This window comes from Chelonia mydas, chromosome 3, assembly GCF_015237465.2.
Source record: "Chelonia mydas isolate rCheMyd1 chromosome 3, rCheMyd1.pri.v2, whole genome shotgun sequence".
In the NCBI taxonomy this organism is placed as follows: domain Eukaryota; kingdom Metazoa; phylum Chordata; order Testudines; family Cheloniidae; genus Chelonia; species Chelonia mydas.
The window spans coordinates 126,347,570-126,598,758 of record NC_057851.1 but is presented as its reverse complement, the minus strand read 5'-3'; the positions used below and the strand labels follow the sequence as shown (position 1 = coordinate 126,598,758).

At 42.4% G+C, this 251,189-nt stretch overlaps 1 protein-coding gene and 1 long non-coding RNA gene across 6 annotated transcripts; both read left to right on the top strand.

The window, feature by feature from the left end:
- Positions 1-55,526: 55,526 nt before the first annotated feature.
- LOC122465117 lies at positions 55,527-68,013 on the top strand. 3 transcript variants are annotated; one of them, XR_006289692.1, is made up of 5 exons: positions 55,527-55,632; positions 55,863-56,045; positions 57,612-57,808; positions 62,201-62,310; positions 67,387-68,013. It is a non-coding gene; the product is annotated as an uncharacterized LOC122465117 (long non-coding RNA). The 3 variants fall into 3 exon arrangements; XR_006289691.1 differs by lacking the exon at positions 67,387-68,013 and adding an exon at positions 62,714-64,980; XR_006289690.1 differs by lacking the exons at positions 62,201-62,310; positions 67,387-68,013 and adding an exon at positions 62,714-65,274.
- Positions 68,014-93,572: 25,559 nt separating this feature from the next.
- GALNT2 (polypeptide N-acetylgalactosaminyltransferase 2) lies at positions 93,573-247,067 on the top strand. Of its 3 annotated transcripts, XM_037895224.2 has the most exons (17): positions 93,641-93,761; positions 134,274-134,315; positions 169,078-169,171; positions 179,039-179,192; positions 194,132-194,230; positions 194,327-194,394; positions 195,256-195,321; positions 198,617-198,738; positions 206,432-206,519; positions 210,656-210,743; positions 211,902-212,005; positions 215,393-215,519; positions 222,667-222,759; positions 222,943-223,026; positions 228,047-228,173; positions 240,692-240,811; positions 243,768-247,067. In XM_037895224.2, exons 2-17 carry the CDS (start codon positions 134,283-134,285, stop codon positions 243,921-243,923), a joined length of 1,623 nt encoding a protein of 540 aa, XP_037751152.1. In that variant the 5' UTR covers positions 93,641-93,761; positions 134,274-134,282; the 3' UTR covers positions 243,924-247,067. The 3 variants fall into 3 exon arrangements, 2 of the variants coding, with proteins under 2 accessions (XP_037751151.1, XP_037751152.1); XM_037895223.2 differs by lacking the exon at positions 134,274-134,315 and having other exon boundaries at positions 93,573-93,761; XR_005224791.2 differs by lacking the exons at positions 134,274-134,315; positions 228,047-228,173 and having other exon boundaries at positions 93,573-93,761; positions 243,768-243,904.
- The last annotated feature ends 4,122 nt before the right edge of the window (positions 247,068-251,189 follow it).

The window sequence follows — 251,189 nt, the reverse complement described above, 5'->3', positions numbered from 1 at the left end:
CACAGCTTGAAAATTTCCAGCTTATTTGAAAAAGACTTAGGAGCCTTTATATAGATTACCATAAATGTGCACTCTATCATTAGAAACAGCTAGCAACAGTCTGAGGTCTTCAGGGCACGATCAACCAGTGAGAGTTTGTTCTCATGATGTACTGCCTAATCTTGCTGGGAGCTTTGATTTCATTGGAGGTGGAATCCTCTCTCTACTGATCGGATAGTTCCACTTAAGCGCTGCATTAGCCTCTTACCCTTGAAAGCTCATTTGATATATTTCTAACTAATCTCTGGACTTCTAAAAATTGTTTACCTTAGACACAACCCCGTCATGCCAAGCATTCACACAGTATTTACACTGATACTACAGTCTACATAAAGACAATGAGGGATAGATTTCCATTGTTAAATATGCAGCTAAATAGGCACATGCATAAGAATGGAAATATTTTCAGGAGTATGAGAGGCAGCGTATTCTAGTGGTTCGAACAGGAGGCTGGAAGTTGGAAGAACCAGGGTATTCTACCTAGCTCTGCCACAGACTTTCTGTGTGTTCTTGGTCAAGCCACTTAGCCTTACCGTCTCCTTTTTTTAACCTGTAAAATAGTGCTGATAATATCTTCCCCTCCTTTTTATAGCACTTTGAGATCCTCTGATGAAAAGTGTTGTAGAAGGGTACCGTGTTACCTGGAGTACCTAGTTCAGCTGGAAAGAATTCTTTTTTATTTGTTTGAAATTCTGCACACCTAAAGGGCTCTCCAGTTGCATATATAGCTTGCCATTAAAGTTTCAAAAAACCCAAGAAATTTCTGTACTCATAACTACACCCTGGTCAACATCCCTCATGCTCATTAACATACATGCAGTTTATGTCTGCATTTGCACTATGTAACCTTTCATACATCCTTTGTACCAAAGTTGGGCATTATTAGTAGGGAAAAGCTTTTTTTTTTAAATCATGCTGACAGAGAGAGCAAATAGTTATGTAAGTTAAAAAGCAAAAAGTTATTCTCCCCTTCCAGTTCCCTTATTTCTCATTTTTTCATACCTATAATTTGGAAATACTTGCTTCTCCAAAACAGTTCAAAAACACACCCTTTGCCTTATAACCTACTAGCTGGGTAAAAAGCGTTTAGATCTGATTTTAGTTTATCTAACAAAAACACAGGGACTTGCTGGGGATTTATATAGGTGGTTTCGGCAGATTCTTTTTAATTATTGAATTTGGATTGTGAGAGAGAAATCGAACTTGGGGCTGTGTCTGGCTCCAAGAATGCGTTATTAAGGCCATGTCTACATTAGCAAGCTTACAGCGTGAGGCACAGCTGTACCGGTACAGCTGTGTGCTGTAAGATCGCTTGTGTAGCCGCGCTATGCTGGCGGGAGAGAGCTCTTCTGGCGATATCATAAAACCAGCTCACTGAGTGGTGGGAGCTATGTTGATGGGAAAGCATCTCCCACAGACAGCACTGTGCACACGACCGCTTATGCCAGCAAAATTTGTGTCACTCGGGTGTGTTTTTTGCACACCCCTGACCGGCAAAAGTTTTGCTGACATAAATGCTAGTGTAGACATTTTTAATCTGAGTAAGTCTTAGTGATCAGACTTGGACAGAGCATGCTGCTGATCGCGGTCTGTGCTACATCTGATGTAGATTCTATATTTCAACAGTATTCTTTCATTTGTGATTACGCAATTTGGTGCCAAGGATTTTGCTTTCTGCATTTTTTCATTTTTTAACTGACTATTTGAGCTGTGTCATAAGTTTATTAAACACTGAAATTATGTATGGTCCTGTGCCAGGGTGCAAGAGCATGGTAAACAAAAGGTTAACTCTGATTTCCTCTCCCTCCTCCCTTTCTCAGGAATGGGGCAGCTGGGGACTAAGGGAGGGGAAAAATGCCTTTGGGATGCAGGCTTCCACACCAAAGTTTTGAGGAATGGATGAACCCCAGGGGGGAGGATTTTGTGGCTGTTTGTTGCAGCTTATGGTAAATCATTTGAATTCTTTCATGGTTATAAAGACTTGCTGCTCACAACAGACCTGACTAGTTTCTGATATGTCTTGTTTCTGGTGAGTCACCACCATCCCCCATCTGCACAGCTCCCTCAAAAAATTGATTTGTTGACAAGGAGAGCAAAGCTGATGTGAAGTAGACCTGTTGGTTTATTTGTGTGAGTAAGGCAAGCTGCATTTCAAAGAGACTTTGCCTGAATATAACAAGGGGAAAATTGCAGAAAGGAGCCAGCGAGAGACTCCAGCTGGTAGGGGCAGAAGCAGCCAAAGCAGGGACCTCTGGGCCTTTAGACATTTAGAGCAGTGGTTCTCAAACAGGGGTACATGCACAGAGGTCTTCCGGGGGAGAGGGGGTACATGAACTCATCTAGATATTTGCCTAGTTTTACGACAGGCTATAGAAAAAGCACTAGCCAAGTCAGTATAAACTCAAATTTCATATAGCCAATGACTTGTTTATACTGCTCTGTATACTATACACTGAAACGTAAGTACGATATTTATATTCCAATTGATTTATTTTATAATTATATGTAGGGTGACCAGATGTCCCGATTTTATAGGGACAATCCTGACATTTGGGGCTTTGTCTTATATAGGTGCCTATTACCCCCCACACCCGTCCCGATTTTTCACACTTGCTATCTGGTCACCCTAATTATATGGTAAAAATGAGAAAGTCAGCAATTTTTTCAGTAGCAGTGTGCTCTGCCCCCTTTTGTATTTTTATGTCTGCTTTTGTAAGCAAATAGATTTTAAGTGAGGTGAAACTTGGGGGGTATGCAAGACAAATCACACTCCTGAAAGGGGTACAGTAGTCTGGAGAGGTTGAGAGCCACTGATTTAGAGAACTTCCCATTTTTTTGACTGGACTTTCTCTGCCCTGTGCTGATTGGGTATTTGCTTCAGAAGCCCTCCAGCTTCCCTGCCCCCACAACCCCAATCAACACAAAGGTTCTTTACCTCAGGGTGTGTCTACTCTTGGAGCCAGAGGTGTAATTTCCAGCTTGAGGAGACATATCTGTGCTAGATCTGATTAAGCTAGTGTGCTAAAAATAGACATATGAGGTAGGGTTGCCAACCCTCCAGGATTGTCCTGGAGTTTCCAAGAATTAAAGATGAATCTTTAATTAAAGACTATGTCACGTGATGAAAACTCCAGGAATACATCCACCCCAAATTGGCAACCCTCGTACAAGGTACATATTTGGGGCAGCTATCCCCTCCCACCCTTTGCACCACCACAGCTACCCTTCTATTTTTAGCACACTACCTCAAGCAGAGTTAGCGTGGGTACATCTACCCACCCACTAGATGAAAAAACACTGTGTGTAGACATACTATGTCAACAGAAGAGGGCTTCTGTTAATGTAGCTAACTCTGTTCTGGGAGGTAATGTTCGTGCACTGACAGAAATAAGCCCTTCTGCTAGTATAATTTCCATAGTGATATAACCTTTGTGGGTTATTGAGCTTGCTTAAATTCCATTGGATGCATAGTTCTAAAATGCTTTGAGATTCTAACAGATGAAAGGTACAATATAAATATAAAATGAATGTTATTTTATTAATATTTACATATTATTTTTTCACACGGAGCTGCACTGAAGAGGTCTCTTGAAAAACTTCCTGGTTGATCTAAAGATCCTCCTGAGTCCTTAGGATGTCCTTGCTTTTGCTTTTATTATTATTTCTTCTAGGAGACACTGACTTTCCCATCACTGGGACACGCTGACTTCTGCCTGCCACATTGATTAAGCAACTTGCCACTCAGTGTTACAAAGGGAAAGCTTTCTACTGCCTTTCTGATGTGCTGTCTGGTCTCTCATGGCCAGCTATCAAATGACATATTCATGTGTCTGGTTGATTCTTAACACAGAATCACTGTAAAACAGCCTGTCTTGAGTTCTTTATCTAGCAAGTGGCACTGTCCTTTATACATAGGGACCTCCTTGTATAGACAGGACCAAGGTTACTTCGTAGCTTTCCCTTTTCTGGACAGGGTCAGATTAAGTTACTAAAAGTTATTTATAACTGTGAGGTGGGTTGCTAAATATACTAAATTGAAGGGGAGTCAAGTTCTATAACAGAAAATATATGAAAAAGTTAATTAGCTTATATTTGCTATAACAAACTCAAATACAACATTTCAAGTTTGTTACATGATTAAGGCTGGTTTGGTTTTGTTGTTTTGTTTTGTCATAATAAAAATGGGGACATGTAATTTTTGTTTAAAAATAGAAGAGGAAACTCATGTTACAATATTTTAATTGTTTGTTTTTCCCTGTAGTAAAGTATTAAATATCTGTCATTACATATATATATGATCACACGTGCTGACTGGTATATCTTATGTTATGATGCATGGTATACATATGCCTTATTTTATTGAAGCATGGTATACATTGCTAAGTAATGTGGTTTGATGGATCCCTAAATTGTGGTTTTATTGATCTTCTGTCACATCTTAAAAAAAACAACAAAATCTTACAAAGTGCTATTTCCCATGTTGGATACATATGATTTTAGCTGATGACTGTGATGACTGTTTAGTTGCCATGGATCACTAACTCATTTTAGGTGTTGAGTGATTCAGAGCAATAGTTTTTAGATTCTCTCCCCACCCCACCCCCCAATTATACTGTTTTATCTAGTGGCCGTTTGCCTATGTTGGAATTCAGCTGCTAGAACAAAATTGGGTTCCAACTTTAATTTAATTTCACCTCCTGCCACGGGAGAGGTATCAGGGCTCAGCTCTGACAGGCCTTAGCAGCATAACTGCAATGCTGAGAGAACTCTTGGTATCTGGACCTTTGTACTGGGAATAAGACAGATTTGAACTACCTGCTGTCATCATACCCTGGTACTGGTGGCTTGTGAGATGCTTGGCTAGTAAAAATTCAGCGGTGACATTCAGAACTTGATATTAATGTCTGAAGTGTCCTTGCTACCTTATTTGCAAGGAGCACCTGCATTTCTATATTTACCTGCAGTGGGTGTATTTCTTTTGTTTCTGCAGTAAGATTTAAAAGAAGGGACATGGCCAGTTCACGTGCTAATGAAGGTGCAATCAGAATGTTAAAGAGCTACAGTGAAGGGAAAAATGAAAATACAAAATGCTTTAGTGGGCATCCTGGGTGGCTCAGAAGACTGACAACAGAGCCTTTATGCTGCCAGTTCAACTCCAGTCCGGGCTGGTAGTGAATGTCTTACTCAGTGGAGAGCTTGTGAGTAGCCTACGTGAAATGAAGTTGGTGGGTTCTACGCCCTCTCCAATGGACAGATCTCTCTATCTCAAATCCCACTTGCACAGCTGGCTCTAACTGGCTGTTTTAACAGGAGCAGGATTGGAGGGATATGGATATGGGCCTGCCCTCTCACCCCTGAAAAGGCATATGGTGTCCAGTACTGTCAATAAGGCTGCACAGAATTAGAACTTTTGAGAGTTATTTCCTTTCAGGTGATTTGATACCCACAACGTTCAACATCGTGTGGGTTTGTTTGTTTGGTTTGGGTTTCTTGCATCAAAACTTGCTTTTTTGCACAGGGCAACGTGAACACTCATCTTTATCCCAACAAAATTTCCTATTTTAAAAATGTCAAGTTTTCTCTTCAAAAATAAGCCTGCTTAAAGTTAAAACAAGTCCACTGAAATTCCAACAGAAACCTAACATTTCGCAACCTTTGTCTCAAAATTGGAACATTTTCAGGAAACTGAAATTAAATGTGAAAACATCAGATTTTCAGATGTAAAAAATGTTGTCTTGAATACTTCACGTGGCTCTAGCTGTCAGTTTGGCTCCTTTTGCCCTCCCTAAGGGCCCAGTCCTGCAAGGTGCTGAACCCCATCAGTTCTCATGGAAGGCAACGGGAGTTGAAGGTTTACCAACACTTTCCAGGGTGAGTCTTTGAATCCAAATTATTTACACACACAGAGGAAATGAAATGTTCATGTAGTAACACACCAACTCAAAGCAGCACCACACCCTGCCAGAACAACAGATGCAAAAACCTGCAGACATCTCTCCACTGCTACAATGATCAACATCCCCACAACACATGTTTCAAGATCCACGGGGTGCCTATCATAACATGTCCCTCATCCAGTACACTAACTGTCCCAAAACCAACTAAGTGGGTGAAACCAGACCATCACTATGCTCTCGAATGAACTCTCACAGGAAAACAATAAAAGACGAAACCACCCTATCACCTGTAGGCGAACACTGGTCCCAAAGCGATCACTCTATGTCTGACCTCTCAGTCCTCATCCTCAAAGAAAACCTGCACAACACTTTCAACAGACGAGAGCTTAAATTCATCACTCTGCTAGACATCAATAATCATGGACTGAACAGAGAGAGAGGCTTATTACAAGTGTTAACAAGCCACTCTGCCTGGAATGGTCCCTTACAATATGCACTAACTACTTATGCTAAACAATCTGCATTTTGCTGTGAGGCTGGGAGTTCCTTTCCCTGACCTGAAGAAGAGCTCTGGGTGGCTCAAAAGCTCCTGTCTCTCCCCCACTGAAGTTGATATTGCCTCACCCACCTTTTCTCTCTAATGGCAAAAAGAGCTGACAATTCATGCTTTGTGATTACTCATTCTGGAAGGGTTTGATATTAAATGGGGGGGGGGGGGACACAACTGGCACAGCTTGGCAGGATGTTTGTTCTAATGTGACACGTCCGTTGAAACAAATCCGAACACATAACTCCCTTCATGACAAGCAACTGCCCTGTTATGTGGCAGTTCTGTGCCAAAAACCCTATGGGTAAACTCTCCACTTCCCCTCCTAAAATCTGTTATGTGTAGGAAGGCTGAAGTGTTCTACCCCAGAAAAGATAGAGTGATCCCTGGGTCTGCAAAGTCTAATGCCTAGGATCCGTGATGACAGGCATTAGGAGTCCTATTGTCCCTTGTATGGTTACCCACATGCGTAGACTAAGCTCTTTAGGACAGAGGCTGCCTGTTCGTTCTGTGTGCATGCAGTGTCTAGCACGGTGTGGTCCTGGTCTGTGAGTAGGAGGGCTGCTAGTGACTACCACAATACAACTAATAGATAATAACAACAGGGGACAGGAAGCTCTTACAGTGTTTACAGCTGTAGAAACAGCAAAGGGGCCCTTCTCCTTATGACTAATGGATCTGCAGAGGTCAGGGACATCCTCGTAGAAACCCTGTCTCTATGTGCTAGCCTCCTGGTTCCTCCAACTCTCAGAGAGTGTAACTCTTGCCAGGAGGGAGCTGTGCTGCTAGGGAATCTCCACCAGCCACATCCCCTGGAACATGCTTTCCAGGAAAGGTTGTTCCCTCTGCAGGGACGGGGGCAAGTGAAGAAGCTAGGGCAGACAGGGACAGTACTCATTTACACACAAAAGCCTTGAGAGTTTTGAAGGGTGAGGGATGATGCCAGAGTGAACAGACATTTCTTCCCCTCCCAAGTATAGTCACCAACCCACACAGAGGCTAGTTCTCCCTACTGTGTGTGTCCCCCACCTGGATTTGCTAGGTTCTTGTCCCTTCTGTCCATGGAAGCAGAAGGCATGATAGGGCCCTACATAAATATGAGTTAACTGTGCAAGCGCCAGGAGCATGGTTCTAATGTGCATCTTTCAACATCACTTTTTAGATGGCACTGCAGTTTTCTTTATTCTATCGGAAAACGTAACTTTAGTAACAGTTTAGGCTTATTTTGTTTGTGAAAGCAGGAGCCTGGTAGGGATGATTTTGGGCCATGGCTGGTATGTATGAGCGGTGCTGATTCACTAGCCCACAGCTGCATGTGAGGGAGTGGGAGCCACAATCACTTCTCCTGTCCATACTCTGCAGTAGCCACCAAACAGCCACGGCTGCACTGCATACAGCAAACTGGTGCTATGAGGATTCTGAGCCTCCTTTACATGTGGTAGAATTTCCCTGAGTCCCTGGCAGGGCGTAACATAAACTGAAATGTTTCCATTCTAGCCAGGAGGCCAATTCAGCCAGGGATACATTTGGCCCGCCCTGTCGATCTGAAATATACAACCAAGGACAGTTATTTATATTTCTGTAAAACTGAGGCTGGTGGGAAACAGTGCAACTGTTGTTTTAATAGCAATCAGGAGGGGTGGGAGGCAGAGTGAGATGGAGACGGGAATGCAAACGCGACAAGGACTGAGAAATTATTTAGGATGCACAACCCAAAGCAAATGCATTCTTCAATAACACTGTGCAAGTAACCCTATTAGTACTGTAAACTTAACAAAGTTGGAACTGGCTAAGAACAACTGCTGTGAATGACGTTACACTGGAATTCTGTCCCTGCATGAGTCTGGAGAGGACACCGAAATCAAAGTGAAGATGTGTTTATATTTCTGGGCATGAATGAAACCTATATTACTGAAAATTATCTACACACCTTTAGGGGGTCTAAGACTGCCTCTGTCAGTCTGTTTCCATCTTGTGCAGTGGTTATTCACAATGCCTCGGAATGAGCCAGAGGTCCCTCTAAAATATAATGTATCTCAGTGAAAGGCCGCCAAGGCACTGTCTCTTTACTCTGGAATTATGGCGTTCGTATTAGCAAGTCTACTAAGAAATTCATATTCAAGAAATGTGCACTCTGCAGAAATGTCTCATGGAAATTAGATTTCAAGAGGCAAAAATAGCACAATGCCCCGAGATTACAGAAAGTGCAGATCCTTTTTTGTGTTTTCCCCCATTCTCCCAGCAATTAATTTTTCCCTCTGGCACAATCTGAAGACAATAATTTACTTTCATTAATTTACTGTCTACCTGTTACAGAACATTATTTTGATGAGTTTTTTAAAACACAAGCACTTTTTTAAAATCGCACTTTCATCATAAATCTGCCAGAAAGATTTAATGCCCCCACGCGACTTCTGAGGGCACTCATCCATGTTGTGCATATTTGGCCAAATGCAGCCCTGGGGTAAGCAGACATCAGTCTCCTGAAGTCAGTGGACTTGCACCTGCTTATATCACAGCTGAATTTGGCCCAATAGCTTTTGCAACATGAAAAACAAGCAGCGGTGACTTTTTATATTCAGATTGTGTGCAACTAAATAATGCCATACAGACAGATGAAATTCAATGTGCTCCACTGCTGGATGTGCATATCCACTCTCTTACTAGACTCCCTGTCTCAGAAGCTGACAGGCTTGCTCACTCAGTTTGAGAGAGACCAGGAATGTCCTTTGATCTTGGCCTTAACTAATTCCTCCAGACTAATTTCGCCCTCCCTTCCTCAGGATGGCAGAAGGAAAGGTAGCTGCCACCTCTGTCTGGCCAGCCAGCTCCGTTAATTTCACTCCTTTTGTATATATAAGTGTACATGGACAAGCCCAGTGGCTCGGACCATATGGCCTTGAGATTACAGACTTCCTCCTGCTCCCTACTTACTGGAGTAGTAGCCACCACCGGCCTCTTATTGCTTCACCTTGGAGTGCTTCAGAGCCATCAAGAATGAGATTGTGCCCAGCTCTGCCTAATCTGCTGGTTAAAACCATTCTCAAAATGTTATTAAAATCCTGCCTACCTGAAAGACAGTGCCTCTCCCTGTGACATACAGTCACAGTTACAGTCCATAACAGCACCTGAGCTGGATCCCCCTCATTTGAAGAGAGCAGCTGCTGGCTGGAGGTTCTCTGGACAGTGCTTCTCCCCACCTTGGTCAGAAATAGCCCAAACCTGATGGCCTGTTAGATGTGATGGCTGCCATCTTAACACACCCTACATACTTATTCTGGACAGGAACTTCCTGAGCAACTGCGGTTCATACGAGTTTGAAACCTAGATGAGCCCCTACTTATATGCTATCTGCTACCTTGTGCAACCCACTGAGGATTGACCTAGGAACCTCTAGAGCTATCAACATAAGTGTCTACAGCTTGAGTTAAAGAACCAGGATCTGTAACTGAAGGCTGTAACAGTCTCAGGGTCCTCCGTGGATTGGGCATGGGAGGCGGGGGGCATGTAACATTGACATCTTCTGTGACTTTGGGCAAGTCACTTAACACAAGTGCCTTGGTTTCCCCATCTGTAAAATGGGAAACACTATATTTACCTACCTATACCACAGTGTTGTACAACATGTGTAAAGAACTTTCAAAAAGTGCTACCTTCTAAATGCTAACGGCTGCCTTTTTCCTCCTAGGAGTCCTATTTACAGCGGCTCAGCTTCAACAATAAATTTAAATGGAACTTTTTTATCATTATAATGAATACATTAACTTATGCCAGGGCGATTTTATGATATGATATGATTTCCTCTAGAAGGTGATTTTGAACGTTTAATGATACAACCTTAGCTAGAGCTTTTCACTTCTACAGATGCCATAGCAATTGTGTTTTAATGTAAGGATCTTGATATTTTAGAATAAAAAGAGGAAATATTCTTTGATGCAAGCCCAGCATTCCTTCTGGTTTGCTGACATCCTTTCAGGAGACAAGGGATCTAATTCATCACGGCTTTACACCTTGTATAGTCACTTGCGCCTGTGCACAGTGGGCGTCAAAGGTTAGCATTATGATCTTGTAACATAATACACCCATTTTGCCTCGGTACATGGTGCTACACAAAGTGGCAATGATGGAGAATCAGACCCAAGGACTCAGAGAATACTCAGCTCTTAAGGTCTTCAAAATATGATACTGAAATTCCTTGTTTTCAGTTCAGCAATGTGGCTTTGTCTACCTTACAGAATTAAACAGTTACTGAGTATGGCTGTCAATTAGCTTAACTGAACTGGGACAGCTAAACTGCAAACATAGACAAGGACAAACCAAAGAATGCTGAAGGCAGTTAGGCCTTGTCTATACTTGCAGACACGACAGACCTGAGAGAAAACCAGACAGACCTTGGCTCTAGAAGGTCTTTCAATTACTTAGCCATAGCTGGACTGAGTGTCTTAGTTCTGGTTCAACCTTTTATAGCCCTTAACCACACCCCTTTTCCCATCACACATTGCTTCAGTTAGAGAAAAAATAAACGATACACAGTGGTGCTGGAATGAGGGCAGCTGGGGATCTGACTGAGCCCCCTGGCATGAAGTAGTCATAACAAACACCCAATACATGGTTTCCATGGTTTTCCATGGTTTCTGTCATCAGCACCCTCCCTAGAAAAATTGTTCTAGCACCCCTGAACCATACACCTGATGTAGTGGAGTTGGTGCTGTTCTGCAAAGCCCTGCTTTGGGTTATACTTTCGTTTGTGTACAGACACTCCCTTGAAGCAGGATACTTGACTGAAATGGAGTCTTCCTGTGGCACAGGTAAATACCTAGGGCTTTACTTCCCTTTTAAACTAGTAAGCATGCTCCTAGCCTTATGATCTGTAACATTGTCACACTTATCTATTCGGAGAATCTTTCTCCTTGCCTCGGCCCTTATGCTTCCAGTCTGGGGTGGAACAAAGGTTTAGTGGAAGGAGCAACCTGGCCAAAAAAATAAAAAGAGAAATTGTAAGGATTGCTGGGACTAAAACCCATGTCTGGGGGCAGCTGACGTTGGCCCAATGCCACTGGGAGGCCATGCAGAGCCTCTGCCAAAGAGCCCTAGGGAGATTAGATGTCACAGGAAGTACCACCAAAAAGGGCCAGCACATTGACTCACACTTACTATTAACCCTTGAGGGTGCCCCAGAAAGCTGTCTGGTCAACCACACAGACTTCTGGCTTGCTGCAGCTCCGGACCTTGCCTCACTTTTCAATCTCCAGCCCCGGCCTGACTCTGACCCTGACTCTTACCTCTTGCCTTCCGACTTCAGCCCAGTAACTACTCCTACTCTTTGGTCTCCAACCTTGGCTTGACTGCGACCTTGACTCTTGCCTATTGATCCCAGCCCTAGCAGTTACTCTGATCCCTGCTCGGTGACTACCACCTTATGGCTTTCCTTGGTACTGTAACACCAGCCCAGCATTGACCCCTAGGCCAGACTGCCTATACCTTGCTCTCTTAAGGTTTGTCAAGACCCCTTTTGACCGCCTCCACAGAAGCCCCTTAGCAGGGATATGTAAGGGGCAGGTCTATCGCCACCCAAGGGCACCAGGGGGTACCAGATGAGCAGGAGCAGATTGCCCAACTCTGAACCAAGAACCATGTGCTGTGAGCCCCAGTGATACAGTTCCTAGCAGAAAATCAGACACTCCACCAGCAGCTGGCATGCTCCCAGGAAGAAAGGGCTGTGCTCCAGGTTCAGGGTGGGCCACTGCCCTCCAACCAGGATCCATAGTACCATCACCTGAACATTTTGATGGCAACTATCTGAAATTCAGGGGTTTTCTGAACCGATGCCCATCTCCTTTGCCCACTCTGCCCTCGAATATAACCCACCAGCCAGTCCCAGAGTGGGATTGATGGCCAGCTTGCTAGCTGGAGAAGCACTGGATTGGGCCTGCAGGACAGTGCAGTGTTAACCAGTTGGAACACCTCCTTGAAAGCGTGTTCTGCAGTTACTGATAGCCCTTATTGGGTTTGCTCAGTGGAAGCTGCCTCATACGCTGCCTAGTTCCAGCGACTTGTGGCTGATGTCAAATGGAACGAGGCAGCCCAACTTCCCTAATTTCGATGTGTACTTAGTGAGAAGATAAAGACCGAGCTAGCTTGTCTGGAGACCCTGAACAGCTTGGATGCCTTTATTGATGTCTGTCTCCATGTCAGCAGTTGGCTGCATGAACGAAAGAAGAGGGGAACCATGCCACCACCTCACTGACACGCCATGCCAAAAAACCCCAGGCCCAATCACAAACCAATCCAGGGTGATCTGGTCTGCTGATGCTTGACACTGGAAGAGAAGGAAAGGTGACGGCACAATAACTAATGCTTTTATTGCACAGTGCCAGGACTTCCCCTTGCCTCTTGCCCATTGTGGACCTTTACCAGCAAAGAATCAGGAACAAGCAAGCCCAGGTCTGGCTTGTAGGGAAGGCCTGGGCACTGTCAGGCACTATACTCTGGAACTATCTCCCAGTCCTCGATGAAAACCTGATCTAGCTCTTGTGGGTCCTCTCCCCACCTCCAAGTACAGATACAGTTACTTACTGTGGACAGGGCCTAGTTGATTCCCCCTCAGTGAGCCCTGATCAATTCTGGGACCATGAATAATTTCATAGACACCAAAGCTATTCAAGCCCTACAAATCCCCCTCCGCTTGAAGCCTATGTCCGTTCTTGTAGAGATGATAGACGCATTACTGGCCCTGCAGACAGGAATGACCCAGGAAACTGTAACCCTAGAGACCGTACTCCAGTGACATCAGGACACACTGCAATTCAATGTGATTTATTCTCTATGCTTCTCCCTGGTTCTTGGCATCACCTGGCTGGACCAGCACAATCTTTGTATCTCCTAGTGAGAGAAGAGGATCAGCTTCTCATCTTTACATCACTAAAGGGTCTCCCTGCATTCTGCTAGCCCCAACCTGAAAACTCTAAGGTTTTTGCAGATAATAATCCAGGGCCGGCCTTAGGGAAAATGGCACTCTGGGCATACTTGTATTTTGGCGCCCCCCCATCACTCCTTGCCCCCACAGGCTCCCTGGGCTTCTCCCGCATCACTTCTGGGCCCCTCCCCCAGTGTTTAATTTGTATTGAAAGAGATGCCAGAGGCTAGAGCTCAGCCCTGGCACAAATTAAGCACTGGCAGGGCGGCCAGATACTGGTGGGTGCTGGCTGGGCACCCAGCTCTGAAGGCAACGCCACCACCATCAGCAGTGCAGAAGTATGGGTGGCATGGTATAGGGTGTATTGCCACCTTTTGGCGTTGCTGCTGTGGCTTGTGGTGCCTGATGCTCGGCATGTGGCTCAAGGCGGGCTTCACACTGTCACACGGGGGCTGCATCTTGCCATAGCCCATGGCCCTCCTGTCTCACCCCGGGCGCTGTTTCAGGTTCTGGGGGGTGGGAGGAAACTTCAACCATGATTCCAGGGACTACTTAGGCACCTTAAAACTCTAAGGTTTTTGCAGATAATAACTTAGGAGTTAGCTGACAGGAGCACTGTATCTTATTGTTATATAAAGAAAGAAAAAATATATACAAACTCCAATTAAAGCCATGTTTAAAGTTTATATGTAAATTTAGAATAATCAGGAGATAATACAACAAAAATATTCCCAATCCCAAGCCTTGAGGTATCATTTCTAGAGCTCTGATACAGACATCAGAAACACACATTTGATACATTGTACACTATTTTTATTAGAGATACATAAAAATAAATAAAATCTGCTTAAAATCTGTGCTACTGCCGTTATCTACTCTATTTTAGTCAATTGTTTTTCACTAAAAACATAATTTTAACATATGTGATTAAGGTTTTTTTCCTTTTATTAAGAAAGGGAATTTTTTTAAAAATTATTTTGGCATTTATATTTACTGATCACAATTGTGTATGTGACTCACTAGCATTTGACTCCATCATTGCTATTGTATCATAGTTGGAACTGCATTTATTTTCATGCAAATTTTAAGTTATTTTACAGATATAACTAAAAATACAATTTGAAAATAAACAACCTTCATCTGCCCAGTGTCTAAAGTTATGTGTTTAGCTAATGTTTTTTCAACTGGCACTGCTAAGGTTAGTACAAGCTAAAATTACGTTCTAGAAGGATACTATTATTTGATTGTACCACTTTAAATAATGAATGACAAAGCACAATATAATAATAAAAGTAATAGGGATAATTACTGCAGCCAGGACAGGTTAGGCATTTTAGAATTCACTACTCAAAGAATTAAATGTAAGCATGAGCGAGAAATAAAATTATGACATGCACAGACCAGTCAAAAAACTAAAATAATTGCACTTGTAAAGAATAAAATTACAGAGAACATATATGCATTGCAGGAAGTACCAACAACAACAACAATATAAGTATGTGTTGGGGAGTGAGTGTGAACGAGACAGCGTGTGTGAGCTGGGGGAGTGTGTGAGAGACCGCGCACTGCCCCTTTAAGAGAGTGGCACTCACCAGCCTGAAGGAACCAGCAACTCCGTCCCTCTCTTGGTGAGCCCTGTCCTCACCTCCCACCCCCCACTCTGCGGAGATGGGGTACATGGGCAGGGGGGCCAGGGACACCCTGACATCAACACCTGATTAAGAGAGCTTTAAACTAGGAATTTGGGGGAGATGGTTGGGAGATGTCCAGGTAATCTCCACGCCGGATTTTAGCATTGAGAGGAAAGAAAACGAAGTAAGAAAGGATACAGCCGTGGGTAGGAGGAAGGGCAGTGTAGATACCAGTCTAAGAGGTTATACTGGCTGTAGAATGACAGCGCCTAATAGGGTACAGAATGTGAGTGAGGCCAAACAGCAAAAATTAAGATGTTTGTACACTAATGTGAGGAGCCTAGGTAACAAAATGGAGGAACTAGAGCTACTGGTGCAGGAAGTAAAACCAGATATTATAGGGATAACAGAAACATGGTGGAATAGTAGTCATGACTGGACTACAGGTATTGAGGGGTATGTGCTGTTTAGGAAAGACTGAAATAAAGGTAAAGGTGGTGGAGTAGCATTGTATATCAATGATGAGGTAGAATGTAAAGAAATAAGAAGCAATGAAATGGATATGACTGAGTCCGTCTGGGCAAAAATTACACTGGGGAAGAAAACTATTAGAGCCTCCCCTGGGATAGTGCTTGGAGTGTGCTATAGACCTCCGGGATCTAATTTGGATATGGATAGAGCCCTTTTTACTGTTTTTAATAAAGTAAATACTAATGGAAACTGTGTGATCATGGGAGACTTTAACTTCCCAGATATAGACTGGAGGACGAGTGCTAGTAATAATAATAGGGCTCAGATTTTCCTAGATGCGATAGCTGATGGAGTCCTTCAGCAAGTAGTTGCTGAACCGGCTAGAGGGGATGCCATTTTAGATTTGGTTTTGGTAAGTAGTGAGGACCTCATAGAAGAAATGGTTGTAGGGGATAGTCTTGGCTCAAGTGATCATGAGCTAATTCAGTTCAAACTGAACGGAAGGATTAACAAAAATAAATCTGCAACTAGGGCTGACTTTCAAAAATTAAGGAAATTAGTTAGGGAAGTGGATTGGACTGAAGAATTTATAGATCTAAAGGTAGAGGAGGCCTGGGATTATTTTAAATCAAAGCTGCAGAAGCTATCGGAAGCCTGCATCCCAAGAAAGGGGAAAAAATTCATAGGCAGGAGTTGTAGACCGAGCTGGATGAGCAAGCATCTCAGAGAGGTGATTAAGAAAAAGCAGAAGGCATACAGGGAGTGGAAGAAGGGAGGGATCAGCGAGGAAAGCTACCTTATTGAGGTCAGAACATGTAGGGATAAAGTGAGACAGGCTAAAAGTCAAGTAGAGTTGGACCTTGCAAAGGGAATTAAAACCAATCGTAAAAGATTCTATAGTCATATAAATAAGAAGAAAACAAAGAAAGAAGAAGTGGGACCACTAAACACTGAGGATGGAATGGAGGTCAAGGATAATCTAGGCATGGCCCAATATCTAAACAAATACTTTGCCTCAGTCTTTAATAAGACTAAAGAGGATCTTAGGGCTAATGGTAGCATGACAAATGGGAATGAGGATATAGAGGTAGACATTACCATATTTGAGGTAGAAGCGAAACTCAAACAGCTTAATGGGACTAAGTCAGGGGGCCCAGATAATCTTCATCCAAGAATATTAAAGGAATTGGCACATGAAATTGCAAGCCCATTAGCAAGAATTTTTAATGAATCTGTAAACTCAGGGGCTGTACCGTATGATTGGAGAATTGCTAACATAGTTCCTATTTTTAAGAAAGGGAAAAAAAGTGATCCAGGTAATTATAGGCCTGTTAGTTTGACATCTGTAGTATGCAAGGTCTTGGAAAAAATTTTGAAGGAGAAGGTAGTTAAGGACATTGAAGTCAATGGTAAATGGGACAAAATAAAATACAACATGGTTTTACAAAAGGTAGATCGTGCCAAACCAACCTGATCTCCTTCTTTGAGAAAGTAACAGATTTTTTAGACGAAGGAAACGCAGTGGATCTAATTTACCTAGATTTTAGTAAGGCGTTTGATAGCGTGCCACATGGGGAATTATTAGTTAAATTGGATAAGATGGGGATCAATAGGAAAATTGAAAGGTGGATAAGGAATTGGTTAAAGGGGAGACTACAACGGGTCCTACTGAAAAGTGAACTGTCAGGCTGGAGGGAGGTTACCAGTGAAGTTCCTCAAGGATCAGTTTTGGGACCAATCTTATTTAATCTTTTTATTATTGACCTTGGCACAAAAAGTGGGAGTGTGCTAATAAAGTTTGCGGATGACACAAAGCTGGGAGGTATTGCCAATTTAGAGAAGGACAGGGATATCCTACAGGAGGATCTGGATGACCTTGTAAACTGGAGTAATAGTACTAGGATGAAATTTAATAGTGAGAAGTGTAAGGTCGTGCATTTAGGGATTAATAACAAGAATTTTAGTTAAAAGCTAGGGACACATCAATTAGAAGTAACGGAGGAGGAAAAGGACCTTGGAGTATTGGTTGATCACAGGATGACTATGAGCCGCCAATGTGATATGGCTGTGAAAAAAGCTAATGCAGTCTTGGGATGCATCAGGAGAGGTATTTCTAGTAGAGATAAGGAGGTTTTAGTACCGTTATACAAGGCACTGGTGAGACCTCACCTGGAATACTGTGTGCAGTTCTGGTCTCCCATGTTTAAGAAGGATGAATTCAAACTGGAACAGGTACAGAGAAGGGCTACTAGGATGATCCGAGGAATGGAAAACTTGTCTTATGAAAGGAGACTCAAGGAGCTTGGCTTGTTTAGCCTAACTAAAAGAAGGTTGAGGGGAGATATGATTGCTCTCTATAAATATATCAGAGGGATAAATACTGGAGAGGGAGAGGAATTATTTAAGCTCAGTACCAATGTGGACCCAAGAACAAATAGATATAAACTGGCCACCAGGAAATTTAGACTAGAAATTAGACAAAGGTTTCTAACCATCAGAGGAGTGAAGTTTTGGAATAGCCTTCCAGGGGAAGCAGTGGGGGCAAAAGAACTATCTGGCTTTAAGATTAAACTCGATAAGTTTATGGAGGAGATGGTATGATGGGATAACATGGTTTTGGTAATTAAATATTCATGGTAAATAGGCCCAATGGCCTGTGATGGGATATTAGATGGGGTGGGATCCGAGTTACCCAGGAAAGAATTTTCTGTAGTATCTGGCTGATGAATCTTGCCCATATGCTCAGGGTTTAGCTGATCGCCATATTTGGGGTCGGGAAGGAATTTTCCTCCAGGGCAGATTGGAAGAGGCCCTGGAAGTTTTTCGCCTTCCTCTGTAGCATGGGGCACGGGTCACTTGCTGGAGGATTCTCTGCTCCTTGAAGTCTTTAAACTATGATTTGAGGACTTCAATAGCACAGACATAGGTGTGAGGTTTTTTGCAGGAGTGGTGGGTGAAATTCTGTGGCCTGCGTTGTGCGGGACGTCAGACTAGATGATCATAATGGTCCCTTTTGACCTAAATATCTATGAATCTATGAAACACCCCTTCCCCCCGTACAGCAAACGGGAAGCTCCCAGGAGCAGCTGGCCAGGGGTGGCTCCAAGGCAGGAGGCAGAGCCGCGGGGCTGCAGAAGCCAGCAGAGCAGCAGGGCGAGAGGCACCCCTGCTCCGGAGGTGCCCTGTTCATAATGGCATCCTGGGCTTTTGCCCAGTTCACCTCTATGTAAGGCCGGCCCTGTCGGGCTCCTTCAAAAGATGGGAAGGGATCCTAGATGGCAGCACCTAGCCAGAACAAACTGCTCCTAAAACTAAGCCCACGTCTTCTTGATAAATACCAGGATTGTGCAGAAGATTTTGAATAGAAAAATGTGGACAAGCTACCTCTGAACTGAGACTAGGACATCCTCATAGGCCTTCAAACCAGAGCAAAGGCCCCTTATGATGGATCTACGCAATGTCAGAGCCGAAACTGGAAGCCTTTCGGGTGTATATCCAGGAAAACCTGGCCAAGGGCTTCCTCTGATATTCCATCTCCCCAGCAGGAGTGCCGGTTCTTTTCATCAAGAAGCATGTATTGCTGTTTCTCTGTATAGACTACTGGGCTCTAAACCAAGAGACAGTCTGAAACAAGTATTCCTGCCCCTAACCTTGGGGTTGCTAGATTGTGTGCCATCTTTCAGAATTTTCACCAAACTGGACTTCTGGGAGGCTTACATCCTAGTGTGGATTAGGTCAGGACACAAATGGAAGACTGCCTTCCAAACCCACTATGGGTACTTTAAATACTTAGTAATGCCATTTGGCCTGACCAACACTAACGTGACATTTCAACACTTTTTGTGAAAGATATGTTTTAAAGATATCCTGGACCAGTATATAGTTATCTATCTTGATGACATACTTGTGTTGTCAGAGAACACCAAGCAGCATTGTTACCATGTCCATTCGATCCTGGAAAGACTACAGGAGTACAGCCTGTATTTGAAACTAGTGAAATGTACCTTTTGACCCATGCTCCACAGAACTTTGGGTTATATACTTTCCCCAGTGGGCATTAAGATAGACACTCCCAGAAGCTAGAGGCAGTGCCCAGGTTCCCTTAGTAGTTGCAACACTTCCTGGTCTTTGCAGACTTTTACTGACAGTTCATTCCGGGCTTTCAGGGCAAATGGCCTCCATGACAAACCTCCTCTGCAAGGTTGTCAAATTTGTTTGGACACCTGAAGCTCACCATGCCTTTGAGCAGCCCAAGGCCACTTTCACCACTGCTGCCATTCTGGTTCACTCAGACCCAGCCTAGGCATTCACAGTGGAAGTCAGTGCATCCCCTGTAGCCACTGGGGCCGTACTCTCTGAGGCATGGGCCACAGCAATTGCTTCTCCTCTGCTCATATGCAGGGCCATCCTTAGGCACCCGAAAATTTGGGGCACCCCTGGGTCTTAGGGTCCACCCTCCCACCTCTTCCTATGCCGCTTGTGACCCTTCCTGCAGGCTCCCACCAGAGCTGGCTGCTGCAGCTTGGTGAGTCTTCCTCCAGAGGGGATCTAGTACTTAAAAGTGAAAAAACCTTCCAGCCTGCCAGACCTATTAGCACAACACTTCAGAGTAACAGCCGTGTTAGTCTGTATTCGCAAAAAGAAAAGGCGTACTTGTGGCACCTTAGAGACTAACCAATTTATTTGAGCATAAGCTTTCGTGAGCTACAGCTTATGCTCAGATAAATTTGTTAGTCTCTAAGGTGCCACAAGTCCTCCTTTTCTTTTAGCACAACACTGAAACTGTTAAAGAGCCATTCAAGTGGTAATGAAGCCATTTAACAGGCATTTGCCAACTCCCAGGTATATACTGTCAGTTTCTGAATTTACTGACAAAAACAGTTGTGCATTACTGTGATACTTACTCAGAACATGTTAGTCTACAGGATCTTAGTTTAAAATTTGCTTTAAAAATATTTCATTAGTGTGTTGCTGAAGATTATAAAATCACATCTCTAAAAAATCCTTGCACAGATTTTTTAGATATACAATTGAGTATTCATCTTTAGCCTTAAATGCTTGGATCTTCAGACATATCGTTTTTTAAATAAATCCTTCAAAAGACCACCCTTATCTAAAATACACATGCGAGCCCGAGCTGTCGTCGGGCATAGGGACACAAATTTAATAATACTGCATAGGGCCCCATAAATCCTAAGGATGGCCCTGCTCATACGGCTCCTGAAAACTCACCCCTGCAGAATGAAATTATGAAATACTAGATAAACAACTGCTCTCGATTAAATCAGCTTTCAAAGAATGGTGCCATCTCCTCAAGGGAGCCTGACACATGATGCAAGTCTTTTCTGACCATAAGAAACTTGAATATCTGCAGAAGGCTCAAGTGTTGAATCCAAGACATCTTAGGTGGGCATTATTCTTCTCTCAGTTTGACTTCATCATCACCTATTGCCCACGAACAGGAAAGTCAACACTTTATCCTGAAGAGGGGAATACCTAGAGGGCAAGGAGCCTGACCAAGAATGATCCTATCTCGTAAAACCTTGCAATTTCCTGAGCACAACAGGAGAGTGGGTTTGTTTTTTTTTTTGGGGGGGGGGGGAGAGAAAACCTGGATTTGTGCTGGAAATGGCCCACCTTGATTATCATACACATTGTAAGGAGAGTGATCACTTTAAATAAGCTATTACCAGCAGGAGAGTGGGGTGGGGGGAGAGAAAACCTTTTGTAGTGATAAACACCCATTTTTTCATGATTTGTGTGTATAAAAACAAACATCTTCTGTATTTTCCACAGTATGCATCTGATGAAGTGAGCTGTAGCTCACGAAAGCTTATGCTCAAATAAATTGGTTAGTCTCTAAGGTGCCACAAGTACTCCTTTTCTTTTTGCAAATACAGAGTAACACGGCTGTTACCCTGAAACCTGAGCACCAATGTACACCAAGACCTGATGGGTTTAATCTGATCCACCTTGCAGGATAACCCATTACCCAGGAACTGATGGAAAAGCCTGAGCAAATGAGAACCAGAACCAAAATGCAGTGCTTCATACAAGACTGGGTCACATATGTTGACAGGCACATATATGTTCCACCGGGGTGCCCCTAGAAGGCGGTGATTCACCTCTGCCATGACACACTGTTGGTGTACCTGCTGCATGGCTTCCCATTTCTTATTGCGACCTCATATGCCAGCCAAAGACCGGGATGACACTGCTGATAGATCCTGGGCCTCAATCCTCTGGACTTCATAGTGGAACTCCTTGACTCTGATGGCCACACGATGGTCTTGGCCATTGTACATAAACTGACCAAAATGGTGCACTTCCTCTCCTGTGACAGCTTACCCTCTCTTGAAACAATGGCCCAGCTCCTGGTGGTGCATGTTATTTGTCTCCATAGGGCTTCCTGACCATATCATCTCAGGCTGAGGCCCATAGTTTGTCTCATACTCTGGGCACAAAATGCTTCGGTTACTGCATGTTCTTGCTTTTACCTTTTCCATGTACCACCTCCACACAGATGGGCAGATGAAGAGGCAGAACCAAATACCAGAGCAATAGCTAAGGTGTTTTGTCAACTATCACCAAGGTAAATGGTCCTCCCTCCTGCCTCACACTGAGTTCTCCTACAACAGTTCTGATCACACCTCCATGGGGCAGAGTCCCTTTTTTCACAAATTATGGGGTCCACCCTTGCTTCCATTTGGCCTTACTGATGACCTCCTCAAACCCAGCAGTCGCTGACTGAATCCAATAGATTCACCACATGCAGGAGGAGCTTGAGAACCACCTCAAATGCAGAAAAGGACAACAAGCGGTATGTGGACTGTTGATGCCAGGAAAGCCCAGCTTTCATAGTGGGCCAAAAGGTCTGGCTTGTAGAAAAGTGCCTCTCTATGAACAGACCATCCTGCAAGCTAGACCCCAAGTTCCTTGGACCTTTTTGGATTTGTCAGCGAATCAAACTCATCATTTTCAAATTACCGCTTCCCTGGTCCCTTAAGATACACTCTGTTTTCCATATATCACATTTGGAGCCTTACACGGAGGACGCCTTTTCTGACCAGGCCCAAACGCAGCTGCCACAAGGTCACGAAGAATACATCATCTGTGCTATCCTTGACTCTAGCTGAGAAGGCTGTACTACCTCATAGATTGGGAGGGCTATGCTCCTGAAGAGCGCTCGTGGGAACATGCTGCCCATGTCTGTGCCCCTGACTTGGTGAAAAGGTTTCATCAAGACAAACCAGGCCTGGCACAAACCTGAAGGAAGGGCATTGCTGAAAAGGGGGCTATGCAAGGATCCCTGAGACTAGAACCCAGGTCTGCAGCGCCTGGGGTAGCCTACGTCAGCAGGAGTTCATGCAGCACTATTACCAAACAGCACTATGAAGATTAGGCGCCACAAGAAGTACCACCCAAAGGGGCCAGAGTGACAGCACTGAGGCCCTTGATTGGCCTATGATTACTATTTAATGCTGGAGGGAGCACCAGGAAGCTGTCCGGGCAACCATACAGATTTCTGGTGTGCTGTTGCTCCAGAGCTTGCCTTACTTTCTAGTTTCCAGTCTTTGACCCAAGCCTGACTCTAACCTTACTCTTGCCTCCTGACTTCAGCCTGGTAATTACTCCTGCTCTCTAGTCCCTGACCCCAGCCTGACTCTGGCCCTGACCTGATGGGCTGCTTTGGGAACCTGGGCTTCCAAGATCTGTGACTCCAGGGCAGCCCACCAGATGGACTGCCCCACAGCCAGGGCTCCATCCCCTTTTGTGGAGAATTTAGAAATATTTGGTTTTTGTTCCAAAATGTAAACAAAATCAGATTTCAGAACATAGACACCCTCCACAGAACAGGGTGCCTTTTTTCCACCCAGCTCTGTAAGTCAGTCACCACTGCAGAAGCTGGTCTTGGTGGAGCCACATCTTTGCCCAGGATGGGACACGGGGCCAGATTTGTAAAGGTATTTAGGTGCCTAAAGCATAGGTGCTGGAAGTAGGGGTTCTGGGGGTGCTACTGCACCACCGAGCTTGAAGTGGTTTCCATTATATACAGGGTTTACAATTTGGCTTAATGGCTCTCAGCACCCCCAGTATAAAAATTGTTCCAGCACTACTGGCCTAGAGATGCAGATAGGCATCTGTTGGGATCTCTAAAAGGATGTAGGAGCCAACTCCCATTGAAATCAGGTGTCTAGGAGTTAGGTGTCTAGGTGCTTTTGGGAAACCTATCTGGTGTCTGTCTACATTTTTAGGCACTTGAATACCTTCAGAATCTGGCCCTTAACCCACCAGAATCTGGCCTGATTGCTGCTGGGCACCTGCAACTCCTGTTGATGCTAAAGAGGGTGTGGGTATGCAGTATTTCTCCGAATCAGCCCAGTGCTAGTATTTATGATATCTATGAGGATTTAATGCTTGTGTGATAAATGTATTCAGTCTCTCTCTTTGATGTATGTGTTTGAAAAAAAGTATTTTAGTGATATGGCTCACTTCCCAGTGTTCTGAGAAAGTCACATATGTCCACTTTCCTGTGTAATCTGATAATTTACTGCAATTAGTGTTTGAAATATTTCTGAGCCTCCAGTTACAGTAGTTAACCCGTATTTGTAAAATAAATATTGTCCTTCACTGTCACATTGCCCAGTGTTATGTGATCATATAATGAAAGGCCCTATTGCAATGCATGCTGTGTGCGCACATGAAGAGTTAAGGTTTTCTGAGGGAGCTTTGCCACTGAATTTCCTAATTTGCATTTGTGGGTTTCAATTATGACTTTAATGTTTGTTAGCTTAGACTTTTTCAAATTAACATTGAAATTTATGGTTGATTTCTGATCTCAGTATTGTAGGTTCATTCCAGCTGCCTGTCCTTTGATAATGGATTTGGAGGTATCTGGTTATCTTGTGCCTATTCTGGCATTTGGCCAAATTAGTCATTAATCCATCCTACCTTGCTTCTACTCATGCCCATCTTTAAAAGAATATATTAAATCCTAACTGTCTATGTGTCCCCAGAGACCTCAGATCTTTCCTCCCTCTCCTTTTTTCGGTTGATAGGTTTTGTTCTTTTTAGTGCTTATGAAGGATGCTGGATTCCCAGCCTTGGAGCCTGAAGTCCTGTCTCTTCAGAACAAGCACAGCTTTCTCACACTGCCCTGCCCATGTAGCTTAAACCTGGTGGGACAAAGTTTAGGAGGGGAGAGAAGGTCAATCTCCATGCCCATTTAACCCTTTGCTGAAATGATAGTTGATGGAACAAATTAATGCCTGGGGACCGGCGGCGCTGATGCGGATTTGGATGTGGATATTTCACTAGGACCTTGACTGACTCCACCTGGCATATTTTATGGAAACCACTGACCAGTCACAACCTACCTGGGCTGGGTTTCTCTTTTGAATGTAAAACAAAAACACAACATTGTATTGCTCCATAGATATTTCAGTTGCCTGTGGTGTAGCCTCATGGGTTTCCCTCAACTTGCTATTCTCTTGGAGTGAAATTCATCCCGGTGCCTAGGCCCTGAGGTGGCTCCCTGCACAGAGATGAATGTTACCCTTGATGAGTAAAATGCTGACTATTAAACACGGCATAGTAAAAAAAAAAATTTTTTTTAAAGACAAAATAGATTTATTTAATCCAATAAATTGATATTTTTTCAGTTTGCTTTTAAATGATAAATGGGAAGGCTCTTCTTTTAAATAAGATGGTTCTATTTTGTTACTTGTACATCAAGGAATCTGAATTCTGTAGATTCAGTGTTCTGGGAGCTCACACTTGGGTTTCTCATCATGTGTATGTTTCTGCCTCTCCAGAAAATAGGATCAAATTTACTATCCCCTGGATTAGTACTAGCCTGAAATCTTACCATGCTGGTACCAAAGGAATGATAACAGCATCACAGTGAAGACTTCTTTCCTCATTTATGGTGTTGTAAAGTGCTTTGAAAATGTAAGAGTGCATTGACATAGCTTAACATGATATCTGTCCTCATTGTGGTTTTTATTTTAATAATGTGATTTGGAACGATAGCTTAGTATAATAAGCAAGTTTTGAAATATCTACACTTCTTAGATCATAAGTAACACTGACTTAGGCCCGGATCCTGTAATTGGATCTGCCTGGACAGACACTTACTCTCAAATGGAATTGCACTGAAATTATGGTGCTTGGCATGGATCAAGGTCCTGCCTATGTGGAGCTGGTTGAAGGATCTGGGCCTTCATGTTTATGATCATGTCTTCCTCTTGCGTCTGGCCCAGGAGGCTGATAAATTACAACTTTCTGACACCTAAAGGAGCTCTTCTTTAGCTTAAGTGATAGAGGTCTGTGCTCTTGGTGCTGAAGATCCTAGGTTCAGTCCCCCAAGATGACCATAGTGTCTGTGTGTGAGTATTCATTACACTCGTATCCTGGAGAATTGACTCAGCTCTTTGTCTTATTGATGTAGTATGATTCAGTTTTGTGAACTTCAGCGTGTCTTTCTGATGAGGCTTTACAAATGATATGCATACTAAAGATCTCATGACAGTTTTATAGAATCATATAAGTGTATGCATGTAAGAGACTTCAAGAGGTCATCAAGTCCAGCCCCCTACACTGAAGCAGGGCCAAATAAACCTAGGCCATCCCTGATGGGTGTTTGTCCAACCTGTTCTTAAACACCTCCAGTGATGGGGATTCCAAAATCTCCCTTGGAAGCCTGTTCCAGGACTTAACTACCCTTATAGTTAGAAAGTTTTTCCTAATATCTAACCAAAACCTCCCTTGCGGCAGATTAAGCCCATTACTGCTTGACCTACTATGAGTTGACATGGAGAACAAGTGATCATTGCCCCCTTTATAACAGCCCTGAACATATTTGAAGACTCTTATCAGGTCCCCTTTCAGTCTTCTTTTTTCAAGATGAAATATGCCCAGGTTTTTCAACCTTTCCTCATAGGTTAGATTTTCTAAACCTTTTATCCTTTTTGTTGCTCTCCTCTGGACACATTTGTCCATATCTTTCGGAATGTGTGGTGCCCAGAAGTGGATGCAATACTCCAGGTGAGGTCTCACCAGTGCGGAGTAGTGTGGGACAATAACAGTAGAGGCTAGCCACCCCTGGTTTTGACCAAAATCCCCCCCCTCCACCCAAAGTGTTGCATGATGTACTGTGTGACTACTGCTGCTGCCTTTTAGCCTGCACTTGACTGCATTTCAGTGGTGCTATAGGTTTTTTAAGAGTTGTACAGCACCCTGGGATCATTCAGGATGAAAGGTGCTGTGATATAAATATATTATGATTATTGATTAGATATTCCTTTACATGAGATATTTATAATTTGGTACTTGGGATGTTACCTCTCATTGCTTGTAGCTGATGTTTCTGCATGGAAACTTGAAGTACCCAGCAACTGAGGAGTTTAGGCAGAAACCTCCCCCATGGACATGTTATTCCACAAGGTATCTTGCACCAGTCTCTAAAGCAGCTTGTATTGGACAGACACTGTCAGGGACAAGACTAATGAATCACTGGTCTGATCAAGTATGGCAATTCCTATATTCTCTTGTTGTACTTGACATCTTCTAGTAAACAAAATTACAATCCCTAAAAAAAAAAAAAACCCTATAAAACCAGAACCAAAGTTGTATAGCTAGTGTAGTACTGTAAAGTAGAAATCAGAACTCTCTCTCCTCCTGAGAGAGACAATGCTATGCTATGTATCAGCCTGATACTGGATCCGGAAGGGATGCTGTGAAGAATGAGGGTGTTACATGGAGTATTTATTTTATAAGTATCATACGCCTCTCAGGTCAGCTCTATGATGTTAAGCTGCCTGACTGCCAGGAGTTAAATCAAAAAAGGCTGTTAAGGGGGGAGCAAACAGGAAATGAAAATGGCAAAGAGAAGGTTCCTTAAAGGAGCAATGGGGGGAGAGCCCCGGCTTGGCTCCCAACAGGCTGGCATGGAGATAATTGCCCATACCCATCTCTCTTGTTTCTCTGCCCTGCCTCAGCTCTGCCCATGGGTTGAATTTTAAAAGGCCACTCCCAGCAGTGAATTGCACATGCACTTACTATGTGCTCTGTCCGTTGTGACGTATGACTGAGAAAAGCTTGCTCATGTACCTGCTGCAAGCTGTTTATGTTTCTCTCTCTTTGGCACTAAAGGAGCTCAGCCAAGGGTATTTGATCAACAGCTGTTTTGAACAGGAGAAATCACAGATTCTGTGGCAGCATGGTAGACAAAGAGCCTTCTACATCATGCAAAGTAGGAATGCGAGGAGTCCGTTGTTGCAAATTAACTTCAAGTGAGATGTAAGCAGTGGGGCTGCTTTCCATGCATAAATACTGATCGGGTTCCCTCTTGGCAAGGCCAGGGCAAAGCAGAGTCGTGGTAGGAATGCTAATCTTGGGCTCACTCAGCACAGAAATAGTGCCAAGGTCCATCAAATGACATTGTTATATTTATAAAAAGCCAAGCAACTGTATAGTTAGAGCACAATGCAGTCACTGCTGGGTTGAGAACCAAACTGTGAACACCACAGTATGCAACAATGGTCAATCAGGATTATTATTATTTATTTTATTAGGGTTGGGTAAAATGCGTGCCAGTATAGAGTGAATGCTCACTCTATACGGGCATTCACTCTATACTAGGAGTATTTCTCTGCACTAGGGCTCAGCAGCTGGGACGGAAAGAGGTCAAGACTGCAGTCATGTGTGGGGAGGGAGTGGGTGCCACAACCAGACCGTGGGCAGGGACGGAGAAGTAGTGTCATGATAAGTGTAGTATACGGAGGACTGTGTTGGAATTGCAGGCTATAACTTTAAGAGCGGGGGGTTTTCCTGGCCCTCCTTGCAGGCTGGAGCTGTAGCAAAGCATGAGAGCAGAGTCACTCTGGAAAGAGCCAGTTTAAAGTAAAGTGGGGTAAGTTGTGCCTTGCTGCCTTAGGGAGCAGCCTGGTTTTTCTCTCTGTGTTTTTGCATTCTTCTATGTTCTGGATTCTAAGAAATGAAGTAGTGGGTAATTGGCTGTATAAACCCGGCAGTGGTGATGAAGGGGTTAAAGAGCTGCTGTGGGCAAGGCTGGCCACTTCCCACTCACCCAGTCAGTTATGTCAGGGGTGGAATAAGGGCTTAAAAGCAGGAAGTTCCATATAGTTGCTGAACAGTTCTGGAAGAGAGCAGACGGTGGCCCAAGAGAGACTCCTGGAAGCCTTCAGGAAGGCCATTCACCGATTTCTCCCCTCCCCCTTCCCAATCCCTACTCCAGTGCCCTCAAGGAGACAACAGACTCTCTGGTACACCCGCTGGGTAGGATAGGTTCCGCAAGCCCTTGTAGACCTGGTTTAATTTAAATAACTTGACATAAGTAACTTGCCTAGTTGCTTAGTGGGCATGACTGGGTAGGTGAGTGGAAGGTTAAGTTGTCATAACAAGCAGTATGCTGGAGTCAGCGTGGCTAGTTAAGATAAGAAGGAACATACTGATATTAGTAAGCAAGCCTAAAGGTAGATAAGGCAGAAGTCAGATTATGCATGGACCGAATAGGTTCCTGAAGAGTAACCAAGCCAGTCATGAAGTATTTGATGCAATGTATTGTTAGGAACTAGTGTTGGTAGAAATGTAGGTAAGAAAAAGATGTGTTGTATGACTTTGGATCTGTGATGTACCCTGCATCCATCCCTTATGTTTGAGTCTGATCAACTCAGCGTAGCTTTGCTGTATGCCAAATACAAGCACCTGAGTGACGAGATTGGAATTGAACTGAGTTTTTGGGGAACCGAGTGGAATAGGGCTTGGGGGAACGCCAAAAGCCCTAAGAGTAGCTGTTAGCTGGCTGATACTGTGACCCTAACCCCTTTGAGGATTAGGGACTCTACGAAAGGGACTGGGGGAATGGGAGCCAGGAGCCCCACTCTCTTCAAACACTGTTGGACTATTGGACGCTATTTTGTATCATAGAGGCTCCTCCTAAGGCAGATGGGGGCACCCTAAGGATTTTTCAGTGTCCAGACAGCAGGAGGTTCCCCTCAGCAGTCGAGAACTGTGACAAATGGTGGAGAATGTAGGCATGAGATCTCCCTTGAGGTAAGAAGAGCTGGGGGTGTGTGAGAGAAAGTTACTTACACGTGTGGGCTGTCTAAGCAAGATGGACTTGGACAGGCTGCTGAAATGGCTGACAGAAAGCCAAGAGCAACAAGCCACACAGCAGCTGCTACAACAATTAGCTACGCAGCAGCAGCAGCAGGTGTCATAGCAGCAAGAGCTGCTAAGGGAAATAACGGCACGACAGCAAGACCAACAACAGCAGGTCCAACAAATGTTGTTGTTTTTTTTCAAGCCAAGCAGGGTGGCAGTGGGGGCACCAACAAGTCCGAGGATGAAATCTTTCTTCGTTGGTGAAGTTGGCAAAAGTGGGCCCAGATGGTGACCTTGAATCCTTCCTTATTCACGTTTGAACGGATGGCTGAGGCAGCCTAGTGGCTATAGGAATGCTAGGCCACTCTGGTGGCCCCTTTCCTCCTTGGACCAGCCCAGGCAGCATGTGGAGAACTGGATGCAATGGCCACACAGGACTACTTGAAAGTCAAAATGGTTGTTCTTTGTGTATGTAGCTATTACAAAGGAAACCCACCATCTGCACTTTGGAGAAGGGAAATACTCCTTAGGAGCATGACCCCAAGTGGTAGTTCAATGGTTAAGGGACCATTGCTGGCACTGGCTAAAGCCAGAAGCCAGGACAGGGGCACAAGTAGCTGAAATTGTGTTGGTGGAACAGTTCATGCACCTTCTATCTGCTGGCAGAAGGGCCGGGGTGTTAAAATGTTACTCAGAGACATTGGTGTCTTGGCTGATGAAGGAACTACGCAGCCTATGAAAGTTAAGACACTGTGAACATCAGTCTATCATCTGCAAACAGACAGTCTAGTATAACTTTTAATAAAGCTTTAAAAGAAATGTTTAGGAAATTTGTGATCACACCCCAACCATCGGGACCATCTACTCTCTTCCCTGCTATTCGCCATCTGGGAAGTCCCTCAATTCTCCACGGGCTTTTCACCTTTTGAGTTCTTATGTGGAAGACAACCCTACAGTGTTCTAGAACTGTTTTGAGAGTCCTGAGAAGAACGGGGTCTTCAGGTGTCCAACATGCTCCAACATGCCCTCTGGTTATGGACAAGACTTAAAGAACTGGAAGCATTTGCCAGAGAGAAACCTCTGCAGGTTCAACGCAAACAAGAGAAGCCCTATAACTGCAGAGCTTGATCGAGAGAGTTTAATCCATGTGATTGGGTACTGTTACTGCTACAGAGTCTAAACTGTTGGCCAACTGGCAAGGGTCCTTCGAGGTGGTTAGAAAGGTGGGTCCTGTTGATTATGAAATCCTGCACTCAGGGAAAAGGAAAAATCCAGATGTATCATATAAACCTTCTAAAGGCCTGGAAGGTCAGGGAGGGGCTTTTCATTGAACCCTGCACCCATATCCAAATTCAGGCCCTGATTGATAAACCTGCGAGTCTGTAAAGATGTAGAAAACCTTACAGCCTGAACAAAGGACAAGTCCAGCAATCTGTTCCCCATGGTCTTCTCATCTACTCCCGGAAAGCTACACTTGATCTCTCCACATATTAAAACAGCATCAAGACAACAAGTGAGGGAAAACCTTTACCCTCTGCCCCGGAAAATGTAGGACCTACTTCAGAGCTTCAAGCAGTGTTAGACCTGGAAGAGGTAGAGGTTCTAAAGTAAATGGAGAAGCCCCATTGCCCTGGTCCCTAAGCTGGATGGAATGGTGCATAGATTTCCACAAAGTCAATGCAATATCTAAATTGTATGCCTATCCCATATTACTGGAGTGGTTAGGGGCAGCAGAGAATATATCTACCAGTGACCTTATCAAAGGGTACTGGCAGATCCCTCTGACGCCTGACTGCAGGGAAAAGATGGCTTTCTCCATACCATTTGGTTTGTACTAGTTCCGCACCATACCATTCGGGCTCTGTGGTGCGTCTGTGACCTTCCAGAGGTTGATGGATAAAACCTTGCAACCCCATTGACAATATGCCACCACCTATCTGGACAATATTCTCATCTATAGCCAAAATTGCGGGGGACAGCCTGAAACAGTAGCAGTGGTACTTTAGTACCTCACAGAGACAGGATTGACAGCAATTTGGTGAAATGCAAGATGGGGAACCATGAAGCCATGTGCCTGGGATATGCGATAGTAGGTGGCCAGCTGCAACACTGGATGGACAAAGTCCCCATTTTGATGAGCTGCCCTGCCCCTCTAATGAAAACACAAGTGCAACGATTCCTAGGATTGGTCACATACTATCGATATTTTGTCCCGGGGTTCACCACCATTGTACATCATGTAGCAACCCCTTTTTGTTAATTACAGACCATGCACCATTCTAATAGTTGAACAAAGCACAGGAGACCAATCTTTGAATAATGTGTTGGTATTTGTTACTACACTCATATAGTCTCTGAGCTGTCACCAAGCTGGAAAAGCTCACCAAAATGCTGCCTTTTCCCCCTGTGATGGGGGAGCCCCTCCCCCCCGCCAACTCTAATACCCTTACCCCAATCTGGAGGGGGAGGGTGTGTGACGGAGTGTATAAGCCCTGCACTGGTGATGAAGGGGTTAAAGAGATGCTGGGGTCAAGGCTGGCCCTGCACCTCTGGCCCTGTCAGTCCTCCTGTCAGAGATAGAATAAGGGCTTAAAAGCAGGCAGTTTCAGACAGTTGCTGAGCAGCTCTGGAGGAGAGCAGACAGCAGCTTTCCAGATCCCAGAAGAGACTCCCAGGGGAACTGGCCCCAGAAAGGCCATTCATTGATTTCCCCCTCCCCCCAACCCATCCGTGCCCACAATGGAACAGTAGATTTTTGGTATACCAGCCAGGTAGGAGAGGTTCGACAAGCCCCAAGGGGAGCTGTTAGGTGGCTGGCACTGCTATCTTCGACCCCTTTCATGGTTAGGGAAACTGGGACTATACTAAAGGGACTAGAGGAGTGGGAGCCAGGAGCCCTGCCCCCTTCAAAACACTGTTAGAATAGATGACCCGATTTTGTATCGCGAAGACACCTGCTTAGGCGGATGGGGGCACCCGAAGGAATTTTCAGACAGTAGGAGGTGCCCTCAGCAGTTAGAGAGCTGACACATAGTGATGCTCTTGCTGGAAGGTTTCAGAGTAGCAGCCGTGTTAGTCTGTATTCGCAAAAAGAAAAGGGGGACTTGTGGCACCTTAGAGACTAACCAATTTATTTGAGCATAAGCTTTCGTGAGCTACAGCTCACTTCATCGGATGCATTCAGTGGAAAATACAGTGGGGAGATTTATATACATAGAGAACATGAAACAATGGGTTTGTTACCATATACACTGTAAGGAGAAGGGACCTCAGGAGGTCATCTAGTCCAACCCCCTGCTCAAAGCAGGACCAATCCCCAATTAAATCATCCCAGCCAGAGCTTTGTCAAGCCTGACCTTAAAAACTTCTAAGGAAGGAGATTCTACCACCTCCCTAGGTAACACATTCCAGTGTTTCACCACCCTCCTAGTGAAAAAGTTTTTCCTAATATCCAACCTAAACCTCCCCCACTGCAACTTGATACCATTATTCCTTGTCCTGTCATCTTCTACCACTGAGAATAGTCTAGAACCATCCTCTTTGGAACCACCTCTCAGGTAGTTGAAAGCAGCTATCAAATCCCCCCTCATTCTTCTCTTCTACAGACTAAACAATCCCAGTTCCCTCAGCCTCTCCTCATAAGTCATGTGTTCCAGACCCCTAACCATTTTTGTTGCCCTTCGCTGGACTCTCTCCAATTTATCCATATCCTTCTTGTAGTGTGGGGCCCAAAACTGGACACAGTACTCCAGATGAGGCCTCACCAATGTCAAATAGAGGGGAACGATCACGTCCCTCGATCTGCTGGCTATGCCCCTACTTATACATCCCAAAATGCCATTGGCCTTCTTGGCAGCAAGGGCACACTGTTGACTCATATCCAGCTTCTCGTCCACTGTCACCCCTAGGTCCTTTTCCGCAGAATTGCTGCCTAGCCATTCGGTCCCTAGTCTGTAGCGGTGCATTGGATTCTACCGTCCTAAGTGCAGGACCCGGCACTTATCCTTGTTGAACCTCATCAGATTTCTTTTGGCCCAATCCTCCAATTTGTCTAGGTCCCTCTGTATCCTATCCCTACCTGCCACTGTATCTACCGCTCCTCCTAGTTTAGTATCATCCGCAAACCCTGATATTCTATGGTTCTATGATTCTATGAGAGTGATCACTTAAGGTGAGCTATTACCAGCAGGAGAGCGGGGACGGGGGCGGTGGTGGGGGACCTTTTGTAGTGATAATCAAGGTGGGCCATTTCCAGCAGTTGACAAGAACGTCTCAGGAACAGTGGGGGGTGGGAATAAACATGGGGAAGGTTGCAATAGGTGTGCCTATTTTCTCTCTGGGTGTGCCGTGAACATAACAGAAAGGTTTGTCATGTGCAATAGGGGCGGGCTATCCATTTGCTGGCAGTCTGGGAAGCGAGGTGGAGAGAACAAGATTTTTTTGCTGTGGGAAGCAGGATCAGTTTGGGCATGTCATAGGTGAATGGAAGGAAGGCTCAGCAGCATAGTTGGAACAGAGCTCTTTTCACAGGTGGTGGTAGTGGGCAGGGCTCCACAGTGGGAGGTTTGGTCCGACGGGATGGGGTTGGGTGCTTGTAGGAGGGGGCTGTTGCAATGACAAGTATAGTCTTCTGTATTGTAATGTACTTTGAGGATGTGGGGTCTCATCCCTGGTTATCAAAGTGTCAGACATCTTCACTAAAAATATATATTCACCCTGAAGACAGGTGTCCTTGCTCAAGGCAGGTACACTTTTGATTTTCTTCATCCTAAAGTTTCTGTGTAAACATTAGGGTCCATCCCCCCATCAGCAAATTTGAATCCAGATCCTAACGCTGCAACTCAGCCCCATCTCCACTTGTAACCACGTCAGCCCACTCTCTTGGATGCTAGGGAGAAAATTCATCTTTCCATCTGGCCCTGTTCATCTCATTATTGAATGCATGGCATGATTGTAAGATATTTTACCCTCTGCAGAAAAAAATCACATTGTATGTCTCATGGAAATGGTCTCATTTACAAAGAGGAAGAAATGGCCACAACTGCTAATACTGCCCTGGACTCTCTGTCACTCAAAGTGCTTGCTACCTTTCTGCTTTGCTCTCTTTCATGGGACTGCTTTGGTGACTTATCCAGTGTGAGGGTATTAGTGCCCCAGCCTTCTGCACCTCTGTCTCCTCTGCATTGTTTTAATCATCTCATCTGTAAACAAACAGCTCCTAGTCTATTTTAGTGATAGTGCTCATGAGAAATGACAGACTAATAGTCCTGGATCCGGATGTCCTCCTTAGACACAGAACAGGTACAGCATGGACAGTAGCAACGTAAACTTTCCCAGATCACACCAGTAGGATGCTGCAAACTTGCCTGGAAGGACTGACCACTTCTAAGGCCAGGTCCACACTAGAGAGCTTACAGCGGCATGGCTGTACCAATGCAGCTGCGCTGCTGTAAGGTCCCCTGGGTAGCCGGTGTATGCTGATGGGAGAGAGCTCTCCTGTCCAGTGTTCACATAATTAAAGCACCCGCAACGAGCAGTGGTACCTATGTTGGCGGGAGAGATTCTGCCACCAACATAGTGCTGTCCACACCAGCACTTCTGTTGGTGTAACTTATGTCGCTCAGGGGGGTGGTTTTTTCGCACCCCTGAGCGGCATAAATTAATCCAACAAAAGTGCTGGTGTAGACATAGCCTAAGTGCGAGAGCGAAGTTGGCTCTCCAGGCCTATTTATTTCTTGACTGCTCTGCTGAGACTGACAACAGGAGTGTAGATGGCTGTGGTGGTTGTGATAAGGACTCAAGTCTGTTAAAACCACCCTCTCATTTCACATGGGATGTCAAACACCAGCTGGTCACTCAACCAGGCTTGAAACCTGAGCTTCCATGTTTGGTTTGCGGTCAAAAATCTCTGTAGCTGGAACAGAGCATGTCTCCAACCCGTTCACCCCTCTCAAGCATGGGCTTGATGCAGGAATTTCTGGGTAAAATTCTATGGCCAGTGTTTATATAGGAGGTCTGACTAGATATCATAATGGTCTCTTCTGGCCTTAAAATTCATGAATCTATGAAAGTGATCATATGTTAGAGTAGCAGTTCTCAAACTTCATTTTAATGCGACCCCCCTTCTGAACACAAAAATGAATACATGACCCCATGGAGGCGGAAGCCGAAGCCCGAGCCATGCTGTCCCGGATGGGGGAGGGCTGAAGCCAAAGCTTGAGTTTGGGTACCACTGCGTTAGAGTACCCTGCCTTAGGAAATGTCTCAATGAGAATCTTACTTATTTCTCACTTTCATTTAAAATCTATTTTTTCCCTCCCCTTCAAGATTTATTTAATCTCTTTTTCTGAGCTTTATCTAATTAAAACAAAAAATGCTTTATGTATGTGAGTGTTCTGTGAACTTTACTCAGGAAAAATGCGGAATGTACCAAAAGCACAGACCAGGTTTTGTATACGTGGGGTTTTTGTTCGGCTGGGTTTTTTTGCTACTCAGCAAAGCTTTTTTTTCCTGTAAGTAAAAACATGGCTACATTCCCAAAAATCAGGTAGACAAAATAGTCAGATTTTCTTAAGAGAACAAAGCAATTATGGAGGAGATGGTATGATGGGATAACATGGTTTTGGTAATTAAATATTCATGGTAAATAGGCCCAATGGCCTGTGATGGGATATTAGATGGGGTGGGATCTGAATTACCCAGGAAAGAATTTTCTATAGTATCTGGCTGATGAATCTTGCCCATATGCTCAGGGTTTAGCTGATCGCCATATTTGGGGTCGGGAAGGAATTTTCCTCCAGGGCAGATTGGAAGAGGCCCTGGAGGTTTTTCGCCTTCCTCTGTAGCATGGGGCACGGGTCACTTGCTGGAGGAGTCTCTGCTCCTTGAAGTCTTTAAACTACGATTTGAGGACTTCAATAGCACTAGACATAGGTGTGAGGTTTTTTGCAGGAGTGGTGGGTGAAATTCTGTGGCCTGCGTTGTGCAGGAGGTCAGACTAGATGATCATAATGGTCCCTTCTGACCTAAACATCTATGAATCTATGAATTAAATAAATACTGTTTTATTGGTCAAAAAAAAGATGTTTGTTGCACGTTGCAAACAAATGATTCTCAAATGTGTCACTGCACAGTGCCCAGCTCAGTGAGGCCGGGATCCTTGAATTAAAAGAAATTTAAGGTGGCAAAGTCAAGCCCTCAAAAGTAAAAAAATTCAATAATTATAGTTGCATGTGCATTATAATTCAGTCTCTAATTATATTATCACATACTATTTTTTTTTCTACAGGACCCCTGCCTCATTCGGTGCACAGGATGGATGGTGCTCATTTAATAAGCAGCTATTCAATATTTTGTTATCCTCATTGGTCAATGTTTGGCCCCAGGTCTTATTTACTGCACACTATTCCAACCCTGCTCCAAAGACAGAATTATTAATTTCCTCCTGGGCTTTTCTATGGCGCTCATTATCATAGCATCTGAATGCTTCACAAACCTTCATGGATTTATCTGCACAACACCCTTGTGAGATATCATGGCCAAGGGGGCACACAGAGGGAAGTGAAAGAGAGATAGGAAACAGAAATTTAAAAACCTAGAGATTCAAGAGGCAACATGTGAAGAAAAGGAGAGGATTCAAATGAATCCCTGAGAACAGATACAGGAAGTGCCCTTTCCTCTGATGTGCAACTGACATGGGATTCTCAGTGAAGGATAAAGTCATGCATATGAACATAAACAAGAGAACTGGAGAAGGAAATCCCTAAATCACTGAGGCGGTGAAGATCTGTCCCACTTTGGAATGGTGACAGACCCAGGGATTGTTGCTGGAATAGCACAGATTCTGCAGCACTTCCGGATCTTAACATCCCTGACTTCAGAACTGAACGATATTCAGAATGCTAATCCTAGATGTAAAAAGGACAAGTTAACCACTGAGGAAAGATCAGAAATCAAAAGACATAACTTTGCTACATGTTCCTTAGCAGAACCTCCCCACTACTGGAGTCTCTCCATATGGAAAAAGTGACTTTACCAAAGGAGCTATTACTCACAAAACTGTATGAATGGAGGAAGATCAGAAGTGGGTTTAGTTTAGCAGAATCCTAATAACCTCAGGTAAGGCTGTGCTGGCATTAGTTACTGGAAGCCCCAAGAGGAGGCTTGCATGGGCAGCGGGTATCATAGGCCAAACAGCCAGGCATGGCCTCGCCCATGCTCCACTTCCAACCCCCTCCACCTGCTTCCCACTCGGCATGGCTCCAGTCTCTCTGTGAGATGGACCCCGCCTCAGGCTGCGCCACCCGCCCTCCCATCGCTCTGGGGCTGGGGGCACTAGCCTGGGGGGGGGCAGCGGCTGCAATGGGGGGGGCGTGGAAGGGGGGGCGTGGAAGGGGTGGGGGCTAGCCTCCCCCAGCTGGCGGTTCATGTGCCGCCCATGAAGACTGGGTATTTTTATAGACCTTCTTAGCACTGAAGGGAGTGCATGTGTGTATATTCATGGGGGCTCTTCTGCAAATGATTGTGAAACAGTATTCCAGAAACTTAACCACGGTAACAGCCTGACTTTCATTACTCCATGATAGCCCATGAGCTAGATATTCACAGTGTCTAACACGTTACAATTGCTGAGCTCCTTGGGACAACGTGAGTCTAGAAAGTACATCTGACATAGTGCTGGCCGAACTTTGGTCACACCACATATAAAAAGCAAAATCAAGGCTATTGACAAAGATTTGCTGGAACCCTTGGTGTCAGTGGAAGAAGCATCTTCTTGGTTGGAGAATTTGACCAAAAGCTGCCCAGAAGAGACTACTTTTTGGCACAGGCAGGCTCTGAGGGGGGAGGTGTGTAGCAGGGTGACTGTCTCCTTAAGGGTAGTAAGGAAGAGAGTCAGTGAACATCTGTTCTGTGCTGTGTCCCTTTAAGTCTTGGGATTTTTAGATCAGGTGAAGACCTAGGGAAGGCAGAGCTAGGTGTTGGGAGCCAGGAAGATGTCCCAGAGGAATAATTAAGCCTTGGGGAAAACCCAGGCTGCTGTTTCTTTAAGGGCCTGGGACCAGGAATCTTACAGAGTGGCTGTGGCAAGGCTGGATAAGCTTTGGAAAGAAGTCTGTATAGGGCCTGCTGGAAGAGAAGCTGTCTGAGGGTCTACAACTGGCTTAAATAACTCCGTCTCCAAGGAGAAGAGAGCTGTATACTGGCACAGAGAGCAAATTCCAGGGGAGAAGATGACTCCAAGCAGATAGGGCTGGGAATGATGAAATTTGGAGTCTGAGAAGTTTAGAAACCAGGGTATTACTGGAAGAGGGAAAACTTTTGCAGAGTTTTTAAGGAGTCCAAGAAAAGAAACTGAGGCAGGATGTTGCTAAGCAATGCTTGGTTAGAAGGGAGCACTACAGGGAAGGCATACACCTTTATAGGACTACTGTAATACAAATAATAGAGAGGCATTTGATTTTTGTTGTTTTTAATTGCAACATTGAAAATTTCAAAGTGGTTTCCATTTTTTCAAGGGTCAGAACTAACCTGCTTTTTTTCTTAATTATTCACTACATTTTTTTTAATCAAAAACTTTTATCGAAACTAAATGGAACTGTTTCGATAGCAGTTCAGACATTGTTTTCAATAACAATTCTGAAGTGTGAGGGAGGGAATGTGAAAAACATTGAAAAAGGCAATAGTTCCTGCTTCCCTTCCCTCCAAAATAAGTTTCCTTTTTGAAACTTTTCCTAACACCCAGCTTTAATAAATAATAAGAGGGCTGTCTGTCTGGAATATAAATATTCCTTGATCCTTCTGTACCATGGGAAACTTCTGCTCTGTCACAGATTGGGTATTTTTGTTTCTGTGTTATACTTTTGCATGTGGTGCAGTTGAGTGACTATCTGAGTGATAACAGGATGTGGGTATTTTCTGGCTTATTGACATTCTAATCTCTTCTCTTTGCTGTTTTGCTGTTCTGGAGGCATGATCTCGGGGCTTCATGACACCAATTTATATATTAAATATCTGGCTGTCCAACATCTTGACAGATGAAAGGAGACGTGACAAAGTCGGTCCGTCAGTGGTGCTTACCAACGGTATGGGAAAAGAGCCTGAAGCATGAGCGGAAAACCTGCCCACAGTGGCTACAGGTCCACTCACCAGATGGAAGTTGAAGAACAGTCTGCTTCCTGGTTCACCTGCAGGCCTCAGCCTGCGTTCTCTGCTGGCTCTGCACGGTGACTGCACCAGCCTTAACCCAGCTTCTCCAAACTGAGCGATTGTGGGCAGGATTTTCCCAGTTGTCAGTGGGACCGCTGAATTTATTGGCGCCTGTCCTTGCTTGACTTTGTAGCTATATCAGAGCTTTGGCCTTCCTCTGTGTGGCTGGCAGTTCTGAAGTTGGAAAGTTTGAAACTTAGAAAATAAGATACTTGGTTCCAAATGACTAAATTACAGCATGACTCAGTGTCATGGCTGGGTAACTGTGCCCCGGAGCTGAGGCACCAAATCATTGAAATAGTGTGGACTGGTACAAAATGGCATATTGAACTGAACAAAGGCCTGGATCAATGAAGCTATTAACAAAGCAACCTTCTGGGGAGCAGAGACGACATAGAGGCCTATGTGATGATGCCCAAAAGTCTTTTTTTGTTTTGTTTTTTCTTTAAGTACAAGCTATATGGCATGAAATCTGCAATGCACAGAACAGTGATGTATTAAAAAGGTCTTTACAACAACCCCTGTAATTGAATTTCCAGGAAAAAAACCTCCTCTCTCTCTCTCTCATATGCCAACACTCATTTTATCTGATCCACTGACAATGTCAGCTAATCGCTCCCTTGGAGGCAATGCTATTAGTGACACCATCAGGCCTGATACACTTGCCCCCTCTTACTTGATCATTTCAATGTAAAGCCTCTTCCAGATCCCAGAGAGACTGCTTCTCCCCACTTCTTCTCCCATCATACACCAAAGGCGTGCTAGAGAACACGTCTTGTACAATGACAACTGTAAGGCTCCAGAGAGGGAAGAGCACAATCACACTGCAAGTGAGACTTTATTGGAAAGTCATAAATTATTCTCCCCCCTACCCCCCGCAATATTATGTGACTGGCTGATATTGTACCTAATGAACTGAGAGAGCACACAAAGATTTATTGACATAGAGACTCTGCTGCTATTCTGAATTCACCATGTTGAGTATTGTAGGGGCCCAGTGTTTGCAAGGCACTCCCCACCCCCCCCAAAAAAACCCAAACCTAATTGTCTCCAGACTTATAAAAGTCCTTGACATGGCAAGAAGATCATAAGGGATATTGTGACTGGTTGGACCCCTTTGGAAGCCACTGATGTGCTGAGATACCACTGAGTCTACCTGTTCTGCCAGCATGGGCCCCCTTTAAACTGTCTTGCTGAGCCAGGCTATTAAAGCCTCCTCTAACACACACACAGGCAGGGCCACATGCAGCTGCAGATCAGCTCTGGGAAGACTCAGTTTAAGGGACTTGCTGCAGCACTCAGGTGTCCACCTCCCTTGGAGTGCAGACCCAAAGGTCTATTATGAAATCCGCCTCCTCCCTTAATGTGGAGGAAGGTATGCACAAGTCTTCCCCCCTCCACCACCCCCTAGTTAGAAATTACAGAAACTGGGTTATATTATAAACAAAACAAATTTTATTAACTACAAAAGGCAGATGTTAAGTGGTAAAAGGGGTAGCAAACAGAACAAAGCAGATTACTAAGAAAATGAAACCAAACATGCAAACTAAGCTAGTTTCACTAAAGAAATTGGTTACAAATAGTATTTCTCACCCTAGATATTGTTGCAGGCAGATTACAGAAAGTCTTGAAAGGCAGCTGCACTGGTCTCACTCTTGAGACCTCAGGTATTATTACTCATGAGCTAGACTCCCTTCCATCTTGGGCTCAATCCTTCTGCTCCCCTCCCCCATTCAGTTCTTGCTTCCAGGTCTTTTCAGTGTCTCTTTAGGTGGGGAGGCAGAGGAGAACCATGATGACGTCACTCCCCTGCCTTATATGGCTCTTGTGTAAGGCGGGAACCCTTTGTCTTCTAGTGGAAAACCACTGGCATTGCAAAAGGGGAAGAGGGGTATCCAGTACCAGGTGACCCGGACCCCTATCTCTGCATGGCTGTGGCAGCCATTGCTCTTAGGCTGTGTCCAGCGTCCACAGGAAGACTAAGCTCTTTCACAGTCCATTGTCTCTGTTAATGGCTCATTAGCCTTGTCTGGCTTTTCCATTGTTGCACCTAAAAGGCTGGTTGGGGGTGACACCCAAAGTAACACATTTGAAATACTGATACATAGTTAATATTCCTAACTTCAGATACTGAAATGATACAGGCATACAAATTGGATATTCTGTGTCTGTCTGTCTGTCTCTCTCCCACTCCATGAAAGTGAAGAATAAATTGGGGTGAGTCCAATTACTCGAAACTTAATTAAAATAACTTTAAAATGACTTAAGCACTTATCCAACAAGTGATTTTTGGTAACAGCTGTGCATGGACAATTTAATAGTTAGTGAAGCCAACACTGTTTCTTTAATATAAACAGAATAATTAATCAGCAGTTAACTCTTTTGACCAGCTCCATCTATTTAATTATTGCTGCTATCATTAAGCATAACAGCTTATTTCCCAGGATTATTATACCAGTTGCCAGTACTGAATTCTATGTATAAAGGTTTAAAGCAGTTTTCATGATAACCTTTTATTGCCACATGCTCATCACTTTCTAAATCACTCCTGCCTCTTGGCCTAAAATGTTCCATGTGTTACCAGTGCTTGGGAGTGAATTGTTCTCGAAAAACTGGAATAAAATGTTGTGTGCCATTTTTGCATTATTGCGGTGTGAGGACGGGGTAGAATGCTCTTCTCCCCTGTAAAAACAAACCCTAAGCACACATTTGTATGGAACTACAGCTTAACGTGGCTTAAGTCTGAAACATGCCGTGGCCATATTGTTAACACAGGCCCAACACTTTTGCTTGGCTTGAAATTACCTAGGTTTGATTTAATGAATTACAGGGTGTGCACTAGAATATTTCCTTAAGTCTACAGGTACCTGATAGTGATGGAGACAGCCCAATTTCTCCAGTTCCTGGTGGTCTTACAGTTATCTTCACACCCTTTCACTAGCATGGGGCTGCCATTACGTGACATAAATCTTACGTGAGCTGTGCCACTGGGAAGGACGAGAGTGGTAGACCATCAACAACCCAAAGGAGGGCAATATAGTCAGCCTTAGTGATAAGTGGGGAGAGAGATGAAGCTAAGAGAAGATAAGCCTAATGGAATCCACAGAGTCTGTAGACAACAGCCAGAGACCCACTTGGGGCTGGGAAAGAGAGAGAGAAGAGAAGCACGAGAGGCAACCTGGCTTTACCTCTTAAACCTATCCCTAGAAAAGCCCTTGGGACAATGGAAAATAAGAGTATGGGGAAGTTATTCAAAGGGAGTCATAGGCCCTTAAGTTATGCTTCCAAATCGCTGAGGTATACATGCAGCTCTGGATTGTGCATTTGCATTCAACCAATAGAGCATCTAGTAGGCCACAGGCACACTCAAATAGTCAATGTGTGGGCATGCAGCAGGCATCTGCATGCATAAACTAGGTGTGCGCAAAAATGCACGCAACCATGTGTGCCTAATTTTGAGTATTTGGCCCTGCGGATATTCAAGAGTTAAGGATTCTTTGAAAGACATAAAAAATCTGAAATGCCCACCAATGGGTGCAAATTTAATCCTCTCATCGGAGTTAACAATAAAGATAGTCCCATGGATTCCCAAGAAAGGAAAACAGGAAGTCCAGATGAGTTATTACAGAACAAGCTAGTAAGAAGAAGCAATTGGAAGCAGGACTCAGTGGGGCTGTCGAATCTAATAAAGTCTTGATGGATAAAATAGAATAGTCAACGAACTGGTCCCACATGCATGATCTTGGCTCTTAGACCTGCTAGCAGCAGTGGAAGAGAATAAGTTGAACACCAGAAGACCCAGGTGGAGTCAAGCAAGCCTCCGGAATCCCTAGACGAAGCTAAAGCAACAAATTTCCATTGGTAGTTACAGCAGTCTTAAAAATGTCAGATTTCCACAGCAAAGACTGGATGGTGGTTTTTATCCAGAAAGAAAAGAGCACAAAATGTTGCTTTTTGTAGATTTGAGTCAGCACAGACGGGAAATGTAATGCATGCCTTCATCTGCAATGTGCTTTCTGTAAAGGGCAAGTAAACCCTGTCTCTTTCTGCCTTGTAAAACTCAGGGTGAACTCTACAGAATGTGCGCCAGATTCTGCTCTGAGGCATTAGCATAAATGTGGAGCAGCTCCACTTATGTAAATGGAGTTACTCCAAATTTACACTGGTGTAACTGAGAGCAGAGTTTGCTTCTTATTGCCTGTATTTTCTGTCAGCCAGAATCTCTCTCTCACTGTCATGCAACCCACACTAAGGATTTGACCCAATATGGATAATAAGGAAGCCCCTGGCTAGAAAAGTTATTGTAAATGGCACTAATTGCCTTCTATCATGTTGCTCCCCGCCCTTCTACTTTATAACCTAATGCCTATAGTTTTTAAAAGCCTCTGTTAGGCCAAACGACACCTGCTGCTGATCTCCATTGATCTGCCTCCCTCCTGCCATATTAAGGGCCTGATCCTGGCCTCAGATCACTGTAAATCAGGAGTAACTCCATTATAGTCAATAGGGTTACATTGGTATAAGTGAGATCCAAATCAGGCCCTAAACCATCCCTTCTTCTAACAGTCCTGTCAATCACTCTGTGTCAATTCTGTGCAAGAGGGTGGGGTGGACAGATAGAAATATGGGTTTTGCCATAACAGAGCAGACCACTAACCTGTGACATCCAAATTCTTTTCTCCAGCTGTCACCCATACCTGGCTCTCAAGATGAAGGTGAACTCTGCCTCCCTCCCCCAACAAGTTCATCCTCCTCGGTTATGCACCTGCCAGTTTTGCATTATGTGGGGAAGAAAATTCCCCTCCCCAATCCCTGCAGGAGCTTAGCTCAGTCTTTGGGAAAAAGGCAGATCTTGTCTTTATAGGCATAATTACATATGCTACTAGTGGCCATAAAACTTTAAACACCTTTTAAAATCTAGCTCTATTCAGTCAGCCACAGAGGCAGAACAGACAGTTTTAAAGAAAGCTTTAAAAACCATGACTGTTATTCTTGGCAATAACATAAACTGTCAGTGGCTAGGCATCCACATCTGGGTTTAACCCAGCAGCCAGCTTGCATTTAACATATTAACACTGAACTCTGAAGCAAACCAAACAGCAGCTATGCTGGCTGACAAAACAGCTGGGGGAGGGGGTGCAATAAGATGGAAATGCCGACTGCCCCTCAGCATACTCGCTGTTCCATCTGCCACTGCTGGACCGACAACAGAGCAGATGTAGGGCCCAATCCTGCAAATGCTTACTACTGAGCGCTATGCTCATTGTTGTAAATAGGGCAGTGAGAAATGCACTCAATATTAAGTGATTGAGGCCTGGACCTTTAATCAGGGCCTGATTCTGATCTTAATTACCTCATTGCAAAGCAGAGGAATAACTCCATTGAAGTCAATGGGATTACATTGGTGTGAGATCAGAATCAGGCCCTTAGTGATAATGGTCCCTCATGTTGGATGACTGGTTTTTTGGTGTGTGTCTCCTCCATATTGTTGTACAGCCAAGATGTGAACCATGTTCTGTGTGGTTCACAGGCTGCTACTCTATTTGGTGAACCAAAAAGGAAGCCTCTCCCTCGCCAAACCAATAGGGGCTCTGCTAAGTTTTTCTCAGCTGAACACTAACACTGTTTTACCTCGGTTATTGCGGTGGTTCTAAACCTGTGTTCCACATTTTCTGAGGGTGGGATTCTTCTAGCTCTTTTTTGATCCAAATACCATTCATTACACATGCCCATTAGCACAGATGCCACAATACTCTGTACAGTTATTCCATCCAGTGGGCCAAACTGTGTGGTAACTTCTGTGAATTCATACCTGATATAAGCCGGTGCAACTCCCCTGGGAGTCTCCAAGTCAAACTGAGCAGTGAGGTACATGGTGCAAGTCACTTGTTGGATGTAAGTGGATTGTAAAACCGGTCTAAATAATACAGTAGTGCCCCCAATTTGGCATTGAGTTAATGTACAAAATCAATGTGATTTCCATGCCGGGACAATGGAAGGACGAGTGGTCTTGTCGTAATAATGTTCAATTGCAAACGGGATGAATTAACCTTGGTTTCACTTGTCTGTCAACACGCAGGACTTGTTTCCCTCACATCAGTTATATTAAATGTGGGTAGGTTTTGATTTTTTAAAATGTCTTATCATTTTGTATTGCAGTCATTCCTACTAGCCCCAGTCATGGACTGGGACCCCATTGTACTGGGCGCTGTACAGACACAGAACAGAAAGATGGTCTTTGCCCCAACGAGCACACTTATGTACCACTCTTAATCTTCAACCTTAAATTAATTCTTATACCTAGAACTAAGTAAATAATGTGGGGGCAGGGGAATCTGCTGGAATCTACAAATGTGCAACCAAAGACTTGCTGCAAAGATTGCACAAGGTATTGCTATGCTGTTGGAAGAAAGAGACTGTTCCACCAGATTAAGAATGCTCATTTCATCCAACTCTATAAAAACAAAGGAGACAGAAGTGATTGTAATAACCACAGAGGTATATCTCTTCTTAACATTGTGGGAAAAATCTTAAGCCATATTCTTTTACCTAGACTTCAAACTTTAGCTGAGAGAATCTATCCTGAAAGCCAGTGTGGCTTCTGCTTGGGAAGGACCACCATAGTCATGGTCCTTTCTGTAAAACAACTGCAGGAAAAGTGCAGAGAGAAGCATATTTCACTGTACCTGGCTTTTATAGATTTAACAAAAGCTTTTGACACGGTTAGTTGGTTATGGCTTTACATTGTTCTGAAAAAGCTTGGTTGTCCACCTATATTGCTAAATCTTGTGAAAACCATACACGATGGCATGAAGGCAACTGTAATGTATGAAAACCAGGAGTCTGACTCGTTTAACATCAACAGTGGAGTGAGGCAGGGTGGTGAACTGGTTCCCACATTGTTTAATATTTACTTCCCATTCCTGCTTCAACATGCATTCTGTGATGTTTGAGAAGGTGTCTATCTTAGCACGAGACATGATGGAGGTTTGTTTAACATTGCAAAGTTCAGAGATAAGACGAAGGTGAAGGAGATCATTATAAGGGACCTGTTGTTTGCAGATGATGCAGCCCTTGTGGCTCATAGTGTTGATGCCCTACAACATCTTATTACCAAGTTTCTGATTCATGCAAAATCTTTGGGCTAGCAATAAGCTTAAAGAAGACTGTTATCATGCACCAAGGCTCTTCAGAACCAGTTCCAGATATAATCTTAGATGGTATTCATCTAGATGATGTTGACCAATTTTGCCAGCTGGGCTCTACCGTAACCAGCAATGTAGATCTTGATGCTGACTTACTAGTAGAGCTTACTAGTAGAATCAGCAAAGCATCCAGACACGTTGGTCTTTTGCAAGACAGAGCCTGGAACAATAACAAATTGTCAACTAAAGTGAAAATCTGTATTTATGAGGCATGTATTTTATCCACTCTTCTATATGGCTCAGAAACATGGATGACTTACACCAAACATACCAAAAAACTAAAAACAGTTTTCATACAGATGCTTGCGTAAAATTCTTCGAATAAGATGGCAAGACAGGGTGACAATTGTGGAAGTGTTAAATCATGCTGGTATGTCATTCATAGGAACGATGATTAGTTAAAAAAAAAAAAAAAGACTCCGGTGACTTGGACATGTCAAGCGAATGCTGGATTACAGGAGCCCGAAGAGTGTGCTGTACTCTGAAGCTTGTGAAGGGTCTAGAAAGAGAGGCAGACCGCTGTGCAGATTTCAGGATGCTTGCAAAGATCATTTAGCATCCTTCGGAATCTCTGTGGATGATTCGTAAAGGAGTGCAGAATGCCAATCTCGTTGGCGGAGTCAGCTTGTAGAGGGAGTGAGGCATTGCGAGGCGGACTGGATCAAGCTTTGTGATGACCGGCATCTGAGGAGGAAAGAATCTGCTGCTCAGATTCAGAGCATTGCTAGTGTATGGGTGTGCCCTACCTGTGGATGGGACTGTGACTTGCGCATCGGACTCAGCAGCCATGGAAGAACTCATCGGTGCATACACTATGATCTCTACAGAGCGATGGTGCCATTGATTGAGTCATACCATTTTTGTGTTTGCTTTCCATCAGCATTTAAGTTGTGGACCTGCACTGGTGCAAATATTAAGGGAACATAAATTTCAAAGTTGCATTCGTACACATTCACTTAAACTGAACTTCAGACTTTCAGGTATTCATGTTTGAAGTCTTTACACGCTCATCCAGTCCCGGAACAGAAACAATATGATGTACTTTCTCTGTTCAGTCACAGCTAAGTGTCCCAGCTTGCATCTGGAATATTTATGAGCAATCCAAAGAGTTAGGATTTTGCTAAGATATTTGTCAGTTAAATTCAAGTCAATAAATTTGAGGAATTAATTCTCTGCTCCTAAATATTTTATAAGCAGAAAATTGGGATGAATTAATGTAATCAATTATTCATTGTGAATTATTCTGTTTTACCCATAACTCTCCTGTGAGGTCATTAAGTAAATGCTATTATCCCCATTTTCATAGATTTTTTTTAAGGCCAGCAGGGACCATTATAATAATTTAGTCTGACCTCCTGCATAACATAGGTCAGAGAAACTCATCCAGTAATTTCTGCCTCAAACCCATAATTTCTGTTTAAACTACATCATATATTTCAGGAAGAGTTGCATTCTTGATTAGAAGACTGCAAGTGATAGAGAATCCATCACATTCCTAGGAAAATTATCCCAGTGGTTAGTTACCTTCACTGCTGATTTTTTCCTCTTGTTTCTAATCTGAATTTGTCTAGTTCCAGTTTCCAGCCATTGGACTTCATATCTTTTTCTGAAATCTCTTCCCCATGTAGGTACTTGTCGACTGTGGTCAATAATCTTTAACCTTCTCTTGGATAAACTAAATACATTGAGCTTCTTAAGTCTCTCAATATAACGCATAGTGTTCCAGGCCTCAAATCATTCTTTCTCTTCTGAACTCTTCCCAATTTTTCAACATATTTTCTTGAAGAGTGGAATTCTTCACACTTTCTAAATATTACAGATGACAATTTCCTAACTTAAAAAGTATTGCATCCAAAAGTTTTTTGATTAGACTATTTTTGGGTATGTTTCTTCCATTTGTGTGTGTGTATGTGTGTGTCCAGGATTAGAACCAGGATTATTACAGCTCAGGAATTAATTTACCGCCTTGTACTTGGACTGCTAGATCCTACCTCTCTTAAGTTGGGGTACACAGAAATAATGGACAAAGTCAGGATTCAATAAAGTAAAAAGAAGAAAGACCAAAAATCATCTTCGGGATTGTTGCAGGATTGCTTCCTTTTGAAAAGCACAAAGTGCTTATTGTATATGTATTTGCTAAATTGGAAAATTATGGACCATAATGATCTGGGTTCCAAACTATCTGGAGTCAAGAACTGAGTAAATGCCCATATAGTTAAAGTTCTAAATTCAAAAGCAGTTGGCCCCAACAGGCCATGATGAGAATGAGAAATCCACTCTTCAATTTTTGCATTTGCATGTCTCATATTTGTCTGCATACTCAGTTAGCAGGAGGCAGCATTCTCTATAGGTCAGAGCAGGGGAATCAAAAGGAAGAAGTACTGGATTCTATTCCTAGCTTTCATATTGGTTTTACTGTGACTTTAGGCAATTTACATATCTTTTCTCCCTGCCTGTTTCCCTGTCTGTAAAGCTGGGGTAACATGGTGCATTTGAGTGTCTTAGATGAAAGGTGACAGATATAATTATAATTATTAAAACTCCTATACTCACTCCCCTTTTAAGTGTTGTTTGATGTATCAGTTTCCCCATAACAATTGTGTCCAAGACTGTGGTGAATCAAGAGCAGAGACATACTTATTACTTTCTATCCATAATACATTTACCTCCGGAACTTAATCTGATTTGAATTTTATTTTTGCCACCCCAATAAAAGCATTGCAGGATCCCATAGTAACTGCACGGCAGTGATTTCAGTTATGTAAGAAGAAATGAAACTTCAGAAGTGTGGGTCAGCAGAGGGCTTGGACTAATTATGGAAGACAGACCCCACATTGTTACACAGTTGCTTTGGAGCAGAAACAGATTCTTTGTGCCTGAGAAAGTTTGGTGTCATCTTTGCCACATCAATCTCACATGTATCAAAACTTTCTTTGAAATATAAACTTAAAAAAAAATCCCTCCACTTTTCTAAACCTAACCAACATCTCTGCCAAAAAAGGCATAAACATTCCCATGTGCACACGCAAAAAAACACACGCACAGCACAACAGGAACAAAACCCCCACATACTCCAAACTGCAAGAAAAACATGATTATTGAAAAATTTTCCATTCCCCCTCATAATGGGTTGTTGGCTAATCTCAAACACAAATGGATTAAAACTCTGTATCATCATCCAAATTTTGCTTCTGTTAGCATTGCTTAACTGTACCAATTTAGTTGAAAGTCCACGCCACTTACTCATCACTCTCTGTAAAATAATCCTCAAGTTCTTTTTACGTATATTCCACCTTAACCTAAACCTGGGCTCCCTAGTTCAGGTATGTCAAATGACCTCCCTTAGGAACTCATGCATAAATGTATCATTTAGCTTGTTTAAATTCTTCACGGCACCTCTTTTCTTCTTTCAAGCCAGTCTAGTAAACCTTTCCTCGTATGTAAACTTGTTAATTCTAGTCATTCCATTCCATGCAATAACTACTTTAAAAGATTGTTATAAAGTTTGCAAGGTCAGGAGCTGAGAAATTAGGATATGCCGGAATTAAAAGTTTTCTTTGGGCATATGCTTTATGATACAGTCTTTAATTACATGATCATATAGAATCAGGCCCTTTACACTTGCACAGGCTTTACACCAGTGTAACTCCATTGACTTCATTGGAACCAGTCCTGATTTACAGCAGCAGAAGTGATATCAGAATCAGGTCCATTCAGTTCCATGTTTCTAATCTAAGCCCATTCATTGTCTTTGTTGAGATTATCCTTTAAAGAGCCATGTGCCTCATTCTTAATCACTCTATTTTAGTTTCATCTGTAAATTTACTGATCTTATACATTATTAATATGTCAAGATCATATCAGTTAAAAATAACTGTTCCACTATAGGTCTCTATGGGACTTTATTCCCCACCAACTTCCGCAAAGAATATTAAGTGGTTCTCAAACTTTGGGTCGTAACTCCAAATGGGGTCGCACTATCAGCAGATGGGGTCAGGGTGATCCCTTCTGTGCAGAGGACACCATTTGGCTCTGCAGCGCATGACCTCATATGTACAATTCTGCAAGGTCACAATGCATAGAGGATGCCATTTTGCCCTACAAACTGGCATTCTCTGCAAAGCATGACCTCGCATGTACCATAGGTACAAGGTAACACTGTGCAGAGGACACCATTTTGTAGAGCAAAATGGCATCCTCCATGTGGTGTGACCTCACATGCAGAGTGTGTGCAAGATCACATTGTGGGGAGGATGACATTTTTGCTCTTCAAAATGGCATTCACCATTCTGTTTGGGGTCCCAGCAGGAAAGACTTCATTAAAATGGGGTCATGCCAGCAGAACATTTGGGAACCCCTGCTATACACCTTTAACTCCAACATCTTTATACCTATTAACTGATTCTTTGCCCATCTTCATAATTTAGCTAAATCTTATTTAGAGATTTAATTCAATAACTCACCAAATGAAATTTTGTAAAAGTTTTCTAAAATGAGGATATATTAAAATATTTGTGTCTCATTCTCCATTCATTTACCCTGGAGACACTCAGGAGTAACTCCACTGAACTCAGGGGATTTACACTGGTGAAAAATCTGTCAGTCTAGATTTTTATAAGGTCACCCATCACTGTGGTATTTGAATTTCTTTAAATTTGTATGTGAAGAGAAAGAAGTCCAATAATTGTCTTGTCTCTACTAAATCAACAGTTATTTCATTAAAAAGATAACCACATTTGTCTGACATGATTTACCTTTCAAAGAACTATCCTGATTCATGCTTATTAGACAATTCTTTCAAAAAGTACAATTTTTTGTTCAATTCTTTGATCCCTAATCTCTCATATCAGCTGTGATTGTAATTATCTGGCATTTGTTCACCTTTATCTTGGGTGAGTGATTGTTTATCACTGACTCAGTAATCTCAGTACTCTCAGCCTGTCCTCATTAGTACCCACAAACACACCCTCGAAAGATATGCTGCTAATCCTTTCCCTTAATAAATACAGCACTAGCAATCTTTCTTTGATTTCTCCCTTTTTATTTTACATGAATATCCCTTGCTACTTGTGTTTCATTTTTTCTGGGAAAGGTAGAGTGTCACAGCTAAATACAAGGTGGAACAGATTCTTAAACATCAGAGTTAACACATGTTGCAAGGGCCCATTCAAAATTAAGTGAGCCCTGGGTACTAGGATGGCTCCCCAATATGCCAACCACTTCATGGTCCACCTTGAGGAAGGATTTCTGGAAAAATGCACCACAAAGCCAATTTTATAGTTGCAATAATATTAATGACCAGTGTGTTGCCAGTGTGCATTTGATACCTTACATGGCACCTTTTAGATACAGACTATGACAACAGTGAGTTGGTCAGGCCAGCAGAGGCTCACTGCTACATACGGGGGAGCCATTTCCCCTCTGGCACTGGGGTGCTCTTAGGCTCACCCTCTCCCTTTCAAGGAGGGCCTGCAGCATGGCTTCCCCATAAAGATTTTAATGAGGGATAGGACCCGGGTGATCAGCCTCCAGCCAATGGTCTGTTGTTTTTCTGAGGGGTTCCTGTGTGCAATGCTGCCTACAATTTCCTCCTAAGTGAAGACTTAGACCTACAATCCACAATTAAATTCCTTTTGGTATCCATTGCACTCCTTCTCTCTTTTTGTTTTTCTGCCACTTGCTATCAATATAGTCCTGGTGCTATTTGTCCCACTTTTTATCCTTTCCTGTATGTTTACATTTAGATTGACATTATTGCTGTTCAGTGGGTGCAAGGGAGAGAGACTATATAATCAGTGAATGGTATTTATAAAAAGAAAATGATTTGGTACAGGGGCTCAGTAAGCCAGAATATATTTTACAGACAAATAGCACCAGTGCTGGTATACTGCAATATCACATGGAGAGTGGAATTCATGGCTTTGCATAAATTAGTGCAGTACTTTGACAACGAGATTGATGAAATCGTCACTCATACCTTACAGAAGAAATGGCTCACACAAACTTCTTTAAATCTCTTGTCATTGCCAGGCTCCCATTTTTTCCCCTCATGAACTCAAAAGCTCAGATTGAAAATACTCAGAGAATCCCTCCAGCTTCATAGTTTCTGTCTGGCATCTATATTTCATTATGAGGGTACGGAGGCATGTGCTCTGTATGCCCTGCCATATATTTTTTAATATCCTGAGGGCAACATTTCTTGTAGTGATTAGAGAATGGGGTTTCTTGTTCATCTTTAAAATTATTATTGATATGGCCTCAAAAAGGTGGTAGGCATTTTACAGAGAAATAAAAACGAGGTCCCATGACTTGAGCTGACAGTCTAAGGTCCCAATCCTGTGCACACTAAGTCATGCACAGAATTTTACACGTGAGTAAAGTTATGCAATAGGACCAGTGGCATGTGTAAAGGTACATGGGTGTAAGTGTATGCAGATTAGCGTACATATTGTTATAGCAATCAGCTACAACAGAGTGTGCATTAGTAGGTTAAAGGTGCGATTCTCATATGGTTGAGTGGCTTATTATTATTCTAGTATGTGGTGTTGTTTGCTCTTTACACAACAAAACAGTGTGAAGAACCCACATAGGCACCGTTGGCTCCCAAAAAAATGGTGTTTACTAAAGGCAGTATACTGAACCTCCACATTATTTGAATCCTTCTTTGTGCTAGGAGACAAGGAAAGGATTTGGATAATGAAGAAGGTCAGTTTATAGAGCACAGAGGAGGCCACCCTGCTGCTCAGTGGCTTCTGTGGACTGCAGAGGGTTCCCTGCACTGCCTCAGGGTCGGTGGCACCTTGTGCCTGCAGGCACAAGCTGCAGGGAAGCCTGTGGTACTGGCGGGGCGGGGGTCTCTGCACTGTGCCACCAGGAACGCAGCCTCCCCTCAACCCCCCCCCGGCACCTTGCATCTGCCATAAACCAGACGGCAGGAGCGGCAGCACAGGGAGCCCTCTGCAGCCCTGCTGTCATGGGACTGAGTGTTCAGGGCCATGATACCACAGCTGGCTGCAGTGGGCTCCCTCCCTGCACTGTCTCTTCTGCTCTCTCAATTAGCCAGATTAAATCTGTGCCCCCCATGCTATTCAGATAATCAGGAGTATACTGTGTGCACAAACACGTAACTCCTAGCTACCTATGGGTTGTGTCTGGGAATGGTTTCTTGTGGCTTCTAAAACACACAACCTGGTGAGCACCACTAGAAGATCACAAACTATTGGAAAAAAAGGGATACTGCCCTGTTGCTTTGGCTTGTCACTTTTATAATTCAATTTAAAAACTAAATTATTTTGTGGAACTTTAAGCAAAGTATCCTGACACTGTGAAAAGTAGTTCGAAGAAAATGGCTGAATCGTGGTTTCATCACCAGCCCTGAGCAAGGTGCAGTACATTGGTACCCTATCCTGGGAACAGACTGGGAAAAAAATCGTGACTTGGAGTATGCTTACTCAGCAAAGAAAATCCCGCAGCTGGCCTGTGCCAGCTGACTTGGGCTCGCAGGGCTGTTTCAGTGCTGTGTATACTTCCAGGCTCAGGCTGGAGTCTGGACTCTAGGACCCTGCTTTCCTTTATCAAGATGAAATCTGGACTATTTAATAATTCCCAGCTTAGCTTTTGCAATAGCAGATGAATTAGAAGTGGCTGAAATGCAAGCTTGGCAGCTTAAAACTATCACTGTCTCCTTCAGCCCTTCACTTTCTGTCCTCTCCGCATCATCTTCCCACTGACTCTGTTCATCCCCATACCTACCACAACTTCATCACCCTACCAATGCTTTTGCCACTCACATGTTGTCATATAGTGCAATTTGGTGAGTAGGTACCACCTGTCCACTACTAGGAACTAGCATGTGGCTGTGACTTCACCCAAAAGGCCCCAACTGACTAATCAGAATGTGGCTTTTCAAAAGCAGTTCCCAGTCTCTACTGTTATTTACAGAGCTGGGGGGTTTTTTAATAAAAAGGTTTTTTCATAACAATTCTAAAGAAATGTGCATTTCCATTCAAAAAATGTTTGTGAAATTTTGTATTTTGATAAACAATTTCATTTTATTTTGGCAGGGTAAAACCTCACTTTCATTTATTTACTCTTTTTCCGTGGAAAAAAGGGAGGAAAAAGTTATATGTGTTTGTCCTCAACTGAGGCAAAATGAAATTGAAATTTTTCAACCAGGTCCAATTATTTATTTAGCCCCTTAACCCAGTTGTCTCTTTTGGTCCAAGCAGTTAGCCAACATTTGGGGCCTTACAGGGTGTTTCATGGGTAGGAGAAATGGATTACAACAGTCAGGTTGTGATGGGGCGTCTGTGCTGCACTAGCCCACAAAGGGTTAATAGAACCCTAGGGAGGCTGCACAACAGACAGCCAATGGGAAAGGACCCTAGGGAGGCTGTTCAGGAAACAACCAGTTGGAGATTGCTATGAGGAGCAGCCAATCAGGGCCAGGCAGGCCCACCTAAGAAGAGCTGCAGGGCAGAGCAAGTCAGTTGCTCCCTGGAGCTTGGGGAGGTCGGAGGACTGGCTGCCTTGCAGGTAGAGGGCAGCTAGCACTTTGGATAGAGCAGTGCTGGGCAGGATCAGGGGAGCGAGGGTAAGCTCCTGGCTGACTGCTGACATTCTAGGGCTCAGAGATAAGGGCAGAGAAGGTGCTGGGGCTGGGGCTGGCCCAGGGAAGTAGACTGTGGGGTTGGAGGGGATGCAGCACTGGGCTACCATCTTCAGAGTCCCTGGGCTGGGACGCAGAGTAATGGGTGGCCTGGGTCCCCTCCGCCACTCTTGCCGTCGAGGAAGTGGCTGAACAGTGGACTGCTGTTTCCCCAGAAGGGGCAAAAACAGAGTGTGACACAGACACAGCCTGAGGGCTGTGTCCTGAAGAGGATGCTGTATCCATGCTTCCTGGAACAGAGGTGACAGTGGGTGAGAGTGCCAGCAGAGGGTGCAGCACTAATTCCCTGGACAGCCAGCAGGAGGCACCGCAGTGGTGAGTAGTGCCCCATCACACAGGTATTTCTCTGATGCAATCCTGTTTACTTACAAAGAATGTACACAAAGTCCTGTCTCCCTGAACACAGTAGGAATCAAATAAGAGGTGGCAGTTTCCTTGCTCACAATTCCAAGTTGTCTTTTCCAGCCAGCATTCTGCCCCAAAACCCCTCTTGCTTGGTTTTCTCTCAGGGCTGTGCTTCTCTTGCTGTCTCCTTCTGCTTCCTTTTCTGCTGGCTTTGTGCCTCAGAGCCGCACATGCACAGCTGCAATCCAATCAATTCCCCCTGTTTCTGCTCTCACTAAAAAAAGGGCATTTAATTACTCCCTCATTTTAAGCTTAACAAAAGGCAGCTAGCAAATCCTCCAGCATAACAATACACACAGCTCTTTACAATAGGCAAAATGGATAACAAACTCCTACCTAAAAAGCTGAACCTAAGGATTTGATCCTCAGCACCTGTCAGGATCAGGCACTAAAAGGCACAAGTGGGTATAATACAGCATAATACAAACAGAACAGACTCAGAATAGTGGATGATCAGCATGAGCTCAACCCTGTGAGGAGCTGAGTGCCCTCCACTCCCGTTGACTTGAGCTGCTCAGCACCTTACAGGAGGTTGGCCCTGTAGCTGTAGTGCTTCACAGAAGAGATGGGGTTTGAGAACATTCTGGAGCAGAATAAGGCATTAGCTTGGTGAATAATAGTAGGGGTGGCTATTCCAATGTATGGGGTGGCATAACGGGTGGCACCACGTCTAGAGTGGGTAGAGGACTCAAGAGATGCTGCCAGTATGGGAGTATGGAAAGAAGTTTAGTGGAGATAGGAGCAGCATTAAGGAGACCTGTGAAATTAAGGGGAGGTTTGAACTCTGTGTAAAACAAGAGAGGAAGTCAGTATGGAAGGTCCAGGGGTGCAGGAGGGGAAGGAATGGTTAGAGTGCCTGGAAAGGAAGCTCGCTGTATCTCAGTGCATCTCTTGTGTCAGCGATCACATTGTTTGTAAAAGCATATGCCATGGGGATGAGCTTTGAGGACTGGCTAGTGTTTTAAACTGCTACCTACAGGCCCTGTCTTAATCACTCTGGGGAATTTATGAATGGATTCGTTTGCCTGTGGTCACAGAAATTCCATTAGCAGCCCTTCCCGGGGGGAGGAACAATAGAAATGGCAGTAGGTACGAGCAGGGGCCGATGCAGATACAGAAACAGTAGCAATCCACAATGCAGCGGCAGGAGGAAAAGAGGTGGAGATGGCTGCAGCAGAATGAGGAGCTGATATAACTGAAAAGAGCCGCAGCAATAGACAGAATTTCCCCCCACTCTGAATGCACAAAACAATGTTAATGCTAAGGTTTGAGTTTTAGTTGTGTGATGATTGGGAAATGCAGAGGTGAACTTCCCACAACAGCCCTTGCGACTCCTCTCCCCCAGCCCCGTGTTCAGCCTCTGGGAAGCATGTGTCCTCACTGAAGACTAAGCCCCCATCACGTGTGAAATCTTTTAAAACCAAGCCACTTTGGAATCACCCAAGCACAAAAGGGGTATGGGAGCAATTTAGATCTGTCTCACCTCTTCTCCTCGGCAGGTGGAGGGGATGAAAACCTGGCAAGTCTGGAGCAAGAGGGAAGTGCTGCCTCTGCAACATAGTTTCCTTTTCACCCCAGCCCTCTGGAAGCTCCCCGGCCAGTTCATGGAAGGAATCAAGCCAGTGTGGAGCTGGAAATGGCTGACCTCTGCAGCAGCTCCACCACCTCCCCAAAGCCCTGTGGCACCTTGGCTGAGGTAATTTAATGCTGACTCTGGTCGAGATGTTGCCACCCTTTATTCACACTGAACGGTACCTTGCTAGCATGAGCAGAGCCATTTTATGTAGTAATAGAACTAGAGGAGAAAGGGTGGGAGAAACATGGCTGGCTGCCAACACTCACTTTCTTGTTGTCCTGCTCTGTGGTTTGAAGACTCCGAAGGGAGAAAACACGGAGCTGGTAACATAAAGTTCATAGTCTATAAAACAACCCTTTGGCAATACGTAGCAATAACTGTAACACAAATGGCATTAAGGTTTTGTTCGACCCCTTATTTGTTTGGCTCAGATGCCACTAAGATTTGCAGTGCATCTGCCTGTTTATAGAAAGTATCTGAATGTAATTGGTAAATGGTTTCCAGATGCTGTTTGTGTTGCTTTTTCTGACAGGTGATATTTTTTCCATAGACAGGATAGCCCTTAGTCTGGCAAACTCTTGGTCAGTGGGGAGAATCTGGGGTCTTTTCCAGTTCAGCTGCAATTGTGATCTAGCTGCTAACAGCAAAGACTTTGGAAGCTTTTTAAATGGGTCTAATGGTTTTACGTTGTGTGCACCTAGAAAAGCATGTGACCCTCTTAGCTCTGTTGGTGTGTTAATCATTTCATGCAACAAGGAACTGCAGTCTAGTTGCTAGCCTAGACGGTGGAGTGTAGATTAGAATGGAATTTGGTTCCCTGGCATTGAATGCTTGTGCTGCCAGTGTCACGGACACATACAGTGATCCCTGCATGAGAGGTCAGAGCAAGGAATTGGAAGCTATTATTGTTGCTTTATAAATCAAAACAAATAAATATTAGAACATCTCCTGTTTTAAGGCACTGTCCAAAAGTTACCCCAAACACACGGAGTACAATTCTGCTCCACCTTTATTAGGTCATCTAATAATTAATTAATACCTAGCTCTTATATAGCATTTTTCAGTTGTAGAGCTCAAAGCATTTTACCAAAGAGGTAAGAATAATTAATTATTTTCATTTTACAAATGGGGAAACTGAGGCACCAGGAGACAAGGTGGCTTGTTCAAGCTCACCAAACAACCTAGTAGCATAGCTGGGAATAGAACCCAGTCTAGTGCTTTATCCACTAGGCCATCCCACCCACCTATTAATTTATCAGCCAATTTTTGTTGGTCTCTTGAGTGGTCACTGAAGACAGATGTCATTGTACTTGTTCCTTCTCTCTGTTTCAGAGGGTCCTTAAGTTTTAGAAAAGCATTAGCATTCTCCCACTCTGTCCCTCAGAAAATGTTTGTAGCTCAATAGATTTGAGTGGAATTAGAATGCATCTTTATTCTTCCCTCTAGCCAGTGCCAGCTCCAGGCACCAGCTTCACTGCTCTTCCCGCCGTGGCGGCTTTCGGGGGCAGCTCCGCCGCTGTTGCGGTGGCGGCAATTTGGTGGCGACTGCTTGGGGTGGCAAAATTGGTAGAGCCACCCCTGCCTCTAGCCTCCCACCCTTGTCTTTAGTAATAGTTTTTGAATGCTGGAATTTAGGCACCAAAAATTTGCTATTTATTTTTCACTAACCTGGTGGTTGCCAGCCAGAGGAAGGAGTATTAAGAAAGGCATTTGGTTAGAGTAACATAGCATGTGCTTGGCTGTGGTTTTAAAACACTCATGTGAGTTGCCCCATTGAAGTCAATAGGACTACTTGGGTAAGTACTAGTCAACGTGCATGAGGGTTCCAGAACTAGCTCCGAGGAAGAAGGCGAGGAAAAAACACCAGTGAACTGAGTTGCACTAGAATTACTTTATTATTTTTTAAATAAAGATATTCCAACCCATCTACGTAGTTTAAACCCACTCCTTTTGGGGATTCCAGTGCCCTTTGAGGTGGCACTGGGTAGCGATTCCAAACTAGCTCGGCCTTTTCTTTCAATCCATAATTCATCATCCACACTTGTTGCTCATTCATTGCAGCCCAGAACAAAGAGTCTCACAAGAGGCCTAAAGAAATCAAGCCAATAAAAATGAGGCAAGATAAAAAGAAAGTCACAAACCACAAGGGTATCAGAGAAGATAAATAATTTCATCCAAAAGGCTCTTTGGTACCAGCATCAGAAACTTGTATGAGATGTATCCCCATTTTTTTTAACAAAACCCCCAATGGGCCTACTCTCGAGCTGTGCTGCTGAGCAATTGATTCCAGTGGGAATTGTGGGTGGTGAGCACCTTTCTGGATCAGGCACAAAAGGCACCTAACTTACTGTATCACTGATAAATGTTGAAGAATAATGATAAATGAGGGCACCCCATTCCACGTTTAGACATCTTAACTGACACTAATTCTGCATGTTCACATATCCGCGCTGGGCATCCACATGCTGATATTAATGCCCAAACACGGGATGTGCACCATAATTTAAGTTCTGTAATTTGAAAATTGGGTTCCTAATATTGGAGAGGGAAGTTCTTCATAATTGGATTAGGCCAAGATTGAATGACTTGAACGATACAGGCCCAATGTCAGAAAAACATCCTCAAAGCTGTTCTCCAGTATCTCACACCTTCCCAAGTAGGTTTGAGAACGCACATTGTTGATCAGTCCAGGTCAGGTTTAGACATTATCCATCCCACATGGTCTTACATCATTCAGCAATGATTTGTTCCAGTCCATTTAAGGAGAGTCATCAACTGACTCCAGGCCCCCATTAAACATTAGAATAGTAGTTGAAATGCAGGTGCAGGCCTGGAGGATGGGATTGCAAAACAGAGGGAGTGTAAACTGGGGGCATCCTCCAGGCTCTGAGAATGACGTAGAGGATTCCTGAGGGGCAGAACAAACTCCCCTCCCCGTCTCCCACCCCCCATATGTCTTTCGACTGCTGCACTCACCAAATTGAATGCCATGTTAATCTGGGATTTCTTGAAGATGAGTCCGTCTGGAATGAATCCAAATACAGAGTTTTGCAGATTGCAACCTGTAATCTGTCTTTAACTTTGAAACCACCAGGCTCTGAAACTTCTAATTTAGAATAGGCTCCCTGCCGATGTAGTAAAGTACCATCAGCTTCGGACAGTGGTGAGCTGCCAAAATCTTAACAACGGGTTCCCCCCTCACCCCATGAGGGGGTTGTTGCCCGTCCCCCGGGACTCCTGCCCCATCCAACCCCCCCTGCGTTCCTTGATGTCCCCCCTCCCAGGACCCCTGCCCCATCCCCTGTCCCCTGACTGCCCCCAGAACCGGGCAGGAGGGTCTCGTGGGCCACCGTAGTGGGTGCCCACCCCACCCCTAAGAGCCAGAGGCACCTGCCGGGGGGCGAGGTGGGGAGTCCCAGCGGTGCTTACCTGGGGCAGCTCCCAGGAAGCATCCGGCAGGTCCCTCTGGCTCCTAGGGGCAGGGGAGCGTAGCTGGGGGGGAGCAGGGGGAGCAGCCGCCCCCCACTGATCACATCAAAAGTGGCGCCTTAGGCGCCGACTTCCTGGGTGCTCCGCGGCTGGAGAACTCATGGGGAAAACTGGTGGGTGCAGAGCACCCACCGGCAGCTCCCCACCCCATGCCCGGCCCCAGCTCACCTCCGCCTCCTCGCCTGAACCCACCGCCCCGCTCTGCTTCTCCATGCCCGCCCCCCCCTCCGCGGCTTCCTGCAAATCAGCAGGGAAGCCAGGGAGGACTGAGAAGCAGGCCGCGGCTTCCCGCTCAGGCTGAGGGTGGTGGAGGTGAGCTGGAGCGGGGAGCGGTTCCTCTGCACGCCTCCCCCCGGCCTGGGTTACCTGCTGCGGTGTGGGCGGCTCTTCTCGCGCCCCAGCTCACCTCCGCCTCCCTGGGCCTGAGCGGGAAGCCGCTGCTTGCTTCTCAGCCTGCCCCGGCTTCCCGCACGAACAGCTGATTCGCGGGAAGCCTGGGGGGGCAGAGAAGGCAGCGCCTTCAGAGGAGGAGGCAGAGGGGAGGTGAGCTGGGGGTGGGGCGGGGAGCTACCGGTGGGTGCTCTGCACCCACCAAATTTTCGCCTTGGGTGCTCCAGGGCTGGAGCACCCGTGGAGTTGGCGCCTAAGGCGCCAGTTTTGGCTGGTTGTTAAATTGAGAAGCCCTTTTAGAACCGGGTGTCCCTCGCAGAACAACCAGTTCTAAAAGGGCTTCTAAATTTAACAACCAGTTCTAGCGAACCAGTGCAAACCAGCTCCAGCTCACCACTGGCTTCGGATCAAAGAATGAACAGCTTGGGCACATACATGAGAGAGGACAGGTATAGAGCCAGTCAGCCAAGAAAGCCACTCAAGAGCATAAATTCATTGAAGTCAGTGGGGAATTTTACCACTGGGCTTCAGTGGGAGCAGGAGAAGGCTGACCTGTTGGAATAACAGATCAGGAGAATATAAAACAATGCTTATACTGGTGATTGCATTATGATTTGAATATTGTCCGTGCAGAGCTGCCTGTGGGTACATCTACACTACTGACTGTTCACATGTCCATGCACGGGCTTGTGCCATAATCCCCCTATTAGTCACAGTTAAACCCCAGGAGCACGTGCCTGAAGGTAAGTAAAGGGCGAGTAAGCTAGCATGCCTGCAGGGTGTGTGGTAAGTACATGCCTGAGGCTATGGCTACACTTAAAATGCTACACCAGTGCCGCTGCGCCCCTACAGCAGCATAGCAACTCCCATCGCGGTAGTTAATCCACCTCCCCAAGAGATGGTAGCTAGGCCGATGAAAGAATTCTTCCATCCAGTTAGTGCTGTCTCCACTGGGGGTTAGGTCAGTATAGCTTTGTTTTCAGGGGTGTGAAGTTGGGGTAGTCCAGGTTGTGGCATGAGCCCGCTCTGGGGCCAGGTTGCAGTGAACAGGTGTATGGGGTATGTACCAGGTCTCAAGTTTCATTAGTCCCTCCACCCGCCATTCCCACAATGCACTGAATTCATTTTTTCCTTACCCTGACACAGTCCAGGTCCCTGTCCCCCTGCACGCTGGTAGAAGCGCTGCTGCACTGACTGACCACAGCAGAGCAGCGTTGTGCTGCACCTCCATACAGGTGAAAATGGATCCACTACTGACAGCAGCTTTTTTGTCCACTGGGGATACCTGGATGCTGATCAATGTGTGGGGGGAAGTGCACCATCCTCAGACATTCAGCTGGAGCAGCAGGAACTTTCACCTGTATCCAGAAGTTTCACGGAGGTTGGAGCAGGCGAGCGTTGAGCAGGCTCTGTCCCAGTGCCAGGAATGCATGAAGCACTCGAGGCTCCCATACAGGAAAGCCAAAAACTCCAACAGTCAGTCCTGGAGGGCTCATCGTATAATGTCCCTTCTATGAAGAGCTGGACTGGGTGCTGTCAAGAGCCCCTCGTACTGAGCCTGAAGTGGCTCACAGTCCCCTCCTCGGCCCCACCTATCTCATTCTCCACGAGGACATTGATGAGGGCCAGGGTGAGGAGGAAGTAGGGTCTGTGGGATGCGCCAGAAGACTTGGAGCATGTGGTTCCATGCCTGTACCCAGAGGGCCAGCTTGAAGAAACCTCCTGTGATGCAACTGAGGAGGACCTTGAGCTGTGTCAGGAGCCAGAATGGCTACATTACAATGGACCCCCACCCTCTCCACTGATGTGCCCTACTGCTCTAGTGCTACATTCCTGATTTTAATATCAAGAGCATCTGAAGTCCTGTGCCGACTTTTCCACCTTGGACAATATGCCATGCATTGCTACGTCTCTGGGTCTTTGAACTGCAGTGCTGAAGTCACAGCATTGTCATGCCTCATTCCCCTACTGAACTCCTCCAACATTCCCCCCACCCCCATCTAGCCCCAACTCTGCTCCACCTCAAAACGGGCCTCAAGCCAGACAGAGTTCTAAATCAATGATTTTTATTGATTTCTGATGACCCAGAAGTATGCAGTTGGCTTCTCAAGCTATTTTTTCAAAAAAACACTTTATAATGGAAAAAATCAGCATGCCCCAGTATCTGTTTAATTCTCAGCCAGCCAGCAGTCATGCAGCAATGGTTCTGGACCTGTGTGGATTGGTCAGTGAGATTTGGAAAGGACCTGGTTGGGGAAGGGTATAGAAAACTTTACAGTTGGTTGTCTAAGGAAAGTTTACAGCCTCTGTCCCTGGTATCTGCCCTTTCCCGGCACAGAGCCATGCTGCACAAGCTTACCATTATTAGCCTCTGCTTCTTTCTTGTGGGCTGCAAAATTTGTCTGAGAGCAGCAAAGGCAATGAGACAGGTACATTCCTAGAACGCTGAAAAGTATCAAAATTGTGGCCTTCTACAGCAAGCTTATGTTATGTGGGGGGATTTCTCGGCTTGTTCCAATGGCCAGAAATATAGTGCTACTCTTCTCTTTGAATTGGCAAGACCTTTGACTCCCAAGAGCAAATCATTCCACCGGCTAGGAGCAACACCCCAGAGACAGCAGAGGTAGGTGGAGAAAGACCATGGAGGAGCTGCTCAGAGGGATGGACAGGAGAAACCAGGAGCAATTTGAATTCCTCAGGGCATAAGAGGATCTGGCTCTTCAGCTGGAGGAGACACATATCACCAGGTCAGAGAATGGGAGCACTCCCTAATGGAGAGGCTCCTTGAACTGGTGGCCAAAAAGAGTATGGTGTCTGCTTGCTGCTGACACCCCAGAACCAGCCCATCAGATGCTGCCTCCTCCGCTTGTCACCCAGGGTGCTGCCAAGCCAGAGGATCCTGTCACAGTGACTCCCCCCAGCTGACCAGGAGGAGAATGCTGGTCCTCCAGGAGTCCTGGAACACCACCACATACCAACCCTGGAAATCTGTCACAGGAGATGTCACCAGTTCTCACTTGCCGTCACTGTCCCCCCGTTGCTCACCCCTTCTGAAAAGGAGGTGGGCATAAAGACATTAAGCTATGGGCAACGTTCTCACTTGTGAGCGGTTACTTTGGTAACAATATGGTGTAGTTCTGATTTCAAAATCTTTCCATCTTCTAACACATACTTTTCATAATTATGCTTTGCTTACTGTGTGCTAGTCCTCCTTCCTAACGAACTGAAGGTGATTTTTTTCATTCTTCAGTGGGACTCAAGCTTCCCACCACATACAATGGAGTGTTGGGTAAAAACTTGGTGCCATCTTAGTGCAAATATTTTTGAGTCTTCCCCGAAAGATTCAGAAATATCTTAAGTCATGTGGATACACGGGAGGGATGGGGAAAGGGCAGGGTATGGTGTTATGTGCTTTAAAAATCACTACTATTTTTCTCCGTAGCAGATGTCTAAAACACACAGAAAAGGTCAATCAATGGCTTAAGGATTTTATTACACATGTTGAAAATCAAAACCCAAGAACACTAAGAAAGGAAGAGGGAACATAGAGGTAATAATGTCAGCCACTCCCCCACCCCTTGGGAAACCTTAACGCCTGGTCTACAGTACAAAGTTAGGTCAACATTAGCTATCTTGAATTGACCAAGTTGTGCACAAGTCTACACTTTAAAGTTGTGTCCACCGATGTAAATGCCCTGTTATGCTGACATAGTAACATCACCTCTCCAAGTGGCATTGAGCCACGGTCCACGTACATAGGTCAATCCAGCATAAGTATAGATACTGTGTTACCTATGTTGACCATAACAGTCCTCCAGCCGCTCTCCCACAATGCCTGACATTGGCCACACTAGTCACAATTGTTAACTCCACTGCCATGGGGAAACATAGACCAGAAGGCCCCCACCTGCCTTTAAACCCCCATGAATTTTTGAAATGCCTTTTCATGGTTGTCCAGCTGAGCAAGCACACCTAGCAGCTCTCCATTGTTGTGCCCAACTTCCCAGCCGACCTTGCTGGCTACACGCTCCAGATGCGTTCCTGCTTGGAGTAGACAGAAGATATTGGATCCCTGGGCCTCTGGGGAGAAGAGGCTGTGCAGGCACAGGTACAGACCACCCTTAGAAATGGAAAAATCATGGAGCAGGTCCTTGAGGAATCCATTTTGAAGCACTTGGAGAGGAAGGTGATCAGGAACAGTCAGCATGGATTCACCAAGGGCAAGTCATGCCTGACCAACCTGATTGCCTTCTATGATGGGATAACTGGCTCTGTGGTTAAGGGGAAAGCTGTGGACCTGATATATCTTGACTTTAGTAAAGCTTTTGATATGGTCTCCCACAGTATTCTTGCCAGCCAGTTAAAGAAGTATGGATTGGATGAATGGACTATAAGGTGGATAGAAAGCTGGCTAGATCGTCAGGCTCAATGGGTAGTGATCAACAGCTTGATGTCTAGTTGGCAGCTCATATCAAGCGGAGTGCCCCAGGGGTCAGTCCTGGGTCTGGTTTTGTTCATCATCTTCATTAATCTGGATGATGGGATTAATTGCACCCTCAGCAAGTTCGCGGATGACACTAAGCTGTGGGGGAGAGGCAGATAGGCTGGAGGGTAGGGATAGGGTTCAGGGTGACCTAGACAAATTGGAGGATTGGGCCAAAGGAAATCTGATTGAGGTTCAACAAGGACAAGTGCAGATTTCTGCACTTAAGAAGGAAGAATTCCATGCACCTACAAATTATCAGTACACAGCAATTGAATTTTTATTAATTTACTTGTATTAGAAGAGGAGTGTTGCAACAGGGGTAGGCAAATTACGGCCCGTGGGCCGGATCCAGCCCATCAGGGCTTTGGATCCAGCCCACGGGATTGCCCCCCGTGGTGCCACAGGCCCTGCGCCGCTCTCAGAAGCGGCCGGCACCAAGTCCCTGTGGCCTGGGGGTGGGGAGAGGGCTCCGTGCATTGCCCTTCCCTCCAGGCAGCACCCCCCGCAGCTCCCATTGGCTGGGAATGGGGAACCGCGGCCAATGGCAGCTTCGGGGGAGGTACCTGGAGGCGTGGCAAAGGCAGCGTGAGGAGCCCTGTGCCCCCTCTCCCCCAGGGGCCACGCAGGGATGTGGTTCCGGCCGCTTCCTGGAGTGGCGCGGCGTGGGGTCAGGGCAGGCAGGCAGGGAGCCGCTGCCATCCTGGAGCCGCTTTATGTAAGTGGTGTCAGGCCGGAGCCCGAACCTCTCCTGCACCCCATCCCCCAACTCCCTGCCCTGAGCCCCCTGCTGCACACCAACCCCCTGCCCTGAGCCCCCTGGTCACACACAACACCTCTCCTGCACCAACCCCCTTCCCTGAGCCCCCTCATACACCCTGTACCCCTCCTCTGCCCCAATCCCTTGCCCTGAGCCCGTTCCTGCACACCGCACCCCCTCCCACACCCTGCACTCCCTCCCGCATCCCAACCCTCTGCCCTGGCCCTGCATACAATTTCCCCACCCAGATGTGGCCCTCGGCCCAAAAAGCTTGCCCACCCCTGTGCTACAACAAAGAGTTGGTATCTGCCCATTTCATTGCCCTCTAGAGCTAGGCAGGGGGGCCATGAGGAACAGTTTGTTTATGCACAAGGGATGTCCCTGGAATCTTCTTGAGAGATCTTGATGAAACTTCCATGGATATACTCTGCAATCCCCATGAAGCAGAAGTGCCAATGAGCATGTCTTGTTTACCAATTTAGGAGAGCAAGGGAAAGGGGTGGGGTTGCTGAATCTAAGTTTCACTTTCTGTGCATACTATACTGACAATGGTACTTCTGTGTGTTTTATCTGTAGCTGTGGCTGTTGCAGTCTTAAGGTGTACACACACACCCCCCACACACACCAGTGAAATGACTGACCCAGATAAGGGGGAGAAAAAAGAGGATGTGGAAGGACATGTTCTGTGAGATCCTCCAAGCTCATGCTGCATGAACAGAGGGCCTGGAGGGTGGATAGTACAGACTGGATAGAGAAGGAAAGAGCAGACAGGAGAAAGAAATGCATCAGGACATAACAGACCTTCTCCCTCAGCAAATGAAGATGCTGCAGACACTTGTGGACATCCACGTTCAAGAAACCTGGGCTCAACTCCCATTGCGGTCTGTGGAGAACTGCATCATAGTCCACCCCTACACCTTCCCCCATCCTCAGCATCTCTCATAGCCACTGGGTCAGCATGCCTATACCTACCACTCCACACTGCAGGGAAATTATGGACAACCACAGTTTCACATACACGGACCTGTGAAAGCCACAGTTGATGTATGTGTACAAAGGACATCAATGTTCCTTCCTCTGGTTTATTTATTAAAGTTTCTAAATTTTTTAAATCTAAAATGTATGTACTATTTATTATGTATTTATTATGTTCTTCAGAATGTTTGTTAGGTGCTGTTTTCATAATTGAATAAAACTTTTATTTTGAAAGTGATTCATCTCTATTAGTTTACAACACATGGTATGTAATGCCTGCTGGCAGTGAAAATAATGCTCTTGTACACTCGCTACCCATTGGATCAGTGGAAAACAGTGCCATCATCATAAATGTACAGCAAGCAATCCAACATTGTTAGCTGCACTGGCCGTGATATATGCACAGATGTGCACCAAGCTGCACACAGTTCCTAAGTCCCCAGACTGCAGCACCACGCTGAACACAGTACACCACAGTGCCTTGCTGTAGCTTGCTGTTAAAGTGCTCTTGCAAAACCTCCCTGAGCTATGCAGCTCCTCACTGAACTCATCTTGTGTTTGGCTGTTCAAACTCAGCACACAGTAGCTCCTCCACCACCCTTCATCACTATGGCAAACTTCCCCCCACCTTTGCTTCACAGTTATTATGCAGGATGCAACAGGCAGCTATAACAAATGGGATATTTTTCACACTGACATCCAATCTAGTGAGTAAACAATGCCAGCGCCTTTTCAGTCTACCAAAAGCACATTCAGCTGTCATTCTGCACCTGCTGAGTCTGCAGCTGAATCTTTCCTTGGTGCTGTTGAAGTGGCCAGTAGGGTTGCCAGTTTTGGTTGAACATGTTCCTGGAGGTTTTGTCAGATGACATAATCTTTAATTCCTGGAGAATCCAGGACAGTCCTGGAGGGTTGGCAACCCTAGTGGCCAGTATATGGCTTCATGAGCTCGGGGAGTAAGGGGCAGGCAGGATCCCCCAGGATCTTGACTGGCATTTCAACATAGTTGATGGCAATCTGCCAACTGGGAAAGAAGGTTCCCTGCTTGTAGCTTTTTGAACAGTCCTGTGTTCTTAAAGAGGCAAGCATCATGCACCTTCCCTAACCAGCCAACACTGATGTCCCAGTGATCCACCAGTGAAATGTAGCCCTTTCTGATGATGTACTCTGTGACAAGGTGCTTTGGGGCCAAAATAGTGATGGGCATGGCATCTATTGCTCCACTGCAGTTCGGGAACCCCATAGCTGCAAAGCCATTCACTATGTCCTCCACATTGCCAAGAGTTAAAGTCCTGAGTAGTAGGAGATGATTACTGGCCCTGAGCACTTGCATGACATTGGTCCCCACGGTGGGTTTTCCAACTCCAAAATGACTTCCTAGTGACTGGTAGCATTCTGGCATTGCAAGTTTCCATAGTCTGCTCACCACTGGCTTCTTCAATGTCAGTACAGCCCTGCAAACTCACTGCACAAATCCAGGAATGGGTCCTTGTGCATCCAGAAGTGCTGCAGTCATTGCTCGTCATCCCAAATCTGCATTATAATGTGATCCCACCAGTCAGTGCTTGTTTCTCCAGCCCAGAAGCAGCGCTCTACCATCTGCAGCTGCTCCGTGAACACCACCACCAACTGTGAATTGTTTCATGCTATGTCCCACAGCAAACTGTCCTTCAAGAAATGGTCATGTTCCCCGCGGTTCTTCTTGCGGCTCTGCAAATACAGGAGGTTCATGCATCCTGCGCTTGCAACACTTGTGACAATAGTTCAGAGCTGTGCAGTTTCCATGCTTCTGTCAAGTCCCAAGCAGGTTCATGGGACAGTGAAAATAGCTGTGAAAATTATGGGATAAAGATGATATTATGGGATGGAGAACATTGCTTACGGGAAATTGACCCCTTGCTTCTAGTCACCTGTGCACAACTCGTTTATGCCCCACCTTGCATTGCCAAAACTACCTAAAAGGCAGTGCACTGAATGATGGTGGGTTGCTCACTGGGATACCAACCCATTGTGTGCTGCACTGTGCATCGACATGAGCACTCCTGGTGCATATGCAGCACAGTGAAGCAAGGAGCCAAGTATGCACAAATGATTTACGAACTGCGGTGGCTGTATGCTGACGTAATGTGTGTTGGCAAAACTTTGTAGTGTAGACCTGGCCTAAAGAGTTTCAACTGCACTATGGATTAGTGCTTGTTAACAACCGTTACTTGCACTTAGTACTGCTGACAATAAAAAGTCAAAACCCACAATTGGTGCAGTCTTCCCTACCCAAACAAACCATCAGAAGCTCATTAAAAAGTGTAAGTACTCCCATAACAGAACTTAAGGCGTATGAATAGTGAGGACTAAAACATTGCACAGTGACTGCATAACAAGTTGTTTGCAATCCTCCACAGAACAGCCCCAACCCCAAGCTCATAACCCAAAGGAGGTGCCCGGTCATAACTGTCTTTAATGTGTGCAATCTCACACAAATGCATGCCTAATGAACTTTGGCTCCAGGGGAACAGAACCCTCACAAAGCTATGTCTCCTCAGCACCTTGGCATCATGAACCTTTCTGGTGTTTCTCACATTTGCAGTCATTAATCTGCCTGTGGTTCACTAAGCCTTGCAGAACGAGTGAATAAGTAACCTTTTTGGTTCACATATTCACTTGCCCCTGGTGTTAGGCAAAGTATTGGGGCATGGGTGCCATCAATGGCCCCTAAACAGTTTGGAGACCCCATCCTCTGAAATCCAGCTTTTATTGCTGGAATTTTTCTAATTGCAACCACTCTCTGGGTAAAGCACAGTGTTAACTGCCGCACAAGCCTGTACAACCGTGACGTTGACAGTGGCCTTTCCAACCCCAAAGTGGAAAGTGGTGCAGCCAGCTTCCACAGGGCAGGAGCAACCTTCTTTTGAACAGGTATTGCTTCCCTGAACTGAGTGTTCTGGTGCTGGAGGGTTGGCTCAAGCTCATCTCACAGCTCCATGAAGGTCTGTTTCCTCGTTTGGAAGTTCTGAAGCCACTGCCGGTCCTCCCAGCTGTCCAAAACAATGTGATTCCATCATTCCATGCCAATTCTTCTGCACCTGAAGCAACAGTCAACAAAAGAGCATCCTGTGACAATACTGACATTCACCATATCTGTACAGTGTGAGCTGAATGAATTGTCATTGACCTTCAAAGTCAGTTGTCTTTGATGTGTCATAAAATGTTGCCCAACTTCCATTTAGCATCCTGCTGAAGGCCCACTCCACCACATAATCATGTGTCCTGCAATAAGGAACAGGAGCAGAATCACAACAGCATCCAATAGCTCCATGTCTTCCACACAATTTTGCAGGGAACAACAACAAGGGGGCAAATGTGTAAAGGTGAGTGAATAGTACAAACAACACACAGCAAAGTCGTTTCTCGAGTGTTTGTGTTGCACAGACCCTTGCGGTACTGCCCCTGAAATGGTAGCGCTAACATCACATAACAACAGAGGCAGTGTGGATGAGGGTATACATGTGTACACAGCATTATACCCATGTCCAGTACAGCGTATGTGGTCTCTCGGGTGCAGATATGGGAAACGTGGGAGCGTTACATGATCCACTATTTGAATATGTGTGCAAGTGTAGACATAGCCTGTGTTTTTAAGAGTTCCCAAGAAAATTTGCTATCAGGTAACATGAAATGCAATAAAACTATCTTAAAAAAGACATTAAAATTCTGACAAAAGTGATGAGGTTAAGAAAGCTAGGACCTTCAGAGGCAATGTTTTAATCTGTCCCTGTCATTCATCCACTTGTGCCTAGTGCACTCAGATCACTGTATGCGGGGCTTTATACACACTAGGCTAAATGCTGCCCTGATGCCCCAAACAGCCCCACAGAAGTCAATAGTAAAGAAGTTCAACTACCCGTCCCCATTTTTGAGATTCTGCTGAGCTCTGAGGCAAAGAGATAAAGGCCTCAATACAGCAAGATACTTAAGCATGTGCCTAACTTTGAATACTTGAGTAGTCCCGTTGATCTCATGTTGTCAACATTAGGCTCATGTTTAAATACCTTGCTGAATCAGGGCCTAAGGCCCCCCAGTCTAGGGTGACCAGATGTCCTGATTTTATAGGGACAGTCCCGATTTTTGTGTCTTTTTCTTCTATAGGCTCCTATTACCCCCCACCCCGTCCCGATTTTTCACACTTGCTGTCTAGTCACCCTACCCCAGTCCAGCTTAACTTTCAGCAAGAGTAGTTCTACTGACTACAGTGAAACTAATGTGCTTAGCTGGATCAGCCCCCTAAGTGAGCTACCGCAGGCTGCCGTGGCATAGTCAAGACTAGAACGCAGGACTTTCCAGATCCTTGCCTTATACTCAGCCAGCACTTCTCTCTCTCAACTGTGGTCAACTATTCATACCTCTGGGATGGACAAAATTAGCCTGGGAATCTTTCAGAAGCAGGCTTTCTCTCACTATGTTGGCACTTCCAGTTCTGGTCTCAGCTAGAAATGAAAAATAAAACAATCAGCCAAAGAATTCAGACCATCAAAAAAGTTTTAGGGAAGGAAAGGGAGAATTCTAAGACTACATCTAGACTAGAAGCTGTGATTCCCATCTCACACAGACATACTTGTGCTGGCTCTCATCTAACCTCGCACACTAAAAATAGTAGAGTATCTGGGCCTACACAGGCAATGACAGCAGTGCCAATTACATACCCACAGGGTTCAAATGGGTTTGTACCGGACACGGCTAGCCCATGCTGTCACTAGCCTGTGCTAGCGTGGCTACACTACTAATTTTAGTGCACTAGCCTGACGAGAGCTAGCACAAGTGCGTACAGGTGAGCTGGGAATCACACCCCTAGCTCATAGATGTAGTTTTCGTTTGGGTCCAATCCTGCTCTCATTGAAGTCAATAGAAAAATATTCATTGACTTCCATTGGATGTCCGTCAGGCCTTTTGCCCAAATTGAATCATGTCTCTTTCCTATAACTAAAAAAACCAACCCAACAACCTGGCTCGTTCTCATTCATAATGGGGAGATCCATTGCAAACAACTGAATTTGCCAAATTAGCATGTAAACATATAAAGAGGTAAAGCCAACACATCGAACATACTTTGCTCGTTCATTTTGACCATTTTAATTACTTTTTATTTTGTTGGTAATACAGACTCCATAAGGTACTAGGAGCCATTCTGTATTACGTTTTCTAAGTATAATAAAGTCTTAGCGTTATGGCAACTCATCACAGTCCTTGTTTGGCATCAAATGCTTGCTGAGCACTGGGCAGACACAGCCAGTGTGAACATAAACATGTATGGTAATATTTGACAAAACCATCAGAAAGGAATGTTGGAAAAAGTTGAGTAAATTGTCTGGAATTTCATTTCCTTGAGCCCTTCCCAGGACTTTGCAATTAGTTTATACAATAATAATACCAAGCACTTAGCTAGTACTGCATGTGCCAGATCCCCAGCTGGTGTAAAGTGGCACAGCTCCATTGATTTCAGTAGCACTACACTGATTTACACCATTTGAGGACTTGGCCCTATATTTTCCAAGGGAAATTTACAAATGAAAAATACCAGTATGGCTCTAGTCAGCAGTGTGTTAAATTAGGATTTCCTCTGTGTTAGAGGGGAGAGAGAATGCAGAGTGCGCTTCCTCCCCTGGTGCACCCACACAGGGCATTGGCATAACCACTCTCTCTTCCTGCTGTGGTGTGCGGGGTGACTCCTGCTAGCACTGCTTGCAGCGCTGACTGATCCCAGCAAGGTCCCTGTAGGTCAGGCCATGATCTTACCTGTTGATAAGTATATAGTCAATTGCTTGACCACACTTTGGTTTGTTATGAAACATACACAAGAGACCAAATAACCAGCATCAGTCAGGTTTATTGCAATAACCCGATAAACATTCTATACAATACCAGTCTCCGGGACGCCATCTCATTCAGCGATGTTACATTTACCTTGTGCAGAAAGTGTGCTCCCAAAGTTATATCCCTAAAGCCATCTTTTAACACCCTACCCGTTTACAAGTAAAAGGTACTGTGTATGTCATCTGAAACTAGCTTTAACCAATCAATGTTCTACCTTGTTTTTCTAGTACTATGGTGTACCCCTTATCTCTTTGTTTTGAACATGTGTTTCACAGTAGAGTAGTACACTCATACAGCTTGTCCTCTTTCTTTGGGACATTACACTACAGGCCTGGAAGAGTAACTCCCTTTCTGTTGCTATGGTAAAGCACTCATCTGTCCTGATCTTGACAGCTTCCCTATTTGCTCAAGCCAAAACTTACTTCAGTGAATGCAAGGGGTTATGGGGTACTTCGCGTAAGTGAGCAGGGCTATATAAAAATTATAGGCCAATTTAGGCTATATAATTGCTATAATATTTGTGCTTAATGCATACTAATATATATATGGTCTGGCTAATACATATTATTAATGTGATATGCATATATGCTAGCCAACATATATTAGTCAACATACCCCTTCTGAATGGCTATTAGTAGAGCAGGCTTTTTCTTTCCTTTAAGAAGGATTTCAGTCCTTTAAGAAGATTGCAAAACATGTCTCCGGATAGATTTATCTGTTTTCTTGGTATTAGAAACAGCTAACATGATTTTCCTCAAATTTTGTGAAAAGGAAAAAGAAAAAAAAGTCCTGAAGTTCCAACTCTATTTTTATTCCACCTTCCTCAGGGAAATCTTCCAACAAGGGCTCAGTCTTGCACCTCAATGGCAAAAATCTTATTGTTTCAATGGGTGAAGGTTGAACTCTAAACCAATTGGAGTTGTGCCCAAGTAAGGACTTCAAGATTTGATCCTACATTCACTTCTGTGTTGAGAATTTGTTTAGCCAGTTTCTACCTGGAATCCATTTTAATAGCAGGTTCATATAAACTCTTGTAAAATGGGCTGTACAGTGGAAACATTGGCATGAACCTTAGTTACAGTGATGAAAAAGCAACATCATTGGCTATAATTCTTGCATCTTGTCTGGGCTATTTTGTTTTCAGAAGCCTCAAAGTTTTCTGTAGAAAAGATGGTTCTCTATCCAGATGACTCAGAAAAGAACCTTAGCTCCAAATGAGGTGTCTGAGATAACAAGATGTGGGTAATGTGTATTTCCAAGCACTGTAAAGTTAGCAGCCCTTTTGCTACAGAATAACAGGGAGACACTACTTGACAAAAATGTTTTTATGGTAGATAATTCATGAACTAGTGTGAAGAGATTTTTAAAATGCTTCACTGTGTTATGGCTACTGAGTCAAATTCTGCCCTTAGATTGTACCTGTGCAACCCCCTTGAAAATAGTGGGGATAGTGTAAAGTTGGGGGCTGAAGTTGGTCCATCAACTCTACAGGAGGAGACAGTGGAAAAGTGGAGAATTCCTATTCAGATTCAGAAAGACAAGTAAGGAGGGTCAGTAACAAGATGTTAAAGCCAAAAAATTAACATCTCTGTATCTCTGTTTGCCTTTGATTTGAAATAGGGATGAGACTTTACCCACAGGGATTTTACCAGGCTCAGTTAATGTTTGTTGAGGTGCTTTGTGATCTGGGATGGAATGTGCTAAATGTAAATGCTGGCCTGATTTTGGTGGGAGTGTTTTCTGTGCAAGGGTGCAAGGTCAGTTTTAATTAGTATTATTAGAATTAGGCAACAATGAACTTCCATGTTGAGTTGCCTAACTCTCTGGCTGTGCTTTCAAGTTAAACATATGTTTTTAATTATGAAAATGATTAATTGGATCCAGGGGAATTGAATCACAGTGAGCTCTGTCGTTCTATATCATGGAAAAAACCCTGTGATGCGGGAATGCTTGTGTGGTGTTTCTGATGCATTGTTTTCTCCAGAGAGAGGGGTTTAGGGGGCTGCATTGCAGCTGTCTGGGGAGCCCTCTAACTGCACTAGTAATCAGCAGATCTCAGGGATACATAAACAGAGCAAGTTCCTATGTGCAGTTCCTTGGTGCCTCCCCTCTCTGGCAGCACAGTATCACTCCGGAGCCCAGCTGCCACTCATGGCAGGTCATGGCTAAGAATAAGATTGTGTCATGGAGGTCATGGAAGTCATGAATTCTATGACTTCCGAGACCTCTGTCACATTTTCCGCTTCGGACCCAAGGAGGTGGGGCTGGAGCTGTCAGGAATCAGGGGCCCTAGAGCCCCAAGCTGCCATGGGCAGCAGGGGGCCCCCACTGCTCTCAGCTGACACAAACGGTGGGGGGACCCAGCGCTCTGAGCCATTGCAAGCAGTGGGGGGCCCCTGCAGCTCCCCACCACCGGATCTGGAGCTCCCAGCTGCTGTGGGTGGCAGGGGCCCCCGTAGCTCTCAGCTGCTGTGGGCAACAGGAACCCGGAGCTCCAAGCCACAGAGGGGGGACTCCAGAGCTGTCAGCCACAGCGGCAGCAGATGCTGGCCTTCCCCACCCCACCCCCATTTTCCCCCTGCAGCAGGACTCAGGCTCTCAACCCCACCTCAGCCCCATTTTGTCACGGTTATTTTTAGTAAAAGTCAGGGACAGGTCACAGGCTTCCGTAAATTTTTTTATTTGCCCGCGACCTGTCCCTGACTTTTACTAAAAATAATCCTGACAAAATCTTAACCTTGGTCATGGCAGTCTATTACCCCCCGCTCTTTGGGGCATGCAGTATGGAAAAGAAGACATACAGAAGCTGCTGCGGCTGTGAGCTGCACTACCTTGTGAAGGGATTTCCACTGAAAATTCCATGAATTGCAGAAGGGAGAGGGCCATATATAGCAACCACCTCCCCATCTCCTCTCATTGTCAGCTGGAGAGGCCTCCAAAACACACAGAGCCCCAGCTGCACAGTAGTTGCACTAAGGAGCTTCCAGCATCCCGAGTAGGCTCTGATCCTCCCCTTCCATGCTAACCGGCCAGATTTAACTCACATGTACGTTATTTTCATCCTACCATATATCTCAGCAGAGGGGACAGTACAGCTCAGTATTTGGCAGAGGAAAAGTAACCCTGGCAATTCCTTCATTTCAGTAGTTTCACCTCTCTGCCAAACAAAGAAATCAGCAATGCACATACGCCATATTTTTCTATCAGTTATGTCCTGGCCAAGTCCCTGTTGACATAATTCTGTGTCAGTAGGGTTGCCAAATCTCCTGGTTTCGCCAGGAGTCTCCCAGAATCAGGCCCTATCTCCGGAGGCTTCTGAAGCCATACCAGGAGATTTTAGGTGCTAAAAGTCTGGTGGCGCAGGGGGCTAAGGCAGGCTGCCTGCCTGCCCTGGTCCCCCACCGCTCCTGAAAGCGGCCGGCACATCCTTGTAGCCCCTGGGGACGGGAGAGGGTCTCTGCGCACTGCCCGCACCCCGTGTGCCAACTCCGCAGCTCCTATTGGTTGGAAACTGCCCCCAATGGGAGATGTGGGGACAGTATTTGTGGGCCCTGGCAGCATGAGGAGTTCCCTGCCCCACCTCCAGGGGCTGGACATGGCAGCTGCTTCCGGGAGTGGCGCGGGGCCAGCCCAGGCAGGTAGCCTGACTTAGCACTGCTGCGCCGCCGACCGGGAAACACCCAAGCTAAGCGCCTCCGGGGTGGAGCCTGCACCCTGCACGCCAACCCCCTGCCCTAGCCTGGAGCCTCATCCTACACCGAAACTCCCTCCCAGAGCCTGCACTCCTCATCCCCTCACCTCCTCCCGCACCCCAACCTCCTGCCCCAACCCTGAGCCCCTCCAGCACCCAAACTCCCTCCCAGAGCTTGCACCCTGCACCCTCTCCTGCGCCCCTGCGCCAGGCTCAGCCCGGAGCTCCCTCCACACTCCGAACCCCTCGGCCCCAGCCCAAAGCCCGCACCCCAACCCTCTGCCCCAGCCCGGTGAAACTGAGTGAGGGTGGGCGAGAGTGAGCAATGGAGGGAGAGGAGATGGAGTGGGTGGGGCCTCAGCGAAGGGGTGGGGCAGGGGTGTGGCCACGGGGGAAAGGGCGGGGCTAGGGTGTTTGGGTTTGTGTGATTAGACAACTGGCAACCCTACATGTCAGCCACCCAAAATCTGATATTGCGTCATGGGAAGTGAGTCATTATTTACTTCACAGTGAAAAGAAAGGTTCTGGGTAGAGGCAAAATTGTACAGGATGAATATATTTATTCAAGATTCAAGACTGTAGTTGACTGGAAGTGCGTCATTCATTTACAGGAATAAAAAATTGCTATAGCAGTGTAACTGTAGAGGCTTATCTTATTCATATGTGTGCATATATGTCTGTATGTTTATATACATATATTTGTATGTGTGTGTTTTGTGTATATATATCTCTTTAAATTTTCAATTAACATGAGGTGTGTGGCAAAATTTCCTAGTTGGCTTTGAAAATCACAGCACACACATATATACTTTAGTTTTCTTTCTTTGCTAGTCTGTTTACTCCACATATATATAGTCACAATCAGTCGGTGAACCCACAAATAAGTTATGCAGACTATCTCACATAAGGGCTAATTGCTATGCTGGTTATTATAATCTGTGCATTTGAACACTATAGTAATTGGACTGAGCCCACCAGCTCATTTCACATATTTCTGTAAGTAAATTTACTATCAGTAAACCACAAAAGGCACCTTAGTAAAACAAAATCCAAGAAATGTTGGATTCTGTCAATATTTTATGTGACCATAAGTGGGACTTGCACAAATAAAAAATTGCTTAGAAATTGTCAGTTTCCAAACTATAAAAATACTTTAAATTTAATCTGCACTTATTGCCTTATTGCTTGTGGGAGGCAGAGTGAGGAGGCTCTGGAATCTTACCAATTTAATGATGGCATGTTCGCAAAAGAAATAGAATAGTCTCAGTACAGTTTTCCCTATGGATAAGCAACCAAGTACTAGTTGCTGTCAAAGTGTCAAAGAGTAACAATTTCTGGTAATTACTAAGCAGAGGGAGAGCCAGCGACCCTTTGTATTCCATACCAGTCCCTCAAGACATCCAGTTTTGCTGAAGAAGAGATTTTACAAACAGAACCTGTAGTTAAAGTCAGTTGAAGTCTGAAGAAATTAAATGTTTGTGTGAAGCTGCCAGCACTTGACTGTAGCAACCTGCCATGGGTGTCGGAAAAGACAGAGGGGAGAACCGCTCTGGGTGTGGGGAGAGGGTCCAGAGTCTGATAGTGGAGGAGCTGCTTTTGCGGGAAGCTTGGTGTCTCACATTAGGGGAAGCTGCTGCTTGTGAGAGACCTCAGTGTCCCAGACTATGGGAAATTACTCTCTGTGGGATAACTTATTGTCTTAAAATAGGATAAACTGCTTTTTATGGGAGGCTTCACTGTCTCAAACAGGGAAAGGAGCTGCTCTTTTGGGGGGCGCTTTGGTGTCTCAAACTGGAGGACATGCTTTTCCTGGGGACAATGTAGGCCTTAAGAGAGTCTCCTTCATTCCCACTCAGCCAGCCCCACATGACCTGCTCCCCACAGTGGGCAGAAAAACCCAACCTCCCTCAGCCTCCCCATGTTTATTACAGCAGAGTCTGGTGGAACAGGCTACCCCATATTTGTCTTGTTTATTAGCATGAAGCAAATGGAGTACTGCAGCGGAGGGATTTTAAGTGGTTTGATATTAAACATACATTATTCCTGGAAGGTCTGTATGGTTTAAAACAAGCAGAAATAATCTGTAATAGATTACTCATCATCATTATCTCACACCTACACTGGAATATAGTATTTCTTTTCTCATTCCAGTGTCGTCTTCTGTTGGCAATCATCCAATGTCCTCTAAACATTTGCCAGAATGCTTATTTCTACCTCTGGCTGCCGTGGGCATAAAATTAATCTAATAGGTTGAAATTGCATTCCATTGCTAACCAGAACTGTAAATCTTTTGTAACCCTTCTGCCCGTCAGAGTTGGCAGCAACAAGGGCCAGGTTCAATATCTAGGGGATCCATTCCAATAACACAATGCAAACCGGCTCGAGCCCCCACCCAGTGACCTGGGACAAATATATACCACCCCCGTTGGGCCCCTCCAAGAGGCAATACTTCCCCTTTCGCAAGCACCTAGTCTGAGTGTAGCAAAAAGCCTTTTAATAACAGAGAGAAACAATGTGGCATTATGTTGGGGAAACACCACCAACAGGATTCATAACACAACCCATGAGCAAAAACCCACCCCAAGCAAATTGGGGCATGCCCTTTCCCTTTGTTTCTTGAGTCCAGCAACCCCAAATCACCCAAAGTCCCAAAAGTCCAATGACCCAAAAGTCTCAGTCCCTGGTCAGGGCAGCCCCAGAGTTCAAAAGTTTATCTGCAGAGCTTTACCTCCCAACCTGGGGGGAGATGAGGCAGGGGTAAAAGGCACCTTACATGATCTGAAGCTGACCGCTCCATATGCCTTCGCTCCGCTCCGCGTCCCACCAGCAGCTCCCGCCGTCCCACGAGCTGCTCCGCTCCGCGTCCCACCAGCAGCTCCTGCCGTCCTATGAACTGCTCCACCAGCCTGTCCACAAGGCACTCCAGCCGTCCAGCAAACTTCTCCACAGTATATCTTCAGGCTCCCCCACTACTTAACACAATGCTCAGTGATTTCAGCTCTTCGTCAGTTCAGCTCTTTGGTGAATTCAGCTTATCGTAGGGGAGCCTCAGTGCTGGTGCACCATTAGCCCAAAGTGAGCTCAGCAGCCTGTAACTAGACTCCTAATGAAATCAAAATTAGCTCTGATATTCCACAGTGGAGAGAGGAGGAAGTGCAATTAGCATGTAAGGCCCTCACCAAGGGGCCCATACCACCAAGTATTAATACTTGTCCCCAACCTCTCTCAATTCACAGAGTTTTGGAACCCATGACCCTTGCCTAGCGAGTGCTACTTAGTTGATGGTGAGTCCCTCCATCATAACAAAAGGCCAAATACAGTTCCAAGCACAGTTCCCATAATCAGGGTAATAACAATTTATTCTTCCTGCCCCAATAACAGAGACACTGGGGATCCCACAGCAGCCAAAGTGACCATTTGGGTAGCTACGGCCTCATTCTAGGCGGGGTGGGTGTGCCTATGCAAATGAGATCGGCCCCTGAAGTTCTTTTCCATAACTTGCCACACCTCACCACCAGATGTCAGGGTGGAGCTCATCCTGACACTGCTTACATCTTAAATCCCTGAAGAATCCAGAGGAGAAAAACATTTCCAAAGCTACATCAGACTGTAAATGACTAGCACAAGTCAGACGTTCCACTCTCTTTTCAATAGATGGTTATACACAGTGATTGTATTGTATTGATCAGCTGGTGGCATCAGGAAGGCATGCCCCCTCCCCCTAGCATATAGCAATGCCCAATTGACTTGATGTATTTTGGGGGATTTTTCAACTTCCTGTGACTCATCACATATTGGCCACAGCTAGAGCTAGGAAACCAAGCTTGATGGCTCAACAGAGACTTGTTCCAGTACAGCATGGCTTATGTTTATATTAGATCAGACACCAGGTCTTACATGTGTGTCAGCAGTCTTTGGAAGTGAATAGCTGAAATGTCTGCTGAGAGCTAGTAGCTTCCAAAATCAAGAATCTGCTGTGCAGTTTGAGTTACAGTTAATTCCAGACTTAGCCAGCTGGTGTTCACCTGTTTAGCCATAGCCCTCAATTATTTATCCAACACAAGTTGTACAGCTCTGTATTACTGCCGTTTGTTCTTGAGTTCCATACTCTTGCCCCCAAAAGTAATACAGATCCACAGGATAATCTCCCACATCAATTTCAAGTGACTGGAAATCCCTCGCTAGCCTTCATCGCAGTGTTTTGAACAATGTGATGAGGAAAGACATTCATAGGCTATGTCTACACTACCACCTATGTGGGCAAAACTTATGCTGCTCAGGGGTGTGAATATTCCACCCTCTGAGTGACATAAATTACACCTACATAAGCACTTGAGTGCATAGCGCTATGTTGGTGGTAGAGCTTCTCCTGACAACATAGCTTATGCTGCTCGGAGGGTGGGTTTTTTATGCCAACGGGAGAGATCTCTCCCGTTGGCATACAGCGTCTTCACCCGACGCGCTGCAGCCGCACAGGTCTGTTGGTACAGCTGTGTCGCTGCAGTGCTGTATGTGTAGACAGGGCCATGGACACTGGATATATGGCTTATTATAACAATCTGTAACCCACTAAGCCCCCTTTTTTGTCCTATGACTGCAGAGGCGTTAACTGGCCACTTCACCTTGAATGGTTCCTCACAATATGCGCTAACTACTTACGCTAAACAATCTGTTCCACCTTGTATTTAGCTGTGACACTCTGAGTACCTTACCCAGACCTAAAGAAGAGCTCTATGTAAGCTTGAAAGCTTGTCTTTTTCACCATAAGAAGTTGACCCAATAGAAGACACTACCTCACCCACCTTGTCTCATTCCTTGGCATCGGCATAGATACATAGAGATAGATTTTGCTGTCATTTACACCCACATACACCCTTAATTTCCCACGCTCCACACCCTCCGCTCTCACTAGTAATAAATGATGCACCGTAATTGTAGGCAAGTTTGGCAGGTAGTCAGACTGAAAAGGTTGGGCTCTATGCTACAGGGGTGAGTTCAGAAAGTCTTAACGTTGCAGTCATCGTTTTTAGAACACCATCAACTTAAATGGAACCTTTGAGCCATCCTGGTCCCAGATATTTTTCTTTCAAAAATAAATTATAAAATATAATCCTCCGTGTCAGCCTCCAGCCTCCCTCAGGTCCCTTGGCCAATACTGACCCAGTGCTTCACTGGCATTTATCTGCAGCTCGCTCAGAATCCCACCATGTCCCGTTGCTCCCCACATATGTGTCCACTCCTTCAGTTCAACCATGTAAAACTATTTTGTAAAGTCTTTGGCTCAGATTCTACCCTAGGCTGTCTGAGAGAGGAGAGGGTTCCCGTCAATTTCAGCAGGGGCCACATTTGGGCCTTTGAGGGAACAATTTGGCCCTTTATTTTAAAATATTTTGGTTTGCTTCACAGCAGCTGTATAATGGCATTTTTGGAGGGCAGGGACAGATCAAGACTAATAAGTATCCATAATCTCTTAGGATCTCTCAGTCACAAACCAGATGTCTCTCTCCTGCTCCTATGATGAGTGATAATACCAGCTCATGGTACAGTCAGGCAACTGTAATATTGCATCAAAGTGCCTCTGCCCAGATATCCACCAGGCACTGCAGGGCCTGAGAACATGTGCAGTGACATAGGGATCTGCAAGGGTGTAAATTGGAAGTAACTCTGTTGAAGTCAGTGATTTACACGGGTGTAAAAACTTCCTGAGCTGTCCCTGGTCTATGCATCTCCAATACAAACTAATGCCTAAAAGACACAATTTGGCCTTCAGTGCAATTTTTTTGTATGAAATTTCCTAGTTTTTTTAAAAGAAAAAATATTAAAGGCTAGACTCTGCCGCTCTTCCTCATGCTGCATACTACCCCACTCCAGGAGTAGTTATATAGAAGAAAATGGGAGTATTGATGGAATGAAGCTGGGCAAAATCTAGCCCAAAATGAAGAAATTCCTGCAACCTTTTCTCTAGCTGTTGCTACCTGCTCTAGCTGTAATAAATGTGATTAGACCTCTTGGTAGATAATGCCAGAAATCTGACATTGGTAGGGTGACCAGATGTCCCGATTTTACAGGGACAGTCCCGATTTTTGGGTCTTTTTCTTATATAGGCTCCTATTACCCCCCCCAGCCCCTGTCCCAGTTTTTCACACTTGCTGTCTGGTCACCCTAGACATTGGCCACTCTCACTTGGTGGTAATTCATTGTTTTGATGCAATACTTGTAGTTTAACATTAGTGTTCCATGAATTGGTAGCAACGTCACATTTGTTTTCTTTGAGTGCGCGTGTGCACCTTAATTCAATTTCCTCACAATTTCTTCTTGGCTCTGCTCCATCCGTTCTGATTCTGTACTTTCTATACTTTGACCTGAGAGGGCTAGTTGATCAAACTTAGCATCTAAGATACCAGTGAGATTCTGAACTAATTTGGTTTTCTGTCCAACTCTTCTAGTAGAGCTTACAAAATAGGTCACTGTTTTGACAACTGGAGGAAGAAGACAGCTGGCTAGGGTCTGGTGGGCTCTGCTGATGTTTTCCTGGCTTCTAGAACAGAAGAGCTAATGAAAATAATGGTCTTATGAGTGGCTTCATATTTGCCTTTTGTTATTATTACTAAAGCACATGGTATGCTTGGAGGCAACCTAGCCAAAAAAACAATGGAGAAAAACTGAAAAGATTACAGAACGCCAGCAAAGAACATCCTGATCTGATCCAGGGAAACTCCAAACTGCTGGGGAAATTGTTTTATTAAAGTAATGCACCAGAAAACTATTTCAATGTGATTAATTGCACCAAGATGTATTACTCTCCAATAGGCCTAGAAGGATACCACCCTCCACAAAAAGACTGGACTAAGCAAATTTATGACTTGAGAGATTAAAACAAGCAGTTTTACTATACAAAGCCAGGTTTTTAGTTCCAGCTGACCCCTCCAAGGAAATGCCTTGAAACATAAAAAAACCCAAACCAAAACAACAACAAAACAAAAACCAACACACGCACACCACAAGACAGCCAAACATGAAGATTTTTGTCTTCTTTGTCTGGCTAAATCCTGCACTGTGGCCTGCTGGTGTACACGGATGCCTACTGAAAAGGGCATAGGGAGTCAGGCAGATCTCTCCACAGTGCATAAAGGTGTGCTAGGATATGTGCTTGGCTTACATGTTGGGGCATACCCCTCTTCCTCAAGGAATCATGACCTACAGGTTTGGTAGGATGTTTAGACTCTGTTGCTATCAGATTTGCATGCTAGCCAGCAAGAGAACTCTTGTGTAAACTGCTCTAATGCGCAAGAATAGTAAACAGTGCAGGCAGTTCATCCAGAACCAGCCTGCCCTGTAAGGGATGAGAGGCTGTCCAAATTACATAACACATTTTGTTGATTTTCCAGCACTTCTCACCTGTTGTAACACTTTGTAACACTGAAACAAACATGAAGAATTAAGAACCAACCCACCCACCCTTTCTTGCACTACATAAGTTATGGACAGCTCCAGGAGATTCCTAGGACAAATGCATTGCTGTCAAAACATCAATAACTCCTGGCCTGGCTGCTTCAGTTAAAGGCAGGAATTAGCACTCTCTTTTTTGCCATCACTGCCCCGTGGAACACTAAGATAAAATGTGTATATATATGCACCTCGAGGCAAATATTTATCCAAATTTTATGTAATGATTAACCTGAAGAACTTCTCTTACTAACTTTGTACTGAACAGCTGAAGTATCAGTTCCTGTAGGATTGTCTTGGAACATCCGTGTAGAACGTAATTTATCACCCACAGAGCAATGAAAACTCAAACCTTTTTAAAAAGTCACTCAAAGTTCACATGAATTGGCATTTGGCAAGTGTATTTTAGCAACACTGACACTGAAGTTTACCAGTAGAAGGCCAAATGCTGACAGGTGCTCCCCACAGGTACTGTCCGGAAAACCTGTGGCCAGCAGAGGTAGCGCAGGGTACAGCCTGTCCCCAGACTTGCTGAGGGGCTACTCTCATCACAGAGGGATGCTCGGTGAAGCCTATGTGTCAGAGGCCATAGTCCACATATTTATGCATGTTCACTTTTGGGCCTGATACTGACCCCACTAGTTATCTCCATGGTTAAATTATTCTTGCTCCTAGCAGGGATAATTGGTAGGAAGTTTGTATGCATTAGAACCATAATTACAAGTGCACATGAATATTGTTTTTGCACCCATCTTGAAAAAGGGAGATAAACGTAGGCCTCGTTCTTCTCTCACTTACATTGGTTTTACCCCATTGTAACGCCATTAAGTTCAATGGAATTATTCCTTGTGACAAACTGGGAAACTGTATTATCTTTTATGAATATTAAGTGGTCTTCAGTCTCCCTGTTCAGTTTGGTATTGTTGCCTGCCTGAATGCATAGAGTTAAATCAAAGGAGGCTGTGAAAAACAAGAAGGATGTGGAAAAATTGGAAAGAGTCCAGCAGAGGGCAACAAAAATGATTAGGGGACTGGAACACATGACTTATGAGAAGAGGCTGAGGGAACTGGGATTGTTTAGTCTGCGGAAGAGAAGAATGAGGGGGGATTTGATAGCTGCTTTCAACTACCTGAAAGGGGGTTCCAGAGAGGATGGATCTAGACTGTTCTCAGTGGTAGCAGATGACAGAACAAGGAGTAATGGTCTCAAGTTGCAGTGGGGGAGGTTTAGGTTGGATATTAGGAAAAACTTTTTCACTAGGAGGGTGGTGAAACACTGGAATGCGTTACCTAGGGAGGTGGTGGAATCTCCTTCCTTAGTAGTTTTTAAGGTCAGGTTTGACAAAGCCCTGGCTGGGATGATTTAGTTGGGGATTGGTCCTGCTTTGAGCAGGGGGTTGGACTAGATGACCTCCTGAGGTCCCTTCCAACCCTGATATTTTATGATTCTATGATTCTATGAAAAAGGGATGGCTGTTCAGGAACCTAGGAAAGGTGAAACCATCACACAGATAAGACAGCCTCTCAGGTACCCAGCTTCAAAGGATTTAAGATAACAATAACTGGCTCCATCCAGATTAGAATGGGGTACCTTCCCCAAAGCTAAGCCTGAGATCAAAAGGAGACCTAACCCCAAGATGACCCTAGAAAAGGGGTGGGAGGTTGAGATGAACTGAGAGGTATCACTGAACAGGCTGGTCATAACTGGAATCAGGGGGCTGTAATTCAGAGCCTGGTCTAAGAGTAGGCAAATTGCAGAATTGCATGCCAGAAGAAGTAAAAGTCCAAGGCCTGACACCAGTGGGTGGTACACTCCAAGACTCCAAGAAGGGACAATGTGCAGCTAGCCCAATGTCACAAGGCTGGGCTTCTTCCCAGCTTATCAAGGACGCAATGCCACACTCACATCTCTTTTACACAAGTTTTTATTGTCCAGACTTAACAAACAACCTAAAAACCATTCCTTGGCTCACTCTTTGCATCTCTGACTTTCACTGTCTCCCCTCCCAGGGGATTCTGTTCTAGCAGTCCTATTCCGGTTCCGCTGGGCGGTGTCCACTGACTCCTTCTTGGACACCTTTGAGGATTAGTGAGCAGTGTTCAGGGTTCTCTACAGTGTCCCCTTCTGAATCCCTGATTTTTAACCTTTGACCTTCACTCCTGTTGCTGTTTTCTCATTCATTGTCCCAATAATTCATTTGTGGTCTGGGCTTAATGGTTCCTTCCCTGCGCTTCAGGGGCAGCCCTTTAGTTTTGATCAGGCCTAGGCATGCCTATATACCACAGGCTCTACCAGTCCTGCTTCCTGACTCTTTCTGGCTCGTTCTCTCTCAGCCAGTTCCTTCCCACAGCCAGCTCTTCATAGCCCCAGATACAGCCCCACCCTCTTAACTGGGCCAACTGGGAGCAGCTGCTCTGGCAGAGGGGGACTGTACCAGCTTCAGTTACAGGGGCCAGCCACCCTGTGATACCTGGGAATCGTGACATTCCTGATTTACACTTGTGTGTGCAAGATGAGGTTCACACTTGGTATATCTATATCTAAATTATTGGATAAATTACCTTCCTTGTGAATTTCTTAAGACAAAATGTTATTTTAATAGATATGACCTCATTTATAGCTGTATAAGTAGAAGAGATAAATTGACAAGTAAAATCATAAGTTAGCCATCTCTCTGAAAGATGCATGTCTCTCGCCACACACTGACTACGCAGAAATACTTTTGGAAGTTGAGAAAACAGTGAGCATTACTCTGGTGGAGTGAGGGAGGAAAAAAGATTGTTTTTCTGATGTTGTACTATCAAAGTCCTTCAGCTTAAAGAGACATAGATGGAAAGTCCTTTCATTTGCAATCTCTCTTCTTGAATGGAAACACTTGCTGTTCTGTTGGAAGCTCTGGAAAGGCCCAGTGCCAAGAAAACACACTGTCCCTGAAGTGCAGTCTCTTTCTTTGGAATTTTCTTGTTTCTCTGATGGACTTGTTGGGCCAGATTCTTCCCTGGTTCAGTGGAGTTACTCAAATGATGAATTTGGCTCCTTGTGTTGGAAGTAGAAGAGTGTGAGAGGAATTTCTCTTGATTGTTTGTTTTTGTTCTTGCCTTAAGGAAATATATAAAATTTCAAAGCCAAAAGGGCCATAAAGGCTACAATCAAGGTTGATTTCCATTTCCTGCTGTGTAAGGGCCTATTTACTGTCCCTTCCAAAGTACCGAATGATTAAATTTGGGAAAAAAATCAAGATATGACTTCTGAAAGCTATGTGAACTGAAATTATTATGGCCATTTATTTTCTTTCTTACATGAAATATGCTCTTGAGTGTGATATAGAAAGCTGACTAATTTGTTCAAATGATTAGGAGACTCGATGCAAAATACCAGATTTTGCAGATTATGCAAACAAATATGCAAACAAACATGATAAAGTAATGCATGGTATATTTATTTATAATGCATTTTTAACTTTAAAAATCAAGGATACTATGTCAAACAACTACTTAATTGCATGATGAAAAATATTCTTGAGCAGTGTCCTGGACTATACAGTACAGTAATGACATAAATACTATATTGTGGCTTATATGTCTAGCCACCAAATGTGTTAGAAAAAGCAGTGGAACTACTGTGTCAGACACAGTGTTGGGGCAGGTTCAGATCAGTCCATTTGTAGTAGCACCCCCACCTGGCAAAAAGGGAGCACCAGGAGATATGGACTAATAACACCCATCAGACAATGCTACGTCCTTGGTCAACCATGAGCATGATGTAGCGGATGGGATGAGGATTTCCAGGTTTGTGCTCCACTGAGTATGTTTGAACATGGTTCTACTGTGTAATAAATTGAAGAATCTGGAAGAAAATATTTTTTTTCAAATTAAACAGTGTATTTGCTTATTACTGAGAGACTGAGCCCCATGCCATTGAAAAGATCAATTCAAGCACAGCTGATATGTGTTTATGGCGTTTGTTTTCCACATTGGATCCTATTTTTCTGAGCTTTTCTGGTAGTCTACACCTATCTCTCTAAATAGATCAGGGAAATAATCTATCTAATCTGTTGTATTTCTAAGGTTCCTGTCACAGAGGTACCTGACGTTCTAATGCTGCACTGACTGGCACCTTTGTCATTGACTTCACTGAGTGAAAGATCAGGGCCCAAGTGTGGAGCAACATGAAATGTAGCTTAAAGCATGCTCAGAGACAGTCTTTCTGTTTCCTCACTTTCCCATTCCTTCTCCACCCTCTTCTTCCTTCCCCTCTTCTGGCAAGTCTTTCTTTTCCCTTATTCCCCCTTCCACCTAGTGTGGGAGGTGGAAGGGCATGATGCTAGTGGGGAAAGACCTTCTTGAATAGGTGGTGAACATGGTTAGGCTGAGGCTCAGTCTCATCCTGTATAGTAAGGCATTCTGTAATTGGGAGTTCTTTGTCCAATCATGCAAGAATCTTATCCTGGGCTATTTTAGTTGAAGTTTTCCTGCACAGGGCAGCTGCTTTGCTGGGTCGCAGATGGATAGATAGTCTCTTCTGTTGCCTGGTCCTAGGCCATTAAGGACCTTGTTGATTTGCAGTATGACTCTGAATTTAAAGCAGAAATGTATAAAGTGCTAGTGGAGTTTGCAAAACAATGGTGCAGTTTGTTCTGATTTATCTTTGTTGCTCAAAAGACAGGCTGCCATGTGACGTACTAGTTGTAGTTTTCACTTGGTATTTCCCTGCATCCCCTGGTGAGAATGATTAGTGGTAGTTTGAGCTGTGGATCACAGTGGGTATAGTCTTGTATGAGAGGAAGGGGTGGAATCTCGTATCCTGTCACAAATGGTAGAAAGTGTTCCTCACCACTGTTGACAATGTTGTGTCACTGGGAGCTGTGAAAAGTACAGCATGACCCTGAGGAGTCACACAAACCTGATAATCAGTGATCAGTTATCCTCAGTCAAAAGCTGAGGTCAATGTTACAGCAAATCCCTCTAGGGATTCTCTCTTCCTTCCGTAATCTTTCTTTCAAGAGAGCTGTTTCTGTGCCATATCTCATTCTGAAATCTGATTGTCAGGGTTGAGAACACTGGAAGAAGTTACGTGCTGCTGGAGTTTAGTTGTTACAACCTTCTCAATAATTTTGCTCAGGTAGGGCAAATTGGAAATAGGGAAATAGTTTGTACAGGTTTCTGCAGAATTGGTAGGAAAATGGCATATTTCAAGGGGGCTAGAAGCATGCTATCTTCTTAAGGAGGCATTGATATCTGCATCAGGGGACATGATTTCCCTTTACATTCTCTGGATCATTCTACCAATGCTGCTCTTAAAATATTCTAATATTTTCTTTTGAAATGCATTCAAGATTGCTTACATTTTTCGCTTTAAGGCAAACTTAGTTTAGTTTTTACTTTGCTGCGTAAGTAGGATAGGATTTTTGGGGCAGAGAAGAATGTATGTGAATGTGCTATAATAGGAGAAGCAGCTTCTAATATATAGTAAAGGCTGCATAATGATTTACATTCTAACTCCCTGTGCTTTACTTGCTTACAACTTTCTGAAACATTTACATTTCAGGATGAAATTTTCTGGCCTTGGTGTCTGCCCAAAGATTAATATATTTGGAATGTTTCAGCAAAACTGGTTCAGTCATTCTCGAATATCAGAAGCATGAAAAATACATTTCCCATTCTAAAATAAATTACTGAAACCTTTCTATGACTTAATCAGCAGAAGGTTGAAAAGTGAAATCTGGCATAGGAGTAGCTAGCCCTTGTTGAGCAGAAGGGCCTTTGCTTTTTCCAGAGGAAATTACTTTGGATTTGGCTGAGTTATAAGCCTTTGAAAATTGCATAGTGAGCATGTGCAGTACATTATTTTGCTAAGCTTGTAAAGTGTGCGGCTGTGGAAGGATTTGCTGTGCATGCACGGGTGGCTAATTTTGCTGTGGAATGAAAAGTCTAGTAATGGGACCATATGTTGCTGTGAATCAGTGAGGACACTGCAGGGGCTGCAGGAAGGTCTTCGAAAATCTGAATGAAGATCTTGAGGTTGTGAAGGAGGCAAGGAAGGAGTCTCATGGACTTTGTAAGCGGGAGGGGAGTAGCAGTTTGTGGCTCAGGCCCTTTAGACCTTGTAAAGTTAAAAGAGATTGGGAAGGCTCCATATTTTAACACTTTAGACACCAGTGTGTGATGTTTTCTATGCGAAACAATTTGGTCGTTAGTACTGTTACTGGGTCTGTTAAATCTTCTTTGTATATGCTCCCTGACTCAAAATCTGGCAGATCTGAACTGTTCAGTGAAGGAATCTTCCAGGGGCATAGGGCTGGCATACATGTTCCTACCTCAGCTGTGGCATAGTGGGTGTGGCCAGGGGCAATCACTGGCTGCTGTGGCTGCCCTAAACTACACCGAGAACCAGGCCAGTGAAGAACTGGCCCCAGGATTGACCCTAGCTCCTTTGCACCTCCTCTTCTCATCCCCTCCTGCATTCAACATGCTTTGGGGGCACCTGAGAATCTCTCTCATAATGTTTATATGGCTCACTGTGGCCGAGACCTCTGAGAAGTGTACCTCACTCCAAGGAACGTCAATCATTTTGTTCCAAAAGTTCCACACGAATTGAGCGTCTCCCTCAATTTTATTGTTGAAAATTATTTATTTTCAAAACTAAGAATCATGAAACTGAATTTACAGAGTCATTTGCACTAACAGGATAAATCTCTTTGCACCATTTTAAGTTTCCAGCATCAATAATTGTTTTGTGTTCCTCATTTTGTGGGAAAATCTACACTGCAATCAAAGCTGTGATCGCATCATGTGTAGACGTACTTGAACTGGCTTTCAGCTAGCTAGTATGAGTACCAATAGCAGTGAAGCCATGAAAACCTGGACAGCCACATGGGCTAGCCGCCCAAGGGTCTTGGACAGGCTTGTACAGCCTGCACCAAAGCCAACGCTGTTGCAGTTTCACTGCTATTGATATTTGCGCTAGCTAGGTTAAAGCTAGCTTGGGTACGTCTACTGGTGCTGTAATCACACCTGCAACTGCAGTGTAGATATACCCTTTGTCACACATTGTATCCCACATTCAAGCCTTGGGAGGTTCTTTGAATGAAATCTTCAGATGCTGAACAACTACAGCACAGGCAGTCAGCCTTGGTGTGAAAGGATCACCTCTCAGCTTCCAAGTCTGTGTAGTCTTCAGCCTCTCTGATGAGACTGTCAACAAAGTCTCTTCTCGGGTGAGCAGCAGGGGCAGATTTTTACACTCCTTTCCTAATGGCTACTGTTTTTCCCCCCTGCTAATGTAACAGAGCTTTTGCCAGCCCTAACACTGGTCCCTTGCCACATTCCCATACTGCTTAGAGTCAAGTCTACTAGAGACTGGCAACAGATACTGCAGCCATTGGTGCAGATGGACTGGCAGAAGGGCAGCAGGATTGGCAGAGGCTGTTGGCATCAGTAGACAGAAGAATCATAGAAATATGGGACTCTGTCAGTATATGCAGCAATAAAACGGGCTAAAGTTTAAAAAAAAACTTGGTGAGATGATAGAGCAAACCTTTAAAAATCATGAATGTCAAGCCTAATCGGATACCATGATGCTGATATATATGCTGTTTGTTTGTTTTTTTGGTGTTCTTTTCAGTTTCACATTCTTGTTTTATGTTAGCTCACTGTGAGAGCAGATGGCAGTCAGAACTGAACAACAGGAGACCGGTGGCACCAAAAGGGGCCCAGCAAGTGACAAACAGAAGTCAGCAAATCCCAGCGAGAACCAGAGCAGTGTGGCAGCTATCTTGGGCTGCTTAGGGGTAGAGTTGCGGTAAGTGGTGGCCCCAGCAGAAGGCAAGGGAACAGTGTCAGGAAGAGATGTCCCAAAAGCAACAAGTCAAAGTAGGGGTGTGGGGCCCTGCATGGGTGGCTTACCCTTGTGGGAGGCTCCAGGCAGGCAAGGAAGAAGAATCCCTGTACAACCTCCAAGCCGTGCTAGAGGGATTTAACATTTAAGATTGGAGTACATCTTAAAGATTTCTTACCTATTTGAATAAGAGTCTGTGCCGGGGGTTGCACGGATTTAACTAAATCAGTTTCTAAACCGATTTAGTTAAACCGATGTAGTTTTCTCCTGTAAACGTGGTCTAGGTCAGAGTGGGTTACAAATAACAGCTCAACTGGCTAAACTTCCCGGAGAAAAAGATGACGATTCAGTTGTAAACTCTTCCTGTAAACAGCACCACTTTCTTCACAGGTGCCTCCCCGCTTAGGTTAGCCCCTTCCCTCCTTCGATAAAGATTCCCTTTATGCAAGCGTGCCTCTGGCTCAGATGCCTGCGCGCCTCCGGCTCCGACTAGGGGCCACCCCTTCGGGGAGCAGCGCTGCGTTTGGGTGAGAAACTGACCCCCACGCCCCCTTGGCGCTTCATTTCCACCCCCCCGGCTGTCCGTTACGCCTGTCAGGGCAGGGCGGGCTAACTCTCCCTCTCCCGGGCGTTGCGGCGAATGCTCTCCCAGAGTCCCAGGCCGGCAGCCCCCGCCCCGCCCAGCCCAGCCCAGCCCAGCCCAGCCCAGCCCAGCCCGCCGAGGGGCAGCGCCGGGCTCACGCGGCGCTCGGAGCAGGTGGCGCGCGTCAGGGGAGGCTGGCAGGAGCCCCGCCCTCCCAGCCGGGGGCGGGGCGGGGCGGGGCGGTGGGAGGTCCAGCGTGATGTAACCATGGAGACGCCACTCGTCCTTCCCTGCCCCGCCCCTTGTGGGGCCGGGCGGCTCGGGATTGGCCGGGGGGCGGGCGCTCGCCCTCTGCCCCCTGACCCTGCGCGGCGGCGGCTGCTGGTGGCCGTTTCCTGCTGGCCTGGCGGCGGTGGCGGTGGCTGCACGGGGCGGGCGGGAGGATGCGGCGCAGGTCTCGGCTGCTGCTCTGCTTCGCCTTCCTCTGGGTGCTGGGCATCGCCTACTACATGTACTCGGGGGGCAGCGCCGCGCTGGCCGGGGGCGGCAGGAAGGTGAGTGCGAGCCCGGGGGGCAGCGGCGGCGGGTCGACGCGGCTCCCTTCGCCCGGCAGCGCCTCCCCGCTCCCGGGGCCTGTGGCGGTCTGGTCCCCTCCCTCCGGTGCGGGGGTTCCCCGGTCTCCCCAGCCCGTGTGGTCCGCGGTCCGCTTCCCCGCCACGCAGCCCCTTCCCTCCCCGGGCGATGTGGGCTCCCCGCGGCGTGGCGACGTCCCCCTTGCCCATAGCGACCTGCTGGGGGGCCCCTCGCAGCCCGTGTTGTGTGTGTCGGGGCGGGGGGGTCGCCTAGTCTCCCGGGCTTCCTCTACCGGGTGCGGGCGGCTTTCTGCAGCCTCCCCTCAGTGCTGTCTCTTCTCCCTCCTAAGTGATGCGACCCCCGGGGGTGGGCAGGGAGAAGTTGGGGGAGAGGGGGGATTCATTTCTTTTCCCCTCTGCCTCCTACGAAGGAGGGGAAGGGGGTGGGTAAAAGCTTGTGTCACCCCCCTCCTCCCGCAGCACGTTTTAAAAGGCAGATGGTTTCTTTGTGGACTTCAGACTGGTTTCACCTCGTCATTGTATGGATCGCTCCTTCTCCAACTGCAACGAGCCACGTCCCAGGCTGTAGGGAAGTTTGTGTGGGAGGGTAGAGAATGGGGGCCGGGCTTGGGGCAAAGAGGGAAAGGGCAGGAAGAGATGTTCTGACTAGCTATTCACCCATTGGAAAAAGCAACTGGTTAATTACATCGTCTCTTAAATATTATTTGGTCGGTAGCTGGGATGTAGTCCCCTTTCTGTTTTCTCCTCCTCTCTCTGGCTCCTCTTCTGCCACCCTTGCTTTTACGCCTCTTCTTGGTAATTGCAGAGCCTCTCATAATAATCCTCTGTTCTCTTGCGTGTGTGTGTAAGAGGGTGATAATTCGGTTGTTCCACTTTTCAACCTAGAGAGGATAACTATAATTTTAATCACAACAGTGGATATTTTTTTATTTCCCTGTCCCTTATTCCTCATTTTTCTAAACCTTATTTTTGCAGTGCTTTAACAAAAAGAGCCTGACTTCTCAAATGCCAGCTTAGATTGAGCTGGTGCTCTACTCCTTTTTTTTAGTGGCTCAATTAATAATGCTTTGAAACTGCCTGACTAGATACAATTCAGAAGTCATTTAATGTAATCATGTACTGTGACTTTTTAAGTAAATATTTTATAATATATTGTAACACTTCATTGGTCATGGAAATGTCAGGCTTTGGTTAGGTACTTTTATAGTCCACTTTCATATGGGTCCAAAGATCTTTAGAATATGAAAATATCTTTTAAAATATGAAACTTTAATTTTTGTAGTGTCAAATTAACAAAATATGTAAAATTAAGTTTTATATTAAGACTAGCAAAGCCAGGAACTTTCGACTTTAAAAAAAGTTATGGGTAGGGGTAGCAAAATTGTCAGAACGTTTGTTATTTTGTACATATGCTCATGTCATATCATGTAAAAAACCAGGGTAACATTGTTTAGCTAGGAATTTGCCTTTTAAATCCAAACCTTAATTCTTTTTGAAGTAATGTTTCACAATTACAAGATGGGTCTGTATTTCCCATTAATGTTGATGGAGTTTGAATAGGTATTTTCAAGACGGACGTCTGCTGAGGGACAGATCCTACAGTAAATCTTGAAGTAAAATCATGTTAGTTCCATGAGTAAGAGTTTGTACAACGAGGGTCTGCATCTGAGTTAATGTTTTGCCATACTGTCTTTTCATAGTTCAAAATGAATTTACTATGCCGTAACTATTGAATAAAACTTTAATGTTGTAACTAAGTATTAATGTATAACTGTAAATACAAACCCTTCTTCTTCTTAAACAGATACAGAGGGCTCATAGCCAAAATAAGTCTAGCATGTGATGGAATTAGGGCAGGGTCTTAAAAAGCTCCTTTGTTGAGGGTCCATACAAGTGTATTTAGTAAGTAAAAATAGGCTGCTGATAGTATATAGTCGAGGCAGGGAAAATTAGCTAGGACAAAAATCTTAATATTTAGAGAAATTAATATCAAGGGAAATATACTCGACACGTTATTTAACTTTATTAATATTAAGAGGGCTGTGGTGTTGATCCTTTTTTCCAAATTTCATGACTAGTTACCATTCCATAGAAAATTCAATAAGTCTGAACAGTTGGGAGAGTTACAGCAAAGAGGAGCCGAAAAGAGAGAAGAGTTAATAAGCATGGACAGGGACTTAGCACTGGATTAAAATATGCAAGACTAAAGTAATGCCTGGTACAGAGGAAAATGGGTATTGGGGCCATAAGAAACAAGTGGGGAAATTAACAATTATAGATGGATTGGTGATTTAGGATTCTGTTTTCTGTCAGCGAAGCATAAAATTTAATCCCAACCCTTAGAATGGTTTAGTGAATGTAAGTAGAGGAAGAGATGTGTGAATGTAATTGCTTTTGAAATATCAGTAAAAGACTCATTGACTTAAAATGTCAGATCCTGAAATAAAGCAAAAACACACTCTTAGCTTTATGAATAGAAATGCTGCTGTGGTGAATTTCTTGGTCTAGATGACTCTGTAGTCCTAATTGCTCTCAAACTATTTCAGTACGGCAAAAGCACAGAAGAGTCTCTTGTGGAATATCAGTTTTAGTAGACTGAGTTCTTGGCTTGCTCAGTCTACAAATTACAGAACTGGGAAAAGGATGGTTCATAATTATATAATTAAAAGTTAGAATGCAAATTACTCAATCTCATTCATACAAAGAACATATGCTTATGTTAGGATGACAAAAAAGTACAAATCTAGGGAATAATAATTCAGATCTATTGAATTTTGTGGTATAGGTCCATGTTCTGCAAGGTGATGAGGTCAAACAATTCCCATTGATTTCAGTATCTTTATTGATTATTTGTACAATTGTAGCCTAGGGGCCCTAGTCATAGACCAGGACCCTATTGTGCTAGGTGGTGTACATACAGAACAAAAAGACAGTCCCTGCCCAAAGGGTTCACAATCCAAGTATCAGACAAGAGACACTGAAGTATATAGACAGATGGGGGAGTTTAAGTAAACAGTGAGACAGTATTGGTTAGCATGATAAACAGTGGTCTGTGCACAGCCTAACTTGTCAAATTTTTTTGTAGACATTGTGGCAGCAGAGTGTCCTTAGGAGGGATCTGAATGTGGATAATGAGGTAGCTTTGTGGATGTTTACAGGAAGTGTCTCCCAAGCATGTGGAGCAGCCTGGGAGAAAGCACAACTTTGACGGTGCTCACTACGGTGCATGATTGGGCCCATCGAGTAACCAGGACTTTAGCTTTTTCCTTATTAGAATTGTCTGACATCCTTAATTTGTGTTTCTGTTTCTTTGGTTCTCCACTTGCTGTCTTTCAGTGCTTGCACTGCCTTATAAAGAATGTGTGTAGCTAGTAGTGTATACTTTTATTGAATTAAGCTACTGTGGGTTCTATATAAGTAATGTGCTAAATAATGATGTGCATCAAAAACCTAAACATGGCTTATCAGAAACACAAACCTTGTAGTAATTTGGCTACAGTTTTGGGGGATGGTGAACAATGGTTGCCTTTTATGATGTGGGATATTTGATTACTTACTGTTTCAAAAGTAGCATACTTCTGTGATTTATTTAGCACTCTTTTGCCAGCAAGTTCTGCATATTCATTCTCATTCAGAACAAATAAACTTTCATGACTGCTCCCATTTTCAAAGCTGGAAAATATGTCTTCTGTTGGAGGTATGAAATGGTACACTAGTTATTACATGGATAATATTTCACAGGGACAATCAGATTCTGCTCAAGTTAATGTGTATGCGTAAGGCAATCATAAAAAGGCTGTTACCCAAACATATTAGGATTTCCCTGGCTGATTGCTTGGCTTTCTACAGCTATGGAAGAGAATGGGTCTATCAGGCCAGAAGGTCCCCTTTTTCCCCCCAAAGAGCAGCAGTTGGAGGGTTCCTCATTATTTTCACCTAAGGAACCTCTGATAATTGGGGTGAGCGGGGCCACTACACCGCAAGTAGAACTAGGAGCCACTCAGCTCATCATATGGGTAACTCTGCAGGATCGTCTTAAAGTTCAAAGTAAAAAAGTTTGTAAAATGGTTCCAGGATCTGTTAATCTCTATTATTCCAGGATGTTTTGTGGCCTAGTAAAACTAGAGGGATTCAGAATTACAATTAGCTGAGCCACAGGGAGGCAGGCTACTCCTGAGCTGGCTGTGTGTCTCCTCTCTACAGTTGATTTTTCTACCCCTACACGCCCCCTCCCCCCCACCCCCCCTCTGGTTTTCTGAAATGGACAGATTCTTGATAGGTTGGCTTACCATGGAGCAAGCAGAAAAGGAATGAATCAAAGAAAAAGGTTATGCCTTAACTCAAGAGTATATCTGTTCATTAAAAGTAAATCAAGGTCAGGGGATGGGGTGCTTCTATGGTAGCTCAAGGCTGACAGGACTTTAGCATTGTGCCAGTTAGCAAATGCAACATATCTCTATAATATAACCTTTTTTTTTTTTAAACCAGGACATTAAGTACAATAATGTTAAATGAAGCATATATAACAAGTATGAAGGCGAGAACAAGAAAACTACATATAGAAATATGACATTTCAAATTCATTTTTGTAAGTTTAAGTGGAAACAAAAGGAAATGTTTTTGTCTAGTTTTTCAGTGATCGTAGTCTGTCTTGTTTTAGCCTACTTTTGTCACCAAAAATGAAACTTCCTGATAAGTGGCTTTTTTAATTGACAGTGTCCATTTTAAGTTATAGCATAGGACACGTCAAGGAACGTATATAGAGGCTCTGGGCTGTTTTGGGAAAATGTATTTTAAAAAAGTGTGGGAGCTGCACGGAGCCTTCTCAACTTGGCCTCTGTTGCTTGTGTTTGAGGTAGCCCTTTCTGCCCATCTTATAACTTGAGGATTCTGAACATATAGCCACACAGGGAATTTGAGTTTGGGCTGCTATCATTTGAGATAACTCCTTATCCTATATGTTCTTGGATTTGGTTTGTTAGTATCTCAGTGTTGGGATGATTTGGCTATTCTTAATCTTGAACAGGTACCATAACTAGTTCTGTATGGCTCTTCTCTCTTCTTGAGTTCTTAATTTTCTAGAAAGAGCTTGGAACTAGAAGGCAAATGATGCTCCTTTGTGTCTTGGAGGTAATAGGTAAGGCTAAGAGTTCTGTCATGGATATTTTTAGTAAAAGTCATGGACAGGTCACGAGCAAAACAGAAAAATTAATGGAAGCCGTGACCTGTCCCTAACTCTTACTAAAAATATCTCTGACAAAATGGGGATCTGCAGCTCCGCACACTACTTCAAGAAGGGCAGCTGCAGGGACTAGGAGCTGCCTGCAGCAGCTGGGGGCCGTGGGGTACCCCTGCCACCTGCAGTTCCGGACATCTCTCATTGCCTGTGGGGGGCTGGGAGCTTGGCGTTCCCCGCCACCCATGGGGGCCAGGAGCTGCCGCAGTGGCCTGGAGCTCGGGGCTTCCCTGCCACCCCCGGTGGCCTGGAGCTCGGGAATTCCCCTGCCACCACCTGCTGGGAGCTTGCTGGGGGGTTTCCCCTTCAGCGTCTGTCACTCCCTGGCGGCAGGGTGCTCTGGGTGGGGCGGGTCTCTGTGGGTCTCCAGCGTCTGTCGCTCCCTGATGGCAGGGAGCTGCGGGGGCCAACAGAGGCGGCGGGGGTACCCCACAGCTTCCTGCTTCAGCGGGCGGCAGGGGATCTTGCAGCTCCCGACCACCGCAGGCTGAAGTCATGGAGGCCACTGAAAGTCAGATTCCATGACTTCTGTGACTTTCGTGATTAAATCGCAACCTTAGTAATAGGTGACGCATTATTTTTTTCTTGTAATCTGCCGTTCTTCATTCGAAAGGGAATTGTGATATGTTCTTTAATTACTGTGCCACCAAGGCTTTTCTTCTTTCACTGCAGTACAGAAAAGTATTTTGAAAATGTAGTTATATGTACTTCCCGTTTATTAAAGTCTCGTTTTACAGAATTATTTTAGTATGCTTTGACTGACAAAATGACTCCATGTCTGTGGTAGTTTTAGTCAGTCATCCTCATGGAACGTGTCTTGTGTGAAACTTGGTTCATGTGCAGTTTTAGACCAGAATTACGTAGTAGGCTCTTTCCCTGTTGCCTATGGGCTCTTTGAGGTGATATTTTCATGGGAAACCTCACATTTGCATGGGGAGATTGTGGGAAACTGATATTTAACTGCAAGACACCTGTCACTTTTGTTCTTCAGTTTAGTGATTGTCTTTGGTCTCAATGCTGATGATACCACTCTTAAGTTACGTACGGTAGATATGGATAAGAGAGCTGTGTAGGGAGAATTGTCTAATGATTAGAACAGGCAACTGAGGAAACAAGACTCAGATTCTATTCATAGGTGTTCCATGAACATGGTGTATCATCTTGAGCAAGTCTCTTAAACTGCCTGTCTTTTAGTCTCCATTTTGCATGGCTACTGTGAGGTTTAATGGTTGTAATTCTCAAAGTATTATTCCATATTCCACTTTGATTTGCTGCCTCACTATGGTTTCTGTATAGATCAACTTTAAAACTGTAGTGATGTTGCTCTTCGTATTTAGGAAGAAAGAAAAGGAATACTTGTGGCACCTTAGAGACTAACCACTTTATTTGAGCATAAGCTTTCGTGACTACAGCTCACTTCATCGGATGCATACTGTGGAAAGTACAGAAGATCTTTTTATACACACAAACCATGAAAAAATGGGTGTTTACTACTACAAAAGGTTTCCTTTCCCCCCACCCCACTCTCCTGCTGGTAATAGCTTATCTAAAGTGATCACTCTCCTTACAATGTGTATGATAATCAAGTTGGGCCATTTCCAGCAGAAATCCAGGGTTTAACGAGCAGGTCTGTGGGGTGGGGCGGGGGGGGGTAGGAAAAAACAAGGGGAAATAGGTTACCTTGCATAATGACTTAGCCACTCCCAGTCTCTATTCAAGCCTAAGTTAATTGTATCCAATTTGCAAATGAATTCCAATTCAACAGTCAACAGGTTGTGGGGCAAGTGATGCTGCTTTTCCACAATTTCAGCCCGTGCACGTCGGTGGAAGCACTGTGTGTAGAAGTCCAGTCTGCTGTCTCGACCTTCAGGAGGAGTCCACCTAGAATCCTTCTTTTTGTAGTGTTGGTAGGGAGGTCTCTGTGGATTAGTATGTTGTTCAGAGGTGTGTTGGAAATATTCCTTGAGTCAGAGACATTGAAAATAGGATTCTAGGTCACCACAGAACTGTATCATGTTCCTGGGGGTGGAGGGGCAGAGGGAGAGGCTCCAAGATAGGACAGCAGCTTCTGCTGGGCTAAGAGTATAGTTGGATAGGTTAACAATATTGCTGGGTGGGTTGAGGGAACCATTGCTGTGGCCCCTTGTGACATGTAGTAGTTTAGAAAGTTTAGTGTCCTTTTTCTTTTGTAGAGAAGCAAAGTGTGTGCTGTAAATGGCTTGTCTAGTTTTAGTAAAGTCCAGCCATGAGGAAGTTTGTGTGGAAGGTTGTTTTTTTATGAGAGTATCCATTTTTGAGAGCTCATTCCTTATCTTTCCCTGTTTGCTGTAGAGGATGTTGATCAGGTGGTTCCGCAGTTTCTTTGAGAGCGTGTGGCACAAGCTGTCAGCATAGTCTGTGTGGTATGTAGATTGTAATGGATTTTTTACCTTCAGTCCTTTTGGTACGATGTCCATCTGTTTGCATTTGGAAAGGAAGATGATGTCTGTCTGTATCTGTACAAGTTTTTTCATGCAGTTGATAGATTTCCACTCCATATGGCTAAATGCAGTGCCTTGCATAATGACAGGTTTCAGAGTAACAGCCATGTTAGTCTGTATTTGCAAAAAGAAAAGGAGTACTTGTGGCACCTTAGAGACTAACCAATTTATTTGAGCATAAGCTTTCATGAGCTACAGCTCACTTCATCGGATGCATACTGTGGAAAGTACAGAAGATCTTTTTATACACACAAACCATGAAAAAATGGGTGTTTACCACTACAAAAGGTTTTCTCTCCACCCACCCCACTCTCCTGCTGGTAATAGCTTATCTAAAGTGATCACTCTCCTTACAATGTGTATGATAATCAAGTTGGGCCATTTCCAGCACAAATCCAGGGTTTAACAAGAACGTCTGGGGGGTGGGGGATAGGTTACCTTGCATAATGACTTAGCCACTTCCAGTCTCTCTTCAAGCCTAAGTTAATTGTATCCAATTTGCAAATGAATTCCAATTCAGCAGTCTCTCGCTGGAGTCTGGTTTTGAAGTTTTTCTGTTGTAATATCGCAACTTTCATGTCTGTAATCGCGTGACCAGAGAGATTGAAGTGTTCTCCGACTGGTTTATGAATGTTATAATTCTTGACATCTGATTTGTGTCCATTTATTCTTTTACGTAGAGACTGTCCAGTTTGACCAATGTACATGGCAGAGGGGCATTGCTGGCACATGATGGCATATATCAACATTGGTGGATGTGCAGGTGAACGAGCCTCTGATAGTGTGGCTGATGTGATTAGGCCCTGTGGTGGTGTTCCCTGAATAGATATGTGGGCACAGTTGGCAACGGGCTTTGTTGCAAGGATAGGTTCCTGGGTTAGTGGTTCTGTTGTGTGGTATGTAGTTGCTGGTGAGTATTTGCTTCAGGTTGGGGGGCTGTCTGTAGGCAAGGACTGGCCTGTCTCCCAAGATTTGTGAGAGTGTTGGGTCGTCCTTCAGGATAGGTTGTAGATCCTTAATAATATGTTGGAGGGGTTTTAGTTGGGGGCTGAAGGTGACGGCTAGTGGCGTTCTGTTATTTTCTTTGTTAGGCCTGTCCTGTAGTAGGTGACTTCTGGGAACTCTTCTGGCTCTATCAATCTGTTTCTTCACTTCAGCAGGTGGGTATTGTAGTTGTAAGAATGCTTGATAGAGATCTTGTAGGTGTTTGTCTCTGTCTGAGGGGTTGGAGCAAATGCGGTTGTATCGCAGAGCTTGGCTGTAGACGATGGATCATGTGGTGTGGTCAGGGTGAAAGTTGGAGGCATGTAGGTAGGAATAGCAATCAGTAGGTTTCCGGTATAGGGTGGTGTTTATGTGACCATCGTTTATAGCACTGTAGTGTCCAGGAAGTGGATCTCTTGTGTGGACTGGACCAGGCTGAGGTTGATGGTGGGATGGAAATTGTTGAAATCATGGTGGAATTCCTCAAGTGCTTCTTTTCCATGGGTCCAGATGATGATGATGTCATCAATGTAGCGCAAATAGAATAGGGGAGTTAGGGGACGAGAGCTGAGGAAGCGTTGTTCTAAGTCAGCCATAAAAATGTTACCAACAGGAGAGTGGGTTTGTTGGGGGGGGAAACGGCCCACCTTGATTATCATATACATTGTAAGGAGAGTGATCACTTTAGATAAGCTATTACCAGCAGGAGAGTGGGGTGGGGGGAAAGGAAACCTTTTGTAGTGGTAAACACCCATTTTTTTCATGGTCTGTGTGTATAAAAAGATCTTCTGTACTTTCCACAGTATGCATCCGATGAAGTGAGCTGAAGTTCACGAAAGCTTATGCTCAAATAAATTGGTTCGTCTCTAAGGTGCCACAAGTATTCCTTTTCTTTTTGCGAATACAGACTAACACGGCTGTTACTCTGAAACCTTTGTATTTAGGGTTCTTCTGTAAATGGAAATGGCCCCCTGGAGTGATGCGGTTTAAAAAGTGTAGAAAATGAATGATGCGAGGCATAAGCACAATGCCTGTTTAAGTTTCTTGACAGTCATGCATTACAAGGTTTAGTGTAAACACCATCCATGCTCATAAGGTGTGCCAGGTCCTTCCAAAAATACTTTTTGATATCTGATCCCTGTCTGTGATATAAATATGATGGCAGTTTTTTTCTGTTGAAGAATCTTTTGCTTTTATCCATACAAAATGCACTTTCCCATCCTCACTGTCAACTTCCCAACTGTCAGGGTAGTTAAGCACTGGAATAAATTGCCTAGGGAAGTTGTGGAATTTCCATCACTGGAGATTTTTAAGAGCAGGTTAGACAAACACCTGTCAGGGATGGTCTAACCATGAGTGCAGGGGACTGGACTGGACTAGATGACCTCTTGAGGTCCCGTCCAGTTCTATGATTCTATGAATGAGACAGATTCTTCTGCTCCTTTCTACTGAATTTAAAACTACCTGAATCCTACATGCATACTACATGGTAATTCTATGTGACTAATTTTTCTTGTAATATTTTGATATACTTTTGCACAAACACCTTCATGTAATTTTTAAAAATGAGCAAAAAAACCCCTACTGTATCCATGGGGGGCAGACATTGGCAAGAAATTTCATAGATGCTTGATTCCCTGTTGCACCATGTACCAGAGGTGCTTGAAATACAAAGGATTCAGTTGTGGAAAGGTTATGCAAAGGATTGGCACAAAGCTAATGTATTATGAGAGAACTGGACTTGACATAACCATAGCCATCTTGTGCACTTAGCCACCATAAGCTGGAAGTGAGGACACCACAGGGTCAGGAAAATTTTGGCCTTGGCTTAGGCAGACAGAACAAAAACATCTGCACAATTGCAGTGTTACTAACTAAGATAGATAAAGTGAAAGGATAGACTCATGAGAAGTGTGGGGAGGGGGAGGGGAGGGAAAGTGAATAGCTAAACTTGATCTGGCTACCTGAGTTTGTAAGTTTCTTGCTAAAGTTGCTTTGTTGATAAGTAGAATAACGAATTATTTGCTGTTGGTAGGGAGCTGCTTCAATGCCTTGGTAAAGCAATAGAAACTTTATGTCTTGTTAACTAGTTTGATTTGGCATCAAGCTGTTGCCATCTGATGGTGTGTTGGCATAAGTCAGTGGTTTTCAGCTTGTGGTACATGAACCGTTGGGGGGGGTCTGCAGACTAAGATTTCCAAAGGGGTCTGCACACGCATTCAAAATCTTTTAGGGGTCTGCAAATGAAAAATGTTGAAAACCATTGGCCTAAGTGATTAAACGTCTCTGTCCAGCTATTAGTAAATATCTGTATCACGAAACCTCTACTACAGCTGGCAGACTCAGCAGAAAGGACAATGAGAGTTAGTCTCTGGGTGAATTATCTTTTCATTGGCTAGCAAAGGTTTTATCTGATTTAGTGTTGAGGCACGCTGGCCAGGCAGTGCCAAAGAGCCTATGGTATGGGCACTGCCATTATATCTGTTCTGTCAAGAAGTGGACCATTTCAGTCTTCATGGCTGTCAATTCAGCATCTTTCATAATCAGTAAATTTGCTCAGTTTTTTACTATGTACCAGCTTCTTGATTTTGCCAGATGCTATTCTATAACGTTCCATTGTATAAGCTGAGCAACTTCTGTAACATGGCTCTAATTTTATTATTCTTGATTTTTTCATAGTTGTGTTCTGAGAAGACCATGTATTAGGTTTTTTTAGGCTGTCACTTTGCCATGAAAATCCCACTGAGATGCAGTTTTTACTGTGTGATTTAATTTTAACAAATTGGCAGCTGATTAATATGTGGAGCAGTTATTACCCATACATAATACACTAGTTGATACTTTTTTGAAATTTTAATTAGGAAATGTTCTTTTTAGTTCCATCAGTTCAGCATCTGGCTTTCTTTTGAAGTTGTCTGCAGATGACCGCTAAATGACAAAATAATAATTGTAATACATACAAAAAAGACCCTTTGTGAAGTCTTTGGAATGGTTCTATCATTTACCAGATTCTTCAGAACTATTCTTAATACCTCTAAAAATGATAAATCAGTGCCAAAAAGGACCGATTACTTGCTGAACCATTTTTCTTCCTATTGGATATATGCAGAAATGCTCCACATCCTGCCACAAACAACCCCCTTTGGAAAAGATTGTAGTTATTACTGAGGTCTACGGTATGCAGTACCATGTGAGATAATGTCCTATGCCAGACTGTAGTTCAAAGCCAAAGTCTTTGGCAAGGTTCCTAGGTAGTGGTGGCAGGCAAGACATTCGTAATGGTTAATTCATTAAAATTTCCTTTTGAAATGAGAATTCAAATACAGTAGCCCCTCTGTTCTGATATTAAACTTAATTTTCTACATTGCCCACAAGTTTTCAGTTTTAGAATTTCTGTTAATTACAGCATAGAAAGTGGTTGGGGTGAAGGTGGATATTTTGGCAACTGGATAGGGGACATTTGGGCTTTTGCCACTTGAGGTTTGTGGAAATAAACATCTAGCTAATAAATTTCTACTAAAAGTGATCAGCATTGAAGTGGCTAAGTGATGTTTACAATGTCATCTTCAGATTTCAATTTAAAGATGACGCACATATGGATTGTTGAGGGGGAGAGCAACTTGGGCTTGTGCTCATTACAGCGCACAGTGGGGGAAAAAAGCACGTCTGAAACTTTTTTTTGTGGAAGCCTAGCATCAGAGATTCAGGTCCTTTCTAGGCTGTAAGACTCTTGACTGGCGAATTAGTGGTATCACAAGAGCCAGGAAAGTAAAAACTGAGCAGCTGAAGAGAATGGATGTTTAGACTCTTCAAATTGTTTTTATTTTAATGCTTAACTCTCCTGCAGTGACTGATATCTATGATATAGAAAGCCTTTGCTAAGCTTATAGAACGTTAAGGTAAGGTGCTATGCCTCAAAAACATCCCCAAGACCGTCCAAAAATTCTTGAGCAAACCCAGGTAAAACCAGATTTGACGATCCTAGTATTTCTGAGGTTAAAAACCATTATAAAGGCCTGAAAGGCACTGTTTCTATACAGTAAACCCGTAAATAAAGGCACAAGCATAATTTAAAAAAAAAAAAAAATCACTGAGGTTACACTTAATCCATTGAGATGACTAGGATGGTTCATACCTCTTAGTTTTGTTTCAGGCTATTTGCAAAAGCAAGAATACAACATTGTATTGATTTACACTCATCTTGTCAATATTTTCAAGTAACTGAAATAGTGTACATTCTCCTAGAAATGTCTAAGATCTTGTCTACTGCAGGAAGAACAGGAGTACTTGTGGCTTGTACTGTGACTCTCTTGGAAAACTTCTCACCATTATGAACGCTACTTTAGCAATGATGGAAACGCCAGGAAAAAGGCTGCCAAAATTGTCTTTAGTACTGGTTTGACTATAATTATTAGTATTGCGCAGAACCCCAATCTTGTGCTAAACACTGTAAAATCATAATAGACTTTCTATCCTGAAGAGCTTACAAAAAGGCTTACTCCCAGAAGGGTTACTGAAACAGTGATAAAAATGGTGTTGGCAGTTTGTGGTCCTGTCTACATTAGTGTCCAATACTGCTGTGTCTTGTTGCTGTTTTCTTTTTAAAAAAAAATTCCCTAATTTAGTCACATCTTAACCAATTAACTAGAAAATTATCTGGCAAAATAGACCAAAGTAGACCAGCAACCTGTTTAGTGCTGCGCAGGTGCTCAGGAAACCCATCCAGGGAAGGGGTGCCCGACCCCGGCCCCACAATAGCCCGGCCAGTCCCCAACTTGCTGGCCGGAGCGCCCCTACCCCGGCCTGAACCCAGCCGGTACAACCCGGACCCGGCCGGGGCGCCCCTCCCTGAACCCACGCCCAGCCCAGACCTGTCGTGGCTGAAGCACTCCTCCCTGAACCTAGCCCTGCAGGCGCTGAGAGAGGAGTACCTATCCTGCAGCCCCAGCCCCAGAGCCTCCATGGTGGGGAGAGGCACCCCTCCCACCTCCAGCCCAGGTGCTGCTGGGAGGAGTCCTCTTTCCCCGCCATAGCCCTGGAGCACCCTCCTGCACCCAAACCCCTCATTCCCAGCCCCACCCCAGAGCCTGCACCCCTAGGCGGAGCCCCTGCACCCAACCCTGAGCCCCCTCCCACACTCCAAACAGCTCGGCCCCACCCACACCACATGGATCTTGTTATGTGTACTGATATGAAGGTGATGTGTCACACCACCTCCATATTGGTGCACATAACAAAATTCATTCTGCACATGGGTGGGAAAAATTAGAGGGAACACTGGCTGAGATATCACCGTATTTGTTTGTGTTGCGAAACGATTTATTTTCCCCTCTTCTCTCCTGCATAATACAGGCTTGTCCTGAACTGAAGGTTCAGATTATAAAACTACTTCTTGTTTCCTGTATCTGAGTGACTTTCTGCAATCATTAAAACATGCTGTGATACTAAAATAAATGGCAAGAAGGCTTAATATTCTGAGGTGGTGTCAAATGTCACTTTCAGTTTTGGGAGCTATAATAATTATTTACTCCATGTCTGTATGCAAAGTCTTTATTGCCTGTAGTTCTGTTGTCTTGCTCTCACCTTTTGTGTGTGTGCTTATTAGTTTCTTGTTAGCAGTCTTTAGAGCAGTTGTTCCTGGTATTGTCAGTCACAAAGAGTGTCCCTGCCAATTAATTTGAAAGCATTGATCTAGAATTACTGACGAGATAAGGCATCATCCTTATCCTGTTCTTTCACTCACAAAAGACAAAATCTTCTGACCATACTGTCCAAGCAGGTAAACTACATAGCCTTGGCTATAAAAATTCAACTCTTTTTGTGAGCATTACCTTTCTTAGTTAAAGTACATGGTCTTAATTATTCCATATTAGGATTCCTCCTGTAAAAACTGTCTTCATTATTTTGTGGCTGTCTGATTCTGTTGTAGGTGTTGAAGTAAAATTACTGACCCATGTATGGATGCCTTTTGTAATGCTCAAAAATATCACAAAACCCCTCTTACTAAATAAGTCTATCTAGCTATTCTGCTAGCTTTTCTATCCTCAGGCCTCAAAAACTCAGACTTTAAGGTCAGAAGGGACCTTCGTGATCATATAGTCTGACCTCCTGCACATCACAGGCTACAGAACCTCACGTACTCCTGAAATAGACTCCTAACCTCTGTCTGAGTTACTGAAGTCCTCAAATCATGGTTTAAAGACTTCAAGTTAGAGTATTAACGATTTACAGTAGTTTAAACCTGCAAGTGATCTGTGCCCCATGCTGCAGAGGAAGGCAAAAAACCCCAGGGTCTCTGCCAGTCTCACATGGGGGACAATTCCTTCCCAACCGCAAATATGGCAGTCAGTTAGATCCTGAGCATGTGGGCAAGACCTGCCAGGAAAATAATTCTCTGTAGTAACTCAGAGCCCCTCCCCATCAAGTGTCCCATCTTCAGCAGTTGGGGATTTTTGCTACTGGCAGTTGCCAGTGGGCCACATGCCATCATAGGCCATCCCATTATACCATCCCTTCCATAAACTGAGCAAACTCAGTCTTGAAGCCAGTTAGGTTTTTTGCCCTCACTGCTCCCCTTGGAAGGCTGTTCCAGAACTTCACTTCTCTGATGATTAGAAACCTTTGTTTAATTTTGAGCCTAAATTTATTGCTTGCCGGTTTATAGTCATTTGTTCTTGTGTCCACATTAGTGTTTAAGTTAAATAACTCCTCTCCCTCCTTGGTATTTATCCCTCTGATGTATTTATAAAGAGCAATCATATGTCCCCTCAGCTTTCTTTTGGTTAGGCTAAACAAGCCAAACTCTTTGAGTATCCTTTCATAAGGTAGGTTTTCCATTCCTTGGATCATCCTACTAACCTTTCTCTGCACCTATTTCAGTTTGAATTAATCTTTCTTAAACATGGGAGACCAGACCTGCACACAGTATTCTAGATGAGGTCACCAGTGCCTTGTATAATGGTGTGAACACTTCCCTGTCTCTACTGGAAATGTCTCGCCTGATGCATCCTAGGACTGTATTAGCCTTTTTCACAGCCATATCACATCGACGGCTTGTAGTCATCCTGTGATCAACCAATACACCCAGGTCTTTCTCCTCCTCTGTCACTTCCAACTGGTAAGTCCCCAGCTTATAACAAAAAATCTTGTTGTTTGTCTCTAAATGCATGACCTGGCACTCTTCATTATTAAATTTCATCCCATTTCTGTTACTCCAGTTTACAAGGTCATCCAGATCTTGTATGATATTCTGGTCCTCCTCCATATTGGTTATACTTCCCCACTTTGTGCCATCTGTAAATTTTATTGGCACGCTTTTTGGGCCTCGTCTATACTACGTGGTTAGGTTGACATAAGCTGCCTGGCGTTGACCTAGCTGTGGAAGTGTCTTCACTTAAATTTGTCTCCTGCTGATGTAAATCCTTCTCTACACCAGTTTAGTAATGCCATCTCGCTGAGTGGTGTAGGGTCACCCTCGATGTAATTAGGTCAATGCAGCATCAGTGTAGATGCTGTGTTGCTTACATTGATCGTTACAGGCCTCCAGGAGCCATCCCCCAATGAATACAAGCACTCATGGTGACCATGTGTACCACCAACACAAGGAGCCAAGTGTGCGTGTACACAAGTGATGCTAAAACTGTGGTGGCTGTATGCCAACATAAGTTAGGTCAACCTAATTTTGTAGTGTAGCTATGGCCTCGGTTTTGACCGTTGTGTTAACATTCAGTGTAGTTTTAGCTGTGTTGGTCCTAGGTGTTAATGGGCCATTCTATCTTGAGTGGTTCCATACAATATGTGCTAATTACTTATGCTAAACAATCTTTCACTTTGTTTTGCTGTGAGGCTGAGAGTAACTTTCCCAGGCCTGAAGAAGAGCTCTGTGGCTCAAAAGCTTGTCTCTCACCATGGAAATTGGTCCATTTAAAAGATATTACCTCACCAACCTTGTCTTTCATTGTGTAACAGTAAGAATTCCATTATTTGTAGGGTTTGTTTTTTAAACTCATGTATTTTTTTTAACTGCTAACTTCATTTTGCTCTTGCTCTGATCACTATTCTAATCATTTAGATTTATAATGTGCCTCCTGCAAATCAGGGTATAACATCACTTAATCTGTCATTAGCCAAGCGTCTGGCTATGGTGGTACCCTGGTTCTGTGGCTCACTACTCCAGCCAAGGATGTGCTGCCACCAGTACAATGTCAAACAGACTATTTGTATATGGAAATCTTCTTTATGTAACACTTAAATCTCTCTCTTTCAGCCATGATGTATACATATATTCTATGGTCTTTATCCAGAAGTACCAACAATTATTGAAGTTGATGCTGTGGTAGCCTCCCTTCGGGACAAGAGAGAACTCCATTTGGGGAGCTTATCACTACTAAAGTGTTGAAAAAAGAGAAGGTTAGGGTGTGACTTGATCAGTCTAGAAGTACCTACATGGGGAACAGAAATGTGATTGTACAGGCTTTTCAATCTAGCAGTTAAAGTACAAGATCCAATGGCTAGCAACTGAAGCTGGGCAGATTTAGACTCAAAATAAGGCACAAACTTTTAAGTGATGGTAATTAATCATTGGAGCAGCTTAACTACAGATCTGGTAGATTCTCAGTCACTGGAAATATTTAAATCCAGATTGGATATTTTTCTAAAAGAGATGTTTCTAATTCAAACAGGAATTAATTAAAGGGAGTCCAATGGCCTGTGTTATATACAGGAGGTCAGACTAGATGATTGTAGTGGTCCCTTCTGGCCTTATCTGTGACTCAACTCCAAACCTTAGAAAGAAGAGAGCTATTGGTTGAGCTATTGGTTCTTGTGTCCCAAGGGTTAAGTTAAGCACAGTGCCTCTGGCATTCTTGGCCTCTGCTGGCCTGGTAAATTGAGGCTTGGAATTTAACCTGAGTAAAACCTTATTAGGTTACTGGGGTATGCCCTTTCAGTTTATTTTCACAGTTGACTGATGGCAGTCTCAGGGAAAAGTCTCACCAGCGCTTACAAACAAAAATATTCAAATGTTCTATTCATAGCCTTCCACACAGTATTTTAAATACACAAGGGTTCCAAGAACTTTTCGTTCAAAGCTATTTGATAGATTTTTTGGGGCTTTCAATGTGTACTTCTAATTTGTGAACTCTTTGTAATGTGTAAATGATGCTCTATAAACTTAGTGCAAAATTTAGGTGATTCGAGCTGTTTGGCTAATGTACAAAGCATTCCGTAATGTGGCTAGCCATGAAAAAAGTGGGACATTGCTTGTCTGTCAGGCAGGTGATAGCCAATCCTGAAAATTCTTTTACTGTCCTCTTGTGGAGACTCCTGTTTTTTGCTATTTGTTGAAGTAACAGCTTCTAGTGACTCTGGCTGAGGTATTGTCTCCACTGTCTCAGCCAGTCCCTGGATTGAGGAGTGAAATTGGGAGAAAGTGCTATGCATGCTGTGCTCCCCTTCAGCCCCTCAACAGCTCTTTGGTCACTCTACCATAGCCTCATACAGGGAACATCTGTTGTCAGAAGACAGAAGGAGCAGTCTAGGACCAAGTGTGACTGTGCTTTACTTCTCATCTACTACTCTTGCATATTAAGAGGCTTTCCTCAATGACAGCTCTGAAGACCAGAAGTAAGAGTAAGAATCTCAGGAAAAAGTGACACCACCTACTTCAGTGGAAGTAGAGGATCTACCCCTTCCCTCCCCCCGCAGTGATAACTACTTTAATCTGGAGTTATAACCTGGCCCTTTTCTTGCACTCGTTTGTAGTAACAATGACAAATAAGTTGGATGGCATTTCCTGGAGGTTAATGGCTAGCTTTTGTGTAAATGGATATCAGCTGCACCTCAAACTATCGGCTTCTTTCAACTTGTCACTAATCTCCAGGAACTGCCTTGTTCATAGATCCATCTTTGCTTAAGCTTCCAGATCCTGGAGTTACATGTAATACTGTACTTTAATACCACCTGACTCCAAACTTTCTCTTGTAGGTCATACTTGTAGATACGGATTCTCCAATCTCAGAAAGCAAATGCTGGTATGCTTATGTGCAACACTAATTACACTTAAATATCATTAATGAGAGTATTGCATAAAGTATGTTTACTAGCATCACTGACTCCATCAACTGAAATTGAAAATCATACTAACTTTAGGAGTTTCACTTAAAGCATCTGTGCAAACTAGGTATTAATGAATGGCACTTTTCCATATCCAAAAATGGACAGAGATTGAGTTTGAGGGACAAAGGCTGCTGTCACTACCAAAGCTCCTAGTCAATATCACTGCCTACCCTACCTCACCAAACAGCTTTATTCCCCATAACATCTTTCCCTCCTCCTTATGGGAAAGACTGCTTTTGTTTTAACCCCTCCCCGCTCCCCCCATACACATATTAGCTGTTGTACATAATTATTCTATGCCTGCCTTTGGTATTGCCAAATCATGGGTAGGAGAGGGAAACAACTTAGAGCTGCCGTGGAGGGAGAAGATACATGGACAGAAGGCAAAATCAACAAAAGGCATTTCTTTCAGCTTAAATAAACTGAAGAAACTATCCATGCAAGAGCTGGATAGGTAGTGATCCTAGTAGTTGCACTATAGAAGAGATGACTGGCTTTCTTCAAGTTTGCTTAAAACTGTACATATTATTTGTTCACTTAATTTGAGGGGGTTATATTGGGGTTGGGAGGCAGTTCAAGAGAAGTATATGTATGAAATGTATGCAGAGTTGAATTCTTCTTTTGTTGTGCTAACAATATAGCACTACTCAGTTTACCAGGATACATTTGCTTAGCTTCTGAGTTTACAAGGAAATAAACAGCCCCATGCACTGTGAATAATACTGAAGTTTTAGACTGAGCTATTCAGTATGCACTTTTGCTGAGTTTACTTGGAGGCAAATACAATTATTCCCCATTAGGTTAAGTACAGCATAAATAGTAAAAACCTCTTTCTCCAAGTTTTGTTGTCTTGTACTGCTGCCGCCGCCTCCTACACACCTTGATTGCTTCCACACAAATGCTTTTGTGGTTTTTTTACTTAATTTCTAGACACTTTAAAATAAGAAAATATATGCCATGTTGAACTATGGGTTTACATGGAAACAACTGGATTTTTATTAGATAGCTGGGAACTGGATGAAATCAGGTCTCAGATCTGCTTTAGTAAGGTGAAGCTTTTATTTTACAAAATCCTTTCATGATACAAGCTAGATCTTTTTTTTTTTTTTTTTTTTTTCCCTTCCTTCTTGGTCAAGTAAAATGTTTGGACAACTAAAATGTGTGGTATGGTAGGGTGCAAAACTAAGGGAAAAAATTTGCAGGTCAAGGGTGTTACCTTGTCCTAGAATGCAGGACTCTTTGAAGTGTATGTCCTTGACTTCTGGATTTTCAAATGGAAGGGAAGTTCTTGTTTAATGCAAATATATCTCTATGAGGATCTAACCTATGAACAGCTACAGCAAGAGGCAGAAAAGTCCATCTGGAGTAGATGGTCTCAGCTCATTTTAGAAAAAAGTCTTGGTCAAAAATTAACAAAATGGGGTTGAAACCTTTTAATTAACATTAAGGATTTTGTTAAAAGTATTCCCTAACCACATTTTAAAGAATTTTAATCATAATTACTTTCCTGAGATAAATCTTGGTTTGTTAATGTGACAGAATGACTGTCAAGGTTTGCCATCTTTCGTCTACAGCACAGATCTCCATCACTTGAGGTAACCAAGTCACTGGTAGTATTAATAGGCTGTTATCTTCTATGTGGACCAGCCACTGAAAGAGGAAAAGACAATTTGCCACTTGGCCTCATAAATATTTGATATAGTTGTCTGCCATGTTAGAAACTTGAGTCCTATTCCCAACTCTGCCAAGGCTGGCCATGTGCACCTTTTGCTTATTTGTGAAGTTTGTGTGTGTGTGGGAGGAAAGTATTTGCCTGCCTCTTACAGTAGGGGAATAAAGGCCATGAAGTGCACAGAGTAACACCAGTCAGTGGAAGAGCTGAATTTAGAATTTGTGGTCTGCTCTTGGCTCCCAGCCAAGCGTGCCTTCCCCTAGGCCAAAGCATAGTTGTCAAGTTTTATGCAGCTTTGTGTCACATTTCTTGCCAGTGATAAATAATAATTTATTTACCCTTCATGGTGCCCTGGGGTAGTATAAAGGGAGACAGGAGACTTTCCAGTTCACTTTGCAGATGCTTGGTTGTGGGACCTGGGGTGACTAGAAAACTTGGAGAAACTAGTGAGATTTGAAGGAAGTCAGGAGCTGTGTGTGTAAAGGGGGAATGGAGGCTTTTGGGGTGGGGCCTAAAGGAAAGGACAGAAGATCCTGATACATCAGCTCTCGTTTTGCACCTGCTTCCCATTATCCTACCTCTTGCCTTCCTCTATCACTCCTACCCCTGCAACTTATTCCTCTGAATTTGAGTCAGGTTGGGTGGTGGTTGTCCTCCATTGTGCCCGAGTACATATGTGCCTGATCATATGTAGGCAAATTTTCAGGAGCCTGAAGTAGCCTGAGAAATATTAGTGCCCAACTGATCAAAAAATTCCTTTGCCAGACGACTGGTTTTAGAATGCTTTCTCTAAACTTCTGCCTTTATTCCTTCTCTGTTTGCTTCCCCCTTTCCACTCCCTGCCTCCCCAATACAATTTTCTCCCTTTTAGGATTTAATTATAAGGCACGTTCCACAGGTACCGTCCAAATAATGAAATAGTTCTGTATATGAGTGTTAATTAAATGTCCAGAGGGGAAGAGAGGTGTTATACTGAGTAAATTAGCAAACGCTGTCTCTTGCCTTATAGCTGAGTAAAAGATTGAAATGAATATGGTGTAACTCAACTAGAAATAGCTAGCACCTGTGTTTTTCCCTGGAGTGTTTTCATTGTTTGATAAAAGCATGCCTGACTTTGCTTAACAAATTGTATTGTGTGAAATTGTAGATAAAGTATTTTGTCTGGTAAATAACAGCTAATTTTAATCAGCTAACAAGGTTTGTAAGATTGTGCCATTCAAAATAATCTACATGCTCTAAAAATTTTTAAATCCTCATATCTTGGTTCTCTTAAGACCAGCAGAATATAGCTGATCTCGTATCTCACAGTACCATTTGTTCTCCCACATAAGCTTTAGGACAGCAGTTGGATATTAGTGCTGTCTGTTTTAAACACAAGGCTGCAGACCATGACCTGATGTTCTAGGTCAAAGGTTCTCAAACTTTTTTTTGCCATGCTCCCCTTCAGAGATTCATGTCCCATGTGTACCCCTGTCTTGTCCCCAAGCCCCTGTTCAGCTCCCCTTAACCCTCTTGCTCTCACTCATCCAGCCCACTGCAACCTCCTGCAGCCCCTTTCTTCCCATGGCCAGGCACTTTGTCAGGCTGGATCTCAGATTTCTTCCATGTAGGAGATCACTGCTGCTCAACCATTAGGCCAACCTCAGAATTAGTTTTAACTTTTCATCCAAAAACTTCTGTTTGTGCACAAGTTAAGAATATTTTTTACAATCTGAAATACAAAGTGTAAAAATCTTTTTCTGAGTAAAAGCATAATACGTATGTTGAGATAAAAACAGCTGTGTCCCTCCATATACCCACTCAAAACACTCAATCTTTACTAGTCTTAAAAATCCTGGAATTCATAATTCAACCAGATACTCTGACCTCCGTTTCAAATAACGTTGAAAAGTAGCTAAATGCAAAATATACTTGCTTTCTGAATCTCCTTTCATTAGCAGGAGGATGTAGGCTAGTAAATATGAGCTTCAAAGTCATTTATCAGTATATGTTGTGCGCTGACCAGTATGCAGAATACATATGGAGAGTAGTCTGAGCTGCATGTGACTTAAAACAGAAATACCACATAATAGCCATTCTTCTGCTTCAGACTTCCTTAATGCTGCTTGTGATGTGCATTCCTAGAAAACTGATCAAAGTAGTCCCTGCCCTCCTCCCCCCCCTATATCCTGGACTTAATTTGGAAGTATTGTAAAATAATCTATACACACACGTTAGAGGCGCCAAAGGTTTTTCCTTTTGAGTCTTCTGTTTTAGAAACTTGTTTTCAGTTAGAATAAGTGCAGACAGTATAGCATGTTGTGTGGGGCCTGTAGAAACCAGCATTAAATCTTCAAAGAAAAGCTGCTTTGCACTCCACAGTGGTGGAAAGGATGTCGCTCACATGCTTAAGATTTTTAATTGGATGCATTAGGGTTCCAGTTTTCCAAATGCAGTCTGTCTTCAGGATTTGTGTAGAATGGTACACATGAAGAGTTTGCAAGGCCATTCATTGGTATCTCTGATGTTAAATGCAGTGTTATATTTACTTCTAATAGTCACCCACTCGGTACCTGTTTGAATGCACAAAAAATTGTCTGCGGATCAGTGTGCCTTGGGGTGAGGTTGCCACCTTATTAAGAAAAAATAATGTGCAAGTGAACTAGAACATAATTAAAAATAGTAATGTGTGCTCCTAACCCACTGCCTGGGCAGGAATGTGTCCCTTCCAGTAAGCTTAGGGGAGCAGATTCATCACTTTTGAAGACTGTTCGTTGGCTGTAACTCCCAAGGCGTTTCTGTGATAATCAGGGTCCAGACACCCCCAGGGGAGAACAGAAGATTTGAAACTCCAAAAGAAAAGCCATTAAATTAGCCAGTTGTATACAGTGTTGTTGTACTGTTTAAAATATATTGAGTAAGGTCTGTTATGAAAGCAGGGCCCCAAATCTGCTAGGAGCAGTGAGACTCTAGTACAGCTAGGAAATGTGAGCCAGGGCTCTGCTGGGAGTGGGGATCCTATTGGGTCCCTAAAGGGTCCGCCGCCCCCCCCCCCCCCCCCCCCCCCCCCCCCCCGTGTAAGAGGGGGATCCATACTAGGCACTGCCATAAGGTGCTTTGTGTCAGAGCTCCCCTGGAATGAGGGAGACTCTTGGTGTTGAAAGTGCTGACAATTCATACTACCCTGGTAAGGTATAGGAAAAGCCCTGGTGTGAAGTAACCACTGGGGGAAGTATAGATGTCAAGAATGGGGAAAAGTGCCCCTTAATATATGGGTTTAGGGTGGTCATTTGAAATAGCTTCCCCCATCCCGCCAGGTTTCAATATAACAGAAAACACCCCATTGCATTTCTCAGCAAAAAAACTTCTCTCACTGAACAGAATTATTCTGTAATAGAAAACGAGTGTGCTATTGTGTGTACTGTAAAACAATTTAGCTCCTACCTGTTCAATAGGGTGGGTAAGGGTGTTAACAGACCACTCACCATTAGTATGGCTGAGGAGAAGAAAAGGAATTTTTCGTCACATTGCTATGCTGGAGAGCATAGTTTTGCAGGAGTATTATATGGAGTTAAAATATATTGAGGGATTGGAGAGATGTGCTGCCCAGAAAAGAGGGGGCAGAGGTGAAGCTTACATCATGGCCTGTGGCCAAAACTCCTGCATCAAACTCTGTGTGACAGTCAGGGTCGAGATGACCCAAGTGGAGAACAGAAGGTTTAATCTCTAAAAAAAAAAATAAGCAGTTAGAATATAAGAATAATAGTACTCAGAGTCAGTGGTCTGTCTAGATCCCTACCCTGTCTTGTGACAGTGGCCTGTGTCAGATGCTTCTGGCCTTTAAGTCTGAGTTTTAAATACTCAAGTGTTAGTAGAATTCTTGTAATCTTGTAAAATGCTTTTTTCATTTTCCAATGTAGCTTTAAGATGGCATAGCTAGCACAGGCACTCTGTATAAAGAAATAGTTGATCTCTGAATAAGTCTCCTGTAGATCATGCTCTTGATTCTTCAAAGAGCTCTCTATTTTCACCTCTAGGCCATCTTTAAAGACTCAAGCCTTACATGAATTAATTTATTTGGACCATTGCTATCTTTGTGTGCACTACTGCCTTTTTTACCTTCTAGCCCTCTTAGGAAGATGCTGGGCAGACTGCATTGCAGGACAAAGGCCCAAAGTGGACCCTGCACCTGCTCAGATTTCTGTTGACTTTGTTAGGGCTCTGCAAGCTGCAGGAGTTCTAGCTAGCAAACTGCATTGCAGGTTCAGGGCCAAAAGGTGTACCAAAATATTCTTTTTAAAAAAGATCCTTTTTTTGTTGGTCTAGTTTATGCATTTTGATCATCAGAAAATACAGCAAATATATTACAGCATGTGGCCAATTTGAATAGCTGAAGATCAGCAAAAGTAGTAAAAGCATCTCTACAGTCAGGCCACTTTTTAAAATCTGTGGTGGTCTTTCAGCTCATAGATGTACTTCTCCCTGTTCCACTACAGTAGACTGAACCTAATTGAACTTCTCAAATGGTATCCAACACATTGTTGAAAGTGAGCACTTATCTTACCAAGTTTTTGGAGGGGATGGTGGAAATAAAACAGAGGATTTAGGTCTTTACATAATGATCAAGCTAGTTATTCTTACTTAATGTTCGTAATCAATAATATATCATGAGAGGACGGGGGGAGGGAGGAGAAAGATGTCAGTTCATTGTTCAGGTAACTGATTCCTATGTATTTTTTTCCAGCTTGACTTTGAAGGGGAAACAATAGCAAAAACTTTCCCAATGTTCCATGGTCTTATAATGTTTTAAGTCAAGAAATATTTGCCTGCTGTTTGATATTAAGAGTATAATTTGTGTGGAGAAGAGGCAATGAAGAATTAGCCCTGGAAAATTCCTGCTGATGCCCACACCAAGAACAAAATATCTTTATATTAAAAAGCCTTACACTGTACCCTTTGTCCTTCTAGAGATGGAGCAAGTTTAACATTGCACCATGCTTAATTGGCTGGGGGAGCATCTGCCTGAATGTAAGCTGTCTTGTTACTTCTATTTTTGGAGAGATGCTATCCTCTGAAACACTTGTGATTGGCTAATTGAAAGCATCTTTCTTTTTCTTATCACCCTTAAATGCTATTCCCTTACAATTCCCCCTGCCCCCCTTTTGCTCCCTGTTTGACTATAGGGGACTTTTCTTTTAGTTTCTCCCGTGCTAACTGGTTGCTCAGGTTAATAGTGAAATTGATTAATGCATTAGAATGATATCAAATGCATAAAGTAAACTGAAAAGCTTCTCTGTTCTTTCAAGTATCAGAGGGGTAGCCGTGTTAGCCTGGATCTGTAAAAGCGGCAAAGAGTCCTGTGGCACCTTATAGACTAACAGTCGTATTGGAGCATAAGCTTTCGTGGGTGAATACCCACTTCTTCAGATGCATGGGTATTCACCCACGAAAGCTTATGCTCCAATACCTCTGTTAGTCATAAGGTGCTTCTGTTCTTTCAGTTATAGTAGTAATCAGTGGTGCATAATAGGGGGCACAGAATTTTCGGGCACTGTCCCTTTTAAATAGATAAGCTTGTCCCAAACTACGGTGGAATTACTGCACAGAGAGGTAATTACTACTGTTGTCGAAATAAATGCTTCGGTTGTTAAGGGTAATAAGTCTAGCTTACAGTAATTACTGACTTTAGTTCTGTAATTGACTGCTTCCTGAATGTGTACTTGATAACCTTAGAGTGAAATGTTTCTAGTCTTAGAGTTTTTGTGCAGTGTCATATTACAATGTCAAATTGCCACAGGCTCCCACGACAACTGCCCTGGAAAAAATGCTTCAAAAACAGTTTTGTACTGTGGGATTTGGGGGAGGGAGGGAAGAATTTTACTCTCCTGTTTCTTCTCTAGGATTTTATTTCCCAGGAGATGCTTATATTGGGCAAATGCGGTTTTTATGGGCATGTCTACACAGCCGACGTTAAAGCGCTGCCGCGTGTAGACAAGGCCTACCCTAAGTTAACCTCATGGCTTTGTTTTTCTTCACACACTTGTGTTGTGTTTAAACTGTCAAACTAATGTTTTTGTAGTCTTAAATCCAGGGCTGATACCATTTCAAATAACAAGGAGTACTTGTGGCATCTCAGAGACTAACAAATTTATTTGAGCATAAGCTTTCGTGGGCTAAAAAGTGAGCTTTAGCCCACGAAAGCTTATGCTCAGATAAATTTGTTAGTCTCTAAGGTGCCACAAGTACTCGTTCTTTCTGCTGATACAGACTAATACAGCTACCACTCTGAAACATTTCAAAGAATGTGCTTGAAGCAAATACAGGACTCTTTCGTAACTACTGTGAGAAAATTTTACTTTTATAAAATAGGAAGCAATTTCCTTAAACTCCATATCCAAGGATTGGTCTCTACTGTCCTCTGAAAAACCCCTTGTTTGCTTTTTGGCATTTTGAATTGGGGGTGGGAGACAACACCTGTTCATGAAGAAATCAAATGTTCTGAAGGCGAGTCTTGTTTGACTTTTATCCTAGCCAGCCCCCCGCTTCCCCTCTCCCTTCCTTTCTCCTATTTCAGGTTGAGTGAATTGCTTTCCTTTCCTAATGGCTTTGGACATAAGTCTTTAGGAGGATATTGCAGAGGAGGAAGGAAAAAGTTGAGAGAAAGGCATTATTGCATTCTAAGGGAATTCTTGGTGACACATTGCAAATTCTTTTCCTAATGTCACTTGCTGAGGGAATAGAGATACTGCAGTGTTAAAAGAAGGGCTGTGGTGTAGAAGTGAGAGGTTGCACATTTACAACATCCTTTCCAGCAAAACAGAACAGTGCTTTTTGGTTTTATGTGTGTGCGTAGTCTCAGATCCCATAACTAAATCTTTATCCCCATTTAACACTGAAGACACTTCAGCACCTTTAAAATTAGAATGACTTTCTTTCTGGAGGTCTAGATTTTTTTTCTTCTTCTTTAGGATGAGGGACAGTAGCAAACTTTGAGCCACACAGATTTATTTGGCTTGTTCTGTTAGTCCTATTTACTCTACATTTCCATAATGAATTTTCTTGAGTTTTACTATGTAACTTCACAAGAACAGCAGTGAACAATCTGGCAAATCTTTGGACTTATAAAGGCTTTATATTTTTCATGTTAAAATCCTGTTTTGCCTTGCCACTGAAAAGGCAAATGATAGAACAAACTAAGTAAGCCTGATAGTGTGTAAAACAAATGAACAAAAAAGCCAAACCCACAACATTTTTTAGGAAAGACTTAGAGCTGGTCTACACTATAGTTAGGTCCACGTAAGGCAGCTTATATCTACCTAATTATATCCGTGTCTATACTACAACCTTCCTCCCACCAATGTAAATACCCTACTATACTGATGTAATAACTCCACCTCCCACAAGAGGTATAAGTCTTATGTCTGTGTAATTAGGGTGACACAGTGTCTGTGTAGACACTGTGTCCCTTATGTCCACTGTCTTGTCAATTTCACGGCAGGAGTTGTGAAATTGACAAGAAAGCCCCTGTTCACCGGGAGAGCTGGGCAGCTTCAGTCCCTGCTCCCATCTGGGAGACTGGGCAAGAAGCCAGGGTGGCTTCCCACCCGTTCCCAGTGGGGAGCCAGGCAGCTGTGTCAGTTTCAGAGTCGTGAAACTGACAATGCTGCCAAACTTCCTGCAGGGAGTTGGGGGTGGGCTGAGAAGCCCCAGTGGCTTCCCACTCCTGGTAGGGAATGTGGGCGGAGGACAGTCCACCCTCAGCTTGTGGGGCAGCCAGGCTCTTGGCAGGGAGCTGCCAGCAGAGCTCTCAGCTCCCCATGCTGCCCCTCTTTAGTTGGTGGAAACGCTGATTGTGGTGTGCACAACTGACCAACGAGGGTAGTGTAGACATGCACCATCTCAGTAATTACTGTGTGGGCTGTAAGTTGTCCTAGCTTAGGTTTGTAGGTAAACATTCCCTCAGACTAAAAACAAACAAACAAAAACACCCCTTAATGTGACACACACACACACACACACACACACACACACACACACACACACACACACACACACACACACACACAAACTTTATAACTTTTACAGGTCTTTTTGTTGCCAAAAAGTTCACATAATTTCATATCTCATTTCCACCAGTTACTTATGATTTTCCTTTCCTAACTATGTGACAATTTGCTGTTCATTTTACCTTCTCTAATATATTGAAAAATCAATAGCTCCTTCTCATTCAGTTCCAAATACTCTAGTAAACAGCATTAGGAAAGGGTTGGACTAGATGACCTCCTGAGGTCCCTTCCAACCCTGATATTCTATGATCTGTAAAGTGGTACTGGTAATTGCAAACTATGGTAAAAGCTCAATTGATGCTTAAATTTAAGGCGGCTCCTATGAAAGAGAAGTGAGGGCACTCTGGTAGGAAGATTGGTTAGGTGAGAAATTCTGGGTTGATTGCCACTTAGTAAGGTGAAACAAGCACACTTAACTGATTCCTCCAACTGTATTCAGTAAGTTGAAAGGCATGGATACTTGTACCTGACTTGTAATCTCTGCTCAATCATAAATTTCTGTCTTGAGCGTTTTTATACCCTCAATCAAAAATTTGGGCTGAAACTTGGGTTAAAGTGTCTTCGGGTAGGACTCTAGTAAAATTCAGTTGAACTTTTTCCAAAAGTAGTGAATAATCCTATTTTGGAACAAAACACTTTAAAGTTTAGTTGGGTGGTGAGGGGGGAGGGTGTGGGAGGGGGTACACGCTTCGGGCTGGGGCCAAGGGTTCGCAGTGTGGGAGGGGGCTCTGGACTGAGCCTGGGACAGACATTTGGGGTGCAGGAGGGGGTTCCAGGGTGTGGGCTCTGGGAAGGACTATGGGTGCAAGAGAGGGCTCTGAGCTGGGGCAGAGTGTTGGGGTGCAGGAGGGAGTACAGGGTGCTGGCTCTGGGAGTGGGGCAGGGGGTTGGGGTGCAGGAGGGGGTATGGGGTGCTGGCTCCAGGAGGGGGCTCAGGGCTGGGGTGCAGGTTCCTACTGGGGGCACTTACCTTGGCCGGCTTCTGATCGGCAGGGCTAAGGCAGGCTCCCTGCCTGCCCCGACCCCACTCAGGCACATCGACACCTCTTCCCCACCATGATCTGGGCCACCCCTCCACCCTGCCAGCTAGTAGTGCACCAGCTGCTCCTGGTAGGGGCCAAAGCACCTCTGCAGCCCCTGGGGCGGGGCACATGGCTCCGCATGCTTCCCCTCTCTGCAGGCACTGCATCCGCAGCTCCCATTGGCCACAGCTTCCCGTTCCCAGCCAATGGGAGCTGCAGGGACTGTGCTTGCAGGCAGGTGCAGTGCCTGGAGATCCCTCCCCACCCCCGCCACGGGGATGTGCTGGCTGCTTCTGGGAGTGGCTTGGGGCCGCGGCAGGCAGCCCCGCTGCACTGTCATGGCCAGAGATCGCGATCGACTGGGAGAGTCTCCAGGATCGACCAGTCGATCGTGATCGATGGCTTGGTGATCCTTGCTCTAGCCCTACCAATGTGTTGCACTGTGGTAAAACTCCACTGCCCACCCTGTTTCCTAACTGTGCTTTTGATGAGACCCAGGTGCCCATAAGAAGCAAATGAGTACCTAAACTGCATTATTAGCTCCTTTGGTAGCTGTCTCAGTAGAATGACTGTAGTTTGAGAAGGCTTTTTCTAGGGCTGTCAAGCGATTAAAAAAAAAATTAAACGCACAATTAAGTAATAATAGAATACCATTATTTAAATATTTTTGGATGTCTTCTACATTTTCAAATATTGATTTCAGTTACAACACACAATACAAAGTGTACAGTGCTCACTTTTTATTTATTTTTATTACAAATATTTGCACAGTAAAAAACCAAAGATATAGTATTTTTCAATTCACCTAATACAAGTAATGTTGTGCAGTCTCTTTATCATGAAAGTTGAACTTACAAATCTAGAATTATGTACAAAAAAATTACATTGCATTCAAAAATATAGAAGTTAAACTTTAGAGCCTACAAGTCCACTCAGTCCTACTTCAGCCTATCGCTCAGACAAACAAGTTTGGTTACAATTTGCAGGAGATAATGTTGCTCTCTTCTTGTTTACAATGTCACCTGAAAGTGAGAACAGGCATTTGTGTGGCAATGTTGTAGCCGGCGTTGCAAGATATTTACATGTCAGATGCCCTAAATACTCATATGTCCCTTCATGCTTCAACCACCATTCCAGAGGACGTGTGTCCATACTAATGACGGGTTCTGCTCAATAACCATCCAAATCAGTGTGGTCTGACACATGTTCATTTTTCTTTTTTGGTTGTTTGTGTTCTGTAGTTTCCGCATTGGAGTGTTGCTCTTTTAAGACTTCTGAAAACATGCTCCACACCTCATCCCTCTCAGATTTTGGAAGGCACTTCAGATTCTTAAACCTTGGGTCAAGTGCTGTACCTATCTTTAGAAATCTCACATTGGTACTTTCTTTGCCCCCTGTTCAGAGGATAATTAGGACATTAGTCTCCAGGGCTGTCAAACTATTAAAATGAAACTTTGCAATTCTTCATTCAACATCCCATTTTAAAAATTAAGGTGTTTTTTGGTTGGTTGGGTTTTTAATCTATTTTTGTCGGTTTGTTTTGAAGCTTGAGGTAAAATGTAGGTTTCAGAGGAAAAACACAGAGCCGAGCCTGGCTGTTGCCGGCTACGAAGAGGTGAAGTGCATCCCCGGGGGGTCCCTTATCCCTATCCCCAGGAGGCAGGGATAGCAGATCCCCGGGAGGCTGTGCAAAAGTTTTGGGGCTGTCTTCCACTTACCACCCTGACAAGGCATGCAGCCCAGGGAGGGCGGGGGGGGTGGAGTGGGGACCCAGTGGCTGCTCTGCAGGGATGGGGAGGAGTGACTGGCTAGTTGTGGACCATCCCTCTCCTGGCTGTGCTGAATTGGGAGCTCGGTCATTTCCCGTCCCTGCTCTGCCTTCTCTGACAACACTCCACACCCCCGCAGCCCTCCTTGGGACTGTGTGTGCTGGGACGCCTAGGCAGAGTGCGCCAAAATCTGGCTGTGCTCTTGTGACCAGGAAGCAGCTCTTTGCAAAAGGCTTCTTCTGATCGGTCTCCATTGAAAACCCTTTGGCTGCAAGCATGCTAACGCTGATCTGAGCTGCTGTCTTTTGCAAAGGGAGGAATGGCTTCTGGTTGCAGTAGAGCGTAATAGATTGTCAGCATAGAAGGGGCTCAGGAAGTTGCTCCAAGGAACTCTGGGATACATCTGGAAGACTTCCGGGGCCCAGGTCAAGTTTGGGCTGTATGCACACAGGAAAGTAATAGGGCTCAGACCCTAGGTTCCAGCTTAACATGGTCTTGGACTCTCCTGCCCTGCAGGGTCTTGGGACCCTAGGTTCACAATTGATGTGTGGACACAAAGGGGTTAAGCTTAAACTCAGGCTTAAGCTTGAGCTTATATTGCTATTGCTGTGTAGACACACCCTTAGTGACCAGAGGATGGATCACACAAAGGCATCTTAAAACATTTAAATCCATTAAACTATTTTTATTGTACACTTGCTAATTATACTGGGTAAAACACATACCTATTCTCTAGCATCAGTTTCTAGAAAATGAAATGACAAATGATGTTCAGCATTTTACTGAAATTAAAATTTTACTAAAATATGTGCAAGTATTGCATTCAGTATGGCAAGTAGGGAGTTCTGAGAGTGTCTGTGGCAAGCTTGAATCAAGAATAGTGTACCGTTCTTATTTTGACTGCTGATTCTACAGCATTTGATTTAAAGCAAGTACTAGTCTTCAGAACAATCTGTAATGGTTTGCAACTTTATGTAGGCATACTACAAGCTACCAGAAATAGAATTTTTAACATTGGTTAGACTTGAAATTCATCCATTTTAGCTGTTGGAGATCAAAACAAATATTTTAGCATCTGTTCTTCAGTAGGAACATCTTTTTCCCACTTCCACAATCTAGGGCTTGTCCACACACAAACTTGCACTGCATTAACTAAATCAGTTTTAAATTCACATCTTTTGTTGTGTGTGCACACGGGTTTGCACTGAATCTCATTTTGGAATCAAGTGTCCTATTCTGTTTAAATTGGTTAGACAAAATCAAAATAGATCACTTTATTCCAAAAAAACATTGTTTGCACAGACTTGCGCTGAAACAAAACTGATTTAGTTAATGTGGTGCAAGTTTGAGGGTAGACCAAGCCTTACTCAATGCTCCTGTTGTATAACAATTCCTCTTGTATCAAGCTGGAGGTACGCTGGTACCAATATGCTGATTTATTCAGAGCAAAAAGGCTAGCAGCTTGTTTTGTGTGCCAAATCCCGCATACCTTCAGGATTCACCTTTTCATCTAGCTGTGGTCTGAATTATTTCCCCTTTCCCTGTAAGTTCTTTAAGAAGTTTGGGGACACAACAGCTTCTAAATTGCTGAAGTGATACTGATAATTAAACAATGGGAAGATCAGATATAGCATGTTGACTTCATGCTTTTATTTGGATCCTAAGAGTTGCAGCTTGAAACGGAATTCTTTGAAGTACTCTGCAGATATTCAGAACTGAAATAGTCTAGCCTGAAACTAGAGGTGGCTGCCATGCTACAGGGATCTACTCATTCAAGTCTAGAGAAGTGCATAGTGTTGATCATGTCTTCTGTCCATTTATTATGATATTAAACTAGATCTGTTAAAAAAGATTCAGGTACTTTGTTCCCACAGATGTAAAATGTCCGTCATACGAAGTCTCATGAAACCCTAAGGGGAACTATGATCTGATCATAAAGTTTAGAAGCTTTTGTTGGAAATATCTTACACATCTATGCCTGGAGGAATTTTGTTAAATCTTTGACACTCACTTTCATTTCTTCTCCCTACTCCAGTTTTGATTCATCAGAAACTCCCAGATCTGACTTTGTTCTGCTTCTGCTTGAATTATGTTCTTTTAGATTATCTAAAAAAAAATATTGCTATGCTACTCTAGTTTTGTCCAAGTCCCAGGAAATACCCATATCCTCTTTCCAGTCAGGGTTGAATAATTCATACAAAGTGTGCATTAATTATTAAGTCAGAACAGTTAGTTTTTAATCTTAGAAAATTCAACTAAATGCCTTGGTTAAATTATATGCTGGTACTTAAAATAACACCCAGTGCATGTAACCTGTACATCTTTTCATTCTGTTTGTTCGTTCGTTCTCTCATCAATAACTGTCTTCCATAAACATTTAATAGGAAAATGTGTGGATACTGTCTTCATAAACCTGTGCATCCACTGGAAAACAAGTGTGGCTTGTTTTCTAAGAGGGTAGTTGTATATGGGCTTCTCTACACTGGCTCTTTACAGCGCTGCAACTTTCTTGCTTAAGGGTGTGAACCCCACCCCAACCCCGAGCACTGCAAGTTTCAGCACTTGTAAAGTGCCGGTGTAGACAGAGCACCAGTGCTAAGAGCCCTGCTCCCACCGCAAGTAGCTGTTCTCCTCGTGGAGGGGTTTTTTTTTGTATATAGTGCTGGGAGAGCTCTCCCCCAGCACTGGTGCCGTGATTACACAGCCCGTTAAAGCGCTGCCGCGGCAGCACTTAACATTGCTAGCGAAGACATGCCCAAAGTCAGAAGCTCTAAGACTGAATTAGACTGTCTACACAGCAGACCCTTGCAGCGGCACAGCAGTACTGCTGCGGCTGCACTGCTGTAAGGTCTGTTGTGTGGCTACTCTGTGCCGACGGGAGAGAGCTCTCCTGTTGGCATAATTAAACCACCCCCAACAAGCGGCAATCGCTATGTCAGTGGGAGAGTGTCTCCCATCGATGTAGTGCTGTCTACACTGGCACTTGTTGGTGTAACTTCTGTCGGTTGGGGTGTGATTTTTTTTTTTTCTTCACGCCGCTGACTGACAAAAGTGCTAGTCTAGATATAGTCTTAGTTCCCTACATTTAGTGAAATTAAAAGCTTTGCTGATAAGATATGAACCAGTGGTATTACATGTGTTAAGTTATTGAGTTTGAAGCTGTCATTTTTTTCTTAATGCTTCTTGATTACACGTTGAAGTTCCTTGCATGACATGGGCAGCTGAACATTCACTGATTTATAGTACTTATAAGCTCTGTCAGCAAAATCTAGCTAGTCCTCTGATAGTGTATGGGAGGGAAGAGGAATACCAAGAACAACTCTGTCAATGGGGAAGTAGGAATGAGTTCAACAGTTTTGTTAGAATCTTTATCCTCCCAGTTCCTATCAGTCACATGGTATTGAGCTCCATGGAATGATTACTGTAAAACACTATAATTCAGCACACCTTTCTGCATCATCATTTGTGATGTGAATTGGTCATTTCAACCCCAGTTGATGGGTAGGACAACAAAGGGGAGATTGTGAGTGAGGGAATGAGTACTGCAGAGATTTGCTACCCGGAGTCTGTGGAGCTCAGGGGCAGCGGAGAATTGAGTGTTTACATGGTGCTGGTTCTTGTTCCCAGATGCCAAACAACATCCATTTTCCCCTCTTCTTCTCTGCCAGGGAAAAATACTTTCCTAGAACTATTATCCTACCGAAGCCATTACTGTAGTTAGCTCATGGATGTTGTGATTGCAAGTGGGGTTGGGGAGGTGGTTCATGCAGTAGTGAATGGGAGGGGAGGCGACCAAGAGGACAACCTCTCCTTAAAATATGGTCCTCATTATGGGGGAAAAAACCGAGACTTGCAGAAGCACATTCTATACAGGTCATTTTAATTTAAGTAGCCTATTTTCTCATCTTGTTCATGCTGTAAATGTTTGTTTCAGAAACTCAATTAGTTTGTCTGTGTAACGTTCAGTCCTTTAAATTTTGCCTAATCTGTCATCTAACTTTGTGGCTTAGAAGGCAGGGCACAAGATCAGTAGCGAGGCTAGAAAAAGGGCATGGTAAAAATGGGTTTCTTGCCTGATGTAGCCACTCCTAATTTAAGTTAATGTTTTGCTTACTTGATGTAAACAGTTTTCACTACTCTTAGCTATATTGATTCTGCAAGTACTATGAAAGAGTGAACAGGATTCTGGTCTGACTCATGCATCAACAGAACAGAGTCAGGAAGTATGATTTTTAGATTATTCTGATTGTGTGTGACAGAACTCCACTTTATTTTAGATCCCTGTTTCAGTTTGATTTGCGGCAGTAAGATACCCACCCTTCACTCAGTAATGTAGATAGTTTGTTCATTATGATAGAAAATGTGGAACTTCACATATCACTTTTTGCAGTCACTCTCCTGAATATAACTCAACTGTCCCTAAATAAATTAGGCCAAGAGGTATGGTTCCCATCACTTAATCAAAATAATTAAAGATGGAATCCAGCTCTAAATCCATTAATCCTTGCTCCCTCTGTTAATTTTGTTCAGATTGGAAGTGCTGATCAAACTAGTAATGTCGTCTTATATTAAATATTTACAGAGGCACAGTTCTGCTAATACAGTGTTAGAGTTGTAGTTCAAACAAACTTTTACAAAGTGATATTTAGTGTGGAGTTCTTTCCTCTTCTTCCTCTCCTTAATTAGGGATTTTGGTACCTCTTAAACAAAGTGGGGTATTATTGCATATATGGTTTCCCTGCTGAGAGTGCCAGCTGTTAAACAGCTAGGGCTTCTTGTTAAGATGGCTTTTTCAAATTTTATTTTTTTCAAAAGAGAATAAAGATCTAAGCTGACTTCTCTTGTTTCCCCTTCAAATTCACCCTGCCCCCTCCCAAATAAAGTTGGTTAAATTTAATTACTATGGCACTAGCTAACTCTAAAAATCCTGCCAAAAACATTGTACCTTTCTCCTTCCCTCCCCCATTACACAAATCTGCTGTTGTCATTCTGGATAGCTTCTTTTCTTGTTTGATATGTATTGTTGATCACTATAAATCAATTATTCATTTAAGTACCCTGAAATGCCAAATTAAAATGAAAGTGCAAGTTACACTTCACACAACTGCATGTAGGTGTTTTCTGAATAGAGCTGAAATACATAGCAGCAAAAAAAGCAGTAGTTCATTTGTTAGTACTTTTCAGGAATTTACCCATTCACTTTATTATGTGAAATCACCCCCTGAGGAAACTGCATTAGATTTGTTTGGGTTTGATGACATCTTGCTTTGAAGTGTATTTAGCAATATGATGTAGTGTCATAGTCAAAAGCTTTGATACGCATTTGTCCAAGCCAAATTTGTGTGAAAAAATCCACCCCATACTGTCTGGGGTTTTAGGGAGGAAAATTACATTTTGGGTATAGATGACAGCTGATTTCTGGCAATTGGACAGTGAAACTCATAAAATCTCAGAGAGATGTTCTGATAGTAGGGGATAAAAGCTAATGTTAATTCTCTCCAACACATTTCAAGTCTCTACTGTTCTATTTACTGTTCCATTTGCTAATGTGGTATAATGACACATGCTCACATGAATTATTTGAGATACATATAAACTGGTCAAAACATACTTTTGGTTCTCCCAAACCTACAGAATACCACAAACCCCTGAGAAACAACTGTCTGTGAAGAGGATTGTAGTAATGAGTCCACTTTTTGGAAGTGCAAACTAGTTGAGTGTCCTGTTTTGAGCTGTTAGCTATATAATAATCTTTCAGTGAGTAATCAAGTGTAATTGTATAAGTTGAAAATGCTGCCCTGCTTACTCCTGCTGTGCAGCATTGTGGTATTGGGGAGGGGACAGTTTTGGCTACATGAAGCATAATACCGTTGACACATCTCATGATACTATCTCTGATAACTGTCTGAGGAAAGGAAGAGTAGTGATTTCATCATGAAATTGCTTCAGAAAAACTCTTCTTAGAAAACTGTTCTTAATGCACTTAATACTGAAGGAACTTTTCAGTCTCAACAGTCTTTGCTCTGCCATAAAATACAAAAAAGTTTTGTGAAATAAAAATTCACTGCCTTGCTTTGCCCTCTGGAATATTCTGATATGTGGATTGCACTTGGAGACCATTTGGAGATGGGGACGTGTGCTTGGTTCTATGATTGTCCCATAGCATGCAACAAAACTGCAGATTCATTTGTGTTGTATGATGAACATACTCCTCGCTTGCTGTTGGAAAGTGTTCTTGTTTGTTGGCCAGCAAATGGCCTTTGCTGGCATGGTGTCCAAAATTTTGGTACAAAATTTATTATGAGTAGCTATTTGTAAGTAGCTTTTTATACCTCTATTTTGAAAATTGAAAGTAAATAATAATGAAGTATTGTTTGCTCCTTCTTGTAACACAAACCTAAAGGTCAACAAATGAAATTAATAGGCAGCAGGTTTAAAACTAACAAAAGGAAGTATTTCTTCACACAATCAACCTGTGGAACTCTTTGCCAGAGGATGTTGTGAAGGCCAAGACTAAACCAGGGTTCAAAAAAGAACTAGATAAATTCATGGAGGATAGATCCATCACTGACTATTAGCCGGGATGGTGTCCCGAGCCTCTGTTTGCCAGAAGCTGGGATTGGGCAACGGGATGGATCACTTACAGAAGAATGGCCATACTGGGTGAGACCAAAGGTCCATCCAGTCCAGTATCCTGTGCACTGACAGTGGCCAATGCCAGATGCCCCAGAGGGATTGAACCTAACAGGTAATGATCTAGTGATCTCTCTCCTGCCACCCATCTCCACCCTCTGACAAACCGAGGCCAGGGACTCCATTCCTTCCCCATCCTGGTTAATAGCCATTAATGGACTTACCCTCCATGAATGTAACCAGTTCTCTTTTAAACCCTCTTATAGTCCTAGCCTTCACAACCTCCTTACGCAAGGAGTTCCACAGGTTGATTGTGAGCTGAGTGAAGAAGAATTTCCTTTTATTTGTTTTAAACCTGCTACCCATTAATTTCATTTGGTGGCCCCTAGTTCTTATATTATGGGAACAAGTAAATAAGTTTTCCTTATTCACTTTCTCCACACCACTCGTGATTTTATATACCTCTATCATATCCCCCCTTAATCTTCTCTTTTCCAAGCTGAAAAGTCCTAGCCTCTTATCCTCTCCTCATATTGGACCCGTTCCAAACCCCTAATCATTTTACTTGCCCTTTTCTGAACCTTTTCTAATGCCAGTATATCTTTTTTTTTTTTTTTTTTTGAGATGAGGGGACCACATCTGTACACAGTATTCAAGATGTGGGCATACCATGGATTTATATAAGGGCAATAAGAGATTCTTTATCCCTTTTTAAATTATTCCTAACATCCCGTTTGTTTTTTTGACTGCCGCTGCACATTGCATGGACGTCTTCAGAGAACTATCCATGGCGACTCCAAGATCTTTCTCCTGATTAGTTGTAGCTAAATTAGCCCCCATCATATTGTATGTATAGCTGGTGTTATTTTTTCCAATGTGCATTACTTTACATTTATCCACATTAAATTTCATTTGCCATTTTGTTGCCCAATCACTTAGTTTTGTGAGACCTTTTTAAAGTTCTTCACAGTTTGCTTTGGTCTTACCCCCCTCCATTCTGAAAATTTACTATTTATTCCTACCCTTTGTTCCCTGTCTTTTAACCAGTTCTCAATCCATGACAATTTAATTTACGTAAGAGTCTTTGGTGAGGGACCTTGTCAAAGGCTTTTTGGAAATGTAAGTATACTACGTCAACTGGATCCCCCTTGTCCACATTTTTGTTTACCCTTCAAAGAACTCTTAATAGATGTTCTTTGAGGGGGTCAACAAATCACTTGATGATTACCTGTTCTGCTCATTCCCTCTGAGGCACCTGGCGTTGGCCACTGTCGGAAGACCGGATACTGGGCTAGATGGACCTTTGGTCTGACCCAGTATGGCCATTCTTATGTTCTTATCTTGCTGTAAGCACAATTTTTAAAATATTCCTTAATAATATGCAACATTTTTCTTCAGCCTTATGTCCTAACAATATACTACATGTGAATTATTATTGTACCATAATTTATGCCCTGTTTGTGCAACTTCAGGACTGCAGTTTTTAGCTGCTGGGTTGTTCTTTCTTTATAACAGATAAGGAGCTGAGCCAGTCATGTCACCAGATTTTTTTTCACTGCCTTCTGTTTAGAATTGCTATGACACTTCAACTTGGGTCTCTTTCTACTTTTGAAGAAGTCAAGTACAGCAGGAACTCTTCCTATACTTTTCCTGTCTTCGTAAACCTATATTTTCACCAGCAAGGCTTGACAATTGTACCTGCCAACTATTACATGAAGGGTTAGGCCTGCTAGTCAGTGGAAAAACACCTGTGCTTCCATGACCTCTGCAGTTTAAAGGAATGAAATAGTTTGGGCAGTCTACCTATTTGTGTTGAACTGACAAAGTCACAATCAATTTTTTATTTTGTTTAAAGATTGCAATTTTGACCGTTCTCACCTTTCTCTCTATCTAGTTTCACTTCTCTTTTTTTATGTCCTAGAATAGGTAATGGTATGTCTCTTTCTGACTTCTGTGTCATTTTTTCCTCCCTTCCCCATATCCTTTTCTGTTTTTCCCCCTACATTGTGTGGGCTACTTCTGCCTTCATATGTTCAAACTCTCTGATCCCTATTCTGTGTTTATAAAGATGTGCATACCATACTTCTGTAGCTTACCCTATCAATCTCTTCCACTGTACGGAGCCCTCCACCTCATATCTATCCCAGATGCATCATACATACAGCTTGAAATTTTTTTAACACACAGTAACTTTAAAGAGTAGACTAAGACGAGAGGCCCTATTGTCCAGGGTCAATACTCTAGTAAGACATCAAGCTCTATCTCTACCCTCTCCTGCTTGGAAAGGGAAGAGCTAGGATTTCAGTTTGGGAGCTGTCCCTGTATCCTGTCCAGATGTGTTCCATCCCTTGGAGCCTCCAGTAATAGGGATCTGATAAACTTGAATAACCCCAACTCCCTGTGGCTGCTGGAAGGGAGAAGGTGCATGCATGTTCCTCTTCCTCCTATCCCAGAGCATCCTGATTGTTGCAAAGATGATGGGACAAGGGTCTGTTTGGTTTTTTTCCCCTTTCTAGTGAATAGCTATGGTGCTTTCCACTTCTCCAAGCTGTTCCAAGGTAAGTGACCTGATTATTGACTGCTTCACTTGTTGCCCTCAGGGTTCCCAATGGTATAACAGAAAATTGAAAAGACTAGTCAGTCAATTTTCACTTTTTTTGTAGTTTGGGAAAACTCAGAGTATCGGGAGCAGCAATAGTAGTTCTGGGAGTTGTCTGCAGATTTAGAAAAGCATCACTGTAACAGTTTGCACTCTTTTTGCTTCTGGAATATTGTCTTCTCTTCTATACCAGTCTACTCAGTTACGGTTCCTCCTTGCCAATGGAACAGTCTTTTGATGGTGTCATTCTCTCAGATAGAAGGGTCTAATCTCTCAACTCTGGAGTAGGTGCTTATGGAAATTCATGTACAGAAGGAAATGTCCAAGATGGTGCTAGAACTGTCACTTCACTTAGAATAGAATCTGGCTCGCTTTCTCTCTCTCTGGGAGTATAAAAGCCAGACCCAGGGAGAAGTTTGTTCTTCTGCTCAACTGAGGCCTACACCAAGGAGTTAGATTCTCTAAAAGTAAGGTACTAATATTTGATGTGTAGAGGCAGGGTGATCATGAATGAGAAACTTACCATCCTAGATGGATGTTGAAAAAAGGGGTTGTTTAAGTGTTCTATGGCTTTTGGTTTCTTTTGAAGCTATTGAACTCTAAATTGTTTGATAGCTAAACCTTTTGGAGCGAGGATAGATTTAAATTCCAGTCACCTACAGAGCATTTTTTTGGACTGGCCAGTAAAATATTTAGTGTTAGTAAATTCAATATTCAATGTGAAAGGCTGATTGTGCCTTAGAAACCCACACTATGCATGACTCTTTTTTTTCCCCATCCTTCTTAATCTTAATGATTTTGTCCAATGTTTTGGGTGTATTTTAAACTTAAAGCACACAGAGGCACTGGTAACTTCATCACATAAAATCCTGGGAGAACTGAAATTTTCTGTGTAATACACTGACTTTTACCATACTGCTCTAGAAAATACCAGTCTCCAGACAAATCTGTTAAGTATTCAATATAACCAACAGCTTTATATTGATAAATTTTAAACCTCTCCTTTCTTGTAGCTGCATATTATAATGTTAAGGGCCTACTTTTCTGCAATAAATGACTTTACATATTACAAGCTGCCCGCAAAATGAATTCTAAATGCACTTTTTGTTTAAACTTAGATCTAACTTGTATCAAGTAGACATAATGTGCAGAGTATTTGGTGATGTTTGCTTCCAGCAATGAGATGTTTTAAGTATTGCTCACTACCAGAGGTCACTTACTGATTTTGCTCTCTATATTTTTTCCCAAAGGTGCAGCAGTATTGCTTTGAATTTTTTACTCAAATTTTCATGTGGTTGTGACATGCTGTACCTCAAAATAGCACTCTGTAACCCCCACATTCATCATTTGTATATGGTTGCGATGTTTCATGCAAAGCATGCCTTGTATAGTACCATATGAAACGTCATGATCTGCTGAAACTCATTGTTCTGTCAAAATATGTATATCATTAGTGGTACAAAGTTATGAGCTTTTTCTATATGGTGGTTGAAATATGTTGTGAATTTAGGAGACACCCACAATTAGCTCTCCAGTGACAACAAAAGTGGCCACCCACACCCAAATGGGTGTTAAACAATCATTGTGAGCCATTGACCAGCAGGGAAAATAGGATTCCCTCTGGCACAGCCTTGAACTCTGGGACCGCTGTGCCTCTTTAACTCTCCAGCGTGGACTCTCTCACAGTGCTTGGGTAGTGACAAGCAGCAAACCCCTCCAGGCACTATCACTCAGCTGGGAGCATGCAGAGACACACCCCGCTAAGTTACATGAATGTTCTCTAAACCACTCATGAACTATACAGAGTGAGACACCAGCAAATCTCCCCAGCCTTGCACCCCAGTAATCTACCACTTTATGCTGCTTAAGACCTTCTCTTGAACAATGTGAGCTCATTAGTTTGCCACTTCATCAAAGGACAGTGAACATGAACCAGCCTTTGTAATATGAGCAGATTTCCCCAAGCATTTCAGACACTCACTGGTTAAGATAAAATATTAAAATAAGTTTATTAGCTACAGAATTATAGATTTTTTTTTTTAAAGTGATTACAAGTGTTAAGCTTATAGGACAAAGATGGTTACAAAAGAAATAAAAGTAAAATTGCAGTCTAAATTCTAAAGCTTATCAGACTAAGCAAGATTTGAATCAAGCAGGTTTTCTCACCCTAATAGATGTTACAGGCAGCTCACAATTCTTAATAAACAGGGTGAATTTGGTCTCAGGCTAAGAAGGAATCTCCTCAGTTTAAAGTCTTACTCTTCCAAGCATTGTTGTTGCCTTCAGCATAGGTGGGGCATTAGAGAGGTGATTTTATACTATTTTATACTCTCAATTCATGTCCCATGGAAGATACTGGCCCAAACACACCCACTTCATTTTAAGGCCCACCACCAGGACAACTAAGGGTTAGCAGGCAGTGGGGTGTTTTACGCTCTACTCACTCTCTACTTGCTCTAAAGAGAGTCCGATACACATGTCTAAATGCACTTAAAATGCCTTCACTAAACAGTGCTACTCTTCCAGAGAAGTAGATGGCGTCATGGAATTGGCCACCCAAATATCCCAGGAGAACCTGCTTCAATACAGGAAAAAAACTACCCACTGACCTCATGTCCCAAGTTGTCACTGACCACCCCACACTGGAATCTATTCAGGGGATCATCAAACAATTACAACCCATATTTGTTGGGGACCACATCCTGAAATAAATCTTTCCCACACCCCCTCTTCTAGCCTTCAGACAACCCCCAACCAGGCTCATCAGGAGAAGAAAGCTCCCCACAGAACAGGACACACCAACTAAAATGGTACCAGACTCTCTTAGAACAGACGCAAAATCTGTAGACCTATCTCCACTGCTATGATGATCAATATCTCCCACAACATACCTTTCAAGATTCATGGGTGCATGTGCTTATTACGACCTGTGGTATACCTCATTCAGTGCATCGAATGCCCCAGCAACAGCTATGTGGGTGAAACAGAGCAATCACTGGTCTCTCAAATGAACTCATAGAAAAATGATAAAAGACAAAATCACCATATCTCCTGTGGACATACACTTTTCACAAAGTGAGCTCTCCATATTTGATCTCCTCCTCAAGAGAACCTGTATAACACCTTCAAAAGACAAGCCTGGGAACTTAAATTCATAACTCTGCTAGACATTAAAAAAGCATGGACTCAACAGGGGCTCTGGTTTTATGGCTCATTTTGTCTATTTGTAATACACCCATTGCCTGCTAACCCATAATTGCCCACTTCATTTTAAGTGGTTTCCTACAACAGGGGTTCTCAGCCTTTTTCTTTGAGCCCCCCTTCACGCCCCCCAACATGCTAGAAAAACTCCAGGGTCCAGCAGGGGGCGGGGAAGGGGAGGAGCCCTCCGGGCCAGGAGTGAGACCCTGGGGCATAGGCATAGTTTGACTTCATTCACCGTAATATTTCTCTTCCTGCACTGAAGTGACATATGCTATTTATTTAAGATAGGAATCTGATCCTGAGATTTGGTGGTGTTTTTCTTTAATCAAATCTGTGCCCTGTGAGATGCATGGACTGGCTGGCACTAATGGCATCTCACCTATTTATCATTATATCTAGAACTCTTTGTTTTGAAACAATTAAATATGTAGTTATGGTGCATATTTGACTTGGGCAGGCTAATTGTGAACCATAGTGGACATTTGTATTCTTCATTGTTAATTTGTGATGTACTTTAAAGTTTCTTTATACGTTAGAAGACTGGAGGTTTGGTGTTAGAATAGTTATTGCAATTACCTGAGTAACAATTTTTCCAGCTCTCATTTGTGGTGGGAGGTCATGCTGACTGATGATCTAACATTTCTCTGTCCCTGTCTTCAACTGATGGCGGGGAAAGGGCTGAGAAAGATGCAGATCCTGTTGTTCTATTGCGATGTCACACTCCTACTCCACATTTAGGAGCCCTCTGGAAAAAACAGGGAAGACTAGATGCTTCTAACACTCACAAGGTTAAAAATCAGGAAGAATATTTTGTTTTTAGATTACATTAATTCAAGTGTAATAATATTGGTAACTTTATTTTATAAAAAGATAAATCCATATTTAAAATTCCACAAAAGCCCACGGGAGGGGGGAGGAGGGGGAAGATGGTAACAGTCCTAAAAAGCTGTCTGTTGCTAAGCATGAAAGATGAACTTTTGCATTTTAGCACAGTTATCAAAGATACCAAAAATAAATTCTGACCACTTTGAAGTGCACAGTATACATTTGTAAAGGAGCAGTAAAAGATACCCACAGAACTTTTCTTTTCTATTGTCAGAAATTAATAGAAAAGTGGCTTATTTTTTTAATTAGTGCACTGGAAAATGCTAGCCAATTAGCCATGTTTTGTTTTTTATTTTTTTAAAAATAAAAAGGTTTTAGCAAGTAATACTTGAATAAACATTCCAACAATTTAGACCCAAAATTAGACCTACCAATTGTAAAACTGTTATCTAGTGGGATTTATTTATACTACCATATGAAAGTTTGAGGCTTTTAGACAACCCCTTGTGCCTTTGAGGAACAATGTCCCTTTTCAGTTTTTTCTCCTACCTTCTTTTCTCTGATAACAAGTTTTGCTCTATGGGTACACACGCTGCATTTTGTCTGTAGTCATTTGTTTCCAGGTTTGTTTAGCAAATGGAGGTTAGTTGAGCCAGGAGTGAGTCATCTTGAGAGAAATATGAGAAATGGATAAAGTAGGAGTCTGTGTGGAGGAGCAGGGGAAAACCAGCCTTAATTTGCTTGTATTATAGTAAAATTTGGCAGTTTGATCATTCTAAACTCTTCACTGTTTTTTGGGAAATGTCTGATTGTATGCAGTGGTGGTGTTGCTGTGTTGGTACCAGAATATTGGCGAGAGACTCAACTGACTGACATGCATATATAGCACTTCTCTTAGTGAGACGAGCTGGGTAAGGAAATATCTTTTATTGGACCAACTTTTGTTGGGGGGAGAGGCAAGTTTTCGAGCTCTCACAGCTGTTCTTCAGGTATGGGAAAGGTATGCAGTGTCACAGCCAAATACAAGATTAAACGGATAGTTTAGCATAAATAGTTAGCACATATTCTAAGGAGCCATTCAAGGTGAAGCGGACAGTTAATACCCCTGTAGTAATTGAATAAAAAGGGGGGCTAGTGTGTTACAGATTGTTGTAATAAGCCATAAATCCACTGTCTTTATTAAGACCATTTTTAGAGTCCAGTAAAGTTATTAATTTAAGTTCCCAGGCAAATGTTTTGAAAGTTTTGTGCAGGTTTCATTTGAGTATGAGGACTAATAGGTCCTATATAGAGTGGTCACTTTTCACAAAGTGTTCACCTATAGGTGATAGGGTGTGTTTGTCTTTTATCATTTTCCTATGAGAGTTCATTCGAGTGTGTAGTGATTGTCTGTCTGGTTTCACCCACGACAAAACCAGTGATATACCTGAGTTACATCAATGGTATTTTCATTCTCCAGACAGGCAGCTTAAATTCCTTCATAGATTTCCACCACAACTTCAACATTCACCGCCCGTCTATTAAACTCTGTGGAACACTCCCACTCTGGCATTAACTTCATGGAGACCACAGTCTCCTTCAGACAACTGTATATAAGAAATGCATGGATTGCCACACCTACTTCTTAGATCCAGTAACCACTGCATACACACCAATAAATCTGTTTAGTGGTATCGAGGCACTTAGATACCACAGAATATGCGCCGAGTAGAAAGTCCGGAATATGCTGCTTAACACACTCAGACCCGCCTTCATCAAACAAGAGCGCTCCTCCAGAGAAATAAATCGCATCATGGAATGGGCCACCCAAATGCCCCGAGAGAACGTGCTTCAGTACAGAAATTGAATCCTCTCTGATTACACACCCCTACTTGTCACCTACCACCCCATGCTGGAACCCATATGGGATATCATCAAATATCTACAACCCATACTTGATGGGGACCCTAGACAGAAAGAAATCTTTCCTGAAACACCCTCCTGCACACACTTTTGTCTTCAAACACCCCCCCCAACCTTTCCACGCTTATCAGAAGCAAGCTCACAGCAACCCAGGACACACTCTCAAAGCAGTGTCATACCCTCTCAAAACAACAGATGCAAAACCTGCAGACATATCTCCACTGCTACAATGATCAATGCCCTTTACAACACACCTTTCAAGTTCCATGGGTCCTGCACATGCCTATCACAATGTGTGATGTACCTCATCTAGTGCACTAAATGCCCGAATAACAACTGTGTGGATAAAACCAGACAATCAATCACTATGCTCTCGAATGAACTCACACAGAAAAATGATAAGACAAAAACACCTTACCCTCTGTGGGTAAAATATGTTTCACAAAGTGCCTTATTCTATATCTCACCTCTCAGTCCTCACCATCAAAGGAAACCTGCACAACACTTTCAAAACATGAGCCCGAGAAGTTAAATTCATAACTTTTCTAGACATTAAAAATCATGATCTTAATAAAGACACTGGATTTATGGCTTATTACAATAGTCTGTAACTCACTATCCTTCCTTTTTGTCCTGTGACTATAGGCTAACTGGCCACTTCACCTTGAATAATTCCTTAGAATGTGAGCTGTCTGTTCAATCTTGTATTTAGCTGTGACACACACTCAGTACCTTTCCCAGACATGAAGAGCTCTGTGTAGCTCGAAAGCTTGTCTCTGTCAACAACAGAAGTTGGTCCAATAAAATATATTACCTCATCTTGTCTAATATCTTGGGACCTACACAGCTGCAACATCACTGCAGGTAACTTCTCTTAGTATGAGAAAAGCAGTGGCTGCCAGGTCAACTGTTTGATCTCCCACTCTGTCACTTTCACTTGTTGCTGTTCCTGTAAGGTAGCGGTCTCCAAAGTGGGGTGCGCAAGACCATCCCTAGGGGTGCACGGCAGGAGGAGCGCCGCTGAAGGAGTGCTGCTGGCACGCCGGCCGCAGCGCAGCTCTCCCTGCTCTGTCTTCGGCGGCACGCCGGCCGCAGCTGCTCTTCTTTTTTTCTTTTTTCATTCCTTAGAGCTGGTCCTGGGGGTGCACGATCCAAAAAGTTTGGAGACCACTGCTGTAAGGAATATGCTTGACTGCTCTCTGTTGTGGTTGTATCACAAAATAGGCTGTTCTCCAATGCTCCTGTAGTCTGTTCATCTAATTGTTTTGTGTTGGCAAGGGACTTTGTATTCAGACAGCATGCTTCGTGGCTTCCTTTTGAAATTCCAAGGGTGAGAAAGAAAGGAAGGAAAGCATAATCGTGTAACACTTTGATACTAGTGTAATGTAGGACTTCAGTGATCGTTAAGAACATTCATTTCTCGAAGCCTGCCTGCTCTTCTGGACAGCTATATTCTGACAAGGAACTTATAAAGGAAACTTTTTTTTTGTTCTTTTAGTCAGATAAAAGTAGTCCTCTTTCAGCCCACACCTTGAATACTGTATGCAGTTCTGGTTGCTTCATCTCAGAAAGGATATATTAGAATTGGGGAAGGTACAAAGAAAGACAGCAAAATTAGCTTCCATATGAGGAAAGATTAAAAAATGGGATTTCTCAGCTTGAAAAAGAGACAACTAAGGCGTTATATGAGAGAGGTCTATACAATCACGAATGGTGTGTGGAGAAAGTGAATAAGAAAGTGTTATTTATCCCTTCGCATAACACAAGAACCAGGGTCACCCAATTAAACTAATAGGCAGCAAGTTTAAACATAAGGAAGTATTTCTTTACACAATGCAGAGTCAACCTGTGGAACTCCTTGCCAGGGGATGTTGAGTGCCAAAAGTATAACTGGGTTCAAAAAAGAATTAGATAAGTTCATGGAGGATAAGTCTATCAATGGAAATTAGCCAAGATGGTCAGGGATACAATCCCTCTAACTGCCAACAGGAGGGCTTTTCCCGTTGACACAGCTACTGCCTCTTGGGGAGATGGATTGCCTACACCAGGGGTCTCCAATTCAATTTACCCTAGGGTCAGTGGCAGTCCTCCCAGCAGGCCAGTAATCCTCCCAGCAGGCCAGTAATGTTACTGAAGATGGTCTTCAGAAAAGAAAACGTTTATATTGTATTTTTTTATTTCAAATTTCTTAGAAATAATAAAACTGTCATGCAGCTTTATACAGTTCTTTGCCTGCCAGAGAGTTTTTAGTGTTTGCCAGACACCTGGCAATGCTTCAGTTCTGTCAGTTTGTTGATTTGCCTCAGGGGCTGCAGCAAGATGTGCATCAGATAGTGGAAAAAAGTAACGCTGCCTCCATGGCTGACTCTGCCCAGCAACTAGTGATGGTATCTCTGTCCCTCTCCCCCAGCCAATGGGAGCTGTGGTGGGCGGTGCCTACAGCAGACATTGCTGGCAGCATGACTGCATGCGTCTCTCCTCCGCGGGCCGCAGTGGGAAGGTTCTCAGGCCGTAAATGGCCCGTGGACCGGGACTTTGAGACCCCTGGCCTACGCCAACAGGAGAAGCCCTCCCAACCGTGTAGGTAGCATCTTCAGTGAAGTGCTATGGGCACCGCTGCAGCCTTTTAAGTGTAGACCAGCCCTGAGAGTCATTAAGGGTATGTCTACCTTGCAATTAAAAACCTGCGGCTGGCCCACGCCACGTGGCGTGGGCTCAAGGTAAGGGGCTCTTTAATTGTGATGTAGACACTTGGGCTGGAGCCTGGGCTCCAAGATTCTGTGAGGTGGGAGAGGCCCAGAACTCGGGCTACAGCCCAAACCCAAACATCTACACTGCAGTTAAACAGCCCCTTAACTCAAGCCCCGAGACATACCTAAGAGGACATTGTCAAGGCTGGTATAGATCAAACACTAGATCTTTCTCTGCCATTGGTTTTCATACCATCTAATGTCTTTTTCTAAACAAATGCATCTGTGCTATACTCTTCTTTCCTTCATCTGCCACTCCCACCACCTAAAGCTAGCAGTCCAGCACTCGTGAGCATGAACGCCTGCGGTGCTGTGGTAGAGCGTGATGAATTGTGCTTGTTCCAAATGGCTCACGTTTTAGATATAGCAACTTTTTTCTCTGCAGCTTGATGCTGTTGGAGTTTCATCCTGCAGCATGGCTTTAATAGGCTTGGACCTGCTGGAGTTTGCAACTTAGGACTTGTTGACATCAAATCCAAAAACATGCTGGTATCACCCTCTGAAGGAAAATGCCATTTGGGGGATGTCATAGTTCAGATGAAGTCCTTCAGAAGAATATTAGGCTTTTGCTTGGAGGATAAGCCATTCAGGTGGGGTCTGTCCTTCACCAGACAAACCAATGCTCTGGCAAGGACCATTGAGTATAGTAAAGATGACAGTACTGGAACAGAAAAGCATGGGCCCAATCTTTTTAACTAAAATGCAAATAAAAACAGAGGTTACCAAAAAGTTTGCGTGTGGAGGGGAAAGGTGGAAAAAGGTTACTTTTGCAAACCAGCTACCCTGAGATGTGTATATCTTTCCCCTCCCCTGCTTCATACTTTTCCAGAACCATAGTGCTTGCCTTGTCTATGGCTGGTCTAGGAATTGCTGTATTGTACTGCTTTGAGGGAATAAACTAACCTTTGAAAGATTGCTAAAGTCTGTCTCCAGCTTAGCATTTCCAGAGCCTTGATGTCCTGGATTACCAGTCGTTATCCATGAGGTCAGTTTCCCTCGCCCATATGCTTAGGCAAATGAAAAGATCTATGAATTTTAAAAGAAAAATTAAATATCCTTATTATCCCATTGCACCTCTAAAAGAGTAATGATTCTGTAAAGGAACCATCTGCTTTCTGTTAACTGGAATTTTTTAAAATATAATTTAGTACTATATCCTGTTTAACTATATGAATATTGATAAATATTCATTTATTTGCCTCCTTTTTTTATTTGCATTGGAGCAGAGCCTTAAATTTCTTTTTTCCATGGTGATTTCTTCCTTATGGGTTTTGCCAGCTACCAGAAGTTTGCAGATGTATTATCCAAGTTCTCTTTGTAAGTCAGATCACTCTTCTTTCACACAACCTTTGTGGGTATCTGAGGAAGCTCTGGTTCTGTTGCAATTATAATTAGAAGGGCGCCCCAATGATCTCTTGTATTCTTCTCTATTCTACCTAATCTTCCTTCTTTGTATCAGTTTGATGGCAGGAATGATGATGATTCTTATGACCTGGGTAGCTGATTTCTTTCTTGCCTCTAGAATGTTTCAGGACAGCTTCCTTCTGCCGTGAAATGCATTTTCATATCTTTTGGTTCTGCTGGTGCTGCTGCTAACAGGGTTCTGTGCGTCTCAATGATTATTTCAATTTTGAAAAGAATCTCCTTAATATCAGATCTGATTGCCTATAAGGTATTTTCTTTTCAGTCCTGCTCACTGTTTGTGCTGGGGGGAAGTTCCTCAAATATGAATTTTAACTTCTTTTTGTTTTGAAATTTAGTCCTCAGGTGTTGCTTTGCAGGTATAGGAAATCATGTACTGCTTTTTTCGGGGGAAGAGGGAGAGGGTGTGAAGTGATTGCCTATGTATAGGAGTTTTTGTCTGACCATATTTAAATTGTTCACTTCTTTTTAACCATTCTATAAGGAATGACTATCTCAGGGTAAAAAATTGCTTATTAATCCATAGGCCTGGTAGAATGCAAGAAGGTGTGAAAAATCCATGTACATCGAGGAAAACTGGGATAAGCAGAATATTAATTAAGAGTAGAAAAAAATTGGGTGTTTGTTTTTTGTTTTTTTTTGAGACTTGAAAGAGCCACATATGAGAAGATTTAGATGTAAATGCATAAAACTCTAATAGGACACTCCCAGAAGTACACGGTCTGCTTGCTATATTTATAAGGCTTAGGAAGTGGGGTTTACCAGTGAGCCACTTCTGAATTCTTAATCTGCTAAAGAAGCCTTCTAGAATTGTTATAAAATTTGCTATCCCAGGCACAAATATCTACTCTGGTCTTCACCATGACGAAAAAACTGTTACCCAGAAAAAAAAAAAGGTCCCATATCTAACGAATCAGTCACATTTTGTGTGTTGCCTCATACGTACCACAGCAAAAACTGAGTAAAGTTACAATCTGAATTTTGCCCCTTGTGTTTATACATTGATTAATTATTTATTTACATGCTCACATGCTATTGGTGGCTAAACTCCTGATTTGCTACAGACTGCTAGATCAAACCGAGGAATAATTTCCAACAAATGGAAACTGACATCTCTCCTGTAGAAGAAGACTTGAACTCTGTGTAGCTTTAAGGCTTGTCTCTTTCACCAACAGTAAAATGTTATCTCCTTGTCTCCTCTCCTATCCTGGGACCAGCAGGCTAAAACAACACGGCAAAAATCACTCACTCCTGTTGTATGTTCTCTTAATGTTAACCAAATGGTTAGATGAAAGTGTGGAAGTAGATAAAGGGAATTTGGTGCAGGCCTCTGAAATGAGCAGGAGTCAGGCTAACTCCAGCTTTAATAACGTGAGATTTGTAGAAGCGGGGATAATGCGGAGTGAGTGGGAAAAGAACTGTGAAAGAGGTAGTTGTGACCTTGTCTTAGATAAGAATAGAATGTAGACTAAGAGAAATTTGTGAGGGGAAAAATAAGATATCCTGAAAGAATATGTATAAACAATATGCAGCTGTTGCTTATTATTGTCTGTAATAAAGGTACACATGCTTGCTCTAATTGTTTATCTTTAGAGAGACCTGCCTAGTTGGGGGAAACCCTGTGTCCTAGTGCACACTCTCCCTCTGTGCAATTGCTTGAGATAATAGTGTATCTGACTTGCTGCACCCAACCTGAGAGCGAGAACTGTGTTTTTCTCCGACAAAAGTATACATTTTAAGATAGTTTGGTGGTGCTTAGGACAACTCTTCTGCGTTGTCTCCATTAGAAATGACCCCATGCTGATTGCTCAGTACCTCCAGTAGGATATAAGAGAGCCCCCACATTAGTCAAGATTACTTGTACAGGAGTAATCTTAACAAGATTGTTGACTGATTAAGTTCACATACTTTAACCCTAAAAACGTTAACTCATAAAAGTGGCGAAATTCCAACCAAAGTCGTATAATCTGTTTGGATGGTGCTGAACGCTTGAGCTGCATGTATTGTCAAGGCAAAAACTATGATGAACATGGTTCTTAACTGTACGTGGTCTGTGCTCATTCACACTTGCAACTAAACTGTGCATCAAAAGTTCAGCTGCACCGGTTGCTGATACTACTTGCTGACAACAGGTAATGTGTCTGTAAAGTTGACAATCCCAAAAGTTAGTAGAGAAGGGCAAAGGGAACTGGGAGCAAACTTGCAGAAATGCCATAAAGATTCTTTGTGTCGGTCAGGACATACAAAAATGACTCTGCGGAGTGTGGTCTTCTGCCACTTTTATTTGAGCATCACAGCATACTTCATTTGCTTTCAGGATCACTGTGCCAGGTTTAGCCTGGCTAATGCTCCATATGCACTACAAAAGGAAATGTGCATGAAGCGGAGAGTAGAATACTTAATTTATAACTAGAATGGTTTCAACCCCCCCCCCGGCCCCCCCACGTGTCAATGGTGGAAAAATTTGGTTATTCGTTATTCCGGATGCTGGGGAGTTAGCCCCTTGTGTGAGACAGGAGCTGCTCCAAGACTGTGGAGATAGAATATCCATGAGAGCCAGCTTTCAATCTGTTCCAGAAACTACCTTCCAAAACATGAGACTTTGGATAGCTTCAGAGTAGCATTAATTTTTTGTTTTTGTTTTGTTTTGTTCCTTTTTTTGTAGATTCATTCAGCCCCAAATGAGGAAGACTGGGTGGAAGGTAGTTGCTAAAGGGTAGGCACTTTTATTTTGGTATAGTGATGGGGAAGTGAATATAGCAAGGCAGTGGTGCTGAGGGAAACAAGGGAGGGATGAAGGAGGTGGATTTAAAAAAAAACACCTCTGGAACCACCAGAATACATGCATAACCTCTCCAGTTGCTGCTTGTATGTTTTATCCTGCTCCTCATCTTCTCTGCTGCTTTTCTATTTAGACAGGTCCCTGACTTGAACAGCTTACAATCTTAGGGTATGTCTACACTACCCGCCAGATCAATCTAGTCTAGATGCGATAAATCGATCCCCGAGTGCTCTCCCGTTGACTCCTGTACTCCACCGCTGTGAGAGGCGCAGGCAGAGTCGATGGGGGAGCGGCAGCAGTTGACTCACCATAGTGAAGACACCACGGTGAGTAGGTCTAAGTACGTCGACTTCAGCTACGTTATTCACGTAGCTGAAGTTGCGTAATTTAGATCGATTTCCTCCTCTCCCCTCCCAGTGTAGACCAGGGCTTAGATCTATCATACTTTAAATAAGTTAAAAATGCAACAGCCTCATCAAATGGATCAATTAAAGAAAAATAAATACTATTACCAAAAATAGTCAGTTTGACTGCTGTGGTGTTTTCTTGCAGTCTTAGAGGGAGATGTTCTTGTTTCTTGTCATGGGATATTCTTGGTTCCCTGAACCTGAGGGAATGTGCTGATATTCCAGGGTTGTGTTATATACTCCTTTTAGTAACTCAAAAACCATTGTCCTATCTGCAGTGTTTTACCCAGGATGAATAAAAAATCAATTATTTTTGGAGGGAAATGATTTTTTAAAAATAAATAAATTTTTTGTAAATGAAATTTGAATTTATTACAAAATCTGCTAAAGCCTAAATTTGTTATAATCCCTCAAAAATTTTAAATAAAAAATAATTGTACTGAATATATGTGCCTCTATCAAAAACTTTGAGTTAAAGGCTGTTTTTCCTGTATGAAGACAGAATTGGGGGGGAGGGGAAGAAATCTAACTTTTGAGATCTGGCATTATAAATATGGCACAATAGGCCATGCATTGTATTAAGGGCTTTATCCTGGTTAGTAAACTTATTTTTGCGCTATTCTTATGGACTGTCTGCCATGTCATAGATTGTCAGAAATGTGGTGGGTTTTTTTTTTTGGCTTTTTTTTTGGTTTGGTGGATTATTTATGAATTTCAAAGTGTTAGTGTTCAAAATATAATTGGCAATTTGTTGTGGGCGTATTTATCAATTACATTTTTAAGATTACTGCTGGATTTATGAAATTTTTTTATTGCTCAATATCAGACATCCTAGGTGAATTTCCTAGGAAGATTTCCTGTTTAAAAGTAAAGTTTTATTAGACATTTAGGAATTTTAACCTTTAAAAATGTTTTTTCCAAATGCTAGAGATAAGGGTTTAAATAGATTTAGATTATCCCATGATTTATTAATTTCCCCTATGAAACTGGGTTCAGAGTAAATTATATCATCTGAACAGTAGCACAAACAGCTGCAGTAGGCAGAATCTTTCATTTACAATTTCTTTTTTTTTTTTAAAGCAGTGCACTCTATATTCTTAATGAGTGAGAGTGACTCTCTTACATTTTAGTTTCAGGGTCCAGCTTAGACATAAGGGGTTATGAGTGTCCATCTGCAATGTGAACAACTTTAGAGTCATCTGCTGGTACCACCAGCAGTGCTGCAACTTAACTTTTATGTCAGATAGTAAATTACCTGTATATCAAAAAAGACTTTTTTTCATTGTCCAGTAAAAGCATGCGTGAGTTTGTAACCAGGACCAGCAAACTCTAGCCAGACTCCATAGATGAAAAAATAGTTTGGTTCATTTATGTGACTCCCTTTTGTCTTGTTCAGAACAAACATTTAATTGACATGTTTCAGTCATTACGACCAGGCTGCACTCTACCTGGCAGAGCAGACATTTCTGGAAGATTGCTGAGTAGAGTGTATGAAAAGGAAATTGAACAATGTGCAAAAAAAAATCGATGGGAAATTCGTTAGTCTGAGTTTTGATAGGTGGAGCAATGTACACAATGATCCAGTAATATGTATTTGTGTGACAACAGAAGATGGTGGTGTCTATTTTACAGAAACAATTGACACATCAGGAAATACCCATGTAGCAGAATATTGAGACATAGCAGTAAATGCTATAACAAACTGATCAAAAATTCAAGTGTCAAGTGCACTGCTTTGTCACAAACAATGCTGCAAATGTAGCAAAGAGGAGAAGAAATGTAGAAGAAGATAATGAAGGGAACCTGAAACTACTTATGTGGGTGCCGTGCTCATCTGACGCATCTTGTATTTAATTTTTTGGCTACAACTGCAGGAATAAAGGAAATTGTTGAAATTGCAAAATAGTTCTGTAACAACCCTTTGCTTCATCTTCACTGAGAGCAGCATGATCCAAGCTAAGGGCTTGTATAAATTACCCACAGTATTGATGGGCAGTGATCAATCCAGCGGGGGTCGATTCATTGCGTCTAGTCTAGATGTGATAAATCAACTGCCGAGCGCTCTCTTGTCGACTCCCGTACTCCACCGGAGTGAGAGACGCAGGCTGAGTTGACAGTGGAGTGTCCGCTGTTGACTCACCGCAATGAAGACGCTGCTGTGAGTAGATCTAAGTACGTTGACTTCAGCTACATTATTCACGTAGCTCAAGTTGTGTAACTTAGATTGATTTCCCCACTCCCCCACGCCCGTGTGTAGACCAGGCCTAATTCTCCACCAAGGTGTACAATGGAATTCAGTGGTTGACAGCTTTGAGCTATTAAGAACTGACCTGTTCAGATGACAATTTGTGAAGAAAATTGTGATTTAAAATAGATGGAACTATCACAGCTAAAGTAGTCAACATTGGACTAAAGAGAAATGTAGAAAGGTATGGTGAATATACTGAAACCTCTTTCCATAGCCTTGGACAAACTGTAGAAAGATTGCTGCTCAATTGCTGTTGAAATTTGGAAAGAACTTTGAGACATTGAAGAAAGAAATACCCAACAACAAAGTTAAATTGTAGGCATTAAGGAAATGGATGTATCAAACGCTTATTCCACCTCATTTTCTTGCCAATATTTTTAACCCAAAGTAGCGGGGTAGATGCCCAACTGCTGAAGAAGATACTGCAATGACATGGGCATCTAATCACCCATCAATCATGCCAACCACAATAAATTTCAGAGCTGGAGGTGAACCATTCCAGCATGATGTTTTAAAGAGAGTCACTCCACTGAGACGGTGGAAATAGCTTGCTTGAACCTGGAACTAGAGTTTGTGGAAGTGCTAAATCAGCTTTTGACAGCAAGTAGCATCTTGTGCAGGCACAGAAAGGATTCCTCCCCCTCTCCCTCCCCTCCCCATTTGGACTAGTTTTTTCAAAGTGGAGACATTGGAAGTTGAAAAAGCAGGAAAACTTCTCTCTTCCAGTCTATGAATACAAACAAAGTGGGAGGGGATGAGATCTACTAGTTTTAAAAGTCTGAAGTACAGCCTAAGTAACTTAGGAGGCTCTCTTTCATTTTCAGTAGGCGCTTAAGCTCTAGTCACTTTCTGTTAGGCACATTTGAAAATTTTCACTAGCTGACCTGAATTAATCAATTTAATTCACTGATTACAGCTAATACCTCTGTTCCTTTAATAAATCATTTTAGTTGTAAATGTGAAGCATGTTTTGATAAAAGTTTATATATTGAAAACACTTAAGGTTCTTTAATTCAGTTCCAGTTACCATCCTAATGCAGCTTGACACAGATCATTAACAAAGTTAACTATCTAGTAAATAAGCAATATATCATTTACAATTTTCTGACATACTAAAATGTACCATGACTAAGAAAATATTAAGCGATGTAATTGCTTAAATAATGTATATAGTTATAGGGCATCCTCCTAGGCAGTGCAAAAAGCAAATCTAATGTGAAGTCTCTAGTTGTAAATCAACATGTTTTAATGGTTATATCGACCAATCAGAATGCCCCTTTCTTTAGAAAATAACTGAAGTACAAATTTCAGAGTAGCAGCTATTAGTCTCTAAGGTGCCACAAGTACTCCTTTTCTTTTTGTGGATACAGACTAACAAATTTATTTGAGCATAAGCTTTCGTGAGTAGCTCACGAAAGCTTATGCTCAAATAAATTTGTTAGTCTCTAAGGTGCCACAAGTACTCCTTTTCTTTTTGAAATACAAATGAAGAAGTTGATGAAAATCAATTTAAATTAAGGCTTTCCCCTTGGTGATTTAAATTACTGATTTAAGTAATCCACCCTGATTTTACCACAAAATGTGGTGGTCCACATGCTTGATCCTTTCCTCCTGTCTTTTCCTGCCCCAAGACAGAAGGGATCCCTAAGGAAATATACTTTCATGTGAAAGGGGATCTTTCCTGGTCTGCTGTTTTTCATATTTGCTATTTTGGAATGACTTCTAACATGTAAATTTAAAAAATTTGCTCCCTTGTTAGGAATGGCAGAGAGCTCTCTACAGAGATTGAAGCAATGGAGTATGCTACTATAATACTGACTCTTGTAGAAATGCTAAATAACTGGAGTTAACTTTCCATTGTCTTGCAGTCTTTTACATGCTGTTCATGACTTCAAAAACACCAGTTGGCTTCCATTTCCCAACAAGATTAGAGTTTATGTTTAGTTTCCATTGGGCTGCTGAATAGCTAAGTTTGGCATATGTTGGCAAAGTGATTTTTAGAAATGGATGGTAAATACTGCCTGACTGGTTTAAGTTTAAATTTTTCATTGAGAAGCTTTCACTTCTTGTGATTTATGAACAACTTTCAGTTAGGCAACCTGGATGACTGAAATCAAACTCTGAGCTGTTTCTCCTGTTGTAATTGTCCAAGTTAAGTTTCAAGACTTTCCCTTGTTGGTGGGTTTGATTATAGTACAAAGGCTCTTTTTACACTGCACCTGGTTTATCCGTCATGCTTGGATCAGTCCTTAATTTTGTTTTTTTCCCCCTCTTAGGTCTGTTTCTATTGTGTGCTCTCTGTGCAGGGTTTGTTTTAGAGTTCTCTGAACAGTTCACAGTTGGTGACCTCTCCTCTGTGAAGGGAATGCAGATGAATAGGCCACTGCTTGAGCAGACTTTGGCTCTCATCCTCTTTTTGCCAGGCCTCAGCATTCATGGGAAAGGTTCCCCACCTTGTTTTAGAATGAGATTAAAGTCCAATCGAAGTTAGAGTTTGGAGCTAAAAGTTTCAGTTCCAGTTTACTGTGTTGGCTATTAGATCTATTATAGTATTGGGATTTCAGTTAGTTGGCTCAATCATTTGTAATCTGTTTTCCCTTTAGTTTTATTTAATGTTTGTCAGGAGATACTTCAGTGGACAGCTAGCTAGCTTCTTGCAGTGTCAGAATAAAAAATGAAATCCAATTAATGCTCTCCCAGGCCCTCTATGGGCAGCAAGCTATGATACCTCCAAAATCTTCATCTTGCATGTTTTCATAATCTGTTATGGAGTGTCTCCCTTCCAAAGGTGAATAACAAGCATTTATGCAGAATAGGGATATTTGCTTAATGTTACAAAATGACCTTTTAAAAAAAAATCAATGTTTAGCGCGCCTTTTAAAGCAGTCTGGATAAACTTCAGCTATGCATGGCTAGTATATTTATGTATACCTGTCTACCTGTTTATAATCGCTCAGATATGTGGGTGACTCAGTGGTATTCCAGGTATAAATTATTGATTTACACTTTTCTCAGAAGTGGAGGACCAGAAAACACCAAACATGAGTTACTGTTACTTTTGTGTGTTACCCTCAGTTGAAAACCATATTGCTATGAACAGAGTGCACAGCAAGAAAGGTGAGAGGCTGTGCATCTCACTTTAAGCTATAGATTCATATACACTTTAGTTTGTATTGGTAGAGAGCAGTACAATTCAGTGCTGTTCAGTGGCTGCATGAAACAATTGGTGGCTTGGGTAGAAATCCTAGGAGAATTGGATAAGGGTTCACATTTGGTGCTAACTGGTATCTTGGTGCAAAACAATATTTTCAACAAGACACAGCACTTTCTCCATCAAGATATGTACCTCATTGCTTTTTATGTTTTAAAGACGATGCAAAGACCTAAGCCACCCGCTTCTGGCACATTTCTGAATACTGAAGGTAGCATTCCTTCAGTAAACCTATGTGTGCCTTTTACCTTTTTATCATGTCTAGAATTTTTCTTCCTTTTGACAGGAATTTGAATATCTTTCCCATTCTATGAAAACACATTTAATCACATACCAGCCATTACATCACAGAAGCAAATATTAGCTTAATGATCTAGAGTGTTTCATAATGTTTCATAGTGTTTCAAAGCTGAAATGTTTGCACCATAAACTAAAGAAACTTTATCCTTTACAAACAAATCTAAATTTAAACTTGTACTGTAAAAATCAGTTGCCATACCCAAGTGTAATATCAGAATTTCTATACCCTTAGGAATTTAACTTTACTTTCAATGATTAAAAAACAGGTCATACAATGAAACAACAATTGCTGACTATAGGGATTATTGGTAATAAGATGAATTGATTGGCCAAACCTAAAAACAGATTGCTTGTCCACATCTGAATAGCTCACCAACCTAGCTTATTGACTCAATGAAAATAAAATAACAAAAATGAGTTAAATACAAATTCAGCACGTTTCTCCCTCTAGTCATCTAATGGGAAAACTGCATATGGAGTAGTGAGGAACTCCTTGTCCTGCTTATCTATTGAGTGACCTTGATGTAATAGGCATCTCTCTTCACTCTGACCGATGTAGATCGTACCAGTTTTGAAGCTGTTTTAAACTGGTTTAGCCTCTTCAGGGTGAGGCTTTTTTATTAAAGATGGCATTTTAAAATGCTCCAGAAAAGTCTCTCTCTCACTAGTTCATTCCCATATTTCTCTGAATAAGATCACCTAACCAGGTCAAGGTAATCCCATTGTACTCTGGCTGTACATCTTTAGAAAAATTTTGGACAACATATTGCTGGCACTACCCCTTATCAAAACCTTTGGAGGCCCCTAATCAAAGGCTAATGAGAGAAAAGGGAGTGTCCAGAGGGTGGGATGGGGAAAAAAAGCTTTTGCATGTTTGAAACCATTTAATTTTGCTCTTATTACTGGATTTTGAAATGAGTGTAGAAATCTCTAAGGGCTAGTCTACAGTAGAAGCGCTATAATGTGTCTCGTGAAGATGCTTCTGCCCTATCGACATAATAAAACCACTTCCCCTTGAGGCGGTAGCTGACACAGTGCTATACACACTGAAGCTTAGGTCAGTGTAACTGACGTCACTCGTGGGGTGGCCTATTGACACCCTTGAGTGACATAAATTATAGTGACAACCTGTAGTGTAGACAAATCCTAAATCTTCAGGGGAGGCAAATTAATGTAGGTGATCATTATACATTACCTTGTGCTTGGCAGAGCACTGTATAGAGAGCTTGATTCTTTTAGCACTCAAAACCAGTTTGTGTGTTCATTCATGGCCACCCCACTTGAAAAGTCTTGAAAGATCATCTTTAGCTTCAAGATAGGCTCATGAAACCTTAGATGGAAAAGTTTGCCTTCTCGTAAGATTTTTAAAGAGACTTCCTATAGAGAAGTTTCCACTGGCATAGTACATTCATTCTGTTTGGGGGTGGTCTTTCTCTTCGGAACTCCTGGAACAGTTAGGATCAGACTTGGATATTTGGTGGGATTTGTCTATAAAAAGTTGGAATGCAGAAGTATGGAGGAAAATACAAGGGCAGTGGTTGGAGGCAGAAACAGCCATTTAGATTCAATAAAAAGCAGATTTTGTTATAAGGCTATCTATTGAAAGGTGTCATAAAATAATTTTACCAACGCAGGGACTTACGTAGTATGCTTTTGTTTACAGCTTATCATTCATGAAGGAAAGGGAAGTGCCCTACTGTTGTCCTTAAGTGGCTGGGATTCTTAAGGATCTGAAACCAGAAGTTAACTCACCTGCAGAAGGTTGATTTTCTTTTTTGGTGGTTCAAGTTCTGTAGTTTCTGCATCAGTGTGTTCCTCTTTTAAGGCGTTTGGAAGCATGCTCCATACCTTGACCCTCTCAGATTTTGGAAGGCATTTCAGATTCTTAAACCTTGGTTTGAGTGCTGTAGCTATCTTTAGAAATCTCACATTGGTACCTTCTTTGCAATTTGTCAGATCTGCAGTGAAAGTGTTCTTAAAACGAGCAACATGTGCGTGGATCATCATCTGAGACTGCTATAACACGAAATATATGGCAGAATGCAGGTAAAGCAGAGCAGGAGACATACAATTCTCCCCCAAGGAGTTCAGTCACTAATTTAATTAACGCATTTTTTTTTAACGAGCATCATCAGCAGAGAAGCATGTCCTCTGGACTGGTGGCTGAAACATGAAGGGGCATATGAATGTTTAGCATAGCTGGCAAGTAAATACCTTGAAATACCAGCTACAAAAGTGCTATGTGAATGCCTGTTAATTTCTGGTGACATTGTAAATAAGAAGTGGGCAGCTTTATCTCCTGTAAATGTAAACAAACTTGTGTCTTTTAGTGTGGCTGAACAACAAGTAGGACTGAGTGGACTTGTAGGCTCTAAAGTTTTACATTGTTTTGTTTTTGTACGTTGCACTTTCACAATAAAGAGAATGCACTACAGTACTTGTATTTGGTGAATCGAAAAATACTATTTCTTTTGTTTATCATTTTACAGTGCAAATATTTGTCATAAAAAATATTAAGTGAGCACCGTCAACTTTATATACTGTGGTGTAATTGAAATCAATATATTTAAAAATGTAGAAAAACATCTAAAATATTAAACAATAGAATACCAATTGAAATTTATTAAACACTGCAACTAAACGGCGATTAATCGCGATGCATTTTTAAAATTGTGATTACTTTTTTTTGAGTTAATCACGTGAGTTAACTGCGATTAATTGACAGCCCTAGTTATAAGAACTCTTTTATTCTCTTAATATTGTGAAAGTAAAGCTGGGTTGGAGTGAATGTACTTCCCATCTGCTTCCCTGTCATGAGATCTCCTTTATTCTAAGATGTATAAAAGTTGCAGGGGTTTTTGCAACCACTCCCCCTCTTCTCTCCCCCCCGCCCCAGCCCCCCCCGGCCTCTTCATTTTTGCTCCTAGTTTTTTATATTGTAGTTCAGCTATTGCCTATTCTGTTTCCCTGTAACAGTCTATGGACAGTTGGATAGTAATGCTGCAAGTACCCAAGCGACTGAGGGGAAGGCGTTTCTAGTAATTTTTTTTTTTAAACCTCTACTTGTGTTTGAATAAGTGGGAAGAAGGATCTTTAATAAACATTCACGAACCCTCTTCCTTTCAAATAAGGTCTGAGAGAACACAGTCTCATATTTTCTGGAGGACCAGAAAACCAAAGATTTGATTATTCCTGACATAGGTAATAATTTAAAAAAAAAACCCTTTCCAGCTTTCCCTGATCACTATATATAAAAGGAATTTTCTTTTGCAACTTCCTACTCCCATCTACCTCTAGAAGCAAGTGCTGAGTTATTGCATTCAAAGGTGTTTAAAGGATCATCTAGTCAATCCTTTAACTAATTTGTAGGAAGCCTTTTGATACTGCAGAATTATCAGTTCAGAGAGAACAGTACAATCCCAATATTTATAAAGGTTTTGGAAGGATCAGTGGATCTGCAACTCTGACATCTTTATCCTGCGTTAGGTAGATATTTATGACTAGTTAAAGGATATTTGAAACTACTATGTGTAATGACATGATTTACCTTTCACAAATCCATGCTGACTTGCCTGAAAAACTGGATTATTTATATGAAATAACTGCTGTCTTGAGTTGTCGAGAGAGGAGCCAATAAAAACTTTCAACAAAGTTAACATGATTATATAAACTCTGGGGCAGGTAATAAATTAAAGAATAGTTATGTAATGAGCAGAGAACATTAAAGGTATGGGTATTCAGGGAAGCTGTACAGAGCTGTCTTTGTTGGGACCAATATTTTCAAAAAAATATTTATGTAATTAAATTTGCAGATACTAACATTGAGGGAATGGGCAAGGCTCAGACTCATGTAGCTGTTGTACAGGTTTAGTGGTGTATAAAATGTTAAATATACCTAAGTAAGTAGAATGTTTATGGAGTTCGTTAATACACTTGAAGGATAGGGTTAGAGTAACCAATAGGTAACAGATAAATAGAATGGGAGAGCATTATCTGTGAGAAATCTTCTTGAGAGAACTAGCGAGGAGACACAACTGAAATATTTAAACGAGCTGAACATTGTTATAAAATGAAGCATGATGAATTATGATGAGCAATTGCACTTCTTTGCCAAGTGCTCTTACTCATGGTGTTCCACTGGGTTCAATCTTTTCAACTCCCTTCAATTTGTAAGTGAAGCCACAGGGAGAATGAGGTGCTGTGAGCATCAGTGATATTGATATGTTTATAGTCAGATCCTATTCACAAAGGTCGGACAGAACCATTTTTCTGCTCTGCCAGTATCTGGTAGAGATGAGACTACACGACACCTGAACTGCTACTGGGTTAATCCAGTTTTTAAGTCTGTGCCTTGGAAAAGGGCAGTGAATTGATTGTCACAGGATATGTCTGCACTGCAGTTGGACGTGTGATTGCAGCTCGTGTAGGCACACCGATGCCAGCTTTAATCTGGCTAGTGCAGCTGAAAATAGCAGTGAAGATGCAGCAGTGTGTACCCTGGTGAGGGCTAGGAACATGACTATTATAACAGAATGCCATGTCTGATGTAGTTTAGGTTAAAACCAACATTCTGTTTAAACTTGATTTTTCTAAGTGCTCTAACATCTACACAGTTACTTAGCTTGCCTTGAAATTTGGTGCCCTGGCATAAGTGTCTCACTTGAGAGGCATGCCCAGAGAAAACCAGGACACAGAGTTCAGGTACATGCCTGCACACCCTTAACTCTGCCCTCTTTTTGAGCACTGCTCGTATAAGCCCATAACACATACTTGCACTTCTTTGCCCTGCAGTGAATAAGAACTACCTACACCTGCCCTACACTCATACACTATACCACTCCGCTGAAAGAACACCACATCCACTAAATTTTCCCACTCCTTCATCCTCTTTTACAACGCTTGTCTTTATGCACACAATGCCATCAAGCACTGTGCTTTCATTTACCCTTTATTAAATGCATAGACCACACTCCTCTCGCACCTAGCTGCTGACAATCCCCATGGCAGGAAGACTCCTGTGCCCTGGTAGTGACACAGCCTGCACAGTACAGCACTGAAATGAGGCATATTGGATCTCCCAAGATGCACATGCACTTCTTCCCTTTGATCACCCACAGAGGGGTCAGGGAAGAGGCGGCTCACATCTCCCGCAGAGGGCCACAATGACCCAGATCATCTTATATCATAATCACAGCTCTTCCAAGCAGCTCCAACTTATTCCTTCACCATTCAATGCAGCTACGCCTAACACAGTGAATGGAGCTGGAGTTCATGCAGATAATTCCCAGTGGCTATTGGCATTTGGGGGTGAGGGGTGGGGATTTCTAGGGGATGGGGGCAGGGGCAGAGTTAAGGTTTCATGGGTGTGTACTGTAACTCTGTATTTCCTGGTCTTCACAAGTTTAAGTTTTGCTCAACTCAGTGTTCTGGAATAGCAGGGTACAAGATACCTCAATGCCATCTTAACTCTCTGTTAATGGAGCTTTTTGACATTTAATGTACTCAGGGTTCTGGGCAGGCACGTATTGCCTGTACTGAAGCCTGCACCTCCATGGCTTCACTGCTATTTTTATATTAAAGCTCGTGTGGGTGTGCCAACACAGGTGCAATCACACCTTTTGAGTGCAGTATAGACATACCCTGAGCCCTGGTCAGGGTACACTACACTAAGAGGTTAGGTGGAATTTAGCAGCATTAGATCAATTTAACCCTGCACCCGTCCACACAACAAAGCCATTTTTTTCGACTTAATGGGCTCTTAAAATCAATTTCTGTACTCCTCCCCGACGAGGGGATTAGCTCTGAAATCGACATTGCCCAGTCGAATTTGGGTTAGTGTGGATGCAATTCCACGGTATTGGCCTCCGGGAGCTATCCCACAGTGCTCCATTGTGACTGCTCTGGACAGCACTCAACTCAGATGCACTGGCATCCACGTAGATAGGAAAAGCCCCGCGAACTTTTGAATTTCATTTCCTGTTTGGCGAGCGTGGCAAGCTGATCAGCACAGGTGACCATGCAGATCTCATCAGCAGAGGTGACCATGGAGTCCCAGAATCTCAAAAGAGCTCCAGCATGGACCGAACGGGAGGTACTGGATCTGATTGCTGTATGGGGAGACGAATCCGTGCTATCAGAACTCCGTTCGAAAAGATGAAATGCCAAAATATTTGAAAAAAATCTCCAAGGGCATGAAGGACAGAGGCTATCACAGGGACCCTCAGCAGTGCCGTGTGAAACTTTAAGGAGCTCAGGCAAGCCTACCAAAAAACCCAAGAGGCAAACGCCCGCTCGGGGTCAGAGACCCAGACATGCCGCTTCTATGATGGGCTGCATACAATTCTAGGGGGTGCCCCTACAACAACCCCACACCTGTACGTGGACTCCTGCAAGGGAGTCTCACACAACAGGGATGAGGATTTTGGGGATGAGGAAGATGATAGTGCGCACCAGGCAAGCGGAGAAACTGTTCTCCCCGACAGCCAGGAACTGTGAATCACCCTGGAGACAGCACCCTCCTAACCCGGGCTCCCAGCCCTTGAAGGGAGAGAAGGCACCTCTCGTGAGTGTACCTTTGTAAATATAATACACAGTTTAAGAGCAAGTATGTTTTTAATTATTGATTTGCCCTGAAGACTTGGGATGCATTCACGGTCAGTACAGCTACTGGAAAAGTCTGTTAACATGTCTGGGAATGGAGCAGAAATCCTTCAGGGACATCTCAATGAAGCTGTCCTGGAGGTACTCCCAGAGCCTTTGCAAAAGATTTTTGGGGAGGGCAGCGTTATTGCGTCCTCCATGGTAGGACACATTACCACATCAGGCCAGTAGCACATAGTCTGGAATCATTGCATAAGACAGCATGGCAGCGTGTGGTCCCGGTGTTTGCTGGCTTTCAAGCAACATCCGTTCTTTATCTCTGTGTTATCCTCAGGAGAGTGATATCATTCAAGGTCACCTGGTTGAAATAGGGGAATTTTATTAAGAGGACATTCAGAGGTGGCTGTTCCTGCTGGGCTGTTTGCCTGTGGCTGAAAAGAAATCATCCCTGCTGTTAGCCACGCAGTGGGGGGGAGGGGTGAAGCGAACATCCCAGAGAATTGGTGGGGGGGATAGTTGGGTTTGTGCTGCATGTTAACCCGAAAACATCAGCCCCTCCTTTTAAATGGCCAATGTGTCTCTTTCAGTTTTACTCCCCCTTTTTTTCATCCCGCAGCTGCAAATGTTTCAATTCGTCCCAGAGGCTAGCGTAGATAAGAAGGCAAAAAAAAAAAAGCACTCGCGATGAAATGTTTTCTGAGCTCATGTGGTCCACCCAAAGTGAAAGAGCCCAGCAGAATGCGTGGAGGCAGACAATGGCAGAGTTTGGGAAAGCACAAAATGAAAGCGAGGACAGGTGGCGGGGGAAACAGGAGAGGTGGCAGGATCAAGAGGAAAGGTGGTGGCAGCATGATGAGAGGAGGCAGGATGCAATGCTGAGGCTACTGGAGGATCAAACTGATATGCTCTGGCGTATGGTTGAGGTGCAGGAAAGGCACAGACCACCACTGCAGCTCCTGTGTAACCAACCACTCTCCTCCCCAAGTTCCATAGCCTCCTCACCCAGACGCCCAAGAACGCGGGTGGCAGGGGGCCCTCCAGGCACCCAACCACTCCACCCCAGAGGACTGCCCAAGCAACAGAAGGCTGGCATTCAATAAGTTTTGAAGTGCAGTGTGGCCTTGTCCTTCCCTCCTCCCCCACCCCTCCCAGGCTACCTTGGCAGTTATCCATCTATTTATGTGACAAATAAATAAAGAATGCATGAATTTGAAACAACAATGACTTTATTGCCTCTGCAAGCGGTGATCGAAGGGGGGAGGGGAGGGCAGGGCGGTTGGCTTACAGGGAATTAGAGTGAACTAAGGGGGTGAGTTTTCATTAAGGAGAAACAAACAGAACTGTCACACTGTAGCCTGGCCAGTCATGAAACTGATTTTCAAAGCTTCTCTGATGCGCAGCGTGCCCTGCTGTGCTCTTCTAACCGCCCTGGTGTCTGGCTGCGCGTAATCAGTGGCCAGGCGATTTGCCTCAACTTCCCACCTCTCCATAAACGTCTCCCCCTTACTCTCACAGATATTGTGGAGCACACAGCAAGCAGTAATAACAATGGAAATATTGGTTTCGCTGAGGTCTGAGTCAGTAAACTGCGCCAATGCGCTTTTAAACATCCAAATGCACATTCTACCACCATTCTGCACTTGCTCAGCCTATAGTTGAAGAGCTCCTGACTACTGTCCAGGGTGCCTGTGTATGGCTTCATGAGCCATGGTATTAAGAGGCAGACTGTGTCCCCAAGAATAACTATAGGCATTTCAACATCCCCAACGGTTATTTTCTGGTCTGGGAAGTAAGTCCCTTGTTGCAGCTGTTCATACAGACCAGAGTTCCTGAAGATGCGAGCGTCATGTACCTTTGGTGTTGGTGAAACGTCCCTTGTGATCCACCAGTGCTTGCAGCACCACTGAAAAGTACCCCTTGCGGTTTATGTACTGGCTGCCTTGGTGGTCTGGTCCCAATATAAGGATATGTGTTCCGTCTGTCGCCCCACCACAGTTAGGGAATCCCATTGCAGCAAAGCCATTCAGTATGACCTGCACATTTCCCAGAGTCACTACCTTTTATAGCAGCAGCTCAGTGATTGCATTGGCTACTTGGATCACAGCAGCCCCCACAGTAGATTTGCCCACTCCAAATTGGTTACCAACTGACGGGTAGCTGTCTGGCGTTGCAAGCTTCCAGAGGGCTATCACCACTCGATTGTGAACAGTGAGGTCTGCTCTCATCTTGGGATTCTTGTGCTTCAGGGCAGGGGAAAGCAAGTCACAAAAGTTCCATGAAAGTGCACTTACGCACGTGAAAGTTTTTTGCAGCCATTGGGAATCATCCCAGATCCGCAACACTGTGCGGTCCCACCAGTCTGTGGTTGTTCACTGGCCCAGAATCTGTGTTCCATGGCATGAGCCTGCCCCATTGCCACCAGGATGGCCAAATTGCCGGGGCCTGTGCTTTGAGAGAAGTCTGTGTCCATGTCCTCATCACTCTTGTCACTGCACTGCCATCGCCTCGTCGCCTGCTTTTGCAGGTTCTGGTTCTGTATATACTGCATGATAATGCGCGAGGTGTTTACAATGCTCATAACTGCCGCAGTGATCTGAGCGGGTTCCATGCTTGCTGTGGTATGGCATCTGCAGGAGAGCAGAGTTGCAGGGGAAGCGGTGGTTGGATGACCAGTTTTGCAGACCTACCGCACCGTCTGCTATTAGGACACAACAGCTGAGCTGGCTGCACACTTGCTGTGGTATGGCGAGACCAAGAACAGCCGAGCAGAGTTGCAGCGGAAGTGGCCCTGGGAGACCACTGGGAGTGCCAGCGGAAGCAATGGATGACGATGGTCATTTCGAGGACCTGCGAGGTGGATTCATAGCATCAGGAGAGTAGAGTTGCAGCAGAAGCTGTGGATGATGCTGATGGTTTGCAGACCTACTGCACCGCTGCTGAAAGCAGTATGGCGCCCGCATGGAAAAAAGGCGCGAAATGGTTGTCTGCCGTTGCTTTCACGGAGGGAGGGGCGACTGATGACATGTACCCAAAACCACCCATGACTATGTTTTTGCCCAATCAGGCATTGGGAGCATAACCCAGAATTCCAGTGGATGGCAGAGACTGCATGAACTGTGGGATAGCTACCCACAGTGCAATGCTCCAAAAGTCGACTCTAGCCTTGGTACTGTGGACGCACTCCGACTTAATGCGCTTAGTGCACTAGTGTGGGGACACGCACAATTGACTGTATAAAATCGCTTTCTAAAAAATCGACTTCCATAAATTCGACCTAATTTCGTAGTGTAGACATACCCTGAGTGTCTAAGCAGCCATTGGAAATAGATTGCTGACCCCTTTAACTGAGATTATATGGCACTTGCTCAGTACTTGATTTGTAACTTGGCTTGTGCCCTGTCCTCTAAAATTTAGGGATGCCTGTAATAGGTCACTGCCTACACAAAGTCTGAAATACATATAAATTTAAAAAAATGCAGATATCCAGACACTAAAATTCATATTGTTTTGTCTGTTTAGTAAGTCTTAAGTGACTTCCTGCTAAAACTTAATTTGTCAACGATTTCTTAATTTTTATTGTGACAACCCATAGCTAGAACATGCGTTTGCTTTGGATAATTTTAATATTTTGTATTCAAAGAGTGGTGGCTGTGTTTAGGGACTTTAAATTTTTATAATACCATTCAGTCATAGAGTATGTCTACATTTCAGTTAAAAACCTGCAGCTGGCTTGTGTCTGCTGTCTCGTGCTCTCAGGGCTCAGGTAAGGGACTGTTTTAATTGCAGCGTAGACATTCAGGTTCAGGCTTTAAGACTCTGCAAAGTGAGAAGGTCTTGGAGCTTGGGCTGCTGGCCAAGCCCAAATGTCTACACTACAATTAAACAGCCCCATGGTCCAAGCTTGCTGGCACAGGCTAGCTGTGGGTATCTAATTGCAGTGTAGACATACCCGTGGTGTCAAAGTCAGTGGATGTTTTACGTTTTATTTCTAACACCTTGTTACAGACGTGCATCCTGTTGTGATTTATGACAAAGTTATAATTCTGAAATATTAGTAGACGGAGGAGTGTTATGGTTGCTGTTGAAGGAGCTGTCCCAATGCAAAGTATTTTATCCAGTCTTCTGATTCTGGGATTGCTGTTTCTGAACTCCTATGGGTGTCTAATCACAAGCACCACTGTAATCATGTCTGTAGCTATCACATTGAAAACCTTTGTTTATAGAAAATCATATAGAAAGACTTTCTATATTCTAACTTCTGGTAGGAAAATATATATAGGAATATATATACGGTGAGAAACAAATGATGTAACTTGGACCTGTGGAATAGGGCTTTTGGCTAAACAGTCCTTGGGTTCTATTTCTGGGTATCTTATTTGTCACCTGCTTTTGTATGTATTTGGAATGCCTCTTGTTAAGCAATTCTTTACAGGGGGATTTAGAACATACAGCACATGTAGAATAAGAGCTATAGGTTTCCTATTCAGTGCTTATAAAAGAGCCATTCTCTGCAGTTACTAATAAATATAGAAGCCGCTCTAAAGTCTGAAAAGTAGCTAGACAGACTTTTCTTTTGTTACACTGTTACCATGCTACTAACAGTTTGCAAGCATTAGTGCTCATAGTCACTATGTCCTTGACCCTCTTTTTTTTTTTTCCTGTGGAGATGTGTGGAATTCGCAAAAAGAAAAGGAGTACTTGTGGCACCTTAGAGACTAACCAGTTTATTTGAGCATAAGCTCACGAAAGCTTATGCTCAAATTGGTTAGTCTCTAAGGTGCCACAAGTACTCCTTTTCTTTTTGCGAATACAGACTAACACGGCTGTTACTCTGAAACGTGTGGAATTGTATTTTTCCTACTGAAGCTGTCTTGGCACACTCACGGTAGTATCGGATAACTCCAGGTTCTTGTGAATCAAACAGATTTATGATTAGCTTATTAGATTTTTCCAAGTCCAGTGTATCTGATACCTCAATATAAATAGCTTCTGTTGCTGAGCCTGCACTTGCCATAGAAATATGTGCCTATGCATATCTGTTTGCATAGACAGTCAAATAATTTGAGAATAAATGAGTGCTTTGACCACTGTTTGTAAAAGACAAACGACTTGTTGCAGGAAATATGTCTTAGTTCGTGTCTCAGTTTTTCTTTTCAGGGTTGGAGAGGTAATAGAATCATGGATTTTCATTTGTGTGTAAACAGCTGTGTTCCAGATATTTTGGGAGGTAGCTTATTTCTGTAGCCTGCTAATAGTACAGACCAATAGGTGTTCCTTCTCCCCACCAATCAGCTGGGCAGGAAATGGCCACTGAAAATTCAGACCTTCTACCTCACTGAGACCAGGTCTCCCTACTTCTTTTATTATTGACATCCACTGAGCCAGTTGCTAACCTGCACTTAAAAATCCTGCATGCATTGACTGACCAGCATGTCTGATGTGAGCTTGTAAATAAGAACTGGCCTTTCACTTTAGTTTCCTTAAATGTCACCAAATGCCAGAAGGAAGGCATGAATGATTTGCACACCCAGCCTGCTATTTTCTGCACCATTAAATCGATATAACTCTTTACCTTAGCAATGAGTATGAATACGAATAGTAATCTGTTAAAATACTCTCCTATGGCAAGCATAGCTATACCTGCAGTATCTTGCGCTTACCACTGAATGCTATTCCACTGAAAGAGTCTGACATAAATATGTATGGCTATAGATACTGAAGGGGAAGAATGTCCTTGTCAATTAATCTAAGTTGTTATAGCTCTCTAACATTTTGCTCTAGGCTTCAACATGTGGGACTTGGTACCTACACTTATATTTTGTAAAAACATTCTTCACCTTTGGACATGGTTCTCCTAGTCACTGCTCTTGTGATAGTTTTACAAATTTTAGAGTTGTTGGCAACTGTAGTAATATTATGGTGTATTAGTAATCAAGTCCAGGTAATCGGCCTTTGTTTTGAAGGGAGGCTTGATACCAAGGAGTTTGCTTTGCCAGGGAAAGCAAAGTGATCGCCAACTTAACCTAAATCAGAATCACAAAAAAAGTTAATTTAAAGCTGATTTCTAGGCAAAACTTGGTAGAGTTATGTTTGCTAAGGAACATAATGTTTAAAAAGGGGGGAAATGATGTCTTTAAAAGTAAGAAAATAAACCATTCCAGGAAGGTGGATACACTGTTAATAACTTCTAATTGTGCAGACATACAGTTATCAGATTACATACTTCACAAACAGAATTTAGCTCTGCCCATCTGTTAATTTCAGGACAGCTGAAAGAAGGAAATTGATGGAAGAGGTGCTTCCAAACATGAGTGAGAAGCCAGGGGCAGAGGAGGCTAGCCTTTAAGGGAAACCACACATGAGTGCAGGAGGAAGCCAAGGGTATTGACTATGAGGCAAGGGCTTTCTGATGTTTTACTTATCAGCAATAATGAATCATTGTTTCAGAACTACGTATCTGATTTCCGGGAATAAATATTCCTGAACTGCACAGACCAGTTATGTGCTTTGGATAACTAATATTCTGCCCATCCATAATTCTCCTATAATTTCAGTTGGATTAAGTATTCACTTCCTGTGCTAATCTCTCATGCACTGTTTTCACACCTGTCACATTCTACCCATGAAGTTCGGTGAAGTAATTCCTGTATATACTTTGTAAACCATTTTGAGATTAAAGTTGTCAGGGTAAATGTTCTCTATTCAGGCTCACAGTGCCAAGTGTGTATCTGAGATTGAGTGTTTTTGGGTGTCCCTTGTACAAGGCAGACTAATGGGTTTTTCTGTTATAACTAGTTACCTCTTTAAGATTTAAGAATTTAAGATTATATAATAAAGCTACCTATGTGAAAGTAGGACCCATGTATTTTTGTGATGCCATGGAATGTACTGCAGAATCCACTCCTTACTGCAGAGTTGTACTATAGAAACTAAAACTTCCTAGCTCTCATGGCTGTAAAGAAAACCTACCTGATCTGAACAAAAGTGTGAGGTTTCCCTGAGCCAGCAAACTACTTGAAAAGTATTGAACTGTATCATTCATCTGAGATTTAAATTCTAAAACCTAAAGATGACCATTTAAATATCAACTTCATTATGTCACTGCTGATCTTTATCAGGTATATGGAGCTAACACGTTTATCTCACAGCCTCCAACTGTCTGCCATGCCTTTTTGGATGCTGAAACCTACAAATATCTCCTACCCAGCTTTTCTGTTACAGTTTCTTTGATGCGGTTGTACGTTGTCAGTACAAATGTTTGTGGCACACTGAACTTGAATGAAGCTGGACAAGATTTTCCAGTCTGCTGCACCATAGTGCTGTAAAAACAAGCCTCTTGCTGTAGAATATAGCTTACCACAAAGTATGTGACTCTTGTAAATGGCCAAGGAATTCTGAATAATCAAATTTCTGATAAGCATTATTTACTCCAGTCTGTTCTGAATCTATAAAATCTCAGTTCGGACTTGCAGCTTTTTTCAGTATTTGCATGGGTAGTGGCTGTTTAAAAAACAGCATCAAAAAGCCTTCTAAAAATATACTTATGCTTAAGCAGCAATGCATGTAAACTTTGCACACAAAGTACTTCATTTTGAATTTGGCACTGGTAAACTACAGTGAGTGGGAACTTTAGAAATGTTTGACAGATGTGTACTCTGAATTTTCATGAAAGGATAGGATATTTCTCCTTTATAGGGACACAAAATTGAGATCTAGACAGTATTGAGTGACAAATAGTTTCACCAACTACACCTGCCCTTGAGTTCCCTTACAAATTTTTACTATTTTATAGCTAATGTCAATGTCTGCCTTCCAACATCGTTCAGATCAAATATATTCTGTTAACAAGTGTTTCAGCTGCCCTTGCTTGCTCGCTTTGACTCTGCGTGTCAAGCTTGGTTCATTCCTTCTCACATGCCACCATCAATATTAAAGATTCTGCAGGGCAAATCCTGCCCTTAGTGGGTTTTCACAGGGGAAACTGACTCTGTAATTGAGACTTAGCAAATAACTGTAATGCAGGAGAAGGAATAGAATCTTCCTTAATTGTGTTGACTCTGCAGGGCTAATAGGAGCAGCTGACTGAATAAGTAGAGTGCAGATGTGTAGAATAAAGGCTTTTCCATAGACACTTCATAGTAAAACCTCACTGTCGTAATATACCTAATTACCAAATATAGTCTTTTAAAATAAATGCTTTCTGTTATCCCACTTTCTCTTCCAACTTGATTCTGTGATGTATCCTAATTCTGAATTGATATCAGTTGTTTGTATGGTAACATGAACACATGATTATGAGTTCTCTGTGTGATGAAGCAGGAAGAAAAATGGGGCTGTTAGTGAACTTTCATCCTGTATTTATCAATATCTTTACTGAAATTCAAAAAGACTGATAGTTGCTTTTTCACTAAATGTTAGCATTTTTCACTATTACTATAGTCAGAAATCCAGTGGAACTATTATTTGAAAATCTGCTATCAGCATGGGTTCTGCCAAAATGGGTGCCTGTAAAGGGCAACTTGCTATGGCCCTTTCAAAAGTTTTTGTATCGGAAAGCCACTTCCCAGAATATGATGAAAATTAATAACTTAGCTATGTAGTATTTAGCTTTTATTATAAATATTCAAGTAATAGTGCTCTGAATGTGAAAACTGCTGGACATTCACTATTTAGCTTTTGTTTTAGTCACACTTTGCCATCACGATTCTTTGTAGAAACAAACTTCAGTATCACAGATTACATTTAGGTTCACATTTCCTAATAAACTTTCTATTTGAGAGCAAGATATTTCTTCCACTAAGTAGTTGCCACATATGTTAAATGTTTGATCCAGTGTCTAGAACCCCGTTTTATTTTCCTGTTTTTGGAAAAATTGGGGAATTTGCTATTCTCTCCCTTGGTGCCTAAAACAAATCTCTTGAGGTTTTTATACCCTTAAAAGGGTCTAAAGGCCATGTTAGTGTCAAAGAGTAAAAGTGACTAGTCATCCCTTTTGAAAATACAGAAAATTAATATAAATTAATCATACCAATTTAAGAAATGGTTTTAAGTTTTTTTGTTTGCTTTTCAGGAGGACCCAAATGACATTGATGCACTAAAAAAGAAAGACCCTCGCAGTAACAATGGGGAAGACAAAGCACAAAGCGTGGAGACTCTACCTCCAGGTATTGCAGTAATGTTTGTTGCCAAAGTAAAAAATCCAAAACTATGAGAAGCTGGGGCTGTGAATTTTTCTGATAGAGGCTTTTACCCAGGAAGGGAGAGAATTATTATGCAAAATGTGGATTTGCTTTAATTCTGAAAACTTCAACTTTCTGAACTCTAGCCCACCTTGCGAGTAAAAATACCTATTTTGCTGAGGCTTGGTCCTAAAATACTCTATCTACATTTGATCCGTGCCTGCTCATGATATAAGCTCTTCCCTGCGTACAGATTCATTTGTCGGAAGAAGGCTCTTGAACAAGAGGTGCTCCAGTTCTCTCCACTGGTGGGACTGGCAGGTGGTATGCACTCCCCATTGGAAAGTGATACTTGACACATGAGCCCAGTGTTGAATCTTCAATCAGGAGCAGGTCATTTTAACTACAAATTGAAAAACAAAACAAAACAGGCTTTTCTGATAGAGATTGTGTTTCTTTTGTGTAACCGTCTGTCTAGGCCGGGGGTGGCCAACCTGAGCCTGAGAAGGAGCCAGAATTTACCAATGTACATTGCCAAGGAGCCACAGTAATGCATCAGCAGCCCCACATCAGCCAACCCCCCTGGCTCCCAGTGCCTCCTGCCCACTGGCAGCTCCGTTGATCAGCACTTCCCTCTCCCTCCCTCCCTGTACCTCCCGATCAGCTGTTTTGTGGCCTGCAGGAGGCGGGGGGGGGCGGTGCGAACAAGGACACGGCAGGCTCAGGGGAGGGAAGGGGTGGAGGGGGGACAGGGCCTGTGGCAGAGCCAGGGGTTGAGCAGTGAGTACCCCCCAGCACCTTGGAAAGTTGGCACCTGTAGCTCCAGCCCTGGAGTCGATGCCTATACAAGGAGCTGCATATTAACTTCTGAAGAGCCGCATGTGGCTCTGGAGCCACATGTTGGCCACCCCTGGTCTAGGCTAATGTATGGGCTATAAGCTTTATGTGCTCCAAAGCAAAGTGACATCTTTTCCCACTCATATTTGACATTCTCTAGCATATAACGTATGAATGGAGCAAGGAGTCCGGTGTCTTTATTTAAGAGGAACAGGGACATTTCCTGAGGTATGAGCTAGGAAAGCCTCAATTGACCGTGGGATGTGCTCATTTATGTATTTATCAATATAGGTTTGTTCCTCTTCCTAATACTCCTGTTGCTGTAAAACTGCTGTTTTGCAGCAGTGGTAAATATGCATAGGTAGAATTAAAGCACCAAGGAGTGTAAAAAAGCTAATAACTCATTAGAATGGTCTCCGATGCCTAGCACTTGAAGAACAAGTGTATCTTGCAAAGGAGATTACTTTCTACCAGATGGTTCCACGGTATGTTTTCTCTCATTGATCTTCTGTACAAATCCAGATGCTTCGTTGGGAGCAATTATAACCCAAACATCTGGACTAGTATAGATGATCTTGAAGAAAATTAACAACCTAGGAGAATTTTCCTCTGTACTTTCTTAAGCAGGATTTGCTATAATTTCAAGCATGTTTTTGTTTTGTAATCTTAAAATCTGGTGCAGCATAAACTATTTAAATTAATGGTTTTTCCACCCTATGGTCTTTGGCCCAGCTTATCTTAGTCACTTAAGGAAATATAATTGTTATGAACATTTATTTTCTAGCAAAATATATATATATGAGTATTATGCGCACCACAGATTAGAAATTAAATTTTTTTTTAACAATTTATTTTCCAGTTTATCCATGTGCGTAAACACTTGGTGATAATTCAGTTAGTTTGGTTTCTAGCAGTCATTTTTCTGTACAGGTTTTTCCTTAACAGGCCTCTTTGCAAATTTGTTTAATACCTCTCACTTTTACTATAGTTTAGCTTTTCTTGTGACTTTTAGCTACAGCTCTTCATTTGTAGGGATTGGGCTACTTAGTCATGGTTTAGGGCAATGATCCTCAAAGTATGAGGCATACCCCCCAGGAGGTGTAGTGGGGGCAGGGAGGGAGCATCACCCAGTCCTGCCCTGTCCCATCCCCAGCTTTGCTCCGGCCCCAGCCCTTGGCTCCCACTCTCAGCCCCTGGCAAAAGTTTGGGCACCACTGGTTTAGGGGTTCCAGGCATATATCAAATGCTTTTGGCTTTCCTCCTGAGTAGGTGAGACCTTTCCATTGGTCATAGGCAGAAGACACAGGTGTTGGGATGGGTATGGGGAAAACATGGAAAGGGAGGATATAGAGGTTTGTCCTAAAGATAGTAAGGGACAGTTCAGGAGCTGGAGAATATGGAGCCAGGAATGAGACCAGATGCCAGAATGTTCAGAAAGGAGGTCTGTTGACCAGTCTCTCCTACCTGAGGAAGAATGATGAATAAGAATCAATGTACTCTGGCAGAATACACAGCCCTCAAAGAATATATTGTCACAGGATTATACTCTTAAAATAGTATGAGCATTTTTAATGAGGGATGCACATAATGTTGTGAATACACAGTTATGGGATCTTGAATCCAGACTTCTGCAACCTTTGTGCAACTTTTTTAATGGAAGTGGTTAGGCTTCAGCTATTTGCCTTTCCTTCTTTTCTCTCTTTGGCTCACTATTCCCTTCCTGCTTTTCAGTTGAGGTTTCGGAGAGCTGCTGCTTGTTTCGGCCTTCTGCAACATTGTATTTCCAGAGCTCCAAGGAAAGCAAGGAATTGTTTTCTGAGAGCTCACTGCACAAATATTTTAAAAAGTAGAACTTGGGAGTCAGTCTTTATACAAAGCCATTAATGTTTTAAAGGTAAATTGACATTTTATCATCAAAAACTCTATTCATGGTGCTGTGTTCAGGGGTTCTCCCAACAAATTTTTAGGTGGCCTCAAAGTGCGGCCACCAACTCTTGCTGGTGGCTGCTGACAATTTTTCCTAAAATATTTAACTTTAGGAAAAACAAATAAATATGCATGCATACATGTCCAAATCATTGTAATTTATTTATACAGGTTTTTTTTGCAGACTTGGTCATTAAAAATTAATGTACAGTTGTCTGTTCTTTACTGGCCTAAACAGAATAGAAACACAAATAAGGTGCTTTGCATGTTTTGCTTTTTTGGTTGCGTTTTTTTTAGACTTGCTAGCTAGTAAGTCTGCTGCTGTGAAAAGTGGTATTTGTATATTTGTTAATATCACCTTTCAAGCAGACCTACTCAGCCCCAGCAAGCTGGGGGACAAATTAAGCCTTGGATGGGGAGGTGAGTAGGGGGTCATGGGAGGAGATAGATGGGAGGCAACTGGGGTGATGTGGGTGTCAGGGCAGAAGCCTAGAATCCTGCTGCATGGATGGGGACTGGAAGAGACAGCGGGAGCCAGGGGTGATGTGTGGGGGGTGAGCCCAGAGCTGAAGCCGGAGAGCTTGCGGCTGGGGGATGGAGCCTGCTGCTGCAGGGACCAGCCCCTGTTGGTGGCCCTGGGGGAGGGGCTGCTGCTTTGTCCTCCCCTTCTCCCCCCCCCCCCCCCCGCCAAAAAAAAAAAAAATCGCCTAGGAGGCTGTGGCTGCAAGAAAAACCCATGGTTGCCGCATGGAGCCATGGTGGCCGTATTTGAGAAATGCTGTCCTAAAGCATTTGATACATCACTGCATCTTCAACACCGTAGGGAGCTAAATTCCCATACTGTGAAGTGGTGGTATCAGCTTTAGCAGGGGTAAAGCAAAACCCTGACTGCTTGTCATGACAGATTACTAAAGAAGAGATTTATTTCCAGCTCACATGTATTAGTATCAATCTTTAATTGTATTAAATTAACCATTTGTGATTATACATTTTAATTAAAAGCATTGCATTTCCCTTGTTGAGTAAAGGAGTTATTAACTACACCTTCGAACCTGATAGTACAATTTTTATAAAGGACATATAAAAATAATATTGAGACTCCGAGATTAAAACTAATCAAGGAACCTTCCCTATTTTAATTACTTATTTTAAAAAATTTTCTGGCTCTCTTCCCAGTACAGGTTACTCCATTTTAGACTAGAGTAACATTAAAAATATTTTAAATGGTCCTTCTTGGAGAGGATTTAAATATTACTGCACAACTGAAATGACATTCCAGTTCTCTTCCGCTCCATCTCTTTGATAACAAACACAGTCTAGCAGTTATTGACATCCACATTAAGATAACTATACAGTATATCCCACTGGTATTGACCTATGTTTAGTAGTAAAACTAGGTCCAAAAAGTGAGCTCCTAATCCCCACATCACCTGTGGCTGCTGCTTGGGTTGAGGATTTCCTGAGTAGCTCACCTGCTATTCTTTCCCACCTTCAACCCCCTCTTTCCTTTACGTATCCACCATATGCTGTTCCTGCTGGGGTCTTGCTCCCCATCCCACACAACTATGCCTACTGCTGGAGTTTCACCTGTTCCCTTCCTTCAAATACAAGTTCATCTGCTCGGTCATCTCTTCTCTACCAGTTCAGTTAATTTATTCTGTGGCCCATTTCCTTCTCCCTTTTCCCCTCAGATCTCCTCTGTTCTTTTTCCTCCAGGTTCATTCTGTAGGCCAGGGATGGCCAAAGCATGATATGTTCAGCTTCCCCTTCTGTCCCTGGCCAAACCTAGTGCAAGTACTCTAGAGTCATCTCTGCCAACCTTATACAACTTGGAAATTCCCCAATCTCCAGTTGCTTTATTACAGCAACTCTGTACCTTTTTTTGCTGCTGCCACCCAGGATCTGGCCCTAAGTCTTGAGTTAGGGAATAGGAAGCAGGAGTAGAAGTGAAGATCCTTTTAAAGTAGATAGCTCTAATTTAGAGAGGGAAGACAACATAGAGACGACTGTTTCTAAGTAGAACTCTTTCCAAACTTTTTTAGGCGTCATCTGCTTTTTAAAATAAATGAATATGCTTTCATAAATTCTAAAGCTACTGTCACTAGTGCTTACAAATAAAATGTGAAACAAAATATTTGAAAATTCTTTTACTTACCTGTCAACCCAAATTCAGGCTTTTGAGTTTCCTTAGCTGACTGCATCACTAATGCCTAAAGCAGTGCAAGTCTCTACTGCTCTCTGGGACATTGTTAGTGATTAGGAATATGGTTTTTCTTTTTCTTTTTCTTTTTTTTTCTTTCAGTCTTGTTGGATACTAACTTCCTGTCCTGAAACTTAATCTGATATCCTATATGAATCAGAACCACAATTTTGGGGGAAAATTTTATTTTTAGTTTAACAGTAAGTGTCTAATAAGCTAAATCAAAACTACACTGCATAGCACATACTCTACAAAGTTTAGGAAACATGTTCTATCAGTATCGCATAAGGTAAAATATAAGCTAAATATTTAATGTATTTGTACCTGTCTTTTAATGCAATTTGACAGTTGGAAACAGACCCCACTCTCCAAGCCGCCAATAAATGCTCACCAGTAGCTCTGAAAAATGAGTTCCCCAGTAGTAAAAAAGAAAAGGAATACTTGTGGCACCTTAGAGACTAACCAACTTATTTGAGCATAAGCTTTCGTGAGCTACAGCTCACTTCATCGGATGCTGTAGCTCATGAAAGCTTATGCTCAAATAAATTGGTTAGTCTGTATTCGCAAAAAGAAAAGGAGTACTTGTGGCACCTTAGAGATTAACACGGCTGTTACTCTGAAACTTTCCCCAGTAGTGCGTGTATACTGGGAAACAAAGCAGATAACATATAAAAATACATGGTCAGTTGCTGGAAAAGGCTGATTAATCGAGCCTTTAATCTTAAAACTTAATTATTAGTAAATTGTCAAACACTACCCTCTTTACAGCTTCAGAGACAATATCCTTGTTTTCGTTGAGCCGCATTTTAATTTCCCTTTGCACAGTTACAATTTACAGTAGTTCACTTGAACTGTTATAGTTTATAACCATGCAGTGCCACATGAGCAATTCTAGCTGATGTAAACCTGTCTTATGAGAACACTTGCATTGGTCCCTCCAACTGCTGCCGTACCAGAGCATTGTAGGTACGCATTCCACAGTTGTCAGCGCAAGTCCCTGAAGCAGGGGTTGGTGGGAATACCATTTCACTATTGAAGAGGTGCTGTAACAATTTGAAAAAGTGATTCATATGCATTAACATTTTTAATGTATACAGTAGTATGTATTTTGTAAAATTAAATGTCAGTATTACATTAAAATAGCCTTTATTTTTTAATCCAGAAAAGCTTTAGGATTGAATGCATTGCACTTTATAAAATGGAAAACTATTATTTGATGCATATTTGAAGTTACTGTAGTTCAATATGAATCATCAGGCGTATAGGTGATTGTCACAGTTTTGGGCTAACTAAACCTTTGTCCTCTGTGGTCTGCTCAAGGAATCCCCTCTCAGGCCTCTAGCCATTGCCATTCTCTGAGCAGGGACACATATCCCTCTCCCTTTTAACCCAGAAGGTTTAGACTTGCAGCCCCCTTGTTTATCTCCACAAGTCTGAGTCCAGCACCTGCTTTTTGCTTTCTCTTCCAGGGCTTTGACCAGTGTATGCCAGTAGTTCCAAGTAGTCAAACAGCTCTTTCAGAGCAGAGTACATTTATTTTAGGATAAAAAACCTTGAAAATGTGTAAAACAATAAGAGGATTAAATGCTTGTTAAGTTCACCAGAAGCCCCCACCCTTGCCATCAGTTCTTACAGGAATTGGAATCCCTGATAAGTTCCAAAGTCTTTCAGATCTTTCAGTCAGGCTTTGCCTCTCTTGGTTATCCAGTCATGTCCATTTGTAGCCCAAGAAGCCCCCTATGTCAGTTCAAACTCTGTTTTTATATCCAAACCCTCCTGTTTTTAGTTTCTAAGTCTCCTGAAACATGTACAACCAGTCACTCTCCCTTTCCCCAGGTGGTCAGGCGTCAAACACTGGGTATCTGCATAACCAGCCTTGAGATTTTGCGTTGATCATCCATCATGATTCCACAGGGAAACCACCCGGTGAGCCAGGAACAGACAAATACTTAGAACATTCACAGACCTTTGTATCATGAGTGCCCATATCACCTGGTCTATTTCAATATAATAGTCTCTGACTTTTTTCATGCTTTCAAGAGCTCACTCAAATATACAGATAACATTCCTAATGTTAAATACAGAGGTCTCGAGATATACCTGTTTGCCATATCTCTCTCAGTGATATTGCACATATTGTTTACTGGAGTGCTTGCAGGGGTATTGTGGAACACTGCTAGGAAAATCAGCTCCCATGGTGGAGCTGCAGCATTAGCACTAATGGTATATGCTGTCTCTGCAAAAGTGCTGAGTGACTTGGGGCAGGAGAAGTGATAAGCCTTGTTTCAAATAGGAGCAATTGTGCATTATTGCAAACTGTTGTGTGAAGATGTTGCAAGTGTTTGCAATGTCAGAATTCTCAAGTGTAGAACTGACTTCAAAGGGTAGATCCCTGAAAATGTCCTGAGAGAAATTTTGGAAAACTCATAGAAGTTTCTTTTTACCACTCTTAAGGTTGGGCTTTGACAGCTACAAAGTGTTCCCTCTGTTGCATTTTCACTAATTGGAAGCTGAAAATCTGTTTTTCTACCCATAGTGCTGTAGTCTCCCCTCTTGCTCGCTTCACAGGTTGCTAAATAAATGTTTTTCAGTCTGTTACATTTTGGTCTCTCTGGTTCTGGCTTTTCTGCATATTTTCTTCAGCCTCTTTTGGGAGGTAAATTCATTTGTAGGAGGTGTTCAATCTGAACTAATTGAATAGCTCTTAAACCTGTAATTCAAAATATAGGAATCTATGTTCTTTCTCTGACTAGACTGTCTTAAAATATTTACTTCCCATGGCTCCTCTGCTTTTCACTAGTACTTGCTGTTCAGGTAAACTGTCAGTATTTGAACTCCAAACACCACCACCGCAGGCTTGGTCAGAGCTAACTTCATTCATCAACTCCTCAGATGGCTCAAACTCTAGAGAATCTCAAATCTACTCAGTGACTTTCTTTTCAGTAAACTGTTTCCATTCTTGATGGATTTTTGTCTCACAGTATTTTGGTATCAGTCTTATTTTCCAGCAGAAATTCCAAGTGGAATTCTGGTTGGCTATATCTTCAATCAGTTGTGTAACACAGTCCTAACTCACTTTGCACACTGTGCAAATTGGCAACAGTAAAGGTGTATTTGAAATGTGTGACCAATCTCTGGCTGCCCTAATGAATGCCTGTTAGGCCACATCTACACTACCCGCTGGATCAGTGGGTAGCGATCGACCTATCGGGGATCGATTTATCACGTCTAGTGTAGATGTGATAAATCGATCCCAGATCACTCTGCTGTCGACTCCGGAACTCCACCAGGATGAGAGGCGGAAGCAGAGTCGATGGGGGAACGATGGCCGTCAATCTCGCGCCGCGAGGACGCGAAGTAAGTAATTCTAAGTCTATCTAGGATACGTCGACTTCAGCTATGCTATTCTCGTAGCTGAAGTTGCATAGCTTAGATGGATTTCTTCCCTCTTCCCCCCTCCCCCCCCCCCCCAGTGTAGACCAGGCCTTATACTAGCACACCCGTGAAGCAGAGCAGCAGGTTATGGTAAAGTATCCTAAGATATATGCTTTATTTGCCTAAAAACTTTTGTTAGCATCCATGGGGTGCTTCAAGAGAATGACACACTCTCTGCCAATCTGCCACTTACTGGACTTTCCCAAAAATACCTCTGAAATGACAGTTCCCCGTGTTGCTTTTGAAAAACTCCCAGTGAAGCGTAACTTCTTGTGAACATGTTAGTTATCAGACATACTGACCCCAAGAGAGTGTTGCTTTGTGTCATCATTTGTTTAGTGTCAGCAGCATGCTTGGTGCTACACAGCAACTTTAATATGGTGCCTTGAAGAACACTTCGCAGTAAAATAGCATTTAGTTGTTAGGGGTAACACTATTTGTGCTCAAGTGGTTTTGAGTCAGAAAGCATAAATCCTGTACAGTTGCAATAGGTTGGCTGTCAATGGCCGTATAAGGAAGATTAATTTATTTTAAAATAAAAATTAAGAACAGAGTTTACCATTTTTTTTCTAGATGCAAACCAAGCTTCTGGTGTATATCACAAGATCAGTAATTTTATAAAAGTGTTCATCCTCTCAGAAGAGAACTTTGCTTTATCTTAATTCCTTACTGCAATGTTAGAAGAAGCAGGCTTCGGATAAAGCATACATCTCCATAAGCATGCCAGTACTGTATTACCAGGGATCGCATAGTGTGCTCCTTAGTAAAGAGTTAACCTGCTCATGACAAAACCTAAAAGCTACAAAGTGTTCCAACTACTTCATGTATTTCATATCAGAAAGTGGTCAAGTGTCCTAACTATTGGTAGCATTTATGTCTTACAAAATAACTTATAAAATTTACTTTTAACCAAGTTTATGAAGAACAAACCTTTAGAGCATGGAGATACAAATCATTATTTTTAAATATGAGACTGGCTAAATTAAACCATAGTGGTTTGGTTTAGTGAAGTTAATTGAAATCTAAACTGCAAAAATTAAGTGTCTTTCTTGGGGTGTAAATCTGTGCTTGAATGATCAGCTGCCTGATGTGGAAATGCCCTTTTAAAGTGGAACATATGGTTCCTGAGGTTAAAACCTGTAACTGAGGAAAGCAGCATGGTCTAGTGATTACAGTAGCAGCAGGACTAGGAGTCGGAATACCATTAATTCATTTCCTACTGAAACTTTGCACTAGTCAATTGTGTGACTCCGAGCAAATGACTTTGTGCATCAGTGTAACCCAGATATAAAAGAAGTGTATTGCCTGCCTCATTGAAGTGTTAAAGCTTCATTTATTTTAAAGCACTTTGATCCGGTAAGAGTGAAAACTTTGATTTCAGACATTTGAAAACTAGAGCTTAATGCTTCAGATCTGTGATGCAAATATTTAACTTTGGGTTTCTTCCTTTTTAGGAAAAGTTCGATGGCAAGATTTTGATCAAGACAGTTATGTTGGTGTCACTATGGTCCGATCTGGTCAAGACCCATACGCTCGTAATAAGTTCAATCAAGTAGAAAGTGACAAACTGCAAATGGACAGAAACATACCTGATACCAGGCATGATCAGTAAGTGCCAAACTCAGCAGTTGTTGAGTTAATCAGTTACTCTTAATTTATGGCTCTTGAGTTGCATAGGTTTCTTCTGTACCCTGCACGGTTGTGTCTGAACTGCCAAAAATGAGAATTTCCTGGCCCAAGCACCTGGACTGATGCTACGACTTGAGCTTTAAACATGATAAAAAATGTTTAAGCTTGCCTGCACTTTGTCTACTGTACAGTTTCTACTTTTCTTTCACCAGTTGAACTGGTGGTGAATTACATGTCTTGTTTTTGCTAGTGTTGACAAAGACCTGGTGGCCGTTCTGTAGTGTGTGAGTGTCTAGTGCTTTGCTATTACTGGATCCCAGGCAGAATAAGCAAAATGCCAAAAACTGTAGCACTTCTGTTGCACGTTGCCTGCGATGATTCAGGAAGAGTCATGAACTGTCTGAAGCTCAAATCCCGTCCTGAGTAGCTGGGCTGTGCCTCATGGAATTCCTTCAGGTCTGGGGGTTGATAGAATCCATACGTGTATCCCTACTCTTGCTCTTTGAGCAGTACTCCAGCCTCAGGCTATGGTAGCTTCCACACTGCTTGTGCCCCAAAATACACCGGGTGAACATTCAGTGGATTCACAAAGCAGTGGGACGACTGGCTATCAGTGCACAGGAATATAACAGAGCTTCATGACATGTAGTGAGTGCACATGTAGTGAGCTGCTCACCTGCACATGAGTTAGTATAAGGAAGAGGGCACACTTGTTTTCCCCAAGAGGTGTGAACTACCTCAATTTATGTCAGTGGGGTGTTAACTTTTGAAGTCTGTGGGTATGCACACACTACGGAGACAATACTGGCATAGCTACAGCACCATAGCTATGCCGGCATAACCCCATGGTGTGTAGACTCACTAACAGCAATGGAAGGGGTTTTTCTGTCACTGTAGAAATGTCACCACTTAAAGCGATGGTAGCTAGGTTGACGGAAGCAGTTTTCTATCTATGTAGCTGCATCTACACTGGGGGTTAAGTTGGTGTAGCTATGTCAGTTGGGTATGGATTTTTTTTTTCATATCCTTGATGGCTGTAGCTATGTTGACCTAAATTTTAAACCTAAACCAGTCCTGTGTGTCTCTAGACGTGATAGAGACTATTCAAAGAAACTGTGATCCATTGCTGATAGTGGTATTCAGGTTCCCTCTGAACTGATACTGAAAATGGCTTAACTAACAGTTTAGATGGGACAAAACCACTTTCATTATCAGTTTAGGGAGACTCTTTGCTGACCACACTCTTGACAATGGATTGCAATGTAGATTGTGGGGGTGGGGGGAGAAATAGGTGTCTTCTTTAGCTTTTTTGAGCGTTAAAACTATACTTTTGGAGTGTCTACGAGACTTCGAGCATTTCCCTCTTGCCCACTTCAACCTTGTGTGAACCTTGAGCACTGGGGACACGTAGGCTAAATCTTCTGACTTGTTACCCACTGGATGACTTATCAAGGGTTGCATTATTCATGATACTACAAAACCCAGTACTATATTATGTCTTATTGCAAAGTCACTGGATAAGGATATGATTCTTCAGCTGTTAAAGATTAGCTAGTTACATAGTATTGTAGACAAATAAACCTTATTTTTAATAGGTGTGGAAACTAGGAGTGCGGGGAGTGCTCCAGCACCCCCAGGTTTTACGTGGGGCCACTGGCCCCGCACTCAGGCCTCCACTTCCCCGCCCAGGGCTTGGGTCCTGGCCACCAGCCCTGTTCCCTGGCTGCTGGCCCCACGCTCAGGGCCGGGGCCCCACTTCCAGCCTGTGGCCCCAAGCCCGGGACTCTGCTTCTCGGCCCTGCACCTGGGGTTCGAGTCCCAGCCTCTGGCCCTGTACCCCTGGCTCTGGTCCTGGCTGCCAGCCAGCTTCCTGGCTGCTGGCCCTGTAGCCAGGGCCCTGCGCCTGGGGCTCTGCTCTTGAGGCACTAGCTTCGCTCACTGGCCCTGTGCCTGGGGCCCTGCACCCAGCCCCCCCCGCTCCTGGGGTCCCAGCCGCTAGCCTCACTCCCGGGGCTCCACTTCTGACTCTGCATGTGGGGTCCTGTCTGTGGGCTCATGCTTGGGGCTCTGCTCCTGGCCCTGTGCCCGCCCCCAGCCCCCAGCCTTTCCCTCTTACCCCTGTTTGGGGTTGTTCCCCCCCCCCCCCCCCCGAGACACGGCATTGCTCCCGGCTGCAGCTAAGGGGGTTGCGGATAGGAGTAAGGGGCTGGATTTCAGTGCCCCCACTGTTATAAGGGTTCCAGCACCACTGTATGTATATCAAAATAGTGTGCATAGACCTCCAAGTGTAAGGCTGTAAATTACACTCAAAATTGAAAGTGGCTTCCAGAGTCCCTTGTCATATATAAACTTGCTTCAGTGTTTGTGTTTACACTTAATATTTCCATAAAACTATCTTGGTGTAGTGAAATGAAGAGTTGCTATGTGGGATACTGATTTGTCAGATGAACATATTTGTGTGATCAAATCACATAAGCTCAGGATTTGTCTTTTTGTTTCATGTGAAGCTGAGCAGCATAAAGTCATGTATTGGTAGTGAATGGTATTCATGCTTGATGATGGAAAAGCTGTTTAGTTTCTGTGAAGTAAAGAGCATTTTAGCATGAAGATTGCTTTGTCGTCACTATTTTTTTTTCTTCTGGAGATAAGTTTATAGGAAGAGGTTACGTGAGTAACTAGTGAGTTCTCATTACCAGCTGTTCTTGGTAATTACAACATTCTGGGCAGTAGCTGACCTGGCATCTCAGTGAGTGGCACATTATGACCCTAATTTAGCAACCACCTATGCTCCCCTGGACATCAAGAGCGATTATTCTAAAAAGTGAAAGAGCAGAAAAAGGGATTGATTTCTTTAAAGGGAGGAGTTGGCATTTAACACAGAATTCTAGAATGACAAATGAGTCAGGTACTCAGCCTTTCTGATCCAGCCCTTCTCCCCCCTCAGTGCTGTTAAATGGCCAGGAAAGAATGCTGGAGAACCCACACTGGTGTCTGGGGCATACCTAGAACACATTTAGTAAATGGAATAATGAAATCCAATTGGCTGATGGATTGAAGAGGCTAAACTTACAGGAGCCCAACCAAAACCGAAAAACAAGTCTTTTTTCCCCCCCTTCTCTCCTTGAGGGCTGGGTGATAAGAAAGGATGGTTACAATTGTGAATTGTTTTGTCTTTTCCTTACTTCAGGCTGCACATAGTCTTATAAATATTTTAATGTTCTGTTTCAGAGTAGCAGCCGTGTTAGTCTGTATCTGCAAAAAGAAAAGGAGTACTTGTGGCACCTTAAAGACTAACAATTTGTTAGTCTCTAAGGTGCCACAAGTACTTCTTTTCTTAATGTTCTGTGGTTTCTTTCAGAATGTGCCAAAAGAAATGTTTGGATCAGAGGGTGTCCTCAGCTGTTTGTGATCATGGATTATTAGAATGAACATATAAATTTGAGAATTAACTTACTTTGTACCCCTATAACTACAGAAAAAATAGATTTATCCTTTTACTTTCTACAGGTATAGTTATATTGTGTGTCCTTAATTAAATTGTGTTCCATTTTCAGAATGCCTTTTGAGTTCACATGGCATAAATCAGGGGTTCTCAAAATTGGGGTCAGGACCCCTCAGGGGGTTGTGAAGTTATTACGTGGGGGGTCATGAGCTGTCAGCCTCCACCCAAACCCGGCTTTGCCTCCAGCATTTATAATGGTGTTAAATATGTAAAGAAGTGTTTTTAATTTAAAAAGATGGTTACACACAGAGGCTTGCTATGTAAAAGGGGTCACCAGTACAAAAGTTTGAGAACCACTGGCATAAATCTGTTTGCGTCAGCTTTTTCTAATGAAGTCTGTTATAGTGGCCACCTATCCCAATACTTGAATTAGATTTGTCTTTGAAAAAATGTTTTTAATACATCTGTGCTTTCCACTAATAATACAGCTTTTTGGGGTAGCTGAGTAGTGTAATGGAATTGAGCTCCACCTATTACAAAAGGAGGCGACAAAAAATAGTCCTTTTGGAGACTATTAGGAAGACAGAATAATTGCCGAAAACAGAAGTAGCTCTCTTGCAGCGTCTAGCCCTTCGCCCTGCAAACTCTTGTCAGTCCATTGGCTTATAATATAGATGACATGTGATTGCTTTACAGCTGCTGACCTGTTGATGGTCTTGTGACTTAGGCTTGGTCTACACTAGAGTTGGATTGACATAGGCTGCCTTATGTCGACCTGGGGCATGCACAAGGGGGACAAGTTGGGACATGGCCCCCCCAAATTAATTGGCAGAGGCACAGAACTCCTCCAGCCCCGGGGCTGTGGCGGAGGCACTAAACCTGCCCCCCCAAAAGCAGTGAAATTTAAATTCCTTTGCACGCTCCTGTGTCAACCTAACTATGTAAGCGTCTACACTGCAGTGTTGCTTCTGCCAGCGTAAGTTGCCCACTACACCCACCTAATAACTCCACCACCACGAGAGGGTAGTGCTTAGGTTGATGTAGATAGGGTGGCACAGTTTCTGTGTAGACACTGCGTTATACTTTAAATCATCTGTTGGCTGCCAGCCCTGCGTGGGGCTTACAGCCGGAGCCCACCCACCCCAGGGGTCCCAGCTGGAGCAGCCTGATGATGGGGCTGACAGCTGTGAGCCCCAAGGCGGGGGCATATAGCTCAGACTGTGGGCCCTGGGAGGGGGGTGCCCCACAATGCCCCACACAGTTAAATCTGTGGAGATGCTCCTAGTGAGGACGTGCACCACCAACAGAGAGGGTGTAGTGTGGCCATGAGCAGCAGCGGCTGTACGTCGACCTTCGGCTATGTCTGTTAGCACTTTTGTCAGTAAAATTTATGTCACTCGGGGGTGTGGAAAAAACCACACACACACACGCACACCCCCAGAGCGACATAAGTTACACCAACAGAAGTGCTGGTGTGGATAGCACGATGTCAGTGGGAGATGCTCTCCTGCCAATATACCTACAGCCGCTCATTGAAGGTGGTTTAATTATGCCAACGGGAGAGCTCCCGTTGGCATAGAGCTGCTACACAGGAGACATTACAGCGGTGCAGCTGCAGTGGTATAGCTGTGCCTCTGTAAGGTCTCTTATGGAGACATAGCCTAACTTAGGTTGACTTAATTTTGTAGTGTAGCCAGCGCCTTACTCTTGGGTCTATTCTTTTGTGTTCTGTTATCACCTTCAAGAGCTTAGAGTGTCTTGGCTTAGTACTAGTGGCTCTTCTCGCTCTCATCTCAGTTAGTTTGTTCCCACCCACCCTCTTTGGTTTTTGGAATCCATCTGCTCTAGTGCTGACTGTAGACTACTATTTTGGTATTTAGGCATGCAAATTTCATCTCAGGAGAGTGAGTTTGTGTGTGGGGGGGTGTGTGTGAGAGAATCTGGATTTGTGCTGGAAATGGCCCAGCTTGATTATCATACACATTGTAAGGAGAGTGATCACTTTAGATAAGCTATTACCAGCAGGAGAGTGGGGTGGGAGGAGGTATTTTTTCATGCTTTGTGTGTATATAATAAGATCTTCTACACTTTCCATAGTATGCATCCGATGAAGTGAGCTGTAGCTCACGAAAGCTTATGCTCAAATAAATTGGTTAGTCTCTAAGGTGCCACAAGTACTCCTTTTCTTTTTGCGAATTTCATCTCAGTATCTCATGCTGTTTCTGTACAATTGAGAACATTGGCAGAGTGCTGAAACAGTGGTTCTCAACTGGGGGTCTGTGAGTCCCGAGCCGCCCCGTGGGGTTAAAGCTGGGAGCCCCAAGGTCCCCCCAGCATCCCTTGGGGCAGGAAACCTGAGGCCCCCCTCCCACCCATCTGGCATCTGAAGCCCTGAGTCGTGCCCCACCCCCAATGCCCTGCAGGGCTAAAGCCCTGAGCCCCACACCCCCTCTGGGTTATAGAATTTGTATAGCATGGGGGCCGGGGGGGGGGGGAGAGCTCAGAAAGAAAAATGTTGAGAACCCCTGTGCTAATGGATCCACTTTTAGCACTTAACAGTCCCCAAATGGAAAAGTAAATGTCCCAGGACCTTCATTGAGAGATTTGATGGTCCTCACAGCAAGTTTCAGCTTAATCCATTCATTTTGTATTCTCATTGAACAGCAGAAGGGTAATTGTGTAACCTTCATACACAACCCCAGTGCTGTTTAGCAGTCCGCTCAGAAGCAGTCCTCCTGAAAAAGGATAGGCCTGATATTAAACTCCAACTTCTGTCATCACATTTTCTGAGCCAAAAATGGAACTGACTCTATGTTCTGCTGTAGCTGTAAGGAAATCTGAGACTTTGGTGCCTTGTTTAAAAAGCAGAAAGGAAATGGAGAGTGCCTGACTTGTTTGTAAATTCAGTGGAAATGCATTCTAGTAGGGGTGTGAGATATCTTAGACTATGAGTATATAGATGGGCTCACTAACCAGAACAGGTTGATGTGTTCTGAACAACCACGCTTCTCCAAGCTGCACACAAGAGCACTTAACTGTGGCATTGCACTCCTTATCCATTCCCCACAAGACTGCTTAAGTGAAATCTGCATCTGAATGGAATAGAAGCCAGATGAAAATAAACCTACAACCTTTTTGGTTGTCTTCCAAAGTGCTCCCTCTTCCTTCCCTACTCACTTGCTTTGCCAAAAATACTGGAGACAGGAAGGGAATTAAAGGATTCATAGGTGGCCTGTGAACAGGTGACTTTCCCACACTTCAAAACACAGCCCACACACTGTATAGGGCCAAAGCTCATCCCCTTTGTGGTGATTGGCTTTATTTGCAAAGAAACAAATAATTGCATTTCAGTAGCACTTTGAGACCCCAATTGAAATCATAGTTCCATTGTGTTAGGTGCACCTAGTAAGAGTCGTTCTCTGCCCCAATAACAAATTTCAGCCCAAGCCTTCTCCCCTTCTTTAATGCTGATAGGTTTACTCCCTGAGTTCTGTTGAGCCTGAGGCCTCTCAACCCGTACTGTTGCGTCCACCAGTGAGCCGTCAGGAATACATCGGCCGTTCCCTGCAGCATGCAAACACCTGCTGAGAGGGAGGGCCAAGAGAAGGACTGCCATGCTGGTACAGGAGTTAATGGACTCTTAATTCTTGAGTGAAGCCTAAAATCTGATGCTTCTGTCTGCATTTGGGGTGTCAAAGATCATGAAAAGCACAAGTAAGTTACTTTCTTCTCAGCACAACTAAGCAAATCTCTTAAATAATGCAATAAAGCCTTTTTTAGAAATCTGTGGCAGGAACATCTCCTTGAAAGTAAAGTGAAATGCAGAAGAAAGTTTGCATGTTAACAATTGATCTAATACACTTTCTATGTACCATAATTAAACAGCCTTGAGAATAAGGGGCCCTCAAACTTACTGCCTTTTAAAGGAAGAAATAATCAATAAGAGCACTTTTTTCCCCCAGGGTTGTGCATTCAGTGGATTTTTAAAGGGGTGGTGTTTAAATTTAGACTTTAAAAACTGTTTTTATCAAGTGTTCAAAACACTCTATATCAAACACATCTGTGTAAAAAAAAAAAAAAAAAAAAAAGTATGAAGGTAAAGTTATTTCATTTCAGAATAAAAACTTGCAGACTGCTTCCCTGATTTCTGAAGACTTTTTTGCTTTAAATACAGTGTAAGCAAGGTTGGTGCAAGCTATTTAATCAAGATTAAAGCATTAGTAATTCACAATGTGGAGCTCTTCAATAACTTGAGGAAAACAAAGTGAAACAATCCAACTGGCTTCCTTGTAGCTCTTGAATAAATATACTTAAGTGCCAAAAATATTAAAATTAATGGAGTCAATCATAAGTAGGTTAGATAAAATACAGAAATGAAGTAGTTAGGTTAGTTAAACATGGCAGTGCTTTAAAGATGGGAGTAGCTAGGAGAGGCAGAAGAGAGGGGGATGGGGAAGGTATTGGCATCACCTTTGTTTTCTTTAACAATTTGTAACTACAAATTGTATAGCAACCTGGAATTTCCTCACACTTGTGATAGGCATGCTGATTAGAAGAAGATCTTGTATATGTAACGTTAATCATTCTGGAAAGCAGGAAGAATCCAATATTTGTTTCCGTTGCTGCCAGGAAAGTATTGAGGGCTTGTCTACACTCTCAGCAATGTAGCTGCATTGGCTTAGTGAAGACACTACTTATGCTGACAGGAGAGTTTCTCCCATCAGTGCAGGTACTCTACCTCCCTGAGAAGTGGTTGTTATGTCAACAGGAGACGCCCTCCCATCGACATAGCACTATCTACACTAGGAGTTAGGTTGGTATAACTGTGTTGCTGAGGGGTGCGGATTTCCGCACACCAGAGCGATGCAGTTATAGCAACATAAATTTGTAGTGTAGACCAGAGCTCAGTAAAGTGGAGAAACTTGCCTACAGTGTACTGAGAAGTTGTAAAGAGATGGCCTTTTATTTGCCTTTTTGAGGTAAACTTTAATGCATGAGAAATCTAATCCTACATCTGTTTCAACATAGCACTTTCATTTTAAAAAATAAAACCTCAGCCCCCATCTTGTTATAATTTTAATGATCTTACTGGGTAATGTGTATCTTGGAGAGTTCCTCCTTTTGTGTTGAATTGTGATGGCTGATATCCTTTGGACTTGGCTAGAGTAGATGTATGATATACTTCGTTATACTTAGTTTCTCCATCTGCAAAATGGAGATGATACCGTCCTTTGTGGAGTGTTTTGAGATCTACTGATTGAAAAGCTCTATAATAGCTAGTTTTTGTTGAGGTGGATTGAAAGAGTTTCTCACAATGGTTTCCTATGCTGTTGAACTCCATATGTTGACTGTGTGCAGGATGTATATGTCTGTTTGATCACTTTTCACTAAATCATCCTATTAGGACAGCCTACTCTGGGGAGAGTTAGAAGGGTCCAGGGAATAGGAAGCCAACAAGGAAGATGCTCCTGGGAAAGGGCTGCTTCTGTGTTATGCTTATCACATGGAGCTTGCATTAGAACAAAAATTGACAGTCCCTCTGTAAATTTTAGTTTTTTAGAGTCGTTCTCAAAATGGCATCCACTGACTGCTCTGTCCAGTTTCCACCCTATGTCAAAATTGAAGTGAGTCTTTTGCTTTTAACTTGGGCAAAGATAATCATGCCATCAGCCTGGAAACAGAAAAGTGATTTGAAATATTTGATAGAGTGACAGACACAGAGAAATGCTTTTAAGATCTGAGTTTGTGTCACTGAGCGTCATGTTGGCTCCAGCTAAATTGCAGGTGATTTGGGTGGAAGTAGTATATTTTCTCTGAATAAGTTGCTAATTCTTTTCTAAAAAAGGGGGGGGAGAATTCATATGAGGATTTATCTCATTCTTTACTTCCTACATTATTTTTTTTTTTTAAATATGGACTCCTTAAACTGCTTTTACGAGTTAGGCTTGTAGATATATTAACTTCTATTTGACATTTATTTAAATAGCAAGGCATTTTACCAGCACAGAATTTTCATCTTTTCTTTAAATTCTGAGGGTGTTTAGAGGAGTTAAACAAATTTCCAGAAGGTATTTTCTTTAGTCATAAAAGTGAAATTAGATTGGAGGTGGGGAGAGAGAGAGAGAGAGTTTAGACAGATAGGAGCAGCCTGGGACAAATGGAAGGCAACACTGAGAGGATCCGTTTTTTTGTTTTTGTTTTTTTAACTATCCCCATGATATCAGGTATGCTCATATAATAGTAGGCTTTGATGGCCCCTCACAGTAGCAGTAACTGTTAATATCATGGTGGATGCCTCTGTACAGTTGAAGTTACTGTGGTAACAATGCTGAGCACTAACATGACACATGCAGCTTTTAAATTTCAGCTTGTAGCTTCAATTTTAACAAAGTTTTAAAATCTTCAAAAAAGGTCTCTGCCTTGCCATGCTTCTGATGGCATCCTTTTTAGTAGTCTTTGAAGTGACATGACACTTTTAATTTATAGCACTTTACTGTGCCCAAATAGGTTTATAAAGAATTGATTATCCAGCACAGCTCTAGTATTAGTTAAAGATGGTTGGAAAATTGGCTGTTGATCAGATTTATTATTTATTTATTTTTAAAGGAAGTCCAACAAAAAAAAAAGCTTTTTACAAAATTCTTGACAGTGGAGTGGCAGGATGTGCATCTTGAACACAACTGCAGTATCATCCTATTTTGCAAACAGTTTGTGGTTCCATGCTAAGGCTGAGTTGAGTTTTGCACTTAAAGCAGGAATTCAAACACTTTATGCATGAAGAACAGAATATCCTTCCAAAAATTGCAGTACTTTTTGAATATAGAATGAGAAATATAAATAGGTCACATTTAAAATATACAAGAGGCAAATTCTTTCAGATCAGTATGCAGCAGTTCAAATTTGGAGCCTTGGATTCTCCCTCAAAATAGGAGTGAATTTATTCCCAAGCTTACCCTTTTCAAGGCGAGAAGTTTCCCTGCATCAAATAACTTGACATTTCATAAGATGCATTCTAGTTCAAATTTCCTCATTTGCAAAAGTGCAACAACTAAATGAAGTTAAATGTCACATTTTCAAATCCTACTACATTTTATTGAATGTTAACTTCATGATTCACTGGCAAATAGAACAGACTCAAGGTCATTAAAGTGAGATAAGTTTATCCTAAAGAAGAGCAGGTTGATGCTGTTTTTTGGGAATACTAGTTGTAATGTTAGGATATCTAATCTGTTTGAGTTGCTTTGGGCCAAAAAATAAAATGCATGACAGCAGATTTAATTTTCAGCATACAGAACCTTTAAGGGACTGAGTTGTGAGCCTCTACTGGTACAACCATTCACAGTGTTTAGGGCAGTGGTACGCAATTTTTGTAATGCTCGAATCCCACTGGCAACCTGCTGAGAGCCAGAGTTGTGTGTAATTTGCATATAAATGTACATAGGATTTTAATAAGAGAACTCCCCCCCCCCCCCCCCCCCCCCGTCAAACACGTGTAAAAATTGGGCACTTAAATTGGTAGCCTGGCTTTCAGAAGTGCTGTGCTATAGACAAAAAAGTGTTGGACTTTTTGAACTGTGCTGGTGCTATAGACAATATCCAGGTGCCCATTCTGGGCTTACCCCATTAAGTCAATACCTTAATAGAGAAGGCTGCAACTTCCTGGTGATCCAAGCATTGGTGTATCACTGTGGCTGGATCCTGCATGGATGTTTAGATGGGGGTGAAAACACGCGTTATACCTTTTTAGTAATGCTCCACTTCTCTGCAGTGGACAAAGAGGCATGGTATTCTCACCTCACAATGGACATTAATGTGGTATCCAACTCCACTGTCACTCTACAGACCATGAACACCAATAGACTGAGTCACGAAGCCAAACCTGGCTCTGCAAATCTTGATGGATAACAGTTCAATTAGAGCATGTCTACAGCTGGGAGCAAGCCTCCCAGCCTGGGCAGACAGACTTGTGCTAGTGCACACTAAAAATAGCAATGGACATTGCTGCACCAGTGAAGGCTTGGGGTAGATACCTGAGTTGGACCCACCCAACCTCCTGGATTTGAGCTCAGGTGACCAGCCTGAGTCATTGAGGATGCAGCAGCATCCATGCTGCTATTTTAATTGTGCTACCTCAAGCCCCTCTAATGCAAATCTGTCTGCCTGGCTGGACGGCTTGTTCCCAGCGGCAGTGTAGACCTTCAAGCCTTGATGGGCGTAGCCTTGACGTGTAATCACAACTGTTCTGTGAATATTTGTGTACCACTGCAAGCACTAGTGTGTGTATGTATGTGTCATGCTATCGGTGTGCTCGGGATTTGGAGTTGTTAACACTAAAATTATGTAGTGTAGATGGGGCCTTTTATAAGCAGGAAAGGCAGAAGCTTTCACAGCTCTAGCCACTGCCACTTGCTTCTCTATTCCATAAATATTTATAACTTGCCGAGTTTTATGTATAGATCATGGACTCATGTCCTCAGATGTGGAGAATGTTTTTATGCAGGCAGATTCTTTTTTTAAAATTTTTAAGAAAAAGAGATTCTTACCTAAAAGTGGATTTGATTGTATAGTCTAAGCAATGTTTTGTCTGATGTGCTGAGCTTGCTATTAGCTGATGGTGCAGCTAGTCATGGCTGCCCGCACTGCATATTTGTGTGCTTTAGAACAGTGGTTCTCAACCAGGGGTAAGCGGAGGTCTTCCAGGAGGTACGTCAACTCATCTAGATATTTGCCTAGTTTTACGAGAGGCTACATAAAAAGCTCTAGCCAAGTCAGTAAAAACGAAAATATCATACAGACCATGACTTGTTTAGACTGCTATATATACTATACACTGAAATGTAAGTACAATGTTTATATTCCAATTGATTTATTTCATAATTATATGGTAAAAATGAGTCAGCAATTTTTCAGTAATAGTTTGCTTGTGACCCTTTTGTATTTGTATGTCTGATTTTGTAAACAAGTAGTTTAAGTGAGGCGAAACTTGGGATATGCAAGATAAATCAGACTCCTGAAAGAGGTACAGTAGTCTGGAAAGGTTGAGAACCACTACTTTAAAACACTCAGCTTCTAATAGTAATTAAAAGGACATCAAAGGAAATGAAGTCACTAAGATAGACTAGTGCACATCATTATATGTGGGCAAGGATCATTTTTTTAATTCCCCAGATTTTTTGAGATGCATACCGTAGGATCTCTTCTAAAGTGCGGCTTTCTCTTGCTCTGTTAACTTTGGAAGGGAACACATGCAATAATTGATAGTATTTTTCAAAGGTATTGCCAATGAGATTTTTAAGCAGCTTAATTTCTCATAGGTCCTGTGGGGGATTAAGCATTTTGGAATTTTGTCTTTTCTAGATTAAACTCTGCACCTATTAAAGATGATGAAAAGTTAGTTGTTAGATGGACTACCCTACCATTATCACTGTTTAGAAGGATTATGTTATGTGTGTGTTTGCACAAATATCATTTCACAGCTACTCTTGTTTTTCAAATTCTGAATTTTAGAATCCTAAAATATGGATTTTTAGAATTACATAGAAGATTGTATTTGTGAGCAAGGTCAGTACAGTGCTAGCCACCTAGGAGACCTGTACATGGAATTGGAAGTTGAAAGTGGGGGATTGAGCATGAAATTGAGCACCAGTCCCAAACAATCAGAGTGCAGCCCTTTAAACACTCATGTTTAAGAGGTTTATTTAGCTATTTATATTTGGATTTATATAACATGTATTTATCCAAGTTCTAAGTATTATAAAGAGCTTTTTAAAGCACCATTGCACTGAAGTAAAATACAACAAAAAAGGACCTTTGAGGAATGAATATGTTCACCCTTAAATTCTGATATTGGAATTCGGCATTAGAGAAAATCAGATTTCCCAGAACCAAGGAACTTAAAGATTTGTAATATATTATAGTTCAAGAACAGGCTCAGACTCAGTTCTACCCAGATCATCAGTGGTATTTTCTAATTATGTTTTAAAGGTGTTGGTCTATCCCTTTTTAAATGTAATTGCCACTTAATCTTATATTCAGCAGGGATTGCAATGCTAATAGTACAAAATGAACTGCTCAACTGAAAAGTGCCTCATCACCTTTGCAAGGGAACAAACACTTTAAAAGAAAATGGAAGACTTGGTCAGATAAAACTTTAATTTGTTTTTCAGTTACTTATTGGGTAAAAATATTTTATGGGAAAGTGCTTCCTCTTTTATTTCTTGGAAATAGTATTGAATTTTTATCTAGCCTAACTAGAGTGAGTGAGTGTGTGTGTGTGTATGTATATGGTTGGGGGGTTAAAAAATATGGTTTAGGGGTTAAAATGTCACTTCTCAATAAAACATTCCTACTTAATGCTGCTCTTCAGTCAAGTTGTTTCCACAAGCAGTAGTCTGAAATGCCAATTTTAATTACCAGCTTTTTTAAAAAATAGAACTCACAACTTGAGTAAAATTTTGTATGCATACAGCAGCTTCACAAGAAGATTTCAAAGCAGTTTCCTGCTGTGCTTAAGCAATATTGCCATTTGAAAATTGAGTACTACATCAGTTTGCCCCATCTTTTAATTATTTATTTATTCAGTACTCTATTGTTGCATTCAGTCATCACTGGGAAAGTAGGCTCACCTTCAGGACCATCATTACTGCTGCATTTTCTTTCTCTTCTTTCTCTATCTTCTGTTTTCCCTCTTCCCAGTGGATTTCACTTTTAGCACTTTTCCCATATCATCTGCTAAAGTGATGAGGCAACAAAATAGTTAAATGTCAGAATGTTTGCTTGCTGGCCAAATTCAGGCAACAGCTGAAACATCTCCAGTGACAAAAGAGCTCCAACTTGTTCTGCCATCTGCTTGCTCTGCCTTGCTTGTCACTGTTGCACAGTGTACATAGCAGCTCTTGCATGTCAATTCATAGTTTTTACCAAACATTGATAGTAGTAGCATATACATACATCTAGACTTGAGTCAGACACATGTTATGCATCCCTGAAAACTCTAGATATATTGATGTGTGCATTTTGATAGAGAAAGGTGAACACTTGAACCCTGTTATTTAATTAACTGTAAAAATCACGTGCTTTCAAATGGTCCCTCAATAAATTAGTCTGAAATACAAAGTACTGTGTAAATACTTTTAATAAAGGGTTATCTGTGGGTTCATAGCAAATCAAATTTGAGCCCTTTTGTCACTGGTTGGAGAGACTTACCTAGTCCTTGAATATGGCCAGCACATAGCTGTTATAACTTTGTGAACTATAAACAAATTACTCTGCTTAGAGCAGTTACCAGAATTGTCAGAAAGAGGAAATTACTTTATTCTAATGTTACTCACTAGAGCCAAGTCTTTTAATCTTCTGAAGGATATTTAAGGTAGATGTCTTGTAGGACATCCATTAACTGTATTGGTAACAGCTTCATAATGGAGCTCTTTGCAATGTGAGTACTAGGAGTTTAAATTACAGGGTTTTTTGTCTTTAGGTGTCAACGGAAACAATGGCGGATAGACCTGCCATCCACTAGTGTAGTGATCACCTTCCACAACGAGGCCAGATCTGCTTTACTTCGAACTGTTGTCAGGTATACAGAGAGAGATCCTTTTGCCCTGCAAGTCACTCCCATAACTGTAATATGGAAGGTGAACCCTAATTAGTTATCTGACTTCTCTTTTTTCAGTGTGCTTAAAAAAAGCCCATCACATCTTATCAAAGAAATCATACTGGTGGATGACTACAGCAATGATCGTAAGTACTGTCGTGGGGCCTGAGCCTTCAATATCCTTATTCATGTGACTTGGAGTTTGGAGTTTCCGGTTCAGTGTTTGATCTTAGTTCTGTCAGATTTATTGTCATTGCCATTTAACTATGAAGAAACATGCAGTATGTAGTTTTTAATTACATCTTGCTGGGTGCAGATCAAACAGGAGAAAGAGCTTGCCATAGTATAAACGTTTTTATTATAAACTTCCGGTATTTGTACCAGCCATTTGATATCACTGCTTTAAAAGGGGGCTGACACTTCAACAATTCATACTGCTACTAAGAAATAAAAATATAACTCACTTTTCACTAAGCTTGGACAATGAAATCAGGCCAATCAGTATAAATTCTGTTTACAAGTCAGCGTCTACTTCATTTCACTGGCGAGTTCAGATATATTAGCTGGATGCTGCAAAGTTTGGGTTGTAAACACTGCAGAGACATAATACCTTTTTAAAAAATGTTTAAAGAAAAATAAGTTATTTTTATTAATATATCTTGTAAAAGCCTATTTCTACAAAACGTAAAAGTTGCGCCTAAAATAAAGGTGGCAGGATACCTTTAATTTACAGGAACATGCATTTTGTAGCACATTAGAAGTTCATCACATCAGAAATATTGGGAAAACTTAAGGCAAGCTCAGTTTTTCAGTTGAATAATTTTTCACCTATTTGTGATGAGACGAAAGATTCATTTTGCCTTTTTATTGACTTATAAGTATGTTAAAATGTAAATATTTTGAAACTTGAATTTTTTGCTTTTCGTTGGTGAAACAGCTAATTTTATGATTTATTTTAATGATTATGTCAAGTTGCATGTCATTTATTTAATTCATGTCTCACCTAGCTGAGGATGGTGCTCTGTTGGGGAAAATTGAGAAAGTGCGGGTCCTTCGAAATGATCGTCGAGAAGGTGTGTTTTGTGAAATTACTTTGGGGAGGGGAAAACGCAGGCCTAAAAACAAAAAGTAACTACCTTGGATAACAGTGAACTTGAAATATTTTTTTTTAAAATATGTGTTGTGTATTTTGTATCTCTTTGTGCAAAAAAGTATACGTGGATTAGTAGTGCAACAAATAAAAAGTAATGTTTAGGTGTGTCAATAAGGTAACTTTCCAGTCTGATTCAGGCACTTCTTTCCTCTGTCTTGCTATCCTTCCCATTGATATTGCACAATAGTCTCTCGCTTCACAGCATAGGAGCCCTTTAGACAGCAGTTTTTTGAATATGGGGTTTAAAACCTTAGACATGGGAGACTGTCCTACAGCTGTTCGTTGATGTAACTTTTGTGAGGTTGACAGCTACTGTAGCTGAGAGTGAACTATCAGATATGTCCTTATTCATGTTTATAAATATTTGCCTACTAGGCTGCCAGTCTTGCCTCTGGGGCAGCCAGAATTATTGGATGTTTAACTAATTATAAGAGATTGTCCAAAACCAGGAACTGACACACGTGAAACCTTTCGGCACTGTATAATGAAAGGTATACTTTGCACAAGAATTTCCACTCTGCTGAGTGTTCACTGCTTCAGTATATTATTTGGACTTTGCTTGTAAGCAATACTTCGGCAGGGAAAAAAGCATTGATGACTTAGAACACTCACTGGAATCTATTGAGTAAGGGGGTGTCATTTTTCAGATCGTAACTGCATTTAAAGTAAAAAAGAACAAGATAATTGTCACTGGAAAACTGATTTAAAGTTGAGATCTTAGTGTGATAACAAACATTTTCAAGTGTTTTTAACTCTTCACAGTACTGTAGAGAGGGAGAGCTAAATTCTTTCTGGCTCATACATCTAGAGAGCAGGGTTGCACAAGTGTAACTGAAGGCATAATTTGGCTTTTACTAATCTTTTACTAATAATGCATGTCCCAGAAAAAACTATTTATGAACAATTATGAGAGTGGATTCATTTTGCATGGTGTTTTAGAGAGATTAGATATGATTCCTGCCCTGAAGAACAAGCAGTCTGTTTTTATTAAGATTTTATTTTTTTCCCTAAATGTACAACCATATACAAATTTACAAAGAGCAATATAAACAAAAAACAATGCATTGAAAACATTTAAACATTTTGTTGTCATCAAAAGCATGTGTTACTATTATGTAGAAAACAAATATAGAAAGTAAATAAGTATTGTACTAAATTGATACCTTATTGATCTGAACATTAAAACTTAAGAGGAGCAAAAATAAGAGAAATGAAGCGTCACATAAGAAATTAGAAAAGCAGAACATGAAGATGGACAAAGGCAAAAGGTAGGAAAATGAGAGGACGAGTTAAAAAGGAGTCATAGTAAGCAAATTGGAAAGCCTGATATTTTTCAGGCATAGTGCAAGAGAGTAGAGAAGGCATCCTGGGAGTGGAAGTTAATGCAAGCAAAATCCAGAGGTTGTATTTTGGGAAAAGGGACTTGAAAGAGAAGAAAGAAGATAGTTGGTGCCCCAGTCGTATGTTCTACAGGGAGGGCGCAATTAATTAAAAACAAACAAAAAGTAAGGTATGTAGGTGAGAGTGGGAAGGAGACAAAGGAAGGAAAAAGGTGTGATGGTGGTCAGAGCACAGAGGGCGAGGTAGGGGGAAAAATTAGATGAAATGTAAGGAGGGTAGAGCCGTAAGTGAGGATGAGGTGTTTAAACTTCATGTAGAAAGACACCATGAAAGGGACTTCATTAGCTGCTGAATGTCAGACTGAAGGAAGGGAAAGATAAGTTGGGAATGCCTGAGAGGAAAAGGTTGCAGTAGTCCATATGACAGTTATGCTTTTGAATGAGGCTTTTGGCAGTGAGGATGGAGAGGAAGAGTAGATTTTAGAACATTTTATAGATGGAGAAGCAACAAGATTTGATGGGAAGTGGAGTATAAGTAGAGAAGGAAAGTAGGGAGTTAAAGATATAATTCCAGGGTTGTAATCTTGAACAACAGTGAAAACAATGGATTGTGGTAAATTAGGGAGTTCAGTATTTACTATGTTTGATTTAAGTAAGAGGTGAGACACTGATTGAGAGATGAGACAGATGGAGAGAAGTTGAGGGCGGAGAGGTAGATCTGAGTTGTCTGCATAGATGTGGTAAGAGACCATAGGAACAGAAAGAAAAGGAGTACTTGTGGCACCTTAGCGACTAACCAATTTATTTGAGCATGAGCTTTCGTGAGCTACAGCTCACTTCATCGGATGCATCCGATGAAGTGAGCTGTAGCTCACGAAAGCTCATGCTCAAATAAATTGGTTAGTCGCTAAGGTGCCACAAGTACTCCTTTTCTTTTTGCGAATACAGACTAACACGGCTGTTACTCTGAAACCTGTCATAGGAACAGAGATGATCACTCAGTTAGCAATGGTAGAGGAGAGGATAAAAAGGAGGGAACCCAGGGTAAATCTCCCAGGGACATACACTGGGGGAAAGGGAGAAGTGTGTTCGCCAAAAGTTCTTTTGGAGTGGTCAGCCAAGTAGGAGAACCACCAGAGAAGACAGTCTCACAGAAGCCCAAGAAACAGAAGATTGGAAATGAGGACACGTAAACATGGAATAAAAAGTCCTAGTTTTGTGAACAGTTTTGATGGAGTTGAGAGGGCGAGATGCCAGACTAGAAGCAATCCAAGAGGGAGGAGCAGAAAGTGTGCTCAAGGAGCCTTGAGATAAAAGGGAAGGGGAGAGTTTTGGCAATGGTGTCCCTTTTTGCAAATCTGTCCCTGCCTGGGACAGGGGCCACTACAGCAAGTTCATGGGAAAGTTAGGGCTTGTCTAAGTATGCAAGTTATACCACTTAACTATACCAGTATAGATTAAAGCAGTACAACCTTCTAGTGTGGATGGAGTTATGCAGGTGTAAAGATACTTATACCAGTATAGTTATTGCTGTAAGGAAAGGGGAATAAGAAACTGTCAAAGCACCGTTTATACTAGTATTACTACCTCTGCACTAGGGGTTGCACTGGTATAACTATTTTGGTAGAAAATCACACCTAATCAAAATAATTAAATACAAAAACTGTAGACCAGCCCTTAACAGATTGGAAATTCGTCACTTTTTGTCATTTTATCCTCTCATCTTTTCACTAAATCTACACTAACAGCTGGTTTTATAGCTAGGCTTGTTAACAGGCTGACTGGAATTACATTTTAGAGCACTGAGTTATTGTCTGTTTACTGTTGAAATTCTTCCTCCTCTTGTGATGACTTATTTAAATTTTTCCCCCGCAGGCTTGATGCGCTCCCGTGTCAGAGGGGCAGATGCAGCACAGGCTAAAGTACTAACATTCCTGGACAGTCACTGTGAATGCAATGAGCACTGGCTGGAACCTCTTCTGGAGAGAGTAGCTGAGGTTAGTTTAAGGTGTATGCTTACCTGGTTATAAAATGATTTATACTGCATTAATTTTATGCATATATAAAAAGATTGTTTTCTCTTTGAAGTGAGGAAAGAGATGACATGAGTATTCACTGATGAAAGCCCACTTCTTGGTCATTTAATCTAAACAGTAGAGCTTAATCTGTAAATACTCTTTCTAATTTTTCTAAGCAATTGAAACATGCTTCTTGGTTCCTCAATGACTTTTCTTTGTAACTTTTTTTAAGAAACTGTAAAGCTAGATATAATTCTCATCACCCCAGTGTAACTCCATTTATGTGACTATATATTCCTGTGTGGTGTTGAGAGGATATTCAGATTGGTAATGGGAAAAGTTGGGCTATTTACTCAAAACTAATTTATGTCTGTGGAAAGCTGTTGGTAAGATTGGTTAAGAGTACACACGTACTCTCTCTCCATGTGTTAACTGTATTTTTTTTTTACTTGTTGCTTGGTAAGCAAGCAACATCTTTAATTTCTCAAAATTCTGTTTAAGTAGCAGCTGGTCCAAGCATTGCCCCAGGAAGCATTGAAGAAAACTGCAAAAAGCAAATTGCCTACCTTTCATCTTTTTCCCCCCACTTCTCATTAAAATGCCCTTTTAATTTACCTATTCCACAAATGTTTCCTCTCACAATGACCCTACTCTAATTCCCTCTTTCTACATAGTGGAGTGGGGAGTTGGGGGGATGAAAAAGGCGAAACTCTTGTTTTAAAATTACATAGGCCTGCATCAGTAGCTGAATTGATCAAACCTGAGCCCAGGGTGGCTGAAGCACGCTGCTGTCTGGAGCTTCAGACGAAATCACATCCAAAAATCAGTTTATAATGTACCAAACTATGAATACAATAATAAATAATGCAGCCTTTGTCTTTAAAACAGTTTCCATTAGATACTTTGTCTTATTAATGCCATATTCCTCTACCCCAGTCTCACAAAAGAATTAGCCTATGCCATCAGTGCTCCAGTTCAGAACAGATGGATTATAGTTCTTCTTATTACCAACAGGCAGTGGCAGCTACTAATTTCTATTTTTGGTACTTTCTGCTGTTTAATTCTGTGGTACCTTGTAGCTAGTTGATGTTTTCAGAGATGCTGTACCTCATATAGCACATGCTCATTTACAGTATGATTAGTGTTCTATTTCCAGTTGTTAACTTCAACCAAGTCAAACTTTGACAGTACGAGAGTAACTAATTAGCGCCTAGAGTGCCTGCGGCTAAATACATCACATCAGTGCTGATATTTCTTAGCACTTGCTTAAAGTGCCGTATATCAAAGCCCCCTTAGCTGAGGTTCCATCTATCCCTCTGGTTCTGTAGTGCTAGAATGGTCTCTCCTGTGTCAAAAGGGAGCAGAAAACCCCCAAACTAGCAAGCAGTTCAGTAGAGAATTTCAGAAGGAGCAAGGGAAAGGAAAATAATAAATGTTTTGTGGGAAGCCCTCAGCTTACAAACTTGTTATTCCAATACAAAAAAGTTAGGGAGAAGCAAACTCTTTTGAAGCCCACTAGCCCAGCTGGACTGAAGCCTCTCCTTACTGGGATACAGGAAGTAAACTCAAAAAGAAAAGGAGTGCTTGTGGCACCTTAGAGACTAACAAATTTATTTGAGCATAAGCTTTCGTGAGCTACAGCTCACTTCATCAGATGCTTATGCTCAAATAAGTTGGTAAGTCTCTAAGGTGCCACAAGTCCTCCTTTTCTTTTTGCGAATACAGACTAACACGGCTGCTACTCTGAAACCTGTCAGGAAGTTCTGAGCCAGTACAGCTCTTTATAGAGGGCAAATATTTTTTCCCCCAGGCTTCTTGTTTGTTTCTGGTTTCTGTGCTAGTACAGTGCCATTATGCACTCTTCAGGCTACACTTGACTGGTTTTAGGAAATTTCATTTAACCCCTTCATTAAAACAGAACATGGTACCTTTTATTCTGAAGTTCTGACAGGATAATGGAGCACTATAAAGTGATTTACTCGGAAGAAGCATCTGATGCATTTTGCTCCACGTGTCAGCTATGTCCAGCAGGATAGAAGTGATTAAATTCACTTAAACTTGTTTCCTCACCATTATCATATAGCAAATACCTCCCTGAGAAGCAGAAACATATATGAACTAATCATATCTGAAATCCTGAATGGTTCTCTATTTGATGTATTAGTTTCACTTTTTGCATTGTAACCTGGTTGGTTTCATATATTGTTCAATGAACATAGGACTGGTCTCCTGGATTGTTAAATCCGGTCCCCTACTATTATAGGCAACCCACCATATAAACCCATTTATGAATAGGATGGACTTCAGGTTTCTCTATTGGGGAGAAGTTAGAGTATGATATATCCTGCCCTTTCAGAAAGAAAGGCAAGACTCACTGACTAGATGACTGGAGGTTTGATAATGGAGCTCACCGCTTCCAGGTTTTATGCCTGCTCAAGTTGGTAAGGCCTGGAAACAATTCATATACAGTACGTGATGGCTCTTGGTTAACTTATGTGTCGATCTCAGACTTGCTCACAGTGCAAACAATATGTAGTTTGGCATTAATTGGCACTTTTTTTAGTCTGAGCCTAAAAGCGGAATGGATGTGAAAACTCACCTGTTTTAGGCCTAGAGATGACTTCTTCAGGTCATGGTTGGGACACATTTAATAGGGCAGTGTGGAAAGCCTGCACTGCTGCTGCCCTTGCAATACCAGCTTTGTAGGTAACTAGAGGTCTTCTATTTCCAGTGCTGCTCAGTGGTCATTGGTTTTTACAAAGATTAAATACACTATAAAAGTTGATGAAAACATCTAATGGGATGGTTGGGGTGGAGGGGGGAGAAGGAGAGCAGTTTTAGCAGAGCACAGTACAAATATCTTAGTGTGGTGGTTTAATTGAATCAGTTTACATGATTCACATGCTGTAACAGCATTGTCACAGTTTCCCCTCACAGATCTCTCCAGCGTACACCCCTCAGACATTGGGCCCCTGCCTTCTGTCTGGGAGTGGAATTCCATGAGTCTCCCACTCAGACTGGGTTTCTGGGCTGCAGCATCCCAGTTTACTTGCATGATTCCTGAACAGGCCCAATTGGGTTTGGCACCTGCAAGAGCCTTCCCTTAAGGAGCAGTGGCCAGTAGGTGTAAACAGTGACTCAAAGCAGCTTTTTCAAAACAAAGTTTTTTATACATAGGAACGTAGCAATCAGAGAAAAGGGTTAAAGCAACAAAAGACCTACATGCATGTTGTCTTACCTACAGCTTAGCATTCCCTCAAAGCCTAGGGAAGTCCAGCTTATCCCAGGTACTCCTGCTTCTATTGACAGGGGTTCCATCTGCTTCCCTGCAGATTCTCTTCCTGTTCTGTGGTCCTCTTTTTATGCCCCTCCAAAGTTTTTGTCTGATGTGGGACTCCTGAAACTGGCCAAACCGGCTTATGCACCCCACTGGGGGGGAGGTCAAGGATAGGCTTCAGTGCAGATGATTGTTTGCATTATCTGTTAGGAATTGGTGATTGGTTGATGTAAAGCCGTACTCTGATCTCTGCTGTGAAGTGAGCTCCTGTAGGAGCTAATCCTTTGAAACCAGGTAACAAACTTAATCATAATCTAATAAACAATAAAATTTAATAAAAATAATACAGATAGCTCCCATGTTCTTCACAAGCCCAGATATTACGTCCTTTCTATTTGGCATTTTCTGTTTCCTATATTTGTTCTATAAACAAGGGTGGGATGCATATCTGGGGACAGTTTAATTCATGATCTCTGCCATCACAGCCTAACTGTAGACTGTGTAAACTTTGATTATCACTCTTATTTGACAGTGATAGACTTTAAAACAAACGAGGTTTGGAGGAAGAGAAGATGGCATTGTGACTGAGTGAGACTAGTTTTATTTCCCTGTCTCTCAAATTTCTCGTGACTTTCAGTGAGTCTCTTTAAACTTTGTTCGCACAACAGCAAAATGAGGTTATCAGTAGATCCTCGTAGTATTGTGAAGCTTAATCTTTGTGAAACCATTTGAAATCCTCTAGAATTTTAAAAAAGCAAAATATTTAGAATTCTGAGAATACTTCCTGATGGTTTAAGTAAAGTATGATACACCAAATCTGTAAAGCCTGTATTACTTCTCTACCAAATATTAAAATGAAATACTGTATTACTTCGAATTTCCAGGATCTAGAGACTAATACTGTGTTCACACTTCATTTCCCTTCAACGTGACCACAAAACACACACACCTTTTCAGTTCTATATGCCATTGCAAAGTATAGTGGAAAACCTACAGAACAGAAGCAGCAGACTAAAAAATGTAACAAGATTTTCACTTAGCCTTTGTTCTGATTTTCAAAATGCACATCAGACTTCCTATAGGATTTCAGCAATGCAAATTAAGTATCTTTTTGCATAACAAATGCAGTTTAATTAATGGCCATTTCAGGGGAGCCACTGAATTTAATCTTTTCAGTGGATGGTCCTGTACCCCCTATATACTGAAGCTTGAATATCAGTTAACACTTTATCTGCATTAACAGTTTTAGTAGCATGGTGCAAGAATTAATATTAAGAATACATAAATGCTCTGTCCATTTTGTTGTCCCGTGTCTCCCCCCCCCCCCCCTCCCCCCGCAAAATCTATTGCTTTACACGTCATGAGGAAAACCAGGGATATAATCATTTAAAAAAACTGGAGAGTAATGCAGTATTAGAGAGCTACTGTCTGGTAGTTTGAACCTACGATTTAGTTTGTGGGATATTTAAAAAAAAAAAATTATAAAAGCTTTATAAAGTTTTTGTATAAACATTGTGATACTAGTGCAGGGGTTCTCAAACTGGGGGTCAGGACTCCTCAGGGGGTCGCAAGGTTATTTCATGGGGGGTCGTGAGCGGTCAGCTTCCACCCCAAACCATGCTTTTCATCCAGCATTTATAATAGTGTTAAATATATTAAAAAGTGCTTTTAATTTATAAGGGGGGTCACACTCAGAGGCTTGCTGTGTGAAAGGGGTCACCAGTACAAAAGTTTGAGAACCACTGTACTAGTGTATGGGTATCAAAGTGAAATGGACCGGACTAGAATTCCTGGCATGTGGGAATCACAGATGGATATATAGTCAGCAAGCTGCCACCTACCCCATTACACCCACCTCTGACATAGAAGGCATGGCTGGAACTCTGCTGTGTTCTGGCAATCCCCTCCTGGTGTAACAGCCCCATATTGCAGAGCTGCAAAGGTGATTTGAGCATCTTTTACTGCCACTCAGCTGTGCCAAGCAGAATTATTTTAGAAATTGCAACCCAGAAAGGTTCTCTCAGAGATGGGCTTAGATACTGAGCAGTATTTAGTGTAGAATTGGTTGCTATACATGGACATCCAGTGCTGGTTGTACTATAAAAACAACCAGATAGGCTGCAATGTGCCTGCGTTCCCACTGTGAGGCCGCTCCCCCCGCACTTACTTTTAAACAAGGATGTTTCCCCTACCTCTAGCTCAGTATTTGGAAATATTTTTACCAAAGTAAAACAACAACTTGTTTTGTTTTTTTGTTTGGTTTTTTTTTGTTCAAACATCTTACTTTCTGGGGGGTTTCATTTTTTTGTTTTTTGTGTAACCCATTCATATAAATTAATGGAATAGTTAAGATCCAGCATACTTGAACTGGATGGAAAATTGACTGCTTATTTTGAGAGCACAAAAGGGATCATTTAGCGCCAGTCTTTGTCTGTGCAGTTTATATCTAGGATTAGCTCGGAGCAAGTGGATATATAAAAGGTGGGGGAGCAAAAAAGCTTATATTTTGCCTTTTCTGGCCTGTCCTGTGTCTCAAGCTTGATTTGTGTGTCTGGGTTTTTCTAACCTAGACTAGACTAATTATTTCATTAGTTGTTCCTCTACTATGGATGCAACACAGTGTTCAAGGTTTAAAGTCTTCGATGAAGGGTCATACTTGGCCTATGTGCCACTACTGAAATGATATTGGTTAGGACCCTTAGCTTGAATTTTAACTACAGACCCAATTAGATCCTCCTTGACAAATTTAGTAGGCTGTAGATTTCAGACAGCCTACTCACCGAAGGTAAGATGACCTGACTCCTGTAAAATACTCAGTATTTCACAAGATTATAGGTACTTGTAATAACTTGCAGTGGCTATACTGAGATCATTAGGGAGTTAGCAATTAAGATTAAATGAAGATAAAACAAGGTGATACCTTTCATGACTTGGCATATTTAAATTGATTAACCAGAGGAGAGAATACTTTACAGCAATCACTTTCAATATGTGCAATTATAATATTCTTGCAAAAGTTCAGTAGTGCAAAGGACAAAATGATTAATAACCCATTAGAGGTGCAAAGTGTAGGGTGCTGAACCCATTACAGAAGTTATATACCCTATTACTTTACATTAAAACTAACCTCATAAATACAGTTAAAAGCATGATTAAGAGGTTTAGCTTTGTGCCTTATTTAACATGAGTGCTTACTTTATTATAGATTAATCAAAATAGATCTCCTCTCCTTTATTGGAGACCTGTTTACATTTTCCATACTACTTAATCTATAGGGATTTCTTGAGTTACATGTTTTGGTCCTGCCCCTAATTGATGGCATTCTGTTCAGAAATGTTATCCATGCATGTCATCAGAGTGATGCAATCTGAATCTTACATCTGAGCCCAGAGCTCTTGTACTATTACTTTGCATGCAAGCAAATATATTTCAGGATAGGTCATCATTTGTTTGAACAATCAGAAGTTATGTTTGAATGCGTTTCTGTTCACTTAACGGAAAGAAATGGAACATGCCAAGCTATCACATTTGGAATATCACAAAATCAGTAGTTTTAAGGTACTGAGACCTTACCAAGATCCTAATGGTTACATTCAGGGGTAACAGGAAAGCAAGTTTTGTGAAGTTGATAAAATGCTTTGCATTTGAAGAACATGTTGTTTGGAGTAGCATTCAAAGCAATTTCACTACTGGTGGGTGCAATATCTGTCCAAAGGCTTTGTTGCTAGCAATTAGTGACTTTTCATGGATTTAATATTTTGACCTTCTTTTTCCTACCTAATTGAGTATTTGAATGTGGAGTCTATTGACCTCCTTAAGAACCCAGGTTTCTTGCATTCTGCACTGGCATGTAACATTATCAGTGCTAATGAAAGAATCTCCTGATGCAGCAGCGTCAAAACATTTTTTATTTATTTTTAAATTGGGTTACGGTGGTAGACTAGCAAAGACCTGGTGAGTACTGCAGTATACTGGATTGCAGGAGACTTGAGATCTGAATTCTGAAGCAGCTTTGACACGCCTGTTCTTTGGGGTAGTTTTAAGCTAAGAATGGTGCAAGTGCTTCTGACTTGCCTTCTGAGGTTTGATGTGCAATGCAGTGATGTCTGCTTCGGGGTGAAGTCAAAGGGAGGGGATTAAATTTGTATAAAAGTAGCCTAGAATGAAGAGGGGGGTGAAAACCATAAGATGAGGCAGCTGCTGCTGGAGGTGATGGAGAGAACTCTCTTGCTGAGAGAGCCAATAGGAGAAACTCTTTCTGACTGTTCAAAGTGAGTCAAAAACAGGAAAAGGGGTGCTAATGGTCTCCCACTAAATGGTTCAACATCTCATCCTGCTTGAATCTTTTTCTATTGATTTCATTATTTCAATATTACTTTTTAATATTTATTTTAGGACAAGACCAGAGTTGTGTCTCCTATAATTGATGTAATTAATATGGACAACTTCCAGTACGTGGGGGCGTCAGCTGATTTAAAAGGCGGTATGTACCTGTACTGGAATATGAGTCAACAAAAAATTAATGCATCAAAGCGCAAAACATAATTGCTGCATTCCCAGAACTGACAGCATTAATGCACCCTTGTTCCTTTTCACACATCAGGTTGGTGTTTTCACAGTGTCTTCCTGGGCTTAGACTGGACTCAAATTGGATTCTGATTCCATTATTTGAAAACTGTTTCTTTTGAGCCATAAACAAACTCTTAAGGTTTATACTACCCTGTTCTCATGCAAAACTCTCACCAATGTTTATGGTAATTTTGCATGCACTTCAGGAGAAGCATATGGCACAGTATTTGATTCTGGTCTTGGATGATAAGGCATTTATCTCTATATAGCTTGGCAAGTCATCAGTAGTGGAGTACTTGTTGATTTTTTTTTTTTTTTTTCCTCACTCTCTCTGCCCCGATGCATGCATGCATGCATGCACATTGTTTAAAAATTAAAACTAAACTCTCATCTCAAACAGTTGGACTAAACTATTTGACAATACAGTCATTAATTGTGTGCATGGTAGGGTACAGTGGCTACCTTTAAAAATATATATATACTGGTTAGAAAGATTCTACCATTCCATTATTCCTTAATTTTATGATGGAGAACTCTGTTAGAAATAGTAGTGTCTTTCTTTCAAAATAATAAATTAAAAGCACTCCCTGAACCTATTGTGTGAATAGTTGACTGACAATAAGCACTTTATACAACACTTATAAAACTTCAAACCAGGGCTGAGCTCTTCGGTGCTGCCATTAAAATACAAGACAAAGCAAAGTGGATGAGTGACAACCCTGGAAACTGAACTCTGTTCACATGACAGGTACTGTGTAAGCAGTGTCAGTGGAAACCCCTTCATGCTGATCTCCAATGTGTTTCAACCATGGCTTAGAGGGGATCCGTTCAGGGAGGATAGTTCAGTTTCCATGCCCATTTAGTCTTTAGTGTTTACTGAGACTGCCACTGCATTTGCTAGTTACATTGGCTGTCTTAGGAACGATCCCTACTGATGAAACTAGACTGAATATGGTCAGTCTTCACTTCAGACACTACGCTTGAGTGTCAAGTTCCAACCTGTGACCTGGAGATGAGAGGCTCCTTATCCCTTTATTAATACGCTGAGGCATGCAATTTCCCCACAATTATATGCTCATTATTATAAAGAAGGTAAATAACTGAATTCTAAATGTATACAAAATTAGCACTTCCTAAGCATTCTGGTGGTGGTATGTATACATGTGCCAGCTTTCTAAAATATGCAAGTCTAGTGTTTTTGTTTGCCATGCTTTTAAATCCTGGATATCTGTGCACCACTATTTGTGCATTGGAATTCTCTGCCAACTGAGGTAGTATTCCCTCCTTCCAGCTGTGGACTAGCTGCCATAGTGGTTGTGCTGCTTAAACCCTTGCTCCATGGGAATGGGTGGAGAGAGGAAGAGAGGGTAATGGTGAATGTGTCTAATAGTCTGCCGCTACTCCTCATGTTACTCCTATGGAGCTGTGGTTCCCCAGTCCTGCCCACTTGCCCCCCATCAGTTTAAGCATGTGGGACCCTCTGCCATCATGGACTCAAAAGGTGGGATTTGCCTACTTTTGAATTTTAGCAATAGAAATGTTGCATGTTCAAACTTTTAAAAATAGTTTAGAGGTCTGTTACATGAATTTGTGGTGTCCCCCTGTTCCCTGAGGACAGACCCCAATCAGAGTCACTGGGACATGTGGCATCTCTGACCATCTCAGCAAAGGCCGAAGACTAAGCATGGAAACTGAGCTATCCTTTCATCCCTAGATGTAGTCTCTCCATGTCATGACTGAGGCATGGGAAATCTTTCTTACGCTGCTTTTATACATGATCTGTAGGGAGAGAACTTAATTACCCAGGACTAGCAGTCTGGTGTTTTTTCCAAGCACTAAATTTATTATTTATTATTATTTATTATTATTATTTTTTTTTTTTAAAGAGTAGGAGAAAGGGAAAAAAATTCTTTACATTCATTTCTAAATCTGACCACCGTTTCCAAATCCATGTATTTTCATCTTTTTGGTCCAAGACAGTTTTCAACCTCTTCATACTGTTAATGTTGTAAGTGTTGTTACCTGTTGAAAAAATATTTTCAATTACTGTAATAGAATGTTATTAAATTAGATCTAAACACTTAGTGATAGGAGTGTCCATAAATTATCTTGCACATGAAGGAAGAGGAAAAACCTTTTTCACATGAGGCCTGCACTTGAGTGATACATATAAACGTGCTGTTTAAAACAACTCCTGTTATCGAGTAGGTGATCTCAGCTCATTGAGCTCAGGCTTTCCGCAGTCACTGAAGATGGTGAAGCAAAAACAATACTATCATTAAAGTGCTTTCTACGCTTATTCTGTGTTGTTTTGTAACACTCTCCTGCGTTCCAAAAGAGACCCCTTGTTTTCAGTATAGGGTATGTAACTCTTTGTCTCAATAGTGCTTGTGCACTGGAACAGCAGCTACAGTATAGGTCACTGTAATTCAAATCATTTTATGGAGTACAAAATAAATTTGACTTAATAGGATACAAAGTATCAGGGTACATTTTTCTTGTTGTGATGGAGATTTTGTTATCTAATGTAATACTACTTCCTTTTATATCTAAAAGTGCTTTTTAAGAGATGAAAGCTCTAAATGTAATGTGGAAATGCTTTTTTTTAGTTTTTATAGAAATAAAATAAAGAATAAACATTTTATAGGAACCTCCAAACTTGTAAAGAGGTTTGCCCTGTTGGCACGCTTGTCTGATGAAATACTTCAGAACTACTACTCATTTTCTGTGAATATAAAATTAATATAAATATCTTGTGGGGTCGAAGATGGATTCAGCTGTTTTCATTTTGCTGTCCACATCAATCCTACCAGGCAGAAATCTACTGGTACGTGTTAAGGATCCTTAGTGCAATAGACTTGGTGGGGCAAATGTTTCCTGAGCCAGTTTTGTCCTTTTCCTATCTATCCCATTTCTCCAAAGGCAAACCGCTATACCTCCATTCAGAAAAGGAAAACCTCTGATCTCTCTTGACAAATCTGGAAATCCTCCATTAGATGACCTCATCTGTTCTAAATGCTTTTGGTAGGAGGTATAGTGTGAATAGCTGTCATGTTAGCCATTACGCAATAAACATTGTAGCTTTCTCCTAGTATAGTTTGTAAACTTCCATGCTTCAGGGCATGAGGCTTCCTCAGAGATGCGGGAATAGGAAGAAATTTTCACTGTTGGCCAATTATCCCATAGCTGCTGGGTTTCTCGCACCTTCTTCTGAAGCATCTGGTACGAACCACAGTTGGAGACAGAATGTTGGACTGGATACATGACTAGTCTGATCTAGCTTTGGCAGTTTCTATGCTTGTTTTTCTAATCTTAATTCACAAAGCAAGCTGTCCAAAGAAAAGTTTTTCACCCTTACATAAAACAATTTTAGTTAAACATAAAGCACTGCACCTGAAGGTTTTAACATGCCATATTTTCTAAGCATGCAGTTAAAGAAAGTGGCATAAGTAGGTTTCCAAACTAGGTAGGTGAATGAAATTGCAAATAACCTATGGTGACATCCAGGAGAGTGCTGCTTGTAATAAACAGAGATGAACAAATAAACAAACATTAGCTGCTGTGGGAGTGATATGTATAATCTGACAAATCAGATAACTGGTAATGACCTCTCATGTGTCCATGATGACTGAAAGTTCTTTGATGCTCTACTTAACCAGAGATGTATGAGACTAGATCCATACCAAGGCTTTTTGTTTCTCATTTAGTGTTGCTGACTGTGGGTTTTAAAATACAATATAGAAGTATTTCAAGATAAATTTAGTTTACATTTGAGCCCATTTCTGTCTCATATCTAGATTCTTCTCTTCCATCCAGAATTTTATTTGTTCCATCCTTTCCTTTTCATTTCTGTTCTCCCCTCAGATGTTTACCTGAGCTCAGATGTTCATTTGAATCCTTATGTTAAACTATTTGTTTTGCGCTAACCATCTAATCTGAATGTCCGTTCCCAATTTTTAGTCAGAAAAAGCATCAGTAAAAGCTGAACAATGAATTAAAACTTCAATTAACTTTCAATTTTTTTCCTTTCTGATTTTCCCCCCCTTTTAGGCTTTGATTGGAACTTGGTGTTCAAATGGGATTACATGACACCAGAGCAAAGAAGAGCAAGACAAGGAAACCCAGTTGCTCCCATAAAGTATGTTCCTGTCAACATCTTTCCCCTCACAAAACAATGTTGTAGATATTTTAAAAAGTGCAACTTCCTGAGCTATCATCTCCCAAATGTTGTCTTTGACAAATGATCCCTATGCTAACTGATAAGTGCTAGGGAGTCCTTTTATGAAAGTTTAAATGCAAGACAAAAACTTGCAGGACTATGTTTTTCTAGAACATTGCCTGAAGCTGAGTCATCCATTACTTTTTTCCTTTCCCATCCTTCACCTATGGTTTTTAGTATTGTGCAAGCTGATGTTGTACCACATGGAACAGAAGCAAGAAACTGATAGTACAAGTCTGTGGATTTGAATGGAAATAATCACTGTTATTCATTGTTCAGCTTCCATTATTGATAAACGTAATAAGCAAAAGTCTGATAGCATTTAATAGTTAACATCAAGAGCTTCTTCTGTTTTTCCCTTTTTCTAGAATGCGTAGAACTGTTTTTAACCAGCTTGTTGGCCTGTTAAACATCATAGGTTAACTATCAACAGTTAACTGTCAGATGTATATGACATGAACACATTATAATATATACTCTATGCACACCACTTGGCTTGACAAACATTGAAAAATGTAAATATGACTGAATGGACTACTTCATTTCCCCAGCTGCAAAAGAGGATATTTACCCTACCTCATTGGGGTGATGAGGCTTAGTTCTTTCATTGCTTGTATAGCACTCTTGAGACCCTTAGCTAGAATCGGTTATAAGTGCAAAATAACTATTATTTCTAAGGATCTTAGTGTACTGTCTGCACTTATAAGATGACCCCTTCTTTCTTGAATTGAAATTAATACCTTTATTATGCTAAGACTATGGTAAAGGTTTTAAAATTCAGTTTGACTCTGAGTACGTGTCCTATATAAAAGGAATGAGAGACCTGAATAAGGATCTGGAAATAGAAACAAACTTTAGGTATATAAGCCATGAAGCAGTATATTCCTTAGAAATGCTAGTGTGGTAGTATGCATGTAGTGCTATACAAGGAATAGTGACTAAATGCCTTCAAGATAAAAATATTGCAAGACTACTTCAAGTAAGCATTCAGCCTTGAAGGTTCAAATGATAAAGCACAATAAACTGGCAGATCATTAAATATTTAACTTCTGACTTTTCTCCCTTCTGTCTCTTTAGAACACCAATGATAGCTGGCGGGTTGTTTGTGATGGACAAATTCTATTTCGAAGAGTTAGGAAAGTACGATATGATGATGGATGTGTGGGGTGGAGAAAACTTAGGTATGTACATGGCTTTCTTCTGTTTGTACAGTCAGGATTTAAATGACAGTTAAGACTAAGTGGATTATTGGCAAAAATTCGGAGACCGCCAAGCTTCAGATTAAAATAAAGAATTAGAACGGGGTAGGACTAGAATGTTGAATATGAGTGACTGAGAGGGAAGCATTTGTTAACTATACAGTTCAATTATTTTTGTGAAAAGGCAGGCCAATAAAATGGAAGTAAGAAATTACAGGATTACAGATTGCATTTTTGAAAAATAATTTCCGGTATAGCTCTAAAATGGCATTCTCTTCTAGCTAAATTGATTAAAATGCAGCAGTGTCTAAGTGCTACCAGTTTAAGGGGCTTCTTAAGATGTTGCTGAAATTTAATCATGTAAAGCAGAACACAAAAGTTCATGGGTTTAATCCTCTTATGTATACTTTAAAAAATCAATTAAAATGTAGCTGGCTGAAGACTGATCTAATATAATTTTTTATCATCTGTCCTAGTAGACCACTTGGACCTAAGTTTAAGATAGTTCTATTATTTTGGGAAAAAACTGGCCTTTGGCCATGTTCCAATGCTTGTTCTTGGGCTAAGGGTGATATTTGAGCTGAATAATTCTGTTTTGGTTGTTTGGGTTACAGTAGCATGAAGTTTTCTGCTTCTGCTAAGAGAGGTGTATTCAAAAACATTTTTCACTGTGACAGTTTTTTAGAACTTCCAGTTTGCTTCTGTCTTTACTGAAGGACTATATTAAGAGGTTTCAGAGTAGCAGCCGTGTTAGTCTGTATCCACAAAAAGAAAAGGAGTACTTGTGGCACCTTAAAGACTAACATTTATTAGAGCATAAGCTTTCGTGAGCTACAGCTCACTTCATCGGATGCATACAATGGAAAATATAGGGGGGAGATTTTATATACAGAGAGAACATGAAACAATGGGTGTTACCATACACACTGTAACAAGAGTGATCAGGAAAGGTGAGCTATTACCAACAGGAGAGTGGGGGCGGGAGGGAACCTTTTGTAGTGATAATCAAGGTGGGCCATTTCCAGCAGTTGACCAGAACAGTAGGGGGGGAAATAAACAAGAGGAAATAGTTTTACTTTGTTTTACTATATTAAAATATATAAAATAAAATATAGTTTTACTATATTAAGTATCTTAGACATTTTTTAAAGTACTTTAATTTAGAAACCAGTTACAGTTCAAATTTGTGTACTGCATATGCACAGTACACTACTTTCAAACTTTTAGTGTGTCATATATCCATCCATCCATTCAGGGTTTTTACATACACACTTATTTAAAGCCTCGGAGTGCATTTATATGAATCTGTTGCCAGAAGTACACTACAGTAATACAAATAATTCAGTACATTCAAGGATTGGAAGGATTGTCTGGTCTCACCTCCTATATAACACAGGCCATGGAACTTCACTAAAATAACTCCTGGCTGAACTATAATACACATGAGAGTATTCAAACACTTGATTCAAGTGTTTGGCTCTCATGTTGATTGTGCATTACTAAATCATGCTTATTTGAATGTTGCAATTATGGTTGACTTTTTTAAAAATTACTAGGAAATTCATTGTAAAACTAATACTGCATGTTGCAGTTGACTTTACTTTAACTGAAAGCATTTTTAAACCAGTGCATACAGTATTATCCGTGAGCCAGTCAGTATATTTTAATGCCCTTCTTTCTTTACCTGCTGATGGAAGGTTCCATCAGCTCACTCAGTCCTTTTTTCCTTCTGTGGGAACACAGCCCTGAGATCCCTGTCCAAGCACTTTCTCTCCTGCTGTCCCATACGTTCTCTATACGGTTTCCTTTCACTCTTTTGGCCCGAATCCAGAAGAGCACTTAAGTACATATTTAATTTTAAGCATGAGTGGTCCTACTGACTTCATGTGCTTAAAGTTAAGCAGGTGCTTAAATGCTTTTCAGGATCAGGAGCTTGAGGTGGGGCGGGGAGGGCAGACTGGAAGCTGTAATTCTCTCAAGGTGAAGAGTTTCTAAGGGTATGTCTACACTACGAAATTAGGTCGACATTACAGAAGTCAATTTTTAGAAATAGATTTTATGCAGTCGATTACATATGTCCACACTAAGCGCATTAAGTCGGCGGAGTGCATGGAACTTGGGGAGGAGGGTGGGTGGTTACACAGGGGCTGCAGCAGCGGTCTGTGCTCCTGCTGTCTTTCCTCCACCAGAAGCCAGAGCATATCCGTTTGATCCCCCAGTAGCCTCAGCATTGCATCCTGCCTCCTCTCATCACGCTGCCACCACCTCTCCTCTTGCTCCCGCAACCTCTCATCTTGCTCGTCCCTCCTGTCCTCGTGTTCATTTTCTGCTTTCCTGGACTCTGCCATTGTTTTCCTCCACACATTCTGCTGAGCTCTTTCAGTGTGGGAGGACTGCATGAGCTCAGAACATTTCATCATGAGTGCGTTTTTTTTCTGCCTTCTCATCTGCACTAGCCCCTGGGACGGAGATGATAGGGGGAGCGTTGAAACATTTGCAGCTGCGAGAGGGGGAAAAAAGGGAGAGTAGTATTTAAAACGACACATTTTAGAGAACAATGGGTTGACTCTTTCATGATGAACCAAGCTGTTAACATTACATAGTCGCATTTTGCCTTTTATATTGAGGGCTGCCGGTTTGGTGTGAGAGATCACACACGCAGGGCCAGGCAACAGAATTTGGCTTGCAGGCAGGTATTTCAAAATTTATTGTAAAAATAAAATCAACTTCAATATTGAATACAAACGCTATCTTGTTGGACTGAATTCGTGATTATTTCAATCCTTTTTTTAAAAAGCTAGCTTTTTGTGCAAACTGTGCCAGTTCTAATTCCATGATCTGACATTCAGAAGAAATCCTCCTAAACCCCGTATGACTTCTAATATTGACATCTGTTGTGTGCTTACCCTTCACCCAGCTCTCTGCTGAAACTATGCAAACTAGCTTCAAACTTTTATCAATAAGTACAACTCTACATAGCTCACACTTGAATTTAGTTGTTTTGTTTCACATCGGTCCACTATAGATTTTAATCTCTGGGCCGAAAGCTGTGTAAACTCTCACCAGTGGAACTTTATAAATACTGGCAGGCAAAGGGATATAAATCCATAGCTGCTTCTCCAGAGTTTAGAGAACACTGAAGTGAGACTGTCAGACATGCTGAGCCCAGTTTGTTAGCTTTTTCGGAGAGTCATCTTTACTTTTCTTGCAGGCAAGTACCTATAAAAGCTCATTATGTTCTCTGCAAGCTAAATATTTTCCTTTAATCCTACGTGACATAGTGCATATATTGGAAAAATGTGTGAAGAGTCAGAATTTACAAATTACTTTAGGTTTATGTGGATACTTATCATGCATTCCTAATTGCAGAGATTTCATTCAGAGTGTGGCAATGTGGAGGGAGCCTTGAAATTATCCCATGCAGCAGAGTGGGTCATGTATTCCGCAAGCAACATCCTTACACCTTCCCTGGTGGGAGTGGTACTGTGTTTGCAAGGTAACTATTTGCAAGTTCTTGGCTAAATTGTGGAACTGTGGATTTTGGGGTTTTTCCAGTTAGCCAGCAGGTGGCAGTAACTTCATTAAACTTCCAGGGCCTTTTACTAAAAATATGTACAATAGGATCTGAAGTGAAAATCTTATGAAGAAATTTTTTAATTAAAAGGAGATTACCTTTCAGCCCTAGTGATAATTCAGATGCTGAAATTAGGGCAAAAATAAAAATTGGAAGATTAAGCTGATAGTGGTGAAACGTTTTAATAAAGAGGTAAGGAATTGCCTGCTATCAGCCGGAAGAATTCTGGGCCAAATGCGGAAAGGGAAGCAATGGAAAATATTTTAACAATGGAAACTTATCAACTTTGAAAACTTTGTGTGTATATCTTCTTAAAAGGTCTTGAGGGAAATAAAGGCTTTGTCTTCAGTATTCAGTCTGTTTTTAAAAGATGAAGAAAATTAAATTGTTCATTTTTCCACGTCAGACCCTCAGAATCCACCAACGGTGTGATCTTTTTGTATATTTGTGTGTTACATTTTGGTTTGGGGTTGCTAGTTCAATACTAAACAATTCTGTGGTGTCATGTTAATAATCACATAGGCCCAGATTCTGATACTTGCAATGAGTAGTACCTATTAGAATCTGACCTGTCAAAAATATCCACTCCTCTTTCTTTCTGTTTGTTATATGAAGTTTTCCTTCCTTATACTGTAACTTTAACCCTCCCCCGCCCCACCTTTTTGGGGAGGCAGCATGGTTCAGAAGTTAAGAAATCCCATCTCTGCTATTGATTCACTGTGTGAACTTGAATCACTAACTTCTTCTCAGTTCTGTAGAATGAGGAAAATGATTTTTATCAACTTTTGTAAAGAGCTTTGAGACCTATGCATCAAGGTACAGTATAAGTACATTGTAGTAGTATTACATTCACGTGTTGTTTTCCCAGAGAATCAGAGATGCAGCGTGAGGCCTGGTCTACACTTAAAGTTTAGATCAACATAAGTATGTCATTAAGGGGTGTGAAATTGAGCACCATAGCTATGCCAGCCTAACCCAGTGTAGATGCTACTAGGTTGATGGACGAATGCTACCGCCACTTGGCAAGGCAGATGGAAAAACCCCTTCTGTCACTGTAAGAAGAGTCTGTATTACGTCACCACAGCACTGTAGCTGAGCCACTGTAGTATCCGTAGCATAGACAAACCCTTATTCTAGGCACAAAGTATGTCGAGCATTTGCGTTTGGGAATTCCTCCAAGTTCTCCCAAGTTGATGAAGCATCAATAATTTATAGGATTTACAAAATGCTAAATGCAAACAGAATAAAATGATGTGTTTTGTACTGTAGGGATTCTGGAGCCCAAGCAAATCATATTTAATACGAGTCATCTAGAGCAGTGGTTTTCAAACTTTTTTTTTCTGGTGACCCAGTAGAAGAAAATTGTTGATGCCCACGATCCGATGGAGCTGGGGATGAGGGGTTTGGGATGTGGGGGGGGGCTCTGGGTTGGGGGGGTTGGGCGTCTCAGGGGTGGGGCAAGGGATTGGGGCGTGGGCTTACCTCCAGCTGCTCCTGGTCAGCAGCACAGTCAGGATGCAGAGTCAGGCTTCCTGCCTGTCCTGGCACCGCGGACTGCGCTGTGCCCCAGAAGCAGCCAGCAGGTCTGGCTCCTAAGTGGAGGGGCGCAAGCGACTCCAAGTGGCTCTCGCCCACAGGCACATCCCCCCATCCCACCCCCCACCCCCCGAGTGCGGAGCCAGTGCTCGGGGTGGGGGTAGCACACGGAGCCCTGTGGCCCCCCTGCCTACGAGCCGGACCTGTTGCCAGGATGCAGTGCGGTTTCAGAACAGGTAGGGGCTACTAGTTTTCACGGCTGGCTGCCACGGTCTCTGGGTGCTGAGTAAGGCAACCCAGTGCCTTGCATTCCACAACCCAGTGCTGGTCGCGACCTGAACTTTGAAAACCACTGATCTAGGGAGCCCAGACATACATTCTTCACACCTGGAAGCTTTTGAGCCAATCCCTTAGGCAGTGTTTCACATTAGATAAAATACTCTCTCTTTGGAAGTGCAGATTGATTCTACTTTTTACGCAGCACTAATGAATTGGCTGATTTGGTGAAATAAAATTACTGGTCTTGTTTCTCTGAATAGTTTTAGCAGGGATTTTTCTTTAAATATCTGCTTTCCCCTTTCTGTTGAGATCTGAATGTTATGCTGCTGTGGAAAATTATTAATGGCACATGTGAGGAAACAAAAGATTGATAATGAAATACCCTGTCTTGATTACATTACATTATTACCAGGGAATAAGATGATCTACTGATTCCACTATATGGGTTGGGTTTATGACGTAACTGCATATCAATTTCACAGTAGCTTTCAGGGTCATGTTAATGAAAGACTATGTAATTTGCACACTGCTCTGCAATTTTCAGTTTTGGGCTAATACCAAGACGCTTTTCCTCCCAAAAGACTTAATAGGTACTTAATAGAGATGGGTGAAATTTTTCAGACAAATAGCTACTAGCCAAGAAAGCATGTTTGGGTTAACCAAAACTATTTGCGAATTTGTGTCAGATTCACACAATTGTTTCAACCAAACTGGAAAAATCAAAATGTTTTGGTAATGTCAAAGTTCAACTTTTTGGTTCTGACCAAAAATTCTATTTTAAATTTCAGGCATTTTGACAAAGCAAAGGAAAGGCAGACACCAGATTCAGAAAATGACAAGAGGTGGAGGTTCATCCCTTATAAGTTTTAGCCCAGGGGTTAGGGCATTCACCTGGAATGTGAGAGACAAAGAATTTGAAATTGTGTCTCCCACACTGAGGGAGAGTGCTCTACGGTCCAGGTTGCAGTGTCATTCTCACACTTTCCCTGTACAAATTGTCACTATGAATGACAATGGATAGTCATTGGGCCAGGGGGAAAGAGCTTTTAAGGGAGGCACCATCACCACCTTCTCCAACAATTTTGACAGGATTCAGAGTAGCAGCCGTGTTAGTCTGTATTCGCAAAAAAAAAGGAGGACTTGTGGCACCTTAGAGACTAACCAATTTATTTGAGCGTAAGCTTTCGTGAGCTACAGCTCACTTCATCGGATACATTCAGTGGAAAATAGAGTGGGGAGACTTATATACACAGAGAACATGAAACAATGGGTGTTACCATACACACTGTAATGAGAGTGATCAGGTAAGGTGAGCTATTACCAGCAGGAGAGCTGGGTGGGGGGGACCTTTTGTAGTGATGATCAAGGTGGGCCATTTCCAGCAGTTGACAAGAATGTCTGAGGAACAGTGGGGAGTGGTGTGCCCTGAATACATCATAGGGCCTAATCACATCAGCCACAATATCAGAGACTCGTTCACCTGCAGATCTACAAATGTGATATATGCCATCATGTACCAGCAGTGCCCCTCTGCCATGTACATTGGTCAAACTGGACAGTCTCTACGTAAAGGAATAAATGGACACAAATCAGACGTCAAGGATTATAACATTCAAAAACCAGTTGGAGAACACTTCAATCTCTCTGGTCACTCGATTACAGACCTAAAAGTGGCAATACTTCAACAAAAAAACTTAAAAACAGACTCCAAGGAGAGACTGCTGAATTGGAATTAATTTGCAAACTGGATACAATGAACTTAGGCTTGAATAGAGACAGGGAGTGCATGGGTCATTACACAAAGTAAAACTATTTCCCCATGTTTATCTCCCCCCGTCCCCCCACTGTTCCTCAGAAGTTCTTGTCAGCTGCTGGAAATGGCCCACCTTGATTATCACTACAAAAAGTTCCCCCCACCCCGCCCGCTCTCCTATTGGTAATAGCTCACCTTACCTGATCACTCTTGTTACAGTGTGTATGGTAACACCCACTGTTTCATGTTCTCTGTGTATATAAATCTCCCCACTCTATTTTCCACTGAATGTATCCGATGAAGTGAGCTGTAGCTCACGAAAGCTTATGCTCAAATAAATTTGTTAGTCTCTAAGGTGCCACAAGTCCTCCTTTTCTTTTTGCGCATACAGACTAACACGGCTGCTACTCTGAAATCTGTAACCAATGTCTCTCCTGCTCTGCCTTTCCACATGGCTGATTTTCCTCCTCCTCCCCCTTTGGCTGCCCAGCTGCATCAAGGACTGAAAGGCCGTGAAAACCCTTACAAGTCACTGTAATTGCTTTTGGGGGGGGGTGGGTGGATAAGGTTAATTAATACAATTTTGTTTATACTTGAATTGCTGTTGACTAAATTAGGAAGTATCCCTGACAAAAGCCAGAAGCAGAGGGGGAGCTGAAAAATAACTCCTCAGTTTTGGCTGAAAGGGAGTTTATTTAGAAAATTAGCAGTTTCCACAAGGAAATTATCGCCAATCAAAATGCAGAGATTGTTTGAGCTTCCTCTTTGCTTGTGGTTTTTGCACTCAGGAGTTTTTGACCAGCTCGTGGTCATTTCATTTCCCCTGCAGAATCAGAAGGATACAAATTAAAGATGTCTTTAACTCCCAAAGCAATATGTGTTTCCAAAGATAACATAAGAACAGCCATACTGGGTCAGACCAAAGGTCCATCTAGCCCAGTATCCTGTCTTCCAGCAGTGGCCAATGCCAGGTGCTGCAGAGGGAATGAACAGAACAGTCAATCATTGAGTGATCCATCCCCCATTGTCCACTCCTAGCTTCTTGCAAACCAGAGGCTAGGGACAGCCATAACATGGGGTTCGCAGAAAGAAAAGGAGTACTTGTGGCACCTTAGAGACTAACCAATTTATTTGAGCATAAGCTTTCGTGAACTACAGCTCACTTCATCGGATGCTCAAATAAATTGGTTAGTCTCTAAGGTGCCACAAGTACTCCTTTTTCTTTTTGCGAATACAGACTAACACGGCTGTTACTCTGAAACATGGGGTTGAATCCCTGAACATCTTGGCTAATAGCCATTCATGGACCTATCCTCCCTGAGCTGATGAAGATGGGTAATGTCCCATAAATCACTAGAGATTTTTATTGCCAAATGTACAAAACAGGCTTCAGAGCATGGAAGGGGCTAATGAAATAAAACTTTAATTCCCCAAACGATCACTTCTAATTTTGTAAAAGGTAATAAGGCTCCCTCTGGGAGCAGAGGGGTGTGTGTGAAGAGAAAGTTTTGACAGGAGGAAGAGCTGAAAAACTATATTTTAGAGAGTTTAAAAAGTTTGTACTGGGAATATTGTCCATATCCTTCCTGTCTAATTGTACATACCACAGGAGGTCATAGAGATGTCTAAAAATGACCTAAGTACATAACTACTTAAAATTGAAGGTTTCAGAGTAGCGGCCATGTTAGTCTGTATTCGCAAAAAGAAAAAAGGAGTACTAGTGGCACCTTAGAGACTAACCAATTTATTTGAGCATAAGCTTTCGTGAGCTACAGCTCCGTTCATCGGATGCATCTGATGAAGTGAGCTGTAGCTCACGAAAGCTTATGCTCAAATAAATGGTTAGTCTCTAAGGTGCCACTAGTACTCCTTTTCTTTTTTTAAAAATTGAAGGGGTCTCACAATCTCCCAAGTCTAGAAGCAAATGCTGGGTTCCACTGAGAAGATGAGAATCTCCCCCTCAATAGCATAAAGCTCCTATTTCTAGCCTTACAGAATCTGATGACAACATACTATCAAATTGTGATATTTTTATGCACAGAAAATCTGTTACTGGGACAGGGTTGCCCATACCAGTTCTCATATGAGGTAATTTTTGGCATATAGGAATACCATATTTGAAAGAGAAGGGGAAAATATTTCTTTGGTAGGCTGACCTATAAAGAAAAAGCTTTTGGAAGCTTTTTGGAAGCTGGAATATTACAAATATTTGTAAGTTTTGGGGGTGGTAGGTTAATGGACAGAAGGCAACTGAGGCAGTCAGAGGTGTGTGATATTTATCAATTGGTTCTGTAATATTTGCTACATGGATGCTGCTTCTGTGTATGCATATGTAACACACCAGGTTTTTTGAAGACAACATCTAATCAGTTAATGTTTCTGTGCCAGATTATCTGTTTAATGTTGAATTGATAAAAGCTTAGAGTTGCTTTTTGTGACTGTACTCAAGCAGAAGAGAACTTTTTTTTACAGAATGACGAGAGGAATATTCTGGAGAATGACAAAGCTTTAGTCACGTTGCAGCTCAGAATAGGTTTAAAGACACTCTTTTTACATAAAGATAAATATATAAAAATACACAGAAATCTCTGAAGAGTTTGGACAACATTTTCATATCTTTAATGCAGAATTTGTAACACTACTTAAACGTCTAACCTTCAGTTTATTCTTTGTCATCTCAGCTGTAACAAAACCTCTAGGTTCATAAGTCTAAATGTTTCACCACTTACAATTATTTATCCGTTCAAGGTGGTGTGTAGTGGAGGGACAAAAAGGAGGTTGAGAAATGCACATTCCATAAGATGGTGTGTCAGTTTTCTCTGGCTTTAGTGAAAACTGCTTGTAAGATAAAAGGCAAACTGTCAAATATTGCCAGCTGTTGAGATTTTAGATTCTTCCAAGTTGCTGATTCAAAAACCACTCAGTAAATTTGGTTTCTTTGCAAGATGTGGCCTAATGAATTAACAAAATTGCTTTCAAAAAGAGCTTTGTAGAAAATAAAAGCCTTGAACTAAACTTTTTACCTTTTCTAATTGGAAGCTTGGACCTGCTATTAGGACTGGTCTGCTATTCCTGATTAATGCCATGTATGAACTCTTTTATTGTAAAATAAGTATGTCCACACATGGAATTAATCAGGAATAGGTAATCCACTTTAAATTCACACCCTATCTTATTGTGGGTTAATTTTCATGTGTTGACAAGCCCTTAGGCTATCTCTACACTGCGGGACTATAATGGCATAGCTGAGGCACTTGGTGTGGATTTTTCACACTCTTGAGCATTATAGCTATGTTGACCTAAATTTTAAGTGTGGAGCAGGCCTAAGTATAAGGAAGGCACAAAATCCATTCCAAATGTGTGTGCTTCAGTCATAGCACCTCTCTGATATGTGTAGTAGTGGGTGGGGAAAAAATAAACATAATCAAAACAGACAAAAATAAGTGTCATGATTGTGACAGGAGAAAACATAACCTGCATCTCAATTTGATTTGTTCCTAGAAATACGCGTAGGGCAGCAGAAGTGTGGATGGATGAGTACAAAAATTTCTATTACGCAGCAGTGCCTTCAGCCAGAAACGTACCTTACGGCAAGTAAGTCTGATCTGCTGCTTCTTACTATTCACTTACTGTGTTTGCCATTAGTAGTTCATGAGAGCAAAGGGGTGTTCCATTTCTTTGAAATATATTTCTACTGATAAATGTCTCACTTATTAAATGTGCTTTAAAATGCATCTAATGCAACTGCCAGAACTTGCTGTTTTTGTTTCTCTCTAGTATTCAAAGCCGAATGGAATTGAGAAAGAGACTTAGCTGCAAACCTTTCAAGTGGTATCTTGAAAACGTCTATCCTGAGTTAAGGTGAGTCTCAAACAGCCTTTCTGTTTTCTGGCAGCGTAGGTTCTTTCTTTACCAGGCTTTGGCCAGAAACTTTACTACATCTCTCCTGCACAGGCATCTAGGATATTAGCTAGTTAAAACATGCAGTTTTTGCTTAGTACTTTATTCTGCTCTCATTTTCTTCACTGACCCATCCCCTTTCCTCTTGCTCCATATCAATATTGCAATTGCATCATGTGATTCAGTCACTGCTAAGAGGGCTGACTTTCTTCTCCAAAACTGCTGTACTCCTGGGCTAGCTGCTTGCTGGAAATGCATCATTCTTCATCCTTCTCTGCTCTCCTTCAAGCTGTTAGTTTCACCAATGTGACATGCTTAGCTCTGTGAGAAGCCTTAAACTAGATGCAGTGAAAAACTTTTACTGTCAGTTTATTGAGCGATCCTCCCATGTAGAGTTATGTGATAGGTTAACTGAGGTCTTCAGATGAAAACATTTAAGGTACACCTCTACCCCGATATAACGCTGTCCTCCGGAGCCAAAAAATCTTATCGTGTTATAGGTGAAACCATGTTATATTGAACTTGCTTTGATCCACCGGAGCGCGCAGCCCCGCCTCCCCGGAGCCCTGTTTTACTGTGTTATATCCAAATTCATGTTATATCTGGTCACATTATATTGGGGTAGAGGTGTACTTTGGAGGCATTGGTTAGAGCCCAGGCATGAGAATATCTGGTGGATTTCCATTCATCTCTTCTGTAGGACAGAAAAATCTTCAGAGCTGTATTTATTTACCAGACAAAGATTTTAAATGAATAAAACCACCCTGGCTCGATATCGTACCACTAACCCTACCTGTCAAACCTAGGGGGTCTGTGAGCTAGTATCTGCCATACAGCTAATCTTATTAAATAATTGTAGAATAGTATGTGGCTTTTATACAGTAGCACATTTCTTGCTGTAGGAGTTCCAAAACACTTTAAGTTAGAATACAGTTAGATAAATACTGGTAGTATAGTGATCTTTGTAGGCAAAAGCAGCAGCTAATATACCCTGAGTAAAAACCTTCACAGACCCATAAACATTAGAACCTGTCTTATAGAGAGGGATAATAATGGTAAGGAGACCAGTTATTTTTTTTTCTTTTCAAAAAGTGCCATGGGATATATACTTTCCCTTAGAGTTGGGTAAAAATGATCTCTGATGTTCCATTTGAACAGATGTTCCTCTCCCTGCAACTCCCCCCCACCTGTACCTACCGACAGTTATGCTTTAGGGTCTCTTGTTTTAGGATTTGCATGAATTTCATTTGAAACTTAACTAGAAATTTTAAGATTACTCGTACCTTCCTGCAAGTCCTCAAGCAGCTAATAAATTTGGCATTTTGTAGCTTTGTTCTTTCACCATGTCACCATCTTGAATTTTACCTCAAGATGGCAATGCTAAATTTTAGTGGAAGTATCCTCAATGAAGGCTTATAGATAACTTATAACAAATACTATTCCCCAGTCTTCAGTAAATAAAGCATTATTAACCTGTAATTCTTTACCATGTCAAGCTTTTAAAATATTAGCTTAATTTATTTTAGATATTAGCAGTTAATTACGGCTTAAACCTCCTTTGTAAAGTCAGTGTCCAGACCCTCATTCTTTCCTAATAAATGGCTCTTTTTTAAAATGAACCTTCCTTAAAAGTTGGAGAGCTCAATGGTTAGTGTTCAGATCCACGTTAGATTTTTATGCTAAACTACTTGTTCAGTTGTGGCATAAACTCTCCACCTGTCTTTGCAAGGCTTTGGGGCCAAAATGTCAAGATTTCAGCTGCATCCAAACTAGAATAAAAATTTAACAATCACTGCAATTTTGAATCCAACCTGGAATCAAAACCGTAGGGGTGGGTTCTGTGCAGGAATTACTAGATGAGATTTTATGTCCTGTTATGCAGGTGGTCTTCTGGGCTTAAAAAAAAAAAAAAAATCTGACTACAAGTGGTGAGAACTGGGAAATCACTATTTATCTATTTATAAATCAATCAATCATATGCAACTCAGTTTATCTGGGTAAGATTATTCTGCCTGAATGCGTAGTTAATTCAAAGGAAGTTGCCGGGGTAACCCACCAGAAATGAAACAGTGGCAAAAATAAGACCTCTGGGGTAAACAGCTTCAAAGGAGTTAACAATGGCTGGACCATCAACAGGGAAGAAATTGTCTGGCTTCATCCAAACTAAAAAGGTTTACTCTTCCCAGGGCTAAAGCCAGGGATCTTGGAGGATCGTAAACCTCAAAGACTTTAGAAAATGGAGGAAGTTTGGGTGAGCTAGAAAAGACTGCGCAGGGTATGTCAGTGGAAAGTGGACAGTCTGGCAAGCACAAAGGAATGTAGTCTGCTTCTCCCTGCCAGAGATAGAATCAGCAGGGTAGAGGGGTTCTTACATCTTAAACTTTCCTTGCCAGCTTTTATAAGCAATACCCATGTGTGTAGATGTTCTGTTGTTTTATCTTTTGATCTGTGTGCTTTGTACTTTTGAAGAATGAATAAATAATGCTTTGTTTTGAAGATACAATTTCTGTGTCACTGCAAACTTATGTTGTCACAGGCTCCTGAAGGGAAACTCTTACGGGTGCCAAAAATGAGGTTGGGCTTCTGGTGTTACCGTGGCTGGGAACCACTGGGGGTTGCAAGTCAGAGACCCAGTCACAAAGTGGTTGGACTGCTTGGTTCCACCCAGAGTGAGGTGCAGGAACCTGGCCTGTCAGGGTGTACTGAAGATGGACTAAGGAGACCAAGGTGCAGTTCATCCTGTAGCTCTGACAAGGATTTGGATTCAAGGTTTCAGTTTTGGCACATTCTGTAACATTAATACATGTATATTCACAAATCTACATAAAAAATATTAAAGTTGCAAAATCAAATGCACAAAAATTAAGGAATTCCAGAGTAAAGTTTGCCTGTGCAACTTTAATTGAACCCTCTTATATTGTATACATTATGATAGTATTTAAGTGACACTATATTTTCCACAGGACATCTGCCTTATTCAGTGCTCAAAGAGGAGCAGTGGGATGGGTGTGAAGGGAGGCAGGAGCCTATCCATCATCTAAAGAAGAGGACTGGGGGACACAGGGTTGACCTGAGTGCCTGGAGAAACTGGTGGAAAGCAGAGGCAGTAGGAGCAGGATGTGGGAGGCAGAAGAAGTAGAAAAGGCAGGATAACCCAAGGCCACCTCCCCACTCTACTCTTTTTTATCCTGCCATTTATCCCTATTCCACCATGTCCATTTCCATGTTTATTCCTCTGCATTTGAGTCAGGCTGTCTTCTTCTCCCCTTCTGTGCTGACTGGGTGCCAGTAGTGTGAACACAGGAGAAATATTCTGTGCTCCTAGTTCTGGTGCCTGGTGCTCAGTAGCCCTGGGAAACAATTGCGGTAAAAGTCCCTCTCAGCTTTTTTTTTTTTTTTAAAAAGCATGCTCAATGCAGATGAAATCTTTGCTGCCAGTCCCTAAAAAGCCTCTACTGAATATGTGTAATAATCTTGGGGCAGGGACTGTCTTTGTTTTCTATTTGTACAGCACCTAGTGGTCTCGGAGCCACTAGGATCGAACCCAGGACCTCTGGAGCTTAGTGCATGAGCCTCCACTGTATGAGCTCAAAGCCATATGGTTGTTAGACTAACGAAACTGCTCTGTAGCCATAGCTCTCTAAGTGGTCTCGGAGCCACTAGAGGGGACAGAACACCACACCCAGGAGGTGTGTAGGTGACACTCGCAACATGGTTGGTAGGTGGAGCCCCCCCCTTAGGGAGGCTAGCCCCCAGCTCTGCCCCTTCCGCCCGCCCCTTCCCACCAGCCAGAGCTCCAAGACCCCCTGCCACTCCCCCTGCAGCCAGGGCCACAAGTCCCCCCTCAACCAGAGAGTTCCAAGAGCTCCACCCGCTGTCCAGAGGTGCCCCAATGTCGTCATCCCCCTCCTCCCCACAACCTGCCCAGGGCTGCCCTGGGCCAGCAGCAGCCACGCCGCCCCTCTCCAGACTCCAAGCCACTGCAGAGAAAAGCCTCTCTCATCCGAAGAGGCTTTTGATATGCCCCATGCAGATTCTGGGGCCATTGAGGGGGCAGTATTTGCTACTTCACTTCCTGGGTCCATCCGTTATCTTCCTGGAGTCCAGAGAGATTACTGATGAACCCAGGAAGCTGAGTAACAGGTGCTGCCCCGGAACCTGCATGGGGCATAATAAAGCACCTGGCCTATTATACCTGCCATCCATGCCTAGCACAATATGGTCTTGGTCCAGGATTGGGGCTCCTAGGCACTATGGTAGTACAAATAATAAATCATGATTTTCCGTGGTCTATAGAGTCACCAAATAGTGAATTTTTCATGGGGAGCACAAAAGGCAGCTCCTTAATGCCACAGAGACTCTCTGACAAATGTCAAGTCCCTGCTCCAAAGCATGGAGGCATTAGTTTCTCAAAGGAACAGTTGTATTTGTGAACATTGACAAAGCAACTTATTTTCCGCGAACTTCATTTTCAGAAATGGTAGAACTGTTTTTTACTGAACTTACAGAAAAAAATCAGCCTGAGGCAGAACTGCAGCATGCCAAATTTCTGCCTCAGTGGTTAAAGTTTGACAAAGTCATGAGCTACACAGAAGAGGGATTTATAATGGAAAGAGTTACACAGTGGAAAGTGTTATAGAACCTTAACTACACACATTGCTGCCAGCCACACTTGTGATGGGACTTTCTAATGCTCATGTTCATTGTAGTTCTCCAGTATCTTTCACTCGTATTCCATCTTTTAGCCTACAAATCCACTGGAAACCTTTGACTGCTTAGTTATGAGAGCAGGGTCTCTTGACCAAATAACAACTTGTAACTTCTTCAAAATGTTGTGGGGAGTGGAATATAGCCTGTGTTCCAAATAAAATAATTACCTGTTGCCAATTGCCTCATCTAGAAAGCTGTTAAGTAAAGGAAGGGCATCAAAGTTAAAGCAAGAGAGAAATTGAATTAAAACAGATGTTTCTTTTATATTTAGGGTACCTGATCATCAAGATATAGCTTTTGGGGCTTTGCAACAGGGTACCAATTGCCTCGACACTTTGGGCCATTTTGCAGATGGTGTTGTTGGAGTTTATGAATGTCATAATGCTGGGGGAAACCAGGTCTGTATGCTATTAAATTATTTTTTAAAAACCCATAGTCTTTTTGAAAAATACAGAATTTGAGGCAGGCAGGCAATGTGTACTGGTGTTGGGAAGGTCGAATCAACAAAGCTGGCTAAATCACTTGTCCCTCAAATAACTTATTTTGAGTTTTAGGATCATAGAGGCCAGAGATGGAAAATGGGGATCAGCTAATCCACTCTATATCTCAATATTTTAAATTGTCACTCTTACTTTGTAGCCCTATCCCATCATCACCAAAAGTTACATCTTTCCTGTGGGGTATGTCTACAAAAAAATAGTAGTTTGGGCTGAGAGTTTATATCAGCATATTCTGTAAATGTCCTGAAGACAAGGGGAAAAAACAAATATTTTTTATATGGGGCTGTTCCCTTTCCGAGTGGGAGGTTGCTGAGTGTGAAAAATCTTTCTTAAATCCCAGACATGTTCTTTCAGAAAACATAGGCTCCAAAAATCACATCCAACTCTTTTACAATAGAGATGGTGTTTCAGTAAATCCTTTCCAATCCTTCTTTTAAAAACTAATTGCAAGTGTGTCAAAGCAGTAAACAAGAACTGAATGGAAACATTAATTACTGCAAAGGATCTAATTATACAGTGGTGTCTTACAGGCACCATTAACAAACTACTTGCATATGCTTTTTCTCTAGTTTCCTGTGCTTGTTTTGTACACAAATGGTTTTCAAATAGAACTCAAATACAATTAAATTGATATTAACATTGTTAATAAATAAATAACAGGATATATAGTTAATTTGCTAATCAGTCAGTTTTTTCTACCACATTAAACTATTAATCGAATCCCTTTAAATTAAAATGGTGGGAAGGGGGTCAAAATGAAAATCTGACCAGGATCACAAAACTAAAAAATACGAAAAATTCCAGAAAAATCATCGTATGAATCTGAATGTACTCCTACCATACCATCAGCTTTAGAGGCATCTTCAATTTCAGTCTCTTCTCCAGAGATGAGAGAGAAATGTTTCCAAATGGTATTGTATTTGATGATCTTGTGTAGCTGCAGCTATAGCCAAAGAGCACACAGTACAACTCAGGAGAAGAGTTGAAAAAAACTTTAAGCCTCCTTTGTACTTCCCTGATCCTGGGCCAGCTTTTTCCTGATTTGGTCTCCCAGTGGAAGTTATCACAGTTTGAAGGGGATGGGATTGTTCAGGTACCAGTAGTCCAGAAAGAGTTTCTGTAAAATTAATAGACTAAATCTTGACTCTTGTTTAGACCCTGCATCTGGTATTTTGTTCAGTGAATGTTTTGAAAACTGTCCTGGGACTCTCCCAAGTGGATACAGGGCAGAGGCTGACTGCTGTGGCAAACTTGCCCTATTCAGAATGAGCCTGGACATTACATTCAAAAAGCTAGTCATTTAAGTATGAGAATATCTTTGTTTGAGAGACGTAGCAACCATTGTTGTGTACTTGATAAATAATGTTGGCACAGCAGAAAGGGCATAGCGCTAATACTGAGAGTGACTGTTGCCCACACACAAACTGAGATATTTTCTGTCATCTGTGTGGAAAATACTCATCCTTTAAGTGGAGAGCCCCAAACTGGCCTTGAGAGGAAAGGGTAAATATTAGGGCTGTCAAGCGATTAAAAAAAATAATTGCAGTTAATCATACTGTTAAACAATAATAGAATGCTATTTATCTAAATATTTTTGGAAGTTTTTCCACATTTTCAAATATATTGATTTCAATTACAACACAGAATACAAAGTGTACAGTGCTCACTTTATATTTTTATTATAAATATTTGCACTGTAAAAATAAAAATTGTATTTTTCAATTCACTTAATACAAGTACTGTAGTGCAAACTCTTTATCATGACATTTGAACTTACAAATATAGAATTATGTACAAAAAACAACTGCATTCAAAAATAAAACAATTTAAAACTTTAGAGCCCTACAAGTCCACTCAGTCCTCCTCCTTGTTCAGTCAATCGCTGAGACAAACGAGTTTGTCTACATTTGCAGGAGATAATGCTGCCTGTTTCTTATTTACAGTGTCACCTGAAAGTGAGAACAGGCATTCACATGGCAATGTTGTAGCCAGCATTGCAAGATATTTATGTGCCAGGTGCACTAAAGATTCATATGTCCCTTCATGCTTCAACCACCATTCCAGAGGACATGCATCCATGCTGCTGATGGGTTCTGCTCGATAACGATCCAAAGCAGTGCAGACCAATGCATGTTCATTTTCATCATCAGAGTCAGATGCCATGAGCAGAAGGCTGATTTTCTTTTTTGGTGGTTCGAGTTCTGTAGATTCCGCATCAGAGTGTTGCTTGTTTAAGACTTCTGAAAGCATGCTCCACACCCGTCCCGATCAGTTTTTGGAAGGCACTTCAGATTCTTAAACCTTGAGTCAAGTGCTGTAGCTGTCTTTAGAAATCTCATATTAGTACCTTCTTTGCGTTTTTTCAAATCTGCAGTGAAAGTGTTCTTAAAATGAACAATATGCTGGGTCATCATCCAAGACTGCTATAACATGAAATATATGGCAGAATGCAGGTAAAACACAGAGCAGGAGACATACAATTCTCCCCCAAAGAGTTCAGTCATAAATTTAATTAATGCATTTTTTCTAATGAGCATCATCAGCGTGGAAGCATGTCCACTGGAATGGTGGCTAAAGCACGGAGAGCCATAAAAATGTTTAGCATATCTGGCACATAAATACCTTGTAATGTCGGCTACAACAGTGCCATGCAAACCTCTGTTCTCACTTTCAGGTGACATTATAAATAAGAAGAGGGCAGTGTGACAGGTTCGGTCATAGAGACCCCCTTGGGACTGTCGCCTGACATGCTGAGACTACCTCTGAGCCCGTTTTCTCTGCCAGTTTGGACATCCAGAATCCTGTTTTATTGAGTCAGATACGCTAATTTGCTGCAACACAGACCCAGGGTCTGACCCACGACCCCAAAGTTGCAGACTTAACTGAAAATGGCTTAGCAAGGGCTCCTGTCTCTAGCACCCAGCTCCCAATGGGATCCAAACCCCAAATAAATCTGTTTTACCCTGTATAAAGCTTATACAGGGTAAACTCATAAATTTGTCCACCCTCTATAACACTGATAGAGATGCACAGCTGTTTGCTCTCCCAGGTATTAGTCACTAACTCTGGGTTCAATAATAAGCAACAGTGATTTTATTAAGTATAAAAAGTAGGATTTCAGTGGTTCCAAGTAACAGACAGAACAAAGTAAGTTACCAAGGAAAATAAAACAAAACATGCAAGTCTGAACCTAATACAGTAGGAAACTGAATATGGGTAAATCTCACCCTCAGAGGTGTCCCAATAAGCTTCTTTCACAGACTAGACTCCTTCCTAGTCTGGGCCAATCCTTTTCAGACCAGTGTTGTGGGTTATGGCCTGGGTCCAGCAATCACTCACACCCCCGTAGTTTCAGATCTTTTGTTCCAGTTTTTTTAGGCATCTCTTTGGGGTGGAGAGGTCCTGTCTTGAGCCAGCTGAAGACAAAATGGAGAGGCTTCCAGGGCCTTTTATATTCTCTCTCTTGTGGGCGGAAACCCCTTTGTTCTTCTGTGCAAAGTCAGAGCAACGAGATGGGGTTTGTAGCCATGTGAGCAAGTCACATGTCCAAGAATGATTCAGCTTTTTGCAGGCCAATGCCATTGTTTACATGTTAGTTTGAACGTTCCCAGGAAAGCTCAGATGTGGATTGGCGTCTCCCAAAGTCCATTGTCAGTTTCTTGATTTGGCACTTACTGAGAATAGTCCTTTCTCAAGAAGCTGGCCAAATGCTTCACTGAGGTTTCTTAGAATCAAACACATTGAGATACAAGTACATAGCCAATATTCATAACTTCAAATACAAAAATGATACACACATACAGACAGCATAATCATAACCAGCAAATTACCACCTTTCCATAGACACCTTACTTCACCTCCTTTGTACAAGATTTGGTGCTACTATAGGAGCTTGGTTGTAACAGTGATCTATATGGTCACAGTTCATGTTAATAACATCGCAGGCAGCATTATCTCCCGTAAACTTCAACAAACTTGTTTCTTTTAGTGATTGGCTGAACAAGAAGTAGGACTGAGTGGACTTGTAGGCTCTTAAGTTATGTTTTGTTTTTGAGTGCAGTTATGTAACAACAAAAAATCTACATTTATAAGTTGCACTTTCATGATAAAGAGGTTGCACTATGGTACTTGTATGAGGTGAACTGAAAAATACTATTTCTTTTGTTTATCATTTTTATAGTCCAAATATTTGTAATTTAATATAAAGTGAGCACTGTACACGTTGTATTCTGTTGTAATTGAAATCAAGATATTTGAAAATGTAGAAAAACATCCAAAATATTTAATAAATTTCAATTGGTATTCTATTGTTTAACAGTATGATTAAAACTACGATTAATTGCAATTAATTTTTTAAATTGTGATTAATGTTTGAGTTAATCACGTGAGGTAACTGCGATTAGTCGACAGTCTTAGTAAATATGATAGACGCTAACGTCAGCAAGTGAAACTTCCAGTGAAGCTGTACAGCTTCTGTAGGTTCATAGTTGGACAAAGGTTTTTTCTGTTTTGGTCTGAGAGAGAATCTTCCTCTATACTGCTGAGGTTATTCTTCTATGACCCCCAGCTTCAGCAAATACTACACTCTGAACAGTTACTCATGAAAGAGATTGGTTGGGAAGGGACAGGACTTGGAAATGGCTTGCATAGCCAAGATGAAAGGATTCTAGGACCCACCAATCATAGTAATTCCACCCTAAGCCAGGAAGAACCACACCACCTGACCTCCAAAAGAGAAGCAGAAGTTAAAAGTGCTCTGGGCTTTTCGATAATATTGTAAATTTGTGTTCTTCCTGTCGGAGATGATAAATAGGTGGCAGAAGTTGAAGTAGCTCTCTACCTAAAAGCATTTTTTGCTGCCTTGCCTCTTCTGATGTTGCTGAGGCTGCTGCTTATGTAATCGAGATGAAAGACCCAGTGCGTTGAACCAGGAGTATCATCTGAGAAAACTGCTGATGCCACCATACAAGCTGAAGTATCTGAAGCCACCCACAGGGTGGACACATCCCTCCAGTGGCAGTTCCTTTGCTGGCATTTCTGCTCCTCAGGAAAGTGGTTGACCAGAAGGAGTATTTGTTCCCAAAGATTAATTTTTATTTTGAGGTCTTAGATTTCCGTTTTTACTATTTGTTCTGAGAGGTATCTCTAACTTTCTTAAAACAACAAAAATCAATATGAGTTCTATCTATTCTTAATGCATGTGTTGCTATACAAACCAGTAGACATTTTGTTTCCAGGAATGGGTGTCTGATATGGGCTATATTTGAAGAAGTTTTTGTGGAGACAGCAGTGTGCTTGAGTGGACTAGGAAATGTATGGGAAGACCTGGGTTCTAGTCCCAATTCTGCCACTGGTTCACTGTGTAACTTAGGTAAATTTAGCCTTTCTGTACCTCAGTTTCCATATGTAAAATGGGAATAAATATCTCCTTTGCAAATACCTTTGAGATCTATGGATGCAAATTACTAGAAAGTAATACCTACCACTTAACTGGAAATGTTGTTCGATGGAGAAATTCTTCATAACATTACCATTTTACCTACTATCCTCCCAGACAGAGGATATGCATTTTAAGTTAGTTTTTATATATGTGGGATTGACTTCACCTACAACATTGAAAGGAATTGGCAAAGCACCATAGTTGCACGCATTCCATGAAGGGCAAGAATCCCGCTGAGAGCAGTGGCTTTACAATGTTGATCCTGGTGCTCCTGCCTTGCTTGCAGACAGGAGCACAGATCCAGGAGAGGTGATCTGCTATGATATGTCGTTATGGAGAGCTAGTTTCAAGCTAATTCTTTTTTCTGCGTTTAAGCAACCACCCACTTGAAAAATCCTCTTTCAACCCAGTGCATTTGAAACTACCGGTATAGTATCCTGTCCATTCCTTTCTCCAATTTGTTTGAAAAGACTGTAATGAAGGGAAAATTGGATTTCAACTTGTTTTAGATGCTTAAAGATCATTTTATTCAGCTCTGACTAAGGCATGATTGAGTAAACAGAGGTCCCTTTGTGAGTAGACCTAGAACTCTGCGAGGTTTTAATTTTCTTTTCACCACTCATTGGAAACACTGAGGCAATGCTGATAATTCTGAACATAGTCTTTTGAAGTATTAACTATCTTGGTCAGGACTGACCTGAAAGCTTTTCTCGTGGCCCCGTGAGAGGGTGGAATTTTTAGCAGGGATTTTCACTGACAACATGAAAGCTTTAAGATTTAACTTCCCTTTAAAGGGAAGTTTCTAGAAGAATAATACTTACTCCTTGTTATGTTGGCATACCAAGGCTTTAACTTAATAGAGAAAGTGCAGAAACCCAAAAGTCTGCCTGTCTGGTTAAATGTAAGCTAGCAGCTGCCCAGGAGCAGAGATGAGGGGTGACATTTTTAAAGGGGAGATATCGGAATTAACTTTCTATAAGGGGAAAGAGTATCAAACATGCAACTTTCTTGCTTCCTAGTGCCACTTTCACTTTAGTGTTTTATCTGATGCAGTCCACATTGGGAAAGTGGGGAATCATGAGCATATCTGTACATACATGCTGTATTAGGGTATAGGAGGATTCCCACCTGAATCTGGAGGGTGGATTCTGGTTTGTAATCTGTTAACCCACCCAACAGAATAAGATGTCTGATCTGAATTGGATAATTATCTTGATAGAATGGGGGGTTGCTCCCAAAACAGGATGGTGGAAGTGAGATGGTGAGCGCTGTACTCCATTTGGGAGGGCAACATACAAGAGGATGGGAACTTCATGGTTTGATAGCTTGCAGACAAGTATGTAGAGTTTTGGTAAGGGTATGGTATAGAGGAGGTGTTATGTTGTAAAAATAGATGCAAGGGGGTGGATGGATTTAAGCGGGGTGGTTGGCCCAAAACCAATGAAGATGCAAGGGGCAGAGCTGAGGTTGGTGTTGGACTTCAAATGTATTGACTTCGGGGCAGTTAGGTTTTTAATCCAAAAGTACTATCATGATTTTTGTCTGAACCCAGGGTTGGATTGTTCAGGTGTGGGGTGGTATGGATTAACTGCACCTCTTCCAAGCTGCTATCTTGTGCTCAGAACTGCTTCATACATCCCAGCAGAATCTGAGAGTGACAACTCAGTTTGGCACCATGAGTAGCTAGAGGAGGGGTGGCCAACCTGTGGCTCCGGAGCCGCATGCAGCTCTTCAGAGATTAATATGTGGCTCCTTGCATAGGCACTGATTCCGGGGCTGGAGCTATAGATGCTAACTTCCAGTGTGCTGGTGGGTGCTCACTGCTCAACCCCCTGCTCTGCCCCAAGTCCTGCCCCCACTCCACCTCTTCCCCCAAGGCCCTTGCCCCTTTCCCTAAGCCTGCTATGCCCTTGCTCCTTCTCCCTCCGCCCCATAGCCACCTGTGCATGTGAAATAGCTGATTGCGGTGGGTGAGGGGAGTAGGCACTGATTGGTGGAGGCGCTGCGGAGCGGCTGGGGGGCTGCTGACATATTACTGTGGCTCCTTGGCAATGTACGTTGGTAAATTCTGGCTCCTTCTCAGACTCAAGTTGGCCACCCCTGGGGTAGAGTTTGAGAGAAATTCCTCCGTATATTTTTGCCTATCAAGAATGAGCCACACTCAAGGAAGCCCACTGGGGCATCTCAGCTCAACCAAGGGAAGCCAAGCCCAACAAGCCCAGTGGAGCTCAGAAGAGCTGCAGGATTTTATTTTGAATATCTGTGTAATCTACTGTGAGAATTGCCTCATTCTGGCAATGTGGGGTTGGAGCCTGGAAGAATACTCCACCTTCTCCTTTCTAACTTGCCCCCTCGGTCTGTCAGTGTCTGGTAATCTTCAAGGAATGATAGCAGGTTTTTCAGTTTTAATCAGGCTTTTATTATTTAAGTAACAGCCAATCAAAGGAAAGTTTTATATGCAGACAATAGGGGAAAGATTTTACTGAGTCACCCATTAGGGTGATTTGAGTACTGTAAAGCATCTAGAGCAGTTGTTTTCAAACTTTTTTTCTGGCGACCCAGTTGAAGAAAATATTCACGCGACCCAGCGGAGCTGGGGATGAGGGGTTTGGGGTGCAGGAGGGGGCTCTGGGTTTGGGGGTGCAGACTCTGAGGTGGGGCCAGGGATGCGGGGTTTGGGGTGCAGGAAGGGCCCGACAGCACCTCCAATGGGACTTCTAATGGCCTGGTCGGCATGCTGACCAGAGTCGTCGTGACCCGGTGCCTTACATTCCGCAACCCAGTACTGGGTCGCAACCCACAGTTTGAAAACCACTGATCTAGAATGCCAAGGCTGTCAGACAGTGCAAGCCTACAAAATTCTTTTGCTTTAACTTTCCAAAGGGAATGCAATCTGAGCCTTAACACTCAACTGTTGACTAGGAATATCCTTGTTTCTCTCCAGTTATGATGTTATGCCACCATAGTTCCTCTGGAGCTTCTACCTCTGTGGACACTGCAGGTGTGAATTAAAAAGTACCTAGCTTTTGTTAACATAGTCCTGTTAGAAAGTGGGCTATGGTAAGTAGGCTTAGGTACCTTTTAATTTGCCAACAGCATGCACACGGGAAAGTTAGATTGCAGCACTTTGGTGTGCTCTGCAGTTCACATCTACATAGTACATTCTGGGGCACTGTGTAGACGTAGCCTCAGTTAGAGCTCATTGGAGCCCTCCTGAAACATAACTAGAGTCAGAAAATTAGTGAAGATTTAAAAAATATATATATTTTTAGAGAGCCTACGTGGTTCACAGAAGTGACCAGCTTTACCAGCTAGCTGGTACTGCTTCTTTCCATTAAGCATCAAATGTGGATCTCTCAGAGGGTATACATTTCAATGGTTTTGATGTTTAGAAATTCACATGAGGGTTTTAAAATATTGGTTCCTTTACATAATATTAAATCAAAGTCCTAACAAATGACCATTATTTTTACTTTGCTCTTAAACAATGGCAGTTAATCGTATAAGGATTGGAGGGAAATATCCAGCAAATGTCACGTTTCCGTTACCTGAAACTACACATTTTAAAAATACTTTTGAGTATTTAGTTTGTTTTAAACTGGAGTCTGAATTTTAGGTAGGTTTGTGGTTCACAAAGGGATGGTGGGGAGTTAACAATGTTCTTGTGCTTTCCTTTACACCTGTGATGTATAATTTCAATGTCTCTAGCTGATGAATTGCTAGCAGCTGTTTACTAAATCGGTATGATGGTAATAGTTGGTAATGGTAGGAGATTGGAGAAATTCTGATTATTCTTTGTGCGTATTCTCATGAGGAAATTGAGTCATTCTTAATCTAGTGGAGTTGCAAGAGAGAATGCATGCCAAAAGTGCAGTTAAATCAGAAGATAAATCAAATGAAAAATTTGATGATATAATGAGCTAATCTATTACGGTCATGGGTGTTGCTTGCAAAATAGTTGTTAATGTTATGGCTAATAAATTGAGTCCTGTGCAACGAGGTCTCCTATTACACAGCTCAGAATCCTCCTCAGGCACCAGGAGTAGACTTTATTCTTGAAAAGCCTGATTAAGAAGCGAATTGAAGGTGTAGAGGTAGCCTTCAATGGTAGAGGGAATTAGCCTGGGAGGAAGAAGGAATCCAGAGAATGGGGAATGATCAGGAGCTGTGACCAGGGTCCCGGGGGGCCACACTGAGGTTACTCAGTTAGGGCAAACTGCAAAGAATGAGGCAGACAAACCCCAAAGCTGGTGGATATTCCAATACTTAGATTTACCAAACCAGCACAAAATAGCTTCTGTAATACCTCACTGGTTACCCAGAAGCCAAAACACAGTTCCCTTATAGCAACCCACTCTTGGGCTTCCTCCCAGACATCCAAGTTAAATATGATGAGGATTACTGAAAATCTTATTCCTCATATAAGAAAGTTCTACCAATCCCAAAAGGGTCAGACACATTACCTCCCGAGTTAATGAATATTTCAGATCTTCCCTAAATACACACTTACAGCCAATTCTTATTAACTAAACTAAAATTTATTAAAGAAAAGAGAGAGAGCGTATTGGTTAAAAGATCAGGATACATACAGACATTAATACATTTCTGAGGTCAGTTTCATAGTAGAGATGGTGAGCTTTGTAGTTGCAAAGAGTTCCTTCAGAATTAGTCCATAGGTTATAGTCCAGTGTTCATATCCAGGCTGATCCACGTGGGACTGGAGATCTCAGTCTTACAACTCAAGCTTCCCCTGCATAAAGCATCAAGCAGATCTGAGATGACAGGATCAGGTCCCAAGAATTTTTATACAGTTTTTGGGCAGCCTCTTTACCATACAGTCCTGGGTGAACAATAGGCTTTTGAAGTGTAACATTCTATTTCCTATACATCACTGGAAATTAACTACCTGGATTAACATAAAGTAATGTATCCATTAACCCGTTTATCACAAACTTTAAAGAGACCATAGATCAGTGGTTTTCAAACAGTGGGTTGTGACCCAGGTCAGCACTGTCGCCTGGGCCATTAAAAGTCCCGTCAGCATTGCTGCTCAGCTAAGGCAGGCTAGTCCCTACTTGTTCCAACACCGCGCTGGCCCTAGAAGCAGCCAGTAGCATGTCCAGCTACTAGGCAGGGGGACCAGAGGGCTCTGCATGCTGTCCCTGCCCCAAGCACTGGCTCCACACTCCCGGACAATGGGGGAGGGGGAGCGGTGCCTGTGGGCGAGAGCCGCACAAAGCTGCTTGCGCACCTCTGCCTAGGAGCCAGACCTGCTGCTAGTCACTTCCGGGGCTCAGCGTGGTCCGCGGTGCCAGGACAGCCGGGAAGCCTGCTTCTGCACCCCGGCTGCGTCGCTGACCGGGAGCTGCCGGAGGTAAGCCCGTGCCCCAGCCCAGAGCCCACACCCTGAACCCCTAATTCCCGACCATACCCCGCAGCCCTCACTCTGCACTCCAACGCTCTGCCCCAGCCCTGAGCCCCTTCCACACCCCAAACCCATCATCCACAGCTCCGTTGGGTCGCGGGCATCAACAGTTTTCTTCAACTGGGTCACCAGAAAAAAAAGTTTGAAAACCACTGATATAGACAATGACATTATTTCACCCAAGATTCATCTAAATGTTAATATTCCCTTTTGATCTCTGAATCAATCTCTGATCTCTGAATAGCTATAGTAATAGACAGGAACTGTCTGTTTACAGGGCTAACATCTAACAAGATATAAATAAACACAATTAGTATCACCTCTAACATCATTCTCTAACAATACAGGTTTGCATTTCAAAGTTCTAGCCCATCTCACATGGAATGGCCCTAATTACCATTTACATACTTTTTTTTAACCTGTCTCTAAAGGTTGAATCTGGGTAAATTAGCCAGCAAGCTGCTTAACCCTTTTTGGTCATGTGTCACAGGAGCATAGAGACCAAACCTACCTTTTTCCTTATAAGAAAATACTAGGAAGTTACATACAAAAATGTGTTTAAAAGAAAATTTATTTAGGTGGCAAAATCCACTTGATAATTAGGTGGCAAAGTCAAACTTGATAATTAGGAAATGTCAATCTATAGTTGCCCTTGCAACCTTAATTTGGCCTCTTGTGCATATGTATTATGATAGTATGTGAACATTTACACTGACTATTTTCCATGGCTCCCCTGCCTCATTTAGTGCCCAGGATGGTAGGAAGAACAAGTAAGCAGAATTATTGAGTGGGGAACAGTAAATCTGACACTTCCTAACTTTTAGGTATTTTGCAACCTAAACTTTCCTTTAATGTACTGTCATGTGTGTAATATAAACAAAAGGTGGCTTTTATGTAGCCAGGTATATAGCTACATCCTATCATGCATTAAAGCCAGCAGAGGGAGCACAAGGCAACAGTGTTTCTCCAGAGTTATGCTGAGGCACTGAGGGGATGTCTATGCAGCGTTTTGAGCCCACGTGGGCAGATTTGTGTTGGCGGGGCCCACACTAGCATTCTAAAAATAGCTGCATAGATGGCTCTTTGAAAATGAGGCTCATGCTTTGAAGCCTTGGCAGATGGAGGGGCTTCAGATTCCAAACTGCAAGTATGTTGACCTGAGCTGGGAGGCTCCCTGCTGTGGGCTGTGTAGATGTACCAAGATGCAATTTCACAGTAAATTAGTCCTCAGCTACATTGGGGGTTCTAGAGGACCATGTTTCAATATGGTTCCAGATAAAATGGGCTCTGAATCTGACCAGTCATAATTAAAGGTTGTCAGTTTGGAATATTAGTTTATACTTTTTAAAACTCTGGAAAAAGCACTCTTCAAACACTTGATGCTTTAAATCCGAAGTGGGGCTCTTGGTTACAGAAAGTCTCTTCTCAGCCTTTTTACAGGAGTCTAACATAGGCCAGCTCAGCATGTGTGCATATGTTTTTGCACCTTTCTGTGTTCACAACTAAATATATACAAATCTATATAGTTCATTTTATTTCCTTGTCTTCCAGGAATGGGCCTTAACTAAGGACAAGTCAGTGAAACATATGGATTTGTGCCTTACTGTTGTGGACCGAGCACCTAGTTCACTAATAAAACTCCAGGGCTGCAGAGAAAATGACAGTAGACAGGTGAGTACATAATGTATTAATGTAACTCACTGTGCAAGCAGTTCTACTGGAAAATCAAAAATCTCCATGTGTGCGCGCACACATGCATAGCCTGCTGAGGTTCTTGGCCTGTACAAACGAATAGTTCGCTCCCTGCCCCACGTGTGTGTGTATCAGGATGCAGATATGACACTCTGCCAGCAGGACAGTTGGGAACTGCAGTAGAAATGAAGTGATGCCGTGCTTGTGTGTTGAGCGCTTCACCCATTTGTGTGGCTGCAGAGAGGCATTGATGATAATTTGATTTGAGATGGACATGAAACTCAGAAAGGAGTCCAGTGGAAAAGAGACAGTATTAGTGGAACAAGTGTAAGGATGCTACATTTTTTCCACTAAATTGTATGGAGGTTAGATATTTAGAAGAGGGCTGTCAAAATCTCTTGGTAGCCTGCTAAAAGTGACCCCTCTTTTAAGGTCTCTTGGTGGTATTAAAGCAAACATTATTTTAATAATCAAGGCAATGTGCCCACAAGAATCTAAATGCTGGCAAACTAGGTAAACCTAAAACACTGGAACAACAAAGGCTCAAGACTGTTTCCTTTTTATGACCTTAATTGAGGAAAGATTAAAGATACATGCAGGCATATGTAAAGGCAAACCGCATTCCAGAGACCATGGCTTGTAGATGGAGAAAATAGTGTGTAACCCCTCCCTTCTGAAGATTGTAACCTGGGAGGCCAAATTTAGGGCCAAGTTGAGCCCTCATTTACACCCTTGAAACCCCTATGAAGCTTTGAGGTTGCATAGGTATAACTGAGGGCTGCGTTTGGCTCTATTTTCTATTGAAGTCTTTTTACTAAGGTATGTGAGTATGCAATTTCTTAAAGTGCATTATGGAATATGGGTGGAAAGCTACAATAACACTTGCACAGTAAACCTTTTCCCTCCAAGTCCTCCATCAAATAATTCTAGTGAGAACATCTCACAAATACCTTAGAGGTCTTTTGCAGCTTTGCGCGCAGATGACCTCCTTCCTCTCCCCATCTAAAACCAATGAGAAATGCACTAAATCTGTCCGTATGAGGTAACAGTTTAGTATAACTTGTTTACAGCAGTCGGGTCTCTAGAATATTTGGTTTAGATTTTCACTGATACGTGTTGTCTGTCTTTCTATTTCAACAACAAGAATGTTAAGTGCTCATAGCACTTGTGTAATCTAGAGACTTTTTTTATTTACATTGCAAGTGCATATTTTTCTTGTGTTCCTAAGTGAAACTATCATAAGTTAATATAATAGAATGTAAAGGAAGACCTAACAAATAATTGCCAACATATATTACAGCTTAGATGTTAGTATAATAGTAAACAGTGTAATGGTAATATAATCATAAATGCAAGGAGCAGAGATCAATAAGAGAGGGGGTATGCATTTAGAGGTTTTGTCCATGTAATCTCCATATACAAAGCTGTCCTCCTCAACCTTGCCTTATAAGTAGGTCAGCCCAGCAGCGGTTGTGCGTACTGCATGGGTCTACGCTATCAAAACTATTTCAGAGACAGATCCATAATATATTTTTGAAGCCCGAACATGTGGCAGTCTATCTCTCTGAAGAGAATAGAGCTCAATTCCCTCTCCCTCAGCAACCAAGAACTGACATGTCTTACATATCATTTAAAAGGAAAATATTACAAGGAAAAGCCTTTCTGGAGTTAGGGAGAAGGCAAAAAATGAAGGAAGACCTAGGACTGCACTTTGTGAGAGCACCAGGCTCCCTAAACAAATTGCATTATTAAGCAGCACAGTTATTTTGTCTTCCAGTTGCCATGCACAAGTAAAATCACATTTGCAGAGTCATCTCGGCAGCAAACCCCTTTCATATCGTCATAGAGAAGTCTGCTCTGCAAAGCCATGGCTTTTTCTTTCCTCCGAGCCTCTGTGCTTTTGTGCTCACGGAGCAACCATTCTGCAAACACTTCATGACTGGGAGTTTGCTTTCTGTGAGATACTATTTAATGAGAATGTTAACTAGGGGCCCAACGAAACATGTTTTACAAAATATGTTTGGGTCAGAACTTTCAGGTATCTCCCTTCCCTCTGTCAGCCCAACCCTTCTCATCCAGGAGAGGAGACCAGTTCTGCTTATGCCAGAGTCTATGCACAGTTGCCAATATTTAAGAAAATTTGGCAAAGGTCAGTTCTTTGAATAGGCTGTGACCTGCTAGGTCTCCATCTGTCAGAGGGTTTGTGTGCATTCTAGTTACAGTATTTACCAACATTGTCACAAACTCCACCCTTAAAGGCAGGACAAGTATCATCCCTATTTTAACAGATAGGGAAACCAAGGAAGAGCGTTCTTGACAAGGATCACAGTGGGGAAACTGTCAGCCAGAAATACAACACAGGTGTCCCTTGTTCTTAGTCCCATACTTGGTCAATCAGACAACAGTCCTCAGCATTGGCCTGGCCAATGCTGCTTTTAACAGCCACAAATTAATTAGGTGGATTCCAAAAATTTGAGGGATCTATGGCCATGGTTTCCACAACCTCTGAAAGACGGTCTTGGGGATCAATTCTTGAGATTACAATTTGAAAACATTGTGGGGGGGGAGGGAGCTGAAGTTAGTGCTGACATTTCTATGTCCCGCAGGTCAGGGGGAACACAGCTGCAGGCTTTGCAGGCCTCTAACCTGGCACTGCAATGGGATTGTATGTATTTGAGGAGAGAGCTGGACAAAATGACTCTGTGTAACCTCCATTTCTAGTGCAAAGTATTAGCTGGATTAATGGTTGCTTTAGCATGGCTTGTGATAGTTTGGACAAGTCTTAAAGGACAGTATCTAAACTATTGTCTCAGTATTCAGAATTACCACAAACAGAGGCCAGGAAGGGATTCAAGGATGGAGAACTAGGAAGGCAGGACATGAAACACATTTTTATCCACACTTGGATAGCTCATTACTTTATTTTCTTTTCCAGAAATGGGAGCAAATTGAGAGCAACTCTAAACTGAGGCATGTTGGCAGTAATCTGTGTCTAGACAGCCGAAATGCCAAAAATGGAGGTCTTACCGTTGAGGTCTGCAATCCTTCTCTGTCGCAACAGTGGAAATTCACACTTAATCTACAGCAGTAGAAGGGCTTACACACACAACACCATCTTGTTTCCTAGACATTGGGCAAAGTTTTGATTGCATTACTGATATATTTCTTAAACTTTCCACGGAACTTATATACCTCAGTATTCCATCTTCGTCTGAAAGTAGGAGAGAACAAAGCCGAACACAAGAGAACCAAGGGGACGTGGAACACTGCAATTATCTCACTGAACGTAGTGCAGCAAAGTTCCCTTCTGGTGTAAAGACTTACCAGTTCCTGTCTGACTTCAGTTTAGTACTTGCACAGCAGATGATTAACATCCCTAGAAACAATTGATGTACAGTAGAAAATGGATCTTAACATGCAGAAGGAGGGAAGGGAATAGGGTGGGGGGAGGAAGAGTGGGGAACATAAACTGCTAGGAGAAATTGAAATCTCCATTTACATAGAAATCCTCATTTGTGGTTTCCAGAAGCTGAAGTGTCATTTTGAAGGTTTTTTCCATGTGTAATTGGTATATTTGAATATGAACTTTTCTATGATGGACTCTAAATATATATATTATATATATAATATATATATTTAATCAGTTCCCAACTGTTTATCAGTTTTCCTCATCTTGTAATTACCAACCAAGTGATTAACATACATAAACCGGAAAGTGGATTGGAATGTTGAGAGAACAAAACTTTGTGAAGGTGTGTCTTGTTCATGCTAACACTGGATGCTTTTGCTTTTCAAACTGGACCTGCTTCTTAGCACTTCACCATCTTTGGAGATTGTGGAACGCAGGAGGAGGAAGCGGAAACAGCAGAAGAAACTGATGGATCTGCACACATCATTGCTTGGATTGTCTCTTCTGACTGGGAATTCAGTACATGTGCCCTGGGTATCTGTAAACTTGTACTTGATATTTATGTTGAGCATTTCTCTAGTACTTGGTCTTTAAAATACTTTTTTCCTTTATTAAAAAAAATTTACAGAAGCAGTGCAGCTCTTTCACAGGTGCAGCCATTGGGGTTCAGCACAGTTTGTTTTTTTAGCAGGACCCTGATCAGCGTAATTTCTTTGTCTTAGTGAGTCAGGATAAGACAGAATAGTAGCATCACTGTGTACTGATAGCACAAGATCATCATAAATTTTAATCTGCCAGGATCAGCAGCTACATGATATCTCAGAGTTGCACTTGTTTAATTTATAAACCTGCTATGGGGTATCCTACTTGAGGGTTTTTTTATTATTATTCCTCCAAACAGAATTGTTGAAACTGATCCAGGCTCTACTCTGGGTACCAGCAGATGCCAAGTGGTGTTTTTAACCTTAGAACAAATACAATTTACAGTTTCAGCCCAATTGACATTTTTGTATTAAAGCAATGCTGTTGCAGTTACCTTGACCCCAACGTTGACCTACTTGCTTATGTTTGCCTAGACTATACAATCTGTTAAGCTCACTGAAGCATTTGTTTTTAAAATAAAATAAAAAAAGCAGAGAGAGAACGGTGCTGGCAAGAATCGGTGCTGGCAACAACCCTGCACTGATAACTTGGAGATGAGCAGTTCAAAAATTAGTTTGGTACGATAATGGATCTCAAAAGCCTAAGGGCTGATTATAAAGAGAGATTTAGAAATATTGTTACTAAACCGTACTATGACAGTGTTCTTTTCCTTTTTCGGGGTCTCTGGGAGTAGAGTATGTCATGAGCTGCACTTTCCTTTCTGGCTGCATTTAGTACAGTAAGTGGAATCTCTCCATGCAAAATGGTTTTTACTTTGCAGTGACAGACATTGAAATAAGAGGCCCATAAATCTGTCTGATGTATGAGTTGGAGTTGCATAACATGCATTTGTGGAGTGACACCGGTGTCCTTTTGGGTGTACCAAGAACACTTAGGGAAGAGATTGAATCAGCGCTTCTCCCTTCTGTCCAACTTTCCTACAAATACATGAAGAGGAGGGATCTCTCTCTTCCTCCCCTGCCCTTCAATCCTTTTATCTCCTCCAGTTAAAAACCTTGGGCATTTGTCTGTTTCAGGGTGGCATGCAGTGGATAAACAACTTGTTTTCAGCCTTCGATTTCTCCACATCCATACCCTTTGAGGGTGTCCGTGCTACAGGCCCAACAGACGCTAGATACTTGCTATAGCAATGTACGGGGTTTTTCTGTCACTGTAGCAAATCTGCTTTAGAGGGAGTTTTCTAGGTCCGTGGAAAAATTGATCCATTGACCTAGCAGTGTCTATACTGGGGCTTATGTCAGCTTAACTCTGCCTCTGTGGTTTCAGGTTTTCACACCCCTGAGCAACGTAGCTAGGTCAACCTAAGTTTTAAGCTTATATTAGGCCGAAACTAGCTGAGTTTGCCGAGGGATGTGATTCAGTCATGGTGGGGATAGCTGCTACTCTTGAGAATAAACTTTGAATTCTTGAAGACTGATCTCAGCAGCAAATTCATTATGGTCTAATTGTTCTGACAGAAGAGAATTTAAAAGGTGCACTAAATTCATACTATGCTGCATTCCCCTCTGTGACTTGGATCTTAGCAAATGGACAAGCTACTGCTAACTGAAATCAGGAGTGAGTCTGGATAATGTTGACTCTTCTGATTTCTACCTCTAAGCAGGATAACTAGTAAAAAGTCTTAATTTTTATAAATCCCGCCCCCCTCTTGATTGCAAACCAAGTCTTTAAATGTCATCCTACATATTGTGAAATAGAAATATCTCTCTAAACCCCTATGGAAGCTATGCAGGTGCGTCTTAATATAGGAGCTGTACAACAGACAGCATCACTGTATGTGTCGTGGGCACAGAACAGAAAAGAGGTTGTATCCTTTTGTTAGATATGTTTACATGACTGTGTGCCAAAGTTACTTACTGTGATTTAATTATTTTTAAAGTATCGGGATTATGAGCCCATTTTTCAGACAAGTAAAATTCCTAAGAACCCCAAAACCAATTGTGATGGAGTCTTCTCTGAAAGAACTTTTCTTATTGTCTTCAAAGCAAAAATGATGATACACGTGAGCTTGTTTTGCAAATTTTCAAAATATAGTTTGGAAATCGTTTTCAGTTGGTTTAAAAAAAATCTGCTGTACAGAGCTTGTCCTTTGTTCATTTTATAGATGGAAACCATCCTTGAAAATTTTAACTTAAATAAAGAAAATAATTACTTTATAGATAAGATTGTGGTTGATGCTGTAATTATTTGGTTTCATGCATGATTATCTGGCAGCTGTTTCCACATGTTTTGATCCACTTGACTGCTTCATGAGTGTCCTTTTTAAAAAAAAAAATTTTTTTTTACAGGTGTCTTTTCACAGGAGAAAAGTTACACATAAGTGAGTTTAATTGTTAACCTGTAGGAAATTCTTATCGAGGGTTTATTTTCCTCGTGATGACCAGCCAGTTCCCCGACTCTCTGTGGCTGCTGAGGACTCTGTTGTAGGCAAGAAAGTCGTCTCCTGCTGGGAGTTTCAGGAGGATCAGGGTCCTGCTTCATTCCTCCAACGTACCTGGTTTCCCCAGTTCTTCCCTCAGTATGAAAAAGCTCAGGGGAGAGGCAGCCTCTGGTAGCAACAGCTCAGGCCAGCAGGGAGGAACAGCGTCTGGCAACACTAGTAGCAGAGATTTAGATGGGTGGGGAAAATGGGGCTCTCTAACGAGGCAGATGGGCGGGAATAACAGTAGCAGGGATAGAGCTCTTGCAGGGGCATTCACTTCAGGTGAGACTTTCAACAGTGCTTCGTGTTGGTCTAGCTCCGCTCAGGAATCATACCAATGCTGTGCCCCTCGGAAAACCCGAACCTCCCAAGGCATCACATGGAGAACTTTCTGGACAAAATCCAGACCTAATTGGGGAACACCTTTGCTCAGTGACCAGTCAGCACTGCTAATCAGAGTTCCCAGGGCCAGTCTTGGGGCATGCTCCCGCCCACACTGACATCAATCGCAAAACTCCCATTGTCCTTCATGGGCCTTTAGGTTGCTGGAGAGAAAATATAAACACAGCTGTATGGTCCCTGAGGAGATGAACACCTAACCTATCCAGCCCTGCTAGGTCATTGTGGGGCTACACCAGAATTTAGCACTGCCACCATTTTCACCACCCCTACCTCTGAGACATAAATCATTATCCCTCTGTGTACTGGAATCCTGTATTATCAGTGGGTAAAAACAGACCTTTATAGAAGACATTACTGAGCTGTATTCATGTTTGGGTGAAATCAAATAACTGTCAAATGACAGTAAGCAAAAGAGACACTTCTTTTTCATTTAGAAGTTACATTAAAACATCAGGATTAAATGAGCCAAACATCCAATAAACCACACATTCTGTTTGAAAAAGTTACAATTTTTCTACATTTTCAAACTGTATGCAAAGAGTGGCCATGCCTACTTTTATATATATCACATTTAATATATGCTCCCAAGTGGTATTGTATCTCCTACTGCTTGGCATGAAAATATAATTAAGTAACCGGTGTAGTATTTGATACAAATTTATCCCACCTATACATCAAACTCAGTCTTCCCACGAATAATCTATGTAGTTCCACATTCCATCTATGAGACATCTCTGATGATTTCTGAAAATCTTGACTACCAATAAATGTAATTATTATAAATGAAACATTCATTTAGATCTGATTAATTCTCTAACAATTCTGTATTCCAAAATACCCATTAGAGACTCTTGATTCATTTTCAGTGCTGAATTCAAATGTCTGAATAATAGAAAAGCAATTAATGGAAATATGTCATCTTATTGAAAGTAGGGCTGTCAAGTGATTAAAAAAATTAATGGTGCAATTAAACAATAATAGAATACAATTTATTTAAATATTTTTGGATATTTAAACATTTTCTACAGTGTCAAACTTTAGAGCCTGCGAGTCCAATCAGTCCTCCTCCGTGTTCAGCCTATTGCTCAAAACAAACAGGTTTGTTTACTTTTGCACGAGATAATGCTGCCCCCTTCTTGTTTAAAATGTCACCTGAAAGTGAGAACAGACGTTCGCATGGCACTGTTGTAGCTGGCACCACAAGATACTTACATGCCAGATGCGCTAAAGATTCATATGTCCCTTCATGCTTCAACCACCATTCCAGAGGACGTGTCCATGCTGACGACAGGTTCTGCTCAATAACGATCCAAAGCAGAGCAGACCGATGCATGTTCATTTTAATTATCTGAATTAGATGCCACCAGCAGAAGGTTGATTTTCTTTTTTGGTGGTTCTGGTTCTGTAGTTTCCACATCAGAGTGTTTCTCTTTTAAGACTTCTGAAAGCATGTTCCACACTCCATCCCTCTCAGATTTTGGAAGGCACTTCAGATTCTTAAACCTTGGGTCGAGTGCTGTAGCTATCTTTAGAAATTGCATTTAGTCAAATTTGCAGTGAAAGCGTTCTTAAAATGAACATGTGCTGGGTCATCATCCGAGACTGCTATCACACAAAATATATGGCAGAATGTGGGTAAAACAGAGCAGGAGACATACAATTCTTCCCCCAAGGAGTTCAGTCACAAATTTAATTAATGCATTATTTTTTTTAATGAGCATCATCAGTATGGAATGATGGCTGAAGCATGAAGAGGCATATGAATCTTTAGTGCATCTGGCACTAAATATCTTGTGACACCAGCTACAACAGTGTCATGCGAACCCCTGTTCTCACTTTCAGGTGACATTGTATATAAGAAGCGGGCAGCATTATGTCCTGTAAATGGAAACAAACTTCTTTCTCTTAATGATTGGCTGAACAAGAAGTAGGACTGAATGGACTTGTAGGCGCTAAAGTTTTTACATTTTGTTTGAGTGCAGTTATGTAATAAATCTACATCTGTAAATTGCACTTTCACGATAAAGAGATTGCACTGCAGTACTTGTATGAGGTGAATGGAAAAATACTATTTATCATTTTGGTGAAAACAGAATTTGATTTTCGCACATTATTACAGGCTGAGAATAACAGCTCTTACATTATCCCTGAGGAGGTTGGAAGGTAACCTCCCACCCACACCCCTCCCCCATGCTTGCTATAGGCACTGAAATGAGAAAATAGGACTTGATGTACTAAATAGCCACAACTGCCACATGATTGGATTAAACCTTGTCAAATGAGTCCTCTCCTCTCTAACTCTGGCCAGCCAAGCCACGCTCCTGTGGGCAAGTCTGCATCTCTTCTGCAGCTGCAACACATTGTCGCTACTGAGTTGGCCATGTCTCAAGCTACCCCCGCATAGCACACTGGTCATCTCGGACATAGGCAAAGGTAGACATGGACTGCCGTGCTCCACTGACCCTGGGCCCGTCTGCTCCAGAACAGTCTCCACAGAGCAGCCTAAGGGCTGATCTAAGTGGTGCTGGCTGCCTGTGCCTCCGAGGGGCTGTTCTGTTAGCCGGGTTTGCTATGGCACCCTTCCCAGCTCCCCATGCATTGGCTGCAGGAAGTGGGGAGGAGTTACACAGCTCAGCACTCCCCAAGGTTCCCCCTGCACAGGAGATGTTTGGGGGTGGGTTAAGCCATCATTAGGGCAGTTGAGGATGTAGCCTCTTGTGTCTGCTGCTGTGGAAAGTGTGGTTGAGGGGCCCATTCTCCTTTCTGGTCCATGTATGTCACGGTGGGATGGTGTACATGGGGCTATTAAAGTGCTTTTTAAGCCAATCTAATTATCTTTCAAGGGAACTGATTCATGATTCCTGAACACTTGGGGTTGGCAGTGCTCTCGTTCTGTGCCACCCCACAGGCAGCCCTCAGGAGACTGCTGTAAGTTAGAGATTGGGGGGTGGGGGGCTGAGAGAGAAAGAGACACATTGATCCTTTCAGCAGCATAAAATCTGGGTCGCACAGATGTGGCACAATGCTACCTCTGCCCGCCCTCCCCTCCCCCCCGGGCTGTGTTCTGTGCTGCCCGTCCCTGAGCACAGAATCCAGCCCATCTAAACCTGACACGGAGGCCAGGTAGCACAGGCAGATCCATCCTGTTCGGCCTGGAAAATACCCCCTGTTCTGTAGAAGAGTTTTGATTGCGGAAAGCCAATTTGTGCCCACTTATTGGAAGTAAATCAGTGTGATAACTCTGTCCTGTTGCCGCAGGGGCTGCGTTCCTATTAAGATAATGCCTTAAATCCATGCCCAGCTGCTTGAATCATGACATGTAAGCTCCTAGGACAGCAGCAGCAAGAAATAAAAACTCAATTCACCACTGCTTTTCATTGGCCATGAAACACTAGGTTAAGCTTTCCCACGCAATCAAATGCTGCAGGCACTGTAGTTAAAGGGACTCAACAATTGGCAAA

Excerpts from the sequence above, each read along its gene's own strand:
- GALNT2 (XM_037895223.2), top strand. The coding sequence starts at position 93,651 with ATGCGGCGCAGGTCTCGGCTGCTGCTCTGCTTCGCCTTCCTCTGGGTG. Across the intron at positions 179,193-194,131 it reads CCTGATACCAGGCATGATCA|GTGTCAACGGAAACAATGGC; the intron begins GTAAGTGCCAAA and ends TTTTGTCTTTAG. Across the intron at positions 240,812-243,767 it reads GAGAAAATGACAGTAGACAG|AAATGGGAGCAAATTGAGAG; the intron begins GTGAGTACATAA and ends TTTCTTTTCCAG.